This window comes from Geotrypetes seraphini, chromosome 7 (assembly GCF_902459505.1).
Source record: "Geotrypetes seraphini chromosome 7, aGeoSer1.1, whole genome shotgun sequence".
Classification (NCBI taxonomy): Eukaryota; Metazoa; Chordata; class Amphibia; order Gymnophiona; family Dermophiidae; genus Geotrypetes; species Geotrypetes seraphini.
The window spans coordinates 52936881-53225238 of NC_047090.1; the positions used below are offsets into that span (position 1 = coordinate 52936881).

At 44.1% G+C, this 288358-nt stretch overlaps 3 protein-coding genes across 13 annotated transcripts in view; 2 read left to right on the forward strand and 1 right to left on the reverse strand.

The window, feature by feature from the left end:
• Positions 1-7028: 7028 nt before the first annotated feature.
• On the reverse strand, positions 7029-9227 carry LOC117364213 (putative nuclease HARBI1). Its single transcript, XM_033953226.1, has 3 exons — positions 9201-9227; positions 7671-8288; positions 7029-7433 (listed from the first exon to the last, which is right to left on the reverse strand). The coding sequence occupies exons 1-3, from the start codon at positions 9225-9227 to the stop codon at positions 7029-7031; spliced, it is 1050 nt and encodes a 349-aa protein (XP_033809117.1).
• A 3024-nt stretch (positions 9228-12251) lies between these two features.
• AMN1 (antagonist of mitotic exit network 1 homolog) lies at positions 12252-137634 on the forward strand. Its single transcript, XM_033952401.1, has 7 exons — positions 12252-12535; positions 18091-18223; positions 51074-51218; positions 71728-71945; positions 105855-105911; positions 111196-111307; positions 136955-137634. Exons 1-7 carry the CDS (start codon positions 12501-12503, stop codon positions 137026-137028), a joined length of 774 nt encoding a protein of 257 aa, XP_033808292.1. The 5' UTR covers positions 12252-12500; the 3' UTR covers positions 137029-137634.
• A 14683-nt stretch (positions 137635-152317) lies between these two features.
• The window catches only part of CAPRIN2 (caprin family member 2), a 331530-nt gene continuing 195489 nt past the window's right edge, over positions 152318-288358 (forward strand). For 5 of the 11 annotated variants that reach the window (XM_033952550.1, XM_033952543.1, XM_033952542.1 and 2 more), the window contains exons 1-10: positions 153158-153197; positions 153372-153613; positions 170343-170405; positions 181887-181973; positions 219270-219508; positions 228479-228561; positions 247880-248074; positions 252385-252431; positions 253306-253515; positions 270887-270928. In XM_033952550.1, coding sequence (XP_033808441.1) covers positions 153173-153197; positions 153372-153613; positions 170343-170405; positions 181887-181973; positions 219270-219508; positions 228479-228561; positions 247880-248074; positions 252385-252431; positions 253306-253515; positions 270887-270928 — 1233 coding nt within the window. In that variant the 5' untranslated portion in view covers positions 153158-153172. The other 6 variants (XM_033952547.1, XM_033952545.1, XM_033952548.1 and 3 more) reach the window with 6 other exon arrangements.

Here is a 288358-nt window from a genome sequence, read left to right on the forward strand (position 1 = left end):
CTGACCTGCACTGAACAAAAGGGCAGGCAGGCAGCCTACTGAAAGTGGGAACGTGGCCATCTTGTAAGTGAGATCTGGATGAGACCAGGACCATGTCACATGCAGGACCTGAGACAGAGGTTGTGTTAGTAAGAGTTCCAAAAAAAAGGGGAGAGACGTAGACTTGTGAGTTCCATGATTTGCAATGGATGTAACACCTGACTGTCTGAATAGCACCCCCCTCTTTCTAGAGGCCTCTGCTAACCCTAGACTGATGGGACATATTAGGATTGAGGACCCATGTAAAGGAGAGCTGGTGACTGCTGGGCAATGCTGACGATCATATGCAATCAGTTAGGTGCCATAAGAGCTACACATGTGCAAGGTGAAGCACTAGGAAGCAGACCAGTGTCAACTGAGAGGGTATCCCCCCTCCCTCCTAATGATACCAAACTGCTGTAACAGCTGAGCCACCAACAGGGCCACATATACACCTGTGGGCAGGATCAAGGGTGTGTAAGGCAGGAATCCCAGGGGAGGGGGGTAAGGTGAAGCAATCATTGGAGGAAGGGGGTGGCATTGTGGGATAAGGAGCCCCCCCTAGGCAGGGATGGGGGACGGGAAGAGTGAAGAGCTGTGTTTCAGGAAGCTCACACAGTCGTTGCCCTTACCCTGTTATGGCCCCTATACAGATTGCTTCTCCCTCCCCGCCCCCCCCCCCCCCCCGTTCGTCTAAACGCTATTTCAAACACCTTTCCAGAGGGTGACCAGCAATGTGAGCCCCAGACATATCTATAAGCATTGAAAACATCATAGGTGAAGCAGGAATATTTGCGTACCTGAATACAGCCACAGGCTTGAAAAGGCAGCCCATGTAATCTGTAACATGCAGCAAACGAGTTCGGATTATATCAGTAGATGGGAAGGTGTCTCAGAACAGAAAGGAGACGGAAGTTCGTGCTGATATAGACGTATCCCGGCCCTCTAAATTTAAACGTACCAAGAAACGTGGACTAGACGTGTTTCGGATTTGTCCATAACCGACCAGATGGACGTATTACGTCAAGTCGTCTAGCGCAGTGTTCTTCAACCTTTTTACACCTTTGGACCGGCGGAAATAAAATAATTATTTTGTGAACCGGCAAACTAATAAGACTGAAATTTTTAAAAACCCCATTGCCACCCCATCCCCGCAAGCTCGGTCCCGTTAACCATCTGATCCCATCCGCACAAACCTCAAATAGTTATGATTTTATATTGAACATATTTTATTAAAGTATACAAAGAAACAATATTCTGTACAATTGTCATTTTATAAATATAAAGGGCAAGGGCTAGGATCAACAAAACCCCCATCTCCCCTCCCCTTCACATATATCCCCTCTACTATCAAGAAAACTGAATAAGCCAAATTATTACAGAATGCTACACAAATATCATGCTAATAGAATACCGCAGTCACACATGGCAGGAATGGTGTTAGGGGGAGTGCAACTAGGGCAACTGCCTCCTGGTCAGAGAGAGCCCTAAGCCAGCTGGAAGCTAAAGATGCACTGCCTGGGCTTTGCACTCCCCAGTTATATCTAACATCAGCTCTAGCAGGATACATATTTTAAATCTGATATATTCTAATCACAAGATAGAAATAAAATTATTTTTTTCTACCTTTTGTCGTCTCTGGTTTCTGCTTTCATCGTCTTTTCACTCTCTTCCATCCAGCATCTGCCCTCTGTCTCTTCAATCCAGCATCTGCCTCTTCCATCCACTGTATTCCCTTTACCCCTCCCCCTCCCATATGATATCTGCATTCTTTCTATGCCCCTCTCTCCTACACCAGATCTAGCATCTTTGTCCCTCTTTCCTTATTTTTCATCTGACCCCCCCTTCCCAGCATCAATCTCTCTCTACTTTGTCATTCCTCTGTCTCTCCCCTTTCCCTCATCTGATCTCTCCATTCCATCCTGACTCCTTCCCCTCCTCTAATCTCCCTGCCAGCTGTTTCCTTCCAATGTTCCTCCTCCCCTGTCCAGCAGTACCTTTTCCTTTTCTTCCTCCCCTTATCAAACAGTAACTTTCTTCCCTTCCCCCTTCTCCCCTGTCAGCAGTATCCCCTTCCCCTCCCTTGTCCAGGAGTACCCCTTCTCCCTTTCCTCCTCCCCTTATCCAGCAGTAATTCTCATCCCTTCCCTTTCCCTTCTCCCCTGTCAGCAGTAGCTCCTTCCCCTCCCTTGTCCAGGAGTACCCCTTCTCTCTTTCCTCGTCCCCTTATCCAACAGTAATTCTCATCCCTTCCCTTTCCCTTCTCCCCTGTCAGCAGTAGCCTCTTCCCCTCCCTTGTCCAGGAGTACCCCTTCTCCCTTTCCTCCTCCCCTTATCCAACAGTAATTCTCATCCCTTCCCTTTCCCTTCTCCCCTGTCAGCAGTAGCCTCTTCCCTCCCTTGTCCAAGAGTACCCGTTCTCCCTTCCCTCCTTCCCTCTCCAGCAAATGTTTCCTCTATGTAGTCTAGCGGCAGCTCTGTGTGCTTTTAACTTCGGCACACAGCTGCCCCTAAGCAGTATTTTAGCCGTGGTTTCATGAGGCAGCCTTTGGTAGACCGGCCCGTTTCGATGATGCGATGTGGGCCGGCCTACCAAATGCCCCGAGGCTGCCTCATGAAACCGCGGCTAAAATACTGCTTTGGGGCAGCTGTGTGCCGAAGTTAAAAGCACACAGAGCTGCCGCTGCTTGTCTGGGGGTGCGGAGACATACGCGGCAGGAGTCGGTGGTGGAAGGCAGGAGTGACGGCAACAGGAAGTTGCACGTCAGCTGACGCCGGCACCTTTTGCTGCGGCGGGGACCCGAATCCTTCGCGGACTGGCAAGATTTTTTTGCGGACTGGCACTGGTCCGCGGACCGGCAGTTGAAGAACTGTGGTCTAGCGGACGGCTTGTTGGACGTGCTTAATTGCCAATAAATATGTCTAACCTCATATTATCAAAAGTGTGGGTACTTTGACACCATAGCTCCCAAATCGGCCAAAGCTCTGTCCCGGAAGCCTAACTTCACCTAGGATGAGACCGAAATGTTGGTGCAGGAGGTGCACACACACCACCAGCAGCTCTTCTCACCCCAAGGTGAGAGACTCAAAAAGCAAGGTCTGGACGGCAGTAGCTCAGCGCATGAATGCAGTCCACCACCATAAGCGAGATGTGGAGGACTGCAAGAAGAAATGGAAAGCCATCAAAAGGGACATCCGGGCTAAGGTGGGCAATCGGCCTCCAGATGCTGACATGGCAGACCTCAGCCCCATGGACCAGCTGGTGCTCACCTTTGTGTCAGCAACCTCCACCTATGGTGTGGGCACACAGGACACATTAGCTGATGCACCTGCACTGCCTTCTGGTATGTACGTGTCTTAATCCCCAGTCTCACAGCTAGATCCCCTATTCTGAGAGACCTCTCTTTCATCCTCCTTCTTCTTCTCCTCTAATGGGGCAGTGAGTAGACCTGCTCTTCAAACCTTTCCATAACACCTGTATGGTACTGCTCCATGTGCTGATGGCAGAGCATGGAATTAGATTCCTACACCCTTGTACAGACAATTAGGAACCATTGCTATGATCAGCAGGTGTGCTCACTTAAGGTGTCTGCACTTACACTGCTTTCACCCCCTTCATTATGTTACCAACACACCGCCCTATGGTAGCTGGGTATGTGGTCACACATCTTTGGGATGCATGTTACCTGTGGTATGCTGTGACATCCATATGTGCTTTTCCCCTATGTAGATGCCAGCTCTGACGAGGATCAGGCCGGATGCAGTGGCATCGACACACTTACTGTGCTGGGACAGCAGGATGACACAGCTACAACACTTAGCCAGCAGGGGCCAGACAAGTCCCAGGACACCCAACCCCAGGAGCCTGCCAATGGGGATGAGGAGCTGCCAATTCTCCCAAAGCCTGAGCAGTTTGCCAATGTGGCTGCCGATACCGAGGAGGGCAGTGAGGCCGCACAGTCTGGCTGCTGGAGGGCACCCAGTCGCCAGCGTCGCCACCTGCTGAGACTGGCCCAGAGGCTATTGGGCCACAATCTGACCCTGGAGGGATATCGGCAGCAGAAGCTCCAGCTGCTGAGAGAGGGTGTTGAGGCAAGACAGCAGTCTCTGGAGGCAAAACAGCAGTCACTGGAGGTAGAGAGCTGCACGGGAACGGGGACGACGGGAATCCCGCGGGACCCGCGGGTTCCCCCTTTGGGTCACGGGGATCCCGTGGGGACGCCCCCTAGGGTCGCGGGGATCCCGTGGGGAAGCCTCCGAGGGTCGCGGGGTTCCTGCGGGGCTGGATGTACTCAGTCGCGCGGCTCTTCTCTCTACCTTCTCTGCTTGCAGCACAGAGCCGAACGGAAGTATTCCCGACGTCAGCGCTGACGTCGGAGGGGAGGGAGGGCTTAAGGCTTAAAGCTTAAAGCCCTCCCTCCCTCCGACGTCAGCGCTGACGTCGGGAAGACTTCCGTTCGGCTCTGTGCTGCAAGCAGAGAAGGTAGAGAGAAGAGCCGCGCGACTGAGTCGGGAAGACTTCCGTTTGGCTCTGTGCTACAGGCAGTGCAGGTGAGGAGGAGAGTAGCCTCGCGGTTCGAGTGGCTACCAAGGGATGGGGCGGTCCGCCCCGCCACACCCCGCCCCGGTTGCAGCACAGCCGGCCAGGTCCCCTTACTTTTGTGGCACTTCCCCGACCGACCGACAACAGCCCCGGTCCGACAATCCTCCCTGCCCTGTAGCCGCGAATCTAAATTATCTTCTTACAGCAGCTGTAATAAGGTAATTTAGATTCGCAGTTAAGGGCAGGGAGGTTTGTCGGACCGGGGCTGTTGTCAGTCGGTCGGGGAATGCCACAAAAGTAAGGGGACCTAGCCGGCTGTGCTGCACCCGGGGCGGTAGAGAAGGAGGGGGGGAGAAGGACGCTGAAAGCACTTGAAGACAGAGGAGGGAGAAGGACGCTGAAAGCACATGGGGGAATACAAAGGGGTGGAGAAGGACGCTGAAAGCACATGGGGGAATACAAAGGGGTGGAGAAGGACGCTGAAAGGCCATGGGAAGGGCGGGGGGGGGGGAAGGACTCTGAAAGCACTTGTGGAAGACAGAGGGGGGAGAAGGATGCTGAAAGCACATGGGGAAGACAAAGGGGTGGAGAAGGACGCTGAAAGGACATGGGGAAGATAAAGGGGTGGAGAAGGACGCTGAAAGGCCATGGGAAGGGCGGGGGGGGGGGAAAGGACTCTGAAAGCACTTGTGGAAGACAGAGGGGGGAGAAGGATGCTGAAAGCACATGGGGAAGACAAAGGGGTGGAGAAGGACGCTGAAAGGACATGGGGAAGACGGGGGGGGGGGTGGAGAAGGACGCTGAAAGGCCATGGGGAAGACAGAGAGGGAGAAGGACGCTGAAAGGACATGGGGAAGCAGAGGGGGGAGAAGGACACTGAAAGCACATGTGGAAGACAGAGGGGGGAGAAGGACGCTGACAGGACATGGGGAAGATGGGGGGAGAAGGACGCTGAAAGGAAATGGGGAAGAGAGAGTAGGGAGAAGACGCTGGCAGGGAAGAAGACAGATGCCAGACTATGGGGGGAGCGGAGAGAAGAAGATGGGTGCCAGACCAATTTGGAATGGGGAAGAAAGGGAGAGGCACAGTAACAGAGCAAATGGAAGATGCAGAAGGAAGAGAGACAGTGGATGGAAGGAATTGAATGAGAACATGAGGAAAGCAGAAACCAGGCAACAAAGGTAGGAAAAGAATTATATATTTTTTTTTTTATTTTGCTTCAGGATAAAGTAGTATATTAGTTGTGTTGATAAAAATTTATAAACATTAGAGGCTCTGGTAGAAACCCATTTGCAAAGTATGTATTCTTCCCAATTAATATTTTCAAATTAATAAAGTCTTTTTGCTTATTTGTAAATGGTTTCTACCAGAGCCTTTAATTCAGTAGCATAATTAAATGAAATAACTATTTCTGAAGTTTATATGGACGGGCGGGGACGGAGGGGATTCCTCGCGGGGACGGGTGGGGACGGAGGGGATTCCTCGCGGGGACGGGTGGGGACGGAGGGATTCCTCACGGGGACGGGTGGGGACGGGTGGGATTCCTCACGGGGACGGGTGGGGACGGGTGGGACTTTGGCGGGGACGGGTGGGGACGGGTGGGATTTCTGTCCCCGCGCAACTCTCTAACTGGAGGTGAAACAGCAGTCAGTGGAGGCCCAACGGGAGACGAATGAACTGCTGAGGCAGCTTTTGCATGCCAACACTGCCATCGTTGGAAAGCTGGAAGGCCTCCAGAGTGAGCTGAGAGCTACAAACTGTCCTCCCTCCACAAGCCAGCATGCTGATCAGGTGCTTGCACCACCCTCCACCACTGGCTCAGTGGTGACAGGACGCAAAGCCACAGAGAAAAGAAAGCACCCCCAGCTATTGGGGCCTGTTCCACGCTTTCCTTCCTCCACTCAGGTTACATGGCCAGCTTTTGGACAGCAGAACACTGACTCCAGCAATGATAGTGGCAGCTCAGACACCGATGTGGCCCCAGTTGGTCCAGAAGCTTCATCTGTACCTAGAGGTGGAGCTGGGAGGGCTGTCAGGGGCCGTGGGAGACCACGTGGGCGAGGGAAGGGGACGGGGAGGTAGGTAAGGAGCTGGTGTTGGTGAAGATGTGTGTATGTAAGAGTGGTGGTTTGCACACAATGTGAGAAAATAAAAGTGTTTCTTTAAAAGAACCTATTGTCCGTGCTGTTTACACGCTTCAGCTTATGTACACTGAAGCTGACTATTGTCTGTGCTGTTTACAAGCAAGCTTGTAAACAGCACAGACAATAGTCAGCTTCAGTGTAAATAAGCTGAAGCGTGTAAACAGCACGGACAATAGGTTCTTTTTACAGAAACACTTTTATTTTCCCACATTGTGTGCAAACCACCACTCTTACATACACACATTAACCTGGGTTGGTTGTGCAGTCCAGTTAAATGGCACTGGACTGATATAGTGTCAGGTGGCTAGGGTACAGCGTCCATTTCACAGGAAGTGGGTCTGTATTAGACGGTTCCTGGCGTTGAACCCTTCCTGGCTGGCACTGTGCTCAGCTCTGTGCTGTGGGGGTGGGGGAGGCTCGTCATCATCGCCATCAGGTGGCTGCTGCAGTTGTTGCTGTGGGAGATCCGGCAGTGGCTGGTGTTTGCGTACTGCAAGATTATGCAACATGCAGCATGCCACGAAGATCTGAGCCACCTTTTCAGGCCTGTACAGCAGCTGGTCCCCCGAGCGATCCAGGCATCGAAAGTGGTTTTTTAACTGCCCAAATGTTCCTTCGATGATGCTCCTGGTGGCTCTGTGACGCCAGTTGTATTCCTCCTCAGCTGCAGTATGAGGGTGGACAATCGGAGTCATCAGCCAGACTCGCTGAGGATACCCCCCTGTCACCTATGAGACATAGAGAAACAAAGAGAGAGAGAGAACAATGATGAGCAGCAGTGATTTGCAGGTGCAGGAAGAGAGTGTTGAGATGGGGGGGGGGGGGGGAAACAAGGTAGCTGTGTCCCTGAGGTGCTTACCAAGAAGCCAAGCGCCACTGAAGTCCCCCTGGGTTGCTCTCCTGTGGAGGCCACAATGTTGCACTATGTAGGAATCGTGTGTAGAGCCAGGGTATCTGGCACACACATCCAGGATCTCTCCCTGGACATTGCACACCACCTTCATGTTCATGGAGTGGAACGCTTTCCTATTACGGTAACTGGCCTCATCCGCCCGAGGGGGTCTGAGGGCAATATGAGTGCAGTCTACCACTCCGATGACAGAGGGGAATTGTGCCACATTGTAGAACTGCTTCATACTGTTCTGTAGGGCCTGGGGAGTGGTGGGGAAGGAGATGTAGTCACTGGTGTGGGTTAGGAAAGCATTAAGAAATTGGGTGAGGCAGTTGGAAATGGCAGGTTGAGTGAGCCCAATGCTGGATGCCAATACAGACTGGAAGCTCCCAGTTGCCAGGAAAGCGAGGGCTGTTGTTACTTTTAAATGCACTGGCATTGGGTAATTACGGCGAGTGCGGGCCTGTAGCAGGGGCTGCAATTGGAGGCAGAGATCCTGGATGGTGGCCTTGTCGAATCGATATCGCTCCACATACTGCTGGTCAGTGAGTTCAAAGAAGCTGGAGCGAGGCCTAAACAGCCTCCTACGGTGCACTCGATGATGGGGCCTCTCATTCTCCATCTCCTCCTGCAGAAGGAATTCCACAGCAATGACCACATTGACCCCTTCAATGGCCCACAAAGAAAGCACCTGGCAAAGAAAGCAGAGCTCATTACAGTGTGAACAGGCCCCAGCCAAGCAGTCACCCGACACCTCTCCTCCCCCCAGAGTTTGAGCCAGGTGGTGAAACAGAACACTCACTCATGCCACACGATAGACACCAGAGTGCATGAGTAAGCTGTAATAGATGTAATAGAAAGAGCTGGTGATAGTGATAGGAGGTAGGTGGGATGAGAGAGGGGTGTTTGCAGAGGTAACTGACAGGTGGGGAAACACACATCAGTGAGAACATAAGTGGGGAGGTTGAGATAGAGATGGTGAGAGTGAGGGGGTACACACACATGATATTACACATCCTTCCCTTACCTGTACAGAGAACGGCACACACTCAGGAACAGCTTAGATGTTGTGAAAGCAGGTCTAAGTCAAAACGCTACTTTGAACGCACAGAGCAAACTGATTTACCTTTGGTTATCGTATTTGTACGTTTGGGGCCTAAACCCGCTCCCAGAACGCCCCCATTTTGTATGACTTACGTTGGACGTTTTGCGGCATAGGACGTGCAGCTGGCCGAACTTTGATTATGGCCGCTTGAACGTTTTGCTGGGTAAGACGTTCAAACTCCGACTTGCGGTTTTTTAGACGTTTTTGTGTTTTGATTATGAACCCCATATTTATTACTTGCATACAAAATAAGGCACTTGCAAGGAAATTTTAAGATGGTCACACCCACTGCTAAAGCCGTGGAGGGGCATAATCAAAAGAAACGTCTAAGTCCGTTTTTGGGCCTAAGTCGCAAGTTGCCCAAAGTCAGACAAAAGTCGGACATGGGAAAAGGTCCATTTTTGAAAAATACATCCAACATAATTTTTTTCCGAAAATCTTCTAACTGTACGTCCAACTATCTGATCGTCCAGACCGCTAAATCAACCATCTTTATACCTCATTTTCATCCATAAATTTGTCCATGTCACAAACGCCTAGAAAAAGACCTTTAGGGCATGGAAGGGGCCAGAAAAGTGATGGACTAGATATCCAGACATGGCACCAGAGTAGTGGGGTACCTTCCAGGACCCTTCTGTAAACTTCACAAAAAAGTCCCACATAAACATCTCACTACAGCTCCCTTATAGATCATGGTGAGCCCCCAAAACACCCCAGAATCTACTAGACCCACCTATCTACCACCCCAATAGCCCTTATGGCTGCAGGAGCCATTTATATGGCAGTTCAAAAGGGTTAGGGTTTTTTTTTGGGTGGTGCACATTTTTCACCATGAATGCAGTAATTAGAGTGGCTTATGGGCCTGGGTCCTCTCCATGGTTCACTAACCCACCCCCAAGACCACTTAAGCCACCTCTGTGCAGCTCTACTAGGCTTTCCTATGCCAGGCTGCCAGGTGCTGATGTTCTGGAGGCAGATATGTAAAATTGTTATTATGATTTTATTGGGGGGGTCAGTGATCACTGGGGCAGTGTGTGGAGGTCTGTACATTGTATCTGCAGTGCTTATCTGGTCACTTTGGATACCTTCTTGTGACTTAGACCTGGTTTTAGATGGCCTAAGCCACAACATCCAGGTTCTGTAGTGTTGTAAAACTTTCAGTTATACATGCAGTACGACTAAGTCTAGGATGGCCCATGTCCTACCCAAATCCTGCCGTTGACACTCCTCCTGACACGCCCCTTTTAGCTCTGGCTGTTCAGCAGCACTGTGAAGGCCTAGGTCGTTTTTAAATATGTCTAAAATCCGGTTCGATTGTCGGCACTTTGACGACTTGTCTTTTAGATTGTCCAAGTGCCAATTTAGGCCGGTTTTTAGACGCTTTTCTATTTTGATTATGAGCCCCTTAGGCTTAAGCAATAGAAACTGCTTCCTCTTCAACTGAGTCTGCTTAGATACATCAGGGAAAATTGACACTTGGCCACAAAACACAGCATGTTTTTTCATGAAATACAACTTTAAAATAGCTTGTATCTCTAACTCTGATTTGAAAACAACCAGCAGCGTAGGCTGTTTTGTTATTGTGTCCTTAGATGATTCAAGCAACTGAGATATATCCAAACTATCTGGTGAAAGTAATTTGTCTATTTCCTCCTCATCAGCTATCTATCTCCTTAGATGCCCATGGAATGTAGTAGAGATTATCGGGCGCAAAAGTTTCCACATAAGTATACTGTAAAATCTCCCTCATATACATTCTTAAAAGCTCTAACAGAGAAAGATAATGTGTAATAGGAAAATTTAAGAAATGAAGATTCTTAACTCTCATATAATTCTCTATTTTTTCCATTTTAGCATTCTTCATTTTAGCATGAAGCAATATGCTATCTTTAATGTTGGAAGTAGCAGTACTCTGGAAATTGTTCACAGATTTATCTAATTTATCCAGCTTACTTCCTAGTTCTATTTATTTATTTATTTCAATTTTTATCCCGCCCTCCCAGTAGCTCAGAACAGCCAACAAGTAAACAAAGATCAGTAGAGCCAGCGGCGATCTTCTTCTGCAGAGCAGGCTGCTGAATTTAGATAAGTTGCTGCGGGGAAGCCATTTCCCGACTGACCCTCCTCACTTGCCCTCTAAAGCAGGAGCGGCAGGCCAGCAAGAGGCAGTGCTGCCGCTCCTGCTTTAGAGGTGAGGGGGGAGGGTCATTCAACGAATCGGGAGGCCGATTTTTTTGCGTGGTAAATCGATTCGAATCAATTCACATGAAGTGAATCAGTGAATCGATTCGAATCGTGAATCGGGCAGCACTATTGCACAGAAGTCTCGCATGTATGTTGAATAAAATACACCTGTTACTTTCTTCATGTCTCTGATTATTGTGGCTGACCAAGTGACCTTTCAGGTCTTAATATAAGACCTAGTCCTGGGATTCGCCGGCAGCAACTGTTCACCCCCCCTCCCCCCGCCGTGGCCCCCACTGTGCAGCCGAACCCCTGCTAACCTTCCATCCTTCCCTCCCCGTAGACCACGAGCGAGCCCTACCTACATCCAAAGCAGTGGTGGGCTGAAACATCCTGTTTAGAGTGCTGCCAGTCAGACGCTGTTTTGGATGAAGGTAGGGCTTGCTCATGGTCGGAGGGGAGGGAAGGATGGAGGGTCAGCAGGAATTCGGCTGCGCAGTGGGGGTTGCTCAAGGGTTCTGCTGCACAAGGGATGGGAGAAGGATAGAAACTGGGCAAACTTCTGCTGCTCAGGGGGATGGGAGGGGAGGAAAGATGCTGCACATGTGGGGGAGAGAAAGGAAAGAGGAAGAATTGGGGTGAAGGAGAGGAAGGGAGAGATGATCATGTGCATACCCCCAAAATAAGACCTAGTGCAGGGGTAGAGCAGAATTGAAAGGGCACACCACTGGTGCTGCCAGATTCAGGGCAAATTTTTTCTATTTGATTCGTCCTATTGAATCTATTTGATTTGTTTTTCCTGCCCAATTGGGGGGGGGGGGTGGTTTCCCCCCAAACGTCCTGGCAGCTTCCCTCAGTGACGCGGTAGAAAGAAAGCCTCAGCAGGAAAGGCCGCAAAGCAGCTAGTTCAGAGCTCCGCCACCACTGCTGCTTTAGGAGACCTCGAGGAATGTCAGGTCTTACCGGAAGAGGTCACTGAATTGACAGCATGATTTTCTCGGACAATAAATCGATTCACCGAAGTGAATCGGGCAGTACTACTAGGCAAACTGTAGTCTGTGGAGATCTTGAAAACTAAACTGGATTATGCATCTGGAGGACTTGGTTGCCTACCCCTGTTCTAACTATTGGGCTTGTCCCCCTGCTCCACTAGGCGTATTTTGAGCTCCTGGTGTCTGGGAACAGCTGGTTTTGCAATCCTATATAAACCTATAAAGAAAATATTTATTGAAAACGTGGAATCGACCGTTTCCCTCATTCAGCTTTTACCCAGTCCCGCGCTTCTGGCAGCAGTTCTTATTTGATTAGGAGACTACTATCCCCACAATGCAATGTGTTTTTTTATTACGCGCCTTTCCGGTTTAAGGAGAAACGTATGGTAATCCCTTACGTAATCATAAAACTACCGCCTTGTCCTTAAAAACAAACAAACAAACCCCCCAAAACACTTATTCCCCCTTTAAAGGAACGGAAGTCGAAAGGCATTAGTGGTTGAAACTGAAGTCGCAAGTTATCCATGCTGTATGAAAGGTTATTAAAAAAAAGGCAAAATACTGTACTTCCAAAACAGACCTTTGTAGAAGAAGTCGACGAATATATAGCACGAGCGTACAAATGAACTGCCATTGCGTTGACGATCTGCTAAACCTGTAAGTTCTTTTATCATTACCCAGCCTAAGTTATAATCTTAAGAGAGACAAAGCTGTGTTAGTGGGAAGTATGTGGGGTCAGTTACAGTACACGTACTGTTAAACCGCACCTACATATATGCAGGGAGAGAAGCAGGAGCTTTATATGCAATCTACGTTCTCGCTGTAGCCCAGGAGTATTTACTCCTCATAATGGTGTTATAGGGGGTTGGGGAGTACCTTAAATTAGAGGAACTAGGCTGAAAATAGTGTTTTATTGTATCTCCAAACTAGTAGTTTTCCCTGGTATTTAATGTTCCTACTAGAGATACCAGCGGTACAGGTTCATACAGGCCATGGCCTAGCCCTATTAGAACTGATTGAGGGGTATATATAGAGTTATCAGACATCCAGATTTCCCTGGACATGTCCAGGGGTCCGGACGGCTTTTTAAAACCTGGCACTTTGTCCGGGTTTTAAAAAGCCTCCTCTAAATCGCATTGGACAGGAGGAAATCCATGACAAAGAATGAGCGGGGACTGGGACATAACAGGGTGGGAATGGGTCTGGGCTCCGGATTTAAAATCTGGCAACCCGTATCTGGACGTTTAACCTGTGTGTAAGTAATTTGTCTGTGTTTTCATCTCGAGGTTGGGTCTGGTAGGGCCTCCGAGCATGCGCGGATGGGATGTGATGATGTCATACTCATGCGCGTGACAACATTACATCCCATCTGCCCATGCTCGGAGGCCCTCCCAGCCACAGCCCAGAGTATTGGGGAGGTTCATGTGGGGGCAGAGCTGGGTTGTGTCCCGGTTTTTACTTTGTGAACTCTGGTAACACTAGGTATATAAGAACTTAGGGTTATCATATGGCAGCAAAGACATCAGCTAAAGCACAAACTGTGAGCTAATTAGTGTTTAAGAGGAGAAAAAGACATCAGAGACCTTTATTCAAGCAATACAAGACTGCTGAAAGCAATGAATAAAGAAGGTCGTGGCCCAGTCATCGATCAAAAACCTCCATTGAATTTTTTGGGTTTTAAAATATTTTAAGTATTTTAAAGTGCATACATTTTTTTAGGGAACAATTTTAAAGTGCATTAAAGTGCATAAATTTTCAATTGTAAAGGCAAAAAGATAGTGCCAAATGTTAAAGCATTTAACTTTAGTTTTTCTGAACGCCACATGTTGACAGATGGGATTGCATGCCTGACGCGGCCTCCATTTCACCTCGTAAGGCTTCGCAGTGCTGCAATCATCTTAATACAAAGATTTAAAAAAATGTTACTTTTTGACTTTAAACAAAAAGAACAGCTAAATAAAGTGCTTACTTAAGAAACAGCAACTTACAGATCACAACTTCAAATGCTTGTCATGTTTCAAAAGATGGCGCTGGATACGTCAGACACCATCAGCATTTAATAACCAATGGAATTTTTTTCATGTGAAGTAATGTTAAGCATATGGAAAATCACTGAAAAGATTGTACATGAAGCATGATTTTTTTTTTAAAAACTGAAATTGATTTAATAGAAGACAGACCAATCGAGTCTGTCATTCAGACCTAAAGGAAATAAAGTCTTTAAGGTGAAAATCCAAAATGATTCTTGGCGTCTTAGGGCCAGAGTACAAACACCATCTTGAGTATGTTTCAAAATGACATCTAGTACAAAGCATCATAGCTGTTGAAAAGTATGTTTTTCTGTGAGGCAGTGTTCAACCAGGGGTTCTTTTATGATGTTACGTTTGATGTTTGATTGATTTGTGTTCTGCTAGATGTGATTTTAATTCCCTGGTTGTCATGCCGATATAGATCTTTTACATGGGCAAACGATGGAGTATACCACAAGATCCGTTCTATAGGTACTAAAATGTTTTAACTTGTAAATTTTCCCTGATGTAGGATGAACAAATTCTTTAATTTGCAAGGTGATGTCACAAAATTAAATGATCCTCATTTAAAGTGGCCTGTTGGAAGTGTCGAGGTTTTCGTTTGGGTTGAAGAGGTAGATTGGCTGAAAAATTCTTTAAGATTCTTGCCCCTTGAAAAGGCAAATCTCTGAGGAGTATTTTGAAAAAACTGGTAAAAATTGTACAATGTCCCAACGTGACCTGATTATCTTTGTTAACTCTTTGCTGAGAGTTGAATATTTGAGAATGCAAGTAGAAATCCAATCTGAACATTTGGTATGGTCAGATTCTGACAGCAAGAGGTCTCTATTGTTATTGACTCTAGTATAGGATTGATGGAGGATTAGAGAGGGATACCCTCGTGCTCTTAGTTTCTTCTTGTGTTTTAAAATCTTTAATTGATGAACAATTCTGACATAATCTCAGCATTTGAGAATAGGCAAGCTTTTCTTGAGATGGTACGGATGGCAACTATTGAAGTCCAAAAACGTATTCTTTGCTGTGGGTTTTTGAAAAGACGATGTGATGAAACATTCGTGGGACCATGATACCAATATATCCAAAAAATTGTATAATGATTTTCTGAAAAATTAAGAGTGAATTGTATATTGGCATCGCAAGACTTCAACCATGTATAAAAAGCTATTAAGTTGAGCAGATGACTCAGTCCATAAAAGAAAAATGTCATCTATATATTTTCCACTGAATATAGTAGAGGGTGTGTGTAATCATAGCTTAAAGGGCAAAGAAGTCAAAGAATTACTGGATAACTGGATAAGACTTCTCAGTATGCAAATAAGCAAAATATATATCTGACTTATAAAATAAGTAAAGTGTTCACATACACTCAGAATTGTGAAATTTGACCAAGAGCATTAGCTCCTATAGCCAAACCCACCGCCACCATATCCACTGTGTATGACTTATTTTGAAGAAGCGCTTGAAAAAGACATACTGTTCAAGTGCTCAACTAATTTTCAATGGCAAAAGAGAGAAAGAAGTTTGCACTTAGCTTTCAACTGTGTTAGCAGGTCCCGACATGGACCATGTTTCGAAATTCTTTCTCAAGGGACCCAGAGGGTGATGTAAACTGCTCAAAATGCCAAGGAAATAAGAGTAGTGTGATACGGGCAAAACACCTTGTAATCTGTGAATTAAAATATAAAATGTCACTCGCATGTGATTGCACAATAACCATGATTAAAGAGAAATTCTATAATAAAACTCTTCAAAAAGCAACACAGGAAAAAGTTAGAAAGGGTACTTGCCATATACATAACATAGCTTTGCTTCACTGCTTCATTCATATGATGGCTGTAGAGCCGCCGAGTGAACCAAATACCAAAGGTGAATGTGCTGGCATAGTCTCAAGAAAGGAGGAGCTATGCACAGCTTTGCGTATGAACAGTATGTCTTTTTCAAACTCTTTTTCAAAATAAGTCATAAGTGATGGGGCGGTGGGTTTGGCTATAGGAGCTAATGCTCTTGGTCAAATTTCACAATTCTGAGTGTATGTGAGCACTTTACTTATTTTATAAGTCATATATATATTTTGTTTATTTGCATACTGAGAAGTCGTATCTATATATTTCCACCATGTGAAGATTTTTTTCTGAGAATGGAGAATGATAGATCCAACAATTTTCAAAATGAATCATAAAAAGGTTAGCTATTGAAGGGGCAAATGTTGCACCCATGGCTATACCTTTGGTTTGTTTAAAAAGATTATCATCTGACGTGAAAATTTTTTCACACTTCACCAATTGTGAAAGTTGCAAAAGAAAAGATGTAGGAATGTTATGAGGTTTTGTACGCATTTCAAGTACTTGTTGTATGACATCAAGAGCCTCCTGCTGGGGAATTGAGTATAGAGTGCTGTAACATCTAATGTGGCCATGATAAATGAACCTTTTGATGTGTCTACAGATTGAAGTTTAGAAAGAAAATCCTTGGTGTCCTTGATATATGATTAGGCCTACTGTATATACTCGAATATAAACCGAGGTAACCTTTTTCCCTCCAAAAAGGAGAAAAAAAGGTTGACTCGTATATAAATCGGGTGGGTTAATATTCAAGTGCAGTGCCCTGCTTGGCTCTGCACCCAGCCCCCCTCTCCCCTCCTTCCCTCCCTCGATTTGCATTCATCCCCCTCCCTCCCTCCCCTGCCAGTCTCTGCACCGAGCCCCCCTCCTTCTAAACTAAACTAAAACTTAGCTTTATATTCCGGATCATCAACCAGAGGAAGCTCAACTCAGTTAACAATAATTAAAAACAATGCTAAAATTGCAAGGAGATTAATTTTCAAAATGTTTAGCCTCCATTGGGCCTGCCGTAACTCCTGGTGGTCCAGCAGTGGGCTGGGGCAGGAGGGTTCCCTCCCACCTCCTGTTCTGGCCAACTCTCAGAAGTTTACCTCCTTCCCCGGCTTTTACCCAGTCCTGCGCTTCTGGCAGCAGTTCTTATTTGATTAGGAGACTACTATCCCCACAATGCAACGTGGTTTGTTATGAACGCCTTTCCGACTTAAGGAGAAATCCCTTTGTAATCATAAAGCTACTACCTTGTCCTTAAAAAAACAAACAAAAAACCCACTTATTCCCCCTTTAAAGGAACAGAAGTCGAAAGGCATTACTGGTTGAAACTGAAGTCTCGAGTTATCCATGCTGTATGAAAGATTATTTAAAAAAAAAAAAAAAAGACAAAATACTTCCAAAACAGCTTTGTAGAGCAATTTTTCATCAGTCTCAGCTTGATTTATTCCTAATTAAGGGTCCCTTTATCAAGCTGTGCTAGAGGGTTTTAGTGCAAGCTGGCGAGGTAAATGATGTGCCGCTCACAGAATTCCTCTGAGCATTGGGGCCCTTACCTTGTCAACCCGTTCTAAAAACCTCTAGAGTAGCTTGATAAAGGGGGGGGGGGGGTTAAAAAAAAAACCTGTGGAGTGATTGAACTTATGAAAAATTATCTTTCAGTCAGTTGGAGTACGTAAATCTGGCCCTGGACTATGCCCAGAATGAGAGTCAGACTTTTCTTTTTGTATATTTTGGTCATGAATACTTGACCAGAAGAGCTAGCTAGTGCCCAAAGATTGTGTGCATGAGATCAGGATTAAATAATCCTTTTCAACAATCCCCACTCAAGACCACTCAACTAGTTGCACTGATTTTCTCTAAAGACCCTGTGAAGAGATCTGCTTCCCCCACAGCACTTGCAGCTCCGCCCCTCCTTCCCATTGGCTTGAGCCTACCACAGCCTCTGCAGTGAAAGGGGAAACATGGAAAGCTGTAATGGTCTAAAATCTGAAAAATATCCTTAAACTTAGCAATCCTTCTGGTTTTGAGACAAATGTATAATTTTTTAGAATCCTGAAAAATATCAGCCAGTTGGCAATCCTAGCTTTCTGAATTCTGAGCACATTTGACAGGATCCCCCTAAACTTTTGGATTCAATGTATCCCATAAAGGCCCTGAATGCAGGCTACTGGCAGCCCTCCATGATTGCAGTTTGATACTACATATCTAAATTCCAAGTTGTACTGTAAGAAAATATTTATTTTGCAATTATGTAAAAAGCACATGATCTTGGCTGTATTAAATTCATAAAAAATGTAATGGCCTTACAGAGACATCTTTGTAACAGTAACGTTTCTTATATTTATTTCAGATGCCTTCTTTGCTTGGCGAGCAACATTTCCAGATATGTTAAAGACATTAAGATTTTGCCTTCAAATATAAAAGATAAACTGATCAAGCTAATGAGTCTGAAAGGACATATAACAGATTCTAATATAAGTCAGGTAAGATACAGAAATTATTTTACAAAAGCCCCCACTTATGGGTCCAGCATCCATCTCCATTCCCTTCCCTTCACCCTGTGGGTCCAGCATCCATGACCTCTGCTCTCCCCCCTCACCCCCCCCCACTGCAGTTCACCATCTGTCCCCTTCCCCTCCTATCTTCCTTCTGCGGGTCTGCCTCTCTCACGCTCCATCCACCCCACCTGTGGCATCTCCCTGCCATCCTGCTCCTGACCCGATAACCCCTTTTCTTCCCCCATGCGGGTCTGGCTTCCAGTCAACTCCCTCCCCGTGTGGAGCCAGTATTTCTTACCTATAGGCCCTCCAAAAGCAGCAGCAGTCGGCCATCAGAGAAAACGCTGTAAACAGGCTGCTTGCACCAGGACCTTTCCTCTGCTGTGTCAGAAGTGATATGGCAGTATTTAGCATTACAACATAAGAATTTCTATACAGGGACAGACCAAAGGTCCATCAAGCCTAGTATCCTGTTTCCAACAGTGGCCAACCCAGGTCCCAAATACCTAGCTAGAGCTCACATAGTATAACAAATTTTATTCTGCTTATCCTAGGAATAAGCAGTGAATTTCGCCAAGCCATTTCAATAATGGCCTGTGGATGTCTCTTTTAGGAAACTATCCAAACCATTTTTAAACTCTGCTAAGCTGATTTCACCACATTTTCTGGCAATGAATTCCAGAGTATAATTACATGTTGTATGAAGAAATATTTTCTCTAGTTTGTTTTAAATTTACTACTTAGTAACTTCATCGCCTGCCCCCTAGTCCTAATATTTTTGGAATGAGTAAACAAACAATTCCTATCCCATCCCTTTTATTATAATTTTTGTTGCCCTTCTCTGTACCTTTTCTAATTATTCTATATTTTATTTATTCAGTTTTCTATACTGTTCTCCCAAGGGAGCTCAGAACAGTTTATATGAATTTGTGGAGATACTCAAGCATTTTTTTCCTGTTTGTTTCAGTTGCCCCCACAATTGGTATATTCAGTGCCTTGGCCCAGAACATCGCATAGAGTCCTGCACACGTTCCATTCTTCAAAAACGCACCATTAAGTGCTGCATTCTACAGCAGGAGAAGTTGTTCGGTGTCAATGTGGAGGGAGCTAATGTATCACATGCATCGATGCTAAAGCCCTCGACATAGAAGACACCGATGTCGTCCAGTGCACCGACATACACTCCAGTGTCGCAGGTTATTGTGCTTTCTGGTAAGCCAGCTAAAAAGCCACCAGCTTCCCAGACGGGGTTGCAGGTCACTAAGGCATCGAATCCAATCATGCCGACCAAGTGAAGACCCCATATGCGACTCATTTCTTAATTGAGGGGTGCATCATCATCAAAGTCATTCTCTTTGGAATGAGTCACAGCACCGTTGGTACTGGTGACAAAGCTACAGGTACTGGTGCTTACTTTTCAAGAGAAGCTTGAATGCTCTCTTTCGTGCAGAGTATGGGGATATGTTTTGGCTTGTTACCCCGACACCGACTCCACCGCTGCCGGCCTAGCTTGAGCGTCACACCACACAAGATGCCGATATTGCTACTGCTTCATCGATGCATCATCAAGGCTCTCAACACCGGTCATTATCCAGCCATACATCGAAGCATCATGGCTGAAGACACTGGTCCAGTTTGTCGAAGCATCATTTTTCTTCTTCTCCTCGATGTTCTCAGTCTAGCAAGTCAAAACATGTTTCCCATAAACGTCGAGAGAAACGCAAACATCTTGCATTGCCTTCCTCATCGAACCAACACCTTTCCAAGCGGCAGCATTGATCTCCATCACTACTTATTGACTCTGATCTTCAAACTGATTCCAATATTGACGTTTCTCATTCGACCACAGAGGCCTATGACTCTCCTGAGCCACAATCTCCACGTAAGACTCCTCCTAGAGAGACATCCCCTATGGAGAGACTGTCCTTCACTTGCTTCATTAGACAATTGGGTTAAGGATCTGTCTATCAAGCTTGAGGCAGATTCCAAATATAGCGCTGAATTTTTGAAAACTATGGACTATGATCAACCTCCTAAGTTGCTTATCAAACTTCCTTTCCATGGAATTTTGAGAAAAACCCTTCATAAAAATTAGGAATCTCCTCTCTCTGTTCCTGTTGCTCCTAGGAAATTGGACTCCCAGTGTACAGGATTATTCCCAGTCCAGGTTTTGACAAACCTCAACTGTCTCATCAGTCTTTAGTGGTGAAATCCACATTGAAAAAAATCTACCCCGTCCAAAGTTTACACCTCAGTCCCGCCAGGTCGAGAGGGATGTATTATGGACAGGTTTGGTAGACGTCTTTACCAAAACTCCATGTTGGAAAATCAAATTATTAGTTACAACTTCTATTTCGCATGTTACATGAAACATCTAGTTAAGCAACTGCCTGGTTTTCAAAAATATCTTCCGTCTCATCGAAAGAAGGAATTCCGGCACTTTGTTTGCACCCTTACCCAATTAAGACGGTACATGGTTCAGTCTTCTTATAATGCCTTTGAGTTGTCTTCCAGAGCTGCTTCTATATCTGTGGCCATGAGAAGATTAACCTGGCTCAGAGTGGATGATATGGATGTTAACTTCCAAGACCAGTTGGCCAATATTCCTTGTCTGGAGACTCGATGAAGAATGCTACTCAAAAGCTCTTTGCCCACAAAAAGTATTGGGATGCTTTACTTAAACCTAAACCCAAGCCTTCCACAACAAGATCATTCAAGCCCTCTACTTCATACCAGAGGCTTTTTCGGCCAAACCTTCTGCTCCTTCCAGGCCACAATAGAAGAAACAGAAGCAACAACGTCCTCAGAAACCTCATGCGTCTGCTCCTGCTAAATCGATCCAGTCTTTTTGATGGGCTACTTGAGAGCAAAGTTGCAACTCCTTTACATCAACCTCTTCCTCAGGCAAACGGAGGTCACCTCCAGCTTTATTTTCATTGTTGGGAGTTGATCATCTCGGACATCTGGGTTCTACAGATCATTCGAGAGGGTTACTCTCTTCATTTTGCCACCGTTCCTCCAGATCAGGGATGCCCACACTTTTTTGACTCGCGAGCTACTTTTAAAATGACCAAGTCAAAATGATCTACCAACAGTAAAATTTTAAAAAAACACAACGCACACTGTACGCATAGAATTGTTAATTATCATTCCTATTCCGGGGTTTTTTCAAAGAGGTCAAAGCAGATGACTATGTACTGTCACCTCAGTAACAACCATACAAAAATAGACAAATACCCACCCCCCTCCCTTTTTACTAAACCACAATAGCAGTTTTTAGCGCAGGGAGCTGCGCTGAATGCCCAGCGCTGCTCTCGACGTTCATAGGCTCCCTGCGCTAAAAACCACTATTGCGGTTTAGTAAAAGGGGACCATATTGTAAAATATAGACAGCAGATATAAATTCAGACACATTTTGATCACTAAATTTAAAATAAAATCATTTTTCCTACCTTGTCTGGTGATTTCATGAGTCTCTGGTTGCACTTTCTTCTTCTGACTGTGCATCCATTCTTTCTTTCAGCCTGTATGCTTCCTCTCCTCCACACCTCATTCCCTCCCCCAACTTTTTCTTCCTCTCTCCCTGACCTTTCTTTCTTTCTCTCTTCATGCCCCCTTTCTTTTTTTCTGTTTCTCTTCTTTCCTTCTGTCTCCCTTTCTTTCTTTCTCCCTGCCCTTCCCCAAGCCACTGCCGCTGCCATCGGGGAACAGGACCCAAACCGCCACCAATGGATAACAGGCCCCAAAGCCGACGCCGCCCCATGTTCTCCCTGCTTCGGGCCGACCAGCATTCCTCTCCCCGACGTCAATTCTGCCATCGGAGAGGAAGTTCCACCAAGCCAGGCAGCGATTGGCTGGCCCGAACTTCCTCTCCGACGGCAGAATTGACGTCGGGGAGAGGAAGACTGATCGGCCCGATAGATCGCCAAGGCAAAGTGAGTCCTGGGTGATCGACTCACTTTGCCTTGGCGAGCTACCCGTCAATCGCGATCAACCTATTGGGCACCCCTGCTCCAGATCATCCTCCAAGAGAGTCTGCTTTAAACCCTCATCAGTCCGCCCTTCTTCAGGAAATTGACTACCTGCTTCTTAATGCCATTGAGCTGGTTCCTCTGGAGCAGCAGAACCGGGGTTTTTACTCTCACTACTTCCTTGTCCCGAAGAAGACATAGAAACATAGAAAGATGACGGCAGAAAAGGGCTACAGCCCATCAAGTCTGCCCACTCTACTGACCCACCCCATTAAGTCTGAGTGCATATGACTTAGTTCCTTAGCTCGACCTTCGTAGGGATCCCACGTGGATGTCCCATTTATTCTTAAAGTCGAGCACGCTGGTGGCCATGATCACCTGCACCGGAAGTCTGTTCCATTGATCCACCACCCTTTCTGTGAAGAAGTACTTCCTGGTGTCACTACCAAATTTCCCTCCTCTAAGTTTAAGCGGGTGCCCCCTTGTGACCGAGGGTCCCCTGGGAACGAATATGTCGTCTTCCAGCTCTACACGACCTGTGACGTATTTAAATGTCTCAATCATGTCACCCCTTTCCCTGCGTTCCTCTAGAGTATAGAGCTGTAATTTGCCCAGTCTTTCTTCGTATGAGAGACCCTTGAGTCCGGAGACCATTCTAGTGGCCATCCGCTGGACCGACTCGGCTCGAAGCACATCTTTACGGTAATGTGGCCTCCAGAATTGCACACAGTATTCCAGATGAGGTCTCACCATGGCTCTATACAGTGGCATTATGACTTCAGGTTTGCGGCTGACGAAGTTTCTCTTGATACATCCCATCATTTGCTTTGCTTTGGACGAGGCCTTCTCCACTTGTTTGGCAGCTTTCATGTCTGCACTGATGATTACTCCCAAGTCCCGTTCTTCTGAAGTCCTAGCTAGTGCTTCTCCATTCAAGGTGTATGTTCTGCATGGATTTCTGCTGCCGAGATGCATGACCTTACACTTCTTAGCGTTGAATCCCAGCTGCCATGTCGAGGACCAGTTTTCCAGCGTGATCAGATCCTGCGTCATATTATCCTTGAGATTGCTTTCACTTACTATGTTACACAGTTTGGCGTCGTCGGCGAACAGTGCTACTTTTCCCTGAAGCCCCCGGGTCAAGTCCCTTATGAATATGTTGAACAGGGACGGTCCCAGTACTGATCCCTGCGGCACTCCGCTAGTCACCTTCGATGTCTCAGAGAGGGTGCCGTTGACCACCACCCTTTGAAGTCTTCCACTCAGCCAATCATTGACCCATGCAGTTAGTTTCTCACCCAACCCCATTGATTTCATCTTGTTTAATAGTCTACGGTGCGGGACACTGTCAAAAGCTTTACTGAAATCCAAGTACACTATGTCCAGAGACTCTCCCGAGTCTAGTTTTCCTGTCACCCAGTCAAAGAAGCTGATGAGATTGGATTGGCATGACCTGCCCCTAGTGAATCCATGTTGACAGGGATCCCTCAGATTTCCCTCATCCAATATCGTGTCTAATTTCCCTTTAAGTAGAGTTTCCATGAGTTTACACACTATTGATGTGAGACTTACTGGTCTGTAATTCGCAGCCTCCGCTCTGCAACCCTTTTTGTGCAGAGGAACAACATTGGCAGTTTTCCAGTCCAGGGGGACTCTCCCCGTACTTAGGGAGAGATTGAAGAGCATGGCTAACGGTTCCGCCAAAACATCGCATAGCTCTCTGAGCACTCTTGGATGCAAATTGTCCGGTCCCATGGCTTTGTTCACCTTGAGTCTCGACAGTTCTCTGTAAACATCTTCTGTTGTGAAATCAAAATTCTGAAATGGGTCTTCCATGCTTTGCTTTGCTTCAAGCCGTGGCCCGTGTCCTGGTGCTTCGCAGGTGAAGACTGAACAGAAGTAATCATTCAGCAGTTTGGCCTTATCGGAATCTGTTTCCACATAGTTCCCTTCTGGCGTTCTAAGACAGGAGGTCTTCGACCAATATTAGATTTCAGAGTAGAGAATGACACGGGGAAAAAATCTGTCCCCGTCCCCGGCCCACCATCATCTGCACCGCCCCGTCACCGCCATTCCATTCACCGCCCCGTCACCGTCACTGCCATCCCTTTCACCGCCCCGTCACCGCCACTGCCATCCCATTCACCGCCCCGTCACCGTCCCCGCAGCATCCATATAAGCCTTAGTACTCTAATATTTAGCGTATTCCATTCTTATAAATCAAAGTTCCTGCTGCTGAACTAGAGAAAGAGATGTTCAGCTGGCAGGGCTTTGTTTATAAATTTTTATTAACACAACTAATATACCACCATAATGTTTCCGACAGAGGACAAGTATGCAATAAATGCATTTTGCTGTTTCAATGCCAGTGCTCAGCAGAACAACAGACAGCAATATGGACATTCACCTTATGTAGTACTTTTTTAATATATAAAAATAGGCAAAATTAGTTGCTTTTTTATCATTATATTTTCTTGCCATTATAGTATTCTTCATTGATCATTTTTCTTTTTAAATTCAAAACAAATTCAACCTATCTTGTGTCCCAGCATGAATTCATGTTTCACTCAATTGACTGTTTCAAGGGAATTAACCCTCCAACTTCCATTTGCAAAAATACCCAATGTTGTTCCTTCTATGAGCAATATTTAAATTATGAGGAACAACATTGGGTATTTTTGCTGAATTGTGTGACACCATTTGGGCTGAACATGAAGATTGAAAATGCCTGGTTAGCCCTGGACAGATGATTTGAACAGCCAGGAGCCTGTCCTGGCCATTTAAATCATTTTGAATATCTAGTCCAATGATAACAGAATTAGGGTGATTATAGAAACATAGAACTTTGTTGATCACTAAAAACAGTGGAGACTAAGGGTCTATCAAGCTCAGCATCCTGTCTTTGACACTGGCCAGCCTTGGTCTTTGGAACTGCCCATTGTGTCAGAAGCAATAGGGATTAAGTGACTTGCCCAGGGTCACAAGGAGTGTAGTGTAGCTCTAACCACTGGATTTAGAAGTTGGCTTCTTTTGGGATCTTTAACTCATCATCGCTAGGACTCGAATCTGAGTCCGTGGCACCTAACATAGAATGGAATTAGTATGGCAAAGTAATGAAGAATGGTCCAGCAGCCCCCACCCTCCCTCCACCTCACCTTATATTCGTTCCGAGTTTTCCGGCTTCCTTTTTCCCTAGCCGCACGCGTTCAAAAAGCCGTGCATTTAGCCAGCTCCCTCCCTCCACCTCACCTTAAATTTCGAGTTTTCCGGCTTCCTTTTTTCCGAGCCGCACGTGTTCAAAAATCCGTGCACGCGCGGCTGTGCGAGTCAATCAAACTTCTCCTCTCCTGCAACTTCCTGTTTCCGGTTGCGTAAGAGGAGAAGATTGATTGACTCGCGCAGCCGCGCGTGCACGGATTTTTGAACACGTGCGGCTCGGAAAAAAGGAAGCTGGAAAACTCGAAATTTAAGGTGAGGTGGAGGGAGGGAGCTGGCTAAATGCTGCGGGCGGTGGCTGCGGGGACCGCGCGATCCTTGATACCTCACTGCGGAGACAAGACCATTCACCGCCCCGCGGGCGGTGAATGGCCTTGTCCCCGTCGCCGCAGCGACTGCTAGTTTTCTTCCCCGTTTTCGGCGGGTGACCCGCGGCTAAAATGCGGTGGCCGCGGGTAAACCGCCACCGTGTCATTCTCTATTTCAGAGCTCTCAACAAATTTCTTGTCAAAGAAAAACTTCAAATGATATCTTTAGCCACCCTTTATCCCCTCTTGGCTCTCAATGATTGGTTATGCTATCTAGATCTCAAGGAAGCCTATATCCCCATTTATCCGGCTTCCAGGAAGTATCTCAGATTTGAGTGGCCCACCAGCATTGTCAATACAAGGTTCTACCTTTAGTCCTGGACTCCTCTCCCAGAGTCTTTACAAAGTGCTTTGTGGTGGTGGTGGTGGTGGTGGCGGCGGCAGTGGCTTTGAGGTCTCAGGGCCTTCAAGCCTTTCCCTACCTAGACAATTGGCTCATCAAGGATCCTTTGTCTAAAGGTGTACTCTTAGCAATAAATCAGACCATACTATTTATTCAGAACTTGGGGTTCGAGATCAACTTCCCAAAATCACAACTTCAGCCATCTCAGAAACCCCAGTTCATTAGAGCTCTACTCGACACAACTCAACTCGGGGCGTTTCTTCCTCAGCAATGCCAGGACACTTTAATCCAACTTTGTCAGCAGATCACCCAGCTTCAGTCAATTTCAGCCAAGTGTATGATGGTTCTTCTGAGTCGCATGGCTTTCACAGTTCACGTGACTTCCTTTGCGAGGCTTCATCTCCGGATGCCTCAGTGGTCTCTGGCTTCACAGTGTTCTCAAGCGTTCGCCTCTCTCACAACATATTTCTGTCGCCTCGTCTCTTCGATGATCGTTTCATTGGTAGATGAATTCTTCCAATCCTTCCAGACGTCTTTTGTTTTGCACACCTCTTCATCAATAAGTTCTGACCACGGATTCATCAACCTGTGCGTGGGGAGCTCATCTGGATGGCCTTCGCACTCAAGGTTACTGGTCCCCCCAGAGAACAATGCTTTCACATAAATATTTTGGAACTCGGAGCAATTTACTGTGCTCTCTGAGCTTTTCAGCATCTAGTAGTCATTCATGTCCTTCTAGTCTGACTAGACAATCAAGTTGCCATGTACTATATAAACAAGCAAGAAGGGACAGATTCTATCCTTCTCTGTCAGGAGGCTAAGAAGATTTGGCTTTGGGAGATTGCGTGCAACATCTTTCTCAAAGTAATCTATATTCAAGGGGAACAGAATTTCTTGGCAGACAAACTCAGCAGAATCCTTCAATCTCACGAATGGACGCTCAACTCGGCAGCTCTCCATCCCATTTTCTCTCAAGAGGAGACTCCTCAAGTGGATTTGTTTGTGTGTCCCCCACAACAACAAGTTGCCCCAGTTCTGCTCCAGACTGTACTCAACTCATCGCCTGGAGGTGGATGCTTTTGGATTGGATGCACAAGTTTCTCTATGCGTTTCCACCCATTCCTCTCATTCTTTTTAATTTTTATTTAAGTTTAAACAATAATATCAAGAACACCTTCTTGTACAAATTATTGAAAAAGATATAACAAGTAAAGCATAAACTACAAAATAATTTTTTTTAACTTAATCAATATTATAGTCCGAAATTTTTGGATCCAAGAATCTAATGAGTGAAAAAAAAATAAGACAATCATGGGTTTTCACCCAATATCAAATTAGGCTAATTATCTGACTAGGTTACAGGAGCATTAGTAACACATTAACTTTTTGTTGTTATCTCCCCTTCAAGTCTTTTCATAGAGAGAAACCCAGTTAACTGTGACGGTTCAAAGAATATATATGTATGAGATCTATATTTAACAATGCATTTACATGGGTACCGTAGCAAAAATGCACCACCTATCGCTGTTACCCCTGGTTTAAGAATCAAAAACTGGGATATATGCCTTAGAAAACCAGACGGGAATTATGTAGAATCAGATTCCGATAAAGCCGAACTACTAAATGAATACTTCTACTCAGTCTTTACCTGCGAGGCGCCGGGATCCGGTCCACAGTTGCAGACAAGGGAAAGTTCGGAAGACCCATTTCGGAATTTCGAGTTTATGCCCAGCAGCGTCTACTGTGAACTATCAAGACTCAAAGTGAACAAACCATGGGACCAGACAATCTACACCCCAGGGTGCTTAAAGAGTTGAGTGATGTCCTAGCAGAACCGTTTAACACGCTCTTCAATCTTTCCCTAAGTACAGGAAGAGTCCCGTTGGACTGGAAAACAGCTAACGTCATTCCACTCCACAAAAAGGGATGCAGGACGGAGGCTGTGAATTACAGACCGGTGAGTCTCACATCAATAGTGAGTAAACTTATGGAAACACTAATTAAACATAAATTAGATACGATCCTGAACGAGGAGAATCTACGTGATCCCCATCAAAATGGATTTACAAAGGGAAGGTCCTGCCAATCCAATCTAATCAGCTTCTTTGACTGGGTAACAAGAAAGCTGGATATGGAGGAGTCCCTGGACGTCGTGTACTTGGACTTCAGTAAAGCTTTTGATAGCGTCCCACACTGCAGGTTATTGAGCAAGATGAGTTTGATGGGATTAGGTGAAACATTAACTGCATGGGTCAAAGACTGGCTAAGCGGTAGACTTCAGAGGGTGGTGGTTAATGGTACCCTCTCCGAAACGTCAGAAGTGATCAGTGGAGTGCCGCAGGGCTTGGTCTTGGGCCCGATCCTATTTAACATTTTCATAAGAGACCTGACTCAGGGGCTTCAAGGTAAAATAACATTATTCGCTGATGACGCCAAACTATGCAACATAGTAGGCAAAAGCACATTGCCCGACAGTATGACGCAGGACCTACTCTTACTGGAACATTGGTCCTCGACTTGGCAACTAAGCTTCAATGCCAAAAAGTGTAAGGCCATCCACCTTGGCAGCAGAAATCCATGCAGAACTTACACCCTAAATGGTAAGACCTTAGCTAGGACTGCAGCAGAACGAGACTTAGGAGTGATCATTAGTGAAGACATGAAAACTGCCAATCAAGTGGAGAAAGCTTCACCCAAGGCTAGACAAATGATGGGTTGTATCCGTAGAAGTTTCGTCAGCCGGAAGCCCGAAGTCATAATGCTGTTGTACAGATCCATGGTGAGACCTCATCTGGAATATTGTGCACAATTCTGGAGGCCACATTACCAAAAAGATGTGCTGAGAGCTGAATCGGTTCAGCGAATGGCCACCAGGATGGTCTCAGGGCTCAAGGATCTCCCGTATGAGGAAAGGCTGAGTAAATTGCAGCTATACTCACTCGAGGAACGTAGTGAGAGGGGAGACATGATTGAGATGTTCAAATATATCACGGGCCGTATCGAGGTGGAAGATGATATCTTTTTTTCTTAAAGGATCCACGGCCACAAGAGGACATCTGCTGAAAATCAGGGGCGGGAAATTTCATGGCAACACCAGGAAGTATTTCTTCACCGAAAGGGCGGTTGATCATTGGAATGATCTTCCACTGCAGGTAATTGAGGCCAGCAGCGTGCCAGACTTTTTAAGAAAAAATGGGATAGGCATGTGGGATCTCTTAGGGGAAAAGTTAGGGGGGTGGGTCATTAGAGAGGGCAGACTTGATGGGCTGTGGCCCTTTTTTGCTGTCATTTTCTATGTTTCTATGTTTCTAACGTTTCTTGGTTTCCTTTGTCACGTCTGGGAACACCTGAACTTTTTGTCCTAGAAATTCCTTATGCCTATTTTTAAAGTACAATTTTAGAATCCAATTCTTGTCAGGTGACAATGCCACTGTGACTAATAAAGTAGTTGGTTTAACTAAATCTTTAAGAGATGTTTCTAAAATTGTTGTTATATTCATCTGTGGATCCGGTTCTCATACTAAAGAATATTGCTTTTTTATTTTTTTTTTCTTTTGTTGGGAGATAATGTATCTGAGCAAAGAGGGGAAATATATCCTCTGGTATGTTCAAAATTTCAATGAAATATTTTTTCAACATTTCTTTAGAAGACATCAATGGAGCTTTGGGGAAAGTATCCTAAGATTATTAGAACAAAAATTATTTTCCAGATTTTCCATCTTCCTTCTTAAGTTGGTATTGTCTATAATCGGAACCCCCTGCAGCTGTTTTGCATCTAAGAGCTTTTTTTCCATATTTTCTACCATCGTTTTTATAACCAAGGTTTCTTACTTGAAATTTTTTAATTCTTCTTTATGTTCAGAAAATTTATTTTCCAAATTGATAATTTGTCCCAGACTAACCACCAGGTCCCAAAGGGATTCAAGGGTTACATTGGTGGGTTTTGTAACAGCAAAAGTACCTGTAGGCACTGAGTCGAAATCCAGTGTCCCTGGGCTTCTCTCCATTCTATCTTGTTTCTCTTCTTGCTTCAGTGATGTTTCAGCTGCAGGATCAATCTTTTTGGGCACCTGGCCCAGTACAGCCTCCCAGGGGATAGAGTCTGCCTCTTCGGACAGAGTGTCCTCCCTTGGTGAGCTGGCTCCCTGCAGCTGTGGAGGTGGGGCCCTAACATCGGGGCTCAGTGTTGATTCCAGCCCAAGGAGATTCACTGCGGCTTCACTCAGTGTTGGCGTCTCTTGTGGGCAATTCCCCACAAGAGACTCCTGCTGCCAGTGCCTTAAGAAATCTTCAATAGTCACTGAAGGAGGGGTCCCCGGTACCGAGAGGCTGGAGCAGCGCTCTTCCCCCTACGCTTCGGCATTCTCAGTAGGAAATCAGGTGTAACAGAAGCAACTGTTCTTGACGCGTCTCTCCCCCAGTCAGGCAATCGCGGCTATCTTGGATCCAATCTATTTCATCCATTTCTGTCATTCTCAAGACCCTTGTCAAAGTCAAGCAGCAGTTGACCACTAGGATACTTATAGCTCCTCGGTGGCCCAGACAGCCTTGGTTATCCCAGGACAAGCAGGCAGCATATTCCCACACATGGGTGACGTCACCTACGGAGCCCCGCAGCGGACAGCCTCGAAAGCAAACTTGCTTGAAGATCTCGATCTTTCAAGGACTGCACCGCGCCTGCGTGCATGCCTTCCCGCCCGAACTAGGGGGCGCATCTCCTGAGAGGATCCTCAGTTCGTTTAATTCCGCGGAGACAAGAAGACACGTTTTTCTTCAGCTCTGCAGCACTTTTGCCTTCTTTTCACTGCGGCTGTTTCTTTTTTTTCAAAAAATTCGGTCGCTGTGCTCTACTTTATTTCTCCTTTTTCAATTTAAAACAAACAAACAAACAAATTTTTTGTTTCTTTTTTCTACGCTTGTCCGGCCGGTGAGTCTTGGGCCTAGGCCCAATTGCTCCTTCCGTTCGACACGGACTTTATTTTTTCTATGTCCCGGCCTCTCACCGGGTTTAAACGTTGTCGTCAGTGTAATCGTGTGATTTCAGTCACCGATCCCCACTGTCGCTGTCTTCAGTGCCTGGGTCCTTCCCATTCCCCAGAAGATTGTCATCGTTGCTTCACTCTCACTCCACGGGCTTTTCGACGCAGGTGCGCCCAATTTTTTCAACTTTTCGGAGACATGGAGCAACCTTCGGATTCGACTTCGACCTCGGCGGCTGCCCCGGTATCGAAGACTTCGACTCCGACAACATCGACGACCACGGTCTCAAAGGCTTCGACCCAAGTTCCGGCTGGAGCTTCGGTCTCGAAGGCCTCGACCTTGCCTGCTTCGGTTCCCTCGAAGGCGGTGCCATCGGTGAAGTCTTCCATGGAGGGTAAGTCTCCGGGTTCTCTTTCAGGTACCGCACCCAAGAAGCCACCAGAGTCCTCTGCACGTCCATCTTCCAAGCGTACCTCCAAGATAAGGGAATACTCACCTTCGAGGTCGCCCTCTTCGGAGCGTACTGCTGCACCTACGAGATCAGAACCTTCTGTCTCGGTGCCGATGCTGGAGGACATGCTAAAATCTATACTGACCACACAGATTTCCTCTTTAGTGGCTCAATTGGTCCCGTCCTCGACCTTGCCTCGGGTGGATCAGCCTGTCACCCAACCGGAGCATCCAGTATCTCGAGGCCGATCCCGGACACCGAAGAGAATACCTTCATCTGATTCTTCTCCGAACTCACCTCCTCCGAAGCACCGGTCGAAGCCTTCGAGACATATTGCTTCTAAGCTTCGGAGGGAGTCTTCGGCTTTGGATACCGAGACTTCTCTGCCTCATTCTTCGAAGTCGAAGCACGGATCCCGACACCATCGAGCATTGACTCGAAGTCCTTCTCGACCGAAGACTCCTCCGTCGAAACCGACTCGTCGAGACACTTCACCTCAGACCTCGACTCATTCAGTACCACGTACACCTGGTACTTCTCCATCCAGGAGCCTTAAGAGAAAACATTCTCTTACTCCACCTCACAGTGCAGCTTCTTCGGTGACTCTACACCTTGACTCGGAACCACTGTCACCATATTCCAGAGAGGCTTCTCCTTCATACTCAGCACTTCCTAGATCTCGCAGTGTGTCTCCTGAGGAAGCATCTGATTCCAAATCCATTTCATTTGCCAAATTTATCTTTGATATGGGACAAGTTCTCAAACTAGATCTTCATTCTGATTCTAAATATACTCCTGAATATTTAGCAGATATGGAGCTTCCTCATCCACCTAAAGAGTCACTATGTTTACCCATGACTCCTGTTCTCAAACAAACCTTTGTTCGTAACATGGAGACTCCTTATTCCATCACTGCCATTCCATCTAAATTGGAATCTCGTTATCGAATTGTTCCATGTAAAGGTTATGAAAAATCTCAACTTTCTCATCAATCCCTGGTAGTGGAATCATCTTTGAAGAAAGCACATCCTTCTAAAATCTACGCTTCAGTTCCTCCAGGCAGAGAAGGTCGTACCATGGATAAGTTTGGTCGCCGTTTATACCAGAACTCTATGATGGCAAAAAGAGTTCTTAATTATAGCTACATTTTTACATCTTACTTCAACCATTTTCTCAAGATATTACCATCTTTTTATCCGGACATCTCCACAACTCGTCTTTCGGAATTCAAACTCATCCTCAAGACTCTCTCTCAATTGCGACTCTTCATGTTACAAGCCTCATATGACGCTTTTGAACTCTCGTCTCGAGTATTTGCCTTTGCGGTAGCCATGCGTCGTTTAGCATGATTACGTATTGTTGACATGGATCCCAATCTTCAAGATCGATTGGCGAATCTACCTTGTCAGGGTAACGAATTGTTCGATGACTCTATTGAAGCAGCTACCAAGCGTCTCTCAGAACATGAACGCTCTTTTGCTTCCCTCATTCGACCAAAACCCAAACCTGCACCAACTAGAGGTTTTAAACAGACTCCACGTCGTTATCCTCAAAAAACGACTCCTGCTTTTTCCAGGCCTCCTCCTCGTCGTCCTCCTCAACAACAGCGCCAGCAAAAGTCTCAAACTCCTGCTGCCACCAAACCAGCTCAGTCTTTTTGACTGTCTCAGCCTGAGCATTCCAATTTCTCTGTTTCCAAATTCTCCCCTCCCCATAGGGGGTCGTCTGTCCACATTTTATCACCAGTGGGAGCTCATTACATCAGATCTCTGGGTGCTTTCCATCCCACGAGAGGGATACTCTCTTCGGTTGCTGCAGGTGCCTCCAGATCGCCATCCAAGAGAGTGTCCTTCCGATCAGTCGCACCTTCCCCTTCTTCTTCAAGAAGCTTGGGCTCTGCTTCGCCTGCGAGCTGTGGAGGAAGTTCCTATTCCACAAAGGAACTTGGGATTCTACTCCCGTTATTTTCTAGTTCCCAAAAAGACGGGGGATTTGCGACCGATCCTGGATCTCAGAGCTCTCAACAAATATCTAGTCAAAGAGAAATTTCGAATGCTCACTCTGCCAACTTTATATTCCTTAATGGATCAAGGGGATTGGATGTGTTCCCTCGATCTCAAAGAGGCGTATACTCATATCCCTATTCATCCAGCATTTCGCAAGTACCTCAGATTTCAAGTAGGAAGTCTTCATCTGCAGTACCGAGTTCTCCCCTTCGGATTGGCTTCTTCTCCCAGAGTTTTCACAAAATGTCTTGTGGTGGTGGCTGCAGCTCTTCGCAACCAGGGTCTCCAAGTATTTCCATACCTCGACGACTGGCTCATCAAAGCTCCCTCTTTTTCAGGGGTTATTGCAGCGACCCAACAGACTATTCTTTTTCTACAAAGTTTGGGATTTCACATCAACTTTCCCAAATCTCAGTTGACTCCCTCTCAGTCTCTCCAGTTCATAGGAGCAACTCTGGACACTATCAATCTGAGAGCCTACCTTCCACAACCACGTCAGGCCGCCCTTCTTCAGATTTCTCAACAAGTCTTCCACCTTTCAACTGTTCCAGCACGAAAGATGATGGTTCTGCTCGGTCACATGGCTTCTACAGTTCATGTGATTCCTTTTACCAGACTTCACCTTCGTATTCCTCAATGGACACTGGCATCCCAATGGCAGCAAACTGTGGATCCACCAGCTCGACTGATTTCCATAACTCCTTCATTGCGGAAGTCTCTCCGTTGGTGGATGCTCTCTTTGAATCTTTCAAGAGGCTTGCTGTTCCACCCTCTTCCTCATCAGAAAGTCTTCACAACCGACTCGTCAACGTATGCATGGGGAGTTCATGTGGACGGTCTTCGTACTCAGGGTCTATGGACTCAAGCAGACCGTCGGTGTCATATCAATCTGTTGGAACTCAGAGCGATATTCTATGCTCTCAAAGCTTTTCAACATCTCCTTAACGACATGGTGCTTCTTGTACGTACCGACAACCAGGTAGCTATGTATTATGTCAACAAACAGGGAGGGACGGGATCTCATTCCCTATGTCAAGAAGCTCTGAAATTGTGGCATTGGGCAATTCTTCACAATCTCTACCTCAGGGCTGTTTACATTCAGGGTCAACACAATTATTTGGCGGACAAATTGAGTCGTCTTCTACAACCTCACGAATGGATGCTCAATTCTCCTACTCTTCACCAAATCTTTGCTCGTTGGGGAACTCCGCAGATAGATCTGTTTGCTTCGCCTCTCAACTTCAAGCTGCCTCAATTTTGCTTCCGCATTTACGCTCCTCAACGTCTCGAAGCGGATGCGTTTCTACTGGATTGGAGGAATCAGTTCCTTTATGCCTTTCCTCCGTTTCCTCTGATTCTCAAGACTCTAGTCAAACTGAAGTCAGAACATGCCACCATGATTCTGATAGCTCCTCGGTGGCCCAGGCAACCTTGGTTCTCCCTTCTACTTCAACTCAGCACCAGGGAGCCTCTACTTCTGCTGATATTTCCTTCTCTACTCACGCAGAGTCAAGGATCCTTGCTTCATCCCAATCTGCAGTCTCTACACTTAACAGCTTTGTACCTTTCTGCATGACAGACTTTCCTCAATTTTCTCAGTCTGTTAGAGATATATTACTTGCTTCCAGAAAGCCATCAACTAGACAATGTTATGGCCAGAAGTGGACTAGATTTTCTACTTGGTGTTCTACACATCACTTACAACCTATCTCGTCCTCCTTAGCATCAGTTCTGGACTACTTGCTTCATTTGTCACAATCTGGACTTCAAACTACATCTATTCGAGTCCATCTTAGTGCTATAGCTGCTTTTCATCAGCCTCTCGATGGAAAACCTCTTTCTGCACATCCTATGGTTTCTTGCTTTATGAAAGGACTTCTAAATCTCCATCCACCACTTAAACCACCTCCAGTGGTTTGGGATCTCAATGTTGTTTTAGCTCAACTTATGAAGCCTCCTTTTGAACCGCTTGACAAAGCTCACCTCAAATATCTCACTTGGAAAGCTGTGTTCCTGATTTCTCTCACATCTGCTCGACGAGTCAGTGAGTTACAAGTTTTGCTTGCAGATCCACCTTTCACAGTTTTTCATCATGACAAGGTGGTACTCCATACTCATCCTAAATTCTTGCCTAAAGTTGTTTCAGAATTTCACATCAATCAGTCTATTGTTCTACCTGTATTTTTTCCAAAGCCTCACTCTCATCCTGGAGAAGTGGCCCTTCATACCCTGGATTGTAAACGTGCCTTGGCTTTCTACCTCCAACGCACTCAACTGCACAGAACATCTCCTCAACTTTTCATCTCATTTGATCCGAATAGGTTGGGACGTCCTATATCAAAGCGCACCATCTCCAACTGGACGGCTGCTTGCATTTCTTTCTGCTATGCTCAGGCTGGTCTTCCTCTGCAAGGTTGAGTGACGGGCCACAAAGTTAGAGCTATGGCGGCATCTGTAGCTTTCCTCCGATCAACTCCTATTGAGGAAATCTGCAAGGCTGCCACTTGGTCCTCGGTTCATACTTTCACCTCTCATTATTGTCTGGATACCTTATCCAGGAGGGATGGCCACTTTGGCCAATCTGTTTTGCAAAATCTTTTTTCGTAAATTGCCAACTTCCCTCCATCCCTTTTTACTTAGCTTGGAGGTCACCCATGTGAGGGAATATGCTGCCTGCTTGTCCTGGGATAAAGCACAGTTACTTACCGTAACAGTTGTTATCCAGTGACAGCAGGCAGATATTCCCACAACCCTCCCACCTCCCCTGGTTGGCTTCTTGGCTAGGTATCTGAACTGAGGATCCTCTCAGGAGATGCGCCCCCTAGTTCGGGCGGGAAGGCACGCGCGCAGGCGCGGTGCAGTCCTCGAAAGATCGAGATCTTCAAGCAAGTTTGCTTTTGAGGCTGTCCGCTGCGGGGCTCCGTAGGTGACGTCACCCATGTGTAGGAATATCTGCCTGCTGTCCCTGGATAACAACTGTTACGGTAAGTAACTGTGCTTTCTCCCTTCTACTTCAACTCAGTATCAAGGGACCAATACCTCTGCCAATTTTTCCATCTTGGTTCTCTTCTACATCCCAACCTTCAGTCTTTACACCTGACAGCGTGGTATTTTTTGCGCTGAGCTCAGCTGATCTTCACCTCTCTCAGTCTGTCAGACTCATATTGGAAGCTTCCAGAAAACTGGCCACTCAGCTCAGCAGTGTTATCAGCAAAATTGAACTTGTTTTTCTGCTTGGTGTCTTCTTCATCACCAGGATCCAAAATCCATCTCTGTTTCTTAAGTTTTGGATTGTCTCCTTCATTTGTCTGATTCTGGCCTCAAAACCACATCCATTAGAGTCCATCTCAGTGCTATCACAGCCTCTTATCAACCAGTGGATGGTAAACCTCTTACTGCTTAACCTCTTTTTCTCCAGATTTATGAAAGGACTTTTCAATGGCAAACCACCTCTCAAACTACCTACAGTGGTTTGGGATCTCAATGTGGTTCTTACTAAATTGATGAAGCCTCTATTTGAACCAATGTCTACGACTCATCTCAAATATCTTACTTGGAAAGTTGTTTTTCTCATTTCTCTCACTTCTGCCAGAAGATTAAGTGAACTGCAAGCGCTAGTGGCGGACCTACCATCACAGTGTTCCACTATGACAAGGTTGTGCTTCGCACTCATCCGAAGTTCCTTCCTAAGGTCGTCACTGAATTTCATCTCAATCAATCAATTGTTCTTCCAGTATTTTTCCCTAAGCCTCATTCTCATTCGGGTGAAACGGCTCTTCACACTTTGGATTGTTATCGGGCATTGGCCTACTATCTCAACAGGACAAAGCTTCATAGAACATCTCCTCAATTTTTTGTCTCCTTTGATCCCAACAAGTTGGGTCATCCTGTTTCCAAGAGAACGATTTCCAATTGGTTGGCTACATCTCGTTCTGTTATGCTCAGGCTTGGCTGCAATGGGCAGTTGAGGCAAAGCCCATAAAGTTCGAGCTATGGCAGATTCAGTAGCTTTTCTCCACTCTACCCCTTTTGATGAAATCTGTAAAGCTGCGACTTTGTCCTTGGTTCATACTTTCACCTCTCATTGCTGTCTGAAATCTTTATCCAGACGGGATGGGCACTTCGGCCAAGCAGTATTGCAAAATTTGTTTTCCTAAAGGCCAACCTGCCCCCATCCCATTCTGCCTGCTTGTCCTGGGATAAAGCACAGTTACTTACCGTGACAGGTGTTATCCAGAGACAGCAGTCAGATATTCTCACAACCCACCCACCTCCCCTGATTGTTTTTTTAGCTGGCTTACTGAACTGAGGAGCCATGCGCCTACATCAGATGGGAAGGCACTCGCGCATGCGCAGTATGGTCAGTCGCAAACTTTCTAAAGTTCTTAAAGTGCCAATGCACTTTTGCAGCTGTTTGTACTGGGACTCCGTGGATGACGTCACCCACATGTGAGAATATCTGCCTGCTGTCCCTGGATAACACCTGTTATGGTAAGTAACTGTGCTCTTTTCAGCTCTCTTCAAAAGACCCTTCTTCACCAAGAGCTCTCGGCCTTCCCCAGCTAAATGCCATAGAACAAGTTCCCCTGCAAGAGAGGGACTGAGGGTTCTATGCCAAATACTTCCTGATACCAAAAAGACCGGCAGTCTCAATCCAATTCTGGACCTCTGTGCTCTCACCAAATACTTAGTGAAGGAGAAGTTTTGCATGGTCTCTCTGTGAACCCTGTTACCACTGTTAGAGAAGAGCAATTGGCTCTGCTCTCTAGACCTGCCCACAGGAAATATTTTTGCTTTTGAGTGGGGACCTGCCACTTTCAGTACAAAGTACTGCTATTTGGACTGATGTTGGCACCAAGAGTGTTCACAAAATGGTTAGCGGTAATAGCTGCAATCCTCCGCTCAGCCAGCTTTCATTTGTTCCCTTACCTAGACAACTGGTTAATCAATGCTTCGCCATCACTTTAAGCTCACCAGACCATTAATTCCAAAGTTCATCTATTAGAACATCTGGATTTTGCAGTTATTTACTAGAAATCCAATCTTCAGCCCATCAAACTTTAGAGTTTATTGGAGTTTTCCTAAACACAACTCAAGCTCGATCCTAAATACCACAACAGCAGCTTGACACTGATTCATATCTGTCAGAAGGTTTCCTTTCTTTAACACATCACTGCACGTTAAATGTTGCATCTTATAGGCCACATGATTCCATTTGCCTCTCTACATTTTAGGAATCCTCAGTGGACCCTCTCAACCCAGTGGTCTCAAGCCACTGGAGCACTATCCCAACAGATACCAATGACCCCCAGACCTTCATCGGTCCCTACAGTGGTGACTGTTAGCGGCCAGTTTTTCCAGAGGCCACCTTTTCCACACTCCACCACACCAAAAAAATATTATCAGTTGATGCTTCCATGCATGGTTGGGAAGCCCACCTCAACGGCATCCATACTTAAGGCAGTTGGGCGCCTCATGAGACAACTCTCCATATGAATCTCCTAGAACTTAGAATAATCTGCAATGCTACCTGCACAGTCAAAGATCGCCTCCTCAGTCAAGTGGTACTCATTCAAACAACCAAGTAGCCATGTACTATGTGAACAAACAAGGAGGCACAGGGTCTTGCCCACTTTGCTAAGAAGTGATCCAAATCTGGTCCTACAACATATTTTTCCAAGGCAGTTTATCTACCAGGAACACAGAACATCTTATCAGACAAGTTCAGCAGACTCGTACAGCCTCAGATGGGCACTCAACTCAACCATCTAATGACAGATATTCTTGTATTGGAGGACTCCAGAAGTAGACCTCTTTGCTTTCTTCCACAGGCACAAACTTCCACTCTTCTGTTTCAGACTCTACACTTCCAATCATCGGGAGTCAGATGCCTTCTTCCTTGACTGGCGGGGCAGATTTTTTTAGGCTTTTCTTCCAATTCCTCTAGTTGTGAAGACTACTCAAACTTTATCAAGAATAGGTTACCATGATTCTCATAGAAACTTGGTGGCCACATTAACTGTGGTTCCCTCCTCTTATAGCTCAGCATAAAGGAACCCATCATACTTCAAATTTTTCCAACATTGCTGATACAAAACCAAGGGTTCTCTCCTTCATTCCAATCTATATTCATTAGCAGGCACAGCATGGTATTCCTCCCATTGAATAGATGCTTTTGCACTATCAGTGTCAACCATCATTGAAGCTTCTAGAAAACCTTCAACTCAATGCTTCTATCATTTCGCTTCACAATCCGGTGTAATCTCCACTCGCAAGATCCGATCACTTGACTTCTCCCATCGCTTCTAGACTTATCTTCTGCACCTTTCCAATTCTGGTCTCAAAACTACTTAAGTCAGAGTTCATAGTAAATGAAATGACAGCAGATAAAGACCTGAACAGTCCATCCAGTCTGTCCATAAGTTATGCTCATTAAAAAATACATGATTAGATTAACTTGTCTCTTCTTTGATATTTCTGGGCCATAGACTGTAAAGTCTGGTATTGTCCTGGGTTCCAAATGCTGAAGTTGCTGTCCAAGCTCACTCCAGCCTATCTAACCATTCCATTGTTTGCAGGACATCTACCGTAAAGTGTGGCCAGTAACATCCTCCTTTTTCATATTAGTGGAGTTCACATTGATGCCCACCCCAGCCCATCCTAACCGAATTATCATATATGAAACACAGACCGTGCAGGTCTGTCCAATACCGGCCTTAGTTCTTTAATTTACATCCTTCATTTTATAATTAGAGATCCTCTATTTTTATCCCATGCTTTTTTGAATTCCATCACCATTGTCCTCTCCACCACTTCCCTCGGGAGGGCATTCCAGGCATCTACCACCCTCTCTGTGAAGAATAATTTCCTAACATTGCTCCTAAGTCTTCCCCCCGCATCCATTTTTTCTTCTTTGGAAAAGATTTGGTCCTGTATTAATGCCTTTCAAGTATTTAAACATCTGTATCATATCTCCCCTGTCTCTCCACTTCTCCAGAGTATACATATTTAGGTCTTCCAGTCTCTTCTCGTACTTCTTTTGATTCAAACCTCTTAACATTTTTGTCGCCTTCCTCTGGACTGCTTCAAGTCTTTTTATATCCTTCACCAGATATGGCCTCCAAAACTGAACACAATACTCCTAAGTGTGGGCTCACCAACAACCTATACAGGGGCATCAACACCTCCCTTCTTCTGCTGGTTACTCCTCTTTCTATACAGCCTAGCATCTTTCTGGCTACAGCTGCCTCTCAGTGCTATTGGTGCTTTTTATACACCATTGGATAAAAACCCACTATCTGTACATCTCTTGGTTTCCAGATTCATGAAGGAATCTGAAGACCCCTCAAACCACCTCCTGTTCCTTGAGACCTTAATGTTATACTTTCCATTCTGATGAAGCCTCCATTTAAACCATTCTTGACTTCATCTCTCAAACATCTCACTTGGAAAGTAGTATTCCATATATCTCTTACATCTTCAGACTGGGTCAGTGAACTTCAAGCACTAGTACTGGACCCACCCTACTGTATACAACAGGTATCAGAAGTGCCTCCCAAAGGTTGTCTCAGAATTTCATCTGAACCAGTCTATAGTTTTCCCTGTCTTCTTTCCAAGACCACATTCTCACCTTGGTGAAATAGCATTCTAGACACTTCACTATAAATGTGCTCTTGCTTATTACTTGGATCACTTGAAGCCTGACAGAACTTCCACCCAACTGCTCCTGTCATTCGATCCTAACAGACTTGGGAGCTCCTGTCTCCAAGAGAACCATCTCCACATAACTGGCAGACTGTAACTCCATTTGCTATGCTTGGGCTGGACTGGGCTGATGCTTCAAGGCCATGTCACTGCAAATAAAGTTTGAGTAATGGCGACTTCCACATCCATTAAGGACATCTGTAAAGCAGCCACCTGCCCCTCAAGTCATACCATCACATCCCACTATTGTTTTTGAGAATCATTTCAGTCAGAATAGTCCTCTGTCCAGTGTTCTCCTCAGGGCATTTTAGCCGGGCGCACCGCCCAGCTAATTTAGATGACCGCCTGGTGAATCCTTCTGCTGCTCCTTCCCGGGCTGACTCTCCGCCGAAAATTTTGTTTGACGCCTGCCTTTTTTTTGCCAGCATTCTTGTACTTGCTTCGGGCCTTCCTCGTTGCCGGTCCTGCCTAGTTTCTGTTTCCGTGAAGGCAGGACCCGGCAGCGAGGAAGGCCCGAAGCAAGTAAAAGCAGTAAGTTGTAAGCTTCCCTCCGGGGCTCTAATGTGTACGTGCAGGCTTCCCTTCTCTTCCCTCGCCCCCACGGGACGCGACTTCCGGTTTCGGAGAGAAGAGAAGGGAAGCCGGCACGCACAAGATAGAACCCAGGAGGGAAGCTTACAACTTACTGCTTTTACTTGCTTCGGGCCTTCTTCGCTGCTGGGTCCTGCCTTCGCGGAAACAGAAAGTAGGCAGGACCCGGCAACGAGGAAGGCCCGAAGCAAATAAAAGCAGCAAGTTGTAAGCTTCCCTCCATCGCTGACCTATGAAAGATAGGTCAGCGATGGAGGGAAGCTTACAACTTGCCTAGTGACTCTACCGGCGGGTTTGTGAGCTGGGAGGGATGGGAAGAGAAATACTGCTGCTGTACCGAATAGGGGAGGAGAGGGGGAAGAGAAAAGCTGGTGCACCCAATGGGGGAGGGGAAGAGAAAAGCTGCTGCCCTGTGCCTTCCGGTAAGAGCAGGAGCACGTGAGTACTTGACCTTTTTTCTCTTATTTACTTTGCTAGGTTATTGGCTAGAGGGGGGCTTGGATGGCAGCAGAGGCAGTGAAAAGATGTTCCCGCTGTGGGAAGCGGAGAGCACTGGCAGGAGTTTGCATGGCTGGTTGTTCGGGTGACACAGGAGCTGGGTTGTCGGCGTCAGAGAGCACGTTGTTTGTTTACTGCGTGTCTGAAACAGCTGGGGAAGTTAAAGCTCTGCTGCAGGAACAAGCCGCTTTGACAATGGAAGTTTGCCCGAGGGGGAGGGATGGTTTAATTAGAACCGCGTTTTAAAGGCATGCAGTGTGGTTCCTTGTCTTTCTTCCCGGAGTTGGTACTATTGCTTCACAAGGCGTTGTTGCATAAAGCAAACTCTGGTAAAGAGGGAGGAGGGGTAGGTTAGCTTGGTCCCAGCTCAGCAGGTCCATCCTCAGTTTGATGAGGGGGAGGATCAGCAGAGGGCCAAACGGCGCAGGGTGGTGTTTAAGACAGAAGAAGCACAGGACTTCAGCCCTTCTCTAGCTCTCACTATGTTTGGGGCCAGTGGGGATTCCAGCGGGCCAGAAGCAGTGTTGGAGGAGTTTGGGGGGGGGGCTGAAGGGGAAGATCCCTAGGCTCTGTGGTTGTTCCATAGAGAGAAACTCATGGCATTCATTTCCAAGGCCTTGGAATGCCTTCATATTTCTCCCCTAGACTCAGGGGTGTCGGCAATGGATAATCCCCTTATGGCAGGCACTAGGAAGCCTTCCAAAACATTTCCAGTGCCTTGCAGGAATTGATTTCTGCAGAATGGGTTACACCAGAGTCTGGTCTTAGGGTAGCTCTGAAACAGCTGTATCCAGTAGCGCAGGAAGAGTTGGTGAAGTTTGGGCTGCCAAAGGTAGATGCACTTGTGACAGCAGTGGCTAAAAAGACCACGTTGCCAGTAGAAGGGGGAGTGGCTCTTAAGGATCTCCAAGATAAGCGATTAGAATCTAGAAGAGGTTATACACAGCATACCGGAACCCATCAGGCTATATGCTGGAAGTGAAAACAGGAAACTGACAGGGTTAAAGGTCAGTCTAGAAGAGGTATACAGGCAGATTGATAGGCTTAAGAGTGATAAATCCCTGGGACCAGATGGCATCCATCCGAGGGTCATCAAGGAACTGAAAGGGACCATAGCTGAACTGCTTCAACTAATAGCCAATCTGTCAATAAAAACGGGAAAGATTCTGGAGGACTGGAAGGTGGCAAATGTTATGCCAATCTTCCAAAAAGGTTCAAGGGGAGACCCGGGAAACTACAGACCGGTGAGTCTGACCTCGGTACTGGGAAAGATGGTAGAGATGCTGATAAAGGAACGCATTATTGATCACCTTGACGGGACACGATCTAATGAGGACCTGCCAGCACGGTTTCAGCAAAGGCAGATCTTGTTTGACAAACTTGCTGCACTTCTTTGAGGGAGTAAACAAGCAGATAGACAAGGGTGACCCGGTCGACATTGTATATCTGGATTTTCAGAAAGCATTTGACAAGGTTCCGCATGAATGACTACTTTGAAAAATTGCGAGCCATGGAATCGAGGGTGAAATATTTACGTGGATTAAAAACTGGCTGGAGCATAGGAAACAGAGAGTGGGGGTAAATTGACAATACTCGGACTGGAAGAGCATCACCAGTGGGGTGCCTCAGGTCTCGGTGCTTGGACCCGTGCTCTTCAACATCTTTATAAACAATCTAGATCAGGAGTGCCCAATACGTCGATCGCGATTGACCGGTAGCTCAGGAAGGCAACGTGAGTTGATCGCGGAGCCCATCCCGGGCTCCGTGATAGACTAGTGTTACCGTCCTGATCTACCGGGCCGATCAGCCTTCCTTGGTGTTCTCCCTAGGGCCTTTTAGCTGCTGCCGCCGCTGCTGAACATTTAAAAAAAAAAACGGCTTGGAGATTTCAGCCCGTAGCGAACTTATGCTCCGGGCTCTAACATGTGCGTGCGGGCTTCTCTTCTCTTCCCTCCAAAACCGGAAGTTATGTCCGGGGGGGGGGGGAGGAGAAGGGAAGCCAGCACGCACATGTTGAGAACCCAGAAGCAAGCATTCGCTACGGGCTAAGGCGGGAGACATGTTAGTGAAGCATTTTCTCTTCTTGCTGCCGGGTCCTGCCTACTTTCTGTTTTCGCGAAGGCAGGACCCGGCAGCATTTCCTCCAACAGCTCCTCGCGATGCTGGTCGGCCGAAGCAGGGAGAGGTTGGGGCGTCGTCGGCTTTTGGGCGTGTTATTGGTGTCGGTTTTCGGGCCTGTTATTGGTGGCGGTTTGGGTCCTGGTCCCCGATGGCAGTTTGGGTCCTAGTCCCCGATGGCAGTGTCAGTGTCTTGGGGGAGGACAGGGAGAAAGAAAGAAAAAGGGCAGGCAGGGAGACAGAAGGAAAGAAGAGAAACAGAAAAAAAGAAAGGGAGGCAGAGAGAAAGAAAGTGCAGGGAGAGAGGAAGGAAAAGTTGGGGGAGGGAATGAGGTCTGGAGGAGAGGAAGCATACAGACTAAAAGGGAAGAAAGATTGGAAGCACAGTCAGAAGAAAGTGCAACCAGAGACTCATGAAATCACCAGACAAGGTAGGAAAAATGATTTGATTTTAAATTTAGTGATCAAAATGTGTCTGAATTTATATCTGCTGTCTATATTTTACACTGTGGTCGCCTTTTACTAAACCGCAATAGCAGTTTTTAGCACAGGGAGCCTATGAACGTCGAGAGCAGCGCTGGGCATTCAGCGCAGCTCCCTGCGGTAAAAACTGCTATCGTGGTTTAGTAAAAAGGGAGGGGGTATATTTGTCTATTTTTGTATGGTTATTACTGAGGTGATAGTGCACAGAGTCATCTGCTTTGACCTCTTTGAAAAACCCTGGAATAGGAATGATAATTAACATTTTCTATGCGTACAGTGTGCTTTGTGTTTTTTAAAAATTTTATTGTTGGTAGATCATTTTGACTTGGTCATTTTAAAAGTAGCTCGCAAGCCCAAAAAGTGTGGGCACCCCTGATCTAGATATTGGAACGACAAATGAGGTGATTAAATTTGCGGATGATACGAAGTTATTCAGAGTAGTGAAGACACAGGGGGATTGCGAAGATCTACAACGTGACATAATCAGGTTTGAGGAATGAGCATCAACATGGCAGATGAGGTTCAACGTGGATAAGTGTAAAGTGATGCATGTCGATAACAAAAATCTCATGCACGAATACAGGATATCCAGGGTGGTACTTGGAGAGACCTCCCAGGAAAGAGACTTGGGAGTTCTGATCGACAAGTCAATGAAGCCGTCCACGCAATGTACGACGGTAGCGAAAAGGGCGAACAGAATGCTAGGAATGATAAAGAAGGGGATCATGAACAGATCGGAGAAGGTTATCATGCCGCTATACTGGGCCATGGTGCGCTCTCACCTGGAGTACTGCGTCCAGCGCTGGTCGCTGTACATGAAGAAGGACCCATTACTACTTGAAAGGGTCCAGAGAAGAGCAACTAAAATGGTTAAGGGGCTGGAGGAGTTGCGGTACAGCAAGAGATTAGAGAAACTGGGCCTCTTCTCCCTTGAAAAGAGGAGAATGAGAGGGGACATGGTAGAAACATTCAAGATACTGAAGGGAATAGACTTAGTAGATAAAGGCAGGTTGTTCACCCTCTCTGAGGTAGGGAGAACGAGAGGGCACTCTCTAAAGTTAAAAGGGGATAGATTCCATACTAACGTAAGGAAGTTCTTCTTCACCCAGAGAGTGGTGGAAAACTAGAACGCTCTTCCAGAGGCTGTTATAGGGGAAAACACCCTCCAGGGATTCAAGACAAAGTTGGACAAGTTCCTGCTAAATCTGAATGTATGCAGGTGGGGCTAGACTCATTTAGAGCTGTTATGCCGATGGCCAGGGGGTAACTGAAACTCAACATACTACGTAATATGTCTCCTCAAGTCTGCTTATCTGATCTAGGTGTTGCCAAGACAACACCAAAAGGACAGTAAGAACCAGATGGGAAGCTGATTTCACACCTCCTTGACCTGAATGTTGTCCAAACAACATCAAAGGTTTCCACAACAAGTATCTGCTATCTTGACCTCTTTGACCTGGGTGTTGTCAAAACAAAGAACACCGGGTGTGCCGAAAGAACGCTGGACCAGCTGTTTCTGTTTTTACTATGAACTCCGCAGTTTTCATCCTATATAAGACCGGAATTCTGACCCTAACATTAGAATCCATTTTCGTTGCAACCAAGGGACAGCCCGTGTCCACCTACCTATCAATTGCAGGGATTCCCATTTGTGAAGGAGGTCGTCTGGGATTACGGTGATGTTTTTTATTCTTATATTCATATTTATATATATATAATAAAGGGTTATTGTTTATGCTTTTATATTGTCTGTGTGCTTTTCTGAGTGTCACTGATCATCCCATTTGACAGAAATAAGTGGCGGAACAAGAGCACTGGTCTTTGACCTGGGGGCCGCCGTGTGAGCGGACCGCTGGGTATGATGGACCACTCGTCTGACCCAGTAGCGGCAATTCTTATGTTCTTATCTTGAAGGCGTTCTTTGGGGTGGCAGCCCTGATTCTACAGGCAGCCATGTGCAGTTCTTAGCGGCACAAGCTTGTCTCCAGTGGGTCCAGTGGATCACTGACAATCTGATGGAGTCAGGGGACTCTTTACCCCTGGAGGTAGAGTCAGGGCTAGCATACCTGGCAGATGCCCTATATGATTTTGTCCGGGCTTCCGCAAAGCAAATGGATCTGACAGTGGTTTCCAGATAGCATTTATGGCTGCAGTACTGGGCAGCAGATGCCGCCTCCAAAGCACGATTGGTGAGGCTTCCCTTTAGAGATCAGCTTCTGTTTGGGGAAGATCCGGATAAGCTCGTTAAGAATTTTGGCAATGTTAGGTCTCACAGGTTGCTGGAGGACAAGCCTAGAGAGTCAGGTAGGTCTTTTAGGTCACATTTTCGAGATGCCAAGAAGTATAGGCCGGGGAAAACAGCTTACAAAGCCTCGTTTAAGGCTTCATACAGTTCCAGGTATAGGTATTTTCAGAGTCGTTCCTTTCATCCAGTCATACCTGCTTCTGCCCAGCCAGCACTTCCCCAGACCTCTCGTCCAACCCAATGACGGGGTATTGGCTCCTTCCGTCGGTCATATTGGGGGGCGGCTGTCCTTCTTCCTGGCAGAATGGGCTAAAATAACATCAGATCAATGGGTCCTCAGCATTATTCCTGAAGGTTACAAGTTAGAGTTGTTCTGTCTCGTCGTAGTTTCTTTCTTGGCATCTCGGTGTTCATGGGACAAAATAGAGGCAATAAAAAGTTAGCTCCAGGGGTTGTTGGAGCTGGGGGCAGTGGTCCCGGTGCTTCAGGATCAAAGGGGCCAGGATCACTATTCCATTTATTTTGTGGTTCCCAAGAAAGGGGGGTCGGTCAGACCCATGCTAGACCTCAAGAGAGTAAATCAGTTTCTCAATGTCAGACATTTCTGAATGGAAACAGTGAGGTCAGTTATTTCAACCATTCAGTCAGGGGAATTTCTCACGGCATTGGATCTTATGGAAGCGTACCTGCATATTCCCATCTGGCCTCCCCATCACCGGTTTCTTCGCTTTGTGATTCTAGGGCAGCATTTTCAGTTTCGGGAGATACCCTTTGGCTTGGCCATAGCACCTCACACGTTTTCGAAAGTGGCGGCATTCCTTCGCGGGGAGGGCATTCAGGTTCACCCGTATTGATTCGGGCTTCATCCTGTCAGGAGAGCTTAAGGGTCACGGAGAGAGTGATTTCAGTTCTGCAGTCCCTAGGATGGGTGATAAATTTTCCAGAGTTCCTTGGTTCCTTCTCAGGTGTTGGAGCATCTGGGAGTCCTCTTTGACACAGTCTGGGGCAGAGTCTTTCTGCCATGAGTTAGGGGCGAGAAATGGCAGGCACAGATCTGTCTTCTATTACAGGTTCCAGCCAAGAGTTCGGGATTATGTTCAGGTCCTGGGTTACATGGTGGCAACTCTAGAAATGATTCCTTGGGCTCGGTTCCATATGATGCTGTTACAGCAGTCCCTCCTGTTTAGGTGGTCTCCGGTGTCTCAGGATTATGAGAGAAAGTTAGGCTGGAGCCATTCATCCTCGTGCAGTGGTGGCTACAAGAGGAACCCCTGTTCAAAGGCATGCCGCTGGCAACGCCAGACTGGATGGTAGTAACAACGGACGCCAGCCTGACCAGATGGGGGGCTCGGTGTCTCCAGTCTTCAGCACAAGGCACTTGGAGCCAGGAGGAGGCTCACTGGTCTTTCAGTATTCTTGAACTGAGAGCGATCAAGCTAGCTCTGAAAGAGTTTCAGCCACTGATTCAGGACAAACCGACCAGGGTCTTGTCAGACAGTGTCACGGCAGTGGCCTATATCAACAGATGGGGGACACAAGGAGCCGGCTGTTGGCACGAGAGGTGAGAATTCTTCTGCTGTGGATGAAAGCGTTTTTTCCGCTGCTGTCGGCGGCGCATATTGCAGGAAAGAACAATGTTCAGGCAGACTTCCTCAGCAGGAATTGGTTGGATCCCGAGGAATGGGAGTTGTCTTGGCAGGCGTTCCAGCTCATTGTCCGCAAGTAGGGGCTCCCAGAGATAGATCTTATGACCTCGGGTTGCAACACCAAGGTCCCACGGTTCTTCAGCAGACACAAAGAACAGAGCTCGGAAGGGGTGGATGCGTTGGTTCTCCCATGGCCTCCGCAAAGTCTGCTGTATGTGTTTCCTCCCTAGTCGATGATAGGCCGGGTGTTAGATCGGATTGCGCGCTTTCCAGGATTAGTGGTGTTCGTAGCCCTGGATTTGCCGCGCCGTCCGTGGTATGCGGATCTGATAAAGCTATCACAGGACCATCCACTTCGGTTCCCAGTGACCCCGGATTTACTCGCACAAGGACCAGTGCAGATGGAAGCCCCCACCCGCTTTGGTCTCATGGCATGGCTGTTGAAAGGTCGAGGCTGAGGTGGAAGGGGTATTCAGAGCAGGATATTTCTACTCTTCTAGAGGCCAAGAAAAGTCTACATCCTGTGCTAAGTCTACGGCCTATGCTAGGGTCTGGTGAGTGTTTGACTCTTGGTGTAGTAGAATAGGGATTTCACCCTTTTAGGCTTCCCCCTGGTGGGGGATAGGGGGAAGTGGGCTAGGGTGGGTGTAGATCAGTGGTCTCAAACTCGTGGCCCGGGGGCCACATGCGGCCCGCCAGGTACTATTTTGAGGCCCTTGCTATGTTCATCATAATCACAAAACTAAAATAAAACAGTTTCTTGATCATATGTCTCTTTAGCTATAAATTACATTATTGTTAGTAAGACTTAGCCAAAAGGAAAGATTTATAAACTATAAAGAGTTTTACCTCATGCAAAATTGTCATTTTTTTAATAAGACATTAACTATTTTTTCTGCGGCCCTCCAATCCAAAATGTGGCCCTGCAAAGGGTTTGAGTTTGAGACCACTGGTGTAGATTGACTATTGTTCTCTGATGGGAAAGTTTTTGAGCTGCAGCTGCATTGTCCCGGATGCAGTACTAATTGGCAAGAGGGAGTTCCATCCAGATATACTCCTGAAAATCAGGGTTCTATCTCCACCTGCTGGTAGGTATGTGCTATCCCACTGGTCTCTGGATTCATCTGCTGCATCTAAAGGAAAGAAAATTAACAGGTAGGACATAATTTTTCCATGCTATTTGGTGTGCATACCGTTTTACCTACATAAGGGGTAAGGACTAGTGCTACCTGATTCAGTGAAAAATATTTCGATTCGATTCACCCTGTTGAATCGATTTTTCAATTCGATTCATTTTCAATAACACAGCTTTTTAAGTTTAAACATTTTATTTAAACAAGGCAATATCAAGGAAATTGGGCAGCACTACCATATTCCCTTCCCTTGACCCCTCCACCACGATTCTCAGCTTCCTCAGAGCATTCCCAAAGAAAGGACCCCATATTCCCCCTCCCCAGCCTACAGAGATGATTCTCAGCTTCCCCAGAGCATCCCCAAAGAAATAGGCCCATATTCCCCTTCCCCAGCCCCTCTCCCCGTTTCTCAGCTTCCCTAAAGAAAGGGCCTCAGCTTCCCCCTTCCCCCCCCCCTTCAATTCCATGGCCTCAGGAAAAGAAGAGAGCACTGCATCAGAGAGATCCTTTACTTACGCTGAAAGTTAGATGCGGGGACGCGGGAGGAGAGGAGAAATGCTTTCAGGAATGAGCCAACCAAGAGCCAACAACTATTAAAAAATCTACGTGCTTGCAAGTTGCCGCCGCTGCCAAAGCGGATCCCACACTCTCACAGGTGCATGCCAACATCCTTTCTTCTGATGTAACTTCCGGTTTCGCAAAACCAGAAGTTACATTAGATGAAGGACTCCGGCGGCAGAGGGAAAGCCCAAACGCAAGCGGGTCTCAAGGGAGCCGACCTTGAATCGGTGAGTTCGATTTTTTGTGCAAACAAATCGATTTGAACCGCAAATCGGACAGCACTAGAAAGGACAGGTCAAGGGAGTAAGTGTAAGTATATATGAATATCACATTTACAAATCTTTATGCATGTTTAACTCCTTCTCTCATGTTGGTGCAAAGTACATATGCTAATATGTTTGCTGGCTGGATTTCCAAAGTACAGTACTGAACTTTGCAAGATGTTTTCACATAGAGTTTGAAAACTGATCTTATATATATTTGATCAATTGTATATTGAAAAAAATTCTCTGTGTATACAGATCCTGCATCCTGCAGTGGAGAGACTTGACCTTCGAGATTGTGATATCACAGATAATGCTTTACAACAGCTTTGTGACTGCAAGCAGTTAAAGAAAATAAATTTAAATTCCTGTAAAGGTGACAGAATTTCAATCACATCAGAAGGTACACTTTATGGCTTGAATAGGGGGTTTTGTTTTGGGCCCATTGTGGAGAATATTTGTAAGAATAAAAACTTATGGGATTTAGTTGATAATCTTTTTTATTGAACCTTATTAATTAGCTTTTCAGATCTACGCTTTGTTCATCAACCCAAGAAATTCTATTGAAATTTAAAACAATACATATCAGGCAGATGTTAATACTGAGTATAGGCATATCTGTAAAACCAGAATAGTGAATATTTGTAACAAATTAGGCCAAGCATGCATGGCATGGCTCATGGAATTCTATCCAGTTTTTCTGTATGCATGTGTGTGTATCTGTTTTGGTGTGTGTATATATCTTGGTTCTGTGTTTGTGACTAATAAGAACATAAGAACAACTCTGAATCAGACCTTTGGTCCATCAAGTCCAGCGAACCGCACACGCGGAGGCCTAGCCAGGTAGAAAAGAGGAGAGAGACAGTACATGAGGAGCAATTCCCTTACTCTTATGTTTCACTGTATCAGAGTCTCTATATTGCAGAAGCTGGAACTTCTTCTCCCATAGAAATGCATTGGGTAATTTTTAGGGAGCTTATTTCTTTTATTTGGATTTATTAACCGCCTTTATGAAGAGATTAACCCAAGGTGATGTACAGCAAGTACAATTCAACATAAAATGTACAACTTTGTTAACAGCATAACAGTAGTAAAAACACCAAATATAAACAAATGTGATGAGTGAGGTAGGTTCAAAATCAGCAAATTGAAACTTAATAAAAGGACTACAATGAAACAGTTTAAAAAATATACTTATAACAGTACTGAAATTCAAATAAGAGAGAGATAATACAATGTCAGCATAATACTTATGAAACACCTAATAAACACACATCAGAACATTCAGATAACATAGAACAGTTGCTAATGCTTTTCTGTATCTGAGGGGCCAAGTACAGTTATTAGATGGGGACAAGATGAGTGCTGCAGAGTCCATTGGGCTAAACAGATGGGAGGCTAAACTCAAGGCAAGCTAATCCTGGTACAGAATGAGTGAACAGTCAATCACCGTATCTACCGTATACTCGAATATAAGTCGAGACCTCCATTTTCCCAAAAAAAGGAGGAAAAATGGTTGACTCGAATATAAGTTCAGCAATTTAATATTCAAGTGCCCTGCCCTGTCTGGCTCTGCACCCAGCTCCCTTCCTTCCCCTGTCAGGCTCTGTACCTAGCCCCGCTCTTTCCCCTGTCAGATTCTACACCTAGCCCCCCCTGCCTCCCAGGATCTGCACCCTGTCCCCCCTCCCTGCCCTGTCTGTCATACCTCCTCTGCTGATCCCTGGTGGTCCAGGATATATGGGGATGGGGTCTCTACTTTAGACCTGGCCTGTACTCATCTGCCTTCTAAAGGTGGCATAAGCGAGGATTAAAATGGGGGGGGGGGTGATATGATAGATGAGAAAGAAGAGTTTCTCTTGTGAAACACTTCAAGGATATGACATACTCTCCGTGGAAAAATCTGTTTATACTCAGGCTTGACACTATGTTGGTAGTGTGAAAGAAGATGGCATATCAATTCCAATAACCCAATTCTTAAGTGTCTTAGATTACAAGAAAATACAAGGTTAAAATTAAAGCATTATTATACTTATACTTGCTCCTCCCAGACATAAATTTAGAAATTTTCACAAGGGCATGGGGTAAGAATCTAGAATGTTCTATAGAGGTAGGAATTTTTCAACAAACACAGAGACATTACATTAATTTCAAGCAGCATGTTGTTTAGCGTAACGGAATATAAATTATTACTTAGGGCTTTTTTTTCTCCATGGAGAACCTTAAAGTGAAGTTTGGTACAAATTGCAGTTGTTTAAAGTATGGTACCAAGTTTAAAGTTTATTTTTTAATTTGGTATACCGACCATCACAGGTATCTGGCCGGTTTACAATATTAAAACTTTATAAAACGTAAAAAATAGAAATAAAATAAGGCAGGTTGTAGCCTAGACAAGGACAAAGTTTAGACAAGTTGGATACAAGAGGAGCTAGGAGGGGGAGGGAGATTTTAATTACATTGAAAAATAAGAGGAAGGGAAGAGGGGGTGGAGAATACAGGATGAGAGGGAGGTCGCTTCTTGAAAGCGGTTCTTCTTCTTATTATTATTATTTTTTTTTTCCTTGGTAAGGATTCTTAGCTGCAGTTGTGTATCTGTGTGGAGTGTATATAAAGCCACCCTGGGACATATAAGAACATAAGAATTGTTGCTGCTGGGTCAGACCAATGGTCCATCATGCCCAACAGTCCGCTCACACGGCGGCCCTTAGGTTAAAGACCAACTTTGTCTTGAATCCCTGGATGGTGTTTTCCCCTATAACAGCCTCCGGAAGAGCATTCCAGTTTTTCACCACTCTCTGGGTGAAGAAGAACTTCCTTACGTTTGTATGGAATCTGTCCCCTTTTAACTTTAGAGAGTGACCCCTCGTTCTCTCTTCCTTTATCAGGTGGGGAAATTGAACTCCTGGATGAGTCCACTGAGTGTTCAAGCCTATTCTTATCTTACATTTAGGAAATTATTGAACTCACCTTTTTGATAAGCAAGAATGTTGACATTTAAGAAGGAATTTTTTTATTAGGCTCTGTATTTTAAATGTACTTTTTAACTGATGCTCTGTTTAATGGATGTAGTAGTTATAATAGTTGTGTTTTTTGAAATTGTATTTTTTAACTGAATTGTTTCAGTTCTTCTTTTGTGAACTGCCTAGAACTGCTGGTGGGGCGGTGTACAAGAGAAATAAAATAAAAGAAATACAAAGGTGCGCTAGTGTTTATAGCGCACGCACCTGATAGTGCGCGCTACCCAAAAAACTACCGCCTGCTCAAGAGGATGCGGTAGCGGCTAGCGCACGTGGCATTTTAGCGTGCGCTATTCCATGCATTAAAGCCCTAACACACCTTTATAAAAGGAGCCCTAAGTCTGTTCCCTTCATTATCTTGAATGTTTCGATCATGTTCCCTCTGTCTCCTCTTTTCAAGGAAGAAGAAGCCCAGTTTCTCTAATCTCTCACTGTACGGAAACTCTTCCAGTCCTTTAACTATTTTAGTCGCTCTTCTCTGGATCCTCTCGAGTAATACCGTGTCCTTCATGTATGGCGACCAGTGCTGGACGCAGTATTCCAGGTGGGGGCTTACCATGGCCCTGTACAGCGACATGATAACCTTCTCCGATCTGTTCGTGATCCCCTTCTTAATCATTCCTAGCATTCTCTTTGCCCTTTTCACCGCCGCCACGCATATGTTTTGGCTCTGCTCCGAGATGCAGAATTTTTGGAGGCAGGCTTGAACTTTTATTGAACCATTGTTGTGGCATAATACAGTACTTTTTTCATCCTATGATCTTTTGTTTCAGGGGAGTTCTGAGCATGCTTTGCTGTCAGAAAGACAATTATTTCTTCACAAAACACTTACACTGGAAAAATATCTATTCTTTTGTATTGAAGAATAAGAGAAAAACCCTTCTCCCATTGGAAAAATTTGTTTTTCAATCTAACTATGTTGGAAAGAAGGGAGGCAGATCATTATAATGGTTGGAGAAGGAGGTGCTGAAAAGTTATTAGCCCAACTAATTTTCTAAATTATGAGTGTTATTTTGCCACTGTAGCTGAAAAGAGTGTTATTTTATTTTGCAAAGTGCCAATTTGCAGTATCGTAATGTTATGTTTTGATGTTTCAGATCATTGATTGAACCATGTCAACGAAAAGTGTGTAATTTTCAAGTTTGGAACTCCAAGCCGTCATGAAGTTCCTATTCCTGCAGAAGAAAACTCCAAAGGAAATACATAAATATATGATGCAAACTTTGAGTGACAAATGCCCATCATACTCCACTGTGAAGAAGTGGTGTGGAAATTTCAAGACTGAAAATGCAGCAAGGTCTGGGAGTCCTCAAACATTGTCAACTCCTGAAATTATTGATCACGACCTGATTTTGGCAGATCAGCAAATATTGGCTAAAACAATTGCTGAGACACTGCAGATATCCAGGGAATGTGTTGGGTTTATAATCCACAAGCAGCTGGATATGTAGAAGCTGCCAGCCAAGTGGGTGCCCAAATGTTTGAATGTCGTCGAGTGGACACTTGTAAGTTGATTTTGCAGCATTTTCAGCAAACTAGTGCCAACTTTTTGGAATGACTGTTTATCTATCTATCTAAATTTGAGGAATTATTTTTTCCAAGTTGTGTTTTGCTATCAACCTCTCTGAATTCTCACCTAAGGGATTTTTTGATTACATAGTAACATAGTAGATGACGGGAGATACTACCGCTGATATTCCCTTTTTGGGTTTTGTATATTGTGTGAAATTTCCTCCTTTATGGCACGCATATTACAGTAGTATTCTGCATTAAATATTTGGCCCCTTGCGCACTTCAAACTCCGTGTTCCGTGCCTCCGTGGTGCCATGCTCACGCATGTGCAGTAGATCTGCTTTGATTGCACCCGGGTGAGTTTTTGGGATCTGTTGGGATTGTTGAGAGCATGACGGCTAGAAGGGGCCGATCCCTTGCTGCAATAATGAGGGCTGGGAGTAGTGGAAAGTTTAGTCATGTCGTAGGCAGTGACTGCATGGAGAGGGTGGATGCAGGGACCCACTGTGGGCGGTACTACTGGCAGAAGAGCCAGCCTGTGCCCTGTTGCCGGTTCCACTGGAATGTTCTAGCCCTGTCAGGCTGTTTCCTGTCTGCCATGTTGGAAGCGGAATCCTGCACAACAAAGAAAAAAGGGGAGACCGAATGATCCACAGTGAAAACAATCCACCGATGAAAACAAAATCTGTGGATACAGATGTTCTGGAGATAATAAACACTGACATATAAAACCATGAAAATTCAATTAAAAAAATACAATGATAAAAAATACTGTGATAAAAATCCAACCGGACCCTATACGGTCCGTGTTTCGGCGAACATGCCTTCCTCAGGGGTCCAATGGTTTGCAAACTCGCATATAAAGAATTGGACTGAAAACAGTCTATTGTCTTTAAACATGTGAGCAAAGAACACCGCAGACAAGCTGAAGTAGCAAAAAAAAATGGTAAGGAAGCAGAATCCTGTCAGAGACTGGGAGTGGGAAGGGATGCCTGGCCGCCTCATCGGGATCGGGGAGGGGGCTGTGTGAGAGCCATTGGGACCAGCTGGTGGATGAGGAGAGAAATGGAGGCCTAGCTGACTGCTAGGACTTGGCTATGCATATGCTTTCTTCAGGGGGAAGGGAGACTAGAGCTTATCTGGAACAAGAGTAGATCAAGGAGATGGAGGGCGAGGGAGTAGGGCATTCTCAGAGGGCTGGAGAAATGTAATGGGAGAAGTTAAGGAGAGAGGGAAGGCCATGACAAAAACAGAGAGGGGTGGGAATTTGAATTAACATCCGGGAGGAGGCAAAGAGGAAAAATCCAGGAAATCAGAAAGTCCGGGGTAGGAGGGAAAGAAGGAAGGAGAGGGTCCAGTTAGTTCCTTGGCCAGGAGAAGGGAAGTAGATAATAAGTGGAGTTGTATTGGGATTGGAAAGGGAAGGAGGAAGGCCTGGTTTGAGAATTGTGGAGGTGATGGGGAGGTGCAAAGACCAAGCTTATTCTTTATCTAGGAAGGGGTGCTGATGGACAGGGGGGAGGTAAAAGTAAGTGAGAAGGGCTGCAAGCACCCGTTAATGTAACGGGCTAAAAAACTAGTGTATATATTATATATATATATATATATATACTCTCAGTGCAATGGTTGAAGCTAATGAGGCTTTAAACATTGGTTCAGGCTATTTCTCAAGCCCCACTGTGCACCTTCATAGGCGTACATACGTGCAAGCAACAAAATAAATTAGTGTAACCCCAATAAGGTGAAATTTAAATGTATCTTATTCACTAATAAAGTTGGAATGCTATCAACTGATTTTAGTAATCTCAGAGCCAGCATGTTACTCAGTACAGTAATCCCCCGATATTCGCAGGGGTTCTGTTCCAGGAATCTCCGCGAATAGCGAAAAACCGTGAATACATTTTTTTGCCTGGGGAGGCAGGAGAGGGCAGCTGGCGCACCGGTGAGTGAAGGAAATCACTCGCGATATACTCCGACCGCCTCTTCCTGTACTAAAGTTGGGCTACACCAATCAGGAGTTGCTTTGACACACCAACTTTAGTACAGGAAGAGGCGGTCGGAAAATACTTCGAATGAGTGAAACCGCGAATTCGCAGGGGAACACTGTACTTATCTCAGGTTGATTTCATAAAAGTTTACAGCTTAGTTCCAGCCATGGCTTCAAATAAAGGCCACATTCTAAAGCTCAACTGTGCCCAGTTTCAGGTCATGTACCCTTCATCAGGAGCTCTATTTGTGCCAAAATCAGAAGCTGCTTGTGGAGGCATTGAAAGAAAAAAAGGAGAGGGAGGCTATGGAAAGGAGTTCTCCTTTTGCAAGACAATGCACCTGCTAACAAAGCTTGCAAAATGATGGGTGTTTTGATACAGTTGAGGTTTGAATGCATAGACCATCCACCCTACTCACCAGATCTTGCTCAATCTGACTATTTTCTGTTTCCAGACCTTAAAAAGAGTTTGAAAGAGAGACAATTTTTGAGTAATTTGGAGGTGATTGCAGCAGTGGAGCAGTATTTCAGTCACAAGACGACAGAAGAGTTACAGAAACTTCAGACACGATGTGCCAAGTGTGTTGAACTTAAGGGTGAATATGTAGAATAACTTATAAGTTTCATGACTCCATGTCATTCACTTCTTGGTTGGGCTGAGAACTTTTAAGCACCTTCTTGTAAATTCCAACAAGTTTGGGAATCTTTTTTGACTGACCCTCACACATCAAGACCAAAGTTTATTGTTAAATAGTTATTGATATATTTGTCTTTTATCCCAGAACAAGCAGACAGTATATTCTCACAGATGGGTGATATTATCCATGGAGCCCCCGTACAGACGGTGCAAAAGTGTACTGTCACTTTAAACTTTTTCAAAAGTCTTAAGATTGCTTGTACTTCTCATGCAGCGTCTGCCTGATGTCAGCTCACGGGACCATCAGTCCTCTGTTTGTTGCAAAGCTGAGAAGTTGTATTTTTGAGGCTACTCCAAAATGCGTCAAATATTCCCTTTTTGTGTGCCTTCCTGTCTTTATTTTCTTCAGTATTTAGTTATTGTTTCCTAATTTTATCTTGTTCTTTATTTTCTTTTAATTTTTTCCATTTTTGTTTTTTAGGTCTTCTGGTCCCTAGGAGCCTATTTTTAGACTGGGAGCATCGACTTCTTTTTGGTATACAATTTACTTGACCTCCATGGGACCATTGAGTCTTAACTTCACATCATAGAAACATAGAAACATAGAAGATGACGGCAGAAAAGGGCTACAGCCCATCAAGTCTGCCCACTCTGCTTACCCACCCCCTGTCTATGCCCTAATGACCCAATTTCCTTATCTTGACCCTCGTAGGGATCCCACATGGGTATCCCATTTATTCTTAAAGTCTGGCACACTGTCTGCCTCGATCACCTGCACTGGAAGCTTGTTCCAATAATCAACCACTCTCTCTGTGAAGAAATACTTTCTGGTGTCGCCATGAAATTTTCCGCCCCTGAGTTTGAGCGGGTGCCCTCTTGTGGCCGAGGGTCCCTTGAGAAAGAAAATATCATCTTCCAGTTCGACACGTCCCGTGAGGTACTTAAATGTTTCGATCATATCTCCCCTCTCCCTACGTTCCTCAAGAGTGTAGAGCTGCAATTTGTTCAGTCTCTCTTCGTACGAGAGACCCTTGAGCCCCGAGATCATCCTGGTGGCCATCTGTTGAACCGATTCAATTCTGCGCACATCTTTAATGTAATGTGGCCTCCAGAATTGCACACAGTACTCCAGATGAGGTCTCACCTGTACAACGGCATTATGACTTCAGGCTTTCGGCTGACGAAACTTCTATTGATACAACCCAATATCTGCCTTGCCTTAGATGAAGCCTTCTCCACTTGATTGGCAGTTTTCATGTCTGCACTGATGATTACTCCTAAATCTCGTTCTGCTGAAGTCCTAGTTAAAGTTTCTCCGTTCAAGAAGTACGTCCTGCATGGATTTCCGCTACCGAGGTGCATGACCTTACATTTCTTAGCATTGAAGCCTAGCTGCCAGGTTAAGGACCAACTTTCCAATGTAAGCAGGTCCTGCGCCATATAATTCTGTAAACTGCATTCACTTACTATATTACATAGTTTGGCGTCATCGGCGAATACTGTTATTTTACCTTGAAGCCCTTGAGTCAGATCCCCTATGAATATGTTGAAAAGGAGTGGACCCAGGACCGAGCCCTGCGGCACTCCACTGGTCACCTCCGATGTTTTAGAGACGTCCAAAGACTCTCCCAAGTCCAACTTTCTTGTTACCCAGTCAAAGAAGCTGATGAGATTGGATTGGCAGGACCTACCCTTGGTGAATCCATGCTGACTGGGATCCCGAAGATTCCCTTCATTCAAGATCGTGTCCAATTTGCTTTTAATTAGTGTTTCCATGAGTTTGCACACTATTGATGTGAGACTCACCGGTCTATAATTCGCAGCCTCTGCCCTGCAACCCTTTTTATGCAGAGGAACGACATTAGCTAATTTCCAGTCCAGGGGAACTTTCCCCTTACTTAGGAAGAGATTGAATAGTTCAGCCAACGGTTTCGCCAGGACATTGCTCAATTCTCTGAGCACTCTTGGGTGCAAATTGTCTGGTCCCATGGCTTTGTTCACCTTGAGTCTTGCCAGTTCACTGTAAACTTCACCTGGTGTGAACTCAAAATTCTGAAACGGGACTTCTGTGCTTTGTGTTGCCTTCAACTGCGGACCGTGTCCCGGTGCCTCACAGGTGAAGACTGAGCAGAAGTATTCATTCAGTAGTTCGGCTTTATCGGAATCTGCTTCCACGTAACTTCTGTCCGGTCTTCTAAGGCGTACTATCCCACCTGTGTTCCTTTTTCTGTCACTAATATACCTGAAGAAGGATTTGTCCCCCTTTTTAATGTTTCTTGCCAGAATTTCTTCCACTCGAAGTTTTGCCTCCCTAACTGCCATTTTGACCGCTGTAGACCTGGTCCTATATTCTACTTTTGCCTCTCTTTTCTCTGTGCGCTTGTAGGATAGAAACGCTTTTTTCTTGTCCTTAATGAGGTGCGAGATCTCCGCGGTGAACCATTGGGGTTTATTGTTTCTTTGTCGTTTATTTACTGATTTTATGAAGCGGCTAGTTGCTTCATGTATGGTTGATTTCAGTGTTAACCACTTAGCTTCTACATCATCGGTCTCCGCTTGGTCCTGCAGCGTCTGATGGACGAAATCTCCCATGCGTGCCAAGTCTGTGCCCAGGAAATTGAGTACCTTTGTTTTCGTGTTTGATCTAGGGAAGCCTTTCCTAAGGTTGAACCATACTATGTTGTGATCGCTGGAGGCTAGCGTATCTCCTACTGAGACCTCTGAGACGCTTTCCCCGTTGGTGAGTACCAGGTCGAGGATCGCCTGGGCCCTAGTGGGCTCCGTTACCATTTGTTTGAGACGTGCTCCCTTTATGGAGGTTAAGAGCCTCCTGCTACCGCTGGTTGTCGCTGAAAATGAGTTCCAGTCTGCATCAGACATATTGAAGTCCCCTAGCAGTACAGCTTCTCCTTGTAGAGTGATATTCTCTATGTCTTCAATTAATTCTGCGTCCATGTCTTCCAGTTGTCTTGGGGGTCTGTATACCACACCTAGATACAGGCATTTTTCTCTGCCTCTTGCCAGGTTTACCCAGAGGGACTCCCCAGTATACTTGACATCTGTGATCCTGGTGGTTTTGATGTCCTCTTTAATGTATAGAGCTACCCCCCCCTCCTAACCTGCCCTCTCTGTCCTGACGAAGTAGATTGTAGCCCGGTATAGCCATATCCCACCCATGTGAGTCCGTGAACCAAGTTTCAGATATTGCCACTACATCTAGGTCGGCATTCCTTATTTCAGCCTCCAATTCTAGAATTTTGTTACCTAAACTGTGTGCATTGACATACATGGCCCTCCATATCTTGTGTTTGCTAAGTCCCTGTGAGGCGTATCCTACCCGAGTCGGTGTGACTCCCAAAGAACTGTTTGCAATGTGGGTACTTACCTTGGACATGGAAGCGGAGTTTCGACTCACCTCATCAGGATAATTCCTTTCTGCACTAATATGTGAATGGTTACCCTCCCCCGACTTACCTAGTTTAAAGCCCTGTGAAGCAGGCGGGCTAGTCGGTGTCCGAAGACGTTCTTACCCCTACTGGTCAGATGGAGTCCGTCTGGTCCCTGAAGTCCTTGTAGCGCTTCCCCATGGTTTAGGAATCCGAAGTTCATATCCCGGCCCCATCCCTGTAGCCACTCGTTCGTCCTCAGGATACGTTCATCTCTGGTTCTTCCCTTGCCTCTAACTGGGAGGATCGAAGAGAAAACCACCTGCGCTCCTGTCCGCTTCAGCCTCTCACCCAGTGCTCCAAAGTCTCTGGTGATGGTCTCCGGTGTGTTCCTGGCAGTGTCGTTGGTTCCTATGTGGACAAGAAGCATAGGAACGTGGTCTCGGGTCGTGAGTAGTCTATCCAGACTGGCGGTGACATCTCGTATCCTGGCTCCAGGCAGACAGCAGACCTCCTTAGATTGCATATCTGGTCTGCAAATTGGTCCCTCGGTGCCCCTCAGCATGGAATCCCCGATGACTATTACTCTGCGCTTCTTTGGGGGGAGCCGGTCAGTTGTCCCTGGAGATGGAGCTGTGTGTTGGGCCTGCTCCTGTTCCTGCTCCTGTTCCTCATCGGCAGTTCCTTCCTGAAGAATCTGGAATCTGTTCCGCAGGGCAAGTTGAGGGGTTGATGTATAGCTGCCCTGTTTGTAAGAAGAAGGAGAAGATGAAGATATTGAAAAAGGGGGGGGTTCTCCTATGTTTGCCCGTGAGGAGGTCACCAGCTGCCAGGAGTCAGTGCCACTAGCCATTTCCTGTATCCCAATTGTTGGTTTCAAAGCTGATGATTTGGGTGTCTCGAGGATGGACTTGTCATGGTTCTGCTCAGTGATTTGGGACAGCTCCTGGACGACTCCGTCGATGTAGGCCTCGTCCTCTCGGATGCTTCTCAGGCGTATCACCTCCTCCCTGAGGCTCCTTAGTTCCTGCATGAGATTTCCATCCAGCTGCGCAGCCTCCTCTGTCTGTGTAGAGACTGTAGTGTAGCACTGGGGGATGGTCTCGGTCTGCACAGAGATCTCTGTCCACCGTCCTGGGTCTTCCTCCTTCTGCACGCAATCCGTGGTCGCTTCCTGGATCCCCATAGCGACTGGAATACTGGTCTTGATTGTAGACTTCGCGCTTCTTGTCCTCCCTGCCATTGCTGAGTTGTAATTGAGGTCTGCCTGTCAGTAAGGAAGAGAATTAGGAAAATTTGAAAAATCTGTCTGTGAGCAGGTGTGAGATTTTGAAAGTTAGGGTGTCTGAAAGTTGGAAGATTGGGGTATCTAGTGCTTGAAAGATAAGGGTGTCTGAGAGACTGAGAGTTTGAGATGTCTGAGAGGGTTGCTGTCTGTGAGTTAGTATGAGAGCCTGTACGATTAGGGTGAAGGGATAGTGTGTTTGAGAGGTCCGCTTGTTGCCCTAAGATATCGTTGTCTTATGTAGTTTGGCTCTTCTTAAGGCTCTTCGCAAAGGCGCTCTCGCTAAGGCTGTTTTTTCCCTCAATGTCCAAGCCTTCTAGCGAGTTTAAGTGGTGCACTCAGTGTAACACGACCATATTGGGCACTGATCCTCACTATTGGTGCCTCCATTGTCTGGGTCCTGATCACAGGGTGGAATCCTGTAAGCACTGCTGCTAGCTACAAAAAAGATCCTTGAAGGCTAAGTGACTCCAGCATGAATAACATTTTGATTCATTGTTGGGAACATCGAGGATGATTGCCATTTCTGACTCTGAAGCCCAGAGACCAACATAGGTATCAACGTCTCGCTCGATGTCCGCTTCATCTCCTTTACCTCTATCTGGGACGCTTACTAAGAAAAGTAAGAACCACAAGCATGCTTCTCCACCCAGAAGGGTGTTGGAGTCTTCTCAGACATCTACTCCATTGATGTACTCCAAGCATTGATGCCCAGAGATCCACTCTCTTTCCCTACAGGTGGTGTCACCTCAGAGGCATGCCTTGTCATCAAGTTTGCCAATGCCTCAACATCCTTCAGCTCCTACTGTACCGATGTCCATCATGGTACTGGTGTTGTTGATCCAGGAACAAATCAGGGAACTAGTGCAGTGGGAAGTTGGCTTCCATGCTGCAAACACAATCGGTGACACCACCATTACCAGCCAGTCTGAGCATTGCTCCTCAAGGGCTTCGAGCACCAGGTCATGCACTCCCCATTGATACCGGTTAAGAACCAGGACATCCAGACATCTGAGTTCTTCCATTCAATGTTGAACCTGCATCGAGTTCTTCCATTCGATGTTGAACCTGCATCGTTGACTATTTAGGAGTGCTTCCAGGCACTCGCACCCATGTTGCAGCCAACGCTCTTCTTTCATCAACACATGTTCTTGTACAATCCTTCTGGAGCCTGAACTACTGGGTAATGCATCCATTCCAGCCTTGGCTGCAGAACTTAAAAATAACACCAACCTCCTCTGTGATGTCACCTGTGCGGCCACTCCCCTTGAAGTTCAGTTTGATTTTGCAGCCTTGCTGAGAGCTTCTAGTTTTCTTCTGCTCGTGATTTTATTTCTCAATTCCTAGTCTTTTTATTTTCTTCGGTGCCATGGTGCTGCAGATCAACTCTGTGCGAGTGATCCTTCGGCAGGAGATCACAGACATTTTAAAGTTTGTCTGCTTCTGGAGGGTACTCTGTAAGCCTGAAACTGCAGTAAGCCCTCTGGACAGCCTGCAGATTGAATCGGGTCTCCAGGTTCGGGAGTCATCTCCCCCCTGGTTCATCCGCAAAGGGGTAGAGTGCAGGCTGCTGTGGTTCCGAGGAGGTACGCCGGGATTGGAACCGCGCCGCATGTCTTCCCTGATTTCCCTGAGGGGTTCTGGTGGTCATGATTTGAAGTGACAGGGAAGTTGAGGCAGCCAGAAGATCTGAAATATCCAGTTTAATCAGCTCCTGAGGTAATGATCTCCCTATGCCTGTACTGTGTATTGCTGGCTGCCATTGAAATGCATTGCAGCAATTGTCTGTGGTGTCTGTGAGTCACAGACTTTGCCAATTTTGGGGGGTCCTCAAATCGGGGTTTGGGGGGTTTCCCTACATGACCTGGTCCCCCACCTGTAAAATACTAAAATCGCTGTTTTTAGCGTTTTCCTGCGTTTTTTAACAGCCATTTTTCTGTCAAAAATCAGCACCCGCGGCGGCTATCTTAGATTTTCTTAAAAAGTTTTTAAAAGTATATTTTCTGGTCTTAGAAGCTTCATTTTTGCTCCAAACTTCACAGATGGCCACCTCAGGACAGGATGGTGTGGATTCATGCCTTAGATGCGGGGGATGGCGGCTGGATTTGCGGCCATTTATCACGTGCGCCGCGGGCCATGAGGGGGGGTGAGTTGTGAGCAGATCCCGTGCTCCCCTCCTCCTGAGAGGCCCTAATGCCCTTTCACTCCACCAGAGTCGTGATTACTGCATCCGGGACGCCTAAACTGGGCACGGATGGCGTTTTTGCCAAATGCAAACGCAATTAGGGAAAAAGTCTCAGTCTGATATTTCTGTGAGATCTGAGACGCACAGAGTGGTTTAGGCCGCCGGTGCCTGTTTTTCACCAGATTTTGGGGCTCTGAGGTATCTGTAAAAAAAAACCAAACAAACAAAAAAAAACCCCAAACCCAATAGCTCTGCCTGTTTCTCCCACTCATGACGATTTGTTCCTTTACTGAGGTACCAGAAAGCAGGCGGCTTGTCCCCATCCATGCTTCTGCTTTGGTGTATATGCCGTTACTGTCGCCTGTTTCTTCGGCGGAATCAGCGGAGGTGGCTAACTTAGCGGATCTGAGGGTTACCCAGATCAATGGGTTCTGAGACCTTACGGATCGCCAGGCGGAGTGCTGGCTCTTCAAGACTGGCCGCCTGTCCATCTTTATTTTTGGGCTACTGTGAACACGGAACCTGGTTTTAGACCATGCGGTTCCGACAGTATGTATAGTTCGTAGTTCTATGCCTCTGCTGTCTGCCTCCTTGCTGCGATTTTGGCGGAAGTGCTGTTAGAAGTTTGGGAGTCCATGGAGGGTTTCCTTATCCTTGGACTTGGCAAAGTTGTATCCCATGGAATTGGACTTCAACTAGAGACTGGTCCCGCTGACGATGGATTCAGATGTGGCTCAGGTCGCTAAGCGTACCTCCTTTTCCTCAGATAGAGGGATTGTTCTGCAGGATGTTCAGGACTGATGATTGCATTTTGATCTCCAGCGTCGTTCTGTTGCTGCTACAGCGGGAGGGTGAGATGCGGCGGCCACTTCTGTGTGGCCTGGGAATGTCTGAATTTTTTTTGCCCAGAGCACTCTGTAGCATCTTGAACTAAGCTCAGAGCTTCTTCAGGCTCCGCGAATGACTTCGATTCACCAGTGGTTGGGTGCTACTTCAGCTAAAGGTTCAGTGAGCAGGTTCCTTTTACTTGTTCGCTCCTGTTGACCAAGGTTTGGATGACCTGTAACCTGAGGTGTTTCTGGGCTCTAGACCTCGTTTGACCAGGGGTGTGGGACGGACAGATTTTCATCCCTGCCGGAGTTCACCGGTCCCCCGGCAGCGGGATAGCGTTTTGGAGCTCCCTCCAGTCCTGGCTTTGGAGGTGCAGCGCGCTCACAGTTTTTCTACTCCAGGCCTCCTGCCCCTTCCTAGAGAATAATATGCCGCCAGGTCTCTGGCGAGGAGGCCCCTCTCAATTCGGGGGCAGCATTCGGCCTTCCTTCTGGAATGGCAAATCGTAATCTCGGCCCAATGAATCCTCGTTGTACTCTTTGACTACAGTTTTTCCATCCTCTGCTGGAATTATTCTTGTCCCCTCCTGTGGGAATTCCAAACAGGGCCAGCCAGGTGCAAGCCACGGCACACAGGTTGCTGGATCAGGCAGCTATAGAGCCTGTTCCAAAGGGAAACTGGGGCACCGGAAGATACGCCCTTTCCTTCTTCATGCCAATGAAGATTGCTGACCAATTATGGACCTGAAGGCAGCGAACACCATCCTATGAGTTCCATGTTTCCGGCTGGAAACGGTGCATTCAGTGGTGGCAGCAGTGGCGCCTGGGGAATTTTTGGCTTCCTTGGACTTCTCGAAAGTGTACCTCCCACATCTTGATTTTTTTTGTTTTGGTTTTTCCAGATCATCGGAGGCTCCTGAAGTTGCATGTTCTCGGGAGGCACTTCCAGGTCGTGGCGCTGCCCATCGGGTTGGTGTTGGCGCCCAGATCATTCACTACAGTAATGGTGGTGGTGGCTGTCCATCTCCGCTCACTGGGTTTGCAAGTCCATCAGTGCCTCGACGGCTGGCTGATCAGAGCTTCCTCTTTGGTGGAAAGCCCTTGGTGGTTTGCCTAGCGGTGACTGTTGGACAGTCTCGGCTGGGTGATCCATCTCATGACGTGTCATTTCAAGCTGCCGCAGGACTTGGAGTACATGGGGGTTTGGTTCCATGTGGGCAGGAATTAAGTGTTTCTGACGGACTCCGGGACGATCAAGCTTCGGAATGCAGTCGGGACATGTTAGTGGCTCCAGCCCCGACAGCCTGGCAGTATCTGCAGGTATTGAGTCTATTGGTGGTAACCATAGTTGTGATCCGTGGACAAGGACTCGCATCCATTCTCTTCAGTTGTTTCTTCTGTCCCAGTGGAATCCTCAGCGAGATGTGCTGGGGTGAAGTTACCATGCTTGGCAACGACTTGCAGCTGTGAGGTGTTGTGGTTGATCCTGGTTTCTCTGTAAAGAGGGCTCCCTCTGCGCATCTTGGACTGGGTGCCTTTGGCGATGGGCGCAAGTCTCTCTGGTTGGGGAGCAGTTTGCCGGTCTGTACCAGTCCACTGTTGGTGGACTACATTGGAGAGCAGATGATGGTTCAATCGGCTGGAGATGTGAATGGTCTGTCTAGCCTGCTGCGATTTCACGGGATTCTCTGTGTATTCTCAGACATTGCGCCGGTGGTTGCCTATGTCTTCTTGCCAGAGGGGCATGAGGAGTCCCCTGCTGAGCCTAGAGGCTCGGATGCTCGTTGCCTAGGCGGAGAAGCGTCTGATGGCCTTGTCCTCCACTCCTGTGGCAGGGGTGGATGATGTGCCAGTAGACATTCTCAGTTGTCAGATTCTGGACCCGGGAGAATGGTCCCTGTCCGGGCTCGCGTTCGAAGCCATATTTCTTTGGAGGGGTCACTCCGCCTTCGATCTGATAGCATCCTCGGGGAACCAGAAGGCAGACCGGTTCTTCAGCTGCTGACAGGAGGTCGGCAGAGCATGGCTCGGCGCTCTGGTTCAACCTTGGACTGACGGGAAACTTCTGTATGACTTTTCCCCATGGTCTATGATAGGGCACATTCTGGGCCGGGTGGCATCTCATGCAGGTCTAGTGTTCCTAGTGGCCCTGAACTTGCCCGGCTGTCCTTGGTACGCAGACCTGGTGCGGTTGAGGGATCTGTGTCTTCCTTGCTATCGGAGATTGCTCACGCAGGGCCCGATAGCCCTTTCAGTTCCTGCCGGCTTGGTCTTATGACCTGAGGCTTTGAGTGCTAGGGGCTTCTCTTCTGCTGTCTTTCACATGTTTCTTCATGGCACCAGGAATTTGATGGGGTCAGCCCAGTGTTCTCCCCAGAAATTTTTTCCAGCCGGGTGGCATGAAAAGTAGCTGGGTGGGGTGGGATGGGGAAATTTGGTAGTGGGGAAAATTAACCCCCTCTTTTACTAAGGTGCACTAGCATTTTTAGCACACGCAAACCCCTGTGCTAGGTGGGAAAACTAACGCCAGCTCAATGCTGGTGTTAGCATTTAGCGCATGTGGCAATTCTCCGCGCACTAAGCGCACGCTAAAACCACTATTGTAACTTAGTAAAAGGAGCCTTAAATGTGTACTATTTTTATTAGTTAATTATTATTATTATTTTCCAATGCTCAATATGACTTCCTTTTTTAAGGTTTGACACTTGTGCCAGAATATTTTTACTAAATTTAAGAAGTTTTTGCCCTCTTTCAAATGGTATAGAGGTTAAAAAAAGGGAAAGGCGTTAATGAAGTCATTAGGTTCAATCTAGCCATTTATTTCTGCATGAATTTAAACAACTAAAAAAAAAAAAGATAAATATAACTGATCCAGTCATACAAGAAATGGCTCTACAGCAAGGGTGCCCACACTTTTTGGGCTTGCGAGCTACTTTTAAAATGACCAAGTCAAAATGATCTACCAACAATAAAATTTTTTTTAAAAAAACCCACAAAGCACACTGTACACAGAGAAAATGTTAATTATCATATATATTCTGCATGTTTTCAAAGAGGTCAAGGCAGATGATTTTATGCAATGTCACCTCAGGAACAACTATACAAAAATAGACAAATATACCCCCTCCCTTTTTACTAAATCGCAATAGCGGTTTTTGGCGCAGGGAGATGCGCTGAATGCCCTGCACTGCTCTCGATGCTCATAGGGTCCCTGTGCTAAAAACCACTATTGCGATTTAGTAAAAGGGGGCCATAGTGTAAAATATAGACAGCAGATATAAATTCTCAAAACAGACACATTTTGATCACTAAACTGAAAATAAAATCATTTCTCCCACAAGCGGACATACTTAGTTATGTCAGCTCTATGGCTGCTTTAACTGTAAGGCGCCTGAATCTAAGGCTATATGCTACCATTCTGTAATGGAACCTGGGAGCCCATTCACTGCTATAGAATAGGCATTCCTTGTACAGTCTCAGGGTGCCTACGAGGAAGAACCCACTTGGAGAATTGCCCCTTATTTTTTTTTTTAAGGATTATAAAAACAGAAGCAATAATGTGAAAAACAAAACCCAGCCTTAAAACAGGCTGAATTAATTTGTGAACCATTATTTAAAGGATACTCAGAAAAAATATTGTTTTCCCTTAACTTAAATGAAATAAACATATTCCTATCCATCATTTGACTATAGCTATAGGGGGAACCTCATAGAGCTGCAGTGAAATAGAAAAGTGATTTCGTTTTACTGTAATTTCTGCACACCCCAAGCTCCTTAAATCCTGATGCACTTCTAGCTTTTCCTGTATAAGACTTTGCAAGATTAATAAATGGAGCATCCTTCTGCCTGCCAGTTAAAGGATGAAAAACAAATGCCTATAAAGTTCAAATCACAGCTTGACTAAACTTGAACTTTCTTGATTTTATTCTTCCTGGCTGACCACTTTATCTTCCACAATAGACACCAAGGTTGCTTGAGCAAGCAGAATCGGGTCCGATGTCCGTGCGTTTGTTTTTCTCAAATGGTATATCACTACACTTGCTGCTTTTACTTGCTTCGGGCCTTCCTCGTTGCCGGATCCTGCCTACTTTCTGTTTCCGTGAAGGCAGGACCCGGCAGCGAGGAAGGCCCGAAGCAAGTAAAAGCAGCAAGTTGTAAGCTGCCCTCCGGGGCTCTATCGTGTGCGTGCCGGCTTCCCTTCTCTTCCCCCCCCCCCGGACGCTACTTCCGGTTTCGGAGGAAAGATAAGGGAAGCCAGCGCGCAGACGATAGAGCCCCGGAGGGAAGCTTACAACTTGCTGCTTTTACTTGCTTCGGGCCTTCCTCGCTGCCGGGTTCTGCCTTCGCGGAAACAGAAAGCTAATTGAAAAATGGATTAGTCCAATAAAATAGTATTTTCTTATTTCTCATTATTTGTTTTATTTCTATTTGTTAATTTGTAAAGTGGTGATTGTTATATATCAGTTTTTTCAAATTTACATCTACTGTCTTTATATTTTGCACAGTAATAGGGGATATGTGTCACTGTTTCTATGGTGTTAACATTGTATGCAGAGTCTGGTTTCTTGGCAGTTCAGTTTAACTTTTGTCTACATACTTCTATTTTTAGTTTGTGATTATTCCATATTGGGCGAGGGTGTATCTGTGTTCTGTGTGTATAAAAAGGACATGGCTTTCTGTTAGCAATGACTATACAGGATCAGTTGACTATGCAGGATCTGGCTTTAGTTTTACAATGTGTGTGTTGGTGTTCTAGTGCTCACTGCAGTGTTTAAGATGCTGCCTTTTCCTAGGTGCACCCTTGTTGTGTGACTCATGGATTATTACTAAAAATATCTTTTTTATATAGAGAAGAGTTTAAAAAAATGATCAGCACTGGCTGTCATATATACTAGGTACGCCACAGGATTTAATGACCCTATTCTTACTTTACTGTTGACGTAGGCGTTGTCCCCCCACCACACACACATTAAAGTTGTATTAACAAGCAGCTTTCAAATGACATTATAAGCAAATAAAAATAAAATATTTTTAATACATTGCTAATTATTATCTGCATCTTTACCTAAACTGTTTTGCCCTAGCTCTAACTTTGATCTTAATCTGCTACTTTTTTATTTTGCTGTAGTGCAATCACACAGGTCTCCTTCAAGGCTCAGTAACACCTCTCCATAAATTATGTGGAAGAGGTCTGGAAGTGGGGATTGCATCTATTTCATATCCTCATTGAGACCTCAGGAAGGAACCTAGTGATCAAAACATTATTAGAGGTGCTGTAGAGCTGTTTCTTGTATGACTGGATGAGCTATATTTATCTTTTTTTCTTAGTTGTTTAAATTCATGCAGAAATAAATGGTTAGATTGAACCCAATGACTTCATTAACACATTTCCCTTTTTTTAAACCTCTATACCATTTGAAAGAGGGCACTTATCTAATTATTCACTTCTAGAATTGGATACTTCTTAAATTTAGTAAAAATATTCTGGCACAAGTGTCAAACCTTAAAAAAGGAAGTCATATTGAGAATTGGAAAACAATAATAATTAACTAATAAAAATAGTACACATTTAGGGCTCATTTTACAAAGGTACGCTAGCGTTTTTAGTGCACGCACCGGATTAGCGTGCACTACCTGAAAAACTACCACCTGCTCAAGAGGAGGCAGTAGCGGCTAGCACTCGGGGCATTTTAGCGCACACTATTCCACGCGTTAAGGCCCTAACGCACCTTTGTAAAAGGAGCCCTTAATTTTCTCCACTACCAAATTTCCCCATCCCACCCGGCTACTTTTTCATGCCACCCGGCTGGAAAAAATTTCTGTGGAGAACACTGCTTATAAAATATATATTCTGCTAGCAGCATTCTAAACATATATTTTACGGACTGTTAAGAGCTTGGAGATTCTTATATTTGATTATTAAGATTCTCTACATATTACAATAAAATAATAAATAATGGTTTTCTTTGTGATTTATAGTCATCATTTATTTTGAAAGGGGCTGGTGCTGCTGATCCATTTTAAGGAATAAAGAACTGTTCTATATAAGAATCATTGTTGTTTCTCTCCACAGGAATAAAAGCTATGGCATTGTGTTGTCCATATTTATTTGAAGCCTCCTTGAAACGGTGCTCTAACCTAACAGATGAAGGTATTTCGGCTCTTGCACTGAACTGCAGACTTCTACAGATAGTTAATTTAAGTGGCTGTTCAGGCATCACAGATGTATCCTTGAATGCATTGGGTCAGAACTGCAGATTTCTACACAGTGTTGACTTTTCTGCTACTAAGGTAAAGACAAAACCTCTTGCAAAAAACCCCCCAAAGGCTTTAAAACTAAATACAGCAGAGCACTATAGATAAAACTAGAAAAGAGAGGAGTAGGAGTTTGGTACAATTGGTCTAAGAGTACAGTTTGGCTAACAGACAATTGGTCTAATAGGACAAATGGGCTAATGTACAGTTTGTCTAATAACAATTAGTCTAAGTCCATCAAAATTATCCAAAGGAATGATAGTCTGTTACTTTCAGTCTATCACTGCTTTGTTGTTTTTGATGGCTTCTGCTGTGGAATTGATAAGATTAATAGACAATTGGCTTCAGCTTGTGAAGAGGTAAAAAGTAGTGTAACCCGGTCTCCCGCCATGCGGTGCAAGGCTGCGGCTGACTCGGTGGCACAGGCCCTTCCTGCCCGCGACCAGGGCTCACAAAATGTTACAGGATTTCTCTCAGAGGCTAGGGTCACAGCACTCACTCATGCCATATTCTCTGTCCCCTCCTGGGAATAACATTTTAGAAACAAAGTCCTGCTTTCTCCCAATTCTGAAACCTCTCTTTTATTCCTTCTCTAAATATCCACAGGCTGCAGACTTAAGCTTGGGCTTTATTCCCTAAGTATTCCACTGATTAGGAGCCTCCATTACTTCTTAGACTCTGGCTGGGAGGTAAGAGTAGCCAAAAGCCAGGATGTTTGTTTTCACTCCCATTATATAAAGATCCCCCTCCCTCTGGAGACAAGAACTTCCCAACTCCTCCCTCTGAGCTAACTAGCCTCATCTTTCTACTCAGTGATACCCCTGGAAAACCCTACATCACTGCTATGCAGCAGAGGCATTTTCCAGGGGAGTCACAGTAGTTAGAAATCTCAGTCCTGGCTTCATGTGACAATTCCTGATGATAGGTGATTTATTATAAAATAATTTATTTGCTATCAATTCTTACTGAATGTTGACCACTACACTATAAAAGATAAACATCCGGTGCGACTAAAGAACATTTATAGGAAAGTTATGTCTATATAGTCTGAGTACAGTGTTCTGTAAAATTATAACTGCGATTGATGGAGTTCTGTGATATGGTTGAGTTAAAAAGGGGTAGAGAAAAGTTAGTCGCCAGAGGTTATCTACTATGCTTGTGATGAAAAGTTACGAGGAAGACTACTGGAGAAATTGTCTCCTATTGGAGATGTGAAAAAAACTGCAAAGGGTCAGCAATTACAATTGTCCAGGGTGGCAAGCACTTACTACAGAAATTTGTAGATCATCCATCTCATGCTGCAGAGGCGTTCTGACCAGAAGTTGCTTGAGTGAAGGCTGCAATTAAAAGTAGCGCAGCGCAAACCAATGACAAGCTGGCACAAATTGTTCAGGCGGCAATTTCAATGATGAACTAGGAAGCACAGCCTTACCTTCTGAAAACAACATCATTGAAGCAAATGGCCAAATGGGTTCATAGAGATTATACTGAACTGCATTCCTTGTATGAATTGGTTATTCCTCATAAATTCACAGAGACACTAAATGGTGAGACTTTTCTTGTGAAGAATACAGACGTCAGTTCTGATAAAGTCCTCTTGTTTATTACAGTCTCCAGTGTATGTAAATTAAGCGAAGTATAGTTCTGGATTATGGATGAAACTTCCAAGATTGTTCCAACCATATTTACCCAACTTTACTCCATTCACGCTTTTTTTGGACCAGATGACAGAAACCAAATCCTTCCCCTTGCCTTCAGCCTAATGTCCTCAAAATCCTTGGAATGTTACAAAACTCTTTTCCAGGATTTGTACGACTTCGCCACTGACAATGGCATTACTCTTGATCCACCTATCATTATTTCCGACTTTGAAAAAGCAGCCATAAGAATGTTGAGAGAAGAATTCACTGGAACAACAAATAGCGAATGTTTCTTCCATCTATGCCAAAACATAAACAAGAAGATACAGGCAATTGGGCTGACTGAGAAATATACAACAGATGAGGGATTCAGCAAAAAAAGTTGTCAATTCGCCACACTGGCCTTTCTTAAACCATCTGAAGTTACCATAGCTTGGCTTGAAATAATGCAAGACATGCCTTTAGAAGCTGATGAAGTAGTGCAATGGTTCAATGAAACATACATTCGTGGATGTACCCATAGAACTTTTTGGGGCCAGCAGATCAGATCAGATCCCTTATTTCCTTCTCCTCTGTGGTCTGTTCATGAAAGAACATAAGAACATGAGAATTGCCGCTGCTGGGTCAGACCAGTGGTCCATCATGCCCAGCAGTCTGCTCCCATGGCAGTCCTTAGGTCAAAGACCAGTGCCCTAATTGAGTCTAGCCTTACCAGCGTATGTTCTAGTTCAGCAGGAACTTGTCTAACTTTGTCTTGAATCCCTGGAGGGTGTTTTCCCCTATAACAGCCTCTCAGTCTCCTCTTTTCAAGCCCAGTTTCTCTAATCTCTCACTGTACGACAACTCCTCCAGCCTCTTAACCATTTTAGTCGCTCTTCTCTGGATCCTTTCAAGTAGTACTGTGTCCTTTAAGTACGGCGACCAGTGCTGGACGCAGTATTCCAGGTGGGGGCGTACCACGGCCCAGTACAGCGGCATGATAACCTTCTCCGATCTGTTCGTGATCCCCTTCTTAATCATTCCTAGCATTCTGTTTGCCCTTTTCGCCGCGCATTGCGCGGATGGCTTCATCGACTTGATGACCAGTACTCCCAAGCCTCTTTCCTGGGGGGGTCTCTCTGAATACCGCACCGGACATCCTGTATTCGTGTATAAGATTTTTGCTACCGACATGCATCACCTTAAACTTATCCACGTTAAACCTCATTTGCCATGTCGCAGCCCATTTCTCGAGTGTGTTTGTCACGTCACAGATCTTCGCAATACTTCTGTGTCTTCACTACTCTGAATAGTTTTGTTTGCTAGAGAAGAAAACCAGAAAGTAATCATCACCAAATACTCCCTAACTAGTACAGATTTCAGCAACTTCTTCACAGAGAAAATAAGGAGGATACAGAAAGACACTGGCCTAAACAATAAAATATAGATAAATATATGAGGGAAACAGGAGACTCATGAAGGAATTCGTTCCAAACCGCAGAGAACCAGCTGAAGAAAACTACTGGCCCACCATTCATCAACACATACCCAATACATCCGATGAGAGAATTCAAAAGTCCGGGACTCGCCTACCTAACAGACCTTATCAATAAATCACTACAGTCAGGCAGTTAGACCTATTTGAGTTGTGTTTAAGTTCCACAAAGGTGCCCAAACTGAAAAGAAGACCACTGGAGGATTTAAGGCATGACCCCTCCTTCCTCCCCCAGTGATCACAACCCCTTCCCACCACCCAAAGAGTGTTAATAAATACCCTGTAGGCTTCCCATCAGCTGATCGTGGCAGAAGGAATCCCCACCAAGGTTTTGGGGCATTCCTGGCAGCTCAGCTGATGGGGATTCTCCCTGCCAGGATCAGCTGAACCACGGAGCCCCTACATTGCTCCCCCTAATAACTCCCCTCATACCCTGACATCCCTCGACATCTCTGCCCCTCCCACATCCCTGGAAACCCCCCCTCCCGTACCTTTGGAAGAGCAAACGGCAAGAGGCAAGCTCACTTCTTCCCGCCTACAGGTCCACATGCTGCAATGACCATTTTTAGCCAATCGGGGCCTTTGGCCCTCCAAATAAATCCCAAGATGCATTGGGAGGGGAAAGCCCCGTCATTGCAGCATGTGGCCCTGTAGGCAGGAGGGAGTGAGCTTCCCTTCTGCCGTTTGCTCTTCCAAAGGTACAGGGGGTGGATCCGGGGATTTGGGAGGGGTACCCAGGAATGTTGGGGTGATGTGGGGGGGCAGAGATATCAGAGGGAAGTACAGGATATCAAGGAGATGCCTGGATGAGGGGGATATCAGGGGGAGGGGTGTAGGCTCCATGGCTCAGCTGATTCTGGCAGGAGGAATTCCCATCAGCTGAGCCGTCAGGAATCCCCTGAAACTAGCTCAGCTGATGTGCATTTTTCGTGTGGACGTTTTTATTTTTGAAAATGGGCAAAAAAGGTAGATGTCCTAAGGACTAAAACTTATACCTTACTAATTTTCAAAAATAAAAGATAGACGTTTGGCAGCTTTGAAAATGGACATATTTCCTACTGGGTTTGTGGATGTTTTAAACAAAACGTCCAGCCTCAGACTTAGCCACATTTTTAATTATGATCCTCCACGTCTTTTGGCTCTGATAGTGAAATGCAAATTAATGGTGAAGAGCCTATTGATTGCAATGGAAGCTATTTGGAGGATACTCCTATAGAAGACATGATGGAAGTTTAAAGTGGTAAAGGCTTGAGAGTTTACTTCCTGATACATTTTGATAATAAAGCTCTTAGCCAAACACTGAAATCACAAGGCAGAAGATATATTTTGATAAGCTGCGAGAAGAATGCTAATGTGTTTACCTGCCTGAACAAAGGTGTAGTAATAGTAAACCTTTTTTTTTTTTTGTATTTTGAAAACTGAATGGGTTTGGGCTGGTATTACTACTTCTATTCTTCAGATGGGGGTTTACGCAAAGGAATTGTTGTCTGGAAGTAGTGGAAGTGCGGTGGGCAAAACTGGAAGGAACAATTGTAAGGGCAACAAACCTTTTTCTGAGGCAAGTAAGTAAAAGTAAGAAGAAAAGAAGGCCGCTTTGGTTCTCAAAAGTAGTAGCTGGGAAGGTAAAGAATAAGGTTAGCTTTCATAAACTACAAAACATCGCAGAAAGAGGAAGACCGTCAAAAATATCTGGAAAAGTTAAGAGAGAGGCTGGTCATGTAGTCAGGAAAGCAAAGATGCAAATGGAAAAAAAAATAGCTGACACCATAAAGCGGGAGACAAGACATTTCTTAGATATATTAGTGATTGGAAGAAGTGCAAAAGTGGTATTGTGAGACTCAAAGGTGAAGGGGAGGAATATGTATAAGCTGATAAAGAAAAGGCCAAATTGCTTAACAAATATTTCTGTTCTGTGTTCACGGCTGAAGCACCGGGAGCAGGACTGCAGAAGACAAACATGAATAGGGATGGAGAAATAATAAACCATCATCGATTTTCAGAGGGTTGTGTTCGTGAGGAGCTAGCTAAAATAAAGGTAGACAAAATGATGGGGCTGGATGGTATACATCCAAGAGTGCTGAAGGAACTTAGGGAAGTTCTGGTAGCTCCGCTGAGTGACCTTTTTAATGAGACTCTAGAGTCGAGAGTGGTACCGGAGGATTGGAGAAGGGCGGATATAGTCCCTCTCCACAAAAGTGGAAGGAAGAAGTAGGGAATTACAGGCCGGTAAGTCTGACTTCTGTGGTAAGCAAATTAATGGAAACGCTTTTAAAACAGAGAATGGTCAAATTTCTGGAATCCTGTGGATTACAGGACCAGAGGCAACATGGATTCAGTAGAGGTAGGTCTTGTCAGACAAATCTGATCAATTTCTTTGACTGGATGACCAGAGAATTGGATAAAGGATGTGCGTTAGATGTCGTGTATTTAGATTTTAGCAAAGCCTTTGACAGTGTCCCCCACAGACATCTAATAAATAAACTGAATGCCCTCGGGATGGGTCCCAAAGTGACTGGATGGGTCAAGAACTGGTTGAGTAGAAGGTGACAAAGAATAGTGATCAATGGAAAGGGATGTTACCAGTGGTATGCCTCAAGGTTCTGTTCTTGGGCCTGTTCTTTTTAACATTTTTATAAACGATATTGCTGAAGGGTTGTCAGGTAAGATTTGCCTCTTTGCGGATAATATCAAAATATGCAATAGAGTAGACACGCCGGATGGTATGAATAACATGGAGAAAGACCTGGTGAAGCTTGAAGAATAGTCTGAAATTTGTCAGCTAAAATTTAATGTTAAGAAATGCAAGGCCATACATTTGGACTGCAAAAACCTGAGGGAATGGTACAGATTAGGTGGTGAAGAGCTTCTGTGCATGACAGAAGAGCAGAACTTGGATGTGATTGTATGTAATGATCTTAAGGTGGCCAAACAGGTTGAAAAGGTGATGGCGAAAGCTAGAAGGTTGAATAGGGAGAGGTATGACTAGTAGGAAAAAGGAGGTATTGATGCCCCTGTATAAGACTTTGGTGAGACCTTATTTAGAATATTGTGTAAAATTCTGGAGACTGCACCTTCAAAAAGATATAAAAAGGATGGAGTCGGTCCAGAGGAAGGCTACTAAAATGGTATGTTGTCTTCATCATAAGGCATATGGGGACAGACTAGGGAATCTCATCATGGAGGTAGTTAGGGGCTGGGCCATTAGTGTGGGCAGACTAGATGGGCCGTGGCCCTTTTCTGCCGTCATGTTCTATGTTTCTATGTTTAGACTTAAAGATCTCAATCTGTATACTTTGGAGGAAAGGCGGGAGAGGGGAGATGTGATAGAGACATTTAAATACCTACATAATGTAAATGCGCATGAGTTGTCTCTTTCATTTGAAAGGAAACTGCAATGAGAGATGGTAGGCTCCGGAGTAAGGCTCTAGAGCACAGTTCTTCAACCGCCGATCCGCGGACCGGTGCCAGTCCACAAAAAAATCTTGCCGGTCCGCAAAGGATTTGGGTCCCCGCTGCCACGAAAGGTGCCGGCGTCAGCTGACTTGCAACTTCCTGTTGCTGTCGCTGTGCCAGGACTCCTGCCTTCGCCGGGACTCCTGCCGCGTATGCTTACTGCCTTGTCTCCGCACCTCCAGACCAGCAGCGGCAGCTCTGTGTGCTTTTAACTTCGGCACAGAGCTGCCCCTAAGCAGTAGTTTAGCGCGGTTTCATGAGGCAGCCTCGGGGCCTTTGCTAGGCCGGCCCGCTTCAATGATGCGATTTGAGCCGGCCTAGCAAAGGCCCCGAGGCTGCCTCATGAAACCGCGCTAAACTACTGCTTAGGGGCAGCTCTGTGCCGAAGTTAAAAGCACACAGAGCTGCCGCTTGCCTAAAGACTCTTGGGCCGCTGAAGGAGGGCAAAGAGCATTAGTCCTGGAGGTTTACCTTCCTCTCACCTTTGCAGGTCCCTTTTTTCCACCTTTTTTTTTTTTCTTCAAACGGCAACGGGCCCCAGCATCGACATCAAGAAAGTTCCACTGTTCCTTGCAAGCGGTTCTGCTCGGCCAAAGCTTCCCCTCTGACATGAGCCACCCTCAGGGGAAAGAAAGTGACCCGCAAAGGTGAGGGGAAGGGGGGCAGATGATGGAAGTAGGGGGGGAGAGAGAGAAGGGGCAGATGATGGAATGGAGGAGATGAGAGCGAGAAAGGGACAGATGATGGAAGTGAGAAGAAGGGAGAGAGAGCAGAAGGCAGCTGGATGTCAGGTGAGAGGGGAGAGCAGATGCTGAATGGAAGTTGGGAAAGAACACATACTGGATGTAAGGAGGAGATAAATAATGGGGGAAGAAAATAGTAAGATAATGGAGGGGTGAGGGAAACGGGTGACAAGCTGTGGGTAGACACAGTGAAAAGAGGGAAACAGGACTAAATAGTAAGAAAGAATTTAATTTAGATGGAGGCAGAAAATAGAGAAGAAAAGGGAAGAGAGAGCAGAGAACGATATCAGATCTGAGTGGAGGAAATGAGAAGAGAGAGATGCTAAAAACCACAGGGGGGAAGGAAGGACAGAGATGCCAGACCATGAGGGGAACAGAAGGAAGATGATGGATGCCAGACCAAATTGGGGGGGTGGCAGGATGAGAGATGGCAGGGAAAGACAGACAGTGAATGGAAGGGGCAGATGCTGGACTGAAGAGACAGAGAAGGTTATCGTGCCGCTGTACCGGGCCATGGTATGCCCTCACCTGGAGTACTGCGTCCAGCACTGGTCACCGTACATGAAGAAGGACACAGTACTATTCGAAAGGGTCCAGAGAAGAGCGACTAAGATGGTTAAGGGGTTGGAGGAGCTGCCGTACAGCGAAAGATTGGGCCTCTTCTCCCTCGAACAGAGGGGACAAAATCGAAACATTCAAGACACTGAAGGGAATAGACTTAGTAGAGAAAGACACTATTAACCCTCTCCAAGGTAGGGAGAACGAGAGGGCACTCTCTAAAGTTGAAAGGGGATATATTCCATACAAACGTAAGGAAGTTCTTCTTCACCCAGAGAGTGATAGAAAGCTGGAACGCTCTTCCACAGGCTGTTATAGGGGAAAACACCCTCCAGGGATTCAAGACAAAGTTAGACAAGTTCCTGCTGAACAAGAACGTGCGCTGGTAGGGCTAGTCTCAGTTAGGGTGCTGGTCTTAGACCAGAGGGCCGCCGCATGAGGGGACTGCTGGGCATGATGGACCACTGGTCTGACCCAGCAGTGGCAATTCTTATGTTCTTAGGGCAGACGCTGGATGAAAGAGAGTGAAAAGGCAATGAAAAAAACCAGAGACGACAAAAGGTAGAAAAAAATAATTTTATTTCTATCTTGTGATTCAAATATATCAGATTTGAAATATGTATCTTGCTAGACATAACTGGAGAGTGCAAAGCCCAGGCAGTGCTTCTTTATCTTCCAGCTAGCTTAAGGCTCTCTCTGACCAGGGGGCAGTTGCCCTAGTTCCACTCCCCTAACACCATTCCTGTCATGTGTGACTGTGGTATTCTGTTACATGATATTTGTGTAGCATTCTGTAATAATTTGGCTTATTCAGTTTTCTTGATAGTAGAGGGGATATATGTGAAGGGGAGGGGAGACAGGGGTTTTGTTGATCTTTGCCCTGTATTATTTGTATTTATAAAATGACAATTGTATAGAATATTGTTTCTTTTTATACTTTAATAAAATATGTTCAATATAAAATCATAACTATTTGAGGCTTGTGCGGATGGGATCAGATGGTTTGTGGGACCAAGCTCGCGGGGACGGGGCGGCGATGGTTTTTAAAAACAATTTCAGTCTTAGTAGTTTGCCGGTCCACGAAATAATTATTTTATTTCCGCTGGTCCATAGGTATAAAAAGGTTGAACACTGCTCTAGAGTAATCTAAGGAAATACTTTTTTACAGAAAGGGTAGTAAACAGGAGCAGGAACAGGAGCAGGCCCAACACACAGCTCCATCTCCAGGGACAACTGACCGGCTCCCCCCAAAGAAGCGCAGAGTAATAGTCATCAGGGATTCCATGCTGAGGGGCACCGAGGGACCAATTTGCAGACCGGATATGCAATCTAAGGAGGTCTGCTGTCTGCCTGGAGCCAGGATACGAGATGTCACCGCCAGTCTGGATAGACTACTCACGACCCGAGACCACGTTCCTATGCTTCTTGTCCACATAGGAACCAACGACACTGCCAGGAACACACAGGAGACCATCACCAGAGACTTTGGAGCACTGGGTGAGAGGCTGAAGCGGACAGGAGCGCAGGTGGTTTTCTCTTCGATCCTCCCAGTTAGAGGCAAGGGAAGAGCCAGAGATGAACGTATCCAGAGGACGAACGAGTGGCTATAGGGATGGTGCCGGGATATGAACTTCGGATTCCTAAACCATGGGAAAGCGCTACAAGGACTTCAGGGACCAGACGGACTCCATCTGACCAGTAGGGGTAAGAAAGTCTTCGGACACCGACTAGCCCGCCTGCTTCACAGGGCTTTAAACTAGGTAAGTCGGGGGAGGGTAACCATTCACATATTAGTGCAGAAAGGAATTATCCTGATGAGGTGAGTCGAAACTCTGCTTCCATGTCCAAGGTAAGTACCCACATTGCAAACAGTTCTTTAAGAGTCACACCGACTCGGGTAGGATACGCCTCACAGGGACTTAGCAAACACTTGATATGGAGGGCCATGTATGTCAATGCACACAGTTTAGGTAACAAAATTCTAGAATTGGAGGCTGAAATAAGGAATGCCGACCTAGATGTGGTGGCAATATCTGAAACTTGGTTCACGGACTCACATGGGTGAGATATGGCTATACCGGGCTACAATCTACGTCAGGACAGAGAGGGCAGATTAGGAGGGGGGTAGCTCTATACATTAAAGAGGACATCAAAACCACCAGGATCACAGATGTCAAGTACACCGGGGAGTCCCTCTGGGTAAACCTGGCAAGAGGCAGAGAAAAATGCCTGTATCTAGGTGTGGTATACAGACCCCCAAGACAACTGGAAGACATGGACGCAGAATTAATTGAAGACATAGAGAATATCACTCTACGAGGAGAAGCTGTACTGCTAGGGGACTTCAATATGCCTGATGCAGACTGGAACTCATTTTCAGTGACAACCAGCGGTAGCAGGAGACTCTTAACCTCCATAAAGGGAGCACGTCTCAAACAAATGGTAACGGAGCCCACTAGGGCCCAGGCGATCCTCGACCTGGTACTCGCCAACGGGGAAAGCGTCTCAGAGGTCTCAGTAGGAGATACGCTAGCCTCCAGCGATCACAACATAGTATGGTTCAACCTTAGGAAAGGCTTCCCTAGATCAAACACGAAAACAAAGGTACTCAAAAGACTTCGCACGCATAGGAGATTTCGTCCATCAGACGCTGCAGGACCAAACGGAGACCGATGATGTAGAAGCTAAGTGGTTAACACTGAAATCAACCATACATGAAGCAACTAGCCGCTTCATAAAATCAGTAAATAAACGACAAAGAAACAATAAACCCCAATGGTTCACCGCGGAGATCTCGCACCTCATTAAGGACAAGAAAAAAGCATTTCTCTCCTATAAGCGCACGGAGATAGGACCAGGTCTACAGCGGTCAAAATGGCAGTTAGGGAGGCAAAACTTCGAGTGGAAGAAATTCTGGCAAACATTAAAAATCCTTCTTCAGTTATATTAGTGACAGAAAAAGGAACACAGGCGTGATAGTACGCCTTAGAAGACCGGACGGAAGTTACGTGGAAGCATATTCCGATAAAGCCGAACTACTGAATGAATACTTCTGCTCAGTCTTCACCTGTGAGGCACCGGGACACGGTCCGCAGTTGAAGGCAACACAAAGCACAGAAGTCCCGTTTCAGAATTTTGAGTTCACACCAGGTGAAGTTTACAGTGAACTGGCAAGACTCAAGGTGAACAAAGCCATGGGACCAGACAATTTGCACCCAAGAGTGCTCAGAGAATTGAGTGATGTCCTGGCGAAACCGTTGGCTGAGCTATTCAATCTCTCCCTAAGTAAGGGTAAAGTTCCCCTGGACTGGAAATTAGCTAATGTCGTTCCTCTGCATAAAAAGGGTTGCAGGACAGAGGCTGCGAATTATAGACCGGTGAGTCTCGCATCAATAGTGTGCAAACTCATGGAAACACTAATTAAAAGCAAATTGGACACGATCTTGAATGAAGGGAATCTTCGGGATCCCAGTCAGCATGGATTCACCAAGGGTAGGTCCTGCCAATCCAATCTCATCAGCTTCTTTGACTGGGTAACAAGAAAGTCTTGGGGAGTCTTTGGACGTCGTGTACCTGGACTTCAGTAAAGCTTTTGACAGTGTCCCACACCGCAGGCTGCTAAGCAAGATGGAAACGATGGGGTTAGGAGAGACACTAACTGCATGGGTCAATGATTGGCTGAGTGGCAGACTTCAGAGGGTGGTGGTTAATGGTACCCTCTCTAAAACATCGGAGGTGACCAGTGGAGTGCCGCAGGGCTCGGTCCTGGGTCCACTCCTTTTCAACATATTCATAGGGGATATGACTCAAGGGCTTCAAGGTAAAATAACAGTATTCGCCGATGACGCCAAACTATGTAATATAGTAAGTGAATGCAGTTTACAGAATTATATGGCGCAGGACCTGCTTTCATTGGAAAGTTGGTCCTTAACCTGGCAGCTAGGCTTCAATGCTAAGAAATGTAAGGTCATGCACCTCGGAAGCGGAAATCCATGCAGGACGTACTTCTTGAACGGAGAAACTTTAACTAGGACTTCAGCAGAACGAGATTTAGGAGTAATCATCAGTGCAGACATGAAAACTGCCAATCAAGTGGAGAAGGCTTCATCTAAGGCAAGGCAGATATTGGGTTGTATCAATAGAAGTTTCGTCAGCCGAAAGCCTGAAGTCATAATGCCGTTGTACAGGGCCATGGTGAGACCTCATCTGGAGTACTGTGTGCAATTCTGGAGGCAACATTACAGTAAAGATGTGCACAGAATTGAATCGGTTCAGCGGACGGCCACCAGGATGATCTCGGGGCTCAAGAGTCTCTCGTACGAAGAGAGACTGAACAAATTGCAGCTCTACACTCTCAAGGAACGTAGGGAGAGGGGAGACATGATTGAAACATTTAAGTACCTCACGGGACGTGTCGAAGTGGAAGATGATATTTTCTTTCTCAAGGGATCCTCGGCCACAAGAGGGCACCCGCTCAAACTCAGGGGCAGAAAATTTCATGGCGACACCAGAAAGTATTTCTTCACAGAGAGAGTGGTTGATCATTGGAACAAGCTTCCAGTGCAGGTGATTGAGGCAGACAGCGTGCCAGACTTTAAGAATAAATGGGATACCCATGTGGGATCCCTACGAGGGTCAAGATAAGGAAATTGGGTCATTAGGGCATAGACAGGGGGTGGGTAAGCAGAGTGGGCAGACTTGATGGGCTTTAGCCCTTTTCTGCCGTCATCTTCTATGTTTCTATGTTTAGATGCATGGAACAGTCTTCCAGAGGAGGTGGTGGAGACAGAGAATGTGTCTGAATTCAATAGGGCCTGGGATAGGCACGTGGGATCTCTCGGAGAGAGAAAGAGATAATGGTTACTGCGAATGTGCAGACTAGATGGGCCATTTGACCTTTATCTGCCATCATGTTTCTATGTTTATAATACATGTTTGCTTTGTCCATACACTACTCAAACCAATTCATTCACACAATTTAAAGCAAGGGAATAATAATGATTTACTTATAAAAATCTTTATAACTAAAGATCTTAGTTCCAAAATCTGTTAATTGCAAAATGCTGTTTTTTGGATAAATGAACATTATTATTTTTAGGAAGCCTAATTAACATAGAAAACTTTTTCACTGAATATCATATATCTTAGAAATAAAGGCCTTTTCGTGCCTATGGCTATCAATAAAGTTTGTTCCTGGAACTAAGCTCATCAATCATCTAGGCCCTAATTCATAAAAGTAAATTACACCACTGTGAAGGAGTGAGGGGCACTCTCTCACCGCAATTATACCACTATACAGCAGGAGGCGCTAGCTCACTGGTGCTGCATTTACAACCCTGGAAAGCAGGAAGTGCTGTCTTTCAGAGGTTATGAGTAGACCTCCTTAGGATAGGTGGGACAACCCTGCTATGTTATGGGGGTGGGACTCAGGCAGCAAGGAGTTCATATGCCCTAAAGTGATGACCAGAAATTAATGAAAACAGAAAAACATTGCATAGGGCAAAAAAAATGAAGATCGTGTGCTGATTGAATGGGTTCAGCAAAGAAGATGTGAGCACATGTTATTGACTGGTTTGATTGCAATGAAGCAAGCCATAAAATAGCATCAAGAACTGAACACTGAAGGTGAGTGTGAATATTCAGAAGGTTGGCTGCAGAAATTTAAGAAGTGCCATGATGTTAAATCTGGGGTGAAAAAATGCTTCTGCTGAATAAAAGTCCAATAAATAAGACCCCGGCTAAAGACACAGTGCCTTGTGCTTTATTCCTTTAGAAGGTAGCCTCAGCCCCACCACTCCACCGCTAGTTCAATGTTTCAATGCGGGAAGGATTATGTGGGAACTCATCAGCTGCCCGTAACACTATACTCAAGAAATTTTTCTATAAATCGAAAACTGTTTAAAAATGTATATCTTATTAGCTTTAGAGTGTCATTCAGATAAATTTGTACTTAGCTTTGGTTAACAGCCAATATCCGGTGGAACCCCCGGATATTGGCTGTTAACCAAAGCTAAGTACAAATTTATCTGAATGACACTCTAAAGCTAATAAGATATACATTTTTAAACAGTTTTCGATTTATAGAAAAATTTCTTGAGTATAGTGTTACGGGCAGCTGATGATGAGTTCCCACATAATCCTTCCCACATTGAAACATTGAACTAGCGGTGGAGTGGTGGGGCTGAGGCTACCTTCTAAAGGAATAAAGCACAGGGCACTGTGTCTTTAGCCGGGGTCTTATTTATTGGACTTTGATTCAAGTTTGAGTGACCAAGGCTATACCCATGTTATTTAGAATTTATGCCATTTGTCTGCTGAATAAAAGGCAGCTGACAGTTACATTCATGAATTTACTAAGAGGATATTTGATAGAAACCTTGGTTCTGAACAAATTTACAGTGCTGATAAGACAGCTCTCTATTGGCACTATGTTCCTAGAAAAACACTGACGGCTGATGAATGAGCACCATCTGGTTTTAAGGACACAAAGGAGAAGGTAATTTTTCTTGCTTATACCAATGCTGCAGGCACACACAAATTAAAGTTGGCAGTGATTAGAAAAATTCTCAAAAATTTTTGTGAAACACACTAAATCCTTGTGAAATTGGCTAAAACACAAGACAACGTGTCCAAACTGGAACTATTGGAGAAATGCCATTAGGATCTCAAGCGCTCACAGCTAAAAGCCCAATATATTTTTCAAGCTAATAACCATAGGGTGAGCCATCATTGCTATAAGTTCTCCTATTTTAATTTCTTATTTTTTATCAAAAAACTTTTTTTGTATATATATTTTTTTATGTATAGATATAAATCCTATTTTGCTTCATAAAAGTTGCATTGCAATTCTTTCTTTGATTCATATACTGATTTTCAATTAATAAATAGTACTCTCTCACTCAAAATTGTAACTTAACGAGTACTTAGCTTCATGGCATTTCTCCAATAGTTCCAGTTTGGACACGTTGTCTTGTGTTTTAGCCAATTTCACAAGGATTTAGAGTGATTAGAAAAAGCCAACATTCCTAATGTTTCAAGGGTATATGTTATCTGTGGACTACTATGCTAACAAGAAAGGATGGGTAACCAGAGAAACATTTAGGCCCTGATTCTGAAAGCGCATCTAAAGTTAGGCGCTGTTTGGACGTCTAAGATAGGCATCCTTTGTAGAATCGCACTCAGCACTGTTTAGACATCTAAATTTTAGGCGTCCTTTAGAGAATCAGGTTTTGGGTGAGAGTTAGACATCCAAACAATATCCTTATAATATTTTATTATTATGAATTATTAGAATGGTGATTTTATGTTGTTTTTCATTATAATTGTGATACTGGGAGTTGGATCTGTTTAATGCTTTTATTTATTTCTCTTCCATCAGAGAGAGTGACTGGGATTCGAACCAGCAACATTAGGGTAGAAGGTTGTAGGTTTAACCAGTGTGCTACACAGTGAGCTAGCATGCTGCATAGCAGTTGCAAAACTAGGTCCTATAGGAATTGTAAAGGAGGTCTACTTTTGAGCATAGTTTGGGCTTCAGATAAGACCTGAGTTCTGTGGACGGAACTTAGGCACAGTTTGGATGTCCTTAATTGATCTGCTAAATAAGTCTCTGGGTTTTTATTTTTGCTTTATTAAGCTCAAAATACATTTAATAAGGCACCACATAAACAGATCACATCAAAACAGATATATTGCATGCAAAACCCCTTCTATTTTTGTAGACAGACAGCAATGCTATTTGCTAATTAGAGGAAAAGATCCATTAACTGAAGCACAGCACATGAAAAACATAGCTTTAGGTTTCTTGCTAAAAAGCTACCCTTTATTTCTGACTAAACAGTGTTCCAATCAGCTCATTCTTGAAAGCAAAGAAAGCATATAAAATATATATAGATTGCATACATATCTTGATTTGCAAAAGCTTAAAAACAGAAAAAACAGATTTTGACCTTAGCATGGCTTCTACTTCATTGCAAATGGAGGTGTGCAGCTGCACAATACTGACCTCATTGTGAGATCATCAAGATGCACCTGAAAGGTAGAAAGCCACAATTAAAATATGTGCTGGGATTTGAACCTATGACCTCTGGAAGATGAACACAGGGCTTTTACCTGGTGAGCAGTGTTCCCGCTAAGCTGCGCTGGGGTGCGCTGGCGCACAAAATATTACCTCGCAGCGCACATGTTTCTCGTCACAGCGCACACAGTGTAGAGCACAGTTCTTCAACCGCCGGTCCGCAAACAAAATCTTGCCGGTCCGCGAAGGATTCGGTTCCCGCCGCAACGAAAGGCCGGCGTCAGCTGACTTGCAACTTCCTGTTGCAGTCGCTGTGCCGGGACTCCTGCCTTCGCCGGGACTCCTGCCTTCCACCGCATTTGCCTCCTGCCTTGTCTCCGCACCTCCAGACCAGCAGCGGCAGCTGTGTATGCTTTTAACTTCGGCACAGAGCTGCCCCTAATCAATAGTTTAGCGCGGTTTCATAAGGCAGCCTCGGGGCCTTTGCTAGGCCGGCCCACATCGCATCATCGAAGCGGGCCGGCTATCAAAGGCCCCGAGGCTGCCTCATGAAACCGCGCTAAACTATTGATTAGGGGCAGCTCTGTGCCGAAGTTAAAAGCATACAGAGCTGCCGCTGCTGGTCTGAACTCTTGGGCCGCTGAAGGAGGGCAAAAAGCAGCTGTCCTGGAGGTTTCCCTTCCTCTCGCCTTTACAGGTTCCTTTTTTCCACCTTTTTTTTTTTCCTTCAAACGGCAACGGGCCCCAGCATCGACATCAATCAAGTAAGTTCCACTGTCAATCAAGCGGTTCTGCTCGGCCAAAGCTTCCCCTGTGACATGAGCCACCCTCAGGGGAAAGAAAGTGACCCACAAAGGTGAGGGGAAGGGGGGCAGATGATGGAAGTTGGGGGGGGGGGGGAGAGAGAGAGAGAAGGGGCAGATGATGGAATGGAGGAGATGAGAGAGAGAGAGAAGGGGACAGATGATGGAAGTGAGAAGAAGGGAGAGAGAGCAGAAGGCAGATGGATGTCAGTTGAGAAGGGAGAGCAGATGCTGAATGGAAGTGGGGAAAGAACACATACTGGATGGAAGGAGGAGATAAATAAAGGGGGAAGAAAATAGTAAGATAATGGAGGTGTGAGGGAAAGGGGTGACAAGCTGTGTGTAGACACAGTGAAAAGAGGGAAACGGGACTAAATAGTAAGAAAGAATTTAATTTAGATGGAGGCAGAAAATAGAGAAGGAAGACCAGAGAAGAAAAGGGAAGAGAGAGCAGAGAATGATCAGATCTGAGTGGAGGAAATGAGAAGAGAGATATGCTAAAAACCACAGGGGGGAGGGAAGGATAGAGATGCCAGACCATGAGGGGAACAGAAGGAAGATGATGGATGCTAGACCAAATTGGGGGGTGGGGGGGGGCAGGAGGAGAGATGGCAGGGAAAGACAGACAGTGAATGGAAGGGGCAGATGCTGGACTGAAGAGACAGAGAAGGTTATCATGCTGCTGTACCGGGCCATGGTACGCCCTCACCTGGAGTACTGCGTCCAGCACTGGTACTTTAAGAAGGACACGGTACTACTCGAAAGGATCCAGAGAAGAGCAACTAAAATGGGTTAAGGGGCTGGAGGAGTTGCCGTACAGCGAAAGATTAGAGAAACTGGGCCTCTTCTCCCTTGAGCAGAGGAGATTGAGAGGGGACATGATAGAAACATTCAAGGTACTGAAGGGAATAGACTTAGTAGCTAAGGCAGGGAGAACGAGAGGGCACTCTCTAAAGTTGAAAGGGGATAGATTCCATACAAACGTAAGGAAGTTCTGTGGTAGAAAGCAACATATTTATTTGGCTCATAACTTGCTGGCGCCCGATATTTTTAGCTCACAGTGAAAAAAGTTTGCTCACAACACCCGCCCGCTTAGAGGGAACACTGCTGGTGAGCCACAGCCACTTCCTTTTGTGGTTGTGGGGGTTCCTACCATGAGAGCTTAGTGATCCTAGCCATGTGATGTTGAAAATACCTGAGAAGATCATAGCTTAGCAGATCTCCAAGCCATCTTATCAGATGTGAGGAAGAAAGATATTAGTGAAAGCTGCTGCAGCTCAAAGGTTAAAAGCCCTGTTCCCATCTTCCAGAGGTCATAGGTTCAAATCCTAGCATATATTTTAATTGTGGCATTCTACCTTGCAGGTACACCTTGATCTCACAATGAGGTCAGTATTGTGCAACTGGGGTCTTTATCTGCCGTCATCTACTATGTTACTATGGAGAGGAATCTCCCACAGTCCAATGCTGGTGCAACCGCAGGCAGCACAACATGTCCCGGATCTGTCAAATAAGCTTTCCACAGGAGATTCATGAAGTCCAGAATAAAACTCATAGAATCTCAAACTGGCACCTCTTGGGTCCCACCACTTCCATGCACTTGCATTTCATGTAATCACTGTTTGGTGTCTCGCTATACCTCATGTGTTATATTTCCCCATATACTTTTCTATCATAAACTGTATTTCTTCCCTTAGCCTCCTGTGTTACATATTGCTTTGTAACTATTGTTTTAATGCTTTTATTAAATTTTTTAAAATTATTTGTACTTATTTTATGTAAACCGCATAGCTGTTACACGATTTGCGGGATATCAAAAATGAATAAACTTGATTTCTTCCCGGCCACCAGACCCCTGCAGTTCTTCAGCCCTAGAGGACTCGGAGGAGGCTAATCCTAAGGTTCATGTTCCTCTCTTGCGTGCTTTGTGGCATGCGGTACCCAAACTTTCCTCTGCCAGCCAGCCAGCACAAAACTGGCAAGATTTAGGGGCAGAACAGGCTGAGGAGTCCATTCCAACTTATTTTGAGTCAAATTGAGGGGTTGTAAGGCAGATGGAGACTTTAGAAAAAAAAGATAATTTAAAGTTGCATTGCAATTCTTTCTTTGATTCATATACTGATTTTCAATTAATAAATAGTACTCTCTCACTCAAAATTGTAACTTAACGAGTACTTAGCTTCATGGCATTTCTCCAATAGTTCCAGTTTGGACACGTTGTCTTGTGTTTTAGCCAATTTCACAAGGATTTAGAGTGATTAGAAAAAGCCAACATTCCTAATGTTTCAAGATGGCTGCCATCAGTGAATTGACACCAAAAACAGCTTGTGGGGGAACCTCTGAAGTTCAAAAAAGTCAGGGGAAGGAGTTTTGGGGATGTGGGGCCCCAGAACTCTTTAAAATCCTAATTCTCAGGATACCCCCTCCCCCCCCCATTTTCCCCATAGGGAATAAAGGGCTGTACTTGCTGTGCTATGTTTGTGCCTGCCTGTGTCAGCTTTATATGCAGCCTGACTGTAAGGAGCAAACCTTTCTCTCTTAATGTCTGTCACAAGTGATCCAAAACTGAATATCTTTGGGATGCAAGTCAGACTGGCACCAACTGTGAACTCAAATCCCACAGATCCTCGTGCTACAACGGGGGGGAGGGGGGGAGTGAAAAATGCAGTTGGCTCCCTGAAGCCCAAAGGAGCTAACGTAGGGGCCTCACAGCCTGCGCTGTAGCCTCTGATAAACCAGAAGGCAAACTAGCTCCCAAGTGAATGGTCCCAGAGCTTAAAAAATGCATAGAGCAGATAAAGCTAAGGATTGCCTTGCAAGCTGCAGACCACCTCTGTGGAATCTGCATCCTCTTACAGGCAGAGTAGCCCCAAATTGGAGACCTCTAGGCACATAAACCTCACAAAATGGAGAAAAAAAACCTGAAAATAATAAAACTGAACAGATTAAATCAGAACACACCTTCTTAGTTTGCTTGCAGAAGGAAACACTGGAGAGAGCACTATACTCCACTGGTGAAGAAGAGGAGCTGAAAGATGTGATTGACATCTTTCTGCAACAGTTCGTGACCAGAGGATATTCACCTAGAGTATAGGCTCCTATGTTTATGTAACAGAATTTAAGTTAAGCTTTGGAGGAGAGGAGCAGAGAATAAATGCATTATGCTAACTCATTTTACCTGTTGATTACCTCCCCCCCTTTACAAAAGCGTGGAAGAGGTTTTTAGCGCCAGTAGCGCTGAATGCTCTGCACTGCTCCAGTAGTCAAAGTTCCTATGAGCGTCGGAGCAGCGCAGAGCATTCAACATACTGTCTGGCACTAAAAACCTTTTTCGCATTTTTATAAAAAGGGGTGGAGGTAAATATGCAAACCAAATATATTACAGTGATACCTCGGTTTACGAGTGCACTGGTTTGCAAGTGTTTTGCAAGACGAGCAAAACATTTGCAAAATCGGTGCCTCGGAAACTGGGCGTGGCTTGATTTACGAGTACCCCCCAAAACGATTGGGCACCCCCCTGACGTGATCCGGCACCCCCCCCCCGCCATGATTGGCATTCCCCCACCGCTTCATACCGTCATCTGGGACTCAAGGCCCAGCAGAAGAGGCTCAAGGCCCAGCAGACGAGGAGGCCAATCTTCGGGCACCAGCATCAAGCACAGGACATGCCGGTGCCGATGCCCAGATGACGGTATGAAGTGGCGGGGGGTGCCGGATCGCGGCAGGGGGTGCCAAATTACGGGGGGGGGGCGCAATGCAGGGGGGGGCCTTCGGGGGGAGCAATGCCAGTTCTCGTGGAGGGGGGGAAACATATCAAAGCGAGTTTCCATTATTTCCTATGGGGAAACTCGCTTTGATAAAGGAGCATTTTGGATTACGAGCATGCTCCTGGAACGGATTATGCTTGTAATCCAAGGTACCATTGTAAATGATTAATGTCAAATATCTAATACTCAATTCATCTAAAATGGTTCTTTTTAAACACTGGTTAAACACTCAGAAAGTTTAAATTTCCAAGCAAAATGAAATATGTTGTTAAATGCTAATTATTAATGTCAAATAAACACTCAGTTCGTCTAAAATGGTTCATTTTATTTAAACACTCAAACTGAAATGTGAAATCGCCCAACCACGCATAGAGACTATACAAGCAAAATATGATGCTTAAAATGCAGAGAGGCTAACTTAGGGCTCCTTTTACTAAGGTGCTAGCATTTTTAGCACACACACAAAATTACCGCTCGCTAAACTGCGCGGTACGTTTCTAGAATAACGCCAGCGGCAATTTAGCGCGCACTATTCCACGTGTTAAGGCCCTAAAAGGAGCCCTTAAACTTTAAAACTTAAAAAGGTAAAAAAATGTTAGAAAGTTAAAATCTCAGATTGTGTGCAATTCCACAAAGAAAATCTATATAAGAATAAGTTAAAGTTCAATTTATTTAATATCCCGCAAATATAAAACCAGGGTTAAAATCTAAGCGGTTTACAAACTCATATAAAAGGAAGGTTAAGAGACAAACGAATAAAAATACAAGGACAAAAACAATCAACATCAAATAAGAACATGAGGAAAGAACGAGAAATTAATTACAATAAATCTGCGGTGTGGCAAAGGGAAAAAGATAAAACATCAGGCTAGGGAGTAAAAAGAGTCCCAAGTCTCCCAGTTCCACAAGGTTCTCTTGCAATTTTTCACAATCCTCTTGCGATTTTAACAATTTTGTGTCATTGGCAAATTTAATTATCTCACTAGTTATTCCCATCAGATAATTGATAAATGTGTTAAAAAGCAGCAGTCCCAGCACAGACCCTTGAGGAAACCCTGTTTACACTTCTCCATTCAGAATATTGACCATTTAAACCTACTCTCTGTTTTCTGTCTTTCAACCTGTTCTTAATCCATAATAGGACAATACTTCTATCCCATGACTTTCTAATTTCCTCAGAAGTCTTTCATGAGGTACTTTGTCAGATACATACTTTCAACTGGCTCATCTTTATCCACATGTTCATTCACTCCCTCAAAGAAATGCAGTAGATTGGTGAGGCAAGATTTCCCTTGATTAAATCCATGTAGGCTTTCTCTCATTAATCCATGTTTATGTATGTGTATATGTTCTGTCATTTTGTTCTTTATAATAACCTCTACCATTTTGCCCAACACTAACATCATACTCAACAGTGTATAATTTCCTGGATCACCTCTGTAACCCTGTTTGAAAATTGATGTCACGTTGGCCACTCTCCAGTCTTCTAGTACAGTTCTAGATTTTAAAGAAAAATTACAAATTACTAACAATAGCTCTGCAAGTTCATTTTTCAATTCTATCAGCAGTCTGGAATGTATTCTATCTGGTCCAGGTGATTTGCAACTGTTCAGTTTGTCAAATTGACCCATTACATCACAGAATACATTGTTACTATACCAGACTGCAATCGCAGAGGTATTTGTATTGAAGAGTTACATCTATTTGATCAATTATAACATCTGATATGAATTGTGCCATTAACTAATTGCATACAATCAGTTTACCCTATATAAAACCTTTTGTAAACCTTATGAGCTAGAGGAGAAGAGAAGACATTCTGTTTAAATGAATTGCTACTGTTATAGTAAACTGTGCTTTCATTAACTGAGAGAACTGTAAAGTTCCAGTTTTGAGTTCTACATTGGTGCATCCTAAAGAATATCTGCTTGCTGGCACTGCTTGAAAAATACTTGCACAAATATGTGTCTTGCAGAAACCCATACCGTAGATTTTGAAAAACAGCTCCTTATTTGGTTCCCTCTGGAAAAAAACTCTGAGAGATACCACTCTGTATTTCGAAGATTTTTTTGTGAATGGCTGTTCTCGCTGTATGTGCTGCCATTAGAGCAAAATATCTTTGTAAAATAGTCATACCATGGAGAGTTTATTACAGGAGTGTACCATTTTTCCTGTAGCCTCATATATTTTACAAATAGCACCATTTACTTGCAGTCTTATATTTTAGAAAAGACTCCTTTATCATCATAACTTTGCTGATATTTATACAATCAGTGATATGCTGTCAGTTGCTTATCAAAGGGCTCTCCCTAGCTATGTTCATGTGGTGAAGCTTGGGCATCCCTGTTAGCTGTTTAGTGGTAGTATGGTTTTGGAGGAGGCCTGAGCCCAAAGTGGTTGAGAACCAGGCCTCTAAGACTCCCTCCTCTGATGACTATGCTGCACAGCAGTGGGCTGGTTCCTTGTTTCAGCTAGTATAGCAGCCTCAGCATTTCTGGCACTGCTCTCTACATCTTACTTCTCCAGATATAATAGCTAGCCAAGGACCTTCCTCTTTCAGTGTGGTATGAGCCAAAAACATAGAATTCAAAAAGCGCTAAGGCTTTATTCCAGTTGCTGTTTCCCTCCAAGAGGGGTCTCCTTCCACTATTACTTAGGCCTCCTTAGATCTAAGCATTCTAGCTAGCTATTGCCCCATATCTGATCTTTGTTTTCTCTCATAATGCATGGAAAGAGTGGTCTTTAATCAGTTCTACACCCATGTAGAACAGCTAGTGGTCCAACATTCCCATCAGCCAGCAACGGACAGCTAGTGCATAGTTAGCAACAGAAAGCACCCAGCAGAGACACATAGCCAGCAACAGACAGCAACAGCCAGCAGAGACACATAGCAACAGACAGCACCCAGCAGAAACACACACAGCAACAAAGACAAGTTCAGGAATGGCAGGGAAGACTAGAAGCACCAAGACTGCAATCAAGATCACAGCTCTGGCTGCCGAAGAGATCCAGATGAAGACCACAGTCTCCGTGCAGACCGAAGAGGACACCCCCAGATGGATGACGGAGGTCTCTATGCAGACCGAAGCTGAGCCCTAGCTGGAGACTTCAGTCTCTGTGCAGACTGAGGAGGACACCCAGCAACAGCCCATCGGAGACATCCTACAAGAACTGATGAGTCTGAGGGAAGAAATGCGGCGGCTAAGAAGTATTCAGGAGGGTGAGGCGTTCATCGATGAACTCCTCCAAGAACTGTCCCAAAACTCCGAGGAAGTGTACAAAGACAGGTCCATCTTCAAGACACCCGAACCGACCAAACTTGCAGTAATGGAAGTAACGACTGGGAAGATACTCGAGGCAACTAGTCATCTCTGCAAGCAAGCACAGAAGGCGGTCCTCCTCTTTGTTATCTTCGTTATCTTCATGCGGGCACAACAACCCCACACCGACACCACAAATGACCCTGAGCAACAGATTTCAACTCCTACAAGAAGGACCCCCCAGCGGAACTCAGGAGGATATTCAGGAGTGTAATCTTGAAACCCAGCAGACGACCCCAACTCAAGAAGCAACGAATCAACACCCTCCCAAGAAGCGCAGAGTGGTTGTTATTGGGGACTCTCTGCTGCGGGGAACCGAGGGACCGGTATGCAGACCAGATCTACAATCAGAGGTTTGCTGTCTACCAGGAGCCAGGATCCGAGATGTGGCTACCTGCGTAGGAAAAATAATCAAGCCCCAAGACCACTACCCGATGCTCCTCATACACGTTGGAACAAATGACACAGCCAGGAACTCACCGGAGAAGATACCGGAAGACTTTAGAGCCTTAGGTGAGAAGCTAAAGCAGATGGAAGCGCAGGTGGTTTTCTCCTCCATCCTACCAGTGAGAAACAAGGAAAGAGCTAGAGAAGAAACGATCCAGAGGACAAATGAATGGCTACGGGGATGGTGCAAAGAAATGAACTTTGGCTTCCTGAACCACGGAGAGACACTGCAGGGACCAGATGGGCTACACCTAACCAGAAGAGGGAAGAACGTTCTGGGACGACGCCTGGCTCACCTGCTCCGGAAGGCTTTAAACTAGGTGAGCCGGTGGAGGGGACCCACTCTCACACTAGTAGGGTAAGTAACTCCATCTTGGAGCCTGAGGTAAGTAATCGCGCGAATACTGAAGGGGACAGAGGCAATATCAAGGGATATAAGGGCAAGATCAAGGAGGACAAAACATCTCGCGGCAATACAGAGGAAGACAGTGCGAGAGGCAGAGAGTCCATCTTGGAATTTGAGGTAAGTAATCACGTCAACAAAGAAGGAGACAGGGAGAGACAGAGACTGGGGTAAGAAATTGCGCGAATAATGAAGGGGGCAGAGGCAATACTAAGAGCGACAAAGGCAAGATTGAAGGGGATAAACAATCTCGGGCAGAAAACACTCAATGCAAGCAAAAAGAATGGACAGCCATGTATGCTAATGCCCGTAGCTTGGGCAATAAAATTCTGGAACTGGAAACAGAAATGAGAAACTCCGACCTTGATGTGGTGGCGATATCAGAAACGTGGTTCTCGGAGTCCCACGGATGGGATATGGGCATACCAGGATATAATTTACTCCATCACAACAGAGAGGGCAAATCAGGGGGAGGAGTCGCTCTTTACATTAGAGGACATCAAAGTTACTAAAATCACAGACATCAAATATACAGGAGAATCCCTCTGGGTGAAACTTGCCAGGGGCAATAACAAATGTCTGTATCTTGGTATTGTGTACAGACCACCAAGACAAAAGGACGATGCGGACCAAGAACTAATTGAAGACATTGAGACCATCACACTGCGAGGAGACACAGTGCTGTTGGGAGACTTCAATATGCCCGATGTGGACTGGAACAAACTTTCAGCTACAACCAGTGACAGCAAGAGGCTACTAGCCTCCATACAAGGAGCACGCCTCAAACAGATGGTACTAGAACCCACCAGGGATCAGACGATCCTGGACCTGCTGCTCACCAACGGGGACAGTGTCACAGAGGTGTCAGTAGGAGAAGCTTTGGCCTCCAGTGACTACAACATGGTGTGGTTCCACCTGAAGAAAGGAATCACTAGGTCAAATACATCAACTAAGGTCCTAAATTTTTAATTTATTTATTTTTTAGTATAATATTTCTTTATTGGACAAAAGCAACATCAGTCAGAACAGTACTGAGCAAAAACACATCCGCAAAAACATAACATCCGCCCAGATCGGGCAGACGACAATCACAAAACAATAATACCAGACCCGTGTGGTGGAAAGGCAAGACTAGAAAATGGAAGAAAATGAACGTGTAGAAAGAGAGAAATCCAGAGAGAAGAAAAGAGAAGCGGAGCGCCCCCACAGAGGCAAAAGAAAAAGACCCCCAAGAGCGAGCTGTGCACTAGGGGAAGCAGCACTAGGGGAAGCAGCACCCATCCCCCCTACAGGGGCAACACAGCCCAAGAGGTTAGCAAGTTAACAACAAACTCTTTTCACGATGCGGAAGGGACAACCAGTATCCCTCCCACACATCCTGAAATTTGGTCCAGCGGCTCTCAACATATGTCCCCACTGCTCTACGCTCCACAAGAGCTAAGTCATAGAGGGACAAATGCCACTGAGAGAAGGAGGGAGCATGTGGTGCCCGCCAGGAAACTAAAATGGCCTTCTTAGCCAAAAGGAGAGCCTTGAATACCAACAACCGCTGCCCAGCGGAGCAGCGAGAAAGAGCAGCTCCATCATAAAAAAGGGCAATAGTAGGGGTACATGCAGGCAACGAGGGAGACAAGGAGGACAGAAAAGCCCAAACTTGCAGCCAGAAAGCCCGTATCAGAGGTCAAGCCCAGAACATATGCCCCAGGGTAGCAGGGTTCACAGGACACTTGGGACAACAGGCGTGTTCAGCAAAGCCAGCCCGATAAGCCCGCTGTGGGGAAATAAACATTCTGTGGAGAAATTTGTATTCCTGCTCCCTGTGAAGCATACTAGAGGAAAGAGTACGCAGAGAGACAAAACAATGAGAGATCAATGTGGACGGAATAGTGCACCCTAAGTCAGCGCTCCATGCCCCAGCCAACAAGTCAGCCCTCTCAATCGCTAGGACTTCACGCCATAAAACTTTCAAATCTGATTGAGCGTGCTTTGGGTGTGGTTTGGGCAAACACTCCTGTACTGACTTTTAATCATTTCCTTCACTTCTCAAAGCTTTGACAAGAAGCCATTTGTCATCTGCTTAGTCTGTAGAAGTTCCCTCTAGCTCTTTGCCTTAAGGCACTGCTTTTTATCTTCCATATGTCAGGGGTTCAAGTCTTGATTGCGGTTAGCAAATATTTGATATTCATTTTTCTACCAGAAATAAAACCCTCAAACTCTTTGTCCATTCCTTTGCTTAAACATATTATGGTTCAGTTTTAATTATTTGCAGCTATTGTCTGATTTTTAAAGCAGCCTGTTCTCTCATTCTAAACCCCCTCCCCCACCCCAACACTCCCTCCCCCAATTCTCAAGCCAAGCTGAATTTACCAATACTAATGTCTCTAGGATACATCTCAAAACATGTACCTTCCTTCAACACCTGTGCAAGCCTTCTGAAGTTTTAGTAAACTCTTATATCTGTTGCCCTGTGCAGATATAGCATAAAAAGAAATACATTCCTACCACAATGGCTTGTAGTTGAGAGCATATGAATGTATCTGATGCACCTGTGCCTGCAAACTGCAGAATGCTGATGAAAAACAGCAAAGTCCACCACTTATGAGAGCTGTTAAAATGAGTGAAAGTGAGGGTAGGATTTGAACTGGTGAACTGGAGAGGATAGACAAGACATAACAAGGCGCTTTAACTTGGTGAGCCACAAATGGCTTCTTTCAGTCAGTGGAGAGGTCTCTTACCATGTGAGCTTTGGATGCCCTAGCCATTGCAAGATCTAAATAAATGTGCCTGTAAATTGCACAATGCTGTTGAAAAATAGCAAAGTCCACCATATATACACTCAAGTTTCAAGTTTATTAAAGATTTGTTTGACCGCTTATTCCAGTTTCTAAGCGGTTACCATAATAAAATTACAGCTTAGGAAGCTGTTAAAATGAGTGAAGATGAGGATGGGATTTGAACCGGTGAGCTTGAGAAGATGGATAAGGTGCAACTAGGTGCATTAACTTGGTGAGCCACAAATGGCATCTTTCTGTCAGAGGAGAAGTTTCATCCCATGACAGTTTAGGATATCCTAACCATGGGAGGGTGAAAATAAGTTTGCCTGGAAAGGGAAATGTGCTGATAAAAACGGTAGAGTTCACCATCTAGACCAGTGGTTCCCAACCATGTCCTGGAGGACACCCAGGCCAGTCGGGTTTTCAGGATAACCCTAATGAATATGCATGAGAGAGATCTGCATATACTGGAGGTGCCAGGCATGCAAATCCGCTCCATGCATATTCATTAAGGCTATCCTGAAAACACGCCTGGGGGTCCTCCAGGACAGGGTTGAGAACCACTGATCTAGACCCTCTTATGACAGCTAATAGGAAGCTGTTAAAATTAGTGAAGGTGGGATTTGAACCGGTGAGCTTGAGAAGATTGACAAGGTGCAACAAGGCGCATTAACTTGAGCCACAATTGCTTTCTTTGTGGTGATTGTGATCAGATGATACAAAGGCAGGTCATTCAACTATGATATGACAGGGCAGTGAGATCCACTTGAGTAGAAGCTGATGTAGCTCAATGTGTTAAAAACCTGTGCTGATCATAGTGAGGTTGTGAGTTCAACCCCCAGCTCATCTTTTAATTGTGGCATACTACCTTGAAGGTGCAACTTGATGATCTCACAATGAAGTCAGCTTTGTGAAGCTGAAGAGCTCCATTTTGCAATGAGGGAAAAGGTTTCTTTTTAAGCTGGAAAACCAAAGGTGCCATAATTATTAAATCATATTACTGTTTGGATAGAAAAGTACTATGTTTTCCATGCAATATGTTTATATTGATGTGCCCTATTGATATGGTGGTTTATTAAATCTATTAGGGAGAAAAAAGAAAAAAAAACCCATATTCGAACTCGCTATAGGAAATATCATTGCGGAAGCGGAAAGCACACTTAACTTGCGTCTATAGGAAGTCGCTGGCTATGAAAGCTGAACTCCATTGAAATGAAGCAAAAACTACACTTAGACCAGCTTTTCCTTCGCCTGCATTTTCCACGATGTTTAGATGCGGTCTTCCGCCTAGCTAATGTCTATGTGGTGCCTATTCTTAACCATGCCATTACGCCCTCGTAACGCCCAGGTCTATAAACTTGGATGCGAGTTTTCCCAAAACTCGTGTCCAGCTTGCGTCTATATTCTGAGAATGCCTACCTGATGCCTAACTCCATCTAAGTTCCAATTAATGCTTGTTAAGACCCTTAAATCGCTCATTATCCACTTAAATCGGATGCCTAAACCACGCCAAAAGTTAGGCGCACTTTACAGAATCGGGGCCTACGTGTACAAGTCGTGCCTGGAAAATCGAAATGATGAACTAGCTAGATTGGGGATGAACCTGTTATGGTTTTGAAGCAAAGGCAAGTAAGGGAGAATGGAAGCCTAATTCGGGGCTCCGATCCTCAGCCACAGCTTTTTCCCCTATATTAAGCTTTCCTTGGTCTCCTACCTGTGATTTTTTGTGCCCCCATGTTGCAGCGTGATTGGTGGTCAACTCACAATGTCTTCTAAACGAAAAGTAGAGTCAGAGAAACCCCTAAACTGGGCAACAGACAAGCCGGCGGCTCATCTGCCACGTTGAGGGAGCGCGCTGAGTAGCGAGAGCAGGCGGGCCTCAGAGATTACTTCCTCTTTCTGCGGGATGAGTCTGTGCTGAGAGTACATTCTTTTCCTTTAGTCTGGAGGCAAGCAATTCAGAAGACTCCTTGGAAAGATTTAAGACTCTGATCAGATCACTCAATTCATTCTGGTCAAAACTTTCACTATGTGAAGTTGTTTGGGAATCACTGTCATTGCCCCCATTTTTTTTTACTTTGTGTGATATCAGACATACAAGACTCATCCTCTGAGAGCTGACGTATTTCACGGAAAGGTGGAACGGGTACACAATCCGAGTGCGGAACAGGTCTCTTGGCTGAAGGTAGATCACAGCAAGACATTACATTAGTGATTTCTATTCCGCCATTACCTTGCGGTTCAAGGCGGATTACATAAGAGTTGTTGTGAAATTAGGTAATACATGTTGAGTAATTTGAACATTTTAGATTTGATAAGGAGTAGACAGTATATAGTAGGTGGAGCTTAGGATGGATCTGGTCGTGTTAAATAGGTTTATGTATTTTTTGAAGAGTAGAGTTTTTGTTTCTTTTTTGAAGGTTTTGTAATCTGTGATCGAAGACAGCAGATTGTTGAGTTGTCTGTCTAGTTTTGCTGCTCTGGTGGCCATTAGGTTGTCATATAGTTTTCTTTGTTTGACATTTTTGGTTGGCGGGTGTGTGAATAGTGAGTAGGTTCTCCTGTGTCTGGTTGAGGTGGATTGAGTTAGTCGGTTGTTCCAATAGGTTGGGCTATCTCCATTTGTAGCTTTGAATAGTAGGCAATAGAATTTGAAGTGTACTCTTGCTTGTATTGGGAGCCAGTGTGAGTCATGGTATGCCTATGTGATGTGGTCGTATTTTTTCAGTGAATAAATGAGTCTTAGGGTTGTATTGTTTGTAGTTGCTTTATCATGGTTGCTGGGCGGTATAGTATGTTGCAGTAGTCTCTTAGTCCAAGGATAAGAGATTGTACCAAAAGTTGGAATTGTTTCCTGTCGAAGAATTTTCGAATTTGTCTTAGGTTTCTCATAGTTGCAAATGATGTTTTTATTATTTTGTTGATTTGTGGTTGCATGGTACAGCCTCTGTCAATCAGTACTCCAAGAAGTTGAAAGGGGTATGAGATTGAGTTTATTACTAGGTTTGTTAAGGTTGGGGTTTTGCTGTTTTCTAGGAGGATGAAGTTTGTTTTGTCAGAGTTAAGTTTTAGTTTGTGTTCTGTCATCCATGTTGCTACTGTTTCGAGTGTTCTGTGTATTGTGCCTATCATGGTGGGCAGTGCATGGCCGAAGGGGAGGAGAATGGTGATGTCATCTGCATAGCTGTAGGAGGTTATGCCATGTTTGTCTAGGCAGGAGCTGAGGGAAGCTATGTATAGGTTGAATAGTGTGGGAGACAGAGGTGATCCCTGTGGAACTACGCAGGGGTTGGACCATGGTTCTGATTTTTCTTTGTTTGTTTTAACCCTGTAGGTTCTGGATTGTAGGAAGCCTTTAAACCATAAGAGTACCTTGCCTGAGATTCCTATGGAGTCTAGTGTTTGTAGGAGGATGTCATGGTCTACCAGGTCGAAGGCTGCAGAGAGGTCTAGTTGTATGATCAGAATTTTCTTGCCTGTACTGAGGTGTTGTCTAGCTGTGTCTATGAGTGTTCCTAGTAGGGTCTCAGTGCTATAGTTGGTTCTGAAACCAGATTGTGTGGGGTGGAGTAAGTTGTGGTTTTCTAGGTATAAGGTTAGGGCTTTAGCTACTTTCATCAGCTTGACATACAGTGGGATTGAGGCTAAGGGTCTGTAGTTGGAAGGTTGGTCCGTTGTTCCTTTGGGGTCTTTTAGTATTGGAGTTTTGATGATTTTGCTGAGGTCTTGTGGGAAAAGTCCATCTGTTGTAGGAGCAGGGAGCAAAATAGTGTACTGGAGGTTTTCAATAGGTATGGGGGGCAATGGTTAAGGTCACAGGCTGCGTGGCTGTATTTATTATATAGTTTGTTGAAGTCTAACCATTGTATGGTGAGAAGTGGGACCAGGTTCTGTCTGCTGCAACTGATTCTTTCTCTGTGGGGGGATTTGAGATCTCTTCTAGGTGTGTGGGAATTCCATTGAATGTGGCTCTGATATTTGCAATCTTGTTTTTGAAGTATGTGGCTAAGAGGTGGCTGAGGGAGGGGGGAGTTGCTGTTGGTTAGGTAGGGTGTGGTGTTTGTGAGATCTTTTAGTAGCTGGAATATCTTTTTTGTGTTTTGGGGTCCTTCTCCTATTTGCTTTGTGTAATATGTCTTTCTTTTTTCTTGTCACGATTATTTTGATTGATGCCTATGATATTAACAATACAAAAATAACAGTCATCGAAGTGGTTTTTCGGTTCCCTCCAAACCATTGGTACTACAAATTTCAGGCAGCATATGTCGGGATAATTCAGGCAGCTCTGTCTTGAAGTAGCCATAACTTCTATGGTGTTTGAGCTGCAAAACTGAAATGAGTGGAAATATACACACACACCTCCTATAACTAATGCTCATAGGCTCCCTGTGCTAAAAAATGCTATTGTGGTTTAGTAAAAGGGAGCCATAGTGCAAAATATAGACAGCAGATATAAATTCTCAAAACGGACACATTTTGATCACTAAATTGAAAAAAAAATCATTTTTCCTACCTTTGTTGTTTGGTGATTTCATGAGTCTCTGGTTGCACTTTCTTCTTCTGACTGTGCATCCAATCTTTCTTCCCTTCTTTCAGCCTCCTGTATGTTTCCTCTCCTCCTTCTCTCCTCCTCATTCTCTCCCCCAACAATACAAAAATAACAGTCATCGAAGTGGTTTTTCGGTTCCCTCCAAACCATTGGTACTACAAATTTCAGGCAGCATATGTCGGGATAATTCAGGCAGCTCTGTCTTGAAGTAGCCATAACTTCTATGGTGTTTGAGCTGCAAAACTGAAATGAGTGGAAATATACACACACACCTCCTATAACTATTGCTCATAGGCTCCCTGTGCTAAAAAATGCTATTGTGGTTTAGTAAAAGGGAGCCATAGTGCAAAATATAGACAGCAGATATAAATTCTCAAAACGGACACATTTTGATCACTAAATTGAAAAAAAAATCATTTTTCCTACCTTTGTTGTTTGGTGATTTCATGAGTCTCTGGTTGCACTTTCTTCTTCTGACTGTGCATCCAATCTTTCTTCCCTTCTTTCAGCCTCCTGTATGTTTCCTCTCCTCCTTCTCTCCTCCTCATTCTCTCCCCCAACTTTTTCTTTCTGTTTCATTGCCTCCCTTTCTTTCTTACCTTTTACAATCCAGTGTTTTGGATGTAAAACTACATTTAGAAATATGTAAACACTCTTAACTACATCTGCTAACTTTTTCGCAAAAACACAAACCAGGTAACAGAAGACAAAGTTGAAAAACCCGTTAGAATTTAAATCTATGTGCAACTGTTTTAAACAGATCAGGTTGAGAAACTTTTGACATTTAAATTTATGTAGCCTAAGGAAACCATGTTTACCATCTAAATTGTTTGCACATTTGTTTGTTTATTAAAAACGTTATATATCGCATAACGGCCTAAAAGGATCTAAGCGGTTTACAATGCATAAATCACATTCATCAAGAAAAGAACTCCATTAAAAACAGAAAAGGAAAGATTAAGAACAAAAGTTAAACTTTTTTTTTTCTTCATAAATATTATAACAAACCACATCTCAATAAGAACCATTCTAATGGCAAAACAATAAAACACTCAAATCTCAGCGAACCATAATTTATATACAGTTAAAAATTCTCCATTGCATAATCAATCATTATATAAACACAAACACAGAACAAAGGTAATTTTGTCATTTGAGCTTTACGTTTTTATGCCAATGTCCATTATAAGAAAGGAAGTAGATAAATAGTTGTGAAACAAAGGTCATTATACACAAAAAATGTGGGTAATTTAAATACATAAATTTCCCATTCATAAAAGAAAGCTTGCCCTGGATCAGTAGCATGGAATGTTGCTACTCTTTGGGTTTTGGCCAGGTACTGGTGACCTGGATTGGCCACCATGAGAATGGGCTACTGGGCTTGATGGACCTTTGGTCTAACCCAGTAAGGCTATTCTTATGTTCTTACGACATCCCAATTCTGCAGAAGAGGTCTTTTAAATAGCAATAAAAAATTAATACATTCAACCATATCTAAGAAACTAAAGCTGATGCAGTCTATCTAATGCAATTTTCAGAAACAGCACCCCAAATAATCCCAGGAACAGGCCAAAACCCCAAGGCACCAAAAAAATGTGTTTTGTTTTGTTGGCCTGTGGTATGAGTGTCAGTATAGTTGCAAAGTACATGTGTACTTTGCTTCATATTTTAACTAGCTTTTAAAGAGAAACCAGCTGGGTTGTTTCTGTTTACAAATTAGCTTACTAATAAGCACCTGCTACTTTGCACCTGTTATTTATTCAGAGATGGAGGGAGGAATGTTAAAATAATGTACATACTTTTGAAAACCGCACTTCCTAGAAACACCACTTTTTATCCTAGTTAAAAAAAAAAAAGTGCTATGGAAGTCTTGCATGCTTATGAATAAATGAGAGGGTAGATTTTAGTCTGGCCAATTTACAAATACCAGAGTAAATGATTTGAAATTTGTTTTATTAAAGATTTATTGTTTGTTCTTGCCTTTGTTTTACTTCTAGGTAACTGACGATGGGGTAATAGCACTGGTCAGTGGGATGTGCTCTCAAAACTTAAAGGTACTATAGTTTTACATGCTTTTAACTTCAAATTAGCAAAGAGATTGGATCCATTTTTGCTGTAGTAATAATAATAATAATAAAAAATTAATTTTTATATACCGCCATACCCGATAGTTCTAAGCCAGGGGTGCCCAATACGTCGATCGTGATCGACCAGTAGATCAGAAAGGCAACTTGAGTCGATTGCGTAGCCCATCCCGTAATAGACTCGTGTTGCTGTCCCGATCTACCGGCCGATCAGCCTTCCTCTCCAGGACGTCAAAGACGCCGCCGCCGGGCATCCAGTTTAGTCTGTTTTTTGTCATTTCGGGGGGGGGGGGGGGGCTGTGGCGGCGGCAACAGCCTGAAAAAGAAATCATCCTGGCTGGGGTCGGTGTCATGCTCCAGAGCTTCTACAACCTTCCTATCTGGCCCTCTCCCTTCTACTTGCATCCGGCCACACCCCCTGCTCTGCGACTCTGTTCGGCAACTCAGCAGCAGCGATCGACACAAGTTTCTGACGTCGGGGCCTACCCTCTGCGAGTCCCGCTTGTTTCAACTTCCTTTTTCTACAAAAGCAGGACTCGCAGAGGGAAGGCCTCGATGTCGGCAGCCTGTCTTGATCACCGTTGCTGACGAGTTGCTGAAGAGGGCCGCAGGGCAGGATGTATGGCTGGATGCAGGTGGAAGGGAGAGGGTCAGATGCAGGACTCGTGGGTGAGGGAGGAGAAAGAGAGAAGGGAGGGAAACAAAAGGAAATATTTCATACCGGGCTGGGCCGGAGTGGAGGGAGGGTGGAAAAATTCTGGCTACAAGAAAAGGACGGAAAGCTGAAAATGGAGATAGTGACACAAAGAAGAGAAAGGGTAAGCAGGACCTACTGAATGAGGATAGAGATACAGAAGGGACATGAAGAGGAGGTGAAATAGAGACATAGAAATAATGCTGAAAAAGGGTGGGGGGAGATAAAGACATTGAAAGGGCAAATGGTGAACATGGGGTAAAGACAAGGACAGAGACAAATGAAGATTCTGAAAAAGTGGTGAGATAGGGATATAGGGGAGATGGATACAAAGAAGGGTGATGCTGGAAAATAGGTGGAATGGTAATTCTGACAAACATAGAAGGGAAATGCTGGATCAAGGAGAAATGGGGCTCAGGCTGGATGGAATGGGGAGAAATGCCTGGTTTGCCCGGAACTTCCTCTCCTACGTCAGAATTGACATCGGGGAGCGGAATGTTGGTCAGCGCGACGCTTCTGCAGGGAGAGCTTGGGGCGGCGGTGGCTTGGGGGCTGTTCCCCGATGGCAACGGCGGCAAACCGAGTGGCTTGGGGGAGGGCAGGGAGAAAGAAAGAAAGGGGGCAGGCAGGGAGACAGAAAGAAAGGGAGGCAATGAAACAGAAAGAAAAAGTTGGGGGAGAGAATGAGGAGGAGAGAAGGAGGAGAGGAAACATACAGGAGGCTGAAAGAAGGGAAGAAAGATTGGATGCACAGTCAGAAGAAGAAAGTGCAACCAGAGACTCATGAAATCACCAAACAACAAAGGTAGGAAAAATGATTTTTTTTTCAATTTAGTGATCAAAATGTGTCCGTTTTGAGAATTTATATCTGCTGTCTATATTTTGCACTATGGCTCCCTTTTACTAAACCACAATAGCATTTTTTAGCACAGGGAGCCTATGAGCATTGAGAGCAGCGCGGGGCATTCAGCGCAACTCCCTGTGCTAAAAACTGCTAGTGTGGTTCAGTAAAAAGGGAGGGAGTATATTTATCTATTTTTGTATGGTTGTTACTGAGGTGACATTGCATAGAGTCATCTGCCTTGACCTTTTTGAAAAAAAAACCTGAATATGAATGATAATTAATATTTTCTCTGCCTTTCACTGTGCTTTATGGGTTTTTTTTTTTAACTTTCATTATCGGTAGATCATTTTGACTTGGTCATTTTAAAAGTAGTTTGCAAGCCCAAAAAAGTGTGGGCACCCCTGTTCTAAGCGGTTCACAACAATTGGATAAGATACAAACAGTACAAGTTATTTAAAAAGACAGCAATTGAAGGGAGATTCTCACATGATTATTTTCATTTTATATCCTATAGCAGTATGTTCTACATTTTGTTTTATTGTGTACTGGTTATTTGAAATGTCTAAACCCTAGCTTAGATACGTTGCTGCTTTTGATAACGTTACTGTTCATGATGTGTGTTATTTAATGGGATATAATGGTAATAATACCAGTGAAAGAATGGTTATAGGGGCTGCTTTTCTCCCTCAGTGCATGTTGTTTCTCTGAACAGAATTATATAAGGGAGGAGAAACAGTGCTGGGGACCATGAGGCCCTGATTCTGTATAGGACGCCCAGGAGAGGTGTCCTATACAGAATCGGTCCTACACTAAACCCCGATTCTGTAACCGGCATCCATGGTACAGACACCGGTTAGAGGATCGGGTTAAATTAGACGCGGCCGCTATACTTATGGCAGCAAGGGATGTCCCTGCTGCAATATGTATAGTGGCCTGTCCCATCGCCGACAGGAGGATGCCCAATCCTCCTGCCGGAACCCCCTGGAACCCCCCTCCCCCCCCAAACTGGTAATCGCGGGCAGGAGGACGCCCAATCCTCCTGCCGGAAAGCCCGACGACGCTCCCCCCCAAAACTAACCTCCCTCCCCCAACTAACCTTTACATGTTGGTCGGCTGGACGGGTCTTGCTGCCGTCCAGCCGACGGGCCCGCCTCGTGGAAATGAGACGGGCCCGCCCCTTCCCGGCCCATCCCCGCTAAATCTAAGGCCTGATTGGCCCAGGCTCTAGAAGCCTTGACCAATCAGGCCTTAGGCATAGCGGGTCGGCCCATCCCCACTAATCCTAAGGCCTGATTGGCCCGGGGGGGGGGGGGGTCGTCGGGCTTTCCGGCAGGAGGATTGGGCATCCTCCTGCCCGCGATTACCAGTTTGGGGGGGAGGAGGGTTCCAGGGGGGTTCTGGCAGGAGGATTGGGCATCCTCCTGTCGGCGATAGGACAAGCGGCTGCGACCGCGGGGAGATCCCTTGCTGCCATAAGTATAGCGGCCGTGTCTACTTACAATGTAGACCAGCATTTTGCTGGCCTACATTTTAAGCATCTCTTCCTCTACTAGGAAGACGCTTAGGGCCGCCTAGGTTCGCCTAAGGCCCTTAGGCGAGCTTAGGCATCTTGCGGGTCTCCCTAGGCTCCCGGAGGCGCCTTCAATATAGGCGGCCTGCTTGGGGAACATTTTTTTAAAAAAACTTGCATCCCGATTGGCTGATTAGACAGCTGTAGGACGCCTACAGCTGCCTAAAATCGGGACGCACTTTGGAGAATCAGGGCCTGAGTGTGCATCTTTGCTGTAAACCACATTTGCCAGCACTTTTATCTTTTTATTTTGCTCTCAATGCTTTTAAAAAGAGTATACTTAAGGTGACCATATGTCCCGTTTTGAACGGGACAGTCCTTTTTTCAGATCCCCTGTCCCGTTATCCCCACTCACAGCTTTGGGACGCTGAAATGTCCCGTTTTTCAGAGAGGGCGTCCCGAAGCTGTGAGTGGGGACAATGGGACAGGGGATCGCAGCCTGGATTCGGCAGCGGCAACATCGCTCGGTCCCCGCTGACCCTCCTATCTCTCCCCCAAGCAAACCCTTCCGACCCTCCCAGTGAGATGTCCAAGCAGCAAATTTCCCTCCAGTAGCGTCGGCAGCCGCAGCACGCTAAACAGGCTGCTTTGCAGCTTTCTCCTGCCAGTGAGTCCCTCTGCCGCGTCACTGTTAAAATGCTGGTTGTACAAGGATGTCTTTGAGACCTAATTGTCAGATTTTCTTTTGACCCTGTTCACTGCAGAAACTTGTGTTTCCTCTGTATTAGGTTCCGAGAAATTTAAAAAAAAACAACTCTTAATTTCCTTTTTAATTCTTATTATACTTTTAAAATTTTACCCTCCTTTGTACTCTTAATTTCCTTTTTAATTCTTATTATACTTTTAAAATTTTACCCTCCCCTTGTACTTACCTTTGTTTTCTTTACTATGCTTATTGTAGTTCTCCCCACTTCCCTTATGTATCAGTCCGTAATGTTCATGTGTTTATTGTAGTTAATAACTAAGACCCTGTTTTTAATTGTAAATCACTTTGAATTCATGATATTGTGATACATCAAAATTTTAATAAAACTTGAAACTTGAAAACTTGAAGTATTCAACATCCCCGAGGCCAAAAAAAGCAAGGCAGGTCCCATAGCAATGTCAAAGTCATGCTGACCATCTTCTTTGACTCCAGTGGCGTGGTTCATCACGAGTATGCACCACATGGCACAACCACTACCAAGGGGTTTTACGTCGCCTTCGTAATTCTGTGAGACGCAAACGGCCAGACCTGTGGGAAGCGGTCAATTGGCAGCTCCATCATGATAATACACCTGCCCATTCTTCTAATTAGATACGGAATTTCCTGGCCAAACACAACACACCTTTGATTCCTCAGGCTCCCTACTCTCCCGACTCGAAGTGTCCCTTCCTCAGCGACCTGTTGCCAATCAGAGAGGTGATAAATCAAAAATGCTGCCAGAACCAGCAGGCAGTTGATATCGCAGAGGAGGGTGGCATCATCGGTTCTGGCGGCGTATTTGATTTTTCACCTCTCTGATTGGCAACGGGTCCCTGAGGAAGGGACACTTCAAGTCCCAGAAACTAGGCTTGGTTGGACCTATTTAGGAGGCCATGCAGGAATACTGCTCTTCTCACCTGACTACTAGACCAACGGATGAACTTTTAAGCTAAGTACTGAGTTTTTGTCAGGAGTTGGTTGGGGCATTCTTTCAGTGGGACTTCCTGCTTTACAGATGCACTTCTGTGATTTATAGATTTAGAAAATATCACTGTTTATTTTGAACACTCAATTGTTTTTAGCACACGTGAGGTGTCCAGTAATGGTGTGCGAGTAAGTGGGTTTTTAACTCGCTCCCAGTTGTGTTAAGCGCTGGGGAATTTTCTTCCTTCGCTGACCTTTCACATTGAGGACATCCCGTTTCACAAATTAATTAATTATTTAAATAACCGTTTGTTCGCAAGTGCTTATGTATGCAGGTAAGTCGCCTGTAAGAACTCATTGATGAGTGCTGCTTTAAACTAAATAAAAGCATAAAGTTGTTACTCATCTGACCTAGAAATTATTCAGCACATAGTCCTGTTTAGATGATACTATTACTTGCCTATCTTGGGAAGGCTCTGTATTGGAAGCCCCAGCAAGATTCCTGCTGTTGATTATTATGTTTTATTTTTCTTGTAGGAGATTCACATGAGTCGCTGTGAACATTTGACAGATGAAGCAGTGGAAGCAGTTCTAAACTGCTGTCCTCGGATACATACACTCCTCTTCCATGGATGTCCCCTTATAACAGGTCAGTTAAGTTACATGAGTTTGTCTTCTAGAGGCCTACAAATATTTTCATTATATAACTTAGCAGATTTTGTTGGTAATTTTATGAAGTGTTTTCACATAAAAAGCAGGTTTTACACACAGAAAATAACTATTCTTGTTCAATCCCACTTTATTCAGAGACCAGTGGGTTGTTTATCTCCTCCCGCCAGGGATCTGTAGGAAGCTTCAAACATATGAAGCTTTTACCCCCTCCCTCTCACACTCTACCAGTGAGCATGCTCCTTCTGTATCTTCAGTCTTAAATTCCTACAGTCCAGGCTGTAGGAGCTTATCATTTTTGCTTGTGTTTCTTTTAGTGATTTTTCAATAATTTCAGTACTTGTCATTGCGATTTTGCCCTCATGCTGTGGAGGTTCTCTGCAGGGACATCCTTGAGGCGGGAGATCACAGACTGTGAGAACAAACAAACCATTCACCAAAAAGTTCCACAAGGAAAGCGGGGGAGCAAATAGAAAGAGAGCAACTGTGGAAGTGATGATCTTGATAAGAGTCTTTTATTCAACCAATTGTAGTATACACAATGCAGTACATAGGCAACACAGTAAGAGAATTATGGTATGGACCCAACACAGCCTGTATTTCAGTCACAAGAGACCTTCTTCCGGGGTCTGATGTTAATATTAACCACAGGAAATGGATTGCAAATAAGCAAACCAATATACCGTGTGCAGAAAAATATTGCCTAACAAGCAATGATGCCGGGTAACAAATCTCATCGCTTGTTTGGCAACACTTTTCTGGACACGGTATATTGGTTTGCTTATTTGCAATCCATTTCCTGTGGTTAATATCAACATCAGACCCCAGAATAAGGTCTCTTGTGACCGAAATACAGGCCGTGTTGTGTCCATACCATAATTTTCTTACTGTGTTGCCTATGTACTGCATTGTGTATACTACAATTGGTTGAATAGAAGACTCTATCAAGATCATCACTTCCACAGTTGTTCTCCTTGTATTTGCTCCCCTACATAGTCCTTCCCATCCTTCTGTGCAGCACCTCCCGACTGACACCCCCACCCCCCCTCCATACACACACAAGCAGCAGCAGTGGCTGAGCCGTTAGAAGCAGTTGCTGTGAACAGACTGTTTGTGGCCTACTCCGCCAGGGCATCTTTTTGCCATGTAATTTTTGTGATCTATTAGTAGGGATTTGAAGAAAAGAATTTGTTTAGTCATGCTTGCTATTGTAATCTTGCGATTTATTAGGTAACATTTGAAGAGAAGAAATTGTTTAATTATGTAGATTTTATGACATGGTTTGCTTTTATTTTATGTATTTTTTTTTTTTTCAAGTATATTTATTAGCAATTGTAACAGGAACATACAACCAATAATGGTGAGAGCAGAGAAAAACAGAACAAGCACAGAAACAACGGAAACTAGGACATCAGAGGGGTCATGGAGCTGAACCATCATGGCTGGATGCCCCCCACAATTGACATTTTATGTGTAATGTACAAAACCCCCGAAACAAGCACACTCAAACCCCAAACTCCCGGCCACAAGCCACAACAGTCAGACAGCAAACAACCCCACAAGCAAACCCCCAAACATCCAGCAGCCAAGCACACCCAAGCACCCATGCGTGCAGCCACCCAGGGTAATAGCAAGAAAAAAGAAAAGAAAGGAAAGGAAAAGAAAAAGGAGAAACGGACTCCATCCCAAAAAGAAATCAGGGTAAGGAAGCCGTGGCCTCCGACTCCGAGCCAGAACAGAAAGTTAGAGCCCGCTGCCAGAGAGCACGATACTCCCGGAGGGCCAGGGTCCCACACCGGGGAAGCCGCAAAAGTTCATACCGCCCCACCTCCGCTAGATGAGCAAGCCATTGCGGGAAGGAGGCCACGGAATCAACCACCCAATGTTGTAGTAACAGCTTTTTAGCCACCAAGACAGCCATGTAAAGAACCTTACGCAGAGATAACGTAAGCCCACCTTCAATCAAGGCCCGTTGATCCCCCAAGAGCAAGAAATCATAGCTCCAGGGCACATCGCGCCGAACAAGGCGTTCCAAAAACGGAAGAACTTGCAGCCATAAGGCAGAGGAAGGGCATTCCAAGAAATGGTGAAGAAGTGATTACACTTAGTACAAGTCGCTCCTTCCCATAGGCCCATGCGAGCTCCCTGTGCCCGGGAGATATAGGCACGATGCAAAATTTTAAATTGCATCTCCCGAAGATCCGTAGAACCCCCCAAGGCATGCACATTGGCAAAAAGAGCAAGAAATGCCTTGCGATCAAGAGAAAAATCAAGCTCCAATTGCCAGCGCGCGGCCAATCGATCCAAGGACCCCAAAGCCGAGGCATTCTTCAGAATCTGATACCAGGTAGATAATTTGTTGAAAACAGGAGGCACCTGGAAGAACTGAACATCCAAGGGACCACAGAGCCAAGCATCCCCCCACTTACGACCAAGGGCCAAATAATAGTGCCGAACCTGAAGGTAAGCCCAAAAATGAGTCTGGGGCAGGTGCCAGTGAGATTGAAGTTGGGCAAAGGTAGGAAACTGCCCACCTCCCACAGTAAGGAAGTCATGAAAAGATCTACACCCCCTCTGCTCCCATAAATGAAACCAAGAATGACCCATGCCAGGCAGAAAATCGACATTTCCAGACAGGTGCAACAGAAGTGAAGCAGTCGGAGTCTTTCCCTGCCGACGCCGCCACCACCGCCATGCACGGCGCAGAGGCAGAAGAAACGCAAACTTGGGCCCCCCACCAGGGATAACCGATAGCAGTACATGAAGAAGGAACAAAAGCGAGTGGGGAGCGCACCACGATTCCACCCAGCCCTTAGGAAAAAATTTGTAACAACCCGACCAACCCTCATGGATAAACCGAACCAACGCCGCAACATTGTAGTAACGAAGATCAGGAAGGTTCAGTCCTCTCCGAAATTTGTCCAGAGCCAAAGTGGCATAGCTAATCCGGGCACGTTTATGACGCCAAATAAAAGAAGAGAGGATCGAGCGAAACAGACGCACATCCCTATCAGTAACCCAGAGAGGCACGGTCTGCAAAGGATACAGGATCTTGGGGAGTAGTATCATCTTAGACAAAGCCACTCGACCCCAGAGTCCCAACGGAAGATCTTTCCATTTATCACACAACCGCTGAATCTCATCCAAGTGGCGGCGCACGTTATATTCATACAGAAGCCGGAGATTGGGACTTAAATACACCCCAAGATAGCGCATCGGTCCCCTTACCGGTGGGATCTCGAGACCCACAAGTCCGGGCTCCAAAGTAGTAGACCGCAACGGGAGAAGTTCAGATTTACCACAATTGACTCGCAGACCAGAAATGTCGCCAAAGGAGCGAACGAGAGCCAGGGCATGCCCCAGGTCAGAGCGAGGTTGGTCGAGATAAAGGAGAATATCATCAGCAAAGAGGTTAATACGGCTCTCCTGATCCCCCAGGCGAATACCCCGAATGTCGGAATCACCAAGGATAGCTAACACGAAAAGCAGCGGAGACAGGGGGCATCCCTGTCGCGTCCTCCTGCCCAAAGCAAACGGAACGTGAACTGACCATTCACGAGAAGCCGTGCTTGCGGTTGGATATATAAGCTACATATCCATTGATGAATAGGGCCCTCAATACCAAACCGACGCAAAACCCAGAAGAGATATTGCCAGGAGATGCTATCAAAGGCCTTCTCCATGTCCAGGCCCACAATAGCAGAGGTCCCCTCCAGTCCACGTCGAGAATGCAAGGCCATCAGAGCTCGGGCTAGGTTCATGGAGGCATAGCAGCCCGGCACGAACCCGGCCTGGTCCTCATGAATCAAGAGCGGCAAAAAGGCATTCAAACGAGTCGCCAATATAGCGGCAAAGAGTTTGGCATCCTGATTAAGAAGAGAGATGGGCCGATAGGACCCCACCTGGGCCGGGTCCTTACCCGGTTTAGGCAACAACACAATGTGTGCCAGATTAGGGGTCCCCAAACCCTGCTCTGCGGACAGTGCATTGAAGGCCTCCGCCAACACTGGGGAGACCTGATCCGATAAAATCTTGTAGTACTCAGAGCCAAATCCATCAGGACCAGGGGCCTTAGTCAACTTAAGCTGCTTAATACCTAGCTGCACCTCCCCAGGACTAATAGGGACATTCAATTGATCCACCTGGTCAGCCGTCAAGCTAGGAAGCGTGAGCCCCTGAAAGAAAGCATCTCTAGCAGAGTCCGAAAAAGGGCGGTTCGCATACAAGGATTCATAAAAGTGAACAAACTGTTGCTGGATCTGCTGTGCCTGGGTGAAACGAGCTCCTGTCTGGTCCTGAATGGACAGAATAACCTGGCGCTGTCTGGGAGGGCGAACCAAATTAGCCAACAGTCTCCCGGTCTTGCCTCCCCAGGAACACAATTTATACCGTTGAAAATAAATATCACGAGATGCCCTCTGCGTTAAAATAGAATCTATCTGCCGCCGCACCTCGAGCAAACGGAGTCTATCATCCTTGGAAAGAGAATTACTATGGCGCCCCCGCAATTGGCGGAGCTCCCCGGATAAAGCCAATAAGTCAGCATCCAATTTCCTCCTCTTCCGAGACAGGTAAGCAATAATAAACCCCCGCAGAACCGCCTTGGAGGCCTCCCAAAACAGTACCGGAGAGACATCGGCTGTATGGTTATGAGAACTATACTCCAGCCACTGTTCTCGAAGATATTTATGAAATTCAAGATCCCTATAAAGATAACACAGAAATTTCCAATGCCTCTCCGCCGTGTCAGGTGCAACTTGAATGTCCATGACAACCGGGGGGTGATCCGACAAAGGAACCTCCTCGATATCTATCCCAGACACCCGGGGAAGCAGAGTGGGCGAGACCAACAGATAATCCAACCGAGCGTAGACGTTGTGTGGATGGGAGTAAAAGGTGTAAGTGCGTTCCGTGGGATGCAAAATCCTCCAGGAGTCCAATAACTGCAACTGGTTGAGCAAAAAATTTACCCCCTTGGCTCCATGGTCCCTAGCCCCCACCTTCGCCGGGCTACAGTCAAAGGCAGGATCTACCGTGATGTTAAAATCTCCCCCCACCAGTGGCTGGTAATTGGGACACATGGCTATCTTAGCGAGCAAAGCTGAAAAGAATTTATGATTATACACATTAGGGGCATATAGATTGCAGAACAACCAGTTTTGTCCCCATAATTCCCCCAGTACTATAACAGAACGTCCCTCAGGATCCGAGAGGACTTTGTGTACATGGAAGGGCAGTTGTTTATGAATAAGTATTGCAACCCCCCACTTCCGGGTACCAAAGGAGGAGGAAAAAACCTCACCCACCCAGTCTTGCCGAAGCTTGAGGTGTTCAACAGGAGAAAGGTGAGTTTCCTGGACAAAAGCGATATCAGTCCCCCTCTTCCGGAACCAGTTCAAAATCTTCTTCCTTTTAATAGGAGAATGGATACCGTCCACGTTTAACGTGGCTATGGTCAACTTAGTCATGGAGGAAAAAATCTCTCAAGGACCGTAATAAAGAACAAGTCAAGAAAAAGGCGAAAAGGCCCCCCAGCTAGGCCCTCCCCCTGAACATCAGAAACCGCAGCTCTCCATAAGGGGCCAGATCTCTCTGATATAGAGCAAGTCCCCCCCAGGTAAGCTGCATCGCATCAGAGCCCACCCTCCCCTCTAGCCACAAACGCACCCACCACACATACCTCCAAGCACACCCATCCAACCCTAGGCTACCACCCCAAGCACACACCCCTCCCCCCTTCCCTATCCACCAAACCCACTCCATCCCCCAGAGATAACCATCCCTAGAAGTATACCCAAACCTCCAACCCCCTACAAAAAATGATAAGAAAAAACTATAAACAAAAAACAGCGCTCCCAAAGACTGGAGCAACCAAATGTCCAAAGCAAAACTCTCGACCCAGAGTCTCCCACCCAGATGGGCACTGCCAGAGTAGTCAGGAAATGCAGCCAGCTCCGAAGTCCATCAGTGCCGCATAAGCAGCCCAAGGAAACTTTACCCAACAAGAAGAACATAGCTGAAAGCAGGAACAAAAACAGAGGCCAACAGCCAGCAGGCCTCCCCTCAGGACCAGTACCAAGAACAACTGGTGGTACCAGACGAGACAGCCACCCCGAAACAGCCGGAGCAAGGCACCCCAGTCCCGCTCAGGTAAAGGAAGGAAGCCAGGTGCAACGGCCCGCCGTACTCCAAGCTTTCCCAGGGATGACTCAGCCCAGCCGGAAGCTCGAACAGAGAATATAGAGATCTCCTGCAGGATTACACCGCCTGGTCAGCCACCGGCGCTTCCCCCTCAGCAGCGGCTGGTAAGGAATCCAAGTAACGCTGCGCGGTAGCTTTATCGGTGAATGTCTGTGACTTCCCATCCCTCCAGATGCGCAGAGACGCAGGATAGACAAGCGCAAACCGCACTCCCCGGCGATGAAGCATGGTACAGAGAGGCGCCATGTCTCTACGAAGGGAAGCCACATGTGGAGAATAGTCATTGAATAACAACAACTTTTTTCCCTCGTATTCCACCTGGCCAGCTTTCCGGTAGGCTTGCAATATAAGCTCCTTTTCTCTCCACGTCAGGTACCGTGCTATAGCAGCCCTAGGGCGATTAAGATCTCCAGAGCGCTGACCTATGCGATGCGCTCTCTCGCAGGCCCAGTCGATGGGGAAGCCAGATTTGAAAGAAGTGGTAGATGTCTTGATCGGCTCGGAGCTCAGGGAGACCCACCACTCGAAGGTTGTTCCGGCGCTGGCGATTCTCATGGTCATCCAGTCTGCCTGTCAGCAGGTTCATCTGGGCCTGCAGGGCTGCCACTGTAGCACGATCCCCCTGAGCCGCGTCCTCCCCATCAGAGACACGCTGCTCCACAGCCGTTATGCGGGTTGCCTGAGCCTCAAACCGCTCATTTATGCAGTCCATGGCTGACTGCAGTTTATGCAAGCGATCCTCCAGCGCCGCTGACACCATGCGGGAGATCTCCGCCCACTCTCCCCACTGTGCCGGAGCAGAGGATGAAGCCGGCGGCGCGGTCATTTTAGCCGCAGGGAAGGCAGATCGATTTTTATGGGCCTTCGCGGAGCGCACCGGCATGCCGGTCTCAAACCACTGTTGCAAAGGCTATACACCCGCACTGCACCCCAAAAAGGCCTCCGGAGACAGCAGTATCGATCGGGCAGTATGTTACCGTGAGTTTAGCTGATTTTAAGAGACCCGGGGTCAGGGAGCTCGAGGGCACACGTCTTCCTACAGCAAACGCATCACGTGACCCCTATGTATGTTTTAATTTATGTAAACTGTTTAGTTTTTTTGTAAACATTATAAAAAAGTTTTAAATAAGAGGCATGCAGCTGTCATCGGAAAGAGTAGCAACCTAAAAACAGCAACATGCAGGGAGGCTCTAAAAAAGGAGACAACCTCAGAAAAGTGAGTTCAAATATAATCAAGGGAGATGCTACAAGGACTCGAGGAGAAAAAGTAGAAAAGGGAACAGAAAGTAGCACATATTTTATTTATTTAATTCATCTCTATCCCGTTGTCCCCCAAAGAGCTCAGAACGGGTTACAGGTTAAACATACATAATTTCAATACAACATTACAATGCAAGTTTTTATCCTAAGTTGGCACATATTAGGTGTCTGATATTAATATACATCATATACAGCCTCCCAGTTACAATTTGCTATAGTTATCCTTACAGTACACATTTAATCCTAATTTGACTCATATGGACAGTTTGCAGGTTAGATTTGCCATAGTTACAGTGCAAGATTTTACAAAGTAAATATTCCTTACACTACACATAGTGGTTCAGTTACCAATATACAATTCTTTGTAGTTTATGAATCAAGAGCAGGGGTTTAGATAAATAGGTATGTTTTTATTGCTTTTCTAAAGTTGAGGAGTCCTTCAAGAGATCTGATCTGTGGTGGCAGTCGATTCCAGTGGTTCGGTATGTAGTGGGAGTAGGACAGTTGAAGAGCACGACCAGGGAGTGTTTTGAGGCATATTTTATCCTGGGAGTGGAAGGACCAGTTTGGCACATATGGAGGAAGTTTAGCTATCACATAGCCTGGCGCCATGTCATGCAAGGATTTGAATGCTAGTATTAGGCCCTTGAAGACACAACGTTTGGCTACAGGCAGCCAGTGAGCCAATGCTAGAGCCTGGGAGTGCCATATGAAAAAAACCCCACAAAGTCATTCGTTTCCCAGCTTGAGAGGACAGGAAATGAAAAGGAAAAACAAAATTGGCAAAACCCAAAATGAAAGGGTGGTTCCTATTGAATAGACTAATATTGTAGGATGAGACTGGGAACAAAAGCATAGAACTGAAATGAAAGCATAGAACTGAAACAAAAGACTTGCTGACTGAAGATTAAGTCATATATGAACAGTTCTGCCAGGAGCTGGGTGAGAGCTCTGGAATGTCTTATAAAGAGAAGAGAGCCAAAGCAGGAAAATAGAGGAGAAGCATTTGCTCTCACGATATTTGCTGGAAAGAAAACAAAGGGGATCCAGTTGAGAAGTAACAGAAGAAACAGTGAACGGGAAATAAAAATATTAAATACTTCCGTTGAAGTAGGAAGAGTATATCCAGAAAGAAATGTAGTCCCATGAAAGCGAACTCCAGAGTGACCGGTTAGCTGGGAAAATAGTTATGAGAGTAGAAAAGCCTTTGGGATTGGAACAATATATATCACATGTATATATGTACCAGAAGTAACCTGGAAACAGAATCTTGGACTTTTGGGTCCAATACCAGGACTGTATGGCTAAGCTAAGCTTCAGAAATGGAAAGAGGCACAAGAAGCCCTAAGTGACTTGTGCATGGTCACAGGGGAAGTGAAAGGCTTGAACTCACAACCCAATGTGCCGAGGCTGGAGTTTCCAATCAGTATATCATACTGTCATGTGCCCTTACATTAGAGATGCTTTACAAGTGGTTGTGTAGAAGCGAGAGAGGAGATCTAGGCCACCAAAGAAAGGAGGTGGCTATAAAGAAATAGAAAAGTTAAAATAACCTTACAATCAGAAGGAAAATTTAAAAGGTTACCAGGAGAGGGGCTCGAACCTATGTGAGCACATCTCCATTGGATATTAAAGCCAACGCTGAACCACTTTGCCATCCTAATGGCTTTGGTGATGCAAGAATGTGGGTGTTTGACAAGGTCCCGCATGAATGACTACTTCAAAAAATTGCGAGCCATGGAATTGAGGGTGAAATACTCATATGGATTAAAAACTAGTTGGATAGGAAACAGAAAGTGGGGGTAAATAGACAATACTCGGACTGGAAAAGCATCATGAGTGGAGTGCTGCAGGGTTCGGTACTTGGACCCGTGCTCTTCAACATATTTATAAAGACCTGGAAATTGGTACGACGAGCGAGGTGATTAAATTTGCAGACAATACGAAGGTATTCAGAGTAGTGAAGACAGAAGGATTGTGAAGACCTGCAATGTGACATAAACACGCTTGAGAAATGTGCCACGACATGGCAAATGAGGTTTAACGTGGATAAGTGTAAGGTGATGCATGTCGGTAACAAAAATCTTATACATGAATACAGGATGTCCGGTGCGGTACTCGAAGAGACCCCCCCAGGAAAGAGACTTCAGAGTACTGGTCGACAAGTCAATGAAGCCATCCGCACAATGTATGGTGGCGGCAAAGAGGGCGAACAGAATGCTGGGAATGATTAATAACAGATCGGAGAAGGTTATCATGCCGCTGTACCGGGCTTTGGTACACCCTCACCTGGAATACTGAGTCCAACACTGGTTGCAATACATAAAGAAGGACACAGTACTGCTTGAAAGGGTCCAGAGAAGAGCATCCAAAATGGTTAAGGGGCTGGAGCAGTTGCTGTACAGTGAGAGATTAGAGAAACTAGGCCTCGTCTCCCTTGAAAAGAGGAGTCAGAGAGGACGTGATTGAAACATTCAAGATAAGGAAAGGAATAGACTTAGTAGATAGAGACAGGTTGTTCACCCTCTCCAAGATAGGGAGAACAAGCGGGCACTCTCTAAAATTGAAAGGGGATCGATTCTGTACAAACGTAAGGAAGTTCTTCACCCAGAGAGTGATAGAAAACTGGAACACTTTTCCGGGGGCTGTTATAGGGGAAAACACCCTCCAAGAATTCAAGATAAAGTTAGACAAGTTCCTGCTGAACCAGAACGTACACAGGTAAAGCTAGTCTCAGTTAGGACACTGGTCTTTGACCAAAGGGCCGTCACGTGAGCGGACTGCTGGGCACGATGGACCACTAGTCTGACCCAGCAGCAGCAATTCTTATGTATCAATATAGAGCAGATCAGGGCTCTCTGTGTAAAGTGGAGAGAGTTGCCATTGGATGTTTGGGGTAAGGTAGCTCTGACAAAAATGGTGCTTATGCCAAACCTCTTGTATCCCCTGAAGACCCTCCCTATATGGATTGTCAACAGAGATATAGAGGCGTTTAGATCCATTATATCTTCCTTTATATGGCGCAATAAACGAGCCCGCATCAGTTACAACAAGCTGGTTCTGGACAGATGAAAGGGGGGGGGCTTGATTCTTCCAAATCTTTGACTCTACAGTGTGACTGTTCTTTATCCGCGATGGGTGGATGGGCCATTTTAAATATTCGCCATAAGGGTGGCTGGCATCTTGGTGCTCGCCTCCCAAGGCTCTGAACCTTATACATTTGAAGTCTTCTGCTATCCCTGGGGGGGATCCTCCAAAGTACAACTTTTGCAACTTATTAGGTTGGCATGGAGATGGTGGAAGAAGAGTCAACACAAAATTCCTGAAGCCTCCTTATTTTTGCAGTTGCTTGGTAATGTAGAATTTCTCCTGGGGATTGGTCAATCTTGGTTCCAGTTGTGGGAGAAGAGGGAGTATAGGACTTGGAAAGATCTTTGGGATTTGTGGGGAGGGGCATTTCTCACATTTGCTCAAGTACAGGCCGGTTGGGACCTACCTCTGACTCATTTTTTAGCTTATCTTCAGGTTCGCCATTACTATACTTCCTTGCAACAGAAGTGGGGGGATGCTTGGCTCAGTGGTCTGCTGGACACTCAATTTTTACAGGTCCTGATGGAGATGAAAAAATTATCCACCTGGTATAGGGTCCTGAATGCTGCCTCTGATTTACATCCAGTGGACAAACTAGCAACCCTCTGGCAGGGGAGTTGGATGTTCAGTATGATAAGAAATCTTTCCTAAATCTTTTGGATAATGTCATTCTATGGGGGGATTGACAGATCTTAAGGAAATGCAATTTAAGATATTACACAGGGCATATATTTTTTGGATCCAGGGGGTCCGTATGGGATTATGGGAAGGAGATCTTTGTTCCAAATGTTACCGGTCCCAGGGTACTCTCATTCATCATTTTTTGGAGTGCCCCACTACGGAATTATGGCTGCAAGTCCTTCCCTTTCTGGAAAGGATAGTGAAATGCTCTGTACCAGGGGTAGGCAGTTCCTGTCCTCGAGAGCCAGAGCCAGGTCAGGTTTTCAGGATATCCACAATAAATATGCATGAGATAGATTTGCATCTCAAGGAGGCAGTGCATGCAAATCCATCTCATACATATTCATGGTGGAGATCCTGAAAACCTGACCTGGCTCTGGCTCTCGAGGACCGGAATTGACTACCCCTGCTCTATACTATGGGATTATGGTTACTGCGGGAGGGGTTTTCTTTCCTTCAGTGGAAGTTTATTTACCTGGCTGTTTTGGTAGTTAAAAAACTTTTGTTGCAACATTGGGTGTCGGATCAGGCGGCCTCTTATTCCCACTAGCTTAACTGGATAGCAGAAGTGGCTCGCTTTGAGATACAAAGTTTTTTTTATTATTATTTATTTATCATTTTATAAATAATTATCAAGTATAACTTGTACAGAAAGCAAAAATTTAAGTTTAAGGATACATAGCCATAATCATCATATTAAAGTCCAAAAATCAAAGAAACAAATGAATAATACATATCCATATTTTCAAAGAGAAAACAAAAAGAAAACTCCATTATATTACTTAAATTTTAACTCAAGTCCACTTTGAAGATCAAGATGTACAAAGGACAGTTTAAATTAAGAAAAAGAAACAAATAATGCTGAGATTAATCTAAGCTGAGCTCAAAGTTCCCTAATAATTTCCCATCTAGGGCTAGATCTTATTGTCCTTTTCTTTTTACAAGCGAGACAACGACAGGAAGGTCACCAGCTGTGAAGGATCAAAGAAAACAAATTTCTGAGAAGAATAATACACTATGCATTTATATGGGTGACGTAAATAAAAGGTTGCCCCAAGGGCCAACACTCCTGGCTTTAATAGTAGAAATTCTTTACGACGCCTCTGGGTTTCTCTGGCAAGATCAGGATACATTTGTATCTGCATTCCTAAAAATGTTTTCATTTTATTTTTAAAGAAAAGTCTCAGTAACCAGTTTTTGTCCGGGGCCAATGCCACTATTAATAATAAGGTTGCTGGGACTGCCTTTTCAGTATTCGAGGATTCCAATATAGTGGACACATCCAAATTTTCCTGTTCAACCTCTTGCTGTTGTTTCCGTTGATTAGTAGGAAGATAGTAAACTTGTGTAAATGGTGGTATCATATTTTCAGACAAACTCAAAATTTCCATCAAATATCTTTTCAGCATCTCCCGAGGTGTAATCATTAAGACCTTAGGAAAATTTACCAATCTTAAATTATTTCCACGGGAAAAGTTTTCCAAGGATTCTAACTTTCTTCTAAGATTGGTATTGTCCTTAATTATTGTTTCATAAATTTGTTTAGTCTTAATTGAGCACTCTCCTGTTGAGCACTCTCCTGTTGAGCACTCTCCTGGATCTGTCCGTTCCCCTCTGCTGTCGACTCCTCTGTTCTTCAAACAGACTCTCTTGAAAATGTAGAGAGTCTGGATCTCTGCTCCCTCCATGATTGACAACGGCTTCCAGGGCTGAACATACTCCCTCTTTGGAGAGTTCCCCCGCCCGCGCGGAGCTGGTAACCTGAGGTTGTGGGGGCAGAGCCCTTGTATCGGGGCTTAGCGTGGTCTCAAGTCCCTGAGAGATCGCCTCCGTTCTGCCCGTTCAGGGCGTCTCTAGCGGGAATGCCTCCGATTGTATGGAACTCTGCATGCGACGGAACAGCTCCTCAATGTTGCCCAAACTGGGTCCGACGGAGCTCCGCGAGGCCCCAGCAGTGCTCCGACCCCTCCGTTTGGGCATTCTGTTGAAAATTCAGCACGGGATCAGAAGTAAGTGGAGAGCTCACCAGCGCGTGACGCTCAGCTTAGTGATTCGGCAGCCATCTTGATATCTCGTTTCTTTGAGATACAAAGTTATCCATCTGACAGGAGGGTTGAATATCTGTCCTATGTTGCTCTCTGGAAAGAATTTCTGCTTCTATGTCTTGGTGATCCCTCTGGGTAATCTTGGGCTCATTTGGTCTTTCTGGTATCTGGGGAGCCGCCAAGGGCTGGATGGATGGGTGGTTGGCTGAATACAGTTGCATGAGTGGGGAATTTTTGATGAGTCATGGTTGGTGAGTATGAAGGTTTGAGTACATGTGGAAGGCTCGACTAGGTTGTGTGTTTGTGGGATATAATATAGAAAAAGTAGATTGCAAAGGGGAGGTCGCTTAGCTAATATCTGCTCTAGTTCTGTATAGGTTGATACTTTTGTTTTCTTTGTACAGTATTGATCAAACTTGTATTGTTGGCTGGTTGTAGTCTGTGTTGCAATTCACAATAAACATAAATAAATAAAAAAAAGAATAACAAAGGAATTGGAGTTGTCTTCTCTTTTTTTTTTGGTTTTGTTAATTCAAGCAAATGAGATATTGTGAGGTAAGTATAGAGACTTGCATAAAGTATGTTGAATATCCAGTTGGTCTATTTGACAAGAATAATAATATTGATGTTACAGTGGTAGTTGAATTCTATAGAGAAAATGATCTCTGCAACATAGAATCTTTGAACAGATTGATAAACTCTTGAGGAGGTTTATCAGAATCCAATGCCTCAAGGAGTTCCGCTGTAGACACAATGTATTAAGATTCCTGTTATGTAGTAAATGAATTTGAGTAATAAAGTACATATCAGAATAGTTAGGGTGGAGAGGAAAGTTAAGATGGCGGCGGTAAAGGCGGTAGCGTCTACATCGGGGAACTGTAATCAAAGAAAGGTTACCTAAAAGGCCTCATTCTAAGAGAAAGGGTACAGTCCACCTGGACCCTTCCACGGCAAAGACTTCTACTCCTAATCAAAAATCAATCAACAGCCCTTGTCATACCGGAGGTGGAGCTGCCGGTGATTTCAGGTTGGAGTTTTCCCTCTCCCCCCCTCCCCCGGGTCTGTCCCACCGCCGTGCCCTGTTCCTCTCGTGGCTCAGTTAGATTACCCTTACATAGAAACATAGAATATGATGGCAGAAAAGGGCCGTCGGCCCAAGAAGTCTGCCCACTCGAATAACCCACCCTCCTAAGAACTTCCTCGAAGTGAACCCACATGTTTATCCTATTTATTCTTAAAATCGAACATGTTGTTGGCCTCTACTACCTGAAGTGGAAGATCATTCCAACGATCAACCACCCTTTCATGAAGAAATACTTCCTAATGTCACCATGAAATCTCCCACCCCTGATTTTTAGCGGATGCCCTCTTGTCGCCGTAGGTCCTATAAGGAAAAAAATGTCTTCTTCTAGCTCTATATGGCCAGTAACATATTTGAAAGTCTCTATCATGTCTCCCTTCTCTCTGCGTTCCTTGAGAGAGTATAGCTGCAACTTACCTAGACGTTCTTCATATGGGAGATCCTTGAGTCCTGAGACCATCCTAGTGGCCAATCTCTGAACCGACTGGCCTCCAAAATTGAACACAGTATTCCAGATGTGGTCTCACCATGGACCTGTAAAACGGCATTACCACTTCGGGCTTTCGGCTGACGAAACTTCTCCGGATGCAACCCAGCATTTGTCTAACCTTGGATGAAGCTTTCTCTACTTGAATGGCAGCCTTCATATCTTCACTAATGATTACTCCCAGGTCCCGTTCTGTAACAGTTCTAGATAAGGTCTCACTGTTCAGAGTGTAGGTTCTACAAGGGTTTCCGCTACCAAGGTGTATAACTTTACACTTCTTGGCATTAAAGCTCAGCTAAAAATGAAAGAGAAAAAAAAATCAATACAAAAAAGAAGGGCAAAAGTAGTCAAATCAAACTCAGAACCCCTCACATTCAAAAGCATCAATAATATAAATATGATAGACGTTGGAAAGCAAAAAAGTATTATAATCTAAATACACTTTGAACAATTCTCAAAACTTTATTCATTTCAAAAGAATCACAATATCAAAAATATCACTATCTAATTAAGCTCTTGCTCCGATCGTGGATGCGGGTGGGAGTGCGTGCGAGCGGTCGTTCGGGGTGGGGGTGCGAGCGGTCCTGCTGGGGGGGTGAATCGGGCGTCGGGCGGGGTGGGAACTATGTTTAAAAACTTTTGTATACCGCGCTCACGCATATAACGCGCGAGGGGTATGCGCGGTAGGTAAAAACGCGTATAACGCGCGCGTTATATGCGTGAAAATACGGTAGATTAATTATTTCTCCCCTAGATGGACATGGTCAGATGAGGACCAGCCAGCACGGTTTAAGCAAATGCAGATCTTGTTTGAAAAACTTGCTGTACTTCTTCGAGGGAGTGAACAGGCAGATAGACAAAGGCAAACCGGTCGACATTGTATATCTGGACTTTCAGAAGGTGTTTGACAAGGTTCCGCATGAACAACTACTTTGAAAAATTGCAAGCCATGGAATAGAGGGTGAAATACTTCCATGGACTACTTCGGAAAATTGCAAGCCATGAAATAGAGGGTGAAATACTCACATGGATTAAAATCTGGCTGGAGCATAGGAAACAGAGAGTGGGGGTAAATGGACAATACTCGGACTGGAAGAGCGTCACCAGCAGGGTGCCGCAGGGCTCGGTGCTTGGACCCATGCCCTTCAGTATCTTCATAAACGATCTGGACATAGGTACGACAAGCAAGGTGATAAAATTTGCGGACAATACGAAGTTATTCAGAGTAGTGAAGACGCAGGGGGATTGCGAAGATCTACAACGTGACATAATCAGGCTTGAGGAATGGGCTGCAACATGACAGATGAGGTTCAATGTGGACAAGTGTAAAGTGATGCATATTGGTAACAAAAAATCTCATGCACAGATACAAGATGTCCGGGGCGGTACTTGGAGAGACCTCCCAGGAAAGGGACTTGGGAGTTCTGATTGACAAGTCTATGAAGCTGTCCGTGCAATGTGCGGTGGCGGCAAAAAGGGTGAACAGAATGCTAAGAATAATAAAGAAGGGGATCACAAACAGAAGGTTATCATGCCACTATACCGGGCCATGGTGTGCCCTCAAAAGGAGTACTGTGTACAGCACTGGTTGCCGTACATGAAGAAGGACACGGTGCTAAAGAGCGACTAAAATGGTTAAGGGGTTGGAGGAACTGCTGTACAGCGAAAGATTAGAGATACTGGGCCTCGTCTCCCTCAAACAGAGGAGATTGAGAGGGGACATGATCGAAACATTCAAGGTACTGAAGGAGATAGACTTAGTAGATAAGGACAGGTTGTTCACCCTCTCCAAGGTAGGGAGAACGAGAGGGCACTCTCTAAAGCTGAAAGAGGATAGATTCCATACGAATGTAAGGAAGTTTTTCTTCACCCAGAGAGTGGTGGAAAACTGGAATGCTCTTCCGGAGTCTGTCATAGGGGAAAACACACTCCAGGGATTCAAGACAAAGTTAGACAAGTTCCTGCTGAACAAGGACATACGCTGATAGGGCTAGTCTCAGTTAGGGCGCTGGTCTTTGACCAGAGGGCCGTCGCGTGAGCAGACTGCTGGGCAGGATGGACCACTGGTCTGACCCAGCAGTGGCAATTCTTATGTTCTTATGTTTACATAATGCAAGCCAGCAAAGAAGCATAATTGATGATGCAAGGCTCTCAATTGGGAGAGAATGAGAATGCCTAAATATTTAAAGGAAGAAGGATTGTGATAAACAGGAGCACGCTACAGGGGTTCAAAGAAGCTTTGGATAGGTACTTGGAGGACAAAGGAATTGAGGGGTACAGATAAGAGTAGAGGTAGATTATAGGGATGGGATTAGAGGTAAGTTATAAAATTAATCAGGGACCACTATTCAGGCATTAGGCCTGATGGACCGCCGCGGGAGCGGACCGCTGAGCAAGATGGACCTCTGGTCTGACTCAGCGGGGGCAACTTCTTATGTTCTTATGCCTGAAAGATCAAAGCTTGATATAAAATCTGTATATAAATATGTAAAAAACAAGCCCCACAAACAAAGGGCGTAAGCTTCATGATCATGAAAAGCAAAAAAGGGATCCCAAAAGAAAAAATTCCTCCCCCAAAAACATGAAACAGCAAAAGCTAAATTTATTTCTGATTTAGCTTTTGCTGTTTATTGTTTTTGGGGGTGGATTTTTTTTCTTTTGGGATCCTTTTTTTGCTTTTCATGATCATGAAGCTTACGCCCTTTGTTTGTGGGGCTTGTTTTTTACATATTTATATACTGATTTTATATCAAGCTTAATTAGATAGTGATATTTTTGATATTGTGATTCTTTTGAAATGAATAAAGTTTTGAGAATTGTTCACAAGTGTATTTAGATTATAATACTTTTTTGCTTTCCAACGTCCATCATATTTATATTATTGATGCTTTTGAATGTGAGGGGTTCTGAGTTTGATTTGATTAAAGCTCAGCTGCCAAATAGTAGACCATTGCTCCAGTAAAACTAGGTCCTGTGTCATAGTGTCGGGTACGGTACCTCCGCCCACTACATTGCATAATTTAACATCATTGGCAAATCATGCAATTTTACCCTGAAGTCCCTGAGGCAGATCCTGTACAAAGATATTAAATAGGATTGGACCCAGGACCGAGCCCTGCGGTACTCCACTGAACATCTCTGACGTTTCGGAGGGAGTACCGTTTACCACCACCCTTTGAAGTTTGCCACTGAGCCAGTCTTTAACCCATGCAGTTAATGTTTCTCCTAGTCCCAGCGAGCTCATCTTGTTCAATAATCTATGGTGTGGGACACTAGCAAAAGCCTTACTGAAGTCCAGATACACTACATCCAGGGACTTTCCCTTATCTAGTTTTTTTTGTTACCCAGTCAAAGAAGCTGATTCGATTGGATTGGCAGGATCTTCCCTTTGTAAATCCATGCTGGTGGGGATCCCTCAGCCTCTCATCGTCCAGAACCATCTCTAATTTGTGTTTAATCAACGTTTCCATAAGTTTACACACTATTGATGTAAGACTTACCGGCCTGTAATTTGCAGTCTCTGACCTGCATTCCTTTTTGTGAAGCGGAATGACGTTAGCTGTTTTCCAGTCTAATGGAACTTGTCCCGTGCTCAGGGAAAGATTGAAGAGCACGGCTAACGGTTCTGCCAGGACATCTCTCAATTTCCTAAGCACTCTGGGGTGCAATTTATCTGGTCCCATGGCTTTGTTCACTTTGAGCCTTGATAATTCTTGGTAGATGCTGCTGGTAGTAAATTCAAAATTTCTGAATGGGTCTTCTGAGCTCTCCCTTGTTTGCAGCTGTGAACCGAATCCCGGCACCTCACAGGTAAAGACTGAGCAGAAGTATTTGTTTAGTAGTTTGGCTTTATCGGAGTCCGATTCTGCATAGGTACCATCGGGTTTCCTTAGGCGCACATTAACATACCTGAAAAAGGATCTATCCCCTTTTTTAATATTCATAGCTAACTTTTCTTCCATCCGGAGTTTGGCATTTCTGACCGCTGTTGACTACAGGGTGAAACTGAAAGAAGCCAAGAGAGAGATACGTCTGGCAAAAACACAGGCGGAAGAACAAATGGCTAAAAATGTAAAAAAGGGAGACAAATTTTTTCAGATATATTAGTGAAAGGAGGAAGATGAAAAATGGAATTGCTAGGCTAAAAGATGCTGGGAACCAATATGTGGAAAGTGATGAGGAGAAAGCGAATGTGCTAAACAAATACTTCTGTTCTGTGTTCACAGAAGAAAATCCTGGAGAAGGACCGAGATTGTCTAGCAAAGTTACACGAGAAAATGGAGTAGATTCTGCGCCGTTCATGGAGGAGGGTGTTTATGAGCAACTTGAAAAACTGAAGGTGGACAAAGCGATGGGACCAGACTCAGAGAGGTTCTGGCGAGTCCTATTAAAGACTTGTTCAACAAATCTCTGGATACGGGAGTGATTCCTGGGGATTGGAGGAGAGCGGATGTGGTCCCTATTCATAAAAGTGGTCACAGGGATGAAGCAGGAAACTACAGGCCGGTGAGCCTCACTTCAGTTGTTGGAAAAATAATGGAAGTGTTGCTGAAAGAAAGGATAGTGTATTTCCTTGAATCTAATGGGTTACAGGATCCAAGGCAACATAGCTTTACAAAAGGTAAATCGTGCCAAACGAACCTGATTGAATTTTTTGATTGGGTGACCAGAGAGCTGGATCGAGGACATATGCTAGATGTAATTTACTTGGATTTCAGCAAAGCCTTTGATACAGTTCCTCATAGGAGGCTGTTGAACAAACTTGAAGGACTGAAGTTAGGACCCAAAGTGGTGAACTGGGTCAGAAACTGGCTGTCGGACAGACGCCAGAGGGCGGTGGTTAATGGAAGTCGCTCGAAGGAAGGAAAGGTGAGTAGTGGAGTCCCTCAGGGATCGGTGCTGGGGCCAATCCTGTTCAATATGTTTGTGAGTGACATTGCTGAAGGGTTAGAAGGAAAAGTGTGCCTTTTTGCAGATGATACTAAGATTTGTAACAGAGTAGACACCGAAGAGGGAGTGGAAAATATGAAAAAGGATCTGCAAAAATTAGAGGAATGGTCTAATGCTTGGCAACTAAAATTCAATGCAAGGAAATGCAGAATAATGCATTTGGGGATTAATAATAGGAAGGAACCGTATATGCTGGGAGGAGAGAAGCTGATATGCACGGACGGGGAGAGGGACCTTGGGGTGATAGTGTCCGAAGATCTAAAGGAGAAAAAACAGTGTGACAAGGCATTGGTTGCTGCCAGAAGGACGCTGGGCTGTATAAAGACAGGCGTAGTCAGTAGAAGGAAGAAGGCCTCATCTTCCCTGATGCTTCTTAGACGCCTCACCTCTTCCCTCAGGCTCATCAACTCTTGCAAGATGTCTCTGTCAGGCTGTTGCTGGTTGAAGATGCTGAGTTCATGAAGGTACGGAGAGAGCAGGGAGTCCAGAAAATGAATCATGCGCTTAATTCGGGAAAAAAACCCCAGCAGTGGCGACTCTTGAGAGCATATGGGAGGCTCTCAAGAGACTGAACCTAATGGTGGCAGGATCTTCCCAGGATTTGAATAATCTTGTGAGTACTGTTGACAGTTTGAGAAAATCCTTGATTGTTACTAAGGAAGAATTTACCTTTGAATCTAAGAAACTTAATGATAAAGTGGTTAAATTACAAGAGGTAACTGACTGGTTTTTGAAAGAAAAAATGTTATTAAATAGAAAGATTGAACAATTGGAGAATTACAACAGGAATTTACGTCTATGTTTGTTAAACTTTCCAAAGTCTTTTGGAGTGCTGGCTCTTGAAATGTTTAAAAAATATTTGGTTGAAATATTAAAATTTTCCCCAGAACTTATACCTCCAATAAATTGTATATATTACTTACCTACTAAAAAATTGCCAGGTGCCTCTATAGAAGAGAAAATTCTAAATGTAGCGGAACCCCTAAATGTTACTGAGATATTGGAATCCACATTGTCTTCTGAAACAGAGGGAGCTACGTTATTAGTTTCCTGTGTCTTTGAACAAGACATTAATGCCATTATGAGGTTATATTTTCGTAACTCTCAAATGTTATTCTTTGGGGAAAAAGTGTGGATCTTCCCCAACGTCACAAGAATTACACAAGAGTGGTGAAAATTGTGTCTAGCAATGTGATCTGAGACATTAACTCTTGGAACCACATTTCTTTTGGCATATCCATGCAAATGTTTGATTACATTTCTAGGAGTTAAGTATGTCTTTATTTTTAATGCCAGAAAACTCTGAGCGTTCCTGGATTTGAAGAAAATGGCAGCTGGAAAAGTTTAGTAAGATCTTAAGATAGTCATAAAATGGGAAAATAAGTGCCTTTTTTTTTTTTTTTTTTACTGTTAAGCCTATTCCTTTGTAATTTTGCTATATTTGAATTGCTCCTCACTTTAATATTCTCCTTCATTCTAATTGTAGTCTAAGAAGGATCTAAGTTTGTTATTAACTACAAATGTATTGGTTTCTTTTTAAAAATTTTCTAACTGCTTTGCTTGAACAAGAGATATCTTGTGACGTTGTATTAAAATTGCAATAAAGAAATTAAAAAAAAATAAAATAGTAAAGGCGATGCTCCAGATGTGACATCAATGCAGCCTTGCAGAAGTTTACAAGTAGTGTCATGGATACATTCATTGTGGAAGCTGTTCTAGCAGAGGTGAACTGCGAAATGAAAAATAATAATCCACTTTATAGGCTCTACACCCAGAGTGGAGTCCGTTGATAAAAAGTAGTGATGTCAACAGAGACAAGAGTCAAATGATGGACAAAAAAAGTGTTACAAAAGAAACGAGGAGATCCAAGTTTAACAGGCTCTACACCCAGTGGATTCCTCTGTTTTGCAGCTTGATATGGTGAGAAGCAGAATTGTTATAATGTGTAGAATAGGAAATCCATCTTTAACAAGTTATACACCACCCCTGATGGATTCCTGTTGAAAGTATAAGAAGCATCAGAAGTGTTCCATGATTAGTAAGTAGGCTCTACACCCATGAAGGAACACCTTTGATCTACAGGATTGCCCATGATAAGCAGAAGAAGTGATCCAACTTTGAAAGTCCAGATACATCATCTTCACTCCGTGGAAAACAAAAACTTGTGAGCTGGCATCAGGCGGGAAGACACTCGCTCATGTGCAGTGCGGGCAGTCTTAAAGCATTCTAAAACTTAAAGTGACGGTACATTTTTACACTGTCTGTGCCGGGCTCCATGGATGATATCACACACATGTGAGAATATGCTGCCTGCATCTCTCTCTCCCACCCCCAGACCTAACATTTCTCCCTCTCTCTCTCCCTACCTTCCTTCCATCCTCAGATCCAATTTCTATCCCTTTCTCTTCCCAACTGTCCTCACATCCCATATCTCTCCCTTCCTCCCTCTCCCCTAATCTACCATCTCTTCCTTTCTCTTTTCAACTACCCTACCCTCTCATCCTATATATTTCCATCTCTCTGCAAATAAGGTCCAATGTCTCCCTCTTCCCAACTGTCCTCCCTCCTAGCATCTCTTTTCCCCTTTCTCCATGTCCAACTTCTCTCCCTGTAGACCAGTGTTTCTCAACTTCTTCAAGCCAAATACCCTTTAAGCCTAACAAATACCAACTGGGTACCTCTGCCCAAGCTCCGCCCCCAGACCCCCACCTCCATAATAATAGTACTTATTCTAATGCAATTTCTTTCATCCATTTTTCATATATACACAATATAATTTTATTAATACATAATGGTAACCACAAAATTTAAAAAAAGCACACTGTATGCAAAGAAAATGTTACTTATCATTTATATTCAGGGTTTTTTTCAAAGAGGTCAAGGCAGATAACTTTAAAATATGCAATCGGTAACAACCATAGAAAAATAGACAAATATAGAGCAAAATATAGAAGGCAGATATAAATTTGATCACTAAATTCAAAATAAAATTATTTTTCCTACCTTTGTTGTCTGGTGATTTCATGAGTCTCTGGTTGCATTTCCTTCTGACTGTGCATCCAATATTTCTTTCTGCCTCCTGCACACTTCCTCTCCTTCCCCAACCAACATCTCTCTCTCTCTGTTCCTCCATGAGTCCAACTTTTCTTCCTCTCTCCTCCACCCCTATTGGCAATATGTCTCCGTCTCTCTCTCTCTCTCTCACTGTCCATCTGTCTTGAGAGATCCAGGCATCTCTCCCACTCACTCTACTTCCACATCCAACATTTCTCCCTCTCTCATCCCCAGATCATGTGCAGCATTTTTCACCACTGCCCACCAGCCCCATGCCCATTTCTCCTTTTATCCGCCCTCTCCAGCACAATGCCACATTTCTCCTTCCAACAATATGTCCAACATTCCTACCCCTGCATTCCCTTTAATCTGCCCTCTCCACCACCATATCCAACATTATTCCCTCTCATCCTTCTATTCCCCATGCATCTCTACCTCGCTCCTCTCCCTCTATGCCCAATTTCCTTTCTTCTTTTCCCTATGTGCACTCATCTCTCAATCACACCCTCATGCACATTAATTCTCCCTTTCTATTCCATTCCTTCTGTGTCAAGTTCATACCCCCTCTGTGCCTTCCAGCTTTGTCCTAAAATTAAGTTGCATGCAGGGGATCCCTGCCTGCTCCCCCAAAGCCGGCCCATCCACAAAAGCCGCAGGCGCTGCCAGAGATCCTTGCTTGTCTGCCTGACCACTGCACCATCCTTCATCCCCGAAGCTGACCCTGTTATTTTGTTGGAGCTGGACTGGCTCCCTCCTCCCCCAGCAGCTACTCCGTGCAGGGACGGCGCATGCAGTGATTTACATTGCTTCACGTGGCTAGCCCACAAGCCTTCCCTCTGAAGTCAATTCTGACGTTGGAGAGAAGGTTCTGGGTCAGCTACACGCGCCGTCCCTGCATGGAGTTGCTGCTGAGGGAGGAGGGAGCCAATCTAGCTCCAACAAAATAACAGGGTCGGCTTCGGAGATGGGGAGTGGTGCAGCGGGCCGGCAGGCAGGGAGAGATCCCCAACAATGGCTTCAGCAGGGGGCGGGCTGGCTGGCAGGGAGGGATCCCTGACAGCGGCCAAGCCGTGTACCCCCAACAACAGCCCGCGTACCCCCAAGGGTACTCATACCGCATGTTGAGAAACACTGCTCTAGACCATTGCCCACCATCTCTCTCTCTTTCCTCTGTTTCTGGCCCCATAAGTTCCTCCCTTTCATCTCACCCCACCCTCAGCCTAGCATTTCTTTGAGCCTCCTCCCCATTCTACTTAAAAAACAAACAAAAAAAACCCTCAGTTGGTCCAGGGAGCTCCCTGACCTAGCATGTCCTCCTCCCACTCTCTCTCTGCACTGATCCTATGGCCCCCCTCATCTTCGGTCTTGTGGACAAATCCATTTTTGTTGCAAGGAACCGCTGGTTTTGGCAGCCCTTTCTTTGCTTTCCTTCTGCAGTGGATCATTGTAAATGATACAACTTGCTGTTTCTGTCTGGGTGGACCACGGCAGAAGGAAAGCACTGAGAGGGGCCACAGGCAGCAGTTGAGAATCACTGCCATGACTGGCAGTCCCTTCAACAAAAATGCCCTCACTTTCGATCTTGTGGACAAATCCAATGTTGGACCAACGTAGTTAGAAAGAGGAAAATATGCCATCCTAGTGGGGGCCCCCACTAGAGTCTTGGGGCTCAGGGTAGCTGCCCTGCTTGACCCTCCCCCTCCCAACATAGGCCCTTCCTGTCCCAAGCACTAGATCTAAATTACTCTGCTACCTTCCCCATGCACTGCGGCTAAAGTACACTACTCAATCCTTATAATCAGTGACTGCAGAGATAACAAATCACATGCATTAGGCACATGACATGCACATTTGGCTGTCTTCACACTCCCACACGCCAATCACCCCTCTTCACATGTATTCATAGACCAGAGGTCTAAATATGTCTCCCCCTCTCCTCCCCGGTCTGCAATCTAGCAGCTCTCCCTGAAAACTTTCCTCTCCTTCCTATCATCAAACTGATACCTGAGCTCACCCACTACCAGTCTTGCAGCTTTCCTTCTTTGGTGATCGTTCCCCTCTTACACAACCTCCCTCCCTGGATACATCCCACCTTGTCAGACACAGGAACTTACATCATAGGCAGAGGACCAAAAGCGCAGAGGGTCCCCGCACATGAATACACATTTGAAATCTGAGTGACACTGTGAGCAGTTATTCATGTTAGAAAGAATATAGGTGCCAATATATGCTTACACTTTCATTATGGTTCTAACATGTGCACAAGCTCTGTTACCTCCCATCTGTCTTTTTAAAAGGCTCTTCTTTCTGTTTGTAGAAGAAGCCAAAACTGGCAGTTAAAAACTGATATTAAATCCTCTCTGCTAACCCTTCTATATTGCCCGGGATCTGGTGAAAAATTTGTCGTGTTTGTCTGTGCACCAAAAGCCACTGTTCCCTTCTTTGCATTGCCACAGAATACTTAATAGCCTCATTACCATATATTTTAATGGAATGTGCAGCCATGTCTTCTTCGTAAGTTAACATTCTGTGCTCATACCCTCTCTGCATTGCTTAGCCATTAACATGTACTTACCACCCTTGGTAATCCTGAAATTAGACTCTCCTTAGCTTTCTGAATTAGCCCCTCAATGAGACTTAATTTTACTGTACATTTGTCCTAAGTGAGATGCAATAGGAACAGTTTTTGTAATCAATCATATGGGTTCAAAAATATTGTCTAAATAAATATATGGTTACTGCCCTTTTTAAAAATAATATTTCTTTTGAATTTTGCAGATCATTCACGGGAAAGCTTGGAGCTATTAGTTGGACCAAACAAGATAAAACAAGTGACATGGACTGTTTATTGATTTTCATCAGAATCACCAATAGGACGGTGATGTTCCAGTATCGAAGAATGGTTTTTCATGTCTTGCTCTTGGCAAGAACATCTACCAGTCAATAGGGCTTAGTTCTTTACTTGCAATAGGTTTTCAGAAGAAACATTCTGCTTCTTTCATATTCTGAAGTTTTACTTGAATGATTATGGCTCCTTTTACTAAGCTGCAGTAAGTGCTAGCAAACATTTACCACAGCTAAAAAGGGCTTATTACAGGATGTACCAAGGCATCCTACAGTAAAAGCCCAATGTGTGCATGCAAACCATGCAATAAAATATTTTTCTTGAGGTGTGTTGGGGGAACAGAGTGGGCAAATCAGTTAATGCCGCCACATCACCTACAAAATAGGTGGCATTAAGGGCTCATGCACTAATTTTTGGTAATGGCGTGTGCTAATTTTTCAGCTGTGCTAAGGACAGCCTTAGTGTTAAAAAAAACCCAGGTAAAACCCAAGGCCATTTTTTTAAACCACAGCTTGGTAAAAGAAGCCTCCCCCCCGCACAATTAATTGTTTTCCATGTGCAGTCTTTTACTTAAATTACGAAATATTCTTCAAGTAAATAGTACTGATGTAAATATGGTCTATGTCCCTTTCTTACTCAACTGAGATTTAAAAGGATTTTTGTTTTTACCCACTAAAGGAAAAAAAAAGTTTCCTAGAGCCCTCTTCCTTTCTAGTGAAAATGGTCAGCACCAGGAGAAAGAACGAAGGAGAGGCACAAGGTTATTATGTTGAAATTATGTGCCTCCTTTTTGTATGTTTTCTTCACATACTTTCTCAAGGTATTTAGCATAACACTAATAAAACACCTACATAGCAAGAAAAAAAATAGGTTTTTTATGAATATTGCTAAAATGCCCTTTCACCTTATACTGTCTCAGTTCATTCCTTATAGGCATTGGTTCCTTCACAACCTTTCCATCCTGATAACTCCTTAGCTGCACAAGTATATATATATTTATTTGGCTATTCAATGAACCTGTGCTATAGACACTTATTAAACACTATTTGGGTTGGGGTTTGGGGTTTTTTTTTGCTTTATATTTTGAAACCATGACTAGTGAAAAATAAACTCCTATATTCAGAAATTATATACACCTAAGGATAGAAGTCCTAAAAATTCAGTTGTGTGCACAGTTTGTACTGTTTTGGTAAAATAGGAATCCTGGATTATTGCTAGAGTTCATTTATGCAATTAGTTTATTATGAAATAAAAATATATACTGGATGCTAAGGCCCTGATTCTGTATAGGATGCCCAGTAGGGGTGTCCTATACAGAATCGGGCCTACACTAACCCTGATTCTGTAACCGGCGTCCATGTTACAGATCAATCAGGCCTTAGGATTATCGTGTCCACCCATCCCCACTAAGCCTAAGGCTTGATTGGCCCAGGCTCTAGGCGCCTGGACCAATCAGGCCTTAGATTTAGCGGGGATGGACCGAGAAGGAGCAATAAGTATAGCGGCCGCATCTACTTACAATGTAGGCCAGCATTTTGTTGGCCTACATTGTAAACGTCTCTTTCTCTACTAGGGAGACGCATTAAGGATGTTAAGTCACTCTATCCACAGCTACACTTATCCCATTATCCTAATCTACCCATCAGGCTTATAATTAACCAACAGGAATACAGAGCAAACCATATCAAGGTAATCTTGAGCAACGGAAGACATCAACGTACCCCAAAAAATAAAAGGATAAGGGAAGTAAAACCTATCAGAACCACTACATCCACCAAACCTATCACATCTACTTCCATTCCCTGTGCATATCTTAACACCAGATCTGTTAGGAACAAAGCATTTTTAATTAAAGATTGGATCCATCAACAAGCAAATAGCCTGTCTTTTCCTAACGGAAACGTGGCTACTGTCTGAAGATCACCCAATAATAAATGATCTTCTACCAGATAATTTTAAAATTCACATGCTAATTCATGATGGAAGAAGAGGGGGAGGATTAGCAATTGTCGCCAAGGAAGGATTTGTAGTTGAACTATTGGATTCCAAAATGGCCAACCAATTAGAAATATTAGCCTGTAAAATTAGCAGTAAGGAACTAGAAGATTCCCTTTCTTGTATATTATTCTATGTTCTGCGGAAAAGCTGGCCAAAAGCTAGAGAGGACTTCTGCAAATTTGTCCTACATAACTCAATCATTTCATCACATAATCTAATTGCGGGAGACATAAACTTACATCTAGATGAAATAGACAATCTAGAAGAGAAAGACTTTAAAAACTTTCTTTCTTTATTCAATTACAATCTCCCTTCACCCACTCAAACATATGAAAAAGGCCACCATTTAGATGTGGTAGCAATGTCCATAAAGGAGATCATAAATCCTCTCATCTCTTTCGGACGGTACTTGGTGTCACGATATCTGGTCTGACCATTTCATTTATTATTTCAATCTATTCTGGATTCGGCTAAAATCTAAGACATGCCCACGGACAAAAAAAGAACACCTCACAAGGAGCCATATCAACCCAGAGGAATATTGGTCACAATATGATCTACAAACGAAGATAGAAGAAAGAGTTGATTTCTATGATCACTGGATGAAAACTAGCACATCCATTTTAGATAAAATTGCCCCTAAACGAAATAGTAAAAGCTGTTCAAACAAATACAACAAATGGTTTGACATCAAACTCCTAACTATGAAACAATCAGTAAGACGATTAGAAAAAATCTGGAAAAAAACAGGAAAACTGTCAGACCGAAACAACTGGAGATCCAACATAAAACTCTACAAACAACAGATAAAAGAAAAACGTAAAACTTTTTACTCATCCAAAATTAACTCATCTAATACTATCTCAAAAGGAGCCAATACAAAAGAACTGTTCAACATAGTTACAAATTTATTTGACACCACACACTGCACTCAACCCATGCATAATACCAAGCTACCCTCAGCAAATGATCTAGCACAACATTTCGATTCAGAAATCAAAAACCTAAGAAATAACTACTCAACAATTGTTGCATACGAACATCAATCAATTGATATACAAAGAAATGAAATACCAGCGGACATGATCTGGAGTTCCTTTCACAATTTAGAATGGAATAACTACATCAAGTTATATAACAAATACTCTAAATCATACTGTGTCCTGGACTCATGTCCCCCAGAAATTATGAAAGCAGCTCCATTAGACTTTAAACTATCCCTATTGAATTACCTAACCAATAACCTAAACAATGGAAAATTCCTCACTAATAATGGTCATATTATATTAACCCCAATCCCAAAAAATCGTAAAGAATCATCAACATCAGTAACCAACTATAGATCAGTAGCATCTATTCCATTTATGGTAAAAATTATGGAAGGATTGGTACACACTTAACTGATGGAGTATCTCGACCAATTCTCTCTTCTGCACGAAACTCAATCTGGTTTTAGGCCTCTGTTTAACACTGAGACAGTAATTTCAGCTATCCTGAACAATTTGCGTTACTTGTTTAGTAAGGGCCTCAACGCCCTAATCATGCAATTTGACATGAGCTCTGCCTTTGACTTGGTGGACCATGGAAAACTGTTACAATGCCTAGACGCAATTGGAATCAGAGGAGAGGTACTGAACTGGTTTCAAGGTTTCCTTATATCAAGCACCTACCAAGTCTGTTTTAATCACGATCTCTCTGACACATGGAGTAATCCATCTGGCGTGCCACATGGATCATCATTATCCTCTTTGCTCTTCAATGTTTACATGTCCTCATTGGGTGCACAATTGTCCCAGCTGGGGATAAAACTAGCTACGCTGACGACTTCACGATAATTATCCCATTCACTAACTCTGTCTCAAAAGTCATCCCCAAAGCAACAGAAGTACTAAATCGGATGGAGCAATGGATGACTGAATTCAGACTAAAACTAAACTCAGAGAAAACAAAATTTTTCATAGCATCGCCACATCCACTTGACACTAAAGCATCAATGTGCATCAATAACCTTAGTTATCCCATTCAACCCACTATGAAGGTATTGGGAGTAACACTGGACCAGAGCCTGACCATGAAAGACCAGGTAGACTCCTTGATTAGAAAAATCTTTCTCACCCTCTGGAAGCTTCGGTCCATCAGAGCTTACTTCGATGTCTCATCATTTTGAATTCTGGTACAATCCCTCATACTGAGTCAACTCGATTATTGTAACATTGCCTACTTGGCACTCTCCCAGAAGAATATGTGACGATTGCAACTGGTACAAAATGCAACAGTTAGACTACTTTGTGGACTGAAGAAGTTTGATCACGTAACACCTTCCTATCGACTTCTACACTGGCTGCCGATGGAGGCACGTGTGAAATTCAAGTTTGGTTGTTTTTGCTTCAAGATACTTTATAGCTTAGCCCCTAAATATATAACAGACCTTTTCTCTTTCACAACCAACAGACATAGGCGAATCTCACACCTGAACTTTGTTTCTCCACCGGTTAGAGGTTGTAAATTTAATAGTCATCACCAACATCTTTTCTCACATCAAGCAGCACTATGGGATAAAGATTAGAACAATTACTCGTGCCTACTACTTATAGGGAATTCATGAAACGCCTAAAAACACATCTGTTCCTGAAATACTTAGGAAATCAACCTATACAATCTTAGTCCTCAACAAATGATCTCTAGAACTGTTAATCACTAAGTCTGTACTTTGTTTATTCCACTCAATCTGTAACATCTTTAATCATTGTAAACCGCATAGAACTTTACGATCCTGCGGTATATAAATTGTTTTTATTATTATTATAGGGCCGCCTAGGTTCGCTTAAGGCCCCACAGCTACGCCTACAGCTGCTTAAAATCGGGACGCACTTTGCAGAATCAAGGCCTAAACTTTAAATAATATTTAAACAGGATACTCTTGATGAAGTGATGTAGACAAATTTCATCTGTTGCAAACCCCCCCTCCCCAATAAACCTGTTGCTTACAGTAGGACATATTTCAGTGAAGAATAAAATGAACCTATAATATTGCTAAGAGCAAAACAGCCTGCACATCTTAGGCTTAAATTACATGCAATTTCACAAAGCAGAGAACAACATAACAATAATATAATGAACATAAAAATATTTTGATATATGTTTTCAGGCATACTGCCTATATAATGGCAAACTTAAAACATGACATCATCAACAAGTATTTCTATGGTAATATATTAAACCTTTAAGTGATATCTACAGAGCTCTATCATACATCTAATGTATTGTTAAATTCTGTCATAGACCATAAGGCAGTCATATTGGACAGTTGAGAAAGAGAATTGAGTAACAGTGTCAGTCTTTCTTTTTTATTGAAATTTTAAATTTATAATCTTCATAATATAAAACAATCTCCACAGATTGAATCAAAGTAAAAACAAGATTAATTTTTAAAGAATATCAAATTCAGATTCTTTCCATAATAGGAGCATTAAAGAAATTGAGAGAACAATCTATCACACTAAGAAAACCTTAAGCAATCATAAGAAAAGATCCTATTACTGGTCTCATCAAACTAAAACCAGTGTACATATACAATTTACCTAAAATACCCTCTCTTTTACAAAGCTCGATAGCACGGGCTGTTGCGGTAACTGCCCCATAGGGATTTAAAAGGTTTCAGGGCTTTGTAAAAGGGGGGATAATTACCAATATATAATCATTACTTCAACTCACCAGAAGATGCAGACTTGGCTGATTCCTGAATTTGAATCAAGCTTTCTAAATGTTTAGAATCTTGAAAATTTAATCTTTTCCTGAAACTTCACCAAACACTGTCTCGGAAATTTTTAGAAAAAAAAAAAGTCATACCCAAGAATAAAGCCTTAGGTCTCAATTTAAGAAACTCTGTATGGATGACCTGTGTTCTTTGAGAGACATCAGGAAAAACATATATAGGAGAACCATGAAAGTGAGCCAGCCTTTTCCTGAAGAAATTAATCAAAACTTTTATCTTCACTGCATAAAAATGTAGCCATCAAGGCACTTCTTAATGTAGTCTCTAGAATAGATGTTTCTAGCATAGTAGTTAGCTCTAGTACTTCCTCCACCCCTCATCCTGAAATATTCTTTACAGAGGAGGAAACATAATATGCTTTAGAAATTTGTGGGAGTGATGAAGAATCCAAGGATAAAACTTTCAACATATATTGTTTCAACATCTCTTTAGAGGAAATTAAGTTATTATAAGGAAAATTCAAAAAATTCGAATAGATTAGAGAGAGTTTAGAATCAGTTGAGAGCCAATAATCTTCAAGTATCTTATTTCCTTTTACAAAACAATCATTATTAGCTTCTAATAATTTAGTTTTCCCTGAATATACATTAGGGCCTGATTCTGTATAGGATGCTGATCACATGTTAATCACACACCGATGTCCGATACAGAATCACATCTAGGTTGACGCTCAGACACCTTACCCCCTGATTCTCTTAACTGGCACTGGTTAGAGAATCATGCCTGATTGCAAAGATAGGTGGCTGATATATAGGCCAGAAAACCCTGGCCTACATTTCAACCACCTATCTTTGCCGAGGTGGGATCCTGAAACTAGATCGCCGTTTGCCATCAGCTGATCATGGACGGAAATTTCCCCTGATTAGCTGAGCCAGCAGGACTCCATGAAGCCGTGGCTTCAGGGATTCCTGCCTCTCAGTTGATCAGGGGAAATTCCCCTGCTGTGATCAGCTCAGCTGGCTGCAGCGGGCAGAGGACCATCCCAATTGGCAGGAGGGATGCCCACTCCCTCCTGCCTGAATGACATTCCCTTAACATGCATTCCCCCTGAGATTGGCAGGAGGGATGCCCACTTCTGCCTGAATGACACTCCCCAACACCCCACCCCGAGATCGGCAGGAGGGATGCCCACTCCCTCTTGCTACTGGTCCCCTCCTGACACCCAAAGCACCCATGAACCCCCCACACCCATACCTTAAATGACAATCTGGCAGGAGGGATGCTTACTTCCTCCTGCCGGTAGGCCTGCCTCTTCATAATGACAGGCCTTCCCCTTCCCAGTGCATCCTGGGATGCACTGGTGAGGCCTAAGGCCCTAATTGGCCCACGTGCCTAAGGCTCCTCCCATAGTACAGAGATGTTGGAGGTTCAAGGGGGTCCAGCGGCAGGAGGGAGTGGCCATTCATCCTGCCAATTGGATGTGAGGGGAGTGTTGGGGGTGTCAGGCAGAATAGAGGTAACATCCCTCTTGGCAATCTTAGGGGGGGGCGTTCAAGCAGGATGAGTGGGCATCTTTCCTGCCGATCTCAGGGGGGGGGTGTGTGACGGGGTCATTCAGGCAGGAAGGAGTGAGGGGTCCTCTGCCTGCCAAAGCCGGCTGAGCTGATTGCAGCAGGGGAATTTTCCCCAAGCTAGTCAGGGAGTCCTGACTCAGCTAATCGGAGGCTCCCATTCCGCAATCAGCTGTTGGTAAACAGCATCTAGTTTTCTAGGATAAGCAGCATAAAACTGTTTTAGTACTTGGGATCTAGCTAGGTACTTGGGACCTGAGTTGGCCACATTTGGAAACAGGATACTGGGTTTGATGGATCTTTGGTCTGCCCCATTACGGCAATTCTTATGTTCTTATTTTCTGCATTGGGAATTGTAGGCCAGCATTTTTCAGGCCTACATTTCAGGTATCTGCTTCACATCTACATTGATGCGTAACACTGCTTAATCCCGCCCACGGCCACTTCTAGGTGAAGCCTTGTCCATGCCCTGCCTTGGGCATGCTTAACCATTGCTGCGCATCTCTGCAGATGTGTTATGGAGGGCTAGAATGTGAGCATCCTGCCTTGGAGAGATTTTAAAAAAAAACTTTTGTCCCGATTGGCTGCCCGACGGTGGTAGGACATCTTCTGCTGCCTAAAATCGAGATGCATGGTTCGAGAATCTGCCCCTTAGTTTCCCACTATGCAAAACTAAATCAGTCTCTAATGATGCTACTTTGACTGCTGCTTTCCCTGAAAAGGAGCACAACTGAAACAAGCAATTAGTTAGTCTCCTACATCTTAGTTACTAACTTCCAAAATTTCAACATTAGAGACTTCCTTTGGAACTGACGTAACTTGTTTCATATAGTCTCCAAATGTAACTGGTTTAAGGGGAAATCTAATAGTTGTTATATCATTAGAAGGTATCTAAGTAGCTGACATCACTATCTTAGACATTACTGCAGCAATTAGAAACATAGAAAAATGACGGCAGAAAAGGGCCATGGCCCATCCAGTCTGCCCACACTAATGACCCACCCCCCTAATTACGCCTATAAAGTGATCCCACATGCCAATCCCATCTTTTCTTAAAGACTGGCACGCTGCTGGCCTCAATTACCTGTTGCAGAAGATTATTCCAGCGATCAACCACCCTTTCGGTGAAGAAATATTTTCTGGTGTCGCCATGGAATTTCCCTCCCCTGATTCTCAACGGATGCCCTCTGGTTGCCGTGGGTCCTTTAAGAAAAAAGAGATCTTCTTCTGCTTTGATACGGCCCGTGACATATTTGAACGACTCGATCATGTCTCCTCTCTCTCTGCGTTCCTCAAGTGAATATAGCTGTAACTTGCCCAGCCGTTCCTTGAGTCCTGCGACCATCCTGGTGGCCATACGCTGAACCGACTCAACTCTCAGCACATCCTTTTGGTAATGTGGTCTCCAGAATTGTACACAGTATTCCAGATGGTTGAGAAGTTCCAACAAGTTCTAATTGATGACCCAAATCTCTAGTCCCATCCAGACCTAATAAAGGACTAGAAGTTACAGAGCAGAGCTTGCTTCCACATTAGGTGGATTAAGTGGCAAGCATGTGTTAGGACTCAAAGAAGGAGCATCAAAACTTTTAGAAAATCCTTAGATAGAAAATTAGAATTCATGTAGTAGTAGAAGAAACATCTTCAATTACAGCAAAGAAGTCCTTTCCTTTGCCCCTCATCAAAAAAAGGAATATAGGAAAAAAGCACAGAGTATCTTGAAAAAAGTTAGTAACAGTCCAACGATGAGGTAGACAAATCCTCAATAACTCCTCAGTTGGCTCTGTAAGGGCTCCAAAGGGGCATTCCCCTTTGTTCACGCTCCTTCAGGCATGTGACTGTAGGCCATGTACTGCAGCTATGAGCTATTTAAATTGCCATTCCTTGGCATCTGCAGATGACACTAGATGCCAGGAACAATTCTCGCCTCAGGTACTTTGCTTCCTTCCAACAAGGTACAAATGACTCCGAGGGATACCGCAGTTATGAGCTGTTTAAATTGTCACACCTAGGAATCTACAGATGACATCAGATGCCAGGAACAATTTTCTCCTCAGGTGCTCCCTTCCACCACGGCATTCTGATCAGGTACAGATGACTCCTTTCCTCTCAATAGTGTTAGTCTTTCTGATCCTATGAGTGACTTAGCATTGCAACTGTTCTTTGTTTATTCCAAATGCTGTGTTGTATTTAAATTCTGCATTGATGCTGCTGTAAAATTAACTTGGAATTCAATATTTTACTAGGAGTGTGCTGTTGTGTAAAAATAATAGGGAACCAATAACAAAATTTGTTTAATTTTATGTTTCTAAACCATAAGAATAAACAATGAAATAGTGTTCATTTTGATTGAAAGCTACAGAGGGGGCTGGGATACTGGGAACTGAGTTGATAATAAGCTATATCCTGGTAGCAGCAAACAGAACTGGGGCTGGTGGCTATGGGCTGCCTCTGAAGCCCAAGGTATTCTTGTACTCAGAAGCAGCCTTTTACCAGGATATGAGCTGCCTACTTGGGAGGACAGAAGAGCTTCTGTCACCCAGTCCGTTCTCCTTCCTGATCATAGCTGTTGATTTTCTGCATAGTGGAGAGAGAACACAGTCACCAATACTGTGTCTTTTGCTTAGCACTGCTGTTTTCTGAATTTGAGACGTAGCCTGGAGCTGTAAGATGGGGACGCCCATAGGAAAGGCCCACTACCAATGGGAAAGGCTTACTATCCATCCCTAGGACTTTCTGCCAAAAGTCAAGCAAGGACTCTTAAGGGATCTGGGAGCCACAAGCTGTTGAGGAGGGTCAAACAGTCTAGGCTATTAGGGGGATCTCATCTGCAATTTCTGGAGTCACTGCCAAGCAATCACTTCCAGGGCCTTGCTGAGGGAGTTAGCCAAATCAAATGAGTCCAGGGAACTGTTGCAAGAAGGGCTCCTTGAAGATTCATATCATCTGCATCTTTCACAGAAAAAGCTGCTATGGTTCTGGCAAACTTGGCTCAGAGTTCAGTGTATTTTGCCTGACAGCTTATTAGAATCAGAAACAATGCTTAGGAAGAAATTGTTTTAATGCATGTTAAGTCATTTTAAAATGCAATAAAACAAAGCAAAGACTATGCATCACCTGTAGAAATTGGTTTCTAGAAAATTGCTTGCCCAATAAGTACATAAAGTTAGACATATACAACAATCACTCCTGTAACCTTGCTCTGACTGTAGAAATATTCCCAGGCTGGAGGAGGGCAGGGGTTTACATTTATACACTTATTTTGAAAATTCAGCACTATGGGGCTCATAATCGAAAGAGAAAAACATTCAAAAACCGGCTTAAGTCGGCACTTGGACGAACTTTGTCAAAATACGTCCAAAACGGGTTTTGGATGTATTTCTAAACAACCTAGGCCTTTTTAGTGCCGCTGAATGACCAAAGCTAAAAGGGGCATTTCAGGAGGAGTGTAAGGGCAGGAGTTGGGCGGGACATGGGCCGACTTAGTCATACAGCATGTATAACCGAATGTTTTACAGCACAGGATCGACGGAACTTGAACGTTGTGACTTAGACCATTTAAAACATGGTCTAAGTCACAAAAACCCACCTAAAGTCACCAGATAAGCACTGCAAACACATAATAATGCCGCTTAGAACCTAACGGATGTAGCGGTATATAAGAAATAAATTACATTACATTACATAATACAGATCCCCAGTGTTTACCGACCCCCCAACCCCATAAAAATCATAATCACAATTCAGCCTCCAGACCATTATCTGCCATAGGAAAGCCTAGTTGTCCAGCAGCTTGGCATAGGAAAGCCTAGTTGTCCAGCACAGAGGCGGCTTAAGCCATCTTGGGTGTGGGTTATGGACCCATGGAGAGGAGAACCCATGCCCATAAGCCCCTGTAATCACTGCATTGATACTTAAAACATGTGCACTCCCCTATACACCCCCAAAACCCTTTTGTACTGGCATATAAGTGGCTCCTGCAGCCATAAGGGCTATTGGGGTGGTAGATAAGTGGGTCTAGGGGAGGTGGAGTTGGTTTGGGGGGCTCACCATGACCTATAAGGGAGCTGTAGTAAGGAGAAGACATGGCACCCTTTTTGTGAAGTTCACAGCAGTGCCCTGTAAGGTACCCACTATTTAGGTGCCATGTCTGGGTGTTCAGCCCATCATTTTGCAGACCCCTCCCACATCCAACAGGGCTTGTTCCAGGCGTTTTTGACTTGAATGAAAAGTTGGACGAAAATGTGATATAAAGATGGACAATTTAGCGACTTGGACAATCAGATCGGCAGGAAGTATAGTTAGATGTTTTTCGAAACAAAAAAAATTTTGGACGTATTTTTTGAAAATGTCCTAGGCTGTTTTTTACTTTGGACGACTTGCGACTTAGACAAAAATGGACTTAGACGTTCCTTTCGATTATGCCCCTCCACGCACATAAATTAACCCAAATGTGTGTGAAAAAAAGCCCTTCAATTGTGTTCAAGAGCCTCCTATATGTCAAAGGCTTTGCTGAAATCTAAGTAAATTACATCTAGCATATGTCCTCGATCCAGTTCTCTGGTCACCCAATGAAAAAATTAAATCAGGTTCTTTTGACAAGATTTACCTTTAGTTAAAGCAATGTTGGCTTGGATCCTGTAACACATTAGATTCTAGGAAGTTCCTTTCTTTCAGCAACACTTCCATTATTTTTCCAACAACCAAAGTGATGCTTACTGGCCTGTAGTTTCCCGCTTCATCTCTGTGACCACTTTTGTGAATAGGGACCACATCTGATCTTCTCCAATCCCCAGGAACCACTCCTGTCTTCAGAGATTTGTTGAACAAGTTTTTAATAGGACTGGCCGGAACCTCTCTGAGCTCCCTCAGTATCCTGGGATGGATCCCATCCGGTCCCATCGCTTTGTCCACCTTCAGTTTTTCAAGTTGTTCATAAACACTTTCCTCTATGAACAGTGCAGAATCTACTCCATTTTCTTGTGTTACTTTGCCAGACAATCTCGGTCCTTCTCCAGGATTTTCTTCCATGAACACAGAGCAGAAGTATTTGTTAAGCACGTTTGCTTTTTCCTCATCACTCTCAACATATTGGTTCCTAGCATTTTTTAGTTTAGCAATTCCATTTTTCATCTTCCTCCTTTCACTGATATATCTGAAAAAAATTTTGTCTCCCATTTTTACATTTTTAGCCATTTGCTCTTCTGCCTGTGCTTTCGCAAGATGTAGCTTCCTCTTGGCTTCTTTCAGTTTCACCCGGTAGTTCTTTCTATACTCTTCTTCTTGGGTTTTATTTTATATTTCAGGAACGCCAACTCTTTTGCCTTTATTTTCTCCGCCATTAGTTTGGAGAACCATGTCGGTTTCCTTTTTCTCTTGTTTTTATTTATTTTCTTCACATAAAGTTCTGTAGCCATTTTTATTGCTCCTTTCAGCTTAGACCACTGTTTTTCCACTTCTCTTTTGTCCTCCCATCCTAATAGCTCTTTCTTCAGGTATTCTCCCATTGTATTAAAATCCGTATGTTTGAAATCTAGGACTTTTAGTATTGTGCAGCCGCCCTCCACTTTAGCAGTTATTTAAAACCAAACCGTTTGATGATCGCTACTTCCCATTTGAGTACCCACTCATACATTAGATATACTCTCCCCATTTGTGAGGACCAGATCCAATATCGCTTTTTCCTTTGTGGGTTCTGTCACCATTTGTCTGAGTAGAGCCTCTTGAAAGGCATTTACAATCTCCCTACTTTCTGATTCTGTAGATGGAACTTTCCAGTCCACATCTGGCAGGTTGAAATCTCCCAACAGCAGCACCTCCACTTTCTTTCCAAACTTTTTTGCTGCAATTGAGTCGGAGGTCTGTAGACTACACCCACGTACATAGAAGTTCTATCTTCTCTTTTCAGAGCAATTCATATTGCTGCTTCTTCTCCCCAGGTCCCTTGCATTTCATTCGCTTGGATAATAAAAGTTAAATGAAGTATCTTATAAAAGCATAGTAGTATCTTATAATAGAAGTCAAAATTAAACAGAAAGGTTGTTCACAGAGGAAAATAATCTTGTAAAAGCTGTGTTAGTAATGGAATACTCTTTGCTTTGTTACAGGGTAGTCAAGAAATAAATGAGGGCAGTTCTTTACATATTTTTTTAATGTTTGTAAGAAAAATTGACTTTGTGTGAAAGGGTGTTTGATTACATTTGTGCTTACAGTAGTTAGAAACGTGAAAACATAATTTTTTGTGTAAAAACCTGACGTGATAGGCAAAAATGGAAGTCATTTCTAGAATCAGCATAAAATATTGATTCAAAAACTACTTTTAAGAAATCATCTGAATAAAAATTTCAAAATGCAGACTGGTTATTAGGCTTTGTTAGTTTCAAGGATAATAGAATTTGCAGAACTCAGGTTGTTTATAAAAGAGAGACCAGAAGCAGTTGTTTTAACTGATAAGAATAAGAGAAGTATAATGGACTGATTTCCAGTGTGGGGTTTAGAGGAAGTGAAAGAAACACTGCCATCTGCAGGGCAATGTGTGAAGATCAGTATAAAACTTTAAATGTAGAAAGTTAACTATAAATCAAGTGCTTATAAAAAGTAGTTTGATTTGATACTCGACTACAGAGTATATGGATAGTTGACAGATGCTGTAAACTTACATGTGAAACAAGAAATAATGCCAAAGCACTTGTGCTGTGAAAATATGTTAATTAGCTAATGTGATTACAGAGAAAATATAACTAGAAGCTGCACCCTAGAGAGAAAGACAGGAGGTCCAAGGGCATATTTCTCTCTCCAGGTATTAATTAATAAACCTGAATATCTGATGATTATTATACAGCCTTTGTGTCTGACTTATTTGAAATTGCAGACTGGGACCCATTTTGGGATAAAGAACTCATCCTGGGAAATTCCTCCTGCCCCACTGTTCAGGTACTGTCCGGGACCTGCAATTGCGAAGTCCTCCAACTCTCTGGTTCTGATCTCTCTCCCCTCATTAGCACCACCTGATTTGTTCTTCCAATCTACTAGAGACACCCAATATTCTTCCCACCTAACAGACACCCTCCAATGCTCCTCCCAGTCTCCCAACCTCTGGTGGTATAGTAGGATGATACAGAAGTTCTATGTTCCGCTCTGTCTAGTTTTGGGTGCAAAGTTTTGAATCAAGACCTGCTCTAATATCTCAGAATCCCTGAGCCTCCCAGCACATCTAGTTACAAAGCCTGTAGGTGGCAATATTCTTTCAACCTTACTTGCAGCACTGGCTATGCTATTATTAAAGAGTAATGGAGGGAGAGAAAGAGAAAGAGATTAAAAATGAAAATAATGTTTGCTTACTGTCTGTGCTATTGTTATTATTATTCTAATTATTTACTAACCAAGACTTAAATAAATAAGTTGGCTCAGAAAAACACCATCCCTGGAGAGGTATAATTTATTGAATGCGTGAAAAGTGCAGCCTTCGTAGAATACTTGCGTTTGGCCTCTTGTGCTTTACTAGTTTCAAACCAAGAAATTAATCGTATGGGTGATCCCCAAAACACTGACTATCCTTCACAAGGATAAGATCAACGTCAGACTAGTGCAGGGAAGAAGAAAAAAAAAAGGAGATAAAAATGTAAATGGAAAGAAGACCATGGGAAAGGACTTAAAATGAAAGCAAAGGATAGATAATGGAACCGAAGCATTAGACAAAAAAACCCAGTCACTAAAGTAAACAAACAAAAAAAAAATATTATCAACTTTTAGTGACGAGTGCTTCAGCTCTTAAAAATGCAAACTAAAGTATAATATTAATGGGAGGTTTAACAGTGTTTTATATGATGACAAAGGGCAACCAAAGAGTTTAATGCTGGTCATAGAGAAACACTTCAGGAACTTTTAGCATATTAAACGTTAGAGTTGACATTTTCACGCACGTTGATTAGTGCCTGGGGCAGGCAGGACGGTCCGGACTTCAGCAGGGAAGGGCGATGGGGCGGTACTTTTGGGAAGGGAAAGCCTGGGATTGGCTGCTTGAACCAACTTCCCCCACCCAAAATTGATACGTCTGCGTCACGTTCTGAGGAAAGCTGGGAAAGGAGTATATAAAGTTAGAAAGTAGGTGAGGGAGTTGGCCCGTGTTGTAAGCGTGGTAGGTTTGTGTCTTTAAGAGAAACGGGGTAGTGGAGGGTTTCTACTCGTCCAGAGCGAGTGATGGGTTTGTAGTCGAATGTTTCTTTCCATGTCAGGTGGGCGGGTGGTAGGAAAGTACAGTACTTCATATAAGTTTTTCTACCTATCGTGATTATTTATTAAAAAGGTATTTATAAGCAACTCCTTTGTTTTTGAAGTAAGCTTCTGCGGGATTGCCTATCATTTTGGTAATGTGAGTTCTTTTCCTCATTTGTGTCTGGAGTGGAAGAGTATACGGTTGTTATTCCCGATCCGATACATAGAAAGAAAAAGAAAATTGACGCTCGTGTCTGCGTGCGTTTCTTCCGAGAGCACGTGTTTCTGGTTTTCTTAATTAAGTCAGCTCCTGCGGGGTTGGCTTGGCCTTGGGGGAAACGCGACGCAGCTCTTCAGATCTAGAATGTCTTTAAACTGGCTTTTTTTTTTTTTTTTTTTTTAAAGATAGCTCTAAAACTCCGCGCGATGTACAAAAACACATACGCTTGAAGTTTGCAAAGAACACCCATTATATAAGGCAGAAGTTAACTAGCATATTTTCACTCTGGCCCATAACGATCAGCAGGTTTTCTGTTTGTTTTATGTTGTATGTGGTTTTTTTTTTTGTTGGTTTTTTAAAAATATATAGGAGACTGATACACCAAATGTGGCCACCTTATATTGTGTCTAGAAAGTCGAAATAGTTTTCTGGAATGCTCTACTCGTACTTCTATCTAGGTAGGTTTTCAATTTTTCTGCCGCCGAGGTGGCAGCGGGTACAATTTCCTCCAATTAAGAGGTTTAGTTATTGCTTGGGGTAGCGTGACTTAGTTTCTAACTGGCTTGAAGCCTTTGACCTATGTTTCCCATGGTTTGAATTTATGTCATGGTAAGATGAATTGTGCTTTTCAGCTCCATCCGTGTCAATGGTGCAGCTTTCTCCATCTCCTTTCCGTCGCCTTTCGCCTTCAGGCTGCTCATCGGAGAAAGGTATGAAGCCAGCCAAAGAGCAGACCGGGGAGAGCCAGCATGTCCTCACCCCCCTGCAGACTCCTCTCTCCTCGGCCTCCACCCCTTTCCAGGCGTACGAGACCTACGTTGACAATGGGATGATCTGCCTGAAACACAAAATCAGGAACATCGAAAAAAAGAAGGTAACGCATTTTATCCCTTGCAATATTTTTAGGATGCATTTTGTGTGAAAGGTGACCTGGGCTAATTAAACAACTTTTCGGGAAGCTGAGGAAATGGTATGTAAAAACAAACCAAAACCCCCACAAGCGCTTGGCTGCTTTCTTATCAAGCAATGTAACTTGTACTTGAAACCAGTCTATGGGGATGGGGTAAAACACGGACCTCGCGGATCTAAACCCGCACGTCCTTAAAAATCCGAGGTCCGTGTCGGTTCGTGTCCCTACCGCTTGTAGTTTCTGTCGCTGACAGACCTTGATGAGATTTTAGCGCTGACGGATCCTTCTCAGCATAGGGAGGGAAAAGTGTTAGGATCCGTCAGTGCTAAAAATCTCTTCTGAGGTCTGTCAGAGCCAGAGACTAGTGCTAGAGCGGCAGAGCAGAAGCCAAGAGAGCGGGGAAAAGAAGTCTCCAAACTCCAGCACTAGTCTCTGGCTCTGACAGACCTCGATGAGATTTTTAGCGCTGACGGATCCTAACACTTTTCCCTCCCTATGCTGAGACGGATCCGTCAGCGCTCAAATCTCAATCAAGGTCTGTTAGCGACAGAAACTACAGCGGCAGGGACACGGACCGACACGGACCTCAGATTTTTAAGGATGTGAAGTGCAGACAGTTCAGATCCGTGAGGTCCTGTTGTGTAGGACCCCTGAACAATTTGTTGAAGGGGACGAATAGATTGTTCAGAGGATCCTCCCGACAGCCAGTTCTGATGGTAGAAACAAAGAAACCCTCCCCCCTTTTTTGCCTGTCTTTAGCACATCTAGCTGAATACACAGATGTTATTAGTTCTTTTAAAACTGATTACTAGTTTCTACCATTAGCCGAGCGAGGGGAAAAAATTGAAGAGGATGAGCTTTTAGCTTTCTAAAGAAAGGACAGATGTGTCCATTGTTTGTCCATTAACAACATTAAGCCAATCCACCCAAACTGGGGCTTCTCTTTCCTCAACCCAAACTGCGGGAGGATCTGAAGTCCGCCTTCGCTTTCCCTGCAGCTCAGCTCAGGCCCCCGACTCCCTCGCGGATCTGAACTGCACATCACATCCTTAAAAATCCGAGGTCCGCGCACTTTTAGTCTGGCTCTGACAGAGCTCTGACAATTTAACTCTGACGGATCCTAAAAGTGGCACGGACCTCGGATTTTTAAGGACGTGCGGGTTTAGATCCGCGAGGTCCGTGAGGTCCGCGTTTTACCCCTTCCCCAGTCTATGGGCTGTTAAACTCAAGTTTGCCATTTGCTGTCATGTCATCTTTATTAAATGGAATAATAGACAGTTATGTACAATAGATGAATACAAAAGTAAACGTATGTATCTCTAATCATTTTTATTTAATATGTGAACAATCATGTATAACGGTAACAAAATAATATAATTTAAAATTAATAAATGTTATCATATACTAATTTTTATTATAAAAATAAATTCAATTCTAACAATTCCAACATTCCTATAACAGTAAATGTATAACTGATGAATATAAAAATATATATCCACTCAGAATTCACTATTATAATGTACTTGATAAAAAACAATATCAAAAATCACAGAGTCCCACAAAACAAAAAAAGTGTTATATAAGAGGACCGAAAGGGGTATCAGACAACCCCGCACACAACGATTGAGTGCTGGGAGCAATTCCTCATTTACCCCACAGAACCTCCACCACCTCTTAGTGTGTTGCTTATTTCAAATTATAGCAGCTTGTTTTAAACTTGCTCATGTTTTTTACTTTATATTGCATTTTCCTTTATATTATATTTCTAGTAAGTGTAGAAAAGTTACTTAGCTTTCAGCTTTCAGTTTAAAAATCAATCCCCTGAACGCCAACGCGTTTCGATATCCTTTGTCAAGGCGACATGGGGAGCTGAAAACCAAACACAAACAGTCAAGAAAATTTAAGGGATAAGGCCTCTTATATGACCTACAATTTACCCCCCAAAACCAATTGCCAAATCTACTTACATTTAACATGCACTGTATACCACCAACCGGCTGCAAACGCAAGCCGATGTTTGTGCTAGATTCTATGTCACCTAAAGGGTTAAACGAAACATCCGATTAGTTAGCTCAGGCTGAATTTTAGGCTTTTTTTGCCTTTTTGTGCGTATGTTCCTTTAAGTTAGCTCTTAGGTCAGGTGGGTGTTCCCCGGATGAGTCATAAGTGGGGGTGGTATTTAAAGTCCAGAGTCACTCTGCCTCGGCTTGCGTTTGCAGCCGGTTGGTGGTATACAGTGCATGTTAAATGTTAAATGTAAGTAGATTTGGCAATTGGTTTTGGGGGGTAAATTGTAGGTCATATAAGAGGCCTTATCCCTTAAATTTTCTTGACTGTTTGTGTTTGGTTTTCAGCTCCCCATGTCGCCTTGACAAAGGATATCGAAACGCGTTGGCGTTCAGGGGATTGATTTTTAAACTGAAAGCTGAAAGCTAAGTAACTTTTCTACACTTACTAGAAATATAATATAAAGGAAAATGCAATATAAAGTAAAAAACATGAGCAAGTTTAAAACAAGCTGCTATAATTTGAAATAAGCAACACACTAAGAGGTGGTGGAGGTTCTGTGGGGTAAATGAGGAATTGCTCCCAGCACTCAATCGTTGTGTGCGGGGTTGTCTGATACCCCTTTCGGTCCTCTTATATAACACTTTTTTTGTTTTGTGGGACTCTGTGATTTTTGATATCGAATATAAAAATAAGCATGTCGTAAAAGAAATTACATAAACATAATTTATTTCAGATACAATAACAGAAGAAAAAACATAACTACATAACTAACTACCCTTACCCCACCCCACCCCCACCCCCCTCCCAGGACTGCATAGAAAAGAAATAAGCCAAAAAACAACTTAAGGTCTACCTAACAAAACACAGCTACATTTAAGGTGTGATGTTATGTTACTACGCTGACGCGGTTTGAATGGGATTATCAAAAAGAATCCTAAAAATCCTGTTTGCCCGAGCTGATCTGTAGTACAGAATAAAGCACTTATGGTGTTCTAAGCAAGTGTGTTTCAACCTTTTTACACCTATGGTCCGGCATCGGTTCGTGGACCAGCAGTTGAAGAAACTGGGCTAAGTTGTGGGCCAGACCCCGACCATCTCTACCCAATCTCCACCCCAGACCCCGCCCCCATAATAGTACCAATTGCACCTTGAACGTCTCGTGCCTCATCTGGAAGCCTTCCCTCTGACGTTGCAACGTCAGAGAGAAGGCTTCCGGTTCAGACGCAGGACGCCCGTAGGAGCCATTGCCCGTGGCTTTGTGCACTGAATCAGTGAGAGAGGGAGCTGGCTCAAAGATAACGCCGCATGGATCGCACCGTGGACCGGCGGTTGAAGAACACTGTTTTGGGCTGATGCACGTGCTGGCCCTGTGGACCGGCACTGGTCCATGGACCGGTGGTTGAAGAACACTGTTCTAAGCTATTAAAATATGATCAGCGTCGACAACACTAGGACTCTGTTTAACAAATTTGATGACACTTTCACATGCAGCTTATGAAATCGGAGCTATTGAGTGACAAATGCCTTATGTTGCTCATTGCGACATGAATACAGTCGACTCTGCTTATGTGTAAGCCCTCCGGACCAGACGGCGACATGCACTTAAACTGAGTATGCGCTTAATCGGAGTACCCTTTTTAGTAAAGTAAAATCACAGTATGCTGTAGTCAAATGTAATAAAACTTTATTCAGCAAAAAACATACAATGTAACACGGTTCAGTTTTAGAAACAGCACTGTTCTGTCTAATGCGATACACTGTAAACCTTTTTTTAAACCAACATTCTACTGAAATAATCTGTCGTTTTCTACACGCAGATTGTACGATTCAGGCTGTGTAGCTGACTACTGATGCTGTAAAACTGTCCATAGTCGTGACATCCATTTATCTCCAGATAACGCAGCATGTGTAGGAACTTCAGCGTGTCCGAGAAGGAAACAATCTCTGCAGGTGTTTCATTAGTCGTGATGACCGCAGCAGTATCTCCATCATCATCAGACTCTTGGTTGTCTGCAGTGTCCTTTGACTGTACAGATATCGTAATTAGTGTTGTCGGATGATGTGGGCAAATCATTGTCAACGGTGACATACAGCTCAAACTCTTTGTGGTGAGAATCCAACTGGGAGTTAAATGAACGAAGTGTCGGCTTCATTTGTCTCATCAGATGTGTGAGTGAAGCTCGCTTGTCGATAGCAATTTGAAATAAATGATGAGACTCTACTCCACACCTCCCGTACCATGTGAAGAGTCGAGCACTGTCATTTTTCTCACAAGCTCAGCAGCTCGTGGGCTGGATTTCGTGCTTGCATCAATCACTGCCATCATATCTTAAGACGAGTAACCTGTAATGGCATTTGAAGTTGGTGATTATCTGCTGGTCCATCGGTTGGATCAAAGATGTCGTTTGGCAGAAACATGAGTTTGATGGTCGTTAGTCTTATGCTATTGCTGTGTGCTGCATTACAATGTGCCTACTATGCCTTCTCATCAGATTGTCAAGTTTTACAACCATTAAATCCACAGTGTCGCCATCATCCATGCATTTTTTTGCTGCTTACATATTCAACAGGCAGGCTTTTAATGATTTTGAAGCACTGAGGATTTCAATTCTTCCCAATCACTGGCTCGAGCTTTTCACTACCATCCATATTGTAACTGAGCAGCAATGTCAATTGTTCCTTTTGGCACCTTGAAGCCAACAGTTTTGCTGCATTTGAAAGCCAATGTTCATTAGGGATGGCATACCAGTACAGGCCTGTCTCATTGGCATTGAAAACGTCGTATGGTTCATATCCACCAATGACTGATGGCAACACTTCCATGACCCATCTTTCTGCTCCAAACTCATCCGTATCTTGTTTTTCGCCATGCTGCTGCTTAAATTTTATGCCGTTATGAATTTTTCACCTTTCTAGCCATCCATTTGTTGCTTTGAAGTCGTCTACGCCAAGTTCTTCGGACAGCTGTATTGCTTTCTCCATCAGCAGAGGCCCACTGATTGGCAGTTGATGACTTCTAGCTTCAGCAAACTATCGCAGTAATGCCTGTTACATGTCTTCAGCCTTCCCAATTCTTTTCCGTTTCCTGGTAGGATTGCTGTTTTGCCAGTCTTTCAATATTGCTTGTTTTTTTGTTGTGTTTTTGTTGTGTTTTTTTTTTTGCGACTGAGAAATCTGGCTAGGATGAACACTAATGTTTGCAATAGAGACCTGACTCTCCCGTTGGTCAAGTCTCTTTAAAACATTGACACGTTCAGCCAAAGACAATGACTTTTGACCAGCGTGTTAGACACGTTCAGACAAAAACTTTTCTCCATGCGACGCCATGGTGCAGTTCAGAAAGTTTGAACATCTGGCCAGGTCTAGACTGCTGATCCGAAACTTGGTTCATCCATGTGAGAATGTGATTGCTTTTAACTGGAGTGAACGTAACGTGAACAAATGGAGGTGGGACCTATAACATCAATGCGCATAAGTGGATTGTGTGCTTATCAGAATTGCAATTATCTGGAGTTTGCATCCATTGACTTTAGTGTAAAAAAAAAAAAAAGGGACCATGGTGGTAGGCTGCAGATAACCGAAGCGTGCGCTTAACAGACGTGCATGTAGGTGGAGTTGACTGTACATGACCATAAACTACTAAACACAATAAAGGATTTTTGCTTTCTCATCAACTTGTATTGTTATTTCAAGATAATATGGGGCTCCTAAATCAATTGAACTTGCGCTATAAAATTTGAGTAGGGGGTTTAATCATTCAGTGATTATGGAAAGTTAGGTATACAGAACTTATGTGATCTTGACTATAGGATGACTAAAACCTCATTAGTGTTGTCCAGGATTAAATTTTCCTCCAGGCCTTATGTAGCCATCTAATGTTGCAGTCAGACCACCTTTGTTCATGAACTGTCGGTTACTTGCAAGGAGGCTGGGCAATCTCCCAGTTAGATATTTCCACATGTATACATATATAGGTGTAGATAGCTGATGGCAATTTAACTGGTCCGAAATGGCTCCTAGTAGGTTAAACAGCCCAAAGGCTGTGGAACACTCAAAAGCTCTGTTCCTGACCTCGCCCCATAATAGTACTAATTGTAATACCATTTTATCCATTAATTTTTCATATTTACACATAATATAATCTTAACACATAATGGTTAATCACAAAATTAAACTGCTCAAACCACACTGTATGCTTATCAACATTCATTCTTACCAGAACATCTGGCCTTGGTCACATACAGAACACAGATAATCCCTAAGATAGCAAACTTTACATACAGTACAACACCAGAGAAATGGAAAGAAACTAATTTTTTCCTGAACACAGTGCAAAATATAGACAGCAGATTATAAATTCTCAAAGCTGACATTTCCATCACTAGATTGAAAATAAAATCATATTCCCTACCTTGTTTGTTGATTTTGTTTTTCTGAACATCTTTTCCTAGTCTCTGGATGCACTTCCTTATTTCTGTGCTCTTAACTGTGTATCCAGGGCCTTCCTATCCATTTGCTGTTTACTACATCTTTGGCATTAACTTAACATTCAAATTAAGTTTTTCTGCTTTTTCTCAATCCCTTCCCATTTATCCATGTGTACTATCTCCTCCTCCCCTATTCCCACTTCTTCTATCTCTTCCCTGCCACACCTATTGCTATGTACCACCTCATCCCTCTCTCTCCCCTTCTCCTCCATCCCTGTGCACCATCTTCTCCCTCTCCCATGGTCTGGCATGTCTTCCCCCTCCTATGGCCTATTGACCATGACCACAGACTACAAAACCTTCAAGAAAAAAATAAAAACCCTTCTACTCAAAAAAACACACAAAACCGAACTAACACAATCAGGAATGTCCCAAGCATCACCTGCAACTACTACATATGTACCTCCAATATCATGACAACTCAGATGTAATCCTTAGCAACTCAAAGAAATGTACAAACTACTCCCTAAATACTTCTAATCTCTGCACAATCCATTTATAATCCTACTTCAACCGCAAGGTAATGGCAGAATAGAAATCCCTAATGTAATGTATCTTTCTCCTCTTCTCTTCCATGGTCTGGCATCTCTCTCTTCCTTCCATTCCCATGGTCTGGCATCACTCTTTTCCCTTCCAGTGGTTTGACATCTTTGTATCTCTAATCTCCCTCCATTCTCTTCACCATTATGTCCAACAATTCTTACTCTTTCTTCCTTTCCCCATATATATATCAGCTCTTTCCCTCCCACTCCATTCATTTATGTCCAGCAATCCTTTTTCTCGTCCTATCCCACTGGCAGCATCTGTATTTTCCTGCTTTCCCAAACCTTGGCCCCCCTCCCCCCAGCAGAATCCTGTGGCACAACCTCTCCAGCTCATGAATTCAACCGCCTCTCCAGCTGCTGTAATTTTAAATCTTCAACAGCCGGCGGCAGCAATGAAGTGAGCTTGCTGCCGTCGGCCTGCCCCTGAAATCATCATGCTGCAGCATTCTGCCTTTGTGGGAATAGGAAGTTGCTGCAGAATGATGACTTTGGGGCAGGCCAGCAGCATACTCACTTCGTTGCAGCCACCAGCTACTGGAAAATGTAAAATTACAGCACTGGAGGAATTGGGAGAGCCATTACTGACTCTTCTGACTGCCAATTTTTGGGAAGCCATGGCTCCTGTGGGGCCTTCCCTTCTGTCACCCATGAAATAGCCTGTACAAGGCTAGCAGATCATCTTCAGCAGCACTTTATCAATTAGCAGCAAACGCAAACCCATCTATTTTGGGGTCGAGTCAAAACTGATATTCAGTGCTGATATTCAGAGTTTAACCTGCCAAGTTTAATTTCATAAATAAGGCCATCTGTCCTATCTTTATACAGTAACTCATAACTGAATGTTGTACTTAAACTAAGCAGTTAGGCCGCCCTGGCTTACTCCTCTTGCCGCAGGAGCAGAGACTTTGTTCGTGTTTGGTCTCCTTATTTGGACATTCTGCCTCCCCGGAGTCGCAGTCGCATTTTGAACAGATTGCAGTTGTATCCTACCCCACCTATCTGACCTCGCTTTATCCCAGGACAAGCAGGCAGCATATTTTCTACATGTGGGTGATATCATCCATGGAGCCCGTCGCGGACAGCTTTTCAAGCAAACTTGATTGAAGATCTTCGTTTGCTAGTGCTGCACCGCGCATACGTGTGCCTTCCCGCTCAGCTAGAGGGCGCATCTCCTCAATGTGGTCCTCAGTTCTTAGTTTTCCACGGAGCCAGAAAGCCCTGTCTCTTCTCTGCGAATCTAAGTGCCTTTCTTGCACTGCGGCTTCTTTTATTGTTTTCTTCGGAAGTCGCTGTGCCCAGTGTCTTCTGTTTTTATTTTAAAAAAAACAACCAAAAAACTTCATTACATCGATCGCGACCAGGGGGTCCCAGTTTTTTCCTTGGCCGCCCGGCCTCACGTGGCCTTTTTTTCCTGCCTTTTATGTCCCGGTCTCTTACCGGTTTCAAGAAGTGTACGCAGTGCGGTCGGGTGATCTCGATCACAGATCCGCACCGTTGGTGTATACTTTGTCTTGGTGTTGATCACCCTACAGACTCTTGCCCTCATGCCACTCTCCAATCCCAGGCTTTTCGTTGACGACGAGCCAAGATTTTGGAACTTTTCTCCATGGATAAAGCCTCGGTCTCGACATCGGCCTCGAAGACCTCGGGCCCGAGCATGTCTCCCTCGACTTCGAAGACCTCGACCTTGGGTAAGTCTCCTCTTCCTCCTTCAGGTTCAGCTCAACTACCAAAGAAGCTGTCCTCGAGTCTCTGGCCACTCAGGTAGTGAGTGTAGTCCTGCCGGCCTCTGCGAGACCTCCTCCTAAGCGTGCCTCCACATTATGGGAATACTCTACATCGAGGTTACCCTCGTTGGAGCGCACTGCACCAGTTCATCCAAATCCTTTGGTCTCGGTGCCGATGTTCGAGGGGGTAAACAGTCAGTTGGACAAAGGGGAACCCGTAGACATCATTTACCTCGACTTCAAAAAGGCCTTTGACAAGGTACCCCATGAGCGGCTACTTAGGAAGCTGTGGAACCACGGGGTGGAAGGGGACGTGCACAGATGGGTCAAACACTGGTTGGCAGGCAGAAGGCAGAGGGTTGGAGTGAAGGGTCATTACTCGAGCTGGAGGAAGGTCACGAGCAGGGTTCCGCAGGGGTCTGTACTCGGGCCGCTGCTGTTCAATGTATTTATCAATGACCTGGAAATGGGGACGAAGTGTTAAGTTATCAAATTTGCGGATGACACTAAACTCTGTAGAAGGGTTAGAAATGCGGAAGAGTGTGAGGACCTACAAAGGGACCTAAGAAAACTGGAGGAGTGGGCGAATAAATGGCAGATGGACTTCAATGTGGGGAAATGCAAGGTCATGCATTTAGGGAGAAAAAACCCGATGTTCAGCTACCAAATGGGGGGATTAGTGTTAGAGAGAAGTAGCCTTGAAAGAGATTTGGGTGTACTGGTGGACACAACAACGAAGTCAACAGCACAATGCGCAGCAGCCGCGAAGAAGGCAAACAGAATGTTGGGTATTATTAAGAAGGGTATTACGACCAGAACGAGAGAAGTCATACTGCCGTTGTATCGGGCAATGGTGCGCCCGCATCTGGAGTACTGTGTTTAGTATTGGTCACCGTACCTTAAGAAGGATATGACAATACTTGAGAGGGTCCAGAGGAGAGCTACACGAATGATTAAGGGCATGGAAAACCTTTCATACACTGAAAGATTGGAGAGATTGGGGCTCTTCTCCCTGGAAAAGAGGAGACTCAGAGGAGACATGATAGAGACCTACAAGATCATGAAGGGCATAGAGAGAGTAGAGAGGGACAGATTCTTCAAACTTTCAAAACATAAAAGAACAAGAGGGCATTAGGAAAAGTTGGAAGGAGACAGATTCAGAACGAATGCTAGGAAGTTTTTCTTTATCCAGCGTGTGGTGGACACTTGGAATGCGCTTCCAGAAGACGTAATAGGACAGAGTACGGTACTGGAGTTCAAGAAAGGATTGGACAATTTCCTGCTGGAAAAAGGGATAGAGGGGTATAGATAGAGGGCTACTGCACAGGTCCTGGACTTGTTGGGCCGCCGTGTGAGCGGACTGCTGGGCACGATGGACCTTGGGTCTGACCCAGTAGAGGCACTGCTTATGTTATGTTCTATCCCAACCTCGCAGATCTCTGCTTTGGCTCAGCTTGCCCCGGCCTCTACCTCACTCGTTGACCAGCCTGAGCATTCTGCCGAGGGCTCTAGAGACAAGGTGTGTCGGTCCCGCTGCTTGTCCTTGAGTGACTCCTCGCCTACTCCATCGAGGCGGACTTCCCTTCCACCCGACCTCATTCGAAGCACCGGCCTAAACGTACTTCTTCTTCGAGGCTGCGGTCCTCCAAACGGCCCAGGGATTCTCCCCCGAGGCGGGGTAGGTCGCCAGGTCCTCGCACAACAGGGTCCATCCAACCATCGGACCTCATACTGTCTGACCCTCGTCTTCGCCGATCTCTCATGCCGTCTCAGTCTCTGAGCCGAGGGGCTTCGAGGTCGAAGACTCCAACCTCCCTGCCGCATTGGAATGTCTCTTCTTCCCGGGGCTCACCTAGGCGAGCTCCCCGGGCATCCGTCCCTCAGACCCCTGGGTCCTCGCCTTCCAGGCTCTCTAAGTGCAAGCTGTTGTCGACTCCCCCTCGTTCTATCAGCGGGGCCTCATCGACGTCCCTGCTTATGGACACTGACTTGCTGGTGCAGTACTCGAGGGAAGCTACCCCCTCGTTCTCGGCTGCCCCGAAGTCCCGCTCTGCTTCGCCCCTTGAAGGTTCATGCTGGACATGGGCAAGGCCCTGCAACTGGATCTCCAGTTCGAATCCAGGTATACCCAGGAATATTTGGAGGAGATGGAGCTTCCTTATCCACAGAAGGAATCTCTTCGCCTCCCTCTGAATCCGGTCTTGCAGCAGACTTTCTTTCGGAATTTGGAGACACCTTACACCAAGTTGGAATCCAGGTACTGGACGGTCCCATGTAAGGGGTTTGAAAAGGCTCAGCTTTCCCACCAGTCCTTGGTGGTGGAGTCCTCTTTAAAGAAGTCTAATCCCTCCAAGGTCTACGCGGCAGTCCCGGCTGGGAAGGCCAGACTATGGACAAGTTTGGCAGGCGCCTGTACCAAAATTCGATGATGGCGAACAGAGTTCTGAATTACAATCTTACCTTTACATCCTATCTCAAACATTGCATCAAATCCATGCCCTCTTTTCAGGATGATTTGGCTATTCATCGCCAGACCGAATTTTGCCGGCTGCTGGATACGCTGTCGCAGATTCGCCTATATATGTTTCAGGTGACCTATGATGGCTTTGAACTCTCTTCGAGGGTATCGCCTTTGCGGTAGCCATGCGCCGCCTAGCTTGGCTCCGCATAGTTGACAAGGATCCGAATCTACAGGACCGTCTGGCGAATCTCCCTTGCTTGGGCAATGAGCTCTTTGACGACTCCATCAAGGCGGCCTCTCCAAGTATGAACGCTCCTTTGCCTCCTTGGTCAGACCCAAGGCAAAGCCCGCTCCTCCTAAGTCCCCGGTGCTACCCCCAGAAGTCCACACCAGCTTTTTCCAGGCCGCCACCTTGGCGTCAGCAGCAGCAGAGGGCCCCTCAAAAGCCTCAGACCCCTGCAGCAGCAAAGCCTGCGCCATCTTTTTGACTATCCCTGTTGGAGCGGGCCGGCCCCTTCCATCCTCGAGCCTTCTCTGTCTATCGGGGGCCGCCTCGGCGCCTTTTGTCACCACAGGAAACTGATTACTTCGGACAACTGGGTCCTCTCCATCATCAGAGAGGGGTATTCCCTTCATTTCCGGACGTCGCCTCGGACATGACCCCAAGAGTGTCATTCCAACCGGTTGCAACTCCCCCTTCTTCTCCAGGAGGCTCATGCCCTCCTTTGCCTTCGGGTGGTGGAGGAGGTCCCTTTGTGTCAGCAGGGCACCGGGTTCTACTTCCGGTACTTTTTTGTCCCCCCAAAAGACCTGGTACCTGCGCCCTATCCTGGACCTCTGGGTGTTGAACAAGTTTCTGGTCAAGGAAAAGTTCTGTATGCTCTCTTCCCACGTTGTATCCCCTAATGGACGAAGTGGTTGTGCTCCCTGGACCTGAAAGAGGCCTACACTCGCATCCCGATCCACCTGGCCTTTCGCAGGTTCTTTCACTTTCAGGTGGGAGACCTTCACCTGCAGTATCGGGTCCTCCCATTCGGGCTCGCTTCATCCCCACGGGTCTTCACAAAGTGCCTCGTGGTGGTGGCGGCAGCGGCCCTACGATCAGAGTCTTCAAGTGTTCCTATACCTTTACGACTGGCTCATCAAGGCAAGGCGCCGTCACGGCAGGAGGTTATTTCAGCGACCCAACTATTTTGTGCCTTCGGCATCTAAGCTTTGAGGTCAACTTCCCCAAGTCCCAATTGTGCCCCTCTCAGTCTCTGCAGTTCATAGGGGCGGTGCTGGACACGGTTCACCTCTGCTCATTTCTGCCTCAGCAGGCCGCCCTCATTCACCTGTGCCAGCAGGTCTCCTTTCAGTCCACAGCCTCGGCCAAACAGATGATCCTGTTGGGCCACATGGCCTCCACCGTTCATGTGACTCCTTTTGCCAGACTTCACCTCCGAGTGCCTCAGTGGACTCTGGCGACCCAGTGGAGACAGGAGCGGGATCCCGCATCTCAGCACATTGTGGCTCCCTCCATGCAGCGTTCACTCCGCTGGTGGATGCTCTCTTCCAATCTTTCCAGAGGTTTTTTCTTTCTCGCGCCCTGCCGCAGAAGGTCCTAACAGACTCCTCTGCGTATGCCTGGGGGGCTCACCGACAGCCTCCGGACTCAGGGTCTTTGGTCAAGCGCCGACTGTCGCTGCAACATCAACCTGCTGGAGCTTCGGGCCATTTACAATGCTTTGGTAGCCTTTTGGCATTTGCTTCAGGATCGCATGGTCCTGGTGCGCACGGACAACCAGGTGGCGATGTATTATGTGAACAAGCAGGGGGGTACAAGTTCCCTGTCTCTTTGCCGGGAGGCTCTTCGGCTCTGGGAGTGGGCAATACGCCACAACATCTTCCTTCGAGCAGTCTACATCCAAGGCAAGCAAAACTGCCTGGCGGACAGGTTGAGTCGCCTTCTCCAGCTGCACGAATGGTCGCTCCATTCCTCGACTCTGCGTCAGGTGTTTGCTCGATGGGGGACGCCGTAGATAGATCTGTTCGTCTCGCCCCCTCAACCACAAGTTGCCTCACTTCTGCTCCAGGATTTATTCCCCGGATCGTCTTGAAGCGGATGCTTTCCTTCTAGATTAGATGGGATAGTTCCTCTACGCGTTCCCTCCATTTCCTCTGATTCTGAAGACTCTCGTTCAACTCAAGTCAGTCCACGCCACCATGATTTTGATAGCACCTCAGTGGCCCAGACAGCCGTGGTTCTCCCTTCTCCTCTGACTCGGTGCAAGGAAGCCTCTGCTTCTGTCTGTATTTCCTTCTCTGCTGTCTCAGAGCTGGGGTTCGCTGCTGCATCTCAATCTGCAGTCTCTATACTTAACAGCATGGTTCCTTCCACCTAACTCCCTCCCAGTTTTTCTCAGTCGGTGCGGGATGTCCTCAAGACCTCTCGGAAGAGTTCCACTAGACAGTGCTACTCCCAGAAATGGACTAGATTTGTTGCATGGTGTGCTACACATTGCGTGGAGTCACTGTCTGCCTCCTTGTCCTCTGTGCTGGATTATCTGCTGCACTTGTCTCGGTCTGGTTTCAAATCTGGGATCTTAATGTGGTTCTGGCTCAATTGATGAAACCTCCGTTTGAACCCATTGATAAGGCTCATCTGAAGTATCTCACTTGGAAGGTGTGTTTCTGATTGCCCTCACATCTGCTAGCAGAGTCAGTGAGCTGTAAGCTCTGGTTGCGGACCCGCCTTTTACTGTTTTTCATCATGACAAGGTGGTTCTTCGTACTCATCCTAAATTCTTGCCTAAGGTAGTTTCGGATTTCTACCTCAACCAGTCCATTGTTCTTCAGTGTTTTTTCCCAAGCCCCATTCTCATCCTGGAGAGGTGGCGCTTCACACTCTTGACTGTAAGAGGGCATTGGCTTTTTACCTCCAACGCACCCAGTCTCATCGGACAGTTCCTCAACTCTTCATATCTTTTGATCCTAATCAGTTGAGGTGTCCTGTTTCCAAGCGTATCTTGTCCAACAGGTTGGCTGCTTGTATTTCCTTCTGCTATGCTCAGGCTGGTCTCCTGCTGCAGGGTCGGGTCATGGGGCATAAAGTCCGAGCGATGGCAGCTGTCTCTTTCCTCAGGTCCACGCCTATTGAGGAGATCTGCAAGGCTGCCACTTGTTCCTCGGTTCATACCTTCACCTCTCGATACTGTCTGGATACTTTCTCCAGGCGCGACAACCAGTCGGTTTTATGTAATCTGTTCTCCTAAATTGCCAACTCTATCCCCGTCCCATCCTGGTTAGCTTGGAGGTCACCCACATGTAGAGAATATGCTGCCTGCTTGTCCTGGGATAAAGCACAGTCAAAAATCTGTTCTCCTTGTCTCCCTTGACCTATCTGCAGCCTTTGACACCATTGACCATTCTCTTCTCATCAACCGACTTAAAGACTGCGGCATCACAGGCCAGGCTCTTTCATGGTTTGTCTCATACTTTAACGAACGCTGTTTTAAAGTTTACGTAAAGAACGAAACTTCTTCTTCCATCTCACAAACTTATGGTGTCCCACAAGGCTCCATTCTATCTCCACTGTTATTCAATATCTTTCTATCTCCCCTTCTTACCCTGGCACGGTCTATTGGATTCACGATCTTTGCCTATGCAGATGACGTACAGCTACTTCACCCTATTAACACCTCAAACATCTCTGAAATAAGCATTATTAACAATAAACTGGATGCAATAAACGACTGGCTGTACACAAATAAACTCTCCCTCAATATCAACAAATCCTGCGGTCTCCTACTCCCTATCAACAACAGTGAGACCCTATCTGCTAAGATTTTTATCAAATCCATTCCCATAAAAATGGAATCAAAAATAAAATTACTAGGAGTTACCATTGACAAAGATCTCACTTTCCATGATCATATCAGCTCGGTTGCAAAAATTTGCTTTTTTAAACTTCGCCTTATTCGCTCTCTAACTTCGATTCTAGAGACAGATGCAATCAAAACTCTAATTCATTCTTTAGTTATTTCTCACCTTGATTACTGTAACTCTCTTTATAACGGACTCCCCCAAAAAGAAATTCGACGCTTACAACTAATTCAAAACACAGCAATAAAACTCATCTATAAAACCGGCAAATTTGACCATGTAACCCCTCTTTTGAAGGAAGCACACTGGCTCCCTATTACACACCGTATCACTTATAAAACCATTCTGCTCACCTTTAAAATCAGACTTTCTCACCTGCCTTTATATCTCGATAAGCTCCTCATCCCACAACGCTCAATACGTCTACTAAGGTCAGCAGATCAGAAACTTGTTTATTCCATCCATAAAAGATTTCTTTTACACTAGAAAAATAAACTTCGCAGTAGTAGCTCCAACTTTGTGGAATGCTCTGCCACAGCCACTCCGATCCGAACATCAACTTGATAAATTTAAGATAAGCCTGAAGACCTTTCTATTTAGCGACGCCTTTTCCTGTGTTTAGCTTTTCCTTTCTTTTTTTTTTCTCCTTCTTTTTCTTCTTTTCACTCTTCATTTATTTCTTCTTTTCTTATTCAGCCAACCGCTTTTATAAAGCGATCCCACCCCATATGTTTTACCCCCTTCCCTCTCTCTCCTTTCTTCTTCTAACATGTAACTTTCCCCCCAATCCTACCTACTTTCCCTCACCTTCAAGTCTGTCTAGTTAATGTCCTTGCTGTGCACTTTTATTCTTTTTTTTAAGTATTTATCTCTTTTTTTAAAAATTTTTTTTATTATAAACCGGCCAGATACTTGTTGATGGTCGGTATATTAAAAGTCAATAAACTTGAATAAACTTACCGTAACAGGTGTTATCCAGGGACAACAGGCAGATATTCTCGCAACCCTCCTGCCTCCCCGGATTGGCTTCTTTGCTAGCTATCTGAACTGAGGACCACATTGAGGAGATGCGCCCTCTAGCTGAGCGGGAAGGCACACGCATGTGCGGTGCAGCAGTAGCAAACTAAGATCTTCAATCAAGTTTGCTTGAAAAGCTGTCCGATGGGGCTCCGTGGATGACGTCACCCACATGTAGAGAATATCTGCCTGCTGTCCTTGGATAACATCTGTTACGGTAAGTAACTGTGCTTTTTGGACTTGGGGGGAGGGAGGTGTTGGGGGGGGGGGCGGTTTGTGGGGGGTTGAGGGTTGGGGTGCTTTGTACCCTGGGAGTGTCCAGACATGGCCTGGCATAGAATATCTGTGTTTAGTGCTAGTGGCTGTCAGCAATATGCTGAGTGCTTGTACATCTTTATAGGATTGTTTAAGGAGGGATGCTGAGGTAGCTTAAGTTTAACAGTATCAAATGCAACTTAAGAGTGAAGTTCTTAAGGAGGCTGATGTGTTTCATATACAAGGCCTGCCTTCTCCATATTCCATAAACTGTGGATAAGATTGTAGGCTTTTTTTTTTTTTAATATATTGCTACTTTATTTATAGATGAAACTAGATGATTACAAACAGCGGATGCAAAATGGAGAAAGTCTTAATCAGGACCAGCTGGTGAGTAATTTTTTTCTCTGGAAGAACTGATAAACTACTCGTGATTTTTATTATGCAAAGTTATAGTATTGTGTACTCATGATTTTTAAGGCTTGTTTGTATGTTTGTTTTATCATGTTTTTGTTTTAAAACTGTATGTAAACTGAAATTTTTAAATACATCACAGCTGGAAAGAAACACCTATTTCTGTGAGGGCTCATCCTACTAGAGGCATTTCCTTTTCTTGGGCAGTCATCTGCAATGTCTGGAGGAATTTGCAGGCCTGCTATCTGGTCATCCTTGCATACCTTGACCAAGTTTTACAGGATCAATATGGTGGCTGAACAGGATGCTGCTTTTGGTTCCTGCATTTTGGTAGCAGGCTCATCGATCCCACCCTGACTCTATGGGACTTGTACAATCCCACTATTCCTGGACAGGAATGAAAGATTAGATTCTTACCTTTTCTAATCTCTCCTTGTAAATCTGCACTCTATTCCTGGAACCCACCCTGGGAGTTGCTGATTGTCTGCTTTGATAAGTACTGTTAAGCTGGACTGGGGTGGGGGTGTAGGGGGCTGGAGGTAAGCTGGACTGGGGGGGGGGGGAGTGTAGGGGGCTGGAGGGGAGAGGGAAGCAAGAGACAGAAAGATGCCAGACTGTGGGGAATGGACAGTAGAAGGAGGAAAAATGATGGGGATGGGAGCATAAAGATGCTAGATCACATGGATGAGGGGAAAGCGCAGGGGCGGTGAGGGAGGATAGGGACACAGATAAGATGGATGATGTACATGGAGAAAGATGAAATGTCAAACAAAGGAGAGAAGAAACCTGAGACTGGAATCAATACAATTTTTAAAAATAGTGAAAAGGTAGAAAATTTCATTTTCTATTTATCGATTTAGATTTGTCAGTTTTTAGAATAAACTGCCAGAGTTGATATTATGTAACCAGGGGTTAAAATTAATGTTTATCTCCTTTTATGGGGGGCGGGGGGGCTTCTGGGCTCCTGTGAGATTGCGGTCTGTCACAGGGTTCTTTAGAACTCCTGGGCAGCTGTGAGCACCTGGGGTCTGGTAGAGAATAATTTATTAAGATAACTTATATAATGATTTGGGAATTTATTGGATTTTTGGAGAGTTGAGTGAGAAATGTATGATGCACATGAAAATATGTGGTTTTAAAATTTAAAAACACAGGGTCATCAAGAGTTGTGCTTAATGGATCCACCAACTGGGAGGTATTTTTCTTTAAATTTGTCCACATTATCCTTAATGTTCCCCTCATTATTGCCTCTGGGCCAAAATGGAGCCTAGAACCTTGAAAGTAGAGATTCCAGCAACGGTAATTTCTGTGTTTCTCTTATTGATGGATACTAGGTCTGATAGCATAAACTAAGCTGGTATTGCCATAGTTATCTATGTAGGAGTTCTGGCGCTATGTCTCCCAACTTCCTTCTGCTATTGCGTCTATGTAGTGCTGATGCACTATGTCTCCGTTCCCCTGCCGTCGCTTATCTCCTGCCTTCTGCGTCTTCTCTCCCCAGCCTCCCCTACCCGAACAGCAGCAGCTCACTATGTGACCTTTGCTAGGCCAGCCCACCTCCAACGAAAGAAGTTGCATTATCGGAGGCAAGCCGGACTAGCAAAGGCCCTGAGGCTGCCTGATGGAATCGCCAGCTCAGTAGTACCTCTCCTCTCCCTAGCGGCAGCTTACTGTATGCTTTTAATAATAATAACTTTATTTTTGTATACCGCAATACCATAAAACAGTTCAGAGTGGTTTACAGGAGAAGAGACTGTACATTTACAGCGAAGATGCAGGAGTCAGATTAACCAGGATAAAGTAACCAGTAACAGTAACAATTAAAATAAAAAAGTAAGATAGGTACTTAGAAATTCCCTTATTGTCCCGAAGGCTCACAATCTAACTAAAGTACCTAGAGAATAACAAAGAAGTGAAAAATAGAGGAAAAATAAGAAAAACATTCTAACAAGACTACATTGATCTAAAATACTTTGGAAGGATGAAGAGAGGAGAGAAAGGAATATATACAGTTACAAGGGAGTGCAGGATGAGGATAGTAAGATCCGGGGAAGAAGAGGTATATAGGTGAGGAAGGAGAGGGAAGGAAGGAAGGAAGGATGGGGTTAGAGAAATATATCAGAGGTAAGCTTTGAGAGATTTTCTGAAGGATAGGTAGGATGGGGCAAGAGAGATGAGGGTGGTAAGGCAATCATTCCATTTGCCAGCTTGAAAAGAGAGGGCTTTGTCCAGGAATCTTTTGTAAATACATCCCTTTGGCGAGGGGAAGGCAAACAGGTGGGCATTTAACATCCCCATGCAGCTATTTAGCCACGGTTCCATCAGGCAGCCTTGGGGCTTTTGCTAGGCTGGCCTGCCTCCTATGATGCAATTTCCTCTTTCATTGGAGGCAGTCCCGGCCTAGCAAAAGCCCCGAGGCTGCCTGATGGAAACGCAGCTAAACTAATACTAGCGGCAGCTCTGTGGGGAAGTTAAAAGCACGTAGTGAGCTGCTGTTAGGGAGGGAAAGGGTGCTGCTGGACAAGGGGGGGAAGGGGAGAGGGAGAAGAGGTGCTGCTGGACAAGAGGGAGGGTGAGATGGTGCATGGGGGAAAGAGCATATTAGTTGTGAGTGGGGATGGGGGTAGGGAAGGAAGGAAAAATTGTTGCAGGATGAGTGAGTGAGAAATGGACATGGTGTGGAGGAGAGGAGGGAAAAATGAGTCGTGGGGAGAGAACATGTGAATGGGATTGGGGAGAGATGGATTGGGGGGTGGGAAGGAGTGATGTCACAGTTGAAGGAAGGAGCAAGGAGAAAAAGTGTTCAGGAGGCAGAAAGTGTTGGACTCATGGAGAGAGAGAGAGTGCAGAAAGAAGGGAAGGAGAAATGTCACTCGCGAAGGGGGAGCGGGCAGAGTAAAATGTTGGACTCATGGAGGGGGAGGGAATGGAGACTGAAGGAGAAGAAACGTGCAGGAGGCAGAGAGAAAAATGTTGTAAAGGAGGGAGAAATGTTGGATTTGGCAGTAGAGGGAGTGGGAGAGATGCACACTGGATATTTCTCTTTCCCCACTCCCTTTGCAGCAAGGGAGAGAATGAGAGGAGGACAGAGAGAGGGAGACGTGTTGCCAGTGGTGGTGGAGGAGAGGAAGAAAAGTTGGACTCATGGAGGGACAGAGAGAAATGTTGGTTGGGGAAGGGAATGACTTCCGAAGGAGAGGAAGTGTGCAGGAGGCAGAAAGAAATATTGGATGCACAGTCGAGAGGGAAGTGCAACCAGAGACTCGTGAAATCGCCAGACAATAAAGGTAGGAAAAATTATCAATGTGTTTAATTTTGAGAATTTATCTGTCTGTATTTTGCATTATATTTGTCTATTTTTCTATAGTTGTTACTGACATTGCATATTTTAAAGTCATCTGCCTTGACCTCTTTGAAAAAAAACCCTGAATATAAATGATTCAACATTTTTTCTGTGTACAGTGAGCTTTTTATTTTTTAAAATTTTGTGGTTGCCATTATGTATTACAATTATATTGTGTGTGTATGAAAAAATGGATAGAAGAAATTGCATAACAATTCTGTTATGGGGGTGGGATCTGGAGCGGAGCCTGAGCAGGTCTGAGGCAAGAGCTTGGGGTGGGGGTACTCTGTTGATATTTATTAGACTTGGGGGCTTAAAGTTGAGACACTGAGTTAGGAGTTTGTTAAGGGACAGGTAAGGTGGTGGTGTGGTTGCTGGCACCTGTGGTATAATATTTGGAAGTAAAGGAAGGGACGAAAGATTGTTTTAATAGGAATTAGATACAGAGTAGTGGTGCAGCCTGAGTGGTTTATAGAATCTGACAGTTGGATTATTATGAGTTGTGAATGGATACTGTTTAAGAAAATACCGTATTTTTTGCTCCATAAGATGCACCCCAGGTTTAGAGAAGGAAAACAAGAAAAAAAACCCATTCTGAACCAAATTGTATACTAATATATACCCGGCACCTTTAAATTCTGTCCCACCCCCAATCAACCATCACTTTTACATACCCCCCCCCCCAGCACCTTTAAATTCTGTCCCAGTATCCTAGCAGTACCTTTAAATTGTGGAGGTCGGTGGACGGCTGCTTGTCGGGGCCCGTGGCGCACAAGCACTAATGTCTGGGCCTAATTGTGCTGATCGCTGGTGCTTCGCTGGACGGCTGCTTGCTTTTTACCGGCATGTTGGGGCCAGTGGCGCACAAGCGTGCTGCTGCGAGGGTGCGCGCCACTTCTGAATAGCTGCCTCAGTTCTCATGAGGAGCTAGCAAGGACTGAGGCAGCCATTCAGAAGTGGCATGCACCCACGCAGCAGCGTGCTTGTGTGCAACAGGCCCCGACAAGCAGCAGGCAGCCGTCCATCGACCTCCCAAATTTAAAGGTACCGGTGGGGGTGGGGGTATATTTGCTTCATAAGACACACCCTTATTTCCACCCACTTGTGGGGGAAAAAAGTGTATTTTATGGAGCAAAAAATACGGTAGTTTCTTTTTGTAATTGTGGTAGTGGCTCTTATGATCTGGAATATAGCAGAAGAGCAACAGTTGATTTAGGGACTGTAGGGCTGAGCCAAATAATTAAAGGGAGGCCTAAGAAGGATGCAAGTTTAAATATAAAGAAGCCTGATGAACTCTTTGTTAAGCAGGCTGGGCTGTGTAGAAGCTTTGAGTAGAAAGGGAAAATATAAAGTTAGGCCAGTAGTAGGTTTCTCTTCACAGCTAAAGTTTCTGGATTGAGATTGAAAAGCCATCCAGAAAAACCTGAACAAGGAGGAAAAAGAAGCTGGCCAACGTGAGAGAGAACCTGGAGTTTGGTTTTGCGTTTTTGTGTTGTGCGCACACACACCATTTGGGACATTTTAGTTTTCCTTTTGGTGAACATTAAAGTAAATCTGATAGAAAATACAATAACTCTTTGATTTTAATATTAGTCAGTGGGATCTGGACACTGGGAATCTAAAGAAAAGCATTTTTAACTCTATTGGAAATATTTTAAACATTGGACAACTTTTAAATAGGTTGTTTTAAATGCAATTTTAATTAGAAATTTTCAGTTGTTTTAATTGTATCTAGCTTGTGAACTGGATCCAGTTAGGTTCATTTAGTAGAAAAATAAGTTTATTAAAACTCTTGATTTGGTGTCAATTTATATTGTAAGAAATTGTCATCTAACTTTTACTTGCCCAGTAACTATAGCTTGCTGTGTTCTTTATTCCCCTTCCCTATTTATTTGTGCCCACACTCCTCGGAGTGAAGTACTGCCTGAAGTATTGGCCTGTTTAGTGACTGCAACAATTGCAGATAAAGTAAGGCAGGGCTTCTGCTCTGAGAGGTGTGCTTACAATTAGATATGAGTGGAGCTTGGTGTACTGCCAAACTATACCTTTTTCAGGTTCAGGCAGGTTTGGGGGTTCCATGGCTGCACACATCCACCAACACCATCCTTAACATCGGTTATTTATTTATTTTTTGCACAGTACAAGGGGAAATGCATTTCTTTGATTTTTGTGCTACATTCAGGATCTGGTTTCTTGGGATTTCTGCTTAATTTCTTTCACAAACTAGAAGATACAGTAGAAATATGTAATCTAAGTTTTATCTGTGTTCTGTTTGATCAAGACCAGGTACTCCTGTTAGTGTAAATTTTTGTTTACCCATCTGTGATAATTTTGGTTTGCTCAGTTTTACCTAAAAGATTTGAAATTGTAGCCCAGTGAAATATTTAAGCTTCTTCCGTTTTGTGGTAGGGTTGTTTTTTTGTGTGTTTTTTTTTTTGGCAGTCATATTGCTACTTTTATATTGAAGCCTGATATTGGAGGATTTATGTTGCTTTTAGTGAGACTTCACTAGAATTTGAAATGTTTTTGTATGGTGAGTTTTATAGGGAAATTACTTGGCCATTCATTGTTGGGGGGGAAGGCCGGTGGGGGGGGGGGCCTGTGGATGCAGAATTTATTTTGTTTCCATACCATATGGAGGAATTTTTGCTACCCAGCCTCGCTCTCACCAATATCGGCGACCCACGCCGATACCAACAACCCACAGGGACCAAAGACCGCCTGTTTCCTTGCTGGGCCGGGCGTGTGAGCACGCTCCTCCTCCCAGAAGCTGCTGGGAGCTCTTAAATTCGCTGCAACTGAACGACGCGCCTTCACGTAGCAACTGAGCGGAGCAAAAAGAAGAGACACTTTAAACCCAACTTCCAGGTTCTGCCCTACTTGGCCCATCTACAAACGTGGGAGCCTGCGGCCAGCCGCCTGCTTCTACCACTCCTACCTCCAGCTCTATAAGATCTCCCCAGAGTCTCGGACCGGACAAGCTGATAAGTATTTGCATGTCTGGAAAACTCGATTACTGGCACCTGGATAACATTAATTACTCACATGACACCAGTTAATCCTTCCGCATGACACAAGCCTGGCTAGATAACTTAAGTTCTGACATGGGCTAATATATTAAGTACTTGCATGTCTGGTTAGGATATTAAGTACCTGCATGTCTCCATTTAATCTATATGTATGTCTCCAGCTTGACTAGACAACGTACTACCGGCATGTCCGGATAATTTATTAAGTACCTACATGTCTCCAGCCAATACTAAGTTTTTTGCATGACTGGTTAACCCAATTAAGTTCCTGCAGGATCCGCCAACTACCAGTTCCACCTCCCACTAGCTGGCTGCCTGGTCACCTCCTTGTCCTGACCCAACACCTGGCCATCTTTCTCCCAGTTCAGTGAGCATACAGCAGCTAATCTTCCCCCTCCCTACACAAAATATAGCCTGCTCCGCCTCTCTTTGACCTGTTGGCCTTAGTCTCACTCACTTCAAACCCCTCTTTTAACCACATGGCTGACTTTACAGGAAAGCTAATAATCCTCCTCCTTCTCTACTTGCTTGGTACAAGAAATTGGGTCTCAAGAGCTTTAGCATTCAAACCAATCCCAACCTACTTCACATGGGATAGTATCACTGGACCCGAAAAGTCTCTTCGCCCCCCCTCAAGAAGTCTCCACGACTGCATGGAAACAGGCCCCTTCCCTATCACTGTGATTAATGCCAACTGACATTCCTCCAGACCATCACAAAAAGAAAATGATCCCTAAAAAACATACAATGTGCTGACCCCTCAACCCCCTCGGAACACTACACCATCTCAGGAGCAAATATGAACATCCGTTTGGTTAGGAACAAAGCTCAACTAGCCAGACTGGCTGGAAGAAACACACATAGATATCTTATTTTTAACCGAAACTTGGCTAATTTCTGACCAAGATGCTATCAAATGATATACTATCATTAGATTATAAAATTATTCCTCTATTGAGAAACTCAAAAAGAGGAGGTGGTCTAGCAATAATTCTCCGAGATCATTTTGAGTTTTAAATACTTGACTCTAAACTAACCAACGACCTGGAAATTCTCACTTGCAAAATATCCAAAGAGGACTGCAAAGATAATTGGATCGTCACAGTATTTTACATGCCCCCTAACAAATGGAACCTAGCGAAAGACCTCTAAAAAACCTCGCATGAATAAACAAATACAAATAAATGCAATGTAAAACCCAGGAAAAAAAAATCCCACCACCCTGCCCTGTACACCTTCTGGTGGTCTAGTGGTAGGCTGGGACAGGGTCTTACAGAGCAAAAAATCCATAGGCAGCAAGTCCCTTTTCCGTGCTCCTGCCTGTCTCCTTCGCCGATGGACTCTTCTTCAGTTTGGGGCAGAGCAGTGCAGAAGGCAGGTGCTTGCTGTTTGCATTCCTGCCTGGTCCAACGCCACTCCCCGATTGGCTACACTCGGTCACTCATAACATAAAACCATCAAAAATCAAAAAATGTGTCATCTGTTGTAGATTGGAGAGCACATGCTCTCCATACAACTGTTCCAAAAAAAACCCAAACACAACCCAACTCGGAATCAGATTAAGGTTATGGAGGACAGGATGTTGCAATGATGATCCTCTGTTCCATTGGTCTTAGTCCAAATGACCAGTGCGAGTGGTGGTACTAAGCACATTCACTTGAGCACTATTACAATTGTTGGGTTTGTTCTTATTTATTTATCTTTACATACAGGCATTATAATTTTTTTCTTTATATACATGTGCACTCAACCAGCGGAAAATTAAAGGAAGACTGTATAATCTATGTATTTCTTTATTTAAACCTTGGAGGGTAAGACTATTAAATTAAAAAAATCAGCTTTTGTTCCTCTTGGAGTAAAACAATCTATCACCACCTCTTATGTTTGGTGTCAAAATTTTAAGGACAAAGTACTGTATTTCAAATCTTCTGCGGTATGGCCCATATCATGCCAGTGTTGCACTAGGGGTGCTGATGTAATGCCCCTATTGATGCAGTTCCACTGATCTTTCTATTGGACAAATTTTTAATTTTAATATATTTGACTACCTTGTGGACCAAAAAACCCTTCAGGACAGGATATTATAACTGTAGTATACTCTACTGACTTGGGGAGGTTTTGGTGCTGGGTGTAGTACCTGACAGGAGAGGGAGGGAAGGGGGCTGTGGGCAGGGCAGGGCACTTGCATATTAAGCCGTCTGACTTATATTCGAGTCGATCATTTTTTTTTCCTCCTTTTTTGGGAGGGGAAAAGGGGGTCTCGACTTGTATTCGAGTATATATGGTAGTCTTGTAAAATTTTGTGTTCCATCTTTTTGTTTTTATTTCTGTTTGTTAATTTGTAAAGTGATGGTTTTTTCCCCCACATTTGTTACCTTTAGATTTTGTACAGTATTAAGTTGGTTTCAGAAAAGGTTGAGGGGAGAGAAAAACAAGATGGCGCTCGAGCAGGACGCGAGTTGAGGGAGCTCCCGCCGCTTTGGAAGTTTCTTCCTTTATTTGTTTGCTGCATTATCTCTAAATACCTGCGAAATGCCCAAAAGACGGGGAAAGCCGAGGGGCAATCCTCCAGTGGCTCCGGGAACCTCAACGCCGCGGCAGACTGCGATTACAGCGTTTGCAGTCCATCAGACTTCGGCGGGTGTTCCTGTTGCTGTGCAAGGGGAAGTGCACAGCTTAGGCAGCGATATCTCGTTGAGCCCGCGTGGACCACATACTCCCCCTATGCCCGGAGATACTGAGGCGGGACAGACGAGTCTGGAGGACTCACCGATTGGTGAGGAGCGTCTCAAACGCCCAGCTAACCCGGATGTCAGCATGTCGTCATCGACTCAAGTTTTGGAGCCGATGCAGGTGGGGAAACTTTCACCGCTGAGAACGAGTGGTGGTGAAGGTGAGGGAACTCGCGTGTTAACCCGCGTAGAAGGAGCCATTTTCCAACAGGCTGATCTTTCCCCCCTCAAGCCACTTGTGAAACCGGCAGCGGTGACTCTGGATTCAATCTGGACCGCGATAGAAAACCTACATGCGGTATGTACTAACTTTGTTATAAACACTTTAAATCTATCTGCTAAGATAACCCATTTGGAGACCTCTGCCCAATTTCAGAAGGAAGAAATATCTAAATTGGAGAAAACAACCAATGAAACGAAGACTTTGCTTGTTAAACAATCATCTGATAAAATGTTAATAATGAGAAAGATCAACAAAGGAATTTAAACCTGAGACTTTTAAATTTTCCAATTGCTAAATATTTTTCTCCTTTAGAATTGTTTAAAAAATTTTTGGTAACGGTGCTGAAAGTTCCAGACTCTAACTTACCCCCTGTACAAAAAATTTATTATTTAAAAAAGATTGCAGAGGATATTCAAGGGGAAAAGACTGAGTTAGATGTCTCTGCAGTATTGGAATCATCTGTGATAGAGGTGCAAGGTCGTGCTACATTGGTAGTTACGCTTGTGTTTCTACAAGATAAGGAAATGTTACTGAAATTATACTTTAAAATGAAACAGGTCTCCTATTTAGGTGAAAAGGTGAATATATTTCCAGACGTATCTAAATGGACTCAATCTCGCAGGAAAGAATTTCTTACATACCGTACAAGAGTGGTTTCTTTAGGGGCAAGTTTTCAGTTAAGGTTTCCTTGTAAGTGTTTTATTTCCTATCAAGGGAATAAGTATCTTTTTTTGAACCGGCCCAATTGGGTTTTTTCCTGGAAGGTAAAGGGCTTCCTACCGTGGCCCAGACTGAAACTGAAGTTGTATAATGAGGTCATAAAATGGTAAGAATGATGTATGTTCGAGCTTAATTTCCTTTTATTATATATTAGTTTTTGATCCTTGACTCCTACAAGGAGGTTTCTTAAGTTTTTCTCTCCTTCACAGGTGGACTATATTTAAGAGATTTTCCTCTTTTTCTTTTTGTGTTATATTCATTTGTTTAATAATGAATTGAAAAGATGTATTCAATATTTCTTGTACAATTTTGTATGTAATTATTTGAAAATATAAATAAATAAAAAAAAAAAAAGAAAAGGTTGAGGAACAAGAGACATTGCCAATGTTAGATGGATATTAGAGAAGAGCAAAGAATACCAAAATCCCCTATGTCTTTGCTTCATAGACTATAGCAGTGTTTCTCAACATGGGTACGTGAGCTGCTTGTTAGGGGTATGCGCTGCCATGGATATTGTCTGCTTGCATGCCCGCCTAAACTGCCTCTGCTGCTGGGAATCCCTCCTTCCTGCCTGCCCCCCCCCTCCGTTAAAGCCAACCCATTTCCAGCCCCACTCCTCATGTGGATCCGACCTCTCCCCAGTTCCCGACTCCCCCACATGCCAGCTCCCCGCCACTATATTTTAAAATCTTCGGGCATCCAGAGGTACAATGAAGCTAGCCTCCCAACATCTGCCTGCCCTGGAAGTGCCTACACAGAATGTTAAAAGATTAGTATTTTCTCTACGTATAGTGTGCTTTGTGGGTTTTTTTAAATTTTGTGTTTACCATTAATTATTAAAATAATATTGTGTGTATACAAAAAATGGATGGAAGAAATTGCATTACAATTAGTACTATTATGAGGATGGAGTCTGGGGCAGAGCTTGGGTAGGTCTGGGGAGGGTCTAGGGAGGAGCTTGGGCAGGGTACTCGGTTGGTATTTGTTAGGCTTAGGGGTATTTTGGCTTGAAGCTGAGAAACACTGCTATACAGGGTTGACTTCTTTTGATACACACTGGAGAATTGAGGTAAGAGGGGAGGAACAAAAAGATACAAATGAAGTTATCAGAGAATGGGATTGATCTCCCAAAGGTTCAGGAATGGAATTTGTCTATTAGAAAGAAGATTATTGAGGTAAAAACCTAATTTTTCAATATAACCTTGCACAAGTTCGGGTTTGAGTGTTCTCACTCAATTGTACAGTGCTTACGCTGTTTAAACATAGAAACTGACTGAAGGAACATTTATATAGACACTACTTTAAAATGAAATTGGTATGTAGCCAAACTCATGTAAATGAGTTGAATATTCTACTTTGAACTAGGTTCTGGTTCTAAGTAAATTTTGTCATACTTTGGCCTATTTATAGGAGGCAGTGGAAAAATATGATGAAGTGATACATAATCTAGAGTTTGCCAAGGAACTTCAGAAAACATTTACTGCCCTTGGCCAAGAGGTAAGCTTGGGGATTTTAATCTCCACTGTTTTGCCTGTGGGAATAGTAGGGGGAATGGAAACCGGTTACTCTCTCTCTCCACCCCAAAATAAGTGGACACATCTACAGTATCTAATTTTTCTTATAGCTATTCACCTGTTCCATACTAGATAATCAAGGAAGATTTTTAAAAGGGTAAGGTCATGGATTTTGATATACCACCTTTCTGCGGTCCAATGAAAGCAATTTTATATATTGCAGGTTCTTCTTTCCCTGTTGTGCTTACAATCTGTTTTACTGATGACCAGTCAAAATACGCGCAGGACATTGGCACACCGACACATCCACTCCAATATTTGCGCACAGTACAAATGAATGCTGCCCCCTCACTGCCCTCTATGCCTTCCTGTTGGCACTCTGAGGGGGGGTTTTGGGGGGGAACCTTCCCAACATACTCACACTACCGTTGGGTGTTTGGGGAGAGAACCCACCAACACACTTGCACTACCGTTGAGGGGGGTGGGAGGGGTGGCCAACCCACCCCACTTAATATGCCCATTCTCCTGAAGCCTTCCTGTTTCCACTCGGTGGGGGTGGGTAGGGAGCTTCCCTACTGCAATTCCACTCGTACAGGGGGATGCTGACTAAAATTACTGCTAAACCTCCTCCCCTCACTACACTTACAATTGCACCCCGAAAACCCCGCTCCCTTCATGCATGTATTTGTCACTGCATGCATTTGATGGAGTGGAATTGTTGGGGCACAATTGTCCTGTGCGCCATTGACGGTATACTTTCTACTCCTAGGGCAATGCACAGTTAGGTGACTGGTCTAGGAGCTGCAGTGGAAAACAAACCTAGTCTCTAGGCCACTGCATTAACCATTATGCTATTTTTCTCCTCGATTTACAAATCAATTTAAAGCATATGTAGCTCTTCATTGTTAGGGTTTAACATGGGGTGGGGGAACAAGAGGTATGTGGCTGATGCAGAAAGCTACCATAAAATCATCTATGCAGATACCACAAGGTATATTCTAGCAAGCAATGCAGAAAGGAATTGAGTGCAGGCTTACCTTGGCAAGGCATACATGGCCATGCATCGATTCAGCTGGAGGCATATGAGACCAGTATGCTGTGCCAATGCACAAAATAAACATTGCCAAACTTGTGGAGTTGTCATGAATCTTTTTCCATTAGGTCAGTACAAGCATAGCTAGACCTGATCTCCCTGCTGGTTAGCAACCTGCACCAGCAGCATCCTGTCCCCCACTTCTGCTAGACACTTGATCAACAATCATACTCGGACTACACCTCTATTCATTACCCATCCCTATGACATAAAAAAAATTGCCTGTCAAGTTGCACACCTTCACTTTTAATCCCTACTGCCCTGCCTGAACTAATAAGCAGGCCTTTGTACCTACTTCCTCCTACCTCGGGAACCATCGGCAAAATGTGTGGTACCCTGCCCTATGCATTGCATTCTGGGATGCACAGGGCAGGGTCAAGGTGGTAACCAACATTTTTAAAGCATTACACAATTTTAAATAGGATTCAAACTTAACTTAATGTATTCATGATCTTGCTACAGTCTTAAAGTTTTTTAGATGTATTTGCCATTGTGTTAATTTACATGTTTAATTCAGTTGTTTAAGCTTTAAAATTTTTTACCTTCTAAATTTTATGTATCCATCATGTGTTCATGTTGCGTTTTATTTGACTTCATATGCATCTAATTGTACACTTATGTGCATGGTTTCTAACTTGTTCTAATTTTCAATTTTAGTGTTCACAGATTCCTGATGCAGACCTCCTGATGCAGGAAATAGTGCCAAGAAATGACAGAAGAACGAAAGCTCCTTTGTTGGTTAAATCACAGCACAACAGAGTGGATGACAGTAAAAGTAGGCTTGATGTGAACAACAAACCAAGCTTTATTGGACAAATGTGTAATAGCCACCTTAGACTGCTCAACACAAGCTGTTTCAACCAACTGGCCTGCATCAGGATCAAAATTGTTAATGAGAGCAGGGTAGAAACTGAGTTTATAATCAGCAGATACTCCATTTCTATTTCTAGACTGCAAATACCTTTCAGTTCAATGTGGTGTACAGAAAATAAGAGAAACTGTACAATAACAGCATTCTATATAATTTGCTGAAAACAATCCATACTTTAAAAAAAAAAGACATTATCAAAACCATCAATTTCCTAGAAATCTAACAAAGATTTCAACAATTTTCTAAAATGCAAATACAAAGATAATGTAATTTCCAAAGTTAGTCGTTCCAGCTAGCTGCCTGAAAAGCGATTGATCGTTGTAAAAACTTCTTATAAATACAACCTCATACCGAAGGAAACACACAAATAATGAAGTAACCTGTAACGGGCGATCAGTATTGAAAAAGCTAAACTGAGCCATTAAATACCCTGGAACCTATCCTTGAAGGACTTTGTAACAGAGATTCAAATTTAAACATACCGTCTTCAAAAGGAAGCCAGTGAAGCTCTTTATAATACTGGGTGACGTGATCAGATTTCTTCATATTGACAATCAAACCAACAGCTGCATTTTGGATTTTCCATAGTCTGTATAGGTTTTTGCACTGACCAGCAAGATGGACTGAATTGCATTAATCTAAAGTGATAAGCATTAGTTATTGTACCAACAATCTGAACTAATCAAGATCAAAATACAATCTGATCGCGCCCAATTTCCATAAGCCCTTGTGCTAGCTAAGATTAGCATGAACACCCCTGTAAAGCTAGTCAGAGCAATGCACAACCAACACTCAAGTACAAGAATAGATTCCTGCCCTGACCTTAGCCACAGCATTACTGTTAGGGATGTGCCTAAACCTGGGTCTAAACACAACCAGGGAAAACGGGGCTGGACCCTGTTAAGCATATTTACTTGAAGTTGCTGGCTAAGCAGGTTGTGAGAGCAAGGTAGACCAGAGCAACAGCCTTCCCTGGCACAGAGCTGGGTGGGGCTGATCAGCACTTGGGGATTTTGAAGCCTGGAAGCCACAGTTGCAGAGGCATCCAAGGAGAACAGACTTAGTAACATAGTAAATGATGGCAGATAAAGACCCAAGTGGTCCATCCAGTCTGCCCAACCATACATGCTGCATAAATTTATTTATTTATTTATTTATTTTAGTTTAAATGGTCCCTTTTTCTTAGATGTTTCTGGGCCATAAACCCAGAGCCCTGCCCAGTAGTGTGATTAGGTTCCATCAAAGTTTATCCAGCCCATCTTAACCATCAAAACCATCCACAGCCCATCCTCAACTGAATGTTCATATATGGGACACAGGCTGTGCAAGCCTGCCCAGTACTGACCTTAGTACTTTCAGTGTATACCCATTATTTTCTGATTAGAGATTCTCTGTGTTCATCCCACACCCGTTTGAGCTCTGCCACCATTTTCTTCTCCACCACCACCACCCTCGGGATCACATTCCATGCATCAACTACCCTCTCCATAAAGAAGTTCCTTTTTTAGTTCCATCTTTAAGTTTTAACATCCAAAGAAATGTAGCACAAACAAACATGTAAACATTTAGCAAGAAATTTTAAGTCTTGTCATTCTCTCCATCCCCACCCATTTGTCTGGCAGATCAGTCATACAATCACACATACTGACTCCTTAACAAAACCTTGTAAGGGGCTCCAAACATCCTTAAATGAAGCCATATTCCCTGACTTTTCAGCTAAGTTAGCTTCATATCTATGAGACATACTGTCTCCCACCAAAAATGATGTCTTTCCAGTTAACTATTGATTTGTATTACCACTCCAGACAGTATGAAGAACAGGAGTTGAACTGCATGTACACTAATGCAAGGAGCCTAAAAAACAAAATGCAGGAATTAGAAGTCATGGTTAAAAATGAGAGCCTAGACATCATAGGGATCACAAAAATGGTGGAACGAGGAAAATAAATATGACATTGTACTGCCAGGGTACAAGCTCTACCGAAGAGACAGGACACATCGGAAAGGAGGAGGAATAGCACTATACATTAAGGACACCATTCACTCGACCAGTGTGGACGCAGCAGCGACCAATGACCAACTGGAATCACTATGGGTCAAAATACCAGGAATAAACTGAACTGAGATAAAGATGGGTCTGTACTACCGTCCACCTGGGCAAACTGAAGCAAATGATACAGAAATGGAAGCAGAGTTGAGGCGGGAATGCAAGAACACCAACACCATAGTTATGGGAGATTTCAACTATCCCAGGATAGACTGCAGTCTTGGAATTTCAAAATGTACAAAGGAAACGGAGTTCCTGGAGGCTGTACAGGACTGCTTCATGGAACAACTTGTCAAGGAACCAATGAGAGGGTCAGCGATTCTGGATCTAATCCTCAACGGGCTGAAGGGACCCGCAAAGGGAGTGGAAGTAGTGAGACCATTAGGTAACAGTGACCACAACATGATCCAGTTCAAAGTGGAAGTAGGATTAGCAAAGGGGAAGAACCAATGCAACAACGTTTAACTTCAAGAAAGGGAACTATGATGCCATGAGACAAATGGTGAGAAAAAAACTCAAAACAGCTCCAAGAAAACGCAGACTGTGGAGCAAGCCTGGTCCTTATTCAAAGACACGGTAAACGAGGCGCAAAACCTGTATATACCCAGATTTAGGAAAGGATGCAAAAAGAATCAAACGAAAGACCCGGCATGGATGACCAATGAAGTAAAGAAAGTGATGGGAGACAAGAGATCATTTCAGAAGTGGCAAAAGGAAAAAACCGAAGAAAATTGGAAAGAGCACAGGAAGCAACAAAAAGAATGTCACCGAGTGGTCAGAAAAACAAAAAGAATACGAAGAGAGACTAGCCAAGGAAGCACAAAATTTTAAACCATTCTTCCGATATGTGAAAGGAAAGCAGCCGGTGAGAGAGGAGGTGGGACCTCTGGATGAGGGAGACAGGAAGGGAGTGGTAAAGGAGAAAAAAGAGGTGGCTGAAAGACTAAACATGTTCTTCTCGTCGGTCTTTACAAGAGAAGACGCATCCAATGTGCCGGAACCGGAAAAAATCTTCAAGGGAGATCCAAAAGGCAAAATTATAAGGACATAAAGAATTGCCATCTCCGGATCAGACCCTAGGTCCAAGTCCAGTGAACCGCACACGCGAAGGCCCCGCCAGATGTACCCTGGGATAGTTTTAGTATCCATATCACTCTATGCCACTCTTAAGGAGATGGTGCATCTAATTTACCCTTACCCGTATCACTCTATGCCACCCTTAAGGAGATGTGCATCTAATTTACCCTTAAATCCTAGAACGGTGGATTCTGCAAATTACTTCTTCTGGGAGAGCATTCCAGGTGTCCACGACTCGCTGCGTGAAACAGAACTTCCTGATATTCGTCCTGGATCTGTCCCCCCTCAGCTTCAGTCTGTCCTCTTGTCCGTGTCACACTGGACATCTATATATATAAAATCGGAGGTATGTATGTGTGTTTGTATGTATGTGCCGCGATCACGCAAAAACGGCTTGACCGATTTGAACGAAACTTGGTATGCAGATCCCTCACTACCTGGGATGATATGTTCTGGGGGTCTCGCGGCCCACCTGCACACGTGGGCGGAGCTACAAACATAAAATCAGATTTCACCCATTCATGTCAATGGAAAAAATGTAAAAAGCTGCCATTCTCACAGTAATTCCAACTACCTGGGGTGATATGTTCTGGGGGTCTCTCGGCCCACCTGCACACGTGGGCGGAGCTACAAACAGAACATCAGATTTCACCCATTCATGTCAATGGAAAAAAAGTAAAAAGCTGCCATTCTCACAGTACTTCAAAAACGGCTTGACCGATTTGAATGAAACTTGGTATGCAGATCCCTCTCTACCTGGGATGATATGTTCTGGGGGTCTCGCGGCCCACCTGCACACGTGGGCGGAGCTACAAACAGATAATCAGATTTCACCCATTCATGTCAATGGAAAAAATGTAAAAAGCTGCCATTCTCACAGTAATTCCAACTACCTGGGGTGATATGTTCTGGGGGTCTCTCGGCCCACTTGCACACGTGGGCGGAGCTACAAGCAGAACATCAGATTTCGCCCATTCATGTCAATGGAAAACAAGTAAAAAGCTGCCATTCTCACAGTACTTCAAAAACGGCTTGACCGATTTGAACAAAACTTGGTATGCAGATCCTCACTACCTGGGGTGATATGTTCTAGGGGTCTCTTCACCCAAGAATTTATATGTTCTTGCTCCTGGAGGTGAAACTAAAAATGTTGTTTATAATCAAGTTTTGTGTTTGTTGTATTGTATTCATTTTGTCAAATATTTCACATTATAATTTGAATATTGTACTTTTTATAAAGATGTAAAAAAATAATTTCATTCACCACTATAAAGTATCTTTATTTGAATCCATTTACAGTGTTATTGCTATAATTAAATACTCGTGCAACGCCGGGGCTTCAGCTAGTTGTAAATAATTGCTTTCCTTGCTGCATTTTGTCGAATCCTTTCAGTAATTTGAAAGTCTCAATTGGATCCCCTTGCAGTCTCCTTTTCTCAAGGGAGAACAACCCTAGTCTCCTAAGTCGTTCCTTGTAGTCTAGGTTCTCCTTACCTTTCACTAGCTTCGTTGCTCGTCTCTGCACCCTCTCTAGCAGTTTTATATCCTTCTTTAGGTATGGAGACCAATGCTGGACGCAGTATTCCAGGTGCGGTCTGACCATGGCTCTGTAGAGCGGTATTATAACTTTCTCTGATCTACTCGTAATTCCCTTCTTTATCATGCCTAGCATTCTATTTGCTGTCTTTGCTGCTGCCGCACATTGCGCCAACGGTTTCAGGGTCCTGTCTATCAGTATACCCAGGTCCTTTTCCTGTTCGGTCTTTCCCAGAGTTACACCTGACATACTGTACATGTGATCTTTATTTTTTCTGCCTAAATGCATCACTTTGCAGTTTTCCACATTAAAATTCATCTGCCATTTATCTGCCCACTTCTCCAATTGATTCAAGTAGCTCTCGAGTTCCTCGCTGTCCTTCTGCAATCTGATTGCCCGGCATAGCGTTGTGTCTGCAAACTTGATGATTTTACTGGATGTTCCTTCTTCCAGGTCATTTATGAAAATATTATTAAATAAGATGGGTCCAAGTAATGAGCCCTGGGGTACACCGCTAGTAACTTTTTCCCATTCTGAGAACTTCCCATTTATGCCCACTCTGTTTTCTGTGTTCTAGCCATTTGCCTATCCATCTTAGTATATCTCCCTCTATTCCATGGCCTTGTAATTTCCTGAGAAGTCTTACATGTGGAACCTTGTTGAACGCTTTCTGAAAGTCCAAGTATACAATATCCACCAGTTCTCCACTATCAATTTGTCTGTTCACTGTCTCAAAAAATTGAAGTAGGTTCGTCAAACATGATTTCCCTTTCCTGAAGCCATGTTAACTGGCTCTCATCAGGTCGTGTGTGTCTAGATGCCGGACTATGCTATCTTTGATCAGCGCCTCAACCATCTTTCCAGGGACAGACTTGAGGCTTACAGGTCTGTAGTTGCCTGGCACTCCTCTCGATCCTTTTTTAAAATATCGGCGTGACATTCACTATCTTCCAGTCGTCCGGTATCTGTCCTGTTTTGATTGACAGGTTGGAAAGTTTTTGCAATAGTTCTCAGATTTCTAATTTCAGTTTTTAGTACTTTTGGATGAATTCATGCATGGAGGTAAGCCTCGAAGACGTACTCGAGCAGATAGATAGATTAAAAACTGACAAATCTCCGGGCCCAGACGGAATCCACCTGAGAATACTGAAAGAGCTCAGAGACGAAACAGCAGAGTTACTACGGCAGATTTGTAACCTATCCTTGAACAGGGGTAATCCCGGAGGACTGGAAGATGGCCGAATCATTGATCAAGGAAAGTATCAACGATCATTTAGAAATAAATCTGAAAACAAGCCAGCATGGTTTCTGTAAAGGAAGATCATGCCACAACGAACCTACTTCATTTCTTTGAGGGGATAAGTGAACAATTGGACAAGGGTGACCCCATAGGCATCATATCTGGATTTCCAAAAAGCCTTCGACAGGGTACCTCCTGAACGCCTACTAAGAAAACTGTGGAGCCACGGGGTGGTAGGGGACGTGTACAGATGGATCAGGAATTGGCTGGTGTACAGGAAACGGAGGGTAGGAGTAAAAGGACACTACTCTGACTAGAAAGGGGTCACAAGTGGTGTCCACAGGGTTCAGTGTTGGGACCGCTGCTGTTCAATATATTCATAAATGATCTGGAAACAGGGATGAAGTGCGAAATTATAAAATTCACAGACGACACAAAACTATCCAGTAGGTCAGAACTGTTGAGGAATGCAAAGATCTGCAAAGAGACCTGAACAAACTGAGCGAGTGGGCAGAAAGATGGCAGATGAGCTTCAGTGTTGAGAAATGTAAAGTCTTGCATATAGGGAAAGGGAACCCGATGTACAGCTATACGATGGGAGGGAGGGTACTGGGGGAAGGCAACCTAGAAAAAGACTTGGGAGTATTGGTGGACAAAACAATGAAGCCAGCGGCGCAATGTGTAGCAGTCTCAAAGAAGGCAAACAGAATGTTGGGCATTATCAAAAAGGGTATCGCTACCAGAACGAAGGAAGTTATCCTACCACTGTATCGAGCGATGGTGCACCCGCATCTAGAGTACTGCGTCCAATACTGGTCACCGTATCTTAAGAAGGATATGGCGATACTCAAGAGGGTCCAGAGAAGAGCGACTAGGATGATAAAGGGCTTGGAAAACCTTTTGTATGCTGAAAGGCTGGAGAAGCTGGGGCTCTTTACCCTGGGAAAGCGGAGACTTAGAGGGGACATGATAGAGACTTATAAAATCATGAAAGGCATAGAGAAGGTGGAGAGGGACAGATTCTTCAGACTATTGGGGACAACAAAAACAAGAGGGCATTCAGAAAAACCGAAAGGAGACAGATTCAAAACGAATGCTAGGAAGTTCTTCACTCAGAGAGGTGGACACCTGGAAGGTGCTCCCAGAAGAGGTGATAGGACTGAGTACAATATTGGGTTTCAAAAAGGGATTGGATGACTTCCTGAAGGGAGATTGAAAGATACAGATAGAGGGTAACTATACAGGACACTAAATGAATAGGGAATACACAATTTAGGTAAAGGATCACTTACAGGTCATGGACCTGGGGGACCGCCGTGGGAGCAGACTGCTGAGCATGATGGACCCCTGGTATGACCCGTTAGAGGCAATGCTTATGTTCTTATTAGCTGTCAGTAAGGTCCCTGAAGTATCATATGTTTCACCTATTACTATGCTCTATGAAAAAAGGTATACAAATTTCCAATATGTTCTGTATTTTATTCCACACTTTTTACAATGTTTGAACCAGTGGGCAATAAAACAAAGGATGGTCAAATATACCCTCTTCCTTATTAGCATCTAACTTTTGTGACTTGACCGGTGTCCACAACGTTCTATGGAGTACAAAGTAGAGTTTGTCGTAATGAAGCAGCCATGCATCGTGTCCTTTGAATTAATATCCTCTTCCAATTTTCAGGTGGGCTAGAATATTGCAATTCTCTAGACCAAATAGACTGAAGTCCCTGAAAGAGATTTCTTAAATAGATGTGAGTTTTGGAGTTTATACTAGTTTGAAGCCTCACAACCTTGAATTCCCACAATACAGCACATATTAAGCAAACTTTGTTGTGAAAGTGTGAAGTGATGGAAAGCGAGCCTTAATAGCATGATGAAGCTGTAGCCATTTAAAACATTGTGAGAATGGCAAGTTGAAGTTCTGTTGTAATGTCTGAAAAGACACCAAATTTCCTTGACTCATCACATCTTGCAATCTCTCAAATCTACCACTCCTCAACCTCAAATTATGCCCTCTGGTTTTACCATTTTCCTTTTTCTGGAATAGATTTTGTTCTACGTTAATACCTTTCAAGTATCTGAACATCTGAATCATCTCCCCTGTTTCTCCTTTCCTTTAGGGTAGGGATGCCCACACTTTTTGGGCTTGTGAACTACTTTTAAAATAACCCAAATGATCTACCAACAATAAAATAAATTTTTTTTAAAAACCCACAAAGCACACTGTGCACAGAGAAAATGTTAATTATTTATATTCTGGGTTTTTTTCAAAGAGGTCAAGGCAGATGATTCTATGTACTGTCACTTCAGTAACAACCATACAAAAATAGACAAATATACCCCCCTCCCTTTTTACTAAACCAAGTAAAAGGGAGCCATAGTGCAAAATATAGACAGCAGATATAAATTCTCAAAACAGACACATTTTTGATCACTAAATTGAAAATAAAATAATTTTTCCTACCTTTGTCTGGTGATTTTATGAGTCTCTGGTTGCACTTTCATCTTCTGATTGTGCATCCAATTTTCTTCCCTTCTTTCAGCCTGTATGCTTCCTCTCCTCCAGATCTCATTCCCTCCCCCAACTTTTTCTTCCTCTCTCCCTGCCCTGTCTTTTCTGTTTCCCTTCTTTCCTTCTGTCTCCCTGCCCTCCCCCAAGCCACTGCCGCAGCCATCGGGGAACAGGCCCCAAAGCCACCGCCGCCCCAAGCTCTCCCTGCGTTGGGCCAACCAGCATTCATCTCCCTGATGTCATTTCTGCCATCAGAGGAAGTTCTGGGCCAGCCAGGCAGCGATTAGCTGCCCCGGAACTTCCTCTCCGATGGCAGAATTGACGTTGGGGAGAGGAAGGCTGATTGGCCCGATAGATTGTGAAGGCAATGCGAGTCTATCATTGAGCCCGGGATGGGCTCTGCGATCAACTCACTTTGCCATGGTGATCTACTGGTTGATCGTGATTGACCTATTGGGCACCCCTGCTCTAGGGTATACATACTCGGGGCTTCCAGTCTCTCCTCATGTGTTTTCTGGCGCAAACCTCCTACCACTGTCATTGCCTTCCTCTGGACCGCTTCAAGTCTTTATGTCCTTCGCCAGATATGGTCTCCAAAATGGTACACAATACTCAGTAGGGCCTCACCATCGAACTGTATAGTGGCATCAACATCTTCTACTGGTCATGCCTCTCTATACAGCCTAGCATCCTTCTGGCATCTGCCACCGCCTTGTCTCACTGTTTCTTTGCCTTTAGATCTTCAGACACTGTCACCCCAAGGTCCCTTTCCCCATCCATGCATTTCAGCCTCTTGCCTCCCAGCACATACGGATCCTTCCGATTTCTAATCCCCAATTACTCTGCACTTCTTTGCATTGAATTTTAGTTGCCAGATATTAGACCATTCTTCCAAGTTTTGCAGATCTTTTTTTCATGTTTTCCACTCCCTCCTTGGTGTCTACTCTGTTACAAATCTTTATCGTCCGCAAAAAGGCAAACTTCTCCTTCTAACCCTTCAGTAATGTCAATCAAACATATTGGACAGGATCAGCTCCAGCACTGAACCCTGAGGGGACTCCACTACTCATCTTTCCCTCTGAGCGAGTTCTGTTCACCACCCTCTGGCGTCTGTCCGTCAACCAGTTTCTAATCCAGTTCACCACTTTGGGTCCTAACTTCAGCTCGCCAAGTTTGTTCAAGAGCCTTCTATGAGGAACCATGTCAACGGTTTCGCTGAAATCTAAGTGTATTACATCTAGAAAATGCCCTTGATCCAGTTCTCCAGTCATCCAATCAAAAATTCAATCGGATTTGTCTGGCACGATTTACCTTTAGTAAAGAATGAAACAAAGAAAAATAAAAATACATAGAATTAAAACCATGTTGCTTCTGATCCTGTAACCCATTTGATTCTAGGAATTTCACTATCCTTTCTTTAAGCAACGCTTCCATTATTTTTCCAATAACCAAAGTGAGGCTTACCAGCCTTAGCTTCCCTCTTCATCTCTGTGACCACTTTTGTGAATAGGGACCACATCTGCTCTTCTTTAATCCACAGGAACCACTCCTGTCTCCCAAAGATTTGTTGAACAAATCTTTTAATAGGACCCACCAGAACCTCTTTGAGCTTCAATATCCTGGCATGGTTCCCATCCAGTCCCATCGCTTTGTCCAACTTCAATTTTTCAAGTTGTTCATTAACACTTTCTTCCGTGAATGGCACGGTATCTATTCCATTCTCGGTCCTTCTCCTACTCTAATCTCAGTCCTTCTCCAGGATCTTCTTCTGTGAACACAGAACAGAAGTATTTGTTTAACATGTTTGCTTTTTCTTTCATCAATCTCTACATATCGATACATATCATCTTTTAGTCTCGCAATTCCATTTTTCTTCTTCCTTTCACTAATATCTGAAAAATTTTGTCTCCCTTTTTTTTTTTTACATTCCTAACCATTTGCTCTTCTGCTTGGGCTTTCGCCAGACATCTCTCGCTTGGCTTCTTTCAATTTCAATTTCTATATTTCACAAAACGCCAGCTTTTTTGCCTTTATTTTGCAACAAGTTTTAGAGAACCATTTCGGTATCCTTTTTCTCTTGTTTTTATTTATCTTCCTCATAAGTCGGTAGCCATTTTTATTACTCCTTTCAGCTTAGACCACTGTTTTTCCACTTCCATTATGTCATTACATCCTAACGGCTCCTTCAGGGATACTCCCATTTTACTAAAGACACACAAGGAGAGGCTCTGCTTCTACAGCTTAGCTCAGGATAATGTTCCAGAACCCATGGATATTGTTGACTCACCTGGACGTCCACTGGAGGAGACAATAGAAGTAAGTTAGTGTCCTAATGTTTCCATAACTGTTGGGAAAACTACTTGTCAGGAGTTTTCGGGGGGTTTTTTTTTTTTTGGCTGTTCAAAGCTGCGTGGTGTTTGTTTTGAGAACTGAACTTTGAATATTTAACAAGCCAGGTTGTGGACACAGCAGTTGTTTTGAAGGAAGAAATTGATATTACTGCAATTGCTCTGAGAATGCAATGTGGGGTTTGTTTTTGTGTTTGTTTTTTTTGTGGTGTTTTTGTTTTGGTTTTGTTTTGTTTGTTTTTACCTTTCACCCTGATGGCTAGATTGTGCACAAAATGGCTTCTTTCAGAGTAAAGGAAAGCTGAACTGAACCAGCCCAAGTAGAAAGCTGACTCAAGTTCTGTGTTTGCTAGTAGCATTGTTTTGTTAATTTATTTTGACTGTATACAACAATAGAAGGTGATTCTGTGGGAGGATTTGCTGTACCATCTTTTGGAGTGGGATTGAAGGATGCATTTATGAAATTAAGTGTAAACTTTGGCAAGTCCGCTAAATCTTCCTTCTGCAACTCTTAGGAGCTGGGTCCTACTGTGCAATAGCCATTGGCAAAGTTGGGGAAAAGGCCATGTGAAGTTTTGTTTGCAATATTTTGAACTATTTTAGAAATTATTGATTTTGTTGCAGTATTCATGTGGAAAATGTTTTATGAACTGTGAAAAGTAAAGTGCACTCGGTTAGTGAAAGTTAATCTCACATGAAAACAGGCCCTGAGCCTTTATTATCCCAGGGAATTTGATTTTTTGGAAGCCATTCTGAACTGTTTTGCCAAGCTTTTGTGTTTTCCTTGACGTGCAGTACCTAATAAATTTGATTCTCTGAAAACTTACCTGTTGGAACCTGACTGCATAACTGGGGTTTTCTTTTTCTTGTAAGCTCACCAGTACAAGGACTTCCTCCATATTGGGGAAGCACGCCAGGGCCTATACTAAGTGGCGTGTGCCGGTCCCTAATAGGTAGATATTGAAAAGCACAAGGGACGATGGAGAGCCCTGTAGAACGCCACATGGTTTACTCTATCTGAATATGCTCCATAGAAAAACGTTTGATATGTGCGAGTTAGCAAAAAAGCTTGAAACCATCTTAACACTTTACTAGAAATATCCACTGCATCTAAGCCATTCAGTAAGATCATGTTCGACTAAGTCGAATGAACAACTCGGATCGAATTGTAGGAGTAGTAAGTCACATCAGCAATGTAGCAGGTATTAGCATTGCTCCAGTGGTAGGGCAGCAAGTTCAACTTAGATTGTATGATTGCTTGGCTGATATGAACATGCTAACCACTTACTGGAGTAGTGCTAATATTCGCAACTCCTGTAAGTCATATCACCAACGTGGTGGATATTAGCACTACTCCAGTAGTTGGTTAGCATGTTCATCTCAGCCAGATTTTGTTTGTAAAATCCAGACCCATGGCCCTGCTCCCTCAAGTGCTCAGAGCTGCATCGGAAAGGTCATCTGCGCAGGTGTTACATGATGACATTGCCATGTTGCATTCAGGCATGCGCAGATGCCCTCCTGACGATGTTCCGAGCTTTTCAAAACCCAGACAAAAGTTCCAGGTTTTGAAAAGCCGTCTGGAAGCCTGGACATGTCGTCTAAAAAGATGACGTCTAGGTAAATCTGGATGCTTGGTAACCCTATACAGGAGAATTTGCTGATTGTGACCTCAGTTTCTACATTGCTCTCATTAACATGAATTTGACTCCTGATGCAGGCCAGTTGGCTGAAACACAGCTGTGTTGAGCAGTCTAAGGTGGTTATTTTACAGTTGTCCATTAAAGCTTGGTGGTTTGTTCACATCAAGCCTACTTTACTGTCCTCCATTCAGATGTGTGGCAATAGTGCCGAAATAGCTTGGGTCCTTTTGTACCCTTATTTCTTGACTTACCTGCTCCAATCAAAGGACATTTTAGCAATCCAGGTTCCCCTTTTGCTTGCTTGCATTTAACATGTTAATATTCTGTCATGGCAACAAACTGTAGGGATGACGAAGAATTGATCTTTAATGTTAGGCAAGAAAATGGCAAATGTTTGAACATTACCAAATTATTAAAAGCATAGGGCTAAACCTTTTTTTTTTTTTTTTTTTTTTTTGGAGGGGGGATAATTTTGAATGGGAAGAACTGGTTTAGTAAAGCAAATCAAAGAGATTCTAGTTCAAGACACTCCATTTCTGAACCTTTAGGTAGTCAATCCTTTCTCATGAGAACACTTGTAGAGCTTCATTTTTGCATACTTTTTTTCGTCTCAATTGTCTTCATGCGAGACAGTAGGAGCTTTTCTTCTTTGCTCGTGCTTATTTTTCTTTAAATTTGAGGTTTTTTTGCTCAGTTTGGTGCTCCAAATGTTCACCTTTGTGGGACAGCTTTGGCTGCAGGAGAGCTCAAACCCTAAAGGCAAGAGTCTTCTTTCAAGGGGAAGACTGCTTTGCAGGACACCCACTTGGACAGCCTGCACTAACATAACAGTTCAAAAGCTTGGGGACTATTCCTTTGGGAGTACAGCTTGCGCCCCAGGTTCATCAGCAATGGGCTTGAATGCAGGCTGTGTGGCTTCTTGAGCGGTTTTCCAGAATCGGGGCAGATTGCTTCCTTCCTCATCCCCCCCCCCCCCTGTTTTTTGACATGCATGGGTTGCACTGAGGGTTGAGCTCTCCAGCTAGTGAGTCAGGCCAGAGAATCAGACACAAGCAGTTTGGATTCCAAACTTATTGACGCAGAGGTTCTCCATGTAAGCTGTTGGAAGTTGCAATGGAAGCTTCTGCATGCACTGTTCTGCCCCCACTTTGTGTGGGAATTTGCTCAGTTTAACATAAAACACTTAACTTGTTCTTATATAAGAAAGATATGAGTAGGTATGCTCTGTAGACTTGGGTTGCCCAGAGGGCCTTCTCTGAGAGCTAGCCTGCATCTCCAGAGCACAAGCCCATCCTCCTTCAGTTTGGGAGAGAGCAGTTGCCAAATTTGGAGACCCCATGACAGAATAATTCCTGTCTCTAGCTCTGTTCTCTCACCAGGTTTTTACCTTGATTTCTAACGATCTAACACAGCTTAGGTTTATATCTAAGTTTAGAGAACAGTCATTTCCACAAGGTGGACACTCCCAGCTTAACTCTGATATGCTGGTAAGAAACATAGAAACATAGAAAGTGATGGCAGATAAGGGCCAAGGCCCATCAAGTCTGCCCACACCAATGACCCTCCCCTACCTCCCTTTGTGAAGAGATCCTACCTGTCGATCCCATAAGAACATAAGCAATGCCTCTGCTGGGTCAGACCAGAGGTCCATCGTGCCCAGCAGTCCGCACACGCGGCGGCCCAACAGGTCCAGGACCTGTGCAGAATCCTCTATCTATACCCTTCTATCCCCTTTTCCAGCAGGAAATTGTCCAGTCCTTTCTTAAACCCCTGTACTGTACTCTGCCCTATTACGCCCTCTGGAAGCGCATTCCAGGTGTCCACCACTCGTTGGGTAAAGAAGAACTTCCTAGCATTCGTTTTAAATCTGTCCCCTTTCAACTTTTCCAAGTGTCCTCTTGTTCTTTTATTTTTCGAAAGTTTGAAGAATCTGTCCTTCTCTACTCTCCCTATGCCCTTCATGATCTTATAAGTCTCTATCATATCCCCTCTAAGTCTCCTCTTCTCCAGGGAAAAGAGACCCAGTTTCTCCAATCTCTCAGCGTATGAGAGGTTTTCCATCCCTTTTATCAAGCGTGTCGCTCTCCTCTGAACCCTCTCGAGTAACGCCATATCCTTCCTAAGGTACGGAGACCAATATTGGACGCAGTATTCCAGATGCGGGCGCACCATCGCCCGATACAATGGCAGGATAACTTCTTTTGTCCTTGTTGTAATACCCTTCTTGATTATGCCTAGCATTCTATTTGCTTTCTTAGCGGCTGTTGCGCACTGTGCCGTCGGCTTCATTGTCATGTCCACCATTACCCCCAAGTCCCTTTCTTGGTTACTCTCATTCAATAATATCCCTCCCATCGTATAGTTGTACCTCGGGTTTCTGTTTCCAACATGCAATACTTTACATTTCTCAACGTTGAACTTCATCTGCCATCTCGCCGCCCATTCCCCCAATTTGTTCAAGTCCCTTTGCAATTCTTCACATTCCTCTTTAGTCCCAGCTCCACTAAATAGTTTTGTATCGTCCGCAAATTTTATTATCTCACACTTCGTGCCTGTTTCTAGATCATTTATGAATATATTAAATAGCAGCGGCCCGAGCACTGAGCCCTGCGGAACACCACTCGTGACCCTCATCCAGTCCGAGTAGTGGCCTTTCACCCCTACCCTCTGTTTCCTACCCGCCAACCAGTTTCTGATCCATCTATGTACGTCTCCGCCCACTCCATGGTTCTTCAGTTTCCGGAGTAGACGTTCGTGAGGCACCTTGTCAAAGGCTTTTTGGAAATCAAGGTATATGATGTCTATGGGGTCTCCTCTGTCCATCCGTTTGTTAATTCCTTCGAAGAAGTGCAATAAGTTCGTTAGGCACGATCTCCCCCTGCAGAAACCATGTTGGGTTGTTTTCAAAAGTTCGTTTCTTTCCAGATGTTCATCGATGTGTTCTTTAATCAGTGCTTCCGCCAGTTTCCCCGGAACCGAGGTCAAACTCACTGGTCTGTAGTTTCCCGGGTCACCTCTTGATCCCTTTTTAAAGATGGGCGTGACATTGGCTATCTTCCAATCCTCCGGGATCATGCCTGTTTTCAAGGATAGGTTGCAAATTTGCTGCAGTAGTTTCGCTATCTCCTCCTTTAATTCCTTCAGAACCCTGGGATGGATTCCGTCCGGACCCGGGGGATTTGTCAGTTTAAGTTTTTCTATCTGCCTGTGTACATCATCAAGGCTCACTTCCATGGATGTTAATTTTTCTGCTTGATTTCCATTGAAGATTTGTTCAGGTTCCGGTATGTTGGTTGTGTCTTCGTTTGTAAATACAGACGAGAAGAACATGTTGAGTCTTTCTGCGACTTCTTTCTCCTCCTTCACCGCTCCCTTCCTGTCTCCTTCGTCCAGCGGTCCCACCTCCTCCCTAGCTGGCTGTTTCCCTTTAACATATCTGAAGAACGGTTTGAAATTTCGTGCCTCCCTGGCTAGCCTCTCTTCATACTCTCTTTTGGCTTTTCGAACCACACGGTGACATTCTTTTTGATACTTCCTGTGCTCCTTATGGTTCCCTTCAGTTTTGTCCTTTTTCCATTTCCTGAATGAATTTTTCTTATTGCCTATCGCTTCCTTCACTATTTTAGTCATCCATACTGGGTCTTTTGTTCGACCCTTTTTGCACCCCTTTCTGAATCTGGGGATGTGCAGATTTTGTGCCTCGCTCACCGTGTCTTTGAAAAAAGACCAGGCATGTTCTACTGTTTGCCATTTTTTGGAAGTGTTCCTAAGTTTCTTCCTTACCATTTCCCTCATTGCTTCATAGTTTCCTTTCCTGAAGTTGAAAGATGTCGCTATGGTTCTCTTTCCGTTTGGTATGCCTACTTCAACCTTGAACTTGATCATATTATGATCACTGTTTCCCAACGGTCCCACTACTTCCACTTCCTTTGCAGGTCCCCTTAGTCCATTTAGGATTAAATCCAGAGTGGCATTTCCTCTCGTCGGTTATCTAACAAGCTGCTCCATGAAGCAATCTTGTATAGCCTCCAGGAATTCTGTCTCCCTAGCGCATCTTGAGCTTCCAAGACTCCAGTCTATCCCAGGATAGTTGAAGTCTCCCATAACAACTGTGTAACCGCTTTTGCATTCTCGCTTCATCTCGGCATCCATTTCTTTATCGCTATTTCCGGTTTGCCCGGGTGGACGATAGTATAGGCCCATCTTTATTTCATGCCCTTTCCTACCCGGTATTCTAATCCATAGCGATTCCAGTTTGTTGATCATCTCTGCTGTGTCCATTCTTGTCGATTGTATGCTTTCTTTTACGTATAGGGCTATTCCTCCTCCTTTCTGACCTGACCTATCCCGGCGATAGAGCTTGTACCCCGGCAGTGCTGTATCCTATTTGTTTTCCTCATTCCACCACGTTTCAGAGATTCCAATGATGTCTATGTCCTCTGCATTGGCCATGGCTTCTAGTTCCCCCATTTTGTTACTTAAACTCCTTGCATTAGTATATATGCAGTTTAGATCCTGGCATTTTGTCGTCTTCATTTCTTTTCCCTGTGCTTCGGTCTTTGGTGTCTTCTCTTTTGCTACAATCTTTCTAACCTCCTCTTCTGGGTTAGTTGACTCCTGTAATTTGTCTCTTGTTTCTTCCCTGCCTTTTTTCCCCTCAGTATCTTCACGGGATACCTTCTTCCGAATCATCGACGCTAGGTCGACTGTCGGCTTTCCCCTTTCTCTTAGTTTAAAGCCTGTTCTATTCCTCTCTTGACGTTGTTTGCTAGAAGTCTTGTTCCCGCCGTGCTCAGGTGCAGTCCATCTCTCCTGTAGAGCTTGCTCTTGCCCCAGAACGTTGTCCAGTTTCTCACGAAAAGGAATCCTTCTTCCTCACACCATCTCCTCATCCACGCATTTATTGATTGTAGTTCTTCCTGCCTTTTCACATCTGCCCTCGGTACCGGTAGGATCTCTGAGAATACTATCTTCTGGGCCCTCATCTTCAGCTTCCTTCCCAGAATCTTGAACTGTTCTATCAGCGTGCCTCTTCTGTAGTCTCTCTTGCTGACATCATTCGTCCCAATGTGGATCATTACTGCGGTCTCTTCCGTCTCCGCTCCATCCAGGATCATTCCAATTTTGTCCACGATGTCCTTGGTTCTCGCTCCTGGGAGGCAGGTCACCAGTCGATCCTCTCTCCCTCCTGCTATGTGGCTGTCCACATGCCTCAGTATCGAGTCTCCCACCAGGATCGTTGACTTTCCCTTCTTCAATTTTCGTTTCGGTCTCAGGTCAATGTCCTCAGCGTGCTTCACTCTCTCTTCTTCTGGGCATCGACTAGCCAATTCTTCTCCCTCGTGCGGTATTCTTCTGTGGGTGTCTTCTATGTGGTCACCTGCTTCTTGCTCCCCCTTCCATGTTGGTGTCGGGGTGACTTCTTCTTTCATACGAAGTTCGTTCTCTTCCACCCTCTTCCTGTATGCTTCCTCAATGAATTTCTCGAGTTCCCTGACTTCCTCCTCAATGTGTCTTTCTCTCGTGAAGACTTCAGCTGTCTTGATTGGGTCCTCCATGGTGTAAAGTCCTTCTAGTTCCTGTATCTTGTCCTCCAGTCGCTTGACTTCCTTCTTCAAGCTTTTCAGCTCCTGACACCGACCGCATACATATGACTGTCTCCCCGAGGGGAGGTAGTCATACATATGACAGTCCGTGCAGAACACTGGAAAGCTCATCTTCTGGTTTCCCTCTTCTTCCATTGCTTTAAAATCAGGCACACTGCTGGCCTCAATTACCTGCATCGGAAGACCATTCCATCGATCCACCACCCTCTCGGTGAAAAAGTATTTCCTGGTGTCGCCATGCAATGACCGTCCCCTGATTTTCCACGGATGCCCTCATGTTGACGTGGGTTCCTTGAAGAAGAAGATATCCTCCCCCACCTCGATATGGCGCGTGAGGTATTTGAATGTTTCGATCATGTCTCCCCTCTCCCTGCGTTCCTCTAGGGAGTAGAGCTGCAATTTATTCAGCCGTTCCTCATACGGGAGATCCCTGAGCCCTGTAACCATCCGTGTGGCCATTCGCTGGACCGATTCAAGATGTGACAGGCTTGAACTGCATTGAATCCATCTAATTGTAAGTGTCTCTTTTTTTTGCTTAATTTATTAAAGAAACTGTTCAATCAGTTCAGAGTCTGGCTGATGACACTGAGATTACAGAAGTAAAGGTTAGCTGCTCATACAAGTGCTAATAACTTCAGAGTGAGTTAGCAGTATTTGGCACTTAGAGGAATCCTTGAATAACCGAGGAGGTTCATCTACACCCTCCCAGCTATTGAAGCCCTCCCCAGCTCATCCTCCACCAAACAGTTATATACAGACACAAACCATGCAAGTCTGCCTTAGCTCTTCAATATTTACTATTTTCTGATTCTAGTTCCAGTGTGTTCATCCCACACTTTTTTGAACTTTGTCACCGTATTCATCTCCACCACATCTCTCGGGAGCGCATTCCAGACATCCACCACCCTCTCCATAAAGAAGAATTCCCTTACATAAGAACATAAGAAGTGCCATCTCCGGAACAGACCCTAGGTCCATCAAGTCCGGCGATCCACACATGCGGAGGCCCCACCAGTGTACCCTGGCATAGTTTTAGTCCCCATATCACTCTAAGCTTCTCATAAGGAGATGTGCATCTAGCTTACCCTTAAACCCTAGAACGGTGGATTCCGCAATTACCTCTTCTGGGAGAGCATTCCAGGTGTCCACCACTCATTACGTGAAGCAGAACTTTCTGATATTTGTCCTGAACTTGTCCCCCCTTAGCTTCAGTCCATGTCCTCTTGTCCGTGTCACATTGGATGTTGTAAATAATTTTTTATCCTGCTCTATTTTGTCGATTCCTTTCAGTATTTTGAAAGTCTCGATCATATCCCCTCGAAGTCTCCTCTTCTCAAGGGAGAACAATCCCAGTCTCAAGTCGTTCCTCATATTTCAATTTCTCCATGCCCTTTATTAGCTTCGTTGCTCATCTCTGCATCCTTAGGACATTGGAAAACTGGGTGTCCATATGGCAGATTAAATTTAATGTGGACAAATGCAAAGTGGTGATGCACTTTGGGAAGAATAACCTGAATCACAGTTACCGGATATTAGGATCCACCTTGGGGATAAGAACATAAGAATTGCTGCTACTGGGTCAGACCAGTGCCATCGTGCCCAGCAGTCCACTCATGCGGCAGCCTATGGGTCAAAGACCAGTGCCCTAACTGAGACTAGCCTTACCTGCGTACATTCTGGTTCAGCAGGAACTTGTCTAACTTTGTCTTGAATCCCTGGAGGGTGTTTTCCTCTATACCAGCCTTCAGAAGAGCATTCCAGTTTTCTACCACTCTCTGGGTGAAGAAGAACTTCCTTACGCTTAGCGCCCAAGAAAAGGATCTGGGTGTCATCGTAGACAATATGATGAAATCTTCCGCCCAATGTATGGCGGCGGCTAAAAAAGCACATAGGATGCTAGGAATTATTAAAAACAGGATGGTTAACAAGACTAAAAATGTTATAATGCCCCTGTATCGCTCCATAGTGTGACCTCATCTGGAGTATTGTGTTCAATTATGGTCTCCTTATATCGAGAAAGATATAGTGGCGCTAGAAAAGGTTCAAAGAAGAGTGACCAAGATGGTAAAGGGGTTGGAACTCCACTCGTATGAGTAGTCTAAAAAGATTGGGGCTCTTCAACTTGGAAAAGAGACGGCTGAGGGGAGATATGATTGAAGTCTACAAAATCCTGAATGGAGTGGAACCAGGTACAAGTGGATCAATTTCTCACTGTCAAAAATTACAAAGACTAGGACACTCGAAGCTACAGGGAAATACTTTTAAAACCAATTGGAAGAAATTTTTTTTTTTTTTTTAACTCAGAATAGTTAAGCTCTGGAACGCATTGCCAGAGGATGTGGTAAGAGCAGATAGCGCAGCTGGTTTTAAGAAAAGTTTGAACAAGTTCCTGGAGGAAAAGTCCATAGTCTTTGTTATTGAGAGAGATGGGGGAAGCCACTGCTTGCCCTGTATCGGTAGCATGGAATATTGCTACAATTTGGGTTTTGGCCAGGATTGGCCACCATGAGAATGAGCTACTGAGCTTGATAGACCATTGGTCTGAGCCAGTAAGGCTATTCTTATGTTATCTGAAATTTTGTCTTTTTTTTTTTTTTTTTACATTTTTAGCCATTTGCTCTTCATCCTGCGCTTTCACCAGACATACCTCCCTCTTGGCTTCTTTCAGTTTCACCCGGTAGTCCTTTCTGTACTTTTTTTGTTGTTGTTAATATTTCAGGAACGCAAATTCTTTTTACCTTTATTTTCTCCACCACTAGTTTGGAGAACCATGTCTGTTTCCTTTTTCTCTTTTTATTTATTTTTTTCACATAAAGTTCTGTAGCCATTTTTATAGCTCCTTTCAGCTTAGATCACTGTTTTTCTACTTCTCCTATGTCCTCCTCCCATCCTAACATCTCACTCTTCAGGTACTCTCCCATTTTATTAAAGTGTGTATGTTTGAAATCTAGGACTTTTAGTATTGTGCGGCTGCCCTTCAGTTTAGCTGTTAAACCAAACCATTTGATCGCTATTTCCCAGGTGAGCACCTGGGTAACAGGAAAGCTAGACTCGGGAGAGTCTCTGGACATAGTGTACTTGGATTTCAGTAAGGCTTTTGACAGCGTCCCACACTGTAGACTATTAAACAAGATGAAATCTATGGGGTTAGGAGAGACACTAATTGCATGGGTCAATGATTGGCTGAGTGGAAGACGTCAGAGGGTGGTGGTCAGCGGCACCCTCTCTGAGATATCGGAGGTGACCAGTGGAGTGCCACAGGGCTCGGTTTGGGTCCACTCCTTTTTAACATATTCATAAGGGACTTGACCCGAGGGCTTCAGGGTAAAGTAACACTATTCGCTGATGACGCCAAACTATGTAATATAGTAAGTGAAAGCAATCTGCAGGATAGTATGACGCAGGATCTGCTTACGTTGGAAAACTGGTCCTCAACATGGCAGCTGGGCTTCAACGCTAAGAAATTTAAGGTTATGCATCTCGGTAGCAGAAATCCATGCAAACCTTACACCTTAAATGGAGAAACACTAGCTAGGACTTCAGAAGAAAGAGACTTGGGAGTAATCATCAGTGCAGACATGAAGGCCGCCAAACAAGTAGAGAAGGCCTCATCCAAAGCAAGGCAACTTATGGGATGTATCAATAGAAGCTTCGTTAGCCGCAAACCTGAAGTCATAATGCCACTGTACAGAACCATGGTGAGACCTCATCTGGAATACTGTGTGCAATTCTGGAGGCCACATTACCGTAAAGACGTGCTTAGAGTTGAATCGGTTCAGCGGATGGCCACTAGGATGATCTCAGGGCTCAAGGGTCTCTCGTACGAAGAAAGACTAAACAAATTGCAGCTCTACACTCTAGAGGAACGCAGGGAAAGGGGAGACATGATTGAGACATTTAAATACATCACGGGACCTGTCGAGGTGGAAGAAGACATCTTCTTTCTCAAAGGACCCTCGGTCACAAGGGGGCATCCGCTCAAACTCAGAGGAGGGAAATTTGATAGTGACGTAAGGAAGTATTTCTTCACAGAAAGGGTTGTAGATCACTGGAACAAGCTTCCAGAGAAGGTGATCAAGGCCACCAGCGTGCTTGACTTTAAGAATAAATGGGACGTCCTAGTGGGATCCCTACGAGGGTCGAGTTAAGGAACTAGGTCATTAGTACTCAGACGTAATGGGGTGGGTCAGTAGAGTGGGCAGACTTGATGGGCTATAGCCCTTTTCTGCCGTCATCTTTCTATGTTTCTACTCGTAGATTAGATAGTCTCTCCATTTGTCAGGATCAGATCCAATATCGCTTTTTGCCTTGTGGGTTTCATCACCATTTATCTGAGCAGAGCCTCTTGAAAAGTATCCACAATCTTCCTACTTCTTTCCGATTCTGCAAGCAGAACTTTCCAGTCCGCATCAGGTTGAAATCTCCCAACAGCAGCACCTCCTCTTTCTTTCCAAACTTTTGGATATCCACAATCAGGTCTTTATCAATTTGCTACGATTGAATCGGAGGTCTGTAAAGTTCCATCTCCTCTTTTCAGAGTGATCCATATCACTTTGTCCTCTCCCAGGTTCCTTGCATTTCAGTCGCTTGGATATTGATCTTTACATAGAGAGCTGCTTCTCCACCTTTTTGACCATCTCTGTCCTTTCTAATAAGATTATATCCCAATATCCATCCATGGGATTCACCGAACCATGTCTCTGTGATGGCAACAATATCTAGATCTCCCTCTAACATCAGGGCTTGCAGATCATGAACTTTGTTGCTTAGACTGCGAGCATTTGTGGTCATAGTTTCCAGCTATTTGTCAGCGATAATCTCCAGGGTGCCATATACAAACGACAAAGAAATTTGTAACCCATCTCAAAATAAGAAATGTTCGGTATAAGACCATGAAGTAAGGACTAAAAATGTTTAATATTGCAAATTTAATTAAATTGCAAATTTAATTCAATGTTCCAAGTTCGAACCACTTTATCATAATCCATAATGGGAGAAAATTCCAAAAGAGAATGTCTAAAGTATTTTAAAGGAACTATTAACTGAGCTTCCAACCAAATTATCTCTAAAGTTTCATATATTTATAAACATAAAATTTTGTGGGCAGAGCGGATACATAATATTTTAATTGAAGATATGAAAAAATATCTAAGGCCACCCATTCTCATTATGTAATTGAGAGAAGGTTGGAAGAATCCCATATCTCCAAGGATTTGATACAAGTAATGTTTCCTCTCTTACCTGCCCAAAATCCAACAGATTTCATACCAGGTTGAAAGGATCCAGTTCCAGTAATAGGCAACAATGGGGTAATCTGATAATATTATTGCTACTTTACAACAAATCTGACGCCAAATGGTTCGTAAAGGTGCAAGTAAAAAATGATTCCTCAGAACAGCAGACTCCAGCCTAGAAGAATGAAGTAAATAACTGAAGTGATAAGGTTTCCATAAATGAATTTCCACAGAAGTCCAAGAAAAATAAGACATTGAAAGAAACCAGTCATGTATATGTCTCGTATTACAGGAATCTACAAATTGGCATAAAGGCAATAAACCGAGACCTCCCCTATCTATTGGCATAGCCACCATTGGCAATGGAAGACAAGGTCTACCTCCTTTCCAAATAAACCCTTGAAGAAACTTATTTAATTGAAATTCAATTTTTTGATTAAGAATGAGAGGAAGCATCTGATAAATGTAAAGCCATTGAGGTAAAATTACCATATTGTATAGAGCTATTCGCCCCATCAAAGAAATTGGAAAATAACACATTAAAAGTCAAGATTAGTCTTTTCTAACAATGGCTGTATATTTACATCATGAAATTTGAGATCTTGCAGTATTATCCCAAGATATACTACTTTACCTGGCGCCCAAGTTAAGAGAAAGGTGCCAGTCCATTGAGAAGGTAATGACCAAATGAAACGGAAAAACCATCGATTTCTGGTAATTTTTATTGAAATCCAGAATGGAAGTCAAATTAATTCAGTGCATCAAGCAGATGTAATAAAGAATGCTTTGGATCAGTCAATATAAGCATAAGATCATCTGCAAAGGCTAGAACCTTCAATTCACTACCCGCAACTGAGAGGCCCTTTATATGCAACGTGTGCAAAGTATATAATAATGGTTCCAAATAAATAAGAAAAAGTAATGGAGATAATGGACAGCCCTGACATGTCCCTCGAGAAATAACAAAAAGGTGAAGAATAGATGCACGAGGTCTAACATACAGGACATGTAAACAATCAATAAACCATCCTGAGAAACCCATGTGAGAGTGTTGAAAAAAGAAAAGACCATTTCACCCAGTCAAATGCTTTTTGAGCATCAAGACTAGCCAAGAGTCCAGATATCCCTTGTGACTGACCCAACGCCATCAAAACCTTGTGGACATGGAGAACTGATTGTCAACCACAGATAAATCAGACTTGCTCTTGCCCAATAAGTAAAGGTAAATAAGAAGCAAGCCTGTCTGCCACACAGGAGTTAAAATATCACACCAACTGTCCTGGGATGTGGTAAAGTAGTAATTTGTAGTATTCCGTTGTAAAACTATCAGGTCCAGGCACTTTACATGTTGATGATAATTTAATGACTTGCTGAACTTCCACTGCACGCAATGGTGCATTTAATGAATCTCTCATCTGGGGGGTTAATGGGGGTAGTACCGAGTCTTCCAAATATGTCTGCACCAGAAAAGTCTGAGAATGAGAGTCTGCAGTATACAAGTTGGAGAAATAATCACAAAAAGTTTGAGATCCGAGCAGGATTTTTAATATAAGTTCCATCTGATAGATGAATAGAAGGAATCAACCTAGGTCAGGGGTAGGCAATTCTGGTCCTCGAGAGTCAGAACCAGATCAGGTTTTCAGGATATCCACAATAAATATGCATGAGATAGTTGCATCTCAAGGAGGCAGTGCATGCAAATGCATCTTGTACATATTCATTGTGGAGATCCTGAAAACCTGACCAGAATTGCCTACCCCTGACCTAGGTCCACTCCAAGCTTTGGTGAGGTGAGCAAGATAATATCCAGGATGATTACCAAAATGAAACAAACGAAACTTACGACAGGATGATTACCAAAATGAAACAAACGAAACTTACGATAAATGTGTTTAGACTGCTCATGTAGAAAAGCATTTAAGGCTACTTGTGTGTCCTCTTTGCGTTCTGAACTAGGTGTTAGAGAAATAATTTTGGAAGCTATGCAACAATTACGTCTGCAACATATGCTATAACATCTCCACGGAGTACAGCCTTGGATGCTTCCCAAAAGAGAATCAAAGTCCAATAGAACTTGAAAACTAGTAAAGCCTGCCTGTTTTTCCACAAGAAATTGTTGGAAATGAGGATCATCATAAGTAGGCCAGAAATTGTCAATTGCCACTTCTACAGGTGCCTAGCTCCAAATCTACAAATATCAGAGCATGATCAGAAATGGCCATCGGGCCAATGGTAGATGATGATACCCAAGGAAACATGGATTGAGATATAAGAATATAATCAATACTAGTTTTTTAGCCCGTTACATTAACAGGTGCTAGAATAGATGTGTAAACTTAGGCATTTCTTTCTTTCTTTTTCTTTCTGTCTCTCTCCCTGCCCCTTTTTTTCTGCCTGTCTTTCTTTCTGTCTCTTTCCCTGGCCTCCTGTCTTTCTTTCTGTCGCTCTCCCTTTCCCATCTGTCTTTCTTTCTGTTGCTCTCCCCCTGTTTGTCTTTCTTTCCATCTCTCTCCCTGGCCCCCTGTCTGTCTTCCCCCGGACAGCCACAGTGCCCGTTCACCTACCAGTCTTGCGCTCCCAGCCGGGGCTTCTGAATGCCGTCACCCCAGCTAATCATCAGCCGTCTTGGTCTCGGCCGCTCCGTGGTGCTAGGCAGGCGCAGCCAATGCTGCTGTCACACCATCCCGCCACTGAGCCAGCCAATGGACATCACCCTTGTGGCTGGCATTGTGAAGGGGCGGTGCGGTGTGGCCTGCTCTGAGGGGAGGGGGGAAGTCCGCTGTCTTTTCCGCCTCCAGTTTCGCTCAGCTCTTGTTTCCGCCGTGCTATGGTCTGTAACATTAACATGTGCTATAATGTGTATGTCTGTCTATTTCTTTCTCTCTCTGTCTCCATAGTCGCTTTCTGTATTTGTCTTTCTTTCTGTCTGTCTTTTGGCTGTCCACCACCACCCCTTTCCTGCTTCCCCTGTCCATTCTCCCTTCCTTTTACCTCCCCTGTGTCCACCACTACCACCACCCCTTCACTGCTCCCTTTATCCAGCAGCAGCCCTTTTCCCTGTTTTACCTCCCCCATCCATCATCACCTCTTTCCTGCTCCCCCTGTCCAGCAGTAGGCCTCCTCCCTTCCTTTATCCCAGGACAAGCAGGCATGATATTCTCACATGTGGGTGACGTCATCTACGGAGCCCCAGCGCGGACAGCTTTTCAAGCAAACTTGATTGAAGTTTCAAGTTTGCACACTGCACCACGCATGTGCGTGCCTTCTAGCCCACTAGAGGGCGCATCCCACCTCGTGGTCCTCAGTTCAAATTTTTCCGCGGAGCAAGAAAGCCCTGTGGATCTGAGCTCCAGTGTTTTGCCTTCTAGCTGCCGCGTTTAGTTTGTTTTTCCATCGAATTAGTTCGCGGTGCTGCTTTCTTTTCTGTTCTTTTCTTTAAAAAAAAAAAAAAAAAAAAAATATTTTGTTTTTCGTTGGGCTCCGGGGGCTCCCGGAAGCCGTGGCCGCGGGACGTTGGTCGTTCCCGGCCTTCTTCTTTTTCTTCACTTGATGTCCCGTCCTGTTACGGGATTCAAAAAATGCAGCCGGTGTGAGAGGTTACTTTCCATCACTGACCCTCACCGGTGGTGCATTGTCTGCCTTGGGCCCGAACATCCGACAGCGTCGTGTGATCGTTGTGCAACTTTCCAAAACAGGGCCCTCCGCCGCCGTAAGGCCAGAATGGCTGAATTGTTCGCCGTCGACGCGCCGCCTAAGGCCTCGACGTCGGCCTCGGCTTCGGCCCCGGCCTTGACCTCAGCCTCGGCGTCCTCGGGGGCCTCGGCTTCGCCTCGGCCCTCGTCTTCGAAGGCGTCGTCAGCGAAGCCAGCTTCGGGTAAGTCCTCTGTTCCATCCCCTTCAGCAAAGAAGCCATCCTCGACTCAGGCCAAGGCGGGTGGGTCGACCCCGGCCCCGCATCGGACCTCGACGTCGCACACCCCGAGGGAATGCTCGAGACCGAGGTCGCCCTCCAGGGAGTGTGCCCCGGACTCGGAACTCCCCACCTTCGTGGGGATTCCGGCCTTCCAGGATCTCCTCCGAGCCCTGATCTCATCGGAGCTGTCGGGAGCCCTGGAAGTGTTGCAGCGTGCTGCGGTTCCGGCGGCCTCGACCTCGGCCGGGGCGCCTTCGGTCTCGGAGGCCCCGGCCTCGGCCCCCTCGACCTCGGGAGCCCCGGCCTCGGCGACCTCGGTCCCGGGTACTGTGGCCCCGTTCACCTCGGCCCCGCCCCTGACCTCGACCTCGGGGGAGCCTCCTGAGCGGAGTGTGAGGCCCAAAGAAAAGTTGCGCAGAGTGCGCCGTCTTTCCTCCTCTTCCTCCGGGTCTTCCCGGGACGCCTCGCCCTCGACGCGACCTCGGACGAGTCGCCGATCGAGGAAGTCTAAGCGGCCCCGAGGCTCGCCTCGGCGCGATCGTTCCTCGTCGTTCGGGGGCGAGGCGCTGCAGGTGTCGGAGTTGCACCTCGACAACCCGAGGCTCCTCCGCTCACCTCGTGGGAAGTCTTCCCGTGCCGCCTCGCCGAGGAAATGGGAGAGTGTTCCACGGACCCCGGGGTCCTCGCCCAAGGGTTCTGCGAGGAGGATAAATTCCCCTTCCCCCTCGAGGGCTTTGGAGAGGGGATCCTGGGATTCGGGATCTGTTAGGGATCCTCATTATTCTCATGAGGCCTCCCCCCTCTCCTCGGTGGGGCGGTCGAGAACCCCGTCTCCCCAGGCTAGGCCGTCCTCATTTTCATCCTTTGTTCAGGACATGGCTCAAGCCCTGGGGATTGACCTGATGGTAGGTTCTCGGTATTCCAAAGAATTTTTGGAGGAACAGGACCTTCCCACTCCTCCTAGAGAGGTGCCTAGACTCCCTCTCAACAGTGTCCTTCTGCAGACCTGGCTGAAGAACTTGTCAAACCCTCTTACAGTCACGTCTGTACCTTCAAAAATGGAATCGAAATATAGGACGATTCCCCCTAAGGGGTTCGATAAGGCGCAGCTCTCCCACCAGTCTCTTCTGGTGGAGTCTGCTCTTAAAAAATCACAGCCCTCACGGGTTTCTGCGGCGGTTCCACCCGGCAGGGAGGGGCGGACCCTGGACAAGTTTGGCCGTCGCCTCTATTCAAATTCCCTGATGGCCACCAGGGTTCTAAATTACGCCTTCACCTTTTCCTCCTACTTGCGTGGTATGGTGAAGGACCTTCCTCAATATCGAAACTCGTTACCGGACTCCCAAAGAGCAGGATTCGAGAAGTTTATGTCCAACCTGTCTCAATTGCGATTGTACCTATTCCATGCAGTGTACGACGCCTTTGAGCTGGTTTCGAGGGTGTCGGCCTTCGCAGTGGCCATGCGCCGCTTGGCCTGGCTTCGCACCCTCGACATGGACCCAAACCTGCAGGAACGTCTTGCAGACTTGCCGTGTGTGGGGTCCGAGTTATTTGACGAGTCATTGGATGCGGCGACCAAGCGGTTGTCGGAGCAGGAGCGCTCTTTAGCATCCCTGGTCCGCCCCAAACCTAGGCCCCCGCCGCAGAAACCTTTTCGGCCTCCGCCGCGCCGATACCCTCAGAAGTCGACCCCGGCTTTCTCGAGACCGCCTCCGAGACGTCCGTCTCAGCGAGGCAGAGGGGGACAAACCCAAGCCCCGGCGCAGGGCCCTTCTAAGCCCGCGCCTTCCTTTTGACGGGCTGAGCGGACGGGGCGGGTTCCCCTCCGCACTTTCACAGGAACCCCTTCCTATCGGGGGGCGTCTTCGGTCCTTCCGGGAGGCATGGACCGGGATTACCTCAGACGCTTGGGTGCTCCGGACCGTCTCCGAGGGCTACTCGCTCAACTTTGTGTCCTCGCCGCCGGACAGTCCCCCAAGTCTAGTCTCTTGCAACCGTTCGCAGTTACCGACCCTTCTGACCGAAGCCAAAGCACTCTTGAAGCTTCGGGCGGTCGAGCCGGTCCCCAAGGACCAGTGGGGTACGGGGTTTTACTCCCGTTACTTTTTGGTCCCAAAAAAGACCGGGGACCTGCGCCCCATACTGGACCTCAGGAAGCTCAACAAATTCCTGGTCCGGGAGAAGTTTCGAATGCTATCTCTCCCGGTTTTGTATCCTCTCTTGGAGGAAGGGGACTGGATGTGCTCCCTCGACTTGAAGGAAGCATATACCCATGTTCCGGTGCACCCCGCCTGCCGAAGATTTTTACGATTCCAGGTGGGGGACCTCCACCTCCAGTACAGGGTACTGCCCTTCGGCCTGGCCGCATCCCCACGAGTATTCACGAAGTGCATGGTGGTGGTTGCGGCAGCCCTGAGGTCTCGTGGACTCCATGTGTTCCCTTACCTGGACGATTGGCTCATCAAAGCCCCGACCAGGGAGGGGGTTATCTCAGCGACCCGACAGTCTATTGCCTTCCTGCAAACCCTCGGGTTCGAGATAAACTTTCCAAAGTCTCAGTTGAGGCCGGCTCAGTCTCTTCAATTCATAGGTGCGGTGCTGGACACGGTGCGCCTGCGCTCCTACCTTCCGACCCAGCGGTTGGAAGCCTTGGTACGGATGGGCCGCCAGGTCTCTCAACTATCAATGGTGTCGGCCAAGCGCATGATGATGCTGCTCGGCCATATGGCCTCGACGGTACACGTCACGCCATTTGCAAGGCTGCATCTGAGGATCCCTCAGTGGACCCTCGCGTCCCAGTGGCGTCAGGAGTGCGATCCGGTGTCTCGCCTCATTTCGGTGACCCCGCTTTTGCGGAAATCGCTGCGTTGGTGGACAGACTCTTCAAATCTGTCCATGGGGCTACTGTTTCGCACTCCTCCTTTTCGCAAGGTCCTGACCACGGACTCCTCGGAGTACGCGTGGGGAGCCCACCTCGACGGTCTTCGCACGCAGGGCCTGTGGTCGGCAGAAGACCGTCGGTGTCATATCAACGTGCTAGAGCTGCGGGCCATCTTCCTAGCACTTCGAGCCTTCGTTCACATATTGCAGGACCAGGTGGTCCTCGTCCGCACGGACAATCAGGTGGCAATGTACTATGTGAACAAGCAGGGGGGAACGGGGTCTTGGCCCCTCTGTTCCGAGGCTCTTCGCCTTTGGGAGTGGGCGGTCTCCCGGAACATCTTCCTCCGGGCGGTCTACATCCAAGGAGAACTGAATTGTCTGGCGGACAAACTCAGTCGACTTCTGCAACCGCACGAGTGGACTCTACACTCAGCAGTTCTGCGCGAGGTTTTCGCTCGCTGGGGAACGCCTCAGGTGGATCTGTTTGCCTCTCCGGAGACACACAAACTACCACTGTATTGTTCTCGGATGTACTCGCGGGATCGTCTGGAAGCGGATGCCTTCCTCCTCGATTGGGAAGGGAGGTTCCTGTATGCATTCCCTCCTTTCCCTCTGATCATGCGAACGTTAGTACATCTGAAATCGTCCACGGCCACGATGATTCTCATAGCACCTCGGTGGCTGCGTCAGCACTGGTTCTCCCTGCTACTTCAGCTCAGTGCCAGGGAGCCTCTTCCTCTGCCTGTCTTTCCTTCTCTGCTGTCTCAGAGTCAAGGATCCATGTTACATCCAAATCTGCAGTCATTGCACCTGACAGCTTGGTTTCTTGTTCCCTGACTCCTCCGGACCTGTCTCAATCGGTGAGGGAGGTGTTGGAAGCCTCCCGCAAGATCTCGACGAGGCTTTGCTATTCGCAGAAATGGACCAGGTTTTCCACCTGGTGTTCGTCTTTTCACCTGGATCCGGTATCGGTTCAGGTATCCTCGGTTTTGGACTACTTATTCCATTTGTCGCGCTCTGGCTTGAAAACCACTTCGGTGCGTGTTCATCTTAGTGCGATTTCTGCTTTCCACCAACCTCTGGATGGACGCCCTCTGTCACTCCATCCCTTGGTGACACGCTTCATGAAAGGGTTACTCAGGGTTTGTCCCCCTCTTAAGCCTCCTTCTGTCGTGTGGAATTTGAATGTGGTTTTGGCTCAACTGATGAAACCCCCTTTTGAGCCACTCAACAAGTCCCTCTTGAAATTTCTGACTTGGAAGGTGGTCTTTCTGATTGCCCTCACCTCCGCTAGGTGGATTGGGGAGTTGCAAGCCTTGGTTGCGGATCCCCCTTTTACCGTATTCCATCACGACAAGGTGGTTCTCCGCAACCATCCTAAGTTTGTCCCTAAGGTTGTTTCTGATTTCCACCTCAATCAGTCCATTGTCCTTCCTGTGTTCTTTCCCAAGCCCCACTCCCATCCTGGCGAGGCGGCGCTCCACACGCTTGACTGTAAGAGGGCGTTGGCGTATTACCTTCAACGCACCAGGTCTCATCGGAAGGTCCCTCAATTGTTTTTGTCCTTCGATCCCAATCGATTAGGGCATCCAGTTTCCAAGCGCACTCTGTCTAACTGGTTGGCCGCTTGCATTTCCTTTTGCTATGCTCAGGCTGGCCTTCCTCCCCCGGGTCGAGTCACGGGGCACAAGGTCCGAGTGATGGCAGCTTCGATAGCCTTCCTCCGATCCACTCCGATGGAGGACATATGTAAGGCTGCCACTTGGTCTTCGGTTCATACATTCACCTCTCATTACTGTCTGGACACTTTATCCAGGAGTGACGGCCGGTTTGGCCAGTCAGTTTTGCAAAATCTGTTTTCCTAAATTGCCATCCTCCCACCTGCCCTTTTTTGGTTGGCTTGGAGGTCACCCACATGTGAGAATATCATGCCTGCTTGTCCTGGGATAAAGCACAGTTACTTACCGTAACAGGTGTTATCCAGGGACAGCAGGCATATATTCTCACAACCCGCCCGCCTCCCCGGGGATGGCTTCCTTGCTAGTTATGGAACTGAGGACCACGAGGTGGGATGCGCCCTCTAGTGGGCGAGAAGGCACGCACATGCGTGGTGCAGTGTGCAAACTTGAAACTTCAATCAAGTTTGCTTGAAAAGCTGTCCGCGCCGGGGCTCCGTAGATGACGTCACCCATATGTGAGAATATATGCCTGCTGTCCCTGGATAACACCTGTTACGGTAAGTAACTGTGCTTTTTCCCCCCTCCTGTCCATCAGTACCTCTTCCTGCTCCCCCTGTCCAGCAGTAGGCCGCCTGCCTTCCTTTTTTTCCCCCCGTCCTATGTAATACCTGAGTGCTTTAGCTGTGCTGCCGTCGCCACTCTGTGAAGGCCTCCTCCTGTCAGCCGCCGCTCCGCCCAACCCGCCGCCGAGATGCATCTCCAGCCAGTGCCAATAGGCACGCTGCCTTTGTCTTTTTCACAGGTCCAGGGCACCTATCATACGTGGCTCACGCAGGCAAGCGACATTTACCTGGCCAGGCTTCCGCCCTCCCTTCTCCGCTTGGGCAGCATCTTGCTCTTCCTCCAGCTCTCTCTTTACCTCATAAACCAAGAGACGTGGACACAATTGCAGTCCTTGCGACTCCGCCCTCCTAGAACCCTGTGACGTTTACGGAGCACTGCCTGCCGGGAAGAGTAGTCTTACAATCAAGTGGTATTCAGTCGCGTTGCTTGCTTCTGAACTCTGAAGGCTGACTACGGGGGATCGTTTTTTTGTTGCAAAATGGGGAGACCGGAGGAACGGAGTGACTTCTGGAGGCGATCAGCGGCTGGCTGCGGTCCCGGCTGGAGTCCTTGTGACGTAAGTGCGCATGTGCACTCTCACCGGCACATCCCAACAGATCAGATCTTGGGGAATATGCAGCAAGAGTGCGCATGCACGCTTAGCATATTATTATTATGCTAAGAATGGGAAAGATGTGTATAGTCTCCAAGAATCAACTAAATCTAATGTAGAACATAAATAGAGAATTCCCTTAAGAGGAATAGAAGTCTGTCCTGAGGAAGACCCATCTAGAGAAGGATCCAACACTTGGTTCAAATCTCAAGCTAAAATAAGGGGACCAGCTTCAAAATTCAATGCAGTCTGAACCAAGGAGTGGAAAAAGGCATGCTCGTAGATAGTTGGAGCATATACCACTAATAGATTAAAAGAAAAGGAACTCTGTTACCTGTAACAAAAGAAAGTGACCATAGGAATCTTTAGCTAGCAGTTTAGTATGGCATTGTAAGTTTTTACTAATTAAGATAGCTACTCCTCCCTTTTTACAGTTAGTTGAAGAACAGTAAGCTTCTCCCACCCAACCAGTTTTAAGTTTCATATGTTCTATATCAGATAACCTTGTCTCTTGCAAACAGACTATGTCTATCTCCTGGCTTTGGATAGATGAGAGCAATTTAGTACAGTGGTGCCTCACACAACGAACTTAATTCGTTCCAGAAGCAAGTTTGTTATGCGAAAAGTTCATTATGTGAAACGCGTTTTCCCATAACAATACATGTTAAAAAAAAAAATTTGTTCTGCAGCATAAAATATGCTAAGATGACATAAAAAAAGATAAATTTGTCAAAATGGTGAAAATGGTGGTCTTGCTGAGGCCAAACTCTTTGACGAGGTCACACTGTTTTACCCCACATTCACTCCTAATTATTTCCCGTTTCATTTCAACAGAAATCACCTTCCTGCTTTTTTTAGAAGCCATGATATATAAAAAATATTGAGTTTATCTTAAAAGGACGACTGTATACAGTGAGAGAGGGCAGTTAAGCGCAGTGACTAACGACTGCCTGCAGTGCCTGCGCGGAAGGATGCAATACATCGGCAGCTCGGGCGACTTCGTTGTGTGAAACTAAGTTCGTTGTGTGAAACTAAGTTCGTTGTGTGAAACTAAGTTCGTTGTGTGAAACTAAGTTCGTTGTGTGAAACTAAGTTCGTTGTGTGAAACTAAGTTCGTTGTGTGAAACTAAGTTCGTTGTGTGAAACTAAGTTCGTTGTGTGAATCAAGACATGAAGTTCGTTGTGTGCAGCGTTCGTTGTGCGAGGCGTTCGTTATGCGAGGCACCACTGTACGTTTAATAACTGAGTTTATCCCTGATACATTCCAAGAAGCAATTCTCAGCGAAGAAGGCAATTTAATCACCATTGTCCCAAACATAAAAAGATGTAATTTTCAAAGAAATAAAGTTGTAACATCTAGAGGCCCAGCCTTCCCCCCCCACCCCCCAATGGAATTGTCACTTTTGTATGATTAGAAATTAAAGGGGTATAGCAACATAAAAACTAAGAAGAGGAAAGGTTAAACAACAAGAAATGAAATAAAAGAAAAATCATACAATCAAACCCCAAAATTTACAGTCCTGGAAGACCACCCATCCCTCTCCCAAATCCCCCCCTCCATGTCCCCAATGGCCTACTGGGCCTACCTTTTAATCTGACCCTGCTTATGTGAATGGTTTCTTGTTCACTGTTTATTTAGATTTATTGCTCATTCTATTTTCTATGTTCACAGCAGAATGTTTGTTGCTGAGAGAGTACCCTGTGCCTTTCAGTGGAGTTTGATTGCTTTGATACCAACTTGAGGGTGTTGTGCTCCACTTCAGATGAGGAAGAGTTTAATGTTTTTATGATACGCTTCTGTTGCAGGAATGGTGTTCAACAGTTACAGTATAAAACTCCCTTGTATCCTAACAGAACTTAATCTGTTGCTTCTGCTCATGTATGTCATAAGATCACCTTTGCAGTGGTCTCATGTGTGCTCTTGCATTCCCCTCCAATATGCCTGAAACCTCCCTGACACCTTTCTATAAAAAATCTCTGCTGTACACTGAATTGTTGGACTTCAATGAAGCTGCTTTTTTTTATCAACAACTAGAATTATAAATACATAATTTCAACATCAAATAATTTGAGCTAGTTTGCTCAATGTTTTACCATTTACTGTGTTAGATGCAAAGGGGTAAAGTAGTTTAGTTAACAAGTTAACCTAGGGATAAGGGTTTCAGTCCTCCCACTAATGCTTCCTGTGACCTTGAATAAGTCCCATTGCTTTGGTACAAAACTTATTGTAAGCACACAAGTGGGAAAGCTATTCAGAAAAGGAAATTTTAAATGTAAACTAATTGTACAGGTGTTATAGATTTAAATGTGCTTCACGGCTCTGAATTTATATTGGATATTGATACTCAAAGCAGCCCATCAATGATTTGTCAATTTGACTTAACAGTTGCTGAAAGCCCAAAAGAAGGCTCTGAGACGAGAAGCTATTCTGAAAATTGAGCTTGATAAGAAGAAACTACGAACAATTTTCCATGCCCAATATGTGCTTAAAAACTTACGCCAGGAACATGTGCAGAAAGACTTTAGAGAAGGCTGCAATGGTGCATCCTACCTGTCTTCTAAAGAACTTGACTACCTAATTAAGTTCTCAAAACTAACCTGTCCTGAGAGAAAGAAAAGCATGAGGTAAGGGAATAAAAGTTGAGAGGATGGCAGGAAATTCATACTGAAGACGTGGCCTAGTGGTTAGAACTGTTGCCTCGGTATCCTAAGGTTGCAGGTTCAAGCCCAGTGCTGCTGCTTATGACCCCGGTACCATAGTTAAATTGGGAGTCCACTGGGACAGATAAAGGCAAAAACTTAGTACTTGAAAAAGCAAAGTTACTTACCTATAGTAGGTGTTTTTGAGGACAGCAGGTGCATATTTTTACGTGTGGGGACAACCACAGAACCTGGCACAGACAATGCTACCACGTGCACTTTCACTCAAAATTTTTTAAGGCACTTCGCTTACTGCACATGTGCCAGTGCCTTGCCGCTCAATGTCAGCTTATGGAACCTTCAGTTCAGTAATAGTTCAGCAGGTTGTGAGAATATGCCTGCTTGTCCTCTGGAGAAAGCTGTGTTAACTCATACCTGTAGTAGCTGTTCTCGGAGGACAAGCAGGCGTTATATTCTCTTGTGAGACTTCCCAGCAACCAGGATTGAGTTTAGACAAGTAAAATGGATATATCAATATGAGGGTTGGAGGGAAAATTACTCAGGAATTAAAAAGATTTTGTATAACTGTTTGCTTAATTTACTGTCTGTTTTGGAGTCTTCTTTAAACAGTTTTTCAAGTTTATTAGGATTTTATATACCGCCTATCAAGGTTATCTAAGCGGTTTTACAATTGGGTACTCAAGCATGAATTGAGGGCCAAGTAGCTGCTTTGCAAATATCTTCTATAGATGTAGAGTGGAAATGAGCCAACTGAGGCAGCTATAGCCTTTAGATTGTGGGCTGTTAACTCAACTACTTGGACTTCCAGAAAGCGTTCGACAAAGTTCCACACGAAAGACTTCTCAGGAAACTACAAAGCCATGGCATAGAGGGAGATATACAAAGATGGATAGGCAAATGGCTGGAAAACCGAAAGCAGAGAGTGGGCATAAATGGGAAGTTCTCCGACTGGGAGAAAGTGACTAGTGGTGTACCCCAGGGTTCGGTACTTGGGCCGATCCTTTTTAATATTTATATCAATGACCTGGAAGAAGGAACATCCAGTGAGATCATCAAGTTTGCAGATGATACAAAACTATGCCGGGCAATCAGATCGCAGGAGGATAGAGAGGAACTCCAGAGCGACTTGTGTCGGTTAGAAACATGGGCGGAGAAATGGCAGATGAAGTTCAATGTGGAGAAATGCAAGGTAATGCATTTAGGCAATAAGAATAAGGAATACGAGTATACAATGTCAGGTGCAACTCTGGGGAAGAGTGAACAAGAAAAGGACCTGGGTGTACTGATAGATAGGACCCTGAAGCCGTCGGCACAATGCGCGGCAGCGGCAAAGAAGGCAAATAGAATGTTGGGCATGATAAAGAAAGGAATCTCGAGTAAATCGGAGAAAGTTATAATGCCGCTTTATAGGGCAATGGTCAGACCACACTTGGAATACTGCGTCCAACATTGGTCTCCCTACCTAAAGAAGGATATAAAACTGCTGGAGAGGGTGCAGAGACGAGCAACAAAACTGGTGAAGGGTATGGAGAAACTGGAATACGAGGATAGACTTATAACACTAGGATTGTTCTCCCTTGAGAAAAGGAGACTGCGTGGGGATATGATAGAGACCTTCAAAATACTGAAAGGAATCGACAAAATAGAGCAGAGAAGATTATTTACATTGTCCAATTTGACACGGACTAGAGGACATGTAATGAAGCTAAGGGGGGACAGGTTCAGGACTAATGTCAGGAAGTTCTGCTTCACTCAGAGAGTGGTTGACACCTGGAATGCCCTCCCATAGGAGATTATTGCGGAATCGACCGTCCTGGGCTTCAAGAGCAAACTAGATGCATATCTCCCTAAGAGAGGCATATAAAGATATGGTGGACTATAAATTATGCCAGGTGTACACCTGGCAGGGCCTCCGCATGTGCGGATCGCCGGACTTGATGGACCGAAGGTCTGATCCGGAGATGGCAGTTCTTATGTTCTTATGTTCTTAACTTTGTAGCGTCAGCTCAGCCTGAGTATACATGAAGGAGACATAATCTGCCAGCCCAGGAGATGGTTATCTTGGAAATGGGAACTCTCAAGTTAGGGTCGTAAGCTACAAAGAGCTGGAAGGAAGTTTGTGAGATTTAGTCAGATTGTGGTAGTATGCCAAAGCATGTTTGCAGTTCAAAGTGTGAAGAGCTGCTTCAACTGGATGGGAATGTGGTTTCAGGAAGAAAACGGGCAGAAGTATGGACTGGCTGAGATGGAATTCTGAGACGACTTTAGGCATAATCGTGTATAAGGTGGATCCCACACATGTTTGAGAAATTCATTAACCTGGCAAGTGGGCATGAGGACTATTGGGAAACTACTTTCCAAGTAAGAAATTTGAAAGAGCAAATTGCAAGTAGCTCAGGGATTTCATAAGAGTAGATACTATCGCAGGCAACAGGTGAAAACTTGATAAGTGGCTTTTGGTAAGATACTTTCATGAATCTGGATACCAATGGATGAACAGAGTACATCTCAGTACCATCATTGCATTGCATTTCATACTCCCTTGGACAAGAAACTTAAAGTTAGTCTTTAGGCCAGAATTAGAGAGATGAAGAAGGTAGCCCAGAAAGGATGGGAGTGGACATGTGATGGGTTTAAGTACACACCAGGCATAAAATCTGATCCATTTGAAGTAATAATATTGCTCAATGGAAGACTTTCTGGATGCTTCATTGAGACTACAGTGGAGAGGATGAAAGTATTACCTGCTTGATGAAAGACACCATGCTTCGAGTGCTAACATGTTGGGGCTCACATGAAACAGCTGTTCCGTATGAGCAATTGCAAATAGCTGAGTTCTTGGGTTGAGAGCTCTAGGAGAGGAAACCAAGGTTGACATGGCCAGCAAGGTGCAATAAGGATCACGATGCCCTGATCATGGCAAAGTTTATGTAAAGCTCTCCTTATGAAAGGGATTGGAGAGAATGTATGGAGGAATTTGTTCTCCCAAATTAATGAGGAAAGCGTCAAAACTCCAGGTGTTTGGGTGGTGTAGTCTGGAGAAGAAGAGATGAAGTTTGTGGGGGATGCAAGGAATTCTATCTACAGAGTCCCCCCCCCATTGAGAGAAAATCTGATGCAAGACTGTTCACGCTAAGGCTGAAGGAATCTGTTGAGCCTGTCTAAATACATTTAGCTTCCCCACTAGATAAACTGCTCACAAAAAAGCAATCGCCCAAGTCCAAATCTGAATTGCTTCTGTGCAAAAAGGGTGAGATGCTTTGCCCCCATATTCAGATAGAACATATGACTTGTCAGTTCAGATGAGGACTGCATGTTGAAGGAGTTTGTCCTGGAATGTTTTGAGAGCATTGTATATTATTTGTAGTTCAGAGATTTATATGGATTTTCTTATGAGGTGCCTGAACTCCTTGTGTGGAGGCTGTTGAGATGAGCACCCCAGCTTAAGTCAAAGCATCTGTGGTGAGGAGTTTGAGAGGGAAAACCTCCAGTGAGGTTAGAAGGAGCCATCCACTGGGGACAAATTGTATCGGTAGTTGTCGGCACCCTTAATTCCTAGCTGCATGTTTTCCCAGTAGATTTAAGCATTTTACTTGATTTTTTTACTGGACCGGATTGTAAGAATTGGGTTATCTGAGGCTATAAACATCTTGAGCAGTTATGAGCTTGAAACAGTGAGCACTTTGGCCAGCTTCAGTTATATGAAAAACTGATCTGAAGCGTGCCCTTCATCCAACATGGCATCAGCAGACTCCACTGGAATGGCAAAGGACAGATGCTGTTGATGAAAACCAAGTAAATATTACTGAGCCGATGACACCAGCAAACCTGTATAGTAAATTAAGAGCCTGGATGTCAGAAATAAGACAAAGCTGCTCGGATGAATTGCAACATGCTGGCCTCCACTATGAGGAGACATAGCAGCCTTAGGTCACAGAGTGGCAGATATGGAGAAACGGCTCAATGACCAGACTGACACACTAACATTAGTGGACCAAATGCTACAGGATTATAAAAATATATTGCAGCTTACAGGCAAAATAGAAAATCTGGAAAATAGGTGATGTTGCAACCTTTGTTTCTGCAGGGTCCCAGAAACCCTGGAATAAACAAATTTGGAAGAAGTAGTACAAAAAATAGTATTTATATTGCTTAAAGAGTAAATGCCTTAGATTGAGACAGCAATACAACTAGAATGAACACATTGGGGCTCAATCGAAAGAGAAAAACATCCAAAAACCGGCCTAAGTTGGCACTTGGACAAACATTTCTCAAAAACATCCAAGTGCCGATAATAAAAACGGGTTTTGGATGTATTTCTAAACGACCTAGGCCTTCATAGTGCTGCTGAATGACCAAAGCTAAATGGGGCGTTTCGGTAGGTGTGTCGAGGGCGAGAGTTGGGCGGGACGTGGGCTGGCTTAGACTTAGTCGTACAGCATGTATAACTGAAAGTTTTATAACAGAGCCTAGATGGAATTTGGACATTGTGACTTAGACCATGTAAAACATGGTCTAAGTCACAAAAACCCAACTAAAGTCAACAGATAAGCACTGCAAACACATAAAACAGACCCCCCCCCCCACCCCCATAAAAATTTTAATCGTAACTTTAAAATTCAGCCTCCAGACCATCATCACCTGGCTGCCTGGCATAGGAAAGTCTAGTCATCCAGCCCAGAGGCAGCTTAAGTCGTCTTGGTGGGTTAGGGACTCATGGGGAGGAGGACCCATGCCTATAAGCCCCTGTAATCACTGCATTGATACTTAAACATGTGCACTCCCCTATACACCCCCAAAACTCTTTTGTACTGGCATAAGTGGCTCCTGCAGCCATAAGGGCTATTGGAGTGGTAGATAAGTGGGTCTAGGGGATTCCGGAGGTGGTTTGGGGGGCTCACCGTCACCTATAAGGGAGCTGTAGGGAGGAGAAGACATGGCACCCTTTTTGTGAAGTTCACAGCAGTGCCCTGTAAGGTACCCCACTATTTAAGTGCCATGTCTGGGTGTGCAGTCCATCACTTTGCAGACTCCTCCCAAGTCCAACAGGGCTTGTTCTAGGCGTTTTGGACTTGGACGGAAAGTTGGACAAAAATATGGTATAAAGATAGATGATTATAGTGGCTTGGACGATCAGATTGGCAGGACATATAATTAGATGATTTTTGAAACGAAAAAAAAGTTGGATGTATCTTTTGAAAATGTGTCTTAAGCTGTTTTTACTTTGGACGACTTGTGAGATGGATGTAAACGGACTTAAAACGTCCCTTTCGATTATGCCCCTCCATGCGCTCTGGGTAAGCCATGTGCAAATCGATCAAGAGAGTGTGGCATGCTTCAAAGATGATAAAATGAAAGAACTGGCCCAGTCGCAACACTTGGAGGAAATTCATTGTAACTCAAATCAAATAGAAAAATATCAAGATTTTTTCCTACCATGCTGTATCATTGCTCAGAGCTAAAACTAATAGCACTTATGCTGAGAGACTTGGGTGTCCAATATAAATGGCAACCCCCAAATGGCAGTGATCTGCAGTTTCTAAGTTAAGTTTATTCTATACTTGATAAACCGTCTATCAACTTGAACCTAGATGGTTTACAATGCTAAAAAAATTTAAAAGAAGATAAAAATAAAATAAATATTCAATAGATAAGACAAATGTACAGAAACAAGAGGATCAAGGGTTAGGCAAGAGTAAAATACATCGAGATAAAGAAAAGGGTGATAAAAGGGTAAGGAGAAAACAGGGGAGAATGATGCTTCTTGAAAGAAGTTGGTATTCATTACTGTGAGTGGAGAGTGTAGGTTAGATGAATCACCCATTCTCATATTAAGAACTATGGACAAAGGATGACTTCAGACAGCAGTCACAATCAGGCATTTGTACAAAGGATCCAGCTTGAAAGCATGACCTTTGTGGAAAGGCTGGTTATATGTATAGCAAAGATTGGAGATCCAGATCGTTTTTAATTGACTGATGCACCACAATTCATTTTGCTGCACTATTTGTGTGTTCTGGGGGGGGGGGGGGGCTTCCTAACTAATTCTGAAAGCCCTGGAGAATACAATGTGCCGCAAGCTGCAGCTGGCAGACCAACAGCTTAAGAATATAAATGGACTAGCCTCAGAGAAGATCCAATTGGCCCAGCTGCAAAGTTCTTTGAGGAACCTAGAGCTGGCTCCCATTGGGGAATTGCTTCAGAGGGTTGAATACTGATGTTTAATCGCCGCTAACCATTTTATGGTCTTTTTTTTTTTTTTTAAAGATTATACTTTTGTATGGTTTTATGTTTGTAATGACTGTTTAATTTATACTTCACTTTGTATAAGGCAAATAATAAATAGACACACAATACAATACAATTAAGGGTCAAGCAAGTAACTTTGAATTTATATATAAGGTCTCGGACTCTTATACCAGCACTGAATCGATAAGTGAGGCCTTTAAAGCATTATTATAAATGACTATACACAACTGAGCATACAGTACAGGTCTCAGTAATGGATGAATACTTGAAAGGCTCTCTCTGGAGACTACCACCAGTACTGAAGCAACCCAATTATCTGAGCCAGTATCAGAAGAGGAGAAACTTCCAAGTTATTAAAATTGTGCCCCTGGGCACAACACTGGGTTTAGATGGGTTTACAACTCTTTATTTAAAAAAAAAAAAAATCTTCAGTCCTTTTTAGTGTCCCTTCTGATCCGGGTTTTTAATGTATTAGATGATGGAGCCTGTACTCATGGAGATTGGCAGCAGTGACAGTACTATGCAAAATGGGAAAATCCAGAGGCATGTGGATCTTACAGACCTATTTCCTGTTTTGACCTTCCCTTTCCTTTATTATCTTTTATTGTTTTTCTTTTGGGTTTTGTGCATCTATAATTTATATACAGTACTTCTGTTTTTTTCCTCATTATACCCCACCCCTCTTTTTTCACTGTTAAACTACAAAAGCATAGGAAAGGAAACCTATACGAGTAGATTTTACTCTCTTTATGACTTTCCTTTATGAAAATCTCTCCTAAAATATTGTCTAAGTCAGTTTTCATAACTTCTAATAATAACAGCTGTGTGGTACTCCTTCATGTGATGTGGCTGGTATGATCACGTACTAGCATAGTCATTGCTCGTTGAATGGATTGTTTGGAATTTCTTGTGAGGTACCCCTCTGGTCCCTGACATTGTTGTGGTGGAACTCGGGGATACGGAAAGTCTGGGACGTAGTCCCAGTTGTTATAATCCATTAAAGTTTGGGGGTTATTCCCCGGCCACAGCCACCTCCCTTGCTGCCCCTTTTGGCTAGGTCTAGTCCTACACTCGGAGGCATAATGTCCATATTTCCAACATGCATAGCATTGCACTACACTGGTTGCTGATGGAGGCAAGGGTCATCTTCAAGTTTGCCTGCCTCTACTTCAAAACCATAACTGGTTCATCCCCAATCTACCTGTCGCACCATTTTGAATTTCCAGGTACCACTTGCACACATAATGCCTGTCTGTTCGCCTTCCCCTCCCTGAAGGGCTGTACCTACAAGAGATTCCTTTTTAGATAACTGTCATTTCAAGCAGGCAAATGGAATAAATGTCTAACCACCCTCATTTCCAATTCAACCTCCTACCAATCCTTCAGGAAATCAATTAAAACAATTAAAAATTTATCTCTTTGATAAATTTCTCTGACTCCTTCTTGACTTGTAATATCTCTGAAACACTTCTGGATATACCTAACTACTCTCGGTTTACCAATGTAATTTGAAAGTTTTTTTTCTGTAACATCGCTGTCTGTGTAGAGTCTCTTCCTCTGTAAACGGCTCTGAACTGCTTGTGGTATTGCAGTATACAAAAATAAAATGTATTTATTTTATTTACGATCAGTGTGTGCAGTATAGCGATGCTAGGGGTGACTGAAGGGCCACAGGCTGGGGGTGGTGATAATGTGGATGATGGCCAAAGTGAAGTTGGAATATGTATTGGTTGAAATTTTGGTGACTCTGTATGTACAGCGCTGCGTACTTCTCGTAGTGCTATAAAGTAATCAATAGGAGTAGTAAAATAACAGTTTTGGTACACTACCAGATTTTCTCCCAATCCATCATACCAGTTGCTTAAACTTTAGTGCCCCTTCCCAACCTACAATTCAAACACTGATAAATTTGAGATTGCCAAACTTGTGAACTACAGACCCCATAAGCTTCTCAAAGAGGCTCTTACCCTTACACAGCTCAGCAGATAACTGCCTACTGCCAAGGTGGTCCTAAAATAAAGAAATATATTCCTTGGGAGTAAATCATACTTGTGCTGTAACTCCCTCAAAGTACTAAGCCACCTCCCTCTTAGATCAAAGAACTGACTTACACAGACTAACCCCTAGCCTCCCATCTCTGAAATGTTTTGGTGTAGTTTCTAAACCTTTATTATTAAGGTACTTAAGAGACAAGGTCATGGCTATGCCATTGATTAGTAGTTGAATATGTTCATGTAAGACTCCAAAAAGAAAATAGCCAATATCCATCATATATGCAACTTCAAGATGGGATTCTAATCCATTGTTAAAGAAACCGCTGTGTACCAAGTTTTGGGAACAGTCAAACTAATTCTGACTGAGAATTTAGGTGGATGAGAGAGGAAATATATGACACACAAAGTTACATAAAACAGACTAGGACAGCCGCCCATCTTTATTCAAAGCAAACATTTTTCCGGAGAACTGGAGTAGACTTGATGGCATCTTGGAAGTGTTTGTTTTTCCCCTTACACTAGTGAAGGCTTGTGTAGTCATTATAATCTAAAGGTAAACACTAAACCTGTTTTAGAAAGCTACAGTAAGTTTCACCTAAAATGCTAGTGACTGCATGTTAAATCTAGAGATGTTGCATGTAGATTTCAAAACTAATCTAATAACTTAGATCCACTTTTTTTTCTTTTCAAGTCTTGAAGATCAAATGGAGCAAACTGCATTCTATTTCTGGGATCTCTTAGAAGGCAGTGAGAAGGCTGTAGCTGGTACCACTTGTGAGTTAATTTTGCTTCTTAGCACTAAAGCACAAGTTAACTGACAATGTATTCAGGTCTTGAATAAAACTGGCATCTGTTTTTTGCAGTTATGAAAGTTTAATGAGATTTCAATTAGTATCAATCTAGAAAACTGGTATAAACTTCATTTTTGAGAACTTAGAAGTAAGATTCTAGCTGAAAAGGAAATCCTTTATTATGATTATCGAGGAGTAAGCCTATGGTTTTTGCTAAGGGTATATTTGATAGGCTAAAGATTGGACTGTTCCATATCAAGTCTTTCCCTTGCAATTAGGAAGGTTACTGGTTGGTGTCTTGATGCAATATTTTATTTAGTAAACCATGGAAAAAATCACAGCTTGAGGCTGAAGGGAAGGACAATATATTGAAATCCTCAGTTCCGTGCATGGCAATAGTTTTAACACATACAGAGTTTTAGGAATTACCTGGCATGAAATAGAGAAAATAGAGAATATCATAATGACTTTGTATAAATCCACATTCTGTAGCGAAGACGTAGGATTCTGTACCGTAGCTGTTGCTTCCTGTTAGTTGTGAATCTGCAAAAGGGTGTCCCTCAAACTCAACTCTGTAGGAGTACTCCCATTATTTCCTATAGGGAAAATTGGAGGGGGGGAGGGGGGTCTGAAAAAAGTCAGATTTGAGGGTTTCTGATGTTAGGCATTTTGAGGAGGGGTAACTTCCCCCCCCCTACATTTTTTAAAATATTTGAGCTCCCACAAATTTTCTGGAGGTGGCCATCTTGTATTTTAAGCAAATTTTCTCCCTCCCCTTGCCTCCCCATTTCAGAGTGCTTTTCTATCTGCCTCAAATCCCTTTCTTTTGCCTAGGGATCACCTGTAATGGATGCCCCGGGCCAGTCCAGCCCCAATTCCTGCTTTTTTTTTTGTGCCGTTTTACTGGTTGAGGAGCATCCGTGTTCCACCTGATGTGAGAGGAAGGGATGGGAGTTTCAGGCTCAGTCTCCGTTAAGTTCTCCAGGGTGTTGGAACCCCAGAAAGTCCAGTCAATAGAGAGATCCCATTCAGAGGCCACATATGAGGGGCAAAAATCAAGCGTGTGGTTGCAGAGGAGGCCCTAATTTCCCAATCTGGGGCCTTGTAGGGGGTCCTTGGGGCCTCCAGTGCAAGACTTTTCAGATTTTGTCAGCCTTTTGTGGAAAGCTTACTTAATGGGCCTGGGAAGTACTAGGCTGTTGATGAGCGCGCTGGCTCTACGTGGGGGAATCCATATCCCAAGCAGGCGCGTCTGCTTCGTATCATGCCGGCTCCTAATGTCAGTGACCTGTCAGAACAGAACTGGGATAATTTGGAAGTCTTTCCATGCCTTTATCACAAGGCTCCACTGCTTCTGTGGATGATTTGTGATCCTTTTCAGGGTTCAGAAGTCAGGAAGCAGGGGTGGCTTTGGATCACAGTAAAGGTCGTTCATTGTGTTGCCTTTTCAAATCGGCTTCCATTTCAAGTGTCATTTCAGATAATCTCTCTGCATAGAAGTTAGATTCCCAGCAGCCCTCCACATCTGTGTTCATTATGAGCAACACTAATGCACAGACTACCTTTTTTCCTGCTTATCCAGACATCACCTCCTTAGTCACTGACCAATGGGTGTCACCTGAAGGCTCTCTAAAGGTGGCCAAAGCTATGTCTAAGCTGTATCCTATGGCTTTAGACTTCCAATAGCTGTTTTCACGGCCCAAAGTGGACTCCACAGTAGCGCAAGTGAGTAAGTGCACCTACCTTCCTAGTGCTGGCTTTGGGCATCAAAGCTGCTGCTACTGCAGCAGCAGCTGTCTCCTTCTGGCACAGGCCTATCATACAAGATTGTGGACTAACCCCTTGGAGCTGGGGGATGCTTCTCCCCACATGGTTTGAGGAAGTGAATTATGTGGTCAATGCTTTTTATGCCATGGTCATTTGTAAGGTTTTGGCTTATTCTATTCTTATTTATATTCCGCACTATTCTCACAATAGATTTCTAGGTGGATAACAACAATTTTAAGTGTCCATATTCCATTTCTGCCTGCCAAATGATCTGTATCAGACAGTGGGTGGGTGACTCAGCTTCTAAGGCCACTCTCAACAGTTTATCCTTTAAGGGCAGATGCCTCTTGGCAAAGGTTTAGACGACCTCTTGACCAGTGTTGTGGATTGCCATCCCAAATTCCAGACTGCAGAGGTTGTCGGTCCATTGGGGAGTGGCAGAGACAATTTTCATACCTCCTAAGAGATCCTGACAGTTTTCCTATGGTTACTCTTCTCAGTGGCTTTTCCAGGGGTCCAGACAGATTGGCAGTTACAGGCACCAGCAACCCTTGAGTTCCTGTGGTAGCTCAGCCACCAAAAAGCTACAATGACAACAGGACAGCCACCACTCCTTCTATTGGGCAACTGTTGGCTTTCTGGAGGGAATGGGAACAGATTTTTTAGACCACTGGGTTCTAGACATTAGTCAAGAGGGGTGCAAGATCATGGGGGGGGTCTGGACCTCCTTCAGATCTGTTCCTCGAAGCCCCGGATGGGCAGCCAGAAAAGGTGGCCATGGTCTGAGGATGGTGCAACGGCTCTTGGACATTCATGCCATAGAACCAGTTTCTGGAGAAGAATTGGACTCCAGCATATAGACCATATACTTCATAGTGCCCAAAACCAAGGTACAGAAGATTGGAGGCCTGTTCTGAACTTGAAGTCAGTAAATGAGGTGCTAAAGTTCCCCTGCTTTCGCATGGAGATGATCCACTCTGATATAGTGGTGATGGCTCTGGGGCAATTTCTTAGCCTCTCTGGATTTAACAGAGGCGTATCTTCACATCCCCATCTTTCTGAATCATAGAAAATATCTAAGATTCTACATCCTTCAGCGATGCTTCAAGTGATGCTCCCTTTCTGTTTGGCCACAATTCTGTGCACCTTTTATCAAGGTGATGGTGGTTGTAGCAGCTCACCTACACAGAATAGGTGCATCCTTATCTGGACAATTGGCTAATTGGAGCCACCTCCACAATGGGAAGGTGAGCACACGGTGCAGCAGGTGGTGAATCTCCTCCAGAGACTTAGCTCGATAATCAACTTCCAAAAAAGTCACCTTCAGCCAACTTGGAACTTGGAATATCTGAGAATCTGCTTTGATATGACACAGGGTTGTATCTTTCTTCCTGAACCTCACCAACAGAAGCTCAGGAAGATCCTGGTTTTACTGAGCCCCACAGTCTGGCATTACCTTCAGGTGCTGGGCTCGATGGCAGCCTCCCTGGAAGTTGTTTCTCAGCGAGAGCTCGAATGCAGGACACTCTTCTTTCCAGGTGATCACTGCAACACCACTGCAGACACAGCTCCCTTGATCTTCGGGGGTAAAACGTAGCTTACGTAGGTGGCTCCAGGGGATGCCTTATCGAGAGGCATGCCTCAAGAATCAACTCCATGGATGACCCTCACGACAGATGCCAGCCTGAGTGGCTGGGGGAGCCCCATTTTATGGTTGCCTGCTCCAGGCAAAGTGGACTCCATCGGAAAGCAAGTGATAAATCATCTGGAACTGAGAGCCATTTGTTTGGCGCTGAAGGCATTGCAATTTTTCCCGATATGGCCTGGTTGCTCTGAAATTGCCGTTAAAATCCTGAGGTTCGCTGTGGGGCTGGTAAATAGTCCAGTTTGAAAACAGCAATTGGTGTTCAAACAATTTTACATACAAATGACTTTCGTAGAGGTCTGCCGTAATCCAATCCGATCAGTTGTTGGAGAAAGAGACTGACAAGTGCAGAGCTGGTTGGGGAAGCCCCAAACAGTGCAGTGACAGGGGGAGCCCTGAAGCAGCCTCCTGCCACTCAGCTGCTAGAGGCAGGAAGAGTAGTAGTAGTAGTAGTGTGATTTTTTTAAACTGGTTTAGTGATGATAAATACATGGCAAATTTTGTGCATCTGGCCCAGGGAAGGGAGTCTGAGTGTTTTTCAGACAATGCCACAACGGTAGCTTATGTAAATACAGGAAGACATAAGATGCGCTCCCCTACACTTGGAGGCACAGATGATCCAGTGGACAGAAGTGACAGGTTTTGTTGCTAAATCACTGAAAGCAAATAAAGTGGTCTGCATTAAATTACAATAATAAAAAAGAAAGCCTCATAATCCATCCCCTATTAAACATACCATCCACATTAATACTAATAAAACCTATAACTTGATTTCAAATGTACAGACTTTAATAAAATGGGAGAGTACCTGAAGAAAGAGCTGTTAGGATGGGAAGATATAAGAGAAGTGGAAAAACAGTGGTCTAAGCTGAAAGGAGTGATAAAATGGCTACAGACCTTAATGTGAAGAAAATCAATAAAAACAAGAGAAAAAGGAAACAGATATGGTTTTCAGAACTAGTGGCGGAGAAATTAAAGGCAAGAGTTGGCTTTCAGAAATATAAGAAAACCCAAGAAGAGGAGTGCAAAAAGGACTACCGTGTGAAATTGAAATAAGCCGAGAGATATGTCTGGTAAAAGCGCAGCGGAAGAACAAATGATTAAAAATGTAAAAATGGGAGACAATTTTTCAGATATTAGTGAAAGGAGAAAGATGAAAAATGGAATTGCTAAACTAAAAGATGCTGGGAACCAATATGTGGAGAGGTGAGGAAAAAGCAAACGTGCTAAACAAATACTTCTGTGTTCACTGAAGAAAATCCTGGAGAAGGACCGATATCTGGCAAAGTAACATGAGAAAATGGAATAGATTCTGCGATGTTCACAGAGGAAAGTGTTTATGAACAACTGAAAAACTGAAGGTGGACAAAGCGATGGGACCGGACGAGATCCATCCCAGGATACTGAGGGAGTTCAAAGGTTCTGGTGGGTCCTATTAAAGACTTATTCAACAAATCTCTGGAAACGGGTTCCTTGGGATTGAAAGAGAGTGGATATGGTCCCTGTTCACAAAAGTGGTCACAGAGATGAAGCGGGAAACTACAGGCCAGTAAGCATCACTTCGGTTGTTAGAAAAATAATGGAAGTGTTGCTGAAAGAAAGAATAGTGAACTTCCTAGAATCTAATGGGTTACAGGATCCGAGGCAACATGGCCCACAAAAGGTAAATCATGTCAAACGAACCTGATTGAATTTTTTGATTGGGTGACCAGAGAACTGGATTGAGGACATATACTAGATGTAAATTACTTAGATTTCAGCAAAGCCTTTCATACGGTTCCTCATAGGAGGCTCTTAAGCAAACTTGAAGGGCAGAAGTTAGGACCTAAAGTGGTGAACTGGATTAGAAACTGGCTTCGGAGAGGCGCCAGAGGGTGGTGGTTAATGGAAGTAGCTCACAGGAAGGAAAGGTGTCTAGTGGAGTCCCTCAGGGTTCGGTGCTGGGGCCAATCCTGTTCAATGTTTGAGTGACATTGCTGAAGGGTTAGAAGGAAAAGTTTGCCTTTTTGCAGATGATACCAAGATTTGTAACAGAAGACACCGAAAAGGGAGTGAAAAATATGAAAAAGGATCTGCCAAAGTTAGATGAATGGTCTAATATCTGGCAACCGAAAAGATAGGACTTATCAGAAAGGAGGAGGAATAGCACTGTACATAAGGGAAACCATTCACTCAACTAGTGTGGATACAGCAGCGGCAAATGGTCAACTGGAGTCACTGTGGGTTAAAATACCAGGAAAAAACAGATCCGAGATAAAGATGGGACTGATCTACCGTCCACCTGGGCAATCGGAAGCAGAGGATACAGAAATGGTAGCTGAGCTGAAGAGGGAATGCGAGAACGCTAACACTATAGTTATGGGAGATTTCAACTATCCCGGGATAGACTGGCGTCTTGGAAATTCAAAATGCACGAAGGAAACGGAGTTCCTGGAAGCCGTCCAAGACTGTTTCATGGAACAACTTGTCCAGACTCCAACGAGAGGGGCAGCGATCCTGGATCTGATCCTCAACGGGCTAAAAGGACCTGCAAAGGGAGTGGAAGTAATGGGACCGCTAGGAAACAGTGACCACAACATGATACTGTTCCAAGTGGAAGTAGGATTACCAAAGGGGAAGAGAACAAAGGGAACAGCGCTTAACTTCAAGAAAGGGAACTATGATGCCATGAGACAAATGGTGAAGAAGAAGCTCAGAAACCTCCAAGAAAGTTCGGTCTGTGGAGCAAGCCTGGTCCCTACTCAAGGACACGGTAAGCGAGGCACAAAACCTATATGTACCCAGATTTAGGAAAGGATGCAATAAGAATCAGACTAAAGACCCAGCATGGATAAACAACGAAGTAAAGACAGTGATAGGAGACAAGAAAACATCATTTCGGAAGTGGAAAAAGGACAAAACTGAAGCAAATTGGAAAGAGCACAGGAAGCATCAGAAAGAATGTCACCGAGTGGTCAGAAAAGCCAAGAAAGAATACGAGGAGAGACTAGCCAAGGAAGCAATAAATTTTAAACCATTTTTCAGATATGTAAAAGGGAAACAGCCAGCGAGGGAGGAGGTGGGACCTCTGGATGAGGGAGACAGAAAAGGAGTGGTGAAGGAGGAAAAAGAGGTGGCTGATAGACTAAACAAGTTCTTCGCATCTGTCTTTACAAAAGAAGACACATCCAATGTGCCGGAACCGGAAAAAATCTTCAAGGGGAATCAAGAGGGAATATTATCATGCATGGAGGTAAGCCTCGAAGACATTCTCAGGCAGATAGATTAAAAATTGACAAATCTCCTGGCCCAGATGGGATCCACCCGAGAATACTGAAAGAGCTCAGAGATAAAATAGCGGAGTTACTCAGGCATATATGCAACCTATCCTTGAACAGGGATAATCCCGGAAGACTGGAGGATAGCAAATGTTACACCAATCTTCAAAAAAGGATCGAGAGGCGACCCGGGGAACTATAGACCGGTGAGCTTGACCTCAGTTCCGGGGAAGTTGGTCGAATCAATGATCAGGGAAGGTATCAATGAGCATATAGAAAAAAACAAACTGATGAGAACAAGCCAGCACGGTTTCTGTAAAGGACGATCGTGCAAACGAATCTACTGCATTTCTTTGAGGGGATAAGCAAACATTTGGACCAAGGTAACCCCATTGACATAGTATATCTAGATTTCCAAAAAGCCTTTGACAAGGTACCCCATGAGCGCTTACTGAAGAAACTGTGGAACCACGGGGTGGAAGGGGACATCCACAGATGGATCCAAAATTGGCTGGCGGATAGGAAGCAGAGGGTAGTAGTAAAAGGACACTACTCTGACTGGAAAGGAGTCACGAGTGGTGTCCCACAGGGGTCTGTGCTGGGACCGCTACTGTTCAATATAGTCATTAATGATCTGGAAATGGGCACGAAGTGTGAAGTTATCAAGTTCACGGACGATACAAAGCTCTCCAACAGAGTAGAAACTGTTGAGGAATGCAAAGAATTACAGAGCGACCTGAACAAACTGTGTGAATGGGCAAAAAGATGGCAGATGAGCTTCAACGTGGAGAAATGTAAGGTCTTGCACATGGGGAAAGGGAACCCCATGTACAGCTATACGATGGGAGGAAGGGTGCTGTGGAAAGGCACCCTAGAAAAAGACCTGGGGGTATTGGATACAACAATGAAACCAGCGGCGCAATGTGCAGCGGCCTCAAAGAAAGCAAACAGAATTCTGGGCATTATCAAAAAAGGTATCACTACCAGAACGAAGGAAGTTATCCTGCCATTGTATCGAGCAATGGTGCGACCACATCTGGAATACTGTGTCCAATACTGGTCACCGTACCTTAAGAAAGACATAGCGATGCTTGAGAGGGTCCAGAGGAGAGCAACTAGGATGATAAAAGGAATGGAGAACCTTTCATATTCCGAAAAGTTAGACAAACTGGGGCTCTTTACCCTGGAAAAGCGGAGACTGAGAGGAGACATGATACAGACGTATAAAATCATGAAAAGCATAGAGAAGGTGGATAGGGGCAGATTCTTCAGACTAGCGGGGACATCAAAAACAAGAGGTCATTCAGAAAAACTGAGAGGGGACAGATTCAAAACGAATGCAAGGAAGTTTTTCTTCACTCAGAGGGTGGTGGACACCTGGAACACGCTTCCAAATGAGGTAATAGGACAGAGTACAATACTGGGTTTCAAAATGGGGCTGGATGACTTCCTGGAAGCGAAGGGGATTACTGGGTATAGATAGAAGGTTACTCTACAGGTCATAAGCGAAAAGCGTATGACAGTTTTAGGGTATGAGCACTATCAGGTCTTGGACCTGAGGGGCCGACGCGTGAGCGGACTGCCGGGCTCGATGGACCTCCGGTCTGACCCGACAGGGGCAATTCTTATGTTCTAACTAAAATTCAATGCAGAGTAATGCACTTGGGGATTAATAATCGGAAGGGACCATATATTCTGGGAGGTGAGAGGCTGATATGCATGGACAGGGAGAGGAACCTTGGGGTGATAGTATCCAAAGATCTAAAGGCAAAAAAAGTGTGACAAGGCAGTGGCTGCTGGCAGAAAGATGCTGGGCTGTACGAAGAGAAGTGTAGCCAGTAGAAGGAAGAAGGTGTTGATGCCCCTGTACAGGTCGTTGGCGAGGCTCCACTTGGAGTATTGTGTTCAGTTTTGGAGACCGTATCTGGCGAAGGACGTAAGAAGACTTGAAGCGGTCCAGAGGAGGGCGACGAAAATGATAGGAGATTTGCTCCAAAAGACGTATGAGGAGAGACTGGAAGCCTGAATATGTATACCGTAGAAAAAAGGAGGGACGGTAGATATGATTCAGATGGTCCATTACTTGAAAGGACTTGAAAATTTTCCAGAGAAAGGAAAATGGTAACACCAGAGGGCATAATTTGAGGTTGAGGGGTGGTAGATTCAAGAGCAATGTTAGGAAATTCTACTTCATGGAGAGGGTGGTGGATGCCTGGAATGTGCTCCAGAGAGGTGATTGAGAGGAAAACAGTGACCAAGTTCAAAGAAGCGTGGGATGAATACAGAGGATCTAGAATCAGAAAATAATAGTAAATATTGAACTAAGGCCAGTACTGGGCAGACTTGCACGGTATGTGTCTGTATATGGCCTTTTGGTTGAGGATGGGCTGGGGAGGGCTTCAAAGGTTGGAAGGGTGTAGATAGGCTGGAGTGAGCTTTGACGGAGACTTCAGTAGTTGGAACCTAAGCACAGTACCGGGTAGAGCTTTGGATTCTTGCCCAGAAATTGCTAAGAAGAAAGAATTAAAAAAAAAAAAAAAAAAAAAAATTAAATTGAATCAGGTTGGGCAGACTGGATGGACCATTTGGGTCTTTATCTGCCGTCATCTACTATGTTGCTATATAACTGTACTCCAAAAGCCTGCTGAAATAAGCTTTCACTATTAAACCTAGGCAAAGAAGTTTTCAGTTTCAATGACTGCAGAAGCGAATTCTTTAATGTTGGGCCCTTGTGGCAAGAGTGGAGACTATCTGGGCTGGATCTAGGGGTGTGGTCTCTGTCCTAGAGGGCGTTCGCCTTCATTGCACAGCATTGGGGAAGACTGGACATGGATCTCATGACCAGGCACTTGTGCGCACTGCCCTAACTTGTAAGGGTTATTTGAAGTTTGTCGTTATGACTCTTCTTAAGGCAAAGAAGCCTGCAACATTTGCAGCTTATGTGAAGACCTAGAAGGCTTTCCAGTTACAGTGCACCAAGCAGCATATGAGCCTGAGAGGGCTCCCATCCCAGTGATATCCATCATTCCTACAAACTGGTCTTGAAAAAGTCCTAATGGTTTCATCTCAAGGTACAGGTAGGCAATCTCGTGCTTTAGGGCTCAGAGAAGCATGCAGTCCCTGGCGTCTCATCCATGCATCACTTAAGATTTTGAGGGGGACACTCGGATTGAGTTCCCTATTGCATAGGCCATTTCCATCTTGGGAACTTAATATTGTTTTTGGACTTTAATGTTTTTCTGAAGGGTCTCAGGCTCCATATGAGCCCCTGCCGGATGTATCCCTCTTGTATCTTACAGGTAAGACCGTGTCTTTGGTTGCCATAGTCTCGACAAGGTGGATCTCCAGTTTTACAGGCCAGTGTGTTCGCAGCAGTGACCAATGATCAACTGGAATCACTATGGGTTAAAATACCAGGAATAAACTGATCCGAGATAAAGATGGGACTGTACAACCGTCCACCTGGGCAAACTGAAGCAAATGATACAGAAATGAAAGCCGAGTTGAGGCGGGAATGCAAGAACACTAACACCATAGTTATAGGATATTTCAACTATCCTGGGATAGACTGGAATTTCAAAATGTACAAAGGAAACAGAGTTTCTGGAGGCTGTACGGGACTGCTTCATCGAACAACTTGTCAAGGAACCAACGAGAGGGTCAGCGATTCTGGATATAATCCTCAACAGGCTGAAAGGACCTGCAAAGGAAGTAGTGGGACCATTAGGAAACAGTGACCACAACATGATCCAGTTCAAAGTGGAAGTAGGATTACCAAAGGGAAAGAGAACCAATGCAACAACGTTTAACTTTAAGAAAGGGAACTATGATGCCATGAGATGAATGGTGAGAAAAAACCTCAAAAACAGCTCCCAGAAAATGCAGACTGTGAAGCAAGTCTGGTTCTTATTCAAAGATACAGTAAATGAGGCGCAAAACCTGTATATACCTAGATTTAGAAAAGGATGCAAAAAGAATCAAACAAAAGACCCGGCATGGATAACCAATGAAGTAAAGAAAGTGATAGGAGACAAAAGATAATTTCGGAAGTGAAAAAAGGACAAAACCAAAGAAAATTGGAAAGAGCACAGGAAGCAACAAAAAGAATGTCACCGAGTGATCACAAAAGCAAAGAAAGAATATGAAGAGAGACTAGCCAAGGAAGCACAAAATTTTAAACCATTCTTCCGATATGTGAAAGGAAAGCAGCCGGCGAGGGAGGAGGTGGTACCTCTGGATGAGGGCAACAGGAAGGGAGTGGTGAAGGAGGAAAAAGAGGTGGCTGACAGACCAAACATGTTCTTCTCGTCAATCTTTACAAGAGAAGACACATCCAATGTGCCAGAACTGTAAAAAATCTTCAAGGGGGATCAAGAGGGAAAATTATCATGCATGGAGGTAAGCCTCGAAGACGTATTCAAACAGATAGATTAAAAACTGACAAATCTCCAGGCCCAGACAGAATCCACTTGAGAATATTGAAAGAGCTCAGAGACGAAACAGCGGAGTTACTGTGGCAGATTTGTAACCTATGCTTGAACAGGGGTAATCCCGGAGGACTGGAGGATAGCGAATGTTACACCTATCATCAAAAAGAGATCGAGAGGTGACCCAGGAAACTACAGACCGGTGAGCTTAACCTCAGTTCCGGGGAAGATGGCCGAATCATTGATCAAGGAAAGTATCAATGAGCATTTAGAAAGAAATAATCTGAGAACAAACCAGCATGGTTTCTATAAAGGAAGATCATGCCAAACAAACCTACTGCATTTCTTTGAGGGCATAAGCGAACAATTGAACAAGGGTGACCTCATAGACATCATATCTGGATTTCCAAAAAGCCTTCGACAAGGTACCTCATGAGTGCCTACTAAGAAAATTGTGGAGCCACAGGGTTTTAGGGGACGTGCACAGATGGATCAGGAATTGGCTGGCGGACAGGAAACAGAGGGTAGGAATAAAGGGACACTACTCTGACTGGAAAGGGGTCACAAGTGGAGTCCCACAGAGGTCAATGTTGGGACCGCTGCTGTTCAATATATTCATTAATGACCTGGAAACAGGGACAAAGTGCAAAGTTATAAAATTCACGGACGACACAAAACTTTCCAGTAGGGTCAGAACTGTTGAAGAATGCAAAGAACTACAAAGAGACCTGAACAAACTGAGCGAGTGGGCAAAAAGATGGCAGATGAGCTTCAATGTGCAGGAATGTAAAATCAAGCATATAGGGAAAGGGGACCCAATGTACAGCTATACAATGTAGGATACTGGGGGAAGGCAACCTAGAAAAAGACTTGGGGGGTATTGGTGGATAAAATAATGAAGCCAGCGGCGCAATGGCAAGTGGCCTTAAAGAAAGCAAACAGAATGTTGGGCATTATCAAAAAGGGTATCACTACCAGAATGAAGGAAGTTATTCTACCACTATATCGAGTGATGGTGCGCCCGCATCTGGAGTACTGCGTCCAATACTGGTCGCCGTACCTTAAGAAGGATATGGTGACACTTGAGAGGGTCCAGAGAAGAGTGACAAGGATGATAAAGGGCATGGAAAACCTTTCATATGCTGAAAGGCTTGAGAAGCTGGGGCTCTTTACCCTGGAAAAGCGAAGACTTAGAGGCGACATGATAGAGACTTATAAATCATGAAAGGCAGAGAAGGTGGAGAGGGACAGATTCTTCAGACTAGCGGGGACAACAAAAACAAGAGGGCATTCAGAAAAATTGAAAGGAGACTGTTTCAAAACGAATGCTAGGAAGTTCTTCTTCACTCAGAGGGTGGTGGACACCTGGAATGCGCTCCCAGAAGAGGTGATAGGACAGAGTACAATATTGAGTTTCAAAAAGGGATTGGATGACTTCCTGAAGGGGATTGAAAGGTACAGATAGAGGGTAACTATACAGGATAGTAAATGAATAGGGAATAAACGATTTAGGTGAAGGATCACATGCAGGTCATGGACCTGGGGGGCCGCTGTAGGAGCGGACTGCTGGGCACGATGGACCCTGGTCTGACCCGGCAGAGGCAATGCTTATGTTATGTTCTTTTCTGTAGAGAACCCTACCTCTTGTTTACGGAGTCTGTCTCTCTGTGTATTGTACCTTCCTTTCTGCCTAAGGTGGTTTCTTTTTTCTATATCAGATTTGTTTACTTGCTTGTCACCCTACAGCAGTGTTTCTCAACTCAGTCCTGGAGTATCCCTTTGTTAGTCAGGTTTTCAGGATATCCACAATGAATATGCATAAACTTGATTTGTATACTTTGCCTTTATTTTATGCAAATTTCTTTCATGCATATTCATTGTGGATATCCTGAAAACCTGACTAGAAAGGGGATACTCCAGGACAGAGTGGAGAAATGCTGCCCTACAGGTTCTGTGAAATGGCAGAATTTTGTGGAGGCTGGATGTGTGAGAGCCCTACTTCAATATCTGGAGAAGACTACTTATTCCTGATTCTCCAACTACCTTTTTGTGCTGACCAGCCAGTAAACAGCCCCCTAGCTCAATTGCAGCACATTCAACTAGAAGTGTGACTGCTTCCTAGGCAGAGTCCCGGGCTGTTTTGCCTGATGAAATTTGTAGACCAGCTACTTGGTTACTTTTTTCACACCTTTTATGAGGTTCTACAGAGTGGATGTGGCAGCTTGAGAGGATGCCACTTTTGAGTCCTTGGTACTGCAGGCATGCTCATCTGTTCCTACCTAGAGTTCTGGTACTGCTTTACATCGGCTATAGTACAGAATTCTATGACTTCACTACATAGACACAGGATTGTGTATGGTCCACCCTGTGCAGACTTTTGATTCGCTTGATTTATGTTTTGGATATTGCCAGTGTCTTGAGACCTAGTCTCCTGTATCTAAGATTTAGCAGACACACACTACAGAAACATGGAGGTTCCTATTCCCTTTCTTTCTTTCTTTTTTTTGAGGGGGGGGGGGTGGTTATGGCTCCTACTAGTTGCACTTAGAAGGTTGGTTCCTAGCTACTCATGTGTTAAGTTTTATTCCATGTTAAATTATTAATCATTGGTTTTCATAAATTAAGAACATAAGAATTGCCATACTGGGACAGACCAAAGGTCCATCAAGCCCAGAATCCTGTTTCCAACAGTGGCCAACCCAAGTAACAAGTACCTGGCAAGATCCCAAACAGTAAAATTGATTTTAGGCTGTATATCTTAAGAATAAGCAGTGGTTTTCCACAAGCTGTCCCAATAATGGCCTAAGGGCTTTTGTTTTAGGAAATTATCCAAACCTTTTCTTAAAATCCTGCTAAGCTAACAGATTTCATCACATTTTCTCTGGCAATAAATTGTAGAGTTTAATTACATAGAAACATGATAGCAGATAAAGGCCATCACAGTAAGGATTATCTCTTCCTCTTTGAGATCCCACGTGTCTATCTCATGCCTTCTTGAATTCAGACAGTCTCTGTATCTACCACATCTTCCGGGAGACTGTTCAACGCATCTGCCACATCTTAAGGGATAATAAATTCTTATATTAGGCTTAGACAATAAATTCTAATAGAAGGTCTTAACCAAAAATCTTTATTTAGGGTGAAGTGTTTTTAGCCACCCTTGAAATACCTTCTATTTCTAATTCTTCAGGCTCTCTGAAATGCCACCAAATGTTCAATAAATTTTCATGACACTTGGCTTTATGCATCCAAATCTTCATCGTGTCACTTTATGAGACATTATGTTAACTCATTATTAATAAATTAGGTTAAACTTTCAACTGTTTTTGCAACTTTTTTGCTTTTTTATGTTTTTAGCAACTTTTTCTTATCAACTTTTTAATTTAAAAGAATTTTAAAGAGATGTATTGTACTTATCTTAGGTGGTGAACAGCAAGGGACAAGTTCGCCAACATGTTTCACCCTTGGGGGGTTTCCTCAGGGCAACAATCCCTAAAACATAAGACCAACCTCAATAAATAATGAACCTCTCTCCTATATAAGTTTAACCAATGCTATTTTCTAATATATAGCTGGCAAGACCCTCATACGGGGCATGTCATTTATGCTAGGGCATCTACAACATGTAAATCGAGTTGGGTTATTTACATTATAATATGCCCATGCCCGCTTGTCTATGTAGGACGTACAAAGCGGGCCATTCAGGTGAGATTAAATGAACATAAATCTCGGATCTCCACAGAAACTTGGTCAGCCCCATTAGTCCAGCATTGGGTGTCAAAGAAACATACAGTAGACCAGATCAGGTGGAGGATCATTGATTCTTTGACGACAGATGGAGTAGAGGGTAATATGGAAGCAAAACTTAATTATTTGGAACAGAGGTGGATATATCACCTCAATACTATTATCCCCTATGGTTTGAACTTGGAACTGGAGTGGTTGTCCCTAATATGAGGTCTCTCTGGGGGGTTTCCCCTTATTTTCTCCCTCACTAAACTTATGGGGGTGCTTTTACCAGTTGAAATAAAGTTTATACTCCCAGCTGGCTGTCAATGCTGAGGTAGTGACGTATAAATTTTCACGTTGCCGTTGGTGGTGTTAGCCCCGTCCAGGAACGTCATTCACAGCTGAGCCGCGAGTACTTAATGAAAGCAGTAGCACGCCGCGGCCATCTTGTTAAAAACACTGGGTGGTCGCGCCGTGAAGTTTAAGTGATATCAAGGTAAACTTTTGAGCTATATATTAGAAAATAGCATTGGTTAAACTTATATAGGAGAGAGGTTCATTATTTATTGAGGTTGGTCTTATGTTTTAGGGATTGTTGCCCTGAGGAAACCCCCCAAGGGTGAAACATGTTGGCGAACTTGTCCCTTGCTGTTCACCACCTAAGATAAGTACAATACATCTCTTTAAGATTCTTTTAAATTAAAAAGTTGATAAGAAAAAGTTGCTAAAAACATAAAAAAGCAAAAAAGTTGCAAAAACAGTTGAAAGTTTAACCTAATTTATTAATGAGTTAACATAATGTCTCAAAGTGACCCGATGAAGATTTGGATGCATAAAGCCAAGTGTCATGAAAATTTATTGAACATTTGGTGGCATTTCAGAGGGCCTGAAGAATTAGAAATAGAAGGTATTTCAGGGGTGGCTAAAAACACTTCACCCTAAATAAAGATTTTTGGTTAAGACCTTCTATTAAAATTTATTGTCTAAGCCTAATATAAGAATATATTATTGAGTTATGGCTTCAGAAGAAGACAAGAGTTTATGGGATATCTTAAGGGATGGCAGTCTGTGAGATGAAGAAGGCTGAGATGGAGTAGAGTCTACTGGGGGAAGAGAGATGTTTTTTGGGGGGTTTTTATCTGAACAGGCAATGTGTAGGAAATCATCGCAGGTAGGCTGGTAGACTGTTCCAGATATGTGGTCCTAGGAAATTGTAAGTGAAGTTGAACATCCTGTTCTGCCGTACTCCTTGAGAGGATGGAAATTAGGTTTATAAAAAAAATGTTATGCAGTAGTTAGAATAACTTGAGCAACAATGTATTCAAGGCTTTACCATTTAGATCAGGGGTGCCTAATAGGTCGATAGCGATCGACAGGTAGCTTGCCAAGGCAAAGTGAGTAGATCACCCAGGTCTCACTTTGCCTTGGTGATCTATCGGGATGATCAGTCTTCCTCTCCCTGACGTCAATTCTGCCCTCGGAGAGGAAATTCGGGTCAGCCAATCGCTGCCTGGCTGGGCGGAACTTCCTCTCCGACGGCAGAATTGACGTCGGGGAGAGGAATGCTGGTCGGCCCGAAGCATGGAGAGCATGGGGCAGCGGCGGCGGCTTTGGGGCCTGTTATCCATTGGTGGCGGTTTGGGTCCTGTTCCCCGATGGCAGTGGCTTGGGGAAGGGCAGGGAGAAAGAAAGAAAGGGGGCAGGCAGGGAGACAGAATGAAAGAAGAGAAACAGAAAAAAAGAAAGGGGGCATGAAGAGAGAGAAAGAAAGGTCAGGGAGAGAGGAAGAAAAAGTTGGGGGAGGGAATGAGGTGTGGAGGAGAGGAAGCATACAGGCTGAAAGAAAGATTGGATGCACAGTCAGAAGAAGAAAGTGCAACCAGAGACTCATGAAAATCACCAGACAAGGTAGGAAAAATTATTTTATTTTAAATTTAGTGATCAAAATGTATCTGAATTTATATCTGCTGTCTATATTTTACACTGTGGTCGCCTTTTACTAAACCGCAATAGTGATTTTTAGCGCAGGGAACCTATGAGCGTCGAGAGCAGCGCTGGGCATTCAGCGCAGCGCCCTGCGCTAAAAACTGCTATTGTGGTTTAGTAAAAAGGGAGGGGGGTGGGTATTTGTCTATTTTTGTATGGTTGTTACTGAGGTGACAGTGCATAGAGTCATCTGCTTTGACCTCTTTGAAAAAACCCCGGAATTAGAATGATAATTAACAATTCTATGCATACAATGTGCGTTGTGTTTTTTTAAAATTTTTTTGTTGGTAGATCATTTTGACTTGGTCATTTTAAAAGTAGCTCGCGAGTCAAAAAAGTGTGGGCACCCCTGATTTAGATCTTAATCTTTATGAACTTGTATTTTCAGCTCTGACGAATAAACAAAAAAAAGAACTCTGGTGGGTGATGAAATCTTTGCTTTGACTATCAAGCTGCATTTTGAATTAATATGTACTCGAAAACAAGCACCTCCATCACATAGATTAGCAATTTTATTCTATCTACTTTAGTTTCACTGTTACAATTTACCCATACATAGCTTAAAGAACTTTTAAATCTCAAATTTAATTTTTTGTTGGTTTAGCAATTTTATAATTAATTTCAAATATAATGTGCCATGAAAAACATTTGCTCCGTTTAATTTGAAATTAATTATAAAAGCTAAACCAACAAAAAATTAAGAGTGCCAGAGCTAAAGTTTTTTTTTTTGGTTTTTTTTTTTTTAGTTCAAAAAGTTTTATTGATTTTATAAAAGATGAAATACAAAGCCAACAATATGAGTGCTCCAACAAGGAGCACATTATAACAATGTCATTAACAAATGTGAAGTGCATCCACAGTGGAATAATAGTCATAAATGATTGGATGCATCAGAAATAAAATAGAAGTTGAGAAGACATTGCTTGGATCATTTAAACTGATTACTCTGGTACATTGTTAAAAAAGTTTTGATATTTATTTATAAATAGAATAAATATAAATAAAAGAAAACAGAAGGAATAAAGATGATGATACCTTATTTTCATTGGACCAACTTGGTGCACTGTTTAACTTTTGAAGGTTTATCATTGAAAGCTAACCAAACTATGCAATAAATTAATATAATGAAAAAGGTATCACCTTTGCACCTTCTATATTTTGTTTCTATTTATTTCTATAAATTGGTTTAAACTGTTGTATATTCATACTGCCAAACATTTTAACAAGACTGCAAGATTTGCACACAGGGCTCCTTTTACAAAGGTGAGCTAGAGTTTTTAGCTCACGTACTGGATTAGCGCACGCTATAGCGCGCACTAGCTGAAAAACTACCGCCTGCTTAAAAGGAGGCGGTAGTGGCTAGTGTGCATGGCAATTTAGCGCATGCTGTTTCATGCACGTTTGTAAAAGGAGCCCATATTCTTGCATTAACTTTAGGTTTCTTGCAATTATCATGACAATTGTTAATGATAAGGCTGTGACTTCAGAGAAAATTTTGTGCTCCATTTATTTATTTTTTTTATGTTTTTATTTTTTGAAAGGTGGCATCTGTTGTGTGACAAACCAAAATGCACTTCTCTGCCAGTACTCTAGAAAGTTACTCATTGAGCAAAACACTTAGTTTGTGCTACAAATGTAATGACTTTGTTCTGCATAGAAACATGTTTTAAAATTAGGGTAGTAGATTGTCAACCAAAACCACTCTCTGTTCTGGTATCTCTGTGTTGTCTAATACATCTCATTTTATGATCTGATGAAGTAATATAGTTTACTGAAAATCTGGATGCAGTGTTGAACATATTCCTTATATGCTAGGAAAGTTATCTAAAGCCAGTGTACAGCAGAATGGGGGTAAGCCTATCAATATTTGCAAAAATCTAAAAAGCTTTGGCACATGGCTGGAGACTGGGCCCTCCAGTTAAAAGGGTATTCTGCTGTCTGTGACACATTAATGTTGTAATTTGGTTAAATTCTTGGTTTTCATACCTGGTCCTTAAGGGCTTCTTGTGGATCAGAATAATCCAATGCATATGAATGAGATTGTGACATTGAGGTGGTAGGCATGCAAATCTCATACTCATTTAGAGATATCCTGAACAGTTGGTAGCCATTTTTCATTTCCAGTAAACTGCTTGGTTAAACATGTCATTTACCTGAGATCAGCTTGTCTACTTCAATGACTATATCCCTTTCTCTTGTAAAAGTCAGTTTTTTATCAACTTTATGAATTCTAAATTTTATTAAATTGATGTACAAGCAGTTTACTAAAACTGAGTGAGACCTTCTTGTTTCTGAATGTCTTGGATTACAATATACCTGCTGATTTGATGGCATTTGAGCACCTCACATTTTACTTTGAAAACCAGCACAAAAGGTAGTCCCCTATTCAATATAAGTGAAACAGGCTATCTCTTCCTTTTGAAAGGAAGCCCTAGTGGTAGTGCGTTTCTGAAGATATCTAAACTTTAAAAACTAAATCTCTCTTTCTAGATAAAGTGGTGAAGAATTTGCTGAGCATGATGTTAGATGGTGGCTACTTTGAAAGCATTCCAGTACCTCCCATTGTAAAGAAGAATCAGGTGATGGAGGTACTGAAGAGGCCAGAGAAGCATGTGGTAGAGGAAGAAATACTGAAAAAACCAGAAATTGAACCATTTCCAAAAGTAGAGCCTGCCAAAGAACCAGGTTTGGTGCCAAAAATTTTTAATATGCCCAAATTTAGGAAACCTAGTGGGTTTTTATTTCTGGGTGGAGCTAGTATAAATATCAGTTGCTTCTTTGGGTAGTATAAAATAGTTTATGGTTGTTGGTCTTAATTGATTTTTCACATGTAAATTCCAAAATAGGACAGTACTGTTTCACCAGTTTATAATATTTAATGGTGTGAAACTTTTGCTTTAACCTTCACTTTTAGAACATAAGAACATGAGAAATGCCTTCACCGGATCAGACCTTAGGTCCATCTAGTCCGGCGACCCGCATACGCAGAGGCTAAGCTAGGTGTTCCTGATGAAGACCTTGTTAATCCGTATCCCTCAATGTGATTTGCAAGAAGGTGTGCATCCAACTTGCCCTTGTATCCCAGAATGGTGGTCTCCATCACAACCTCCTCAGGGAGGGCATTCCAAGCGTCCACCACTCGCTATGTGAAACAGAACTTCCTGAGATTTGTCCTGGGCCTGCTGCCCCTCAGTTTCAGTTCATGACCTCTTGTCCGTGTCACATTGGACAATGTGAATAACAGTGTTTCTTGTTCTAATTTGTCGAATCCTTTTAGTATTTTAAAAGTCTCTATCATATCCCCTCGCAGTCTTCTCTTTTCGAGGGTGAACAATCCCAGTTTTCCGAGGCGTTCTTTGTAGCTCAAATTCTCCATACTTTTTACTAGCTTCGTGGCTTGCCTCTGCACCCTCTCCAGCAGGGTTATATCCTTCCTTAAGTAGGGAGACCAGTGTTGGATACAGTCGTCCGGTATTTGCCCGGTTCTAATTGACAAGTTAGCTAGGGTTTGTAATAGTTCTCCAATTTCAACCTTAAGTTCCTTTAACACTCTTGGGTGAATTCCATCTGGTCCAGGGGATTTGTCACTTTTTAGTTTGTCAGTCTGATAGTATATTCTGTCCAAATCCATATTCACTGTGGTGAGGCTTTCTTCTATTTCTCCCTTGAATACTCTCCCTGTTTCGGGCATTCTTGCAGTGTCCTCATTAGTAAAGACAGAGGCAAAGAATTAATTTAGCCTATCTGCAATCTGTTTGTCCTCCTTGATTTCCTATATCCCCTCGCAGTCTTCTCTTCTCGAGGGTGAACAATCCCAGTTTTCCGAGGCTTTCTTTGTAGCTAAATTCTCCATACCTTTTACTAGCTTTGTGGCTCGCCTCTGCACCCTCTCCAGCAGGGTTATATCCTTCCTTAGGTAGGGAGACCGGTGTTGGATACAGCACTCCAAGTGTGGTCTGACCATTGCTCTGTAAAGCGGCATAATGACCTCCGCCGATCTACTCGGGGGTTTTCAGTGCTTTTATAATGTTGCGAAAATGAATTTATCCTTAGTCAAGCAGGCAGCATATTCTCACAAATGGATGATGTCATTGGGGGGCTGATCCAAGATGGCGCTGAGTGCCTGATGACTGGAAGGACGCCTTGAGATCTTTAACTCGGTCGAGTTTGTTTCCTGAACTTTTGCCTCTACGAAGCCAAAGAATGGGTAGGAGCATTGCTGGAGCCTCACGACGCCCTGAAAATCCCCCTCTCGCTACTATCAAGCAATTTCTCAACTGTCTACAGAGGGGGTCTGCAGAATCAGGGAATCGCCCACTAGATCTGTCGGCACAGATTGATGCCGACCTGGAAGTCCTTCGGCTAGAAGCTACTTTGAGCCCTAATGTAAGGGACCCACCCCTCCCCCTCTTCCCCCCCCCCCCCCCCCCGCAGCAGTGAGCTAGCTTACCACAGGAAGGAAGTATGTCTGAAGCGGCAGTACTTCCTGACCGAGAGACTGTGTCATTTGGGAGCCAGCCTATAGATTCCTCGATGGACTTTAAGTCCTGAGGTAACACCTGGGGCAAAGGTACTATCGGGAGAACCAGGGTCAGCAGAAAACAGAAAAGGTGAGCTTATACAAACTTTGCATGAAATCTTCTTCTACTATGAGAAGCCGACTGAAGTCACCCTGGGCTCAATCTGGGACTTGGGTTTCCAAGTTAGGAAATTCCTTAACTAAACAGATTAAAAGAGGTGGAAAAAATTTTTTTGCTCAGAAACAAGAAATGAAAGAAATCCTCGATGAAATTTGAAGTAGGAAACATTGAAAAAGTGACTGATTAAGCAAATATAATCAGCAATGATAAAATCAGAAAAAAATTGGAGATAATAGAGAATAGTTAGAGCTAATAATTTACACTTACTGAACTTTCCCCAAAATTCCTTTCACAACACCTAGGGAAATATTAAAAAAGTACTTTATTGAAATTTTGAATGTTCCAGAGTACACTCTAAAGCAGGGGTGTCAAAGTCCCTCCTCGAGGGCCGTAATCCAGTCGGGTTTTCAGGATTTCCCCAATGAATATGCATTGAAAGCAGTGCATGCACATAGATCTCATGCATATTCATTGGGGAAATCCAGAAAACCTAACTGGATTCCAGCCCTCGAGGACCGACTTTGACACCTGTGCTCTAAAGTATTAGAACAGCAAGCGGATGGTCAGGATCGTTCAACAAGATTTTGGAATCCTCTGACAAAGAATTGGCTAAACCAGCAACTCTACTCTGGCACTACTTTCAGACAAAGAATGGATAATGAAAATGTTATTTTAAAAATAAATACAAAGAATTTCTAGGCCTGAAAATACAAGTTTTCCCATATGTTTGTAAGGAAACTCAAAATCGTAGATGTCAATTTCTTATGTTGAAAAACCAGGTGTTAGTTTCTTTTTTTCTTTCTTTTTCTCTGTCTCTTGAGGGGATTGGAAAGGAAAATGGTATACATGGGGAAAGTAAGAAAGAGGGAAAATTGTTGGACATGATAGTGGTGGGTGGAAGGAGAAATGTTAGACTGCAGAAAGGAGAGGAGAGAGTTAGACCTCGGAAGAGGGAGTGAAGGAAATATAGATGCCAGACCATGGGAGAGGAGAGAGATTCCAGGCTATGGGAAGGAGAGGAGAAAGATGCCAGACCATATGAGAGTGGAAGGGGGAAGACAGATTCTGACCATGGGAAAGGGATGAGATGGTGTACAGGAATGGAGGAGAATTGAAGACATGGCAAAGTGTATAGATTTTGAGAAGAAAGCAGAAAAATGGTAGAAAATTGAATGTTAAAAGTTAATGCTAAAGATGGATATATGGTAGAAAGACGGCCCTGGATACACAGTTAAGAGCACAGATGGAAGGAAGTGCAGCCAGAGACTGGGAAATGATGGTTTGAAAAACAAAATCACTAGATGACAAAGGTAGGGGAAATTATTTTATTTTCAATTTAGTGATTGAATTATCAGTTTTTGAGAATTTAGATCTGCTGTATGTTTTGCATGGTTCAGGAAGAAATGCATTTGTTTCTATTTCTCCTGGCGTTGTACTGTATGCAGAGTCTTGCATCTTGGGTTTCATTTGTATATATTAGTATTTTTTGTTTGTGGTTCCGTATTTTCATAGGGGTTATCTGTGCTCTGCATGTGTGACCAAGGCCAGGTGTTCTAGTAGGAATGAATGTTGAAGCATACAGTGTGCTTTGTGTAGTTTAATTTTGTGGTTAACCATTGTGGTGGTAATAAGATTATATTGTGTGTGTACAAATGAAAAATGAATGGAAAAAACAATTAGTGCTATTATGAGGATGGGGCCTGGGGTGGAGCTTATGAGGGTGGGATCTGGGGCAGAGCTTTCGGGGCCCCCGGAAAAAAAAAAAGGTGTTATTCTGCCTATACCTAGAATGACTATTTTGAATAAAGTTGAGAATAAGTATGGTAAAATCTGAAGTGAAAATAACCAGATGGATCGTGGGAATGGTGTCTCAGGGTGATGAAGGATCTATATTTCTACTAGGACTTAATAAAAAAATTTAGCCTGCGACTTAACCTGTGTTTTAGATTTTGGCCCCTTATGTGATTGAGTTTGACACCTCTTGTTCTAGATAGAAAAATTGAAGTTATGAATAGATTATATAGAATTCATTTACCAAAAAATGTAAATGTTGCATGAATATATAGCCTCATGCCACATAATTAAAATTTAAGCCTTATTTCATTATTGATAACTTTTGGACTATAATGCAATTTTTAAAGAGAAAGCATTTTATTAAAATCTGTTTTGTTTTTTAAATCATTGCATTTTATCCACACTGCTAGTGACTAAGGATCTTTGTCCTGCAGGTTATCCAAATGTTTCTAGAGGCTTAGTTTATTTAGAAATGGAGTAAAAACTTCACAAATCTAGTAAATAGATGTGAATTTCCATGTCCAGACCATAAGTTCATTTAAACTTTTTTTTTTCTCCTAGAGCCTCCTAAGGTGCTTGCACAGTCCATTGACAAACACCCATGTGAGGTAAGATTCTCATTTGAAAATTAACCTTTCAGTAAGTTGCCACTATACTTGTTTCTAGCTCTATCATTGTTTATCCTTAATTTAGATGAGTAGAAATGCATAACCTTTTTCATAAGTTTAGTGTGCTATTTTTACAAGAAATGAGACATACACTATAAACAAAATCTAACCAGCTAAATTTTAACTATCTGGATATGATCACAGAATTACTGCAAGCAACTTAGCCAGGCAGAAAGGGCTGGGTCATGACCAGGATTTGAGGAAGTGCTAATCTTCATAAAGGTGATTAAACACCTGGTATAGTAGTTGGACTTTACAAATGTTACAATATAAAAGGGGAAGTTTATAATTCTTATAATATTCAATAAAATTATTGAACTAAAAAAAAAAAAATAAAAAAAATAAAAAAATGTTACAATATAGCTTATCACTTTATTCTACTTCTAATAAATAATTAGAACATTTGGAGAAGGGAATTAATGTAGGAGTAGGGAATGGAAGTAAAACTACAGTGTGGAAGTCTAATGAGAAATCCAAAAGCACCAATACCAATTGGTATCTTAAGGATACGAGTCCTGTTATACGTATACTAGTCTTTCTTTGGATTGACATGGGTCTGCCGGTCTAATTTTCACCAACTGAGGTGAATGCATACTGCTAATAAGATCAAATGTGTAGCTATGTTCAGTTCCCCATGAAGAACAGGCCTTACTAGGAAGAATCCCTTTATTGGCATAGTTAGGATTACAAGACTTGTATTAAGTTTAGTGATAGCCATCTTGATCACCCTTTAGGTATCTACAACAATTTTGACATACCTTTCAGATATTCGTACTCATCCTGTCGTGTATCTCCCCCCCCCCCCCCCTTTTAGTTCTTGAACAGAAGATATTTGCTTGAAACTGAGCAACATAAAAATGCAGAAGAACCAAAACCCTGGGATGCTGGATTCATTAGAAAGCAACAGTCTCCAAAGCCTTTGGAAGTACATACTGAAAAGGAGCAATTGTCATTGCAGGTGCCTTCTCCAAAGCCTTGGGGAGCTGCAAACATAGTTCCTAAGGAGCAGCCCGAGCCCAAAGAGGTATAATTTAAAAGCTTAACCACATTTTATGTGCAGTAGTGAAAATAGCTAATTATGGGACTGAACATAAGAATTGCCACTGCTGGGTCAGACCAGCGGTCCATCATGCCCAGCAGTCGGCTCACGTGGCGGCCCTCTGGTCAAAGACCAGCACCCTAACTGAGACTAGCCCTTAGTATTAAGCAAAAAGAGATGTATGGAAGCTCTACCGCAGAACTGGGCAGCCATGGGTGGCAACCCAGTTGGGTGTCAGAATTTCTCAAATGAGTATGTATGAGATCTATTTGCATACAATGGAGACATGCAGATATTGTGCATATTCATTTGAGAAATCCTGAAAACCCAATTGAATTTTGCAGGCCTTGAGGACCAAGGTTGCCCACCCCTGGTCTACAGACATTTCTAATCATATTGAAGATGGGACAGTTTGGTCTTTAGGATGGAGATAAAACACATGTTATGTTAATCAGGTTTTCTATTCTACTTTTATCTGATCAGTTCAAGGTTGGGTCAGTTATCCAGGAAGTTACAATGGGCAGTTTGCTAGTACAGCTAGATTAGTATAGTTTTAGGTCATAATTAAAAATACATAGTTACAAGTACATGTACGTCATTGTTTGCTCATCACTATTTCCTAGGAGCTACATTAGACAGTTTAGAAATGGGTTTTTACAATAACCATTTCAGTTACTTCAGGGTTTACTCCCTCCTTGGTACAGAAATGCTTTAAAAAGTTTTCTGAACTAGAGATAGTGGTCACAAGATTGTAGTTTTAAGTGGTGGTTCCAGCATTTTGCTAACTGATATTGGATGGATAAGGTAATTTGCCTGGTAGACTTTATATTGCATGCTGGGAATTTTAATTGAAAAAGATTTCTGGTGGAATATCTGTTGAAGGCACCCTGGTGTAGTGTGGCCAGTTCTGTTAGGTAGTCCTCTGTCAGGATCTTAAAGGCAGTGATGCCTAATTTAAACTTGATCCTTGCATTAATGAGCAGCCAATTTAGTTTCATCACAAGAAAATATATTTTTATTGTTGATTGTACATGGCTCTTCATGGATAGGTGGTTATCAGTTTCTAATCCTAGATTCGGAATCCTAGTTCTAATGGAAAGTCTCATCTACTATAATCCTTGGAGTGTAGTGTGGATCATTCAAGGGTCCTAGTCAAAGGAATTGGGTTTTTTTTTCTTATTTAGTTTTGAGGCAACAGATTGATCAGTTTTCTATGATGTGGACGTATTTTTATGACAGTGGTGAGAGTGTTGGTTAATGCAGCTGTTAAAGCGCTGCCCACAGTAGAGAGAGACTCTGCGGAGACTTTGGGTAAAGTAATGCAATTTATTTTCTTTTTGGACAAAAAGGGTGTCCAGTCTGCACAAAAATTGGCAAGATATGCACACAGAAGTTTACATGATCACACAACATATAGTTAGTTCATATCTTTTATTAGTCCCCTATGTGTCTGCTCGTTGGATAGAGCAAAGACAGTTCAGGACCTATTACATTACATTACAGATTTCTATTCCGCCATACCTTTCGGTTCAAAGCGGATTACAAAAAGAGTTATGGAAGAAGGGCTACAATGTTAGATCAGAGAAGGTTTCCAAGAGAGGGAAAAGTAGGATCTGGGGTTAAGGAGGGGATGGTAAGAGGGGGGTTAAGCTTTATCATGGTATTAAGCTTTATTAAGGGATTTATTGAAGAGTATAGTTTTTATTTCCTTTCTGAACATCTTGTAGTCTGGGGTTGTTGTCAATAGGTTGGAGACTTGATTGTCTATCTTTGCTGCCTGAGTGGCCAGTAGTCTGTTGTATAGTTTTTCCGTTTTACTTCTATCAGATACTTTCTCTGCCTCTTCCAGTCTCTCCATGCCTAATTATTTCTCCCATTACCATTATTCCCCAGACCCCTGACTCTATTTACCATTGCCCATATTTGAGTAGTGGCTCTTCCTCTTGCATGCTCGTGATCTGAACAATAGCCCTTATTCAAGGTTAGTTATGATTAACTTTTCTAATTTAGTGTTAACTTGACTAAGGGTATTGTATTCAGTAACAAATACTGTCGCAGGAATGCTCCCCCTCCCACCTTTTGAGTCAGCAGTACTTCTAACTGTCAGGTGCACTCAGTTTAATCGAAATTCCCTCTGCTGGAATTTGAGTTATAACCTCCATTAGTGTCTTTAGTTTTTGTAGTATCCCTGCTTCTGTTTATTACACCTAATTAGATTGATTCAGACCTTTGTATCATTTTGCAGCAATTAACACCATTAGAAAATACAGTATATTAGTATTTTCATTTCTCACGCAGCCATTGCAGGTAGCATGGATTGTTATGTTTGCATAGGTGAAATGTTTTATTCGTGTGAGATTTAGGTTGGCTCCCAAGGATTGCATTAGAAGGTTACATAGTAACATAGTAAATGACGGCAGATAAAGACCTGAATGGTCCATCCAGTCTGCCCATTAGTTATTCTCATTAGAATTAGAAATACATGATTAATTAACTTGTCTCTTCTTTGATATTTCTGGGCCATAGTCTAAAGTTCACCTGGTAATGTCCTAGGTTTCAACTGCTGAAGTTGCCGTCTAAGCTCACTCCAGCCTATCCAACCAGGACATTTGCCGTACAGTCTGGCCAGTAACATCCTCATGTTCCAAGTTAATGGAGCTCCCACTGATGCCTTCCCCAGCTCATCCTACACCGAATCGCCATATATGGGACACAATCTGTATAAGTTTGTTCAATACTGGCCTTAGTTCTTTAAATCATTTGTGTTTATCCCACACTTTTTTAAATCTCATCACTGTTTTCCTCTCCCTCGGTCCCACCATTCCAGCCGTCTACCGCCCTCTCTGTGAAAAAAATTCCTAACATTACTCCTAAGCGTTCCTCCCTGCAACCACAAGTTATGCCTTCTAGTTTTACCATTTTCCCTTCCCTAGAAAAGATTTGGTTCTATATTAATACCTTTCAAGTATTTAAATGTCTGTATTATCTCCCCTGTCCCTCCAGTCCTCTAGAGTATATCTGTTTTAAGTCTTTTAGTCTCTTCTCGTACTTCTTTTGGTTCAAACCATTTTTGTTGCCTTCCTCCAGACTGCTTCAAGTCTTTTTATATCCTTCACCAGATATGGCCCACAATACTGAACACTATACTCTTTAAGTATGGCCTCACCAATGACCCATACAGGGGCATCAGCACCTCTCTTCTGCTGGTTATTCCTTCTGGCTACAGCCACAGCCTTACCACACTTTTTAGATGCCTTTAGATACCACACTGTTTAGATGCCTTTAGATACCACACTGTTTAGATGCCTTTAGATCATCAGACACAATCACCCCAAGTTCCCTTTTTCAATCTGTGCTTATCAGCCTCTCACCTCCCAGCATATACGGTTCTCTCAGATTTATACACCCCAAATGCATCACTCTGCACTTCTTGACATTGAATTTTAGTTGCCAGACATTAGACCATTCTTATAACTTTTTTGCACCCCTTTGGGGTGTCCACTTTGTTACAAATCTTGGTATCATCTGCAAATAGGCTAACCTTACCTTCTAACATTCAGCAATGTTGCTCACAAACATTGACTAGAATTGGTACCAATACCGATCTCTGCAGCACTCTACTACTCACCTTGCCCTCCTCAGAGTGAATTCCATTAACACCACCCTCTGGCATCTGTCCATCAAGTTTCTGATCCAGTTCACCACTTTGGGCCCTAACTTCAGCCCATGGAGTTTGAGCTTCCTATGAGGACATTGGTAATGGAATCCATATGGGGTGGGGTCATACTGGACTTAGTGCTTACAAACGGGGTAAGTGTTTCTGATGTTACAGTGGGTGATCTGGCATCCAGTGATCACTGCATAGAAACATAGAAACATAGAAATAGACGGCAGATAAGGGCCACGGCCCATCAAGTCTGCCCACCCCAGTGATCCTCGCTATCTATCTTTGCGGATAGATCCCACATATCTATCCCATCTGGCCTTAAAATCCGCCACACTGGTGGCCTCAATAACCTGAAGTGGAAGACTATTCCAGCGATCAACCACCCTTTCAGTGAAGAAGAACTTCCTAGTGTCACTGTGCAGTTTTCCGCCCCTGATTTTCCACGAATGCCCCCTTGTTGCCGCGGGACCCTTGAAGAAGAAGATGTCTTCTTCCACCTTGATGCGGCCCGTGAGATATTTGAATGTCTCGATCATATCTCCCCTCTCTCGACGCTCCTCGAGTGAGTAGAGCTGCAAATTCCCCAACCGCTCCTCGTACGGGAGCTCCCTGAGTCCCGAGACCATCCTGGTGGCCATCCTCTGGACCGACTCCAGTCTCAGCACATCCTTGCGGTAATGCGGCCTCCAGAATTGCACACAGTACTCCAGGTGCGGTCTCACCATGGATCTATACAGTGGCATAATGACTTCAGGTTTACGGCTGACGAAACTCCTGCGTATGCAACCTATGATTTGCCTTGCTTTGGATGAAGCTTGCTCCACTTGGTTTGCCGACTTCATGTCTTCTCTGACAATCACTCCCAAGTCTCTTTCTGCTACAGTTCTTGTCAGGATCTCGCCATTTAGGGTGTAGATCTTGCATGGATTCTGGCTTCCCAGGTGCATGCATGACTTTGCATTTTTTGGCATTGAAACTGAGTTGCCAGGACCTAGACCAGTGCTCCAGCAGAAGTAAGTCATGCACCATATCGTCAGTCATTGCTTTTTTGTCTGTTGTGCTTTTGCTCACTACATTGCACAGTTTGGCATCATCGGCAAACAATGTTATTTTACCTCGAAGCCCTTCTGTCAGGTCTCTTATATAGATGTTGAACAAGATCGGGCCCAGGATGGAGCCCTGTGGCACTCCACTTATCACCTCCGACATCTCGGAGGGAGTGCCATTCACCATCACCCTCTGAAGCCTACCTCCAAGCCAGTTCCCAACCCATTTGGTTAAAGTGTCCCCCAAACCTAAAGAACTCATCTTGTTCAGCAACCTGCGGTGTGGCACGCTATCAAATGCTTTGCTGAAATCCAGGTAGACGATGTCCAGGGACTCACCAACATCCAGCTTCCTCGTCACCCAGTCAAAGAAGCCGATCAGGTTGGATTGGCACGATCTCCCCTTAGTAAATCCATGTTGGCGGGGATCCCGCAGATTCTCCTCGTCCATGATCCTATCCATTTGGTGTTTGATTAGGGTTTCCATTAGTTTGCTCACTATTGAAGTGAGACTCACTGGTCTGTAGTTTGCCATCTCCACCCTGGAGCCTTTCTTGTGTAGTGGAATGACGTTAGCCGTCTTCCAGTCCATCGGGACGTTACCTGTACTAAGGGAGAGATTGAAGAGCGCGGATAGTGGTTCCGCCAAGATATCACCCAACTCCCTGAGTACCCTAGGGTGTAGGTTGTCATGCCCCATTGCCTTGTTGACCTTGATTTTTGACAGCTCGCAGTAGACGCTGCTGGGTGTAAATTTGAAATTACTAAACGGGTCTATTGATTTAATCCTTGTATGTGGTTGAGGGCCGATTCCCGGCACCTCGCGGGTGAAGACTGAACAGAAGTATTCATTTAACAGTTGGGCCTTTTCCGAGTCCGTCTCCACATGGTCTCCGTCTGGTTTTCTGAGTCGTACTATCCCACCCGAGTTCTTTTTCCTGTCACTAATATACCTGAAGAAGGATTTATCTCCCTTCTGGATATTCTTTGCTAGAGACTCCTCCATGCAGAATTTGGCCTCTCTAACTGCCGCTTTGACGGCTCTTGATTTGGTCAGATAATCTACTCTGGAGTCCTGTGTCCCTGATTGTTTGTAAGAGATGAATGCTTTTTTCTTCTCTTTGATGAGGTCTGAGATCTCCATAGAGAACCACTGTGGCTTGTTGTTCCTACTCCGTTTGCTTACTGATTTAACATAGCGGTTTGTTGCTTCCTGTATGGTGGTTTTCAAAGTTGACCACATTTCTTCCACGCTGTCGTTATCTGCTTGGGTTTGTAGCGCCTGGTGAACGAAGTCTCCCATGTCCTGGAAGTTTGTGTCCTTGAACATGGTACAGTTTAATATTAAGATGGGTATAGAGAGGGCTCATTCAAAAGCAAAGGTTCTAGAATAAAAAAACTAACTTTGTTCGGATGGGGGTTTATGTCAAGGAATTATTGTCTGGATGGGAGCGTCTGAAAGGAGTGGAAATGCGGTGGGCAAAACTAAAGGAGTGATTGTAAGGGCGACAAACCTTTTTGTGAGGCAAGTAAGTAAAAGTAAGAGGAAAAGAAGGCCACTTCGGTTCTCAAAAGTAGTAGCTGAGAAGGTAAGGAATAAGAGGTTAGCTTTCATAAACTACAGAAGATCGCAGAAAGAGGAAGATGGGCAAAAATATCTGGAAAAGTTGAGAGGCTGGTCTTGCAGTCAGGACAGCAAAGATGCAAATGGAAGGAAAATAGCTGCTATGGTAGAAGGGGGAGACAGACTTTTTTTTAGATATATTAGTGATAGGAAGAAGTGCAAAACTGGCATTGTGAGACTCGAAGGTGAAGGGGAGGAATATGAAGAAGCTGATAAAGAAAAGGCCAAATTGCTTAACAGATATTTCTGTTCTGTGTTCACGGCTGAAGCGCCAGAAGCAGAACCGCAGAAGACAAACATGAATAGGAATGGAGGAGTAATAGACCCTGATTGATTTTATAGAGGGTTTTGTTCGTGAGGAGCTAGCTAAAATAAAGGTAGACAAAGCAATGGGGCCAGATGGTTTACGTTCAAGGATGCTGAAGGAACTTAGGGAAATTCTGGTAGCTCCGCTGACTGACCTTTTCAACGAGTCTCTAGAGTTGGGAGTGGTACCGAGGGACTGGCGAAGGGCGGATGTGGTCCCTCTCCACAAAAGTGGAAGTAAGGAAGAAGTAGGGCATTACAGGCCGGTAAGTCTGATTTCTGTGGTAAGCAAATTAATGAAAATGCTTTTAAAATAGAGAATTGTCAAGTTTCTGTAATCCTGTGGATTACAGGACCGATGCAACATTGATTCAATAGAGGAAGGTCTTGTCAGACAAATCTGATCAATTTCTTTGACTGGGTGACCAGAGAATTGGATAGAGGATATGCGCTAGATGTAGTGTATTTAGATTTTAGCAAAGCCTTTGACAGTGTTCCACACAGACATATAATAAATAAACTGAGTGCCTTTGGGATGGGTCCCAAAGTGACAGGCTGGGTCGAGAACTGGTTGAGTGGAAGGCGATAGAGGGTAATGATCAGTGGAGATCACTCTAAGGAAAGGGATGTTACCAGTGGTGTGCCTCAAGGTTCTGTTCTATTGGGCCTATTCTTTTTGACATTTTTATAAATAATATTGCTGAAGAATTGTTAGGTAAGTTTTGCCTCTTGGCAGATGATACCAAAATCTGCAATAGAGTAGACATACCGGATGGTGTGAATAACATGAAGAAAGACCTGGCGAAGCTTGAAGAATGGTCTGAAATTTGGCAGCTAAAATTTAATGCTAAGAAATGCAAGGTCATGCATTTGGGCTGCAAAAACCAGAGGGAACTTTACAGATTAGGGAGTGAAGAGCTTATTTTGCACGACATAAAGAGCGGGACTTGGGTGTGATTGTATGTGATTATCTTAAGGTGGCCAAACAGGTTGAAAAGATGATGGCAAAAGCTAGAAGGATGCTAGGTTACATAGAGAGGGGTATGACCCTGTATAAAACTTTGGTGAGATCTCATTTCAAATATTGTGTAGAATTCTGGAGGCTGCACCTTCAAAAAGATACAAAAAGGATGGAGTCTGTCTAGACCAGTGGTTCCCAAACCTGTCCTGGGGGACCCCCAGCCAGTCAGGTTTTCAAGATATCCCTAATGAATATGCATATGAGAGATTTGCATATAATGGAGTGACAGGTATGCAAATCTCTCTTATGCATATTCATTAGGGATATCTTGAAAACCTGACTGGCTGGGGGTCCCCAGGACAGGTTTGGGAACCACTGGTCTAGAGGAAAGCTACTAAAATGGTATGTGGTCTTCATCATAAGGCGTATGGGGACAGACTTAAAGATCTCGATCTGTATACTTTGGAGGCAAGGTGGGAGAGGGGAGATTTGATAGACGTTTAAATACTTACGTAATGTAAATGCGTATGAGTCTAGTCTCTGTAATTTGAAAGGAAACTCTGCATTGAGAGGGCATAGGATGAAGTTAAGAGGTGATAGGCTCGAGTAATCTAAGGAAGTACTTTTTTACAGAAAGGGTGGTATTTGAGATGCCCTAGTTCTTTCCAGTTCTTCCACAAATCATTAACTTTTTTATTTGCTAAACATTTTGAAAATTAATCTCTTTGCAATTTTAGCATTGTTTTTAATTATTGTTAACAGAGTCAAGCTTCCTCTGGTTGATGACCCGGTATATTGCGTTCATAAGATACATATAACTATCTGTATTAAAAAATGTGAAACCTTATATCTTCCACAAGCCAGACTAAGAGGTCTGGCATTAATTAAAGCCATGACATCAAGGTGGGAAACTGCACAAAGATGCAGAGAGAGACAGAAAGAAACATGGAGGCAGTTTTAATACCTCTGTGTGTGTGTGTTGTTTTTTTTTATATATATATACACCTCTGTGTGTGTTATATTCCAAGTTCTGTCTGCTGGTATTTTCATAGGTGGTTCTGTTGCAGTGGGTTTAGCTGGATTGGTGGGGGTAGCTGGTCTTGTGTGGATTACATCTTTGCTTTTAAAATAGTTGACTAGTTCTGGGGTATTGGAATTGAGGGGTTGTCACCATTTGTGATCTTGTTTGTGTTAGGTTATCTAATATTAAGAACAGTTTGTTGATTTTAAGATCTTTGCTGATCTGTTTATAGTAGATTTTTTTTAGGGGGGTTCTTTTTTTGTCAGTAATGATTATATTCTAGGATTTTCTGATGCCACTGTTTTGTTGTTTTTTTTCTGCTGCTTCTTTTTGATGATCTTTGGATTCTTTTGCTGTATTTCAGTGGGGCTAGTTTGTTTAGGATTTGTTCATGATCGTTTTTCAATGGTCCAGGAAGTCTTGGTCAGGGATAGTAATAAGTTTTATATTTCATTCCAGTATTATTCAGGGGCTACTTTCTTTCTATAAGAGACTAGTTGGAGAGTTGGTTTAGTTTATTGCTTTATAGAATGTGGTGAATTCTAGGAGTAGGTGGTCTGATCAAGGTACTTTTTAGATAAGGAACTAAATTCTAGGTAGCTTGTGCTTTTTTGCTGAGATGGAGGAGGCGAGTAGAACTAACTAATGGCCCTTTTGTGTGTGGATTATTGAAACAAGGTTTTGAGATCTAGCTCATTTAAGAGGTCAAGGAATTTCATGATTTTGAGATTGAGTCTAGGTAGAGGTTGAGGTTTCCTATGTGACCCGAGCAGGTCATGTACCATATTTTTCGCTCCATAAGACGCACTTTTTTCCACCCAAAAGTGGGTGGAAATCTCAATGCGTCTTATGAAGCGAAGGTACAAATTTTGTCCCCCCATACCATTGTAAAGCCCGCCCCCTGCCGCACCATCTTTCTCTACCCACCTGCTGCCACCACACCACCTTTCTTTTTTTTAAACCCCCCCCCCCCCCGATCCGTCCGTCCGTTGCCATTCCCCCCTTTTTTTACCTGGTGGTCCAGCACCCTCGTCTTATTTCCCGGCCAGTGGCAAAACAGATCAGCAGTGCGGACGTCAGGAACAAACTTTACACTCTCCCACTTGGCCCCGCGCTGCTTTCCGAATAACTGCTGTAGGTTTTCACGGGACTCGTGAGAACTTACGGCAGCCATTCAGAAAGCAGTGCAGGGCCGAGCGGAGAACGTAAAGCTTGCTCCTGACGTCCGCACTGCTTTTTTGTTTTGCCGCTGGCCAGGAAATGAGCTCGGAAGAGTGAAGGCTGCCGAGGCAGTTAGGGAGAGAAGCTGGCTGGAGCTGCTGGGCAGAATTTTGAAAGGTACGGGGGGCTGGCTGGCCGGCTGGCCTGGGGCTGGGTGGATGGTTTGGGGCTGGTGGGCTGCCTACCATTAGACATGCCCACCACTAGATATGCCCTGTACCGGCCTACCACTAGACCAGGGGACAGGGTACAGGGTACACCATTTGGTCCAGAATTTTTTTTTTCTTGGTTTTTCCTCCTCTAGAGGTGGGTGCGTCTTATGGAGTGAGAAATACAGTAATCTCTCATTGTCCCAGGTACATTAGATAAGTGTGAGCCCACCAGGACAGATAAGGAAAAATGCTTGAGTACCTGAATGTAAACCACTTAAGCTATAAGTAGTATATAAATAGTATACTATGGTTCTTGAGATGATATCTGAGAACTCTGGTTCAGCTTTTAGCCAATTTCCAGGAGGAATGTAGAATAGTATGCAGCAGATGGGGCTTTGGGACGAGTCACCGTTTATTTCTACCATTAGTAGTTCTAGCAAGGTGATTAGGTTCCATGATTTTGGTGTGAAAAATTATTTGTGCAGTATTGCCAGACTGCCATCCCTGTGACCAGTTCTCGAAAGGAGGTGATTTTGTAATATATTGGGCAGAGTAGTTGTAATCTGGGGTCATCTTGCATTGGTATCCATGTTTCCTTTTAGGAATAGAAAGCTGGGTTGTAATTTATTAAGCATATCTTTTCAGTCTTGTTGACCACTAATTTCACGTTCTCATATCCAATGAGAGAAGGGGCGACACTAGATCTGGTGTTCACAAATGGCAAAAGTGTGTCTAATGACTGGGTTGAGTGCCTACCCTGGTAACAGTGATCATCATACAGTATAGTTTGATTTAAGAGCTAAAGCAGACTGTGGACACACTAAACTCACAAAAGTGGGAACAGAGAAGTCTGAAACTACAGACTGGTAAGTCTCACTTTGGTGGTTGGAAAGATAACGGAAGCTCTGCTGAAGGAAAGAATACTGAACTACTTGGAATTCAGTGGGTTAAAAGATCTGAGACTACATGGTTTCACCAAGGGGAAATCGTGCCCAATGAATCTGATCGATTTCTTTGGGTAACTGGAGAATTGGATTGGAAATATTGGCTACTGGATTTCAGTAAAGCCTTTGACACGGCTCCTCATAGGAGGCTCATTAATAAGTTTAGTGGGCTGAAGATAGGACCCAAAGTGGTGACCTGGATTAGAAATTGGTTTACAAACAGACCAAGTGGTGGTGAATGGAATTTGCTCAGAGGAAAGAAAGTGAGTAGTGGTGTGCCTCAGGGATCAGTATTGGGGCCGTTCTGTTCAATATTTCTGAACAATATTCCTGAATGATTGAAAACTTGTCTTTTTGCAGATGACATGAAGATTTGCAACAGAATAGACACCTGAACATTCACCTAGAACAAGGGTAGGGAACTCCGGTCCTTGAGAGCCGTATTCCAGTCGGGTTTTCAGGATTTCTCCAATGAATATGCATTGAAAGCAGTACATGCAAATAGATCTCATGCATATTCACTGGGGAAATCCTGAAAACCCAACTGGAATACAGCTCTCGAGGACCGGAGTTCCTACCCCTGACCTAGAACATGTAGAGCAGAGTGACACTAAAGATTTACTATCCATAATCACTTCTCTAGACTTCTTCGTACCGACCCCTGAAAAAACCCATCAAAAAGGTCACCAACTAGACCTAGTAACCTTTTCCTCCAAAGAACAAGTCTATCCCAAGATTCTCTGGGAGCTAGCAACTTGGACCGATTCTCTATGGTCAGACCACCGATTATGCAATTTCCAACTTAACTGGCAAACAAGACATCACCCATCCAATCCCAAGCTGGCAAAAAGGACTAAAAGTGATATCCACAAGAGGCTTGGTAAATCCAGTGGAATTCTGATCACACTATGACATCTCTTCCAACCCAGATCCCGACTCATTTATGGTAGACTCCTGGACCAACATGAGCACACAGATCCTAAACAAAATGGCCCCCATAAAAACAAGGAAAATGAGAAACAAAAATTTGGATGGCTGGTTTGACGCCGAACTAGGAACAGTGAAACAGGAATTACGAAAACTTGAAAGACAATGGCTGAAATCTGGTGATAGTAAAGAGAGAGCCAATTGGAGAACAAAATCAAGTCTTTCCTATTACAGATTCCATAAAAATTCTGGGAGTGACACTGGACCGCAACCTTACCCTTGAAGCACACACCGACTTAGTGTAAAAACAATATTTTCAAAATTGCACCAATAGTAAGAAGGCTCAAGGTTGCATTTTATTAACCTCCTAAAGCTAAGCTGTCGGAGTAGTGCAATCTTTCATTCCTTGCAAAGTTAACAGGAAAAAGTTGTATTCAATCAGATCTCAGACTTCATTGACAAAACCCACATACTTCACCTGAATGAAACTGGTTTTAGATCTCATTTAACAAAACATTCAGTGATCAGATTTAAAACAATTCTTTATCATATGGATCATCATCAAATCTGTTTATACTAATCTCTTGACTTTCTGCAGCTTTTGATACTATAGATCAGTGGTCTTAAACCCGCAGCCCGCCATGTACTATTTTGAGGCCCTTGGTATGTTTTTCGTAATCACAAAAGTAAAATAAGTTTCTTGATCATATGTCTCTTTAGCTATAAATTACAATATTATTATTAAGGGCCTCTTCTATCAAACTGCAGTAGCAGTTTTTAGCACAGAGAGCCACGCTGCTCAACGCTCATAGGAACTCTTAACGTCGGAAGCAGCGCGGGTCATTCATCGTGGTTCACCGCGCTACAAACTGCTAGCGCAATTTGATAGAAGAGGCCCTAAGTCTTGGCCAAAAGGAAAGATTTATAAACTTGTCATTTATTTAATAAGACATTAACTATTTTTTCTGAGGCCCTCCAAGTACCTACAAATCAAAAATGTGGCCCTGCAAAGGGTTTGAGTTTGAGACCACTGCTATAGATCATTCTTAGCTTCTTAAGAGGCTAGGCTCAATTGGAATTAGCGATCAAGGGCTAGATTCACTAACCCCCGATTGATTCTATGTCTGATCCGTTCCCAATTGTATTCAGGCCGACGAATTCACAAGGCCTGCATGCAAATGGGGACGATCGTTGACACCCCCCCCCACCCACCCACAACACGGATCACTAGAGAGCGATCCTTGAGCATGTGCAGATCCTGACAGTAACATAGAAACATAGAAAATGACGGCAGAAAAGGGCCACGGCCCATCTAGTCTGCCCACACTAATGGCCCACCCCCTAACTACCTCCATGAAGAGATCCCACATGCCAATCCAACCTTTTCTTAAAATCTGGCACGCTGCTGGCCTCAATTATCTGTTGTGGAAGATTATTCCAGCAGACAACAACCCTTTTGGTGAAGAAATATTTTCTGGTGTCGCCATGAAATTTCCCACCCCTGATTTTCAACGGATGCCCTCTTGTTGCCGTGGGTCCTTTAAGGAAAAAGAGATCCTCTTCCACCTCGATACGGCCTGTGACATATTTGAACATCTCGATCATGTCTCCCCTCTCTCTGCGTTCCTCGAGTGAGTACAGCTGCCTGCTGTCGGGGCTTCTACCGGCTTTTTAAAATTTTTTAATCGGGCAAATATTTTGTGTGTATTACACACGCAAAATAACTGCTCGGTTAAAAAATAAAAAAGCTCCCCCCCCATGAAGTGCCTCCTCCCTCCCCAAACCCTTAAAAGATGCATCCCCCCCCCCTTGAAGAACAAAAAGCAGGAGGGATGCCAACTCCCTCCTGCCATCTCAAACCCGGCTGGGACCGGCCCACCCTCTCCCCGTACCTTTTAAAATCGTTAGGAGCAGGAGGGGTGCTCGGACCCTCCTGCTCCTCCAGCCTCCTGCGCAGCAATGATGGCCTTAGGCCATGTCCTGATAAATCATCTGATGCACGGGTAGGGGCCTAAGGCCCTGATTGGCTGAGGCACCCCAGGCCCTTCCCAAGGGAGGAGTCCAAGGCACCTTAGCCAATCAGGACCTTAGGCCTAGCTTAAGCTACAGGGAGAGAGGTGGACTGGGGGCTTCAGTGGGGGGGGGCATCGGTGCAGGGGGGGCAGGTTAAAACCATGGGCTGGCAATGTGTTTTACAGAATATATAAATAAGGAGGAATTTCTTTTATGTATTCTGCAAAAGCACATGGTTTTAAAGGGCAGGAGAGTCGATAAGAAGTGAAGCGACTGGTCCTCAGCAGTCTCTTCACTTTGGATTGGCAAGACCAATAGGTCTTCCTTCTTCTATTTAGTGAATTGCATTCCTGCCTACTTTGCATGTCATTTCCCCTAATTTGCTTGCACAGATCGGAAGCGGATCGCAGGAGAGGTTAGTGAATCGGATCATAGGGAAATCGGGTTGCAAAGGGGTGTCAATCACGATCGGTTTGCTTAGTGAATCTAGCTTCAAGTACTTAGCTGGTTCCAATCATATTTCACAGAGTGTTCTGCTCAGGTTAACTTCAATAACTCAACTTCTACCACAATCTCTACTAGCTATGGAATCCCCCAGGGTTGAATCCTTTCCCCTCTCAAACATTTTTCTTGTGCCATAAATCACCCTTAGTCCATTGGATTTACCACTTATGCAGATGATGTACAGCTTTTACACCCAATCAAATCTGAAAATATAAATGAAATAAGACGTAATGAGAAGATTGAAAAAAAAATACATCAATGGCCTATGAACCACATATTAGCCCTGAATATCAACAAATCCCAATCTATTCTATTTCAGTGGAAAGACTATCGCTAGCAGCACTTATTCAAATAAACAATATTCCTTAGCAACATGTCACTAACATTAAAATCCTTGGAATAATTCTCCATCAAAAACTGTCCTATCAAGATCAGATAAGCCATGTGGTAAAGAACTGTTTCTATAAATTACGCATGATTAGATCTCTTGCTAAAGTTCTGGAACCTTCCACTCTTAATATACTTATTCATTCCCTCATTATTTCAAAACTGGATTATTGTAATTCACTATATAAAAATGTTATCCAGAAACAGTTAAGATGACCGCAATTAATTCAAAATATTGCAATAAAAATCATTACAAACTCCAAGAATATGACCACGTAACACTGCTTCTGAAAAATGCACATTGGCTGCCAATTCTTCACCAGATCTCTTATAAAATCGCCCTTCTAGCATTCAAAATCCACCAGACGAATCTTCCTACATTTCTGGACATACTCTTAACTCCTTATACCATTAAGAGCTCTACGATCGATCAATCAAAATCTCCTTTCGATACCCTCTTTAAAAATCATAGGTACAAGATGTAATGAAATATTTTCAATTACTGCCCCCACCCCCAAGTTGTGGAACTCGCTTCCAATGTACATTAGAGAAGAAACTGTATAAGACAGATTCAAGAGTTCCTTAAAAAAAATTTTTATAAGGATGCATTTGAATCCTAGAACCATTAATTTCTATATACATTATTTAGGATTCATAGCTCTTATCTGTCCCCTTGCCTTACTTTGTACCCCTTTTTTGTACCCCTTTTCTTAAACCATTGTAGTTCTACTCCCTTGCCTTTTGTTTCTATATGTCCTGATTTTAAGTCTTGTCTTTGTACTTTTAACTTCCTTTTGTCCTCATAATTTTACTGTACTGTACTTTATAAGCATTTAATCAAATTTTAAAATAAACTTGAAACTTGATATTCCATACAATGCACACAAAATATAGGAAAAACCAAAGAATGTCCAAGCCTGTTGTGCTCCAAAAGACCATGCAATCAACAGCAGGAAAACTACTTCATTAAAAGCTAGTTGAAACAAGTGTTTTTAGAAGGACTTTAAATGAGGGAATGGTAGCCTACTTTTGTAATGGCAGAAGACATTCTACAGTATGGTCCATACATCTATCTGAAATATACAAGAAGAAACAGTCTTGAGTTGAAGGGACATCAGAGAATGCTGTGGGTTGAAATGCAGGGCCCATGTTGAGGTATTTGGAAAATATGGAGACTAAAACTGAGGGGAACCCATATGTAAAATCTTGACACACGACAAAACTTTAAATGTAATATGGTATTCTACTGGGAGCCAATATTTAGCACTCTCAAAAGGAGTCATGTAATCGTATTTCCTAGAATTAAAAAGTAATTTCAAGGCAATATACTTTACTTATTTCAGTTGTCTGATCTCTGACAGATGCCCTTAAAAAAGCACATTATCTTGTTTGAACAGAAAGTTTCATATAATTCATGTTGAACAGACTTAAACTGTCTTATTATTAAGGGCCTCTTCTATCAAACTGCACTAGCAGTTTTTAGCACAGAGAGCCACGCTGAATGGCCCGCGCTGCTCTCAACGCTCATAGGAACTCTGAACATCAGAAGCAGCGCGGGTCATTCATCGTGGCTCACTGCGCTATAAACTGCTAGCGCAATTTGATAGAAGAGGCCCTAAGTCTTGGCCAAAAGGAAAGATTTATAAACTGTCATTTATTTAATAAGACATTAACTATTTTTTCTGAGGCCCTCCAAGTACCTACAAATCCAAAATGTGGCCCTGCAAAGGGTTTGAGTTTGAGACCACTGCTATAGATCATTCTTAGCTTCTTAAGAGGCTAGGCTCAATTGGAATTAGCGATCAAGGGCTAGATTCACTAACCCCCGATTCCATGTCCGATCCGTTCCCAATTGTATGCAGGCCGATGAATTCACAAGGCCTGCATGCAAATGGGATGATCGTTGACAGGCTCCCCCCCCCCCCCCCAACACACACACACACACTGCACGGATCACTAGAGAGCGATCCTTGAGCATGTGCAAACCCTGACAATAGTGACAGGAGAAGCAGCCTCCTGTCACTGCTGTCGGGGCTTCTACGGGCAAATATTTTGTGTGTATTACACACGCAAAATAACTGCTCAGTTAAAAAATAAAAATTTAAAAACAAGCTCCAACGGACAACACGTGAGCCTTGAGATTAGTCCAGCAGCATGCCCAAAACTTGAAAATTGTATCACTGTCCGAAAATCATGCTTCCAAAACTGAGTACCGTAGGTAATGTGGGAAGCTATTGACCTTTATGGAAAACTTGAAATCATGTTTGTCCTAGGTCAAGCTTTTATTTGACCTCTGTAAAAGAGGAACTATCCATAGTATATAAGGATTCAAGAATTTGAACATCCAGAATAAATATACAGCGTTGGCCTCGGTGATGTCTCCATTAGCACCTCTAATACAAAGATGTTAACAAGTAGACAAACAGCATTGAACCTGAGGCAAGATAAATTTTAGCTGTTTCCCAGGCTATACAAAATGTATTGCTTTTTTGCTCCAGGGAAGTGCCTGTGATATATTAATGCTCTTCTTTTCTGTGCTTGAACTTAAAACATTGAATAAGTTGTCCTTGTTCTTGCATCTAGAAACGAGATCGGAGACACAAGGTTGAACCAGAAACAAAAAGTGTAAGTTAATGTTCTAGCTATTGTTAGAATCTATTCCAATAGAAAGAGTCTCCTATAGGATGAGCCTCTATCCTTCAAAAAGTCCTTAGGTACATAGGACTAATTCATACATCAGTGTTCAAGTCATTCCAGAAGTAAACCTAAATCTGGTTTTCAGAACACATTCAAAAGTAAGATTGCATGCATTGCCTGCATTATATGCATTGTGGGTATCCTGAATAGGGATATACTTAGGCAGAGGGTAATTTGTAACTACGAATATTGACCTTTTTCTTCTATTTCCAGTTTGTTTTTGTAAAGTGGTGAGTTGTCAGATCTGGTTAGACTATACGTTCCTTTTAAAGTTGGGGCTTTACTATACTTAGCCATTCTTCCTCCTAGGGTTGTGTAGTTGATGCATTAGTGCGCCAAATTTATTGCACATTAACTTATTCAGTGAATGCTTGGCCATTTCACGTTTTCACTTTAAATCAGAAGTCAGGAAAGGTTAAATACCCCCCAAAAGTCTCTTATCTACATTGCTCTTAATGAATACAAATCAATCCTTCAAATCCTGAGAGTAGATTACTAAGTTTATTTCCTAAGACCCAGGGTGTGCTGTTGCAAATAAAATTCCAGTGCAGTAAGGATGGTATGCAGAGCTATAGGGTTGTCCATCTGTGTTCGTGAGCATACTGCAGAAGAGTCAGTCATAGTTTAACTCTTCTTTCTCTGCCACCCTCTTCAGTTCTTCCTTCCTTCTGGTGAGCATGAAGGTGGTGGTCTGATCTGCTCTGGTTATTTCTTTGTTTTGCGGTACCCAACCTACAGATTGAGGCAAAGAACCCCTCCTGATCCAGCTATATTTTAAAGGAGGTTAAGTGAAGTCATGAACTTAGACTTGTGAGACGTATTCTTACTGAGCTCCTGGACCCCGGGCCTTGCCGGTCTCTTTAAACTCTTTCTGAGATTCTGCCTTTTGTTGGATACAGGGCTGATTCTAAATTTATGGACAGTATTTGCTCAGAACTCCGATTTAGATGAGTTCTAAGCAGCCTCGTAAAGAAAAGGACCATAAGAAATCCCACTCTCTGGCTGGCGCTATGACGAGTCCTCCCGACTTAGTTAAGGAGCTTACCGCTGCCATAATACAAGCGTTGGAGCCCAGATTAACTCTGATTTCCACCCAGCTCTCCAATATGGAAGCCATGTTCTCCGACCTCTAGGAGAGCTGGAGATGAGGGTGGTCGATGTCGAGGACTCGGTGGCCACGACTACTGAAACTATCTCGTCCCTATGGGAGCAACTCTGTCACCAAGATGAGAAACTTGAAGATCTAGAAAATCGCTCCCGCAGGGACAACGTTCATCTGGTGGGCTTGCTAGAATCTATATCTGACTCTTGTTTATTCACCACACTAGAACAGTGGTTACAGGCAGATCTACTGTTGCCCTCCGGCCTGGGTCCTTTGCATCTCGAAAGGGTGCATTGCTTGGGGTGTAAAATGGATGAACACGCGCGACCCCGCATTGCCATTATGAAAATCCATAATTACGACTGCAAGGCCGCTTTGATGCAGCAATACCAACTTCATCGGGACTCCTTGAAATATGATGGCCATTGGGTGCAATTATGCCAGGATTATTCTTCATCACTGCTGGAGAAGAGGAAAAAATTCTCACCTAGTTGTGCAGCCATTTCCCAGAAAAAGCAGCGCTTCACTGGCTTATCCGGCCTTGCTATGCATTTTCACAATGACTGGATGGCGTACGTTCAACTCAGTGGTAGAAGCTGGCAAATCTCAACACCCTGCCCTCAGCTTCGGGGCCTTCTTCAACTATTTGACTTCGCTGGATGGCTTCTGCTGTTGCCTTTGGTGGCAGCTGTTGAGTTCCTGAAGTATATTAGGCTCCATAAGCTTGCTGGTTTGGATGGGTGGTGGGGTAGCTGTTCACAGTTGTGGGTAGCACATGAGAGTTTTTTTTTTTTTTTTTTTTTTTCTTCTTCTTCTTCTCTTTGCACAACCCCGTATCTTTCCTGTACCTTTAATATTTCTATTTTTCACTATTTGTGGGGAACAATGTTCAAATATGCTTCTCTTTGGGTACTCCTATTTGGCCTCTTATATCCTGGGTTTACCTAATACCGTGGCGGGATATGTTAAGTTTTGATTTTTACGTATGGCTGTTATGTCTCCCGTGTTACTTTACCTAGGTAGCAATGGCTGATTGGCTCCTCTTTTTCTGCTTCTTTATTTTCGTTCTTCGGAGTCTGTTTCTAGGTGAGGCTCTTCCTCTGGTATGGATTAGAGAATGACATGGGGGAAAAATTTATCCCTGTCACCGCCCCGTCCCCATGACCACTGTCCCCACCCCGTCCCCGCGACTACTATCCCCGCAGCATCCATACAAGCCTCAGTACTGTAATATTTTAGCTTATTCCTTCCTTATAAATCAAAGTTCTGGCTGCTGAACTAGAGAAAGATGTTCAGCTGGCAGGGCTTTGTTTATAAATTTTTATAAACATAACTAATATACTACTTTATCTAAAACAAACAATAAATAAATAGAATTTTTTTTTCTCTACCTTTGTGTGGTTTCTGCTTCCCTCATCTTCTTATTCAATTCCTTCCATCCACTGTGTCTTCTCTCTGCGTCTTCCATTTGCTCTGTTACTGTGCCTCTCCCTTCACCCCTTCCCCAATTGGTCTGGCATCTCCCCATCTTCTTTCCTCCGCTCCCCCATAGTCTGGCATCTGTCTTCTTCCCTTCCAGTTTCTTCTCCTCACTCTCTCTTCCCCATTTCCCTTCAGCGTCTGTTCCTCTCTACCCCCCTTCCCTCTCGCCATCTCACCGCCCTTCGACACCCCTCACACAGCCCCCTCCCTCCTTCCTACCTATCCGAATCTATCTCCCTCCCTCCCTCTTACCTTCGCGGCGTGTTTTGAGTAACTTCTTCACAAAGTCATCGGAGCCTGTGTGGGTAAAAGCTTCTCTTCTAAAGCAACCGGAAGTTGCGTCAAAAGGAAATTCTTCCACCCACATACACATACTATTGCTTGCAGGCTCTGACGGCTTTGAAGAAGTTACTCATAACGCGCCGCGAAGGTAAGGGGGAGGGAGATAGATAGATTCAGGTAGGAAGGAGGGAGGAATTGGTGACCGTACGCCTTCCCTCCCTTAACTGCAGGGACAAGGCCATTCACCGCTCCACGGGGCGATGGATGGCCTGCTCCCCGCAGAGAGCACTTCCCTCCTCACCATTTTGGCGGGTTACCCATGGGTAACAGCCACCATGTCATTCTCTAGTATGGATTATTAGGCCCTGGCTGGGGGCTTTTTGTTTTCATTGAATCTACCCTGGTCTTTGGTTTATGTCCCGGGTCCTCTCCTCCTGGAGATTTACTCAGTTTATACAGTATGTACTAAAGACTAGAGTACATAAGAGAGAAATTATAATGTACTGAAAGCCTTTTAGTGCTCTTGTTTTCTACTAGTCATCTTTGCTCTTTTGGATCTTTAAGGGGCAGGATTTTTTACTGGTTGGGACTTGGGGAACAGGTTACATCTTGTGAGTCGGCCTCCTTGATTCCTTTAGGGGATCGACAATGCTGTGGGGATTTTTTGGGAGGGGGTTGTTGGGGATTGGAATGGGGGGGAGGTTTGGGATGGGTTGCGAGTCCTCGGTCAGCCTATCTCTGTATGGGTTTTGGGGGGATTTTAGTCTTTCCCTTTTTCTTGTTTTGCTTCTTTTTGTTCTCTATGTCCTGGGAGGGGCTGGGCTCCTGGGATTCTACTTTTTTCTATTCTCACTTACTTCATAGGACTTACCTAACTGATTGTCTGAGTACACTATTTCAAATCCTTTCCTGGAATGTTGGAGGGATTACCTCTCCTATTAAGCGCTCAAAAATGTTAGTGGCTCTTCAGCGTTATCGCACAGATATTTCATGTTTACAAGAGATGCGACTCACTGATGCTGAACATCTTAAGTTGCGTCGTTCTTGGGTGGGTGAGGTGTACTACGCTTCCCTGCCTGGGCGTCATGGTGGAATTGCAGTACTGGTTTGTAAGTCTTCTCCGCTTGGGATTCAAGTTTTAGAAGCTGTTTCAGATGGGCGACTTCTGCTTCTACGATTAACGCTGGGAGAAAAACGTTATTTGTTGCTGCTTATTTATAGTCTGAATTTGGCAGAGGCTTCTTTTTTGCAAGGCCTGATACGTCTATGCTCCCGTTATTCTGGGGACCCCGTTATTTTGCTGGAAGATTTTAATCTGGTCATTGACCCTACTTGTGATAAATCTGTACCACCATCCACACCTCTTGGGGCTAAAGTACACTTGTTGGCTGACTTTTGTGATTCTCTTTCCGTGGTTGATCCTTGGCGCTTATTACATCCGGAGGTTAAGGATTATACTTGCCTTTCTCACGCTCATCACACCTGGTCCCAGATTGACTATCTGTTTTTGTCTTCTGCGTTGTTTCCATCTGTCCTATTGGTGGACATAGGATCCTTGAATATCTCAGACCGTTCCCCAATTTAGATAGATATTCATTTAGATGTCACTTATGTAAAATCTCCCTTTTGGCGTTTTCCTTTTTGCCTAGCTCAAGATGCAGAGTTCAAGAAGTTTTTCCATACTCAGTGGAAGGATTATCTAGAGCAGGGGTGTGAAACCTGTTGCCCGAGGGCCGCAAGTGGCCCCATGAAGTATTTTGTGCGGCCCCAGTCGAGAGTGATGCAGTGTTTTCCTCTGCTGGCCCCGGGTGTTTACCGTCTTGCCAGCTCCCTCTTCTGTCTTGCTGTAGCGTTTGTGCAGCCCCAGAAATGATTTTTTTCAGCCATTATCAATTCTCAGTGCTTCCCTTTGGGATGGCAATAGTACCCCAAACATTCACTATGGTTAGCAGTGGTAGCAACTCATCTCTGCAAAGTGAATTGGCAAGTACACGAATGATTGGCTCATCAGAGCACCATCTCAAGCGGAAAGAGAAAAAGCGGTAATGGCAGTTCTGGAGATACTGCTGGGATGGATTATAAACTTTCAAAAGAGCCACTTAGTTCCAATACAGTCCCTGGAATATCTGGTGGTATCATTCAACATGGCAGAAGGCTGAGTCTTTCTTTCAGAAGCATGTAGAGTCTTCATGCTGAGATTAGGCCTGTTGCCCAAGCCAGAGCCTACGGCATGGCATTACATTCAAGTCCTTGGGTTGATGGTGGCCATAATAGAGATGGTGCCCTGGGCAAAGGCACATATGCCCCTTCCAGGACACCTTGTTTTTCTGGTTACCTTGGACTCCTTGCAAGTTTCACTCCGCTGGACAGTGGTCTATCAACAGGTTGGAACCGCAAGCAGTTCATTTGGCACTGTACCGACTGCAGTGTGCTGGAGGGCAAAACAGTTGGTCTTCTCCAACAATGCCACTGCAGTGTATGTCAACAGCAGTGCTTCACTGTGGCAGGAGGAGAAAGCATTGTTCTGCTGGGCAGAAACACACCTGCAGTTAATGGCATATGTGAATGGTGTGGATAATGTTCAAATGGATTATCTTAGACAGACATTAGACCTGGGAAAGTGGTCATTGTCCCTGAAAGCGCTCCGGGACATTGTGAGCGATGGAGGTCATCCGATGTTCAATCTCATGGTGACTGCAAAGAATTGGTTCTTCAGTCAAAGATACAAACCTGGAAGTGTAGGGCTAGATGCCATGTTTCAGCCATAGCCAGAGACTGAGCTACTTGTGTTCCCCCCCCCCTCCCCTCAACCTCTGGCCCATGATAGGCTGGATGATCTGCCGAATAGCATGTCACAAGGGAACAGTGATTCTTGTAGCTCCAGGTTGGCCCAGGTATCTGTGATACACAGAGCTTATTCAGAAGGAGCAAAGTCTCAAACTCCAGATGCATCCAGAGTTGCTTTGAGGGGTCGATTGCCCTCAAAGATCCAGAACACTATGGTCTTATGACATTGCTCTTCAGCACGCAGCATTAGTCCATAAAGGATACTTTAGAAATAGTCATTGCCAAAAAAGCAAACAACTGCTAAGGCTTGGGAGACATTTCAGCACTGGTGAAAATGTTAGAGGGCCTTGACAAGGTATTGGTAGTAGTGTCCCTTAGAGTTCAAGTAATAGGGCTGTCATGCTTCCAGGACCAAGAGAAGAGTTTCACTAGTGGCCCACCCAGAAATAGTGAGGTTCTTGAAGGATGCCCTGAGACTATGGCTCCTGATTTAAAGACCCATTTCTATCCTGAAATCTTTTAGAGAGTCTTAGCAGACCTCCATAGGAACCCTTACAGGAGGCCTCTGTTATGGATCTGTGGTCAAAGCAATCTTCTTGGTGACAATTACTTCTGCCAGGTGAGTTTCAGAATTGCAGGCCCTCATGTTCAGAGAACAGTTCCTCAGGATCTCTAGAAACAGGAGTGATCTTGCATACAGTTTCCTCCTTCCTACTAAAGATCATTCCAGTGTTTCATGTCAACCAAGAAGTGAGATTGCCAGCATTTCACCCCACAGGATCCAAGAAGAGCAGACCTTAAAGGTTTTGGACGTCAGGAGAGTCCATTTTAACCTGGAGATGACCAATGAGTTTTGCCTTTCAGATCATCTTTTCATGTTAACCAATCAGGTGAAACGAGGCAGCCCCACTCCAAGGCCATGGTTTCATAGAGCTATATGCTCTGCATACATCATTTGCAGCAACCAGCCACCTATTTCATTGAAAGCGCATATGACAAGAGAAGTGGCCTCCACTTGGGCAGAAGCAGAGATGGCTCCTCCTGAGGAGATTTGTAAATAGGCAACCTGGTCTTCCTTCATGCTTTCATCAGATTCTATAGGATAGACGTAGCAGCACAGGAGGATGCCACTTTGGGTCCTCAGTACTAGAAGAAGGCTCATCTCACACCCTAGAGTTTGGGGAATGCTTAGGTACGTCCCTATGGTTCAGCATACCATCCCTATTGCGCCAGCTTTCTGACTTCAAGTTTAATGGTCAGCTCCATAACTAAGATTTCACTTTTAGTCTATTGAATAATGGAAGAGTCTGTATATAGGATTACAAGGGAGTGCAATATATGTTCAGGCTCCTTATTGTCTTGTTTAAATGCATTTTCTTGCATTCATTGTTCCTCTCGGAGGTTTGTTAATGTTTTAGCCACATTACTGTTTCTTCAGTGACTGTTTTACATTTGTCTGAGTAGATAAGACACCTGGTATCGGAATTCCCCATACCCCTCCTTCTCCTGTCTTCTGTAGGGCTGCCGCTGGCTTTGGTATAAACTGAAGGGGATAGCAGAGAAGGAGGAGTTGAAAAACTTGAGTTTGACATCTGTGTGCTCGCAAGCACAGATGGACAACCTTATGGTTCCGCATACCATCCTTATCTACTGGACAGATGTGCTTTTTATAAACAACTACTATAGAATAGATTTGTATGGGGAGCAAGAGGCAGAACTGCAATGGAAGCAGACCAACAGACATAAAGAGTAAAAGCAAGGACTTTAAATCAGAAGAGAATCATATGTGGCTGTTTCATCAGGAGGATGAGTCGGAGGTGACAATCAATAAACAATCTATAAAGAAAACCAAATATTAAAAACCATGCACATATATAGGATGTAGCATGCCAAACACAAATCAAAGATATGAGGACATGCAAATATATACTATAACATGTCAAAGAAGCTACAGGATAGTGGTATTAAGCTATGAAGAGAAACTTTATACAAAAAGATGTGTGATAGGTGGGCAGAATTTCTTATAAGTATAAAAAATGTAATGTGTGGGACTACACAGGAATTGCATAAGTTTCAAACAGCAACAGTACATCTCTTTAGAGAGGTACTACTATTTATTTTATAATTTCTATAGCGCTGAAAGGCATACACAGCACTGTACATTTAACATTCAAAAGATTGTCCCTACATAGAAGAGCTTACAATCTAATTTGGACAGATGGGACATCTCAGGGTTGGAGTTTCTAGCAGAAGGAATGACACGATGGTGAGCAGGTGTTGAGATGAAAGTAGATTCAAAAAAGTGGGCTTTTAGCTTGGATTTGAAATATTGCTAGAGATGGAGCATGATGTATTGACTCTGGAAGCCTGTTCAGGCTTACAGCACGGCAAGAAAGAAGGAATAGAGTCTGGAGTTGGAGGAGAAGGGTACAGATAAGAGGGACTTAATTGATGAACAGAGTTCACGGTGGAGCATAGGGGAAGATGAGTGAGGGGCTACAGAATGAATGCACTTGTAAGTCAGTAAAAGGTGTTTGAACTCTATTCAGAAACAGATGGGGAGCCAATGAAGTGACTTGAGAGGGGTAATGTGAGCATGGCGACTGTCACAGAATATGAGTCATGCAGGAGCATTTTGAATGGATTAAGGGGTAGAGAGATGGTTTGAGTGGAAGACCTGCGAGAAGTACATTGTAGCAGTCTAAGCGAGAGATGATGCGAGCATTGATAAGGGTTGTGTTGGTATGCTCGGAGAGGAGAGGTCAGATTTTGGTACTATTATAGAGAAAGTGGCAGGTTTTAGCAGTTTGTTTGGATTTGAATGGAAAAGGAGCTGCCCTAGCATGGAAGTCGCCATCAACCGCTGAGGCAGGAAGTTGGGCCTGCATGGGACACTAACTCTCCCCTTCCCCTAAATGTTCCTCAACAGCGTGGTGGGATTTTTTTTAAAAAGTAAAAATTTTTTTTTTTTTTTTAAGGGCAGCTCCACTGCCATCGGGAGTTGCCCCAGCATGAAAGCTGCCATTGACCTCCAGTGCAGAAATCGGGCCGATGTTGAAGATGAGCTATCCCCCCTCACCCCAGACGTCCCTCAGTGGCACAGAGTCTCCATTTAAGGTGATCTGCCTAGCGGTGCATTGTGGCTCAGCGTTGACACCTAAGGCGCAAGCCAAAGGTGCATTTCTTTGCAAAGTGACAGAGCGCAGGGAGGATCCACAATAGAAGGCTAGACAAACCGTCCAGCAGGGCAGGGAGGAAGTAGCAGCCATCAATCCCCTGCCCCACCAAAAGGTCTCCATAGTGATGCTGAACCTATCTCAACAGGCCCGATGTCGCCTCAGCCTTTAAAGGGCAATCCTACAGGCAGGCCTCGAGTAATAAGCAAGTCTATAGATAAGAGTAGACCCTTCTAACTTAAACTCTACCATAGCAGCACAAGATTGGTGTTTAGTCTTCAAAAGTCCCCAATCATGTAGCTAATGACTCAGTATTTATTATTGTTGCTTAGAATTTGCACAACTCTTACACGAGTAGCTCAAAAACACTCTTCTAAACCAAACGTCCATGATGAATCCCTCGCCTACTCAAATCCTACCTCTTCTATGCCTCATTAGCCTCTTAGAAGTTCAAACCACATCTCCTACTAGCAGAACCATCTCTTCTGGGAATGCCACCCAATAAAGGCCCAAGCCTCATATTCCACCCGCCACACCAGAAGACTACTATAGATCTCGCCAGAACCCCATCTCCATTCTCAGGCTCAAATGCACTACCAGCAAAAGACAAAAACAACCCCCGTTTAGAAATCATACTAATCTAAAGCTCATTACAAACAAATTTTTTAAAAAAGGAGAAAGACCTCACCCCAATCCCCTGCATGTACGTCAATACAAGATCAGTGGTAAACAAATTATTCTTTCTAAATGAGCTGATCTCAAACGACCTGGAACTGGCCTTCCTTACTGACTGAAACCTGGTTAAAAGAATCAAACAGTCCAGAACTACACTACCTCTGTCCACTTGAATACAAGAATGCATATACTGTTACCCTAACGTATTTCACCACCCATCCTGATCTTGAATACCTAGCATGTAAGCTGGAAGATAAACCCAACTCCACAGTGAACAGCATCGGTATCCTACTGGTAAGACCCCCAACTCCCAATCAAGGACAACTACAAAATTGTTAAATATCAAGCCTTTGCTGCCAAGATTGCTCATTCTTGGTGATGTCAATATTCTAGAGTGTACCAATAGCAATGATGCAAAAAACTTCAAAAATTACTAGAAAATAGACAAATCACTATCATGCCATCAGGCCCCACACATGAAAAAGGCCACACCCTCGACCTACACGTATCCACACCCGATTGCCTCACCTTTGAAATCAAATGGACGTGATCCCCTGGTCAGACCACTATGTCTTCAACTTCAACCTGAAATTTGCAGCAAAAAGCTCAAACTTCAAAACCCCCCAAAAAGAGAAATTGATGAGGACAAACTAATCCTGTTCTTTTTTGGAACAAAGTTACTGAATCATGGACCACCCCATCGGACTGCATAAATACAATGCTATCCAACTGGAAAGTCCATTATGAATATCTTAGATGCCCTTGCTCCTTAACACCCTTGCAAAATAAAACAAATTAGATCCTCCCCCTGGTTTACCGAGACATTGAAAACCAAAAAAACACTGCTGAATTTTAGAAAGACTATGGCAAAAGAACAAACCACCCGACCACAAAATACAATGGAGAATGGCAATAAACGAGTACAAATACAACATCTCGGGGGCTAAGAACTACTATGCCAACAAAAGAAAACAAAACATAAGAAAACAGTTATTTCATCTCGTACGGAGTTTAATAAAAAAAAAAAAAACGGAACACCACGGGTCACCACAGTCGACCAACAGCCCAAGACCTTGCTGATTTCTTTCTCAACAAGATCAAAACAGTTCAAACAGAAGTTGCCAAAATGACCTTCTCCCAAAACGCATCACCATGCATACGAAAATCCAGTGGAACCCAGCAAGGCTGACCAAATATGGAGCTCCTTTACCCCACTATCAGCCTTAGAGACAAAAAAATTACTAAACAAGCTTTCCACTTGCTGCAGCTCCCTAGACATCTGTCCCTTCTACCTTCTCACCTCTGCACCTGAAGTAATAATGTGGATTACCAAGTTCCTAAATAGTATTCTAAACCAAGACCAACTTCTGGAAGAAATGGGAAAAAATAGTACTCGCACCAATACCTAAATCACCGAATGCAGATCTCTCTACCCCCTCAAACTACCTACCCATACTCGCCAAACTCATGTAAGCAAACAACTTGCAACATATCTTTCCTGCTTACACCCCTCTCAATTCAGATTCAGACTACAGCACAGAACTTCTTCTTCTAACTGACCACAAAAATCAATTACTAAGCATAGGTCAGCAAGCAGTCCTTCTCCAATTCATCTCTGCTGCCTTCGACTCAGTCAATCACAATCGTCTCCTTACAAAGCGGCATAATTTTCTAGTAAAAAGAATAACTTGTCAAAGATGTCACCTTCTCCAACAACTGGAATGCCTCCTGTGGAGTACCCCAGGGCTCTCCACTCTCCCCTATACTATTTGATCTATTTATGAGCTCACTTGGCAATATTAAATTCAATGATGGCTGCATACTGTCCTATGCAGATGACATCCTTCTTCTCATCTCAACAACTATCAACCAATCTGATGCAGCCCAAAAAATCTCAGATAACATAGATAAAATACAAATGTGAGCAACAAACTAAAACTAAAATGCATCAAAAACCAAAATTCTTTATTTTCACACCCCACAACAGACTGCTCCAACAAACATCACTCTCCAAGCAGGTAACAAACACTCTTATAGTAAACAAATTTTCCCAAATTCTAGGCTGGTTTTTTAGACTCTCTGCCTCAAATCTCCAATCTCTGGAGGAAAGCATTCTTCACTATGATACAATTAGACACATCAGACCATACTTTCACCAACAACACTTCACCCTGCTCGTGCAGATGGTGATCATGTCTCAACTAAATTACTGCAACTCCATCTACACCAGTATCGACATCACCCTTTATCCACAAACTACAGTTTATATAGAACACAGCAATACGACTCGTATTCAGACTGAAAAAATATGACTCAATATTCTCTTAACTACCTCAAACAACTTCACTGGTTATCTTGGTTACCTGTTTCATATCAAATAAAATTCAAAATTTCTTGCATCATGCACCATATACTCAACAGAAACTCCGTGGCACCACTAATTCACCTATTGTCATCGGCGTGGTCCGCTTCACCTAGAAATCACCTAGAAAACAGTTGAACCTTCCCACAACAACAAAAAAAAAAAAGTATAAACGTGTATTTCACTCGATGTTCCCATTCTCTGGTGTGAAAACTTGGAACGATCTCCTTAACAATCATAGATCTGAAAATAATTATACCTCATTTTGCAAGAAAATAAAAACCCTTCTTTTCAACCTCACAAACTACAGGCAACTAAACACTATACCCATCGTTGCCCAACAGACTTAAACACAATAGACTCCCAGAGAATTAGGTGCACTGACCACTCTTCCTAATAACACTATGGAACCAAGTACTCTGCTAGCCACTAGCTAATGACTTCAACAGACATCGCATGACATCTTTCGAACCCTCTAGTTCTGTTGCTGTAAATATTCTCCCCTTAATGTTCATTAAGTGTACCTCCAGCACCTCCGCTGAGTTGTACCAAACTACCTCTTTATTGCATGATTTGATATCTATCTCAAAGAATCCTAATGTATGTCTAATGCATCCTTGAACTGTAACAACTATCTATACTTGTACTGTAATGTACATTTAATCCTTCAACTGTACTGTAAATCGCCTTGAACCTCTGTTGACATAGCGCGACTCATAAATTCCAGATTAGATTAGACAAGACAGGGAGGAGGAGAGTGTTACCCATAGAAATAGAGAACAGCAGGAAGGTGGGGGGGGGGGCTAGGTAGAAAGATAAGGCGTTCGGTTTTAGTCGTATTCGGTTTTAGTCATATTCAGTCTAAGTGGTAATGTTGGACAGTCAGGCTGAGATTTGGGCCTGAATTCCTGTAGAGAGATCTGGTGTTGAGAGGTAGATTTGCGAGTCACCAGTATAGAGATGATACTGAAAATCATGGGAGGAGATCAGTGTACTGAGAGCGTGTATATATGGAGAAGAGAGGATGCAAGACAGAGCCTCGAGGTACACTGACATACGGTGGTATATCAGCCGAGGACGATCTACCTTTTATAGACGCTGAAAGTACGATGGGAGAGATGGGAACACAAACCAGGAAAGAACAGAACCTTGGCATCCCAGCAAGGACTGTGTATTGAGGAGTAAGAGATGGTCAATGTCAAAGGCAGCAAACATTGAGAAGGATGAGGATAAAGTAGAAGCTATTGGCCCTGACCAGGAATAGGTCATTGGAGACTTTAGCAAGAGCGGTTTCCATAGAATGGGGAGGGTGAAAAACCTAATTGAAGCGGGTCAAGAATATCTTGAGATGCAAGGAAGTCCTGACAATGACAGTATAATCAAACATGCTTTCGTCTAGATTAACAATGCAGACAAACTTAAAATCAGATATCAAATCCAGTACCATTAAAAAGTCTCAAAATGATTCTAAGATAAAAGCAACTAGTACCTTGCCGCTATCTTCCAGAATTCATCCAGCAAAAAAACCCCAACCCCTACTCTTGCAGCTGAAGGGTTATAGGCACTATGGCAGGGCAAAGTGCCTATAACAAGCTTTGAGCACATGAATTGCCATCATAATCTACAGTAGAGCTAGTAAACACTCAAATGCTAAAACTTATTCCAAGAAGTCCCGATTTGAATTCCTAATAGGAGTATAAGCCCACCTCCAAATAGCTAAAAATTGTTGCAAAAAGACTGTAAAACACTTTTGTCATTTGGATGCACAAAATGGCTGCTAGAATGCATAGATTTAACTTTCAATGATGTCCTCATACTGGAAGCCAACTGGAAAACACTAACTTGTCAAATTATAAAATACATATTATGCCCATCTTACAATAACCCATTCAAAATTATAGTTTTTTTAAAAAAATTTTTCATTGTTCAGCTTTGTATTGTTTGCGGTGTTTTTGCTTGCCAATAAAAGATATTTACAAAAAAAAGCTGTAAATATTTCAAATTGCATATACAAACTGAGAAAGAATATGTGCATTAAGTCCATTAGGTGTCACTGTATTGAACAAAAATTTACATTCAGTTTTTTCTTACAGCAGTAACTTATGCAAATTGCCACCCATCTTAAAGAAATGGAGGGTTTGCTGACAGCCAAGAACCTCAGCTGGTCAGATTATGGTGGTTTCTCAGTAGCCTTGTGTGTGATTTAAGAACATAAGAATTGCCGCTGCTGGGTCAGACCAGAGGTCCATCATGCCCAGCGGTCAAAGACCAGCACCCTAACTGAGACTAGCCCTACCAGCACACGTTCTTGTTCAGCAGGAACTTGTCTAACTTTGTCTTGAATCCTTGGAGGGTATTTCCCCTATAACAGCCTCTGGAAGAGTGTTCCAGCTTTCTACCACTCTCTGGGTGAAGAAGAACTTCCTTATGTTTGTACGGAATCTATCCCCTTTCAAGTTTAGAGAGTGCCCTCTCGTTCTCCCTACATGTCTATGTTCATTAATTCTAGACTTTACATTGCCTTAGTTTTTCCAGTATACAGCAATCCACAAGGGTAAATCATTACATAGATATGGAAAGGGATTGAGACGTGTATATTGCCTTTTTGTAGTTTTACAACCAGACTCAAAGCAGTTTACATACAGGTACTTCAAGCATTTTCCCTATCTGTCCCAGTGGGCTCTTAATTTATCTTTTGTACCTTGGGCAGCGGAGGATTAGTGACTTGCCCAGGGTCACAGGGAGCAACGCAGGGTTTGAACCCACAACATCAGGGTGCTGAAGCTGTAACTCTAACCACTGTGCCACTGTCTCTCCTGGGAGTGCAGGTCGATAATGTGTGGCGGCAGCAGCGAAAAGGGCAAATAGGATGCTAGGAATGATTAAGAAGGGGTTCATGAACAGATTGGAGAAGGTTATCATGCCGCTGTACCGGGCCATGGTACGCCCTCATCTGGAATACTGCGTCCAGCAGTGGTCGCCGTACATGAAGAAGGACACGGTACTACTCGAAAGGGTCCAGAGAAGAGTGACTAAAATGGTTATGGGACTGGAGGAGTTGCCGTACAATGAGAGGCTAGAGAAACTGGGCCTCTTCTCCCTTGAAAAGAGGAGACAGAGTGCACATGATCAAAACATTCAAGATATTGAAGGGAATTGACTTAGTGTATAAAGACAGGTTAGTCGCCCTCTCCAAGGTGGAGAGAACAAGAGGGCACTCTCTAAAGTTAAAAGGGGATAGATTCCGTACAAACATAAGGAAGTTCTTCTTCACCCAAAGAATGGTGGAAAACTGGAACGCTCTTCCGGAGGCTGTTATAGGGGAAAACACCCTCTAGGGATTCAAGACAAAGTTAGACAAGTTCCTGCTGAACCGGCACGTATGCAGATAGGGCTGGTCGCAGGACACTGGTCTTTGACCTAAGGGCTACCGCGTCAGCGGCCTGCTGGGCACGATGGACCACTGGTCTGACCCAGCAGCGGCAATTCTTATGTTCTTATGTTAATTAGACAAATGTCTTAAGATTTTTCACCAGTCTTAAGATTTTTCACCAGTCTTAAGATGTACACTTAAGCTTTTTTAAAATTTATTGTAATCTCATTTTATTTTCTCCTTACAGTAAGTCCAATTGATATTTAAGAAACTATGATTTTGAATGGGTTATTGTTTTAAGGTAGACATGTGTATTTTGTAATTTGACATGTTACTGTTTTCCAATTGGCATCCATTACAATGGCGATGTCACTGAAAGTTAAAGCTATGCGTTCCAGTGACTATTTTGTGCATTCCAATAACATGGCAGTGTTCAAGTGTTCTTCACAGCCTTTTGCAGCAATGTTTAGCTATTTGAGGTGGGCTTATACTCTATCGATTGCCTTTTTCTTTTTTTTTTTTTCTTCTACATTTCTCTGGGAATTCAATAGGGACTTATGAGCTCTTAATTTTTTTAGCATTTGAATTTTTACTAGCTCTATTATAGATTTTGATGGTAATTTATGTAGTCTTAAAGCTTTGAAGTGACCTTTTGCTGGAGGAATTACTACTACTGCTGATTTCTATAGCACTACCAGATGCACGCAACACTGTACATTAACACGCAAGAGATGATTCAAGAGATCTTACAGTCTAATTGTGTCAGATGAGTAGGACAAAAAGGGTGAAGCTAAACACCCTGCTCAGGTAGGGAAAGGAAATGACAAGGCAGCTAGGGTAGGGAACTATAGAAGAAATGTGTGTTGGGAATTGAGACTTAAAAGCTGCGTGGATTTGAATTCTGGCAGTGCTTCCTGATGCCCTGATTCGAATGGATTTATTTTCCCCCAATTCAGTGATGATCTCACCCTCCCCCCCCCCCCCCTCGGTGATGCCTGACATACTTTCAGGGCCTCCTAAAGCAGCAGCAACAACAGAGGCAGGCTCTGGACAGACTGCTCATGGCTTGCCCTGCTGGGGCCTTCTCTCTGCTGCGTCATTAATGACATCACTGACACAGCAGAGGAAAGCCCAGGCGGGCAGGCCACAAACAGCCTGTGCAGAGCCTGCCTCTCCTGGCCATCCACCACTGATTTGAGACCCAACAATGTCAGATCTCACTGGGTGGGGGAGGGGGTTTTTGACTTAAGTGCCGTGCAGGAAGATGGGAGGGAGGGACGGAAAGCTGCTGCACAGGGGGGCGGAAAAAGAATTGTTTGACATGGGATAGAGGAGAAGGAGGGCAACAAAGAGTGAGGGGAGAAATCCTGCATATGGAGAAGAGGGAGGGAGAAATGTTGGACATAGGTTGGAGAGCAGGGAGAGAAAAAAATGTTCACATTATAATGGAAGGGAGGAAGGGAGAGATGCTGCATGGAGGCTAATAGAGAGGCTTGACCCAGGGCACAAGGCAGGGTGCAGCAGCAGTGAAAAGGGGATCACGAACAGATCTGAGAAGGTTATCATGCCGGGCCATGGTGTGCCCTCACCTGGAGTACTGCGTCCAGCACTGGTCACCGTACAAGAAGAAGGACACGGTACTACTAGAAAAGATCCAGAGAAGAGCGACTAAGATGGTTAAGGGGCTGGAGGAGTTGCCATACAGTGAAATATTACAGAAACTGGGCCTCTTCTCCCTCGAACAGAGGAGATTGAGAGGGGACATGATCAAAACATTCAGGGTACTGAAGGGAATAGACTTAGTAGATAAGGACAGGTTGTTCAGCCTCTCCAAGGTAGGGAGAACAAGAGGGCACTCTAAAATTGAAAGGGGATAGATTCTGTACAAATGTAAGGAAGTTCTTCTTCGCCCAGAGAGTAGTAGAAAACTGGAATGCTCTTCCGGAGTCTTGTCATTGGGGAAAATACACTCCAAGGATTCAAGACAAAGTTAGACAATTTCCTGCTAAACCAGAACGTATGCAGATAGGGCTAGTCTCAGTTGGACCACTGGTCTGACCCAGCAGTGGCAATTCTTATGGTAGACAGTGGGAAAAAATGTTGGATTTGGCTGTGGAAG

Excerpts from the sequence above, each read along its gene's own strand:
- LOC117364213 (XM_033953226.1), bottom strand. The coding sequence starts at position 9,227 with ATGGACAAATTTATGGATGAAAATGAG. Across the intron at positions 8,289-9,200 it reads AATTTATGGATGAAAATGAG|GTGCTTTCTTTGTGGGCCAT; the intron begins GTATAAAGATGG and ends TTTCTTTGCCAG. Across the intron at positions 7,434-7,670 it reads TCCAGGGAGAGATCCTGGAT|GTGACAGGGGGGTATCCTCA; the intron begins GTGTGTGCCAGA and ends TATGTCTCATAG.
- AMN1 (XM_033952401.1), top strand. The coding sequence starts at position 12,501 with ATGAACTGCCATTGCGTTGACGATCTGCTAAACCT. Across the intron at positions 12,536-18,090 it reads GTTGACGATCTGCTAAACCT|ATGCCTTCTTTGCTTGGCGA; the intron begins GTAAGTTCTTTT and ends TATTTATTTCAG. Across the intron at positions 51,219-71,727 it reads AATTTCAATCACATCAGAAG|GAATAAAAGCTATGGCATTG; the intron begins GTACACTTTATG and ends TTCTCTCCACAG.